At 42.3% G+C, this 279,707-nt stretch overlaps 6 protein-coding genes and 1 pseudogene across 13 annotated transcripts; 3 read left to right on the forward strand and 4 right to left on the reverse strand.

Annotated features, from left to right (window-relative positions):
• Positions 1-63,259: 63,259 nt before the first annotated feature.
• On the forward strand, positions 63,260-69,103 carry LOC115142315 (ras-related protein Rab-5B-like; annotated as a pseudogene).
• Positions 69,104-72,109: 3,006 nt separating this feature from the next.
• Positions 72,110-85,921, reverse strand: si:ch1073-456m8.1 (leucine-rich repeat flightless-interacting protein 1). 3 transcript variants are annotated; one of them, XM_029683086.2, is made up of 6 exons: positions 85,660-85,921; positions 83,513-83,587; positions 81,143-81,181; positions 80,415-80,576; positions 77,606-77,689; positions 72,110-76,236 (listed from the first exon to the last, which is right to left on the reverse strand). In XM_029683086.2, exons 1-6 carry the CDS (start codon positions 85,756-85,758, stop codon positions 75,571-75,573), a joined length of 1,125 nt encoding a protein of 374 aa, XP_029538946.1. In that variant the 5' UTR covers positions 85,759-85,921; the 3' UTR covers positions 72,110-75,570. The 3 variants fall into 3 exon arrangements, with proteins under 3 accessions (XP_029538946.1, XP_029538945.1, XP_029538947.1); XM_029683085.2 differs by having other exon boundaries at positions 81,143-81,184; positions 85,660-85,920; XM_029683087.2 differs by lacking the exon at positions 83,513-83,587 and having other exon boundaries at positions 81,143-81,184.
• Positions 85,922-91,949: 6,028 nt separating this feature from the next.
• LOC115143071 (growth/differentiation factor 11-like) lies at positions 91,950-137,924 on the forward strand. Of its 2 annotated transcripts, none has more exons than XM_029683088.2 (3): positions 91,950-92,672; positions 131,598-131,971; positions 137,255-137,924. In XM_029683088.2, the coding sequence occupies exons 1-3, from the start codon at positions 92,258-92,260 to the stop codon at positions 137,633-137,635; spliced, it is 1,170 nt and encodes a 389-aa protein (XP_029538948.1). In that variant the 5' UTR covers positions 91,950-92,257; the 3' UTR covers positions 137,636-137,924. The 2 variants fall into 2 exon arrangements, with proteins under 2 accessions (XP_029538948.1, XP_029538949.1); XM_029683089.2 differs by having other exon boundaries at positions 137,258-137,924.
• A 4,885-nt stretch (positions 137,925-142,809) lies between these two features.
• LOC115143072 (SAP domain-containing ribonucleoprotein-like) lies at positions 142,810-211,041 on the reverse strand. 3 transcript variants are annotated; one of them, XM_029683091.2, is made up of 11 exons: positions 210,935-211,041; positions 207,210-207,309; positions 206,672-206,709; positions 206,466-206,539; positions 206,059-206,110; positions 192,998-193,071; positions 189,817-189,854; positions 189,701-189,729; positions 180,927-180,995; positions 144,730-144,816; positions 142,810-143,736 (listed from the first exon to the last, which is right to left on the reverse strand). In XM_029683091.2, the coding sequence occupies exons 1-11, from the start codon at positions 210,965-210,967 to the stop codon at positions 143,695-143,697; spliced, it is 636 nt and encodes a 211-aa protein (XP_029538951.1). In that variant the 5' UTR covers positions 210,968-211,041; the 3' UTR covers positions 142,810-143,694. The 3 variants fall into 3 exon arrangements, with proteins under 3 accessions (XP_029538951.1, XP_029538950.1, XP_029538952.1); XM_029683090.2 differs by having other exon boundaries at positions 206,672-206,712; XM_029683092.2 differs by lacking the exon at positions 180,927-180,995 and having other exon boundaries at positions 206,672-206,712.
• A 4,784-nt stretch (positions 211,042-215,825) lies between these two features.
• LOC115143073 (cyclin-dependent kinase 2-like) lies at positions 215,826-231,824 on the reverse strand. Of its 3 annotated transcripts, none has more exons than XM_029683093.2 (7): positions 231,442-231,823; positions 218,599-218,676; positions 218,387-218,504; positions 218,020-218,190; positions 217,763-217,864; positions 217,466-217,669; positions 215,826-216,320 (listed from the first exon to the last, which is right to left on the reverse strand). In XM_029683093.2, the coding sequence occupies exons 1-7, from the start codon at positions 231,555-231,557 to the stop codon at positions 216,216-216,218; spliced, it is 894 nt and encodes a 297-aa protein (XP_029538953.1). In that variant the 5' UTR covers positions 231,558-231,823; the 3' UTR covers positions 215,826-216,215. The 3 variants fall into 3 exon arrangements, with proteins under 3 accessions (XP_029538953.1, XP_029538954.1, XP_064857851.1); XM_029683094.2 differs by lacking the exon at positions 231,442-231,823 and adding an exon at positions 219,360-224,927; XM_065001779.1 differs by lacking the exon at positions 218,599-218,676 and having other exon boundaries at positions 231,442-231,824.
• Positions 231,825-247,223: 15,399 nt separating this feature from the next.
• On the forward strand, positions 247,224-255,198 carry LOC115143075 (protein QNR-71-like). The gene is made up of 12 exons (XM_029683095.2): positions 247,224-247,358; positions 251,204-251,299; positions 251,398-251,544; positions 251,688-251,834; positions 252,091-252,252; positions 252,436-252,741; positions 252,883-253,713; positions 253,825-254,004; positions 254,120-254,222; positions 254,341-254,546; positions 254,677-254,767; positions 255,045-255,198. The coding sequence occupies exons 1-12, from the start codon at positions 247,301-247,303 to the stop codon at positions 255,196-255,198; spliced, it is 2,481 nt and encodes an 826-aa protein (XP_029538955.2). The 5' UTR covers positions 247,224-247,300.
• Positions 255,199-261,413: 6,215 nt separating this feature from the next.
• LOC115143076 (tubulin alpha chain-like) lies at positions 261,414-277,499 on the reverse strand. Its single transcript, XM_029683096.2, has 4 exons — positions 277,394-277,499; positions 263,036-263,258; positions 262,797-262,945; positions 261,414-262,687 (listed from the first exon to the last, which is right to left on the reverse strand). Exons 1-4 carry the CDS (start codon positions 277,394-277,396, stop codon positions 261,707-261,709), a joined length of 1,356 nt encoding a protein of 451 aa, XP_029538956.1. The 5' UTR covers positions 277,397-277,499; the 3' UTR covers positions 261,414-261,706.
• Between the last annotated feature and the right edge of the window lie 2,208 nt (positions 277,500-279,707).

Consider the following 279,707-nt stretch of genomic DNA (forward strand, 5'->3'; position numbering starts at 1 on the left):
GAGAGTAGACACTTCTAATGAGATCTGGTTGTGAAAGTAATAATGTCCTGGAGGTCTGATAACTAGCAAGACTGTTCCTTTCTTAGTCTTTCGTGGTAATATTTTTTTGCCTAGGTTTAGAGAACTTATATTAGACTACCAACAGACTGAACTATATCTAACCAATGTCCACAGAAGCCAACTTGACAGTGTGGTAGTCAAGTAAAGAGTTTTGAATTCATAGCCCATTAGGTCACCCAGCCTACATCTTTTTGTGAAGAGGGATATTGGTTATCATTATCCCCGGTATGCCCCCACCCATTCCCTCTCTCCATTGGAATGTTTGCCATCCTGGGGGGCTAGCAGTTGTTAGTGAGCATGTGTGTCTGCAAGTGTCAGTGATGTTTGTGCACCTGGTCCCAAAATGAGTCCCTAAGACAAGATACATTTGTCTAAATATCACTTTATACCAGTCACAACTGATAAGGAATACGGGTAGTGGACTCTGCTGTAGTTTTATCTCTTCCAAAACAGTGAAAAAAACATTGTTGAAATCATGTGGTGATACAGTATAACCTCTGTTGACTGAAAACCAAGAACTCGGCATGAATTCCAAGAATGGATTGAAACCATATCCATGAACTACTGAGACAAATAGACAGTCGAGTGGATGAGGTTCCTGCACAGCGATGTATACAAAATCAAAGGGAAATTTTAAAAAGTAATTTAACCACAGTGCCAGAAATAGACCGCCGCACTGATAAAACAGAGTTTCCACAACCAGACAACCTCCTCTCATGCATTTAAATAATCTCACAGCAGATTACAACCGCAGCAGAAGTGCCGTTTGACGTCAATAGCGTCCATTAATTTACATGGGAGAGTAAACCGCCCAGAGAAATAATACACTCCTTAAAGAAAGACGAAGAGAAAGGAGCAAATAAAGACAAAGATGAAGAAAGGAGAAGAAAAAAAACTGCCTTTTGATGAAGACTTGAATAATTCATCAAGGAGAATCTCAGATTGAAAATAATTAAAAATCAACAGATGGCCTCTCTATTACCCCCTCTTTCGTTCCCTCTCTTCACTTCCCAGCTCTATCACTCACTTAATCTTGCTCTCCTTTTGGCATTGGTTCACTCCAGAGAAGCCCCTTGCTTTCCCCACTCTTCCCCTGTGCAATGGTGGCGGGACTGACCCTGTACACAGTGGACAGACGACTCCATTCACTTTCTCCTGTACAAGCCAGCCTCAATGGAGACGCAATGGAGGGGCTCAGTCAGTGACCACTAAATCTCCAAGCTCAACAGGAGCTTGGGGGGGGGGGGTCTAATCCAGCTAAGCCTGTAGCACTGTGACACTCAAATCTCGGGCATGACCCACTGTTGTAACCGACACCAATGGAAAGTCATTAGCTGGACGTATTCAAGGTCATGGTGCAGACGTTAGACTGGCTAATTCTAATGGTCAACATAAGCTAGCTAGGGGAAGTTCCTTCTCAATATTAGCTGTAAAATGCTCCCCTCGCAATCCTTCTTAACCTTAATTTCAACAAATAGCAAAATAGTTGATCAAATCACTTTATGACATATGAAGTAAAAATTGCATGTCCCCATTTATAGCTACTGTATTCCAAGGTGCATTGAAGCTGTTCTGGCCCAACACCCTATTAGACATGCTCTGGAACTTTGGCAACTACAAAATATTTTTTAAACCTCCCGCTTTGGGCTGGATGTGTCAATGTGTAGTTCATTCATTGTGCATAATCTATGAGCAGAATTACTGTTTTACCTCAATTAGCCACAAAATCCCTAGTTTGAAAGCAACTTTTTTCTGGAAGCTGTGCTGCGCCATTTTCCCTACATTTCCCCCCACGTCGGCCAGCCCCATAGCAATTAGAGTTCAACCAATGAGCTTCTGCCCCTCGCCATTTGAGTGACAGCTAGCAAGAGGCACATCATGCACACACAGCAGAGTGGGAGAGAGTGCAATGACGTGTTCCACAAATCTGCACGTGACGTAGTACTCCATTTTTGGGGATCACTTTTGGCTCGAGAGTGCTACTTTCAGAACTACTGGCTAAAAAGCATACAAAAGTACCAGAGAATCTCTAAAACTATATTTGGCTGTTACCTGTACGTCCCCAATATTGACCAATATTGATGAGGCGCTGCTCATTGGATGGTGACAATCACCAGCAGGGGCTTCAGTGTAATACCTCAACAACTATTCGAAATCTAACGTAATAGAAACTGTAAAGTGTATTCTTTTTTAACAGTCAATTCCCTAGCACTGCAGATATCAGTGACACAGACCAAATAGTCATAATGAGTCCACTCACCTCAGAGCTAGCTTCTACCCGTCTATCATGTGGCCCTCTGGGGCCAGGGACCTCAACCTCAGGAATAGGAGTGTGGTTCCTGTCTCCGGGGGGCAATCCCATGCTTTATCTCACTGGCGCCACTGATGTTCCTGTATCACATTATACCACGTTGAATCACCAGAGATAAGGGAAGATGGAGGGTAAGAATCCTGTTAACAAAGACAGAGATGGATAAGTCACGATGGCAAATTCATGAAGAATGCGCATTTACGATTTTTGCCCCAATAAGTGAGGATTAGGCCAGATGTAGGCATCCTGCTGGCATCAGAATTTAGAGAAATGTAGCATATTCAATGCTGACACAATCACTTCTTGGTACGGAAGTTGCTGATACCTCAGGCTATAATGTTTTCACAGCTGATACATTTCCATCACGTCCAAGATAGACAGGTCGAGGAGCCATTGCACAAGGATATGGAAATGCCATCTTTTAACAGTGGTTTGGAATTTATCTTTGAAGATTTCATTTCCTCCTCTTTGTGCTTTCTTAGGCAAAGAAGTGACATAGCCTGCAGCATCAGTCAGCTCATTTAATTTAACACCACACTGCTCAGCTGATCAATATCTTCTATACATTTCCTGTTTAAGTAAAGTCAATACAAAAACATTACATAACCTATACCATCTGTAAGCTAATTGGGAAACATGACCAGCACACCTTGCCTCAGCCTGAACATGTCAACAGAGTGTGAGCCTTCTGGATTCAGACCATTGCGGGGGGGAGGAAATCACAACAACAACCTATGGGTACCCTTTGAACACGAAGCTCGTGTATCTCTCTACCAGTAACTAATGCCCAACAGTCTTCTGCAGCGTCAATAAACTAAAGGGTGATTACCACCATCCGTCTCCAATCTGAAGCATGTAATTAAAAACTAAAAAGGTTCACCCTGGTCATGACAAGTCAAGACCTTTGACCAGGAACCCAACTTACAAGACACAGGAGCTAGCTGGCATGTGGCCTTCTGGCTGACCCATCAAGCCAGTGTCCAGCTGAACCCTGAGAGGAAAAGACCCCCCCCCCCCCAAAAAAAAAAAAATACGTGGTCCACAGTTAGCAACCTTTATGCCCTCCAAGTCTAGTTTTACATCTGGCCTAAAGATTTTATTAAACTCCTGAATGTTGCTTTGCCTCGCTCCACACGTTTCCCGTGAGAAACATCCGGAAGACAATACCACTAATTTACCTTTTTATTTTTATTTTTAACCAGCTTTCTGTATATCTGAAAGGAGTAGGGGGTAGAAAACATGGAAAAACAAAGGCCACCTAAAGACTTACACTGAGTGTACAAACATTAGGAACACCTGCTCTTTACATGACAGACTGGCCACGTGAATATAGATGAAAGCTATCATCCCTTATTAGTGTCGCATGTTAAATCCACTTTAAAAAATATATATATATTTCACCTTTATTTAACCAAGTGGGCCAGTTGAGAACAAGTTCTCATTTACAACTGCAACCTGGCCAAGATAAAGCAAAGCAACACAAACAACAACACAGAGTTACACATGGAATAGACAAACATAGTCAATAACACAATCGGAAAAAAATATATATACAGTGTGTGCAAATGAGGTAAGATAAGGGAGGTAAGGCAATAAATAGGCCATGGTGGCGAAGTAATTACAATTTAGCAATTAAACACTGGAGTGATAGATGTGCAGAAGATGAATGTGCAAGTAGAGATACTGGTGTGCAAAGGAGAGAAAAATAATAATATGGGGATGATGTAGTTGGATGGGCTATTTACAGATGGGCTATGTACAGGTGCAATGATCTGTGAGCTGCTCTGACAGCTGATGCTTAAAGTTAGTGAGGGAGATATGAGACTCCAACTTCAGTGATTTTTGCAATTAGTTCCAGTCATTGGCAGCAGAGAACTGGAAGGAAAGACGGCCAAAGGAGAAATTGGCTTTGGGGGTGACCAGTGAAATATACCTGCTGGAGCACGTGCTACGGGTGGGTGCTGCTATGGTGACCAGTGAGCTGAGATAAGGCGGGGCTTTACCTAGCAAAGACTCATAGATGACATGGAGCCAGTGGGTTTGGAAACGAATATGAAGCGAGGGCCAGCCAACGAGAGCATACAGGTCGCAGTGGTGGGTAGTACATGGGGCTTTGGTGAGAAAATGGATGGCACTGTAATAGGCTGCATCCAATTTGCTGAGTAGAGTGTTGGAGGCTATTTTGTAAATTACATCGCCGAAGTCAAGGATCGGTAGGATAGTCCGTTTTACAAGGGTATGTTTGGCAGCATGAGTGAAGGAGGCTTTGTTGCAAAATAGGAAGCTGATTCTAGATTTAATTTTGGATTAGAGATGCTTAATGTGAGTCTGGAAGGAGAGTTTACAGTCTAACCAGACACCTAGGTATTTGTAGTTGTCCACATATTCTAAGTCAGAACCAGCCAGAGTAATGATACTGGGCGGGCGGGAAGGGGCGGACAGCGATTGGTTGAATAGAATGCATTTAGTTTAACTTGCATTTAAGAGCAGTTGGAGGCCACGGATGGAGAGTTGTGTGGCATTGAAGCTCATCTGGAGGTTCAAAGAAGGGCCAGAATCAGTGTAGATGAAGGGGAGGAGACTGCTTAAAAATAAGGATTTTTAAGCCTTGAGACTTGAGACATGAATTGTGTACGTGTGCCATTGAGGTGAATGGGCAAGACAAAATATTTAAGTGCCTTTGAATGAGGTATGGTAGTATTTTCCAGGCGCACCGGTTTGAGTGTGTCAAGATCTTCAACTCTGCTGGGTTTTTCACACAACAGTTTCCCTTGTGTATCAACAATGTTCCACCACCCAAAGGACATCCAGCCAACTTGAGACATGGGCCAGCATCCCTGTGAAAGGCTTGACACCATGTAGAGTTCATGCCCCGACGAATTGAGGCAGGTATTCCTGATGTTTTGTACATTCAGTGTATATCCCTTTCATACTAACATGTATTTCCGACAACTTTACCAACTTTTTTCAGTCTTCTCTTTATATCCGAAACGTATTGCTGATAGCAAAGTCATTTAGTTTATTTCCGCCTAGTAGACCTAGAAATAATTTTGGTAAAGTTCTGCCTACGGCTTAATATAATGCAGAGGCGGCATTTGTATGCATTATGAGCTGTACCAGTTAACAATTATTTAAGATATAAATAGATTTGATTGATTGGCATAAAGCCCTTTTTACATCAGCAGATGTCACAAAGTGTTTATACAGAAACCCAGCCTAAAACCCCACAGAGCAAGCAATGCAGATGTAGAAGCACGGTGGCTAGGAAAAACTCCCTAGAAAGGCAAGAACCTAAAAAGAAACCTAGAGAGGAACCAGGCTCTGAGGGGTGGCAAGTCCTCTTCTGGCTGTGACGGTGGAGATAAGAGTACATGGCCATTAAGGCTAGATAGTTCTTCATGGTGTTCAAATGTTCATTGATGACCAGCAGGGTCACAGTGGTGATTATCTAGCAAGCCAGGAAACTAAAAGCAACTTTCTAGACAACAATGTTTTGGTTTGGTGCTAAAAGTTAGCTTGTTAGCTATCTAGCTGGCTAGCCAGATCATATAATTACTAGAACATACAATATATATCCACAAAAGTACATGGACACCCCTTCAAATAAGTGGATTCAGCTATTTCAGCCACACCCGTTGCTGACAGGTATATAAAACCGAGCACACGGACATAAATCTCCATTGACAAACATTGGCAGTCTGCCCTGCTAGAACTGCCCTGGTAAACTTTAATGGCTGTTCTTGTGAAGTGGAAACGTCTAGGCTCAGTCGCGAAGTTGCAGGCTACACAAGCTCACAGAAGCGCGTAGCGCGTAAAAATGGTCTGTCCTTGGTTGCAACACTCACTACCGAGTTACAAACTGCCTCTGTAAGCAACGTCAGTACATGAACTGTTCTTTGCTTCATGAAATGGGTTTCCATCGCCGAGCAGCCACACACCATGCGCAATGCCAAGCGTGGGCTTGAATGGTGTAAAGCACGCGGCATCTTACGGACAGTTGTGGCTGCGTCGCATGATGTATTGTTGTCTCTACCTTCTTGCCCTTTGTGCTGCTGTCTGTGCCTAATAATGTTTGTACCATGTTATGTGCTGGTACCATGTTGTGCTGCTGCCATGTTGTGTTGCTACCATGTTGTGTTGCTGGCATGCTGTTGTTGTCTTAGGTCTCTCTTTATGTAGTGTTGTGGTGTCTCTTGTCGTGATGTGTGTTCTGTCCTATATATTTATTTTATTTTTAATCCTAGCCCCTGACCCATAGGAGGCCTTTTGCCTTTTGGTAGGCCGTCATTGTAAATAATAATTTGTTCTTAACTGACTAGTTAAATAAAGGTGAAATAAATTGGACTCTGGAGCAGTGGAAACGCGTTCTCTGGAGTGATGAATCACGCTTCAACATCTGGCAGTCCGTTTGGAGAACGCTATCTGCATAGTGCCAACTGTAAAGTTTGATGGAGGAGAAATAATGGCGTGGGGCTGTATTTCATGGTTCAGGCTAGGCCCCTTAGTTCCAATGAAGGGAAATCTTAACGCTACAGCATACAATGACATTCTAGACGTTTCTGTGCTTACAACTTTGTGGCAACAGTTTGGGGAAGGCCCTTTCCTATTTCAGCATGACAATGACCCGGTGCACACAGCCAGGTCCATACAGAAATGGTTTGTTGAGATCGGTGTGGAAGAACTTAACTGGTATGCACAGAGCCCTGACCTCAACCCCATTGAACACTTTAGGGATGAATTGGAATGCCGACTGCGATCCAGGTCTAATCGACCAACATCTGTGCCAGACATCACTAATTCTCATGGCTAAATGGAAGCAAGTCCTCACAACAATGTTCCAACATCTAGTGGAGAGCCTTCCCAGAAGAGTGGAGGCTGTTATGGCAGAAAGGGGGCACCAACTCCATATTAAAACTTCTTAGGGCTGCAATCCCGTTAACGGGATCGATATGACAACGGCCAGTGAAAGTGCAGGGCGCCAAATTTAAAACAACAGAAATCTCATAATTAAAATTCCTCAAACATACATGTATGTATCTTATACCGTTTTAAAGGTAATCTTGTTGTTAATCCCACCACATTCCAATTTCAAATAGGCTTTACAGCTAAAGGACCACAAACGTTTATGTTAGGTGACCACCAACTCACAGAAAAAAACAGCCATTTTCCCAGCCAAAGAGAGGAGTCAACAGAAACCAGAAATAACATTATAAATATTCCCTTACCTTTGATGATCTTCATCAGAATGCACTCCCAGGAATCCTAGTTCCACAATAAATGTTTGATTTGTTCGATAATGTCCATTATTTATGTCCAAGTAGCTACTTTTGTTAGGGAGTTAGGTACACAAATCCAAACGCTCGTGCAGGTCCAGCCGAACGTCGGACGAAAACTTCAAAAAGTTATATTACAGGTCATAGAAACATTTCAAACTAAGTATAGAATCAATCTTTAGGATGTTTTTATCATAAATCTTCAATAACGTTCCAACCGGAGAATTCCATTGTCTGTAGAAAAGCCATGGAACGCAGGTCGCTTTCATGTGTAATGCGCATGACCAGGACCTGGCTCTCTGCCAGACCACTGACTCAAAGAGCTCTCATCCAGCCCCACATCACAGTAGAAGCCTCATTCAAGTTTCTAAAGACTGTTGACATCTAGTGGAAGCCTAGAAGTTCAACATAACCAATATCCCACTGTGTATTCAATAGGGGCTGGGTTGAAAATCGACCAACCTCAGATTTCTCACTTCCTGTTTGGATCTTCTCAGGTTTTTGCCTGCCATATGAGTTCTGTTATAATCACAGACATCATTCAAACAGTTTTAGAAACGTCAGAGTGGTTTCTATCCATTACTACTAATAATATGCATATATGAGCAACTGGGACTGAGGAGCAGGCTGTTTAATCTGGGCACCTTTCATCCAAGCTACTCAATACTGCCCCTGCAGCCATAAGAAGTTAATGCCCATGATTTTGTAATGAGATGTTCAATGAACAGGTGTCCACATACTTTGGTCATGTAGTGTATCTAACTGTAGACAACTTTTTATTCATTACAAGGTAATTATTTACAAATGATTTAACAAGAATAAGCAAAAAACTCACCAGAAGCAGGCGGGTGAAAAAAGTAGAGTGAGGAAGTTGGAAGGACAGGACCGGCAGAGCAGTGACTGTATACTAGCAGGGAGAGGCTATACGTACACAACTGGTACACAAATTGACAAAGTATGTCGCACAGCGAGAGTTGAGTGGAAGATAATGGATTCTGTCATCCTGATGAGCCCTTCCCCGTAAGCTAGCTGGAAACAGCAGCATGGCACTAGTAAAATAAAGTTGCTAATTTCGATGGGTGAGGGAGAAATAACTTGTAGTATTAGCCACCATCTGGATGTCACCGTGACATGCTAATGAGCTAACGTAATGGCAAGCCATTGCAAATGACCAGTGCAACTGTGTTGTATTTAGGTGCTTGCTAGCCTCTGATACTGGTGACATCTCCCAGAGTGAAGCAATATGGTCAGGCAAAGAGGCTATAGTGCTTGCCGACGTGAGTTGAATAATGACAACATTTTTCTTGTGTGACTTAATCTTAATTTGATCACTCTTGTTGCGGCGACTTTTCCTGCACTGCAGGAAATACAAACTTGTAGTGTATTCAAGATTTTTAAAAGGCTTCTAAGTTTGTAGTTTCCATTTTAAAATGTCAGACTTGATTTGCCCAAATGAAAAATGTTTGGCCATTACTTATAATCCACATTTCCTGTAGCAAACTGGCTCAATTTAAGATTCTACATCTGTACAGTGCCAGCAATAAACACAAAAAGAGACATGCTCTAAACGAGGCGTCAAAGTGGAAACCCCGCCCGGCTTCGGTTGGGTCATTATAATTCCAAACAATGCATTCTAAAATTACTGTGGGATGAGTTTTTGCTTGTAAGCAGGAATCCGAAAGATATAATTATGGTCAGATTTGCCTAAATTTAGGGCGAGGAAGAGCATTGTACGTATCTCTGTATGTAGAGTAAAGGTGGTCTAGAGGTTTTTTTCCTCCGGTTGCACATGTGACAAATCACACACACGACTAACATGCTTGCCTTTGAGTTTAGGCCATTACTGTTGTTAATGTGAAGAAATGAAAGCAAGTGTGGTCACTTAGGTTACCATGACAATGCTCACAACAACAGAGTCAAAGTTGAATGCCTCTTGCACCTCCCGCCAAAAGAAATGTCAATATAAAAGGTGAATGCCGACAAGGTATAATTCACATAGGATTTGTGGTACGTTGCCTGAAATAAATTATTGGGCAATGTGTTTATATGGTCCCGTTTCAAAACATGAACCATCAGATCCTCCTCTCCACCCTCTCCGAGTTGGGCATCTCCGGCGCGGCCCACGCTTGGATTGCGTCCTACCTGACAGGTCGCTCCTACCAGGCCAAATGTTTACGTGGTAAATAAATACTCTGTTACTGTTTTAAAAGATAAGTTATTTTTTACAACCAAATAAAAAAAATGTATGGGATGTTACAGAACGGTCCTGACAACTTTTTTGTGATTTCACATGTTTTTAAGAAACTACCCCAAACAGCAAATAACTTACTAACTTCAAATAACCTAGTTTTTTAGTATGGGGACCCAGAAAAACATGAACAAAGGCTCCAAAAATACCCAAATACATCCTTTCAAAATGTCAAAGCTCTCAGTATAGTGATGCAGGTCTTTAGATGTTGTACACATGAAATTGTGTCATTCTGAACTTTATCTGTAACGTTAAATTCTATTTTGTTGCGACTTGAGAAATACTTCTCCGTCAATTCTACAAGTAAGTGCCAAAATAAAGGAAACAATTGAGTAAATGAGGGATGCAACATGCGCCGAATACAACAGGTGTAGACCTTCCCGTGAAATGCTTACTTACAAGCCCTTAACCAACAATGCAGTTTTTTTTGTAGTGATGTACTGGGATGCACACACTAACCTTTGTAGCGCCTTGCGGTCGGATGTCAGTTGTTGCCATACCAAACAGTGATGCAACCAGTGTGGATGCTCTAGATTGAGCAGCTGTACAATTCTTTGAGGATCTGAGGACCCATGCCAAATCTTTCCAGTCTGAGGCAGAATAGGCATTGTCGTGCCCTCTTCATGACTGTCTTGGTGTGTTTGGACCATGATAGTTTGTTAGAGATGTGGACACCAAGGAACTTGAAGTACTCAACCCGCTCCACTACAACCCGCCGATGTGAATGTGGGTGTGCTTGGCCCTCCTTTTTCTGTTGTCCATAATCACCTCCTTGTCTTGCTCACATTGAGGGAGAAGTTTTTGTCCTGGTACCACATTGCCAGGTCTCTGACCTCCTCCCTATAGGCTATCTCATAGTTGTAGGTAAGTGGTTCCCAAACTTTTTATAGTCCCTTACCCCTTCAAACATTCAACCTCCAGCTTCGTACCCCCTCTAGCACCAGGGTCAGCTCACTCTCAAATGTTGTTTTTTTGCCATCATTGTAAGCCTGCCACACACACTATGAGATACATTCATTCTTATGTTTAATAAATGTGAGTTTGTCACAACCCGGCTTGTGGGAAGTGACAAAGAGCTCTTATATGACCAGGGCACAAATAATAACAATCAGTCCTTTTTCTCTTTATTTAGCCACCTTACATATAAAACCTTATTTGTTCTCCCAAAATTGTGAATAACTCACCACAGGTTAATGAGAAGGGTGTGCGTGAATGCATGCACATAACTCTGCAATGTTGGGTTGTATAGGAGAGTCTCAGTCTTAAATAATTTTCCAAACACAGTCTGTGCCTGTATTTATTTTTCATGCTAGTGAGGGCCGAGAATCCACTCACACAGGTACGTGGTTGCAAAGGGCATCAGTGTCTTAAAAGCATGACTTGCCAAGGCAGGATACTCTGAGCGCACCCCATCCAGAAATCTGTCAGTGGCTTCTGATTAAATTCAATTTCACAGAACCGCTTGATGCAATTTCGATGAGGCTTTCTTGTTCAGATATCGGTAAGTGGATTGGAGGCAGGGCATGAAAGGGATAATGAATCCAGTTGTTTGTGTCATCCGTTTCGGGAAAGTACCTGCGTAATCGCACACACAACTCACTCAGGTGCTTCGCTATATCACATTTGACATTGTCCGTAAGTTCATTTTTTGCACACAGTTAAAATAATTCAATGATGGAAAGACCTGTGGGTTGTCCATGTTAATGCAGACAGAGAAGAGCTGCAACTTCTTAATCTTAGCCTCAATTTTGTACCACACATTGAATATACAATTGAAGTTGGAAGTTTACATACACTTAGGTTGGAGTCATTAAAACTAATTTTCAACCACTCCACAAATTTCTTGTTAACAGACTATAGTTTTGGCAAGTTGGTTAGGACATCTACTTTGTGCATGACACAAGTAATTTTTCCAACAATTGTTTACAGACAGATTATTTCACTTATAATTTACTGTATCACAATTCCAGTGGGTCAGAAGTTTACATACACCAAGATGACTGTGCCTTTAAACAGCTTGGAAAATTCCATAAAATTATGTCATGGCTTTAGAAGCTTCTGATAGGCTAATTGACCTAATTTGAGTCAATTGGAGGTGTACCTGTGGATGTATTTCAAGGCCTACCTTCAAACTCACTGCCTCCTTGCTTGACATCATTGGAAAATCAAAAGAAATCAGCCAAGACTTCAGAAAATAATTGTAGACCTCCACAAGTCATTCATCCTTGGGAGCAATTTCCAAACACCTGAAGGTATCATGTTCATCTGTACAAACAATAGTACGCCATTATAAACACCATGGAACCACGCAGCCGTCATACCGCTCAGAAAGGAGATGCGTTCTGTCTCCTAGAGATGAACGGACTTCGGTGCGAAAAGTGCAAATTAATCCCAGAATAACAGCAAAGGACCTTGTGAAGAAGCTGGAGGAAACAGGTACAAAAGTATCTATATCCACAGTAAAATGAGTCCAACATAACCTGAAAGGCCGCTCAGCAAGGAAGAAGCCACTGCTCCAAAACCACCATTAAAAAATCCAGACTATGGTTTGCAACTGCACATGGGGACAAAGATGGAACTTTTTGGAGAAATGTCCTCTGGTCTGATGAAACAAAAATAGAACTGTTTGGCCATAATGACCGTTGTTATGTTTGGAGGAAAAAGGGGGACGCTTGCAAGCCGAAGAACACTATCCCAACCGTGTAAGTCGCTCTGGATAAGAGCGTCTGCTAAATGACTTAAATGTAAATGTAAATGTGAAGCACGGGGGTTGCAGCATCATGTTGTGGGGGTGCATTGTTGCAGGAGGGACTGGTGCACTTCACAAAATACATGGCTTCATGAGAAAGAAAAGTTATGTGGATATATTGAAGCAACATCTCAAGACATCAGTCAAGAAGTTAAAGCCCGGTCGCAAATGGGTCTTCCAACTGGACAATGACCCCAAGCATACTTCCAAAGTTGTGGGAAAATGACTTAAGGACAACAAAGTCAAAGTATTGGAGTGGCCATCATAAAGCCCTGACCTCAATCCTATAGAAAATTTGTGGACAGAACTGAAAAAGCGTGTGAGAGCAAGGAGGCCTACAAACCTGACTCAGTTACACCAGCTCTGTCAGGAGGAATGGGCCAAAATTCACCCAACTTATTGTGGGAAGCTTGTGGAAGGCTACCCAAAAACGTTTGACCCAGGTTAAACAATTTAAAGGCAATGCTACAAAATACTAATTGAGTGTATGTGAACTTCTGACCCACTGGGAAAGGGATTGAAAGAAATAAAAGCTTAAATAAATCATTCTCTCTACTATTATTCTGACATTTCACATTCTTAAAATAAAGTGGTGATCCTCAACTGACCTAAGACAGGGAATTTTTACTAGGATTGAATGTCAGGAATTGTGAAAAACTGAGATTAATGTATTTGGCTAAGGTGTATATAAACTTCCGACTTCAACTGTAGTTGCGGAGAGTCCATGTAATCCTAGATTCAGATCATTTAGGTGAGAAAAAAACATCACCCAGATAGGCCAGTCTTGTAAGAAACTCGTCATCATGCAAGTGATCAGACAAGTGAAAATGGTCAATAAAGAAAACTTCAAGCTCGTCTCTCAATTTTTTGTACTTCTGTATGTTGTAAAAGCGTTACATGGTCGCTGCCCATATCATTGCATAGAGCAGAAAATAAGCGAGAGTTCAGGGGCCTTGCTTTAACAAAGTTAACCATTTTCACTGTAGTGTCCAAAACATCTTTCAAGCTGTGAGGCAGTCCCTTGGCAGCAAGGATGCTGCAATGTACCCAAGTGGCGACGGGAGGAACTGCTTGCACGCACGTTACCACTCCACTATGTCAGATAATTGTAGATAAGAATTTGTTCTTACCCGACTTGCCTAGTTAAATAAATCAATAAATGTTATGGTTATGCTTGTAATCGTTAAGGACTGGGGAGTTTTTCAGGATTAAAAAGAAACAGAAAGTGTTTTTTTAATTTTAAAAAATTATACAAATGTTATTTTTTTGTGTGTAGATCATTGACACAAAATTACAATTAAATCCATTTAAATCCCACTTTGTAACAACAAAATATGTAAAAAGTCTAGGGGAGTGAATGCTTTCTGAAGGCACTAGTCATGATTACTGCATTTTCACAGGCTCTGTAACCAAAATACAGGTATCAGATATGTATGTGTCTGTGTATGGTTGTCTGCTTTTTTTCAAGGTAAATTCATTAACACTTCCATTGTTCCCTAATTTGAACTGGAAACAGCCCCCAATGGTTTAACACCATCCCCACCCCTCTCAATTTGCCAGTTACCCACTGATATGTATAAAAGGTATGTATATACCTGGAAAAAAGTGGTAGATAAAAGGCTGTTTGAAAGAGAGTCAAATAAACATTGCCTTGTACTTTTTACAGGTAACATATACTGTATGTCTGCTGCGGTGACCGTATTACTGCCACGCAGGCAGTAATGAGTCATGACCACAGTATAATTCCACGTGACTATTGAGTCACAGTAATCTCCTTTTATGCACTCTGGACATGCCTTGGTAATACCCAACTTGCTAATGATCATCAGGCCCTCATGGCCTGGTAATCAGGGCTCTATTGTTCCTCTAACCACTCTGACATCAATGCAAATGCAATGGAAAATCACAAACACATCAAAAACAGTATAGTGCTTTTAAAAAACTAATCTCACAGTGATGATCAAGTTGAAGAAAGAACTTCAACAGCAGGTTGAAACTGAGTGTAAAACATTGTTGTGGTGGATGTTGTTTCAAAGCTTAACAATGAAATGGACAGAGCTTTCTAAGGTGATGATTAATTCAAAATACACATTTTAGAGCTCGTGCAAAACCCTGAAGTAAAATTACGATTGTGCTACATAGCCTACCGCATATTAACCACGGCAGAAAAACATAAAACTGATTTAAGATGTATTTGGTACATAATTGGTCTACTCTAGCCTCTACTCCAAAATTAAACAAATGAGAGTAATAACCTTTAAGTGTGGACTGTATTATTATTATGATGCTGCATACTGGATGGACTGGTTACCTTATGCTACACTCCACATTTTTTATCCATGATTCTGGGAGAGAGCCCTGGGCGAGCCCTGCTGTTGATTCATCGATTCTTCAGAGCAGCTTACAGGTAGCCTACAATTAGTGAATTTGTATTTGATTTTGAATAGCCTAGTAATAGGAAATTCTTTATATTTTCATAATGAATTAGGTGACACGTTACCTTTAGCCATACAGAATATCTCACCACCATGCATTTCCATCAACTCCTCTCTCTCCTTTATTCCTTTCTCGAGCAGACAGACAGGCTGTCAACAGTTTAGTGAAATATGTTTTGTTTGCGAAAACATGTTAATATCTATGTTCACCAACAAATGTAACTTGGTTTCCCAAATTAAGCACTGGGCAGCTGCAGGAACAGAGTTGAAGAGACCATGGCATAGAGTTTGGGCGGAATATCACCTGTCGAGCAGCGAGAGCATGCTCCTCAAACAGTGGTTGATCCAATAAGTGTTCCTATATTTATTTCTCAGCTGCTCATACTAAGCACAGCTCTGCTATAAAACCGAAGTAGCCTACCAGGCATCTTTGAAAAACAGACTAGAGGGAAAGCACACTGCCTCCATTCGCTATTGAGTGCATACAGATGACATGTCTTTTTTCCCCTACCCATTTGAATATGGGCCATTCTAAATCAAAACTACATTTTACATATTAGCAAAGACAAGATTCAATTCAGACCATTGAGCTGAGATAAGGCAGGGCCTTACCTAGCAAATACTTATAGATGACCTGGAGCCAGTGGATTTGGCGATGGATTTGTAGCGAGGGCCAGCCAAAGAGAGCATACAAGCCGCAGTGGTGGGTAGTATATGGGGCTTTGGTGACAAAACGGATGGCACTACTCGGTAAATTGGATGCAGTCTGAGTAGTGTGTTGGAGGCTATTTTGTAAATGACATCGCCGTAGTCAAGGATCGGTAGGATAGTCCGTTTTACGAGGTTATATTTGGCAGCATGAGTGAAGGAGGCTTTGTTGCGAAATAGGAAGCCGATTCTAGATTTAATTTTGGATTGGAGATGCTTAATGTGAGTCTGGAAGGAGAGTTTACAGTCTAACCAGACACCTAGGTATTTGTAGTTGTCCACATATTCTAAGTCAGAACCGTCCAGAGTTGTGATGCTAGGCGGGCGGGCAGCAATCGGTTGAAGAGCATGCATTTAGTTTTACTAGCATTTAAGAGCAGTTGGAGGCCACGGAAGGAGAGTTGCATGGCATTGAAGCTCGTTTGGAGGTTTGTTAACACAGAGTCCAAGGAAGGGCCAGATGTATACAGAATGGTGTCGTCTGCGTAGAGGTGGATCAGAGAATCACCAGAAGCAAGAGCGATATCATTGATATATACAGAGAAAAGAGTAGCCCTGAGAATTGAACCCTGTGGCACCCCCATAGAGACTGCCAGAGGTCCGCAACCGGCCTTCAATTTGACACACTGAACTCTGAGAAATAGTTGGTGAACCAGGCGAGGCAGTCATTTGAGAAACCAAGGCAATTGAGTCTGTTGATAAGAATGCGGTGATTGACAGAGTCAAAAGCCTTTGCCAGGTTGATGAAAACGGCTGCACAGTACTGTCTTTTATCTATGGCGGTTATGATATTGTTTAGGACCTTGAACGTGGCTGAGGTGCACCCATGACCAGCTCGGAAACCAGATTGCATAGTGGAGAAGGTACGGTGGGATTCGAAATGGTCGTTGATCTGTTTGTTAACTTCAAAGACTTTAGAAAGGCAGGACAGAATGGATATAGGTCTGTAACAGTTTGGGTCTAGAGGCTCTCCCCCTTTGAAGAGGGGGATGACCGCAGCAGCTTTCCAATCTTTGGGGATCTCAGACAATACGAAAGAGGTTGAACAGGCTAGCAATAGGGGTTGCAACAATTTTGGGGGATAATTTTAGAAAGAGAGTCGACATTGTCTAGCCCAGCTGATCTGTAGGGATCCAGATTTTGCAGCTCTTTCAGAACATGCGAGGAGGCCTGGAGATGCTAAACGTGTTAATTAAGTTGGTAAATTACCGTGAGACTGGCAGGCTTTTGCATGACAATAACCGGCTGATAAAATGTCATGACCACTGCAGCCCTAGTAACTTACCACATCTTCTGTCTGAAATGTACTGTCTGAAATGGGTGTACAAACCAGTTGTGGCACTTCAAACGCCCCTTCAATTGTGTAACTGGTCAAACTAAATGATAATAACTACTGCTTTGACTGCTTCTCCATGGTTGTAAAAAAACAAACGACATGAAATGTCTCGCTATCAAGTACCAGTCTCTCCATCTGGTAAACCAATGTGAGTCGCTCTCCTTCTCCATCCTACTGCCACCAACACAACTCTCTTCCCCGAAGGCAATGAATGCATGATCAAGTACTCAAGCATCGCTTCTGACCTATATTCCTGCAGCAACATCAGAGACATGTGTCAAGTTGTCCCTGATCCCCACCCTTTGCCATTTTAATTAATCAATACTTTAAGAGCTTCTACCACTCTCCCTAGGCTAATATGAGATGCCATATGGCACCTTTGACTGCCACCCACATTAAGTTATGGTCATAATGCAGAGGCCCTATGACCACATGTAATACATTATTACATGCCTACCATATACATACATACATATGCATTCTGAAAATAGATAGTCTGTGAAAACCAAAAGGGGAAAGAGAGAATGAGTCGGGCACAAGAAAGTGCGGAAGAAGTACCTTGGAAGGACAGACAGCTGGGCACAACTGCATGGCAGTCTTTGCGACTCGGGAATTGACTGTGCTTCAGCGCCTTTCAATCTGGTTGAGCTAGCCCCTACCAACACATACACTGACCCACACAGGTTTCACAACCTTGTCCCATTTCTGATACACACATTCTGTCACATCCAGTTAGCCATGTGGCTTCTGCAGTGTTTACAGTCTGAAGCATGTGAAGGTGTCCATGTGAAGGTTAGTCACAACCCTGCAACTCGCATTCAAGGGTATGTTGGAGACGGCAATGAATACGTGCGCCAAGTCAACTTGATCAAATTGGTTGTTTCTGAGCAAGCAGCCATATCTGGGCTAAAATACTGTGGAGCTCAACGGTCAGACGCACATTAAAACAACTGCTTGCCGTCCTGACACAGCTATTGTTTCTAACTGCATAGCCTAAAACTCAACTAGATTCGCTATATTTCAGATTACTATCAAATGCTTACATTTCCCACCATCTCGTTCTATAACAATTGTGTCTCAACCCAGTATCAATCAAAGCACAACACTCAATACTTTTATGAATCTTGAAGATTCACAGGACATGGATAGAGAAACCAAAGCATTTTCCTTTTACTGTACCTGCTTTTTCACTGTTTTTATTTTTACTCAAGTTGCATTTTGTCAGTTGAAGACTTGTACTGTGACATCAGAGGTGAACTCTAAGAGCTCTGAATATGGTTTTCTACAACTACCACTGATTTATCATTGTCTGTATGTCACCCCAAATACAGAATCAGAGGGGATTTTGTCCCCGATAGGAGTGTTTATCCGATATAGCTCCCCATATTGCACTGCTGTCCCACTCCACTGGTCCCTCCACCCCTTAGGGCAGGGCACACACCTATACAAACATTCCCTTCGCTTGTACACTGTTGACCAGGGAGTAGAAGGCAGGAGAGGTGGAGGAGGGAGGGAGGGAGGGAGGGAGAAACAGTGCTCCCCTCTCACATCTGCAAGTAATAATCTATAGTATGTGAATGCTTGTGGGCTGGATTAGCAGCCCTGTTGTTTTAAAAAGCACAGTAACCCCCTTTTGCAGAGAGACGTGGGTATTAACGGTGGGGCAGGCGGGGGAGAAACCAGAGGCTAGTAATCTTCTTATGGGAATGCTTTGGCCTTGATTACCATACCACTGTGCCCTTTCAGATGACCCCCTTTTCATACAGCTGCATGCAAACATAGACAGAACATTCCATATATACATCACACCGACCAGAGGTCAGAGATATTGCTGTATTCATTTAGAAACACGTAGAATTTCTGTAAGCATTGAAATCTGATTGAAGGAAACATTTCTGAAGGGCGTGTTACGACTTGGCAGATATGGAGATATGGATCTGGCATAAGAATATTTATGTTTCACTTTGATTAGATCAGCAGGGGTTTACGTTTGGTTGGAATTAAAAGGGTGAAAAGGTTCAATAATAAATGCTTAGTTTGACAAGACCTACAAGACTGTTGCAATGAAAATGTCACAATGTGAACAGGAAATTAACAAAGGCCAAGCACAATCAAGATGGGTCAAAAACGGTAAGTGCCAGACTGCTTTAATTTCTTAAGGGCGTAGACATCAGCATTGTATATGAATTAGTAGAGATGTCTCAAGAAGATATGGCAACTCATTCCTTTGTGTGTGTGTGTGTGTGTGGTGTGTGTGTGTGGTGTGTGTGGTGTGTGTGTGTGGTGTGTGTGGTGTGTGTGTGTGTGTGTGGTGTGTGTGGGTGTGTGTGTGTGTGTGTGTGTGTTTGTGTGTGTGTGATTTCTCCCTCTAGTGATTTCAGTCATCTATATCCAGCTCTTGGTAGTAATTACCCAATATTTCTAAAAAAACAAAACCACCCCCAAAAAATTACCAAACTAAATCTGTGCTGCTTTGATGAGGAACCAAGGCAACCGTACATAGATAATGGGGAAAGGAGAGAGAATGAGATAGGAAGAGAAAAGATAAGACAGAGGAAGCCTAGAGGCACAGGGGGTGGGGTAAAAAAATTGGTGGCAGTGTGTCGGGTTGGGCGGTATCCAGATGTTCATATTGTCCTTCTCTTATCCCGTGATTTATGGTATTACCGGCTTAGTACACAAGGGGGCGCCAAAAACAGAACCAAAAGCCCATTGGGCGTCTACCACACTGTTATCAAAATTAGCACAAGCAATAGTACATTTCCATGGAGGATATAGAAAGGCAAGCAGTCCAGCTCATACAGTAATACACATATATAGGTACATTTTTTTGGTGAGTTTGGACATTTACAAGCGAATGTGAACGAGAGACATTGTTCAAATGAAAAGTACGGGCTCTGGAGCAGCAGATACGCTGTGTCTGTGTGGAGTCTGACTAGGTCAACAAACCAGCCTGCTCTGCTCTGAGAAGATGGGGGAGGAGCAGACCGGCCAAGAACTGAGAGGAGAAAAAAAACGCAAGGAAATCAAAAAGATATCTTGCTTCGTTTCGTAAACACAGATCTAAAATGCTTCGCATTATAATTTCTGCTCAACATCAGACGAACAAGCATATCAGCAGACAGCGCTCTGACGTGTAGCTACATTTCTCCTCTGGTACCTACTTTTCCCGGTGTAGCCAGCCTACTTTTCTCATTTGAAGAAAAACATTAGGAAATGTAGCTGGATAATTTTTTTTATGATAAACAAAAATATGATGGTCATCCATAGTTTTTGCAAAAAATACTTTCTTTTTCATTCTAAGCATATTTAGCCAACTTGTGTGGCTGCCAGCCAAATAGAATTGCATCAGTCATCTGATGAACATTAAGTTGCGCTAACTCCTTTGAAGGAGGACTATAGTTGCATGTCCCTGATCACTCCACTGAAGCAAAAAAAACACAAAAAAACCACTTGACTTTCAATATAAAATGCGACCCCTGTCAATACACAGCTGGACTCACCGACTCCCGCTTTCACCAGTTGTGCCATTTACAAACAAACACGTGATTGGCCATTTCCGGTCACAACTTGTAGACTTGTTTACGTGTTGCTGTGCGCTTTGTGCGTTTTGTTGCCAACCTTACTTTGCTACCTGACAACTTTACGGTTTTTACTTTTTAATTACCGTTTATATTTTTGGTTTTTCCCCCACTGAACTTTTTTTTCATTCAACTCTTTCCACTCTGAACGTGGTTCATCAGGACCTCCAACAGCCGAAGCTAAGTAGTAACATTAACATAATGCCTTCTAATTGCAGTCGCTGTACTCATAATATACAGGAGAACGATCGCCTTACGGCGAAGATAGCTGTGTTGCAAGCCCAGCTTCAGACGCAATCGTTAGGCAAGGGTAATTTCAGTGTAGGAAAGGATGAAACAGCGTCTGTACCACCAGTAAATACAGATAGTAACGTTAGTATAAATCCCCTCGCACGGTCCCCGCAGCCGGACAACTTTCTCATGGTTTCTGGAGGGAAATGCTGTAGGAATGCTCAACCGGTGTCGCTCATTCAGCCGACAGAAACTTTCAACCGGTTTTCCCCATTAAGCAGCGAGTTGGAGTCTGAGGCCGAGCCTTCTCTTGTCTCTACTCCTCCAGTTACGGGGTCTGAGACGCCGAAGCTTCCCACCATTAGCTCTGACAAATTGAAAACCCTAGTCATTGGCGACTCCATTACCCGCAGTATTAGACTTAAAACAAATCATCCAGCGATCATACACTGTTTACCAGGGGGCAGGGCTACCGACGTTAAAGCTAATCTGAAGATGGTGCTGGCTAAAGCTAAAACTGGCGAGTGTAGAGAATATAGAGATAATGTTATCCACGTCGACACCAACGATGTTAGGATGAAACAGTCAGAGGTCACCAAGTGCAACATAGCTTCAGCGTGTAAATCAGCTAGAAAGATGTGTCGGCATTGAGTAATTGTCTCTGGCCCCCTCCCAGTTAGGGGGAGTGATGAGCTCTACAGCAGTCTCACAACTCAATCGCTGGTTGAAAACTGTGTTCTGCCCCTCCCAAAAGATAGAATTTGTAAATAATTGAGACTCACCCACAAACAGGACCAAGCCTGACCTGCTGAGGAGTGACAGACTCCATCCTAGCTGGAGGGGTGCTCTCATCTTATCTACCAACATAGACAGGGCTCTAACTCCTCTAGCTCCACAATGAAATAGGGTGCAGGCCAGGCAGCAGGCTGTTAGCCAGCCTGCCAGCTTAGTGGAGTCTGCCACTAGCACAGTCAGTGTAGTCAGCTCAGCTATCCCCATTGAGACCGTGTCTGTGCCTCGACCTGGATTGGGCAAAACTAAACATGGCGGGGGTTCGCCCTAGCAATCTCACTTGGATAAAGACCTCCTCCATTCCTGTCATTATTGAAAGAGATTGTGATACCGCACATCTCAAAATAGGGCTACTTAATGTTAGATCCCTTACTTCAAAGGCAATTATAGTCAATGAACTAATCACTGATCATAATCTTGATGTGATTGGCCTGACTGAAACATGGCTTAAGCCTGATGAATTTAACGTGTTAAATGAGGCCTCACCTCCTGGTTACACTAGTGACCATATCCCCAGTGCATCCCGCAAAGGCGGAGGTGTTGCTAACATTTACGATAGCAAATTTCAATTTACAAAAAAAAAAAAAAGACGGTTTCATCTTTTGAGCTTCTAGTCATGAAATCTATGCAGCCTACCCAATCACTTGTTATAGCTACTGTTTGTGGCCTCCTGGGCCATCTTAATGTTTTTCCTCATAATCCTGGACTATCGGACCACCATTTTATTACGTTTGCAATAGCAACAAATAATCTGCTTAGACCCCAACCAAGGAGCATCAAAAGTCATGCTATAAATTCACAGACGGCACGGGGATTCCTTGATGCCCTTCCAGACTCCCTCCCAACCCAAGGACGTCAGAGGACAAAAATCAGTTAACCACCTAACTGAGGAACTCGATTTAACCTTGCGCAATACCCTAGAAGCAGTTGCACCCCTAAAAACTAAAAACACTTCTCATAAGAAATTAGCTCCCTGGTATACAGAAAATACCCGAGCTCTGAAGCAAGCTTCCAGAAAATTGGAACGGAAATGGCGCCACATCAAACTGGAAGTCTTCCAACTAGCTTGGAAAGACAGTACCGTGCAGTATCGAAGAGCCCTTACTGCTGCTCGATCATCCTATTTTTCCAACTTAATTGAGGAAAATAAGAACAATCCTAAATTTATTTTTGATACTGTCGCAAAGCTAACTAAAAAGCAGCATTCCCCAAGTGAGGATGACTTTCACTTCAGCAGTGATAAATTCATGAACTTCTTTGAGGAAAAGATCATGATTATTAGAAAGCAAATTACGGATTCCCCTTTAAATCTCCGTATTCCTTCAGAGCTCAGTTGTCCTGAGTCTGCACAACTCTGCCAGGACCTAGGATCAAGAGAGACACTCAAGTGTTTTAGTACTATATCTCTTGACACAATGATGAAAATAATCATGGCCTCTAAACCTTCAAGCTGCATACTGGACCCTATTCCAACTAAACTACTGAAAGAGCTGCTTCCTGTGCTTGGCCCTCCTATGTTGAACATAATAAAACGGCTCTCTATCCACCGGATGTGTGCCAAACCTTGACACAGAAAATATTTAAAAACTATCGGCCTATATCGAATCTTCCATTCTTCTCAGAAATGTTAGAAAAGGCTGTTGCGGGGGGTCACGTGACCCTTGAACGAGATGGCCGCATGAACTAAGAGCTCCGCACAAGTAGTTTCCAATTCCTAATCTTACCTCCACTCCAAGTTCAAACTCATTTAGCTTATTTAGCATGGCGGCTACAAAAGGCGACACTACAGGTGACATTTTTACCCGGACTCGAGTATTAGTGACGGAAAAGGCCTCCAAGAAGAAGCTAGCTTCAGAAAAAACTAGCGCCATTAGCCAGGAGCAAGAGAACCCGCTCCCCCCCGAGGCACAACGAATGCCAACCTCGCACGTTATCGAAGACATCATTTCTGAGTTGAGATCCCAACGTACAGAACTAAACACCAAATTAGATGCCATTAACTCTCAGCTCAGTGCGATAGGGGGCAAGGTGACAATCCTGGAAAACGCTTTGCCTGACATCAACAACAAGATAACCATAAACGCGGGGCGCCTGGACGAGGCAGAGGGGCGAATCCTATCCATGGAAAACTTATTGACAGATGCCATGGAAACAATAGCATATGCTAAAAAGAAAATCGAGCATCTGGAAGAGAAAACAGAGGACCTGGAAAACAGGGGGCGAAGGAATAATTGTGTTCTATTCAATCTGGGCGAAAAAGAAGAGGGAAACATGCCACTGATCCGCTACCTGCAAGACAAACTTCCCGAGTGGCTCCACCTGTCCACCGACAGGCCCATAGAACTCGAGAGAGCTCACCGAGCACTGAGGCCCCCACCAGCAGCCAGACAACCACCGCGCCCAATCACCATACGTTTCCTGAGATTCACCGACAAGGAATGAGTCCTACAGGCGGCGAAAAACAACACCATCACAGTAGGAAACGCCAAACTCGCTTTACACCAGGACCTGTCAGCTGGAATACGCCGAAAGCGCCGAGAGTTTGACGAAGTGAAGAAATACTCAATTGACCGAGGCATCTTCAGGGGATTCAAATACCCAAACGAGCTCAGGATTCTTCACCAAGGAGCCTTGCGACACTTCAAAACTCCCGAAGAGGCCAAACGTTTTTTGAAAGACAATCCTGGTCAATGAGAAACAGACCAATGACTAAATGCGATTAATGCAATTACTAAAGGAGGTAAGACAACATATAGCCGATATCCAGAGACCCACCCCCTAAATGTCATTATAGCCGTCCAATTTATATTTATTTTCCTTTAACTGAGAGGGATGGGCTGTATAGCCTAACCTAGGCCTACTAATGTTTCAGCCTACTTTTATTTCCCTGTTTTTTTGTTGCTATTATTACTTGGGGTTCCCTATGTCCCTTGGGGGAGGTATCTGTAGGCTGGGCTATTGATTTTATTTTTCTCCCCTCTTTTACTGTGGTCTGGACGAGGGCAACTGTGTCATTTACTCAATGCGGGGTGGAGAGGATGAGTCATTTCTTTGGTGGGGAGAGGGAGACGTTGTGCGTTGCTAACTGTTCCCGGTTTTTGTTTTATTCGGAACACGGAATTGAGACTGAGCGGGGGGGTAATAGATCCAACGGGATGTGTCGAGTTGTTTGGGAACTCGGCTGGGGTGTTCAGAGATTATTATTTTATGTACACCATTTATTTTCCTTTTATGTGAAGGCAGCTGTAACTACTATCCACTTCAATCCAGCGATGACTTGCACTAAAGTTCGATTACTGTTCGATGACGATGACTAGTACCTTAAATCTATTGACATGGAACTGCCATGGTCTAGGGCATGCAATAAAATGGAAAAAGATACTATGTGCTCTAAAAAAGGAAAAAGCAGACATCGCGCTATTACAAGAGACACACCTCTGTGATGCTGAACATGCCAAACTATGCAGAGCTTGGGTGGGACAGGTGTATTTCTCATCTTTCAAATCAAACAGTAGAGGCACAGCCATACTTATCCATAAAAATGTTCCATTCATAATTGACAAAAACATATCTGATCCGGAGGGGAGATTTATTTTGATAACTGGGTCACTATATGGTCAACCAATTACTATATTAAACATATACGCCCCTAACACAGATACTCCTGCCTTCATGTCAAAAATGATAACCCTGTTCAATGAGCATTGTGTCTCCTTTGGCGTGGTGGCCAGAGATTTTAATTGTACCCTTAACCCAACCCTAGACAAATCATCTCATGTCCCCACCACAAATCCTAGATCTGCAAAGATGTTGAACTCTCTTACTAAAGAGATGGGACTGATAGATATCTGGAGAGAGACTAATAGCTCATCTATGGACTATACATACTACTCTAATGTCCATAACACCTACTCCCGTATAGATTACATTTTTATCCCAAAGAGTTTCATAAATTCAGCCACATGTACAATCGGACCCATTAGCACTTTCAGATCACGCCTTTGTCCACCTCCGCTTTGACCTCTGCAAAAACATCCCGAGGTCAAAGAGCTGGAAATTCAACACCTCCATGCTATCAAACGAAGCGTTCCATACATTGGTCACTACATGGATAGACAACTACACACAAGACAACAAAGAGTCTCCTGTTTCTCCGGCCACAATGTGGGACTCTGCTAAAGCCACACTAAGAGGCCATCTAATCGCATATGCTTCCTCTAAGAAAAAAGCAATGGAAGCACACAGGCTAGATCTTGAGAGGGAGCTGGAATGCTGTGAAAGAATACATAAACAATCCCCAGACAGCACATTTACATTTTACATTTAAGCACCTCCTGGAGTCATCTTAAAGCAGCCAAAGCCAAACTGAATTTGGACTACACTCAGGAGATAAAAAAAAGGTTTTCTTTACTAAACAGAAATACCATGAGTATAGCAATAGGCCCAGTAGATTGCTTGCTTACCAATTAAAAAAGGAGCAGTCAGAGCGTACAATCATGGCTATCCGAACAGCAGAGGACGAGGTCACATACGACCCAAAAAATATCAATTTAACTTTTCATGATTTTTACTGCAAACTATACACCTCTGAGAGAAAACACACGGAGGCAGAACTCCACTCTTTCCTAGAGGGAATCTCGCTACCTAAACTATCAGAGACCGACCAAGAAGATCTCAACTCCCCCTTCACTCCTGAGGAGATCCTGGAGGCAATTACCTCCATGCCACCTAATAAGTCCCCGGGCCCAGATGGATTCCCCAGAGAGTTTTACAAAGCTTTTTGGCCCCAGCTCCGCCCTATCTTCATGCCAATGCTGGAGGATTTTTGCAAAAACTGAGTTCTCCCAGACTCAATGCACACAGCCCGCATTACAGTGTTGCTAAAAAAGGACAAGGACCCCCTATCCTGCTCGTCCTTCCGGCCAATAAGCTTGTTGGATTTCGACTATAAAATAATTAACAAATTGCTTGCCAAAAGACTAAACACTCTTCTTCCCAAAATAATAAAAGCGGACACACAGGTGGATTGTATTTATCATCATTAGTCATTTAGGTCAACATTGGATCATTCAGAGATCCTCACTGAACTTCTGGAGAGAGTTTGCTGCACTGAAAGTAAAGGGGCTGAATAATTTTGCACGCCCAATTTTTCAGTTTTTGATTTGTTAAAAAAGTTTGAAATATCCAATAAATGTCGTTCCTCTTCATGATTGTGTCCCACTTGTTGTTGATTCTTCACAAAAAAAGACAGTTTTATATCTTTATGTTTGAAGCCTGAAATGTGGCAAAAGGTCGCAAAGTTCAAGGGGGCCGAATACTATCGCAAGGCACTATATATGTACCAAGGAAAATAAATAGATAAAGTCAAATAAAAATAAAAACACTTATTTTTCTTAATCTTTAATTTTAATTGTATTTTAATTTTTTCAAATGTACTATTATATTTTTTGACTTTTTAGTTTTATTTTTTTAAGCCTGTCACATCTGTGAATGTGGAATGTGTCTTGTTGGTTGATTGAAAAACAAGAAAACTTAATAAAACTTTAAATTGAAAAAAAGAAAAGGCTGTTGCGCATCAACTCACTGACTTCCTGAAGACAAACAATGTATACGAAATGCTTCAGTATGGTTTTAGACCCCATCATAGCACTGAGACTGCACTTGTGAACGTGATACATTACCTTTTAATGGCATCAGACCGAGGTTCTGCATCTGTCCTTGTGCTCCTAGACCTTAGTGCTGCTTTTGATACCATCGATCACCACATTCTTCTGGAGAGATTGGAAACCCAAATTGATCTACACAGAGAAGTTCTCGCCTGGTTTAGATCTTATCTGTCGGAAAGATATCAGTTTGTCTCTGTGAATGGTTTGTCCTCTGACAAATCAACTGTAAATTTCGGTGTTCCTCAAGATTCCGTTTTAGGGCCACTATTGTTTTCACTATATATTTTACCTCTTGGGGATGTCATTCAAAAACATAATGTTGACTTTCACTGCTATGCGGATGACACACAGCTGTACATTTCACTGAAACATGGTGAAGCCCCAAAATTGCCCTCGCTAGAAGCCTGTGTTTCAGACATAAGGAAGTGGATGGCTGCAAACTTTCTACTCTTAAACTCGGACAAAACAGAGATGCTTGTTCTAGGTCCCAAGAAACAAAGATATCTTCTGTTGAATCTGACAATTGATCTTAATGGTTGTACAGTCGTCTCAAATAAAACTGAAGGACCTCGGCGTTACTCTGGACCCTGATCTCTCTTTTGACGGACATATCAAGACTGTTTCAAGGCCAGTTTTTTTCCATCTACGTAACATTGCAAAAATCAGAAACTTTCTGTCCAGAAATGATGCAGAAAAACTAATCCATGCTTTTGTTACTTCTAGGTTAGACTACTGCAATGCTCTACTTTCCGGCTACCCGGATAAAGCACTAAATAAACTTCAGTAAGTGTTAAATACGGTTGCTAGAATCCTGACTAGAACCTTTAAGTCTTTATTGAAGACTCATCTCTTCAGTGGGTCATATGATTGAGTGTAGTCTGGCCCAGGAGTGTGAAGGTGAACGGAAAGGCTCTGGAGCAACGAACCGCCCTTGCTGTCTCTGCCTGGCCGGTTTCCCTATTTCCACTGGGATTCTCTGCCTCTAACCCTATTACAGGGGCCGAGTCACTGGCTTACTGGTGCTCTTTCATGCTGTCCCAGGGAGGGGTGCGTCACTTGAGTGGGTTGAGTTACTGATGTGATCTTCCTGTCTGGGTTGGCGCCCCCCCTTGGGTTGTGCCGTGGCGGAGATCTTTGTGGGCTATACTCGGCCTTGACTCAGGATGGTAAGTTGGTGGTTGAAGATATCCCTCTAGTGGTGTGGGGTCTGTGCTTTGGCAAAGTGGGTGGGGTTATATCCTTCCTGTTTGGCCCTGTCTGGGGGTATCATCGGATGGGGCCACAGTGTCTCCTGACCCCTCCTGTCTCAGCCTCCAGTATTTATGCTGCAGTAGTTTATGTGTTGGGGGGCTAGGGTCAGTTTGTTATATCTGGAGTACTTCTCCTGTCTTATCCGGTGTCCTGTGTGAATTTAAGTATGCTCTCTCTAATTCTCTCTTTCTTTCTCTCTCTTGGAGGACCTGAGTCCTAGGACCATGCCTCAGGACTACCTGGCATGATGATTCCTTGCTGTCCCCAGTCCACCTGGCCGTGCTGCTGCTCCAGTTTCAACTGTTCTGCCTGCAGCTATGGAATCCTGACCTGTTCACTGGACGTGCTACATGTCCCAGACCTATTATTTGACCATGCTGGTCATTTATGAACATTTGAACATCTTGGCCATGTTCTGTTATAATCTCCACCCGGCACAGCCAGAAGAGGTGTGGCCACCCCTCATAGCCTGGTTGCTCTCTAGGTTTCTTCCTAGGTTTTGGCCTTTCTAGGGAGTTTTTCCTAGCCAACGTGCTTCAACACCAGCATTGCTTGCTGTTTGGGGTTTTAGGCTGGGTTTCTGTACAGCACTTTGAGATATCAGCTGATGTACGAAGGGCTATATAAATACATTTGATTTGATTTGGCTCAACTGTTCTGGGGAACTACGGTAAGCTTCATAATGTCAAATAATGTGACAGGTGAAATAAAGAAAGCAATCTGCTTTATCTTCTAACATATTGTACAAGTTGACTGCAGGTATTTACTTCAAAAGTAGCAACAAATATTAAAATGTAAAGAAATGGTTAACGATATTGAAAAACCATCCTGTGGCTATTTCCAAATACGGTACAAAACACACACACACTTTATTTGTACTATTTTCTACATTGTAGAATAATAGTGAAGACATCAAAACTATTAAATAACACATATGCAATCATATAGTAACCAAAAGAAAGTGTTAAACAAATCAAAATATATTTTATATTTGAAAGTAGCCACCATTTGCCCTGATGACAGCTTTGCACACCCTTGGCATTCTCTCAACCAGCTTCATGCGGTAGTCACCTGGAACACATTTTAATTAAACTAATATTAAATTAAGTTAATTTGTGAAATGTATTTCCTTCATAATGCGTTAGAGCCAATCAGTTGTGTTGTGACAAGGTAGGATTGGTATACATTTGGTAAAAGACCAAGTCCGGGCCTCCCGAGTGGCGCAGCAGTCTAAGGCACTGCATCGCAGTGCTAGCTGTGCCACTAGAGTCGACTGCGACCAGGAGAGGCATGGGGCGGTGCACAATTGGCCCAGCATCGTCCGGGTTAGGGGAGGGTTTGGCTGGCAGGGATGTTCCTGTCCCATCATGCACTAGTGACTCCTGTGACGGGCCGGGGTGCAATGCACGCTGACATGGTTGCCAGGTGTACGGTTCTTCCTCCAACACATTGGAGCGGCTGGCTTCTGGGTTAAGCGGGCGTTGTGTCAAGAAGCAGTGCGGCTTGGATGGGTTGTGTTGTGTTTCGGAGGACGATGGCTCTCGACCTTTAACTCTCCCGGGTCTGTACGGGAGTTGCAGCAATGGAAATTAACTAACTACCAATTGGGGAGAAAAAGGGGTAAAATAATTTTAAAAAGACCAAGTCCAGCTCAAATAAGCAAAGAGAAACGACAATTCATCATTACGTTAAGACATGAAGGTCAGTCAAAATGGAACATTTCAAGAACGTTTCTTCAAGTGCAGTCGCAAAAACCATCAAGCTCTGAAACTGAGGACCACCACAGGAAAGGAAGACCCAGAGTTACCTCTGCCTCAGAGGATAAGTTCATTAGAGTTAACTGCACCTCCGATTGCAGTCCAAATAAATACTTCAGAGTTCAAGTAACAGACACATCTCAGAATCAACTGTACACTGCATGAAATCAGGCCTTCATGGTAAGAATGCTGCAAAGAAACACTACTAAAAGGACACCAATAATAAGAAGAGACTTGTTTGGGCCAAGAAACACGAGCAATAGACCTTAGACCGGCGGATCTTATGAGTCCATATTTGATTTTTTTGTTTCCAACCTCCTAGTCTTTGTGAGATGCAGAGTAGGTGAACGGATGATCTCCGCATGTGTGGTTCCCACCGTGAAGCATGGAGGAGGAGGTGTGATGGTGTGGATGCTTTGCTGGTGACACTCAGTGATTTACTTAGAATTCAAGGCACACTTAACTGGCATGGTTACCACAGCATTTTGCAGCGATACGCCATACCATCTGGTTTGGTCTTAGTGGCAGTATCATTTGTTTTTCAACAGGACAATGACCCAACACACCTCCAGGCTGTGTAAGGGCTATTTGACCAAGAAGGAGAGGGCTGCATCAGATGACCTGGCTTCCACAATCACCCAACCTCAACGCAATTGAGATGGTTTGGGATAAGTTGGGCCGCAGAGTGAAGGAAAAGCAGCCAACAAGTGCTCAGCATATGGGAACTCCTTCAAGACTGTAGGAAAGCATTACAGACCAAGCTGATTACAGACAATGATTCCATATGTGTTATTTCATGGTTTTGATGTCTTCACTATTATTCTGCAATGTAGAAAATAATACAACTAAAGAAAAACCTTTGAATGAGTAGGTGTGTCCAAACTTTTGACTGGTACTGTATGTATATGCATATATGGTATACCGCCTAAGCCTACAGTGTGTATGTGTCCGTCTCATGAGTCACCTCAATGTGACAACCTGCTGTTTCCACTCATTCCATAGGACATCTTTACACGGGACATACATTATACATACAAAGTATGTGGACACCTCTTAAAATTAGTTAAAGGTTAATTGAATAAAAAAATAGAGGAGTCGGCTATTTCAGCCACACCCGTTGACAGGTGGGTAACATTTAGCACACAGTCATGCAATCTCCATTGACAAGCATTGGCAGTAGAATGGCCTTAGTGAAGAACTCAGTGACTTTCAATGTTGAACCCTCATATGATGCCACCTTTCCAACAAGTAAATTCATCAAATGTATGCCCTGCTAGAGCTTCCCTGGTCAAGTGGGAGTGCTGTTATTGTGAAGTGGAAACATCTAGGAGCAACAACACCTCAGCCGCGAAGTGGTAGGCCACACAAGCTCACAGAATGGGACTGTTGAGTGCTGAAGCACGTAAATATAGTCTGTCCTCGGTTGCAACACTCACTACCGAGTTACAAACTGCCTCTGGAAGCAACACACACAAGCCTAAGATCCCTATGAGCATTGCCAAGCGTCGGCTGGAGTGGTGAAAAGCTCGGCGCCATTGGACTCTGGAGCAGTGGAAACACATTCCCTTCGTTCCAGTCAAGGGAAATCTTAACAATACAGCATACAATGACATTCTAGACTATTCTGTGCTTCCAACTTTGGGGAAAGAGTTTGGGGAAGGCCCTTTCCTGTTTCAGCATGACAATGCCCCCGTGCACAAAGCGAGGTCCATTCAGAAATGGTTTGTCCAGATCGGTGTGGAAGAACTTGACTGGCCTGCACAGAGCCTTGACCTCAAACCCATCGAACACCTTTGTGATTAATTGGAACGCCGACTGCGAGCCAGGCCAATCACCCAACATAAGTGTGCCTGACCTCACTTATGCTTGTGGCTGAATGGAAGCAAGCCCCTGCAGCAATGTTCCAACATCTAGTGGAAAGCCCTCCCAGAAGAGTGGAGGCTGCTCTTGCAGCAAAGGAGGGGACAAACTCCATATTAATGCCCATGATTTTGGAATGAGATGTTCGTCCACATCATTTTGGTCATGTAGTGTAGATAAACATCTGCCAGGACTGACAACAACAACAAAAAACATACAGAACAATGAACCAACAGTGCAAGCATCCCCATGTCACTCTATACCAGGGATAGGAAACTTAGATGGGGGAGGGTGCCACAAAAAAAAAAACTGAATTTATCATGGGGTGGGAATTTATCACTGGTCTGCATACCCACACTCATACCAACACATGCAGTCGGCCCTAGTCTTTTGGGGGGCCTAAGTTTATTATTATTATTACTATTATGGACCCGCTCCCCATCCTGCAGGTTTGAGTAAATTTCCTTAAATTCTACAAATGTTATCATGGGGCAGAAAGAAATGTTTGCAGTTAACATGATATCCAAGTGAGCGTGACAAACAAAATCAATGGGGGCCCCCCCCGTCGGTAATTCGACCATGATTACTACAAGTTTAGATAGCTGGCCGCTAGACTAACCAAATTTCAAAATTGCACCTTGTGGACTGTACTGTTCTAACTCTCAACAGTAAATTGAGTCCCCTATTTTTTTTGTCTTTGGACTTTGATCAGTGGGTCTACAAAATCCCTGTTTATACAATTGCAGGTGTTACCGGTTGAGAACTCATATTTTATTTGAATTCCCCACAGAAAAGTTAAAGCGATGCCGGTTGACTGCCATCTAGCCATGTCAGCGATATCAATCCACTAAGAAGTTGACACTTATGGTAGAGATTGGGGTCTACAATCCCTTTTTAAACAAATATAGGATCTTAAAATCAGACCCGTTTCTCACAGCAGGGAAATAAATCCTGCAACAACAGGAAATGTGTATTATACATTAATAATGAACATTTTTGTAGGGGTTGATAAATGTTTTTTAGGCAAATCAAGTCGGAAATTTTTAAAGTGAAAATTACAAATTTTAGAAGCCTTTTTAAACCTACAAGTTTGCTTTTCCTGCAACAGGGGGATCCAATTCTAAAATCAAATTTGATTGATATGCAGATGTTATCGCAGGTGCAGGGAAATGCTTATGTTTCTCCAACAGTGCAGTAATAGCTAGCAATACAATAGACACAGAATCCCCCCCCTCAAAAAAAGAACAAGCAATGGCAGAGTCTGGAATACAAATATAGCTATAAATAAATGTGTGTATAGACAGTATATTAATATAAAAGGTGTGTAAAGTAATAGTTATATAGGATGAGTAATGACTTGAATACATGATATAAAGTGAATAAAACAGTATGCAAACATTAAAAAGTGACCAGTGTTTAATGACTATGTTCATAGGGCAGCAGACAGTTCTCAAGGTTCAGAGCAGGGTACCAGGCGGAGCATGGCTAGTCATGACTGTTTAACAGTCTGATGGCCTGGAGATAGAACTGTTGTCCCAGCTTTGATGCCCCTGTACCATCTCAGCCTTCTAGATGGTACCGGGGTGAACAGACCATGGCTAGGGTGGCTGAGGTCCTTGATGATCTTCTTGGCCTTCCTGTGACACCGGGTGCTGTAGATGTTCTGGAGGGCAGGCAGTGTGCCCCCGGTGATGAATTCGACTGACTGCACCACCCTCTGGAAAGCCCATACCAGGGGGTGATACAGTCCGACAGAATGCTCTCAATGGTGCATCTGTAGAAGTTTGTGGAGGGTCTTAGGGGCAAAGCTGAATTTCTTCAGCCTCCTGTTGAGCCTTTCTTCATGACTCTGTCGGTGTATAGGGACCATTTCAGGTCCTCAGCGATGTGCACGCAGAGGAACTTGAAGCTTGACCTTCTCCACTGTGGCCCGTCGATGTGGATTAAGATCCTACATCTCTATACTCCAGCCTAGACATGCAGTGGCAACAAAGCTGTAATCTTGCACCCTCAATATTTAGCATAGGCAACAACATGAGGCTGTTTAGAGCCAAACAGCTAAATATTTAAACGTGCCTCCCTGCAGCCCGCCGTAACAAAGTCAAAGTGAATGTGAAATTCGACACGTGCAGTTTCTTTAAAAACACACAAAAATAACATTTTGCTGTGACATTGTCTGCCTTGCCTTACATACTGCCCGCAGTGAACAAATCAGGAGGGTTAGGTTGTAGCAAACACTCCCCCCCCCGCTTCCCTACCTCTTAGTGAAAAGTATGGATGGTGGCTAGAAGCTGTCCTCTACTGTATATGTGGGAGACCCATCAAACCAACTAAACTGATCAGTACACATCTCCCGCCCCCTTCCCCATTATAGCTCCATTACTATGCACATATATTTCACACATGTGTTTAAATATCAGCCAGACTCCTCAGCCAATTCCTAGCCTCCTGGGCACAGCTTTGCATAATTTCGGGTAAGGCCCTCTCAATGTTCATTTTTTTCCCCTGGCTGTAATATACTGAGGACGTAGTCAACATAGGCACAAAGAGGCTGTGATTTTCATACTGTCCCCAACTTTATTCATCTGAGCAATTTCTGCAAGTGTTGTATTTTTAGGACCCTATAAAATTTGCATTGCAGACGGGATCACAGAATCCAAACATTAAAACTGAATTCAACAATATTCACAAATGTATTGAAGTTAATAGGAAATCAACTAAATCTATAGAATTTCTTAGAAAATAAATTAGTTTGCCCAAGTGAATAAGACATGAACAAAATACATCAGTGATTTTTATTTCCTGAAACGGCACAGGAATGCCCTTGTCTGTGTGCGTTGCTACTTGGTGTAGCCATTAGCGATGACATTAACGATAACCTTTTTCCTGGTAGAGATAGAATGGCTTTCCCTAAAAACCTTCTCAATTAAAATTGTTACTACAAAGTAGCCTATGCGTACCTGGCAGAATGATATCATGATTATTTGCATCAATTCCGTGGCCATTTGTTTTGCAAACTCTGCAATCACATGAACTAAAAAAAAGAAGGTATTAGGTGAACAACATATAAGAAATAAAAAAAACAACAGTAAAAAGACATTGAGTAATAACAGTAGCGAGGCTATATACAGGCACCGGTTAGTCAGGCTAATTGAGGTAGTATGTACATGTAGGTATGGTTAGAGTGACTATGCATATATGATAAACAGAGAGTAGCTATAGCATAAAAGAGGGGTTGGCGGGTGGTGGGTGGCGGGACACAATGCAGATGGTCTGGGTAGCCAATGTGCGGCGGCACTGGTTAGTCGGGCTAATTGAGGTAGTATGTACATGAATGTATAATTAAAGTGACTATGCATATATGGTAAACAGAGAGTAGCAGCAGTGTAAAGAGGGGTTGGGACACACAATGCAAATCGTCCAGGTAGCCATTTGATTACCTGTTCAGGAGTCTTATGGCTTGGGGGTAAAAGCTGTTGAGAAGCCTTTCCTAGACTTGGCACTCCGGTACCGCTTGGCATGCGGTAGTAAGGAGAACAGTCTATGACTGGGGTGGGTGAGGTCTTGACAATTTTTAGGGCCTTCCTCTGACACTGCCTGGTGTAGAGGTCCTGGATGGCAGGCAGCTTAGCTCCAGTACCAGGCAGTGATGCAACCAGATCTGAGGACCCATGCCAAATTTTGCATTAACCTAAAAAGTGGTCTCCTGTTGTGGTTTAAACATTACTGTAGACTTAGAACATCCAATTACGTTTTTCAATAAAAAATAAAGTGATTTTGAGAGTGAAAACAAAATAGATAAAAATTGAATTTGGGAGTTAACTTCTGTTTTAGGGATGGCTCTGCGGAGAAGGGGGTATTTTTCACTGCAGACAAGTAGTATGGGCAGGCCCATAACTAAGGAGGACATGGACACAATGGAATCAAATCTTAAAATGATGTCTCCATTCCAACATAGAAAAAAAATAAAACATCCAGTTGGTCTCTTGTGCCAGGATGGCTTAGTTAAAATACTCCAGTCTGCCATTGTCCGTGCATTCTGAAGAGCATTACAAACTGCTTTACACACCAATCTGTTGCAAGGATGAATCAAAACACTGCTATTTTGGACAAGCATAATATATAAGGTTGTCCAAAATGGCACCATATGTGCCCTGGTCAAAAGTAGTGCACTACATAGGAAATAGGGTGCTATTTGGAACATACAGTATAATGTTTAGATGACAAATCCTAAAGCAATACAGTGAGGGTAATGGGATTGACCACTGGGTTTATTATTTTTTTTTAAGGTCACTCAAGGTCGAACCATCTGAAGCAAAGAGACCTATATGTTGTGTCACCTAAACTAGAATAGGGTGTCATTTGGAAGACATCCAATCTACTCGCATAGAGAAACAAAACCGATCAAAGGCTCTTTAAGACCACAATTCATGCACATCTAGTGATGATGAATATCAAAGGTGATGAATATCAAAGGCTGCATCCATTAGCCCCACACACACACACACACACACACACACACACTGCAGCTTCCGCACATCAACAACAAACGCTGTCTATAAATAACTCAGGTCCTTTTGCGTTTCACACAGCCTTACGTAACAGCACAGCAGCTCCATTGTGAGAAAGACACTAATAATAAAAGAACAGCAGAGAGCCTTTGAAATATACATGAGTTATGATGTGCAAACTGGCATGTGATGGTGCAGGGCAGAGAGATTCCATCCCAAATAGCAACCTATTCTCTAGATAGTGCACTACTTTTGACCGGGGCTGATAGGGCTCCATGTAGGAAATACTGTAACATTTGAGAGGCAACCAGTGATGTAACCCGAGGCATTGGTCTTTCACATTACACCACCCCCCGCCAGGAAACATCTATCCAGGAACAGAGCGGAGCACAAGTCCATTGCCATTTTCAACATGTCCCTGACTGAGTCTGTCCTACAAACATGTTTCAAGCAGACCACCATAGTCCTGGTTCTCAATATAAACAACACAAGAGGAGCCGATCGTGGACTACAGGAAAAGGCGGGCCGAAGACGCCCCCATTCACGTCGACGGGGCTGTAGTGGAGCGGGTCAAAAGTTAAGTTCCTTGGTGTCCACATCACCAAGAAACTATCATGGTCCAAACACACCAAGACAGTCGTGAAGAGGGCACGACAACGCCTTTTCCCTCTCAGGAGACTGAAAAGATTTGGCATTGGTGCCCAGATCCTCAAAACGTTATACAGCTGTACCATCGAGAGCATCCTGACCAGCTTCACCACCTGGTATGGCAACTGCTCGGCGTCCGACCACAAGACGCTACAGAGGGTAGTGCGTACAGCCAAGTACATCACTGGGGCGGAGCTTCCTGCCATCCAGCACCTATTTACTAGGCGGTGTCAGAAGAAGGCCCAAAAAATTGTCAAAGACTCCAGTCACCCAAGTGATAGACTGTTCTCTCTGCTACCGCACTGCAAGCAGTACCTGAGCGGTTCAAAAGGCTCCTTAAAAACCTCTTTGGGCTAGGGGGCAATATTTTCACATCCGGAGGAAAGGCAGTAAACTGCCTGTTGCGCAGGCCCAGAGGTTAGGATATTCATATTATTGGTAGATTTGGATAGAAAACTCTAACGTTTCTAAAACCATTAAAATAAATGTCTGAGTATAACAGAACTGAAATGGCAGGCGAAACCCAGAGAACAACCCCCCCCCCCCCCCAACAAAAAAAATCATCCTACCACCGTTTTCAATGGCTGTCACTTTTATTATAAGGCAGTTCCTAGGGCTTCCACTAGATGTCAACAGTCTTTAGAAAGAGTTTCAGGTTGGTTTTTACAAAAATTAGGTAGAAGTTTTATTTAGTTTTGTTTATCTCCGGTAAAGACAATAACGATTCTCCATCTTAAATTTTATCGTTTATTTACCTATTAGGGTACCTAAGATTTGATTATAAACGTTGTTTGACTTGTTTGGATAAGGTTATTAGTAACGTTTGGGATTCATTTTGTATGCATTTTGATGGAGGGAAATATGTGGATTATTGACTGAAGCGCGCCAGCTAAACTGAGTTTTTATGGATATAAAGAAGGACTTTATTGAACAAAAGGACCATTTGTAATGCAATTGGGACCTTTTGGAGTGCCAACAGAAGAAGCTCTTCAAAGGTAAGACATATATTATATCGCTATTTATGACTTTCGTGTCGCAACTGCCTGGTTGAAAAATGATTTGTCATGCATTTGTATGCTGGACGCTGTCCTCAGATAATCGCATGGTGAGCTTTTGCCGTAAAGCCTATTTGAAATCTGACACGGCGGCTGGATTAAAAAGTTAAGCTTTATTTTGATGTATTACAACGTATATTTTCATGAAAGTTAAATATTTATAATACTGTAGTTTGAATTTGGCGCTCTGCAATTTCACCGGATGTTGTCGAGGTGTGCTGCTAGCCGTAACCGGTTTAACAGCTTCTACTCCCAAGCCATAAGACTGCTGAACAATTCATCAAATGGCCACCCTATTTACATTGACCCCCCCCCTTTATTTTTACACTGCTGCTATTCACGGTTTATTATCTATGCATAGTCAGTATCTATGCAAAAACAGACGAGAGTCATTGAGAACACATCATTCAAACACGTTCTCAGTAAAATGTGCAGTCAAATGTGTTGGTGTTGCATTTGATGTTTCATGAAATGGCTCGTCCAACTTGGCAGCTGGATTGTGAGGATGATTTATTGAGTCACGGATAAACAAAGTACATTCCTATAATGTTAAGTGTAGTCTGTTACATTACCAAGCTGCTGTAAGCCCAATTCGAAATTGCTTCTCACATTCACTACAAATGCTGACAAGAGAGATGATTCAGTGTGCAAAGTGCCCTGGCTGACAGACATGGTCATTTCTAGATAAAAGGACACATGAGCACCAACATGTGAAGTTCATAGGACCATGTCAAATTGGGTGTCAAATTAAAGCCAAGAGTCTGTATATTTTTTTTAATTAAGGCATATACATTGCAACATTTACCTCAAGCTAACTCTGCAGGTAGCACTACTAGGTGATTTGAAAAGTCATAGTCAAAAATCGATCAATATAATAATTTTAGCAACAACAAAAAATCGTACAAATGTACAATCTGTAGAAACTATGAGAATAGTAATGTTCAGAACTTTTGTGAAACATCACAGCACAATTGAAAAATATATGGCAAATAGAAATCCTATATGGATGGTGTTAAGAGATAGATGGGAGCAGTTGAATGGAGGTTAAGGGTGGGACTAATAAACAACAAGATAACTAATGTAAAATGTATATCGGTTCAGAACTTTTGTGAAACAGCACAGTTAAAAATGTATGGCATAGAAATAAAATGGGATGGACATCAGAAATAGATGGGAGAGGTTGAGGAAGGACAGAACTAAAAACAAACAAAATAAAAATCTATGTAAAATAGATTGTGTCATATATATATAAGATGGAAGTAGAAGCCTACGTGTTGTTGTTCATTAGTGTTCTCCAATTAGGGGAGGGTGGTAGGGTTAGTGGAAAATATATTTCCAAAATAATATATTGGGGTTCTTTATTTTTACTATTTTCTACATAGCAGAATAATAGTGAAGACATCACACTCTTGGCATTCTCTCAACCAGCTTCATGATGTAGTCACATGGAATGCATTTCCAATTAACAGGTGTGCCTTGTTAAATTTCTTTCCTTCCTAATGCGTTTGAGCCCATCAGTTGTGTTGTGACAAGGTAGGGGTGGTATACAGAAGATAGCCCTATTTGGTAAAACACCAAGTCCATATTATGGCAAGAATAGCTCAAATAAGCAAAGAGAAACAACAGCCATCATTACTTTAAGACATGAAGGTCAGTCAATGCAGAGAATTTCAAGAACTTTGAACATTTTTTAATGTGCAGTCACAAAAACCATCCATCGCTATGATGAAACTGGCTCTCATGAAGACCGCCACAGGAAAGGAAGACCCAGTAATGAATTATAAAAAGTGATTAATTATTTATATTTTTACAAAACCGCTAGCAAAATTTCTGTAATTGAATTGGCTACAACGGGAAATCATAGCAGTCACAAAGCACAGTTGGGTTCACAAGTTTGGACAGCACAGCACAGTAAAGAACAGTAGAGTACAGTGCTGTACTGTAGAGCAGAGTTCCGTACAATACACAGTAGAGCACACTAGAATTGAGTACACTATAATGTATTGAACTATACTCTACCTTGATGTCCAAACTTGTGAAACATAGGCGTCTATGACTGGTTCAGATTTGTTCCGGTCCAACTAAATTTGGTCTGGTTTGGGGTCAGAGCTTATTAAAATAGCCCGTGTGTAGAATAATACCCAAATATGCAAAGGAGGATATTGCATATTGATACATGTGTAACTATTTAAGATGCATCTATAACGTTTCTAGTAAGACCCAAGTGCAGACTGTGTTGAAGTAACAATGTTTATTACAGCAACAGGGGCAGGTGAACGACAGGTCAAGGCAAGCAGGGGTTGATAATCCAGAGTGGTGGGGCCAAGGCACAGGACGGCAGGCAGGCTCAGGTCAGGCAGAGGTCAGAAATCCAGAGTAGGGGGCAACGGGTCAGGACAGCAGGCAGGGTCAGGCAGAGTGGTCAGGCCGGCGGGCTCAGAGTCCGGACAGGCAAAGATCAAAACCAGGAGGGCGAGAAAAAGGAGAGACTGGGGAAAAGCGGGAGCTGAGAAAACCGCTGGTTGACTTGACAAACAAAACAAACTGGCAACAGACAAACACAGGTATAAGTACCCAGGGGATAATGGGGAAAATGGGCAACATCTGGAGGAGTGGGGGGTGGGGATGGAGGGAGTTGAGACAAGCACAAGGACAGGTGAAACAGATGAGGGCGTGATATCACAATGAAGAGAATAACGTTCATATACATAATTATGCATTTCTGTGAAGTACATTCCGTTACCGGGTGTAAATCCACTTCACTTACTGTAGTTCAATAACCAAAATAGATTTTTTCTAAGTTAATGTGTCATGTCATAGTATGTCATTAGTTTTTGGAAAACTAAAAACAAACTGAGGGAGATTTGACTGGAATTCTGTTACCAAACTTTGCATTTGCACAGTTCTTCCAGTAAATGTGTTTTAGTAAAAAATCTGTGTAAATTGTAAAAAAAAAAAAAATCTAATAAAGGTAGTCCTTGTGCATAGACATGTATGGTTTGTTAAACTTTGAAAGCAAGGGTTTTTGTTCGGCATACATTTGAAGTGATAAATCTGAGACTCAGAGCAATTCCGTCACCGTGGAATTGCCCACATGCAGTGCACTTGAACTTTTGACAAAACTCATTCAGTATTAATACTCAAATTCTGTAACCGTTGTTTTTGAATGATAACGCCCACTGTGGTTAACACAAACTCTGTTATTCAACATGCATAGGATGCTAGCCCGTGAGGAACATTTCTCTCAACAACCTCTGATCATTTCAGCTGACCTCATTATTGCAACCACCTTGTCGAGGGAGAGCGTATTTGTGTCCCAAACTGCACACTGTTCCCTACATGAGGTCAGGGCTGTTGAAAAGTAGTGCACTATGTAGGGAATAGGGTTCCGTTTGAGACATGGATATTATAGTTTTTAAATTTCTGGAATACATATTTATACCCTGGAAGACAGCTCTTTCAAAACACAGACTACAGGTCAACATGATTGCGTGCCTTCAGTAGGAGAAGAAAACCAACCATTGGTTTGACTAAACTTCTTGAACAAGAAAATCCACTCACTCCATCCAGCCCCCCCAGGCCTTTGAGCAGGCAGCAGGGAGGGCTAATGTTTCTGCTGTAGTTGAGGGCTGGGGCAGATCCCTTAAGCAGGATTTGTGATTTCAGCATGATTAGAAAAGGGTGGCAGACAGGAGGCGAGAATAAAGAAACCAGAGGAGCACCATCTGGGATGGGCATGTGAAAGTTCAGAGCATAGGCCTAGATAGGGTATTCATGCTGGTATTAATCAGAGCAATCCTTGCATTCAATAATGGGATAACCCTTCACACAATGGGCAGACAGCATACTGATCTATACTGGTCAGCAAACAATCTCTTTTGATATACAGTGGTTAGGTCACATTGAAAAGTTTCTAAAGGGTTTAAATGTCCCTAAACATCAGTAAGATGTTTTCACTTTGAAATGGGGGGTCAAATAAACTAAGTATATTCCACTAAAACATGAATTCTTTACTCTCCACACGTAGACAAAGATTAAGGACAAGATTAAGGCCTTCAACAAGCATTGATGTTTTGATTCTCTGGAGGACTGAAACATTAGAACAAAGCAATGTGGAAAAACGATGGAAGCAAATGGAAGAATGGAGGAAGGGAGGGCGAGAGGCAAAATTTGCCTGAAATTCTGCAGTTGATTTAAAAGGACTACTACACCCTGTGGGAGTGCCTTGTCCAAGAGACCCAAATCAAAGACAAATACTGATGCAGCACAAACTGACACTGTGATAGACTACATCACAGTAGACAGTACAGATCAGAGAGATTAATATCCTCAACATCAAATAAATCACACACTAAAACAGTTGACACAAACAATCTGATGTCATCTTAAATAAATCTCCCCAAGACCCCTAAAACAATCTTCAAACAGTGAAGGAAAACTGACGAGGGGGCGATTCGGTTGGGCTGAAACTATTAGCAGAACGTAATGAGTATTCCCTTTTAATGCACTTTAAGATGTTTTAGTGCAGTGAGAAAATAGGCTTGTAAAATAAAATGAAACCAATTAGTTCGGATCTGCACAGACAACTTACACAGCAATAGGTTATGGGGGGTGGAGGCACTCTCAAGGGCTCGACCCAGATGTTCCCCATTTAAAGCAGTGCAAGCACCAGCCCCGACAACCACACTTACATCAAAGTGAAACAAAATTAAAAAGGAGCTCATATTAAATTGTTTCCTCTCCATTTCACTTTATCGTTTAAGAGGGGACCGGCGATTGGTTGATGCTTAGCAACGCGGAAACCTGAGTAGGTGTCTGTTAGGGTAATGGGGGGCTAATGATGCGTGGGAGTGTATCTGAGCATTGGCCTGCTCAACGGACTGTGATCAGATACTCACTTTGTCTACATATCAAACGCGTTGCTTTCTAACAAGGTCACATTGGCGGTATAATGGTGTTTGAGGATCTACTGGTAACACTCCATCTGAAAACAATGGTGTCGACTACTATTGGACACAAGGTCTGTGTCCCAAAAAGAAACCCTATTTCCTATTTAGTGCACTACTTTTGGTTAGTATTCATATTCAGAATAGAGGAACCAAGTCTGGTATGAAGCAGGTCTAGTTTCAAAGTTGAGCCGTGTTACATGCATCTGAAATGTCTCACTCCATCAGGCACAGATGGTAGTTGAGCCCAACAGACTTTCCCATGGCTTGGCCAGTACCTGATTGAATCTCTTAAAAAGGGTCAGAGATACTGCATTTTCATGACTAGAAGGTTTACCTATGACTTTAGAGAAGATGGCTTCTGTAATTCCGCTCTGCCGTCTCGCTGACCTAATGAAATCAAGACATAAATTAGGCTTGGGCGGTATCCAGATTATAATACATTCATACCGACCTTTTGCCATAATGGGATATTCGGTAATACTGGCACTGAACAGAAGGGCAGCTGTTTTCAAACCCAATGCTAACAAGTACATGTAAGATCCCATAGAGAACGCCAACGAGCATGCAAGCTTTTATGCAGGTCTCGGACCTAAAGTATTTTCAGGACAGACATCCCAGCTCATAATGTTATACAAGTAATTAAAATATGCTACACAGTTTGCTGAACGCACAAAACAAATACTAAACAGCCAGGCTCTTCATCCAGGTAGGGATTCTCTGCTGTTACCAAGCAAAGCTTGATTGTGGAAGAAGCTAACCACTTAGCTAAGTTGCTACTAAATTTGCAAACCAAAAATGCATAACTGAGGAACATTAAGCACATTTGAGACAGTAAACTTAATAGTTAAATGATATCTAGCTGGAAAACATTTAGATGTGAATCCCATACTGTAACTAAATCACATGACTCATACTGCACAACAAGTTAAGTTTTAAATGCTACATGCACAAGTACAGTAAATGCCTTTCTTGCAAGCTCTATATCCAACAAAAACAAACTACATTTAAATGAGAAGAGCACGAGAAAGTAGGAAGCTACAGTTGAAGTCAGAAGTTTACATACACCTTAGCCAAATACATTTAAACTCCGTTTTTCATCATTCCTGACATTTAATCCTCGTAAAAAATTCCCTGTTTTAGGTCAGTTAGGATCACCACTTTATTTTAAGAATGTGAAATGTCAGAATAATAGTAGAGAGAATTATTTATTTCAGCTTTTATTTCTTTCATCGCAATCCCAGTGGGTCAGAAGTTTGCATACACTCAATTAGTATTTGGTAGCATTGCCTTAAATTTTTTTAATTTGGGTCAAATGTTTTGGGTAACCTTCCACAAGCTTCCCACAATAAGTTGGGTGAATTTTGGCCCATTCCTCCTAACAGAGCTGGTGTAACTGAGTCAGGTTTGCAGGCCTCCTTGCTCGCACATGCTTTTTCAGTTCTGCCCACAAATGTTCTATAGGATTGAGGTCAGGGCTTTGTGATGGACACTCCAATACCTTGACTTTGTTGTCCTTAAGCCATTTTGCCACAACTTTGGAAGTACGCTTGGGGTCATTGTCCATTTGGAAGACCTATTTGCAACCAAGCTTTAACTTCTTGACTGATGTTTTGTTACTTCAATATATCCACATAATTTTCCCCCCTCATGACGCCACTATTTTGTGAAGTGCACTAGTCCCTCCTGCAGCAAAGCACCCCCACAACATGATGCTGCCACCCCCGTGGTTCACGGTTGGGATGGTGTTCTTCGGCTTGCAAGCCCCCCCTTTTTCCTCCAACCATAACAGTGGTCATTATGGCCAAACAGTTCTATTTTTGTTTCATCAGACCAGAGGAAACTTCTACAAAAAGTACGATCTTTGTCCCCATGTACAGTTGCAAACCGTAGTCTGGCTTTTTTTAATGGTGGATTTGGAGCAGTGAATTCTTCCTTGCTGAGCGGTCTTTCAGGTTATGTTGATATAGGACTCGTTTTATTGTGGATATAGATACTTTTGTACCTGTTTCCTCCAGCATTTCACAAGGTCCTTTGCTGTTGTTCTGGGATTGATTTGCACTTTTCGCACCAAAGTCCATTCATCTCTAGGAGACAGGACACGTCTCCTTCCTGAGCGGTATGATGGCTGCGTGGTCCCATGGTGTTTATACTTGCGTACTATTGTTTGTACAGATGACCGTGGTACCTTCAGGCATTTGGAAATTGCTCCCAAGGATGAACCAGACTTGTGGAGGTCTACTAAAACAATTTCTGAAGTCTTGGCTGATTTCTTTAGATTTTCCCATGATGTCAAGCAAAGAGGCACTGAGTTTGAAGGTAGCCCTTGAAATACATCCACAGGTACAACCCCAATTGACTCAAATTATGTCAATTAGCCTATCAGAAGCTTCTAAAGCCATGAGAACATTTTCTGGAATTTTCCAAGTTGTTTAACTTCTCTGGGATACGTGGGACAGTAGCGTCCCACCTCGCCAACAGCCAGTGAAATTGCAGGGCGCCAAATTCAACACAACAGAAATCTCATCATTAAAATTCCTCAAACACACAAGTATTTTACACCATTTTAAATATAAACTTCTTGTAAATCCAGCCACATTGTCAGATTTAAAATAGGCGTTACGGTGAAAGCACACCAAACGATTATGTTAGGTCAGCACCTAGTTACAGAAAACCATACAGCCATTTTCCGGCCAAGGAGAGGGCTCACAAAAATCAGAAATAGAGATTAAATTAATCACTAACGTTTGATCTTCATCAGATGGCACTTACGGGACGTCATGTTACACAATAGATGTGTGTTTGGTTGGATAAAGTTAATCTTTATGTCCAAAAACCTCATTTGAAATTGGCGTGTTATAATCAGAAATGCATTATCTCAAACAAACATCTGGTGAAAGTGCAGAGAGCCACATCAAATTACAGAAATACTCATAATAAACATTGATAAAAGATACAAGTGTTATACATGGAAATATTGATAGACTTATCCTTAAAGCACACCTTGTGGTTATGTTAGGTCAGCGCTAGTCACAGAAAAACTTCCCGCGATATTCCAAAGAAGGAGAGGTGTCAGAAATCGCATTATAAATATTCACTTACCTTTGATGATCTTGAGCGGAATGCACTCCCAGGAATCCCATTTCCACAATAAATGTTTGTTTTGTTCGATAAAGTCCATAATTTATGTCCAAATACCTCCTTTTTGTTAGCCCAGTAATCCAAATGCATAATGTGCGATCACTTGTTCAGACGAAATGTCAAAAAAGTTATATTACAGTTCGTAGAAACATGTCAAACGATGTATAGAATCAATCTTTAGGATGTTTTTAACATAAATCTTCAATAATGTTCCAACCGGAGAATTCCTTTGTCTTTAGAAATGCAATGGAACGCAGCTACCTCTCACGGGCGCAGGCATGATCAGCTCATGGGCACTCTGCCAGACACCTGGTTGAAATAGCTCTCTTTCTCCCCCTTCACAGTAGAAGCCTCAAACAAGGTTCTAAAGACTGTTGACATCTAGTGGAAGTGCAATATGACCCTATAGACACTGTATATTCGATAGGCAATGACTTGAAAAACTACAAACCTCAGATTTCCCACTTCCTGGATGGATTTTTTTCTCAGGTTATTGCTTGCCATATGAGTTCTGTTATACTCACAGACATCATTCAAACAGTTTTAGAAACCTCAGAGTGTTTTTTATCCAAATAGACTAATTATATGCATATTCTAGCTTTTGGGCCTGAGTAGCAGGTAGTTCCTCTGGGCACCTTTTTTTTATCCAAGCTACTCAATACTGCCCCCCAGTCCAAAAATAAGTTAAAGGCACAGTCAACTTGATGTATGTAAACTTCTGACCCACTGGAATTGTAATACAATGAATTATAAGTGAAATAATCTGTCTGTAAACAATTGTTGGAAAAATTACTTGTGTCATGCATAAACTTGTCATGCACCGACTTACCAAAACTATAGTCTGTTAACTAGAAATGTGTGGAGTGGTTGAAAAACAAGTTTTAATGACTCCAACCTAAGTGTATGTAAACTTCCGACTTCAACTGTATAAACACAAGGGTCAACTCAGATAGTCCGTGTAGCCATTTTGTTAGCTATTTAGCAGTCATATGGCTTGGGGATAGAAACTGTTGCACCGGTACTGCTTGCCATGGGGAAGCAAAGAGAACAGTCTATGGCTTGGGTGGCTGGAATCTTTACCAATTTTCTGCGCCTTCCTTTCACATCACCTGATTGGGCTCCAGAGTGGCACAGTGGTCTAAGGCACTGCAGCTCAGTGCTAGAGGCTTCACTACAGACACCCTGTTTTGATTCCAGGCTGTAGCGCAAAATTGGCCCAGCGTTGTCTGTGTTTGGCCGGTGTAGGCTGACACACACACACACACACACACACACATACATAAATACATATACACAGTGGGGCAAAAAAAGTTTAGTCAGCCACCAATTGTGCAAGTTCTCCCACTTAAAAAGATGAGAGAGGCCTGTAATTTTCATCATAGGTACACTTCAACTATGACAGACAAAATGAGAAAAGAAATCCTGAAAATCACATTGTAGGATTTTTTATGAATTTATTTGCAAATTATGGTGGAAAATAAGTATTTGGTCACCTACAAACAAGCAAGATTTCTGGCTCTCACAGACCTGTAACTTCTTCTTTAAGAGGCTCCTCTGTCCTCCACTCGTTACCTGTATTAATGGCACATGTTTAAACTTGTTATCAGTATAAAAGACACCTGTCCACAACCTCAAACAGTCACACTCCAAACTCCACTATGGCCAAGACCAAAGAGCTGTCAAAGGACACCAGAAACAAAATTGTAGACCTGCACCAGGCTGAGAAGACTGAATCTGCAATAGGTAAGCAGCTTGGTTTGAAGAAATCAACTGTGGGAGCAATTATTAGGAAATGGAAGACATACAAGACCACTGATAATCTTCCTCGATCTGGGGCTCCACGCAAGATCTCACCCCGTGGGGTCAAAATGATCACAAGAACGGTGAGCAAAAATCCCAGAACCACACGGGGGGACCTAGTGAATGACCTGCAGAGAGCTGGGACCAAAGTAACAAAGCCTACCATACGCCGCCAGGGACTCAAATCCTGCAGTGCCATACGTGTCCCCCTGCTTAAGCCAGTACATGTCCAGGCCCGTCTGAAGTTTGCTAGAGAGCATTTGGATGATCCAGAAGAAGATTGGGAGAATGTCATATGGTCAGATGAAACCAAAATATAACTTTTTGGTAAAAACTCAACTCGTCGTGTTTGGAGGACAAAGAATGCTGAGTTGCATCCAAAGAACACCATACCTACTGTGAAGCATGGGGGTGGAAACATCATGCTTTGGGGCTGTTTTTCTGCAAAGGGACCAAGACGACTGATCCGTGTAAAGGAAAGAATGAATGGGGCCATGTATCGTGAGATTTTGAGTGAAAACCTTCCATCAGCAAGGGCATTGAAGATGAAACATGGCTGGGTCTTTCAGCATGACAATGATCCCAAACACACCGCCCGGGCAACGAAGGAGCTGCTTCGTAAGAAGCATTTCAAGGTCTGGAGTGGCCTAGCCAGTCTCCAGATCTCAACCCCATAGAAAATCTTTGGCGGGAGTTGAAAGTCCGTGTTGCCCAGCAACAGCCCCAAAACATCACTGATCTAGAGGAGATCTGCATGGAGGAATTGGCAAAATACCAGCAACAGTGTGTTTGCCATTGCCAACAAAGGGTATATAACAAAGTATTGAGATAAACTTTTGTTATTGACCAAATACTTATTTTCCACCATAATTTGCAAATAAATTAATTAAAAATCCTACAATGTGATTTTCTGGATTTTTTTCCCTCATTTTGTCTGTCATAGTTGAAGTGTACCTATGATGAAAATTACAGGCCTCTCTCATCTTTTTAAGTGGGAGAACTTGCACAATTAGTGGCTGACTAAATACTTTTTTGCCCCACTGTATATAAAAATAAAAGAGGTGCTGTTGCCATACCAAGCAGTGATGCAGCCAGTCAAGATACTGAAAAGATAACTTTTTCAACCTCCTGAAGGGGACGAGGTGCGGTCGAGCCTTCTCCTGCATGCCAACTCTCAGAACAAAGTCTTACTCAGTTAATAATATCAGGAGTAGAGATCAAAGTAAATCAATTTATGAAATTATTATAGCTCTAGTCAACAACTTGGTAATTCAATTACTATAAAAGATCACTGTATAATCATGTGTTGGTACAAAACACACAAGCACAAGATCACCAATTGAGTTATTCCCCCCCTTTTGATCAACTAGAGATGAATAAACCAAATCGAATGATGGTTATTGACCAATGATCTGAATGTGAAGATGGGTGATGTCTAAAGGGATTTGGTCTCCTCCATATCCTTACATATACTACATTTCTACTCAAATTTGCAGGTTGCTTACTTATCTTGAGGAAGCATTAAAGCGTCACAACTCCTTAATTCTAGGCAAAATAAAATAAAATTTTATTTGTCACATGCACCCATGTGACAAATGTGTAGGTGTATTTCACCTTACAGTGAAATGCTTACTTACAAGCAACCAACAATGCAGTTTATGAAATAGAGTTCAGAAAAATATTTACTAAATAAAATAGTAACACAATATAATAACAATAACGAGCCTATATACAAGCGGTACCGAGTCAATGTGCGGGGGTACAGGTTAGTCAAGGTAATTTGTACATGTCTGTAAGGGTAAAGTGACTTTGCATAGATAATAAACAGTGAGTAGCAGCAGTGTAAAAACAAGGGGGGGGTCAATAAATTGTCTGGGTGGCCATTTGATTAATTATTCAGCAGTCTTATGGCATGGGGGTAGAAGCTGCTAAGGAGACTTTTGGACCTAGACTTGGCACTCCGGTACCGATTACTGTGCGGTAGCAGAGAGAACAGCCTATGACTTGGGTGACTGGAGTCTCTGACAATTTTTAGGGCATTCCTCTGACACCTCCTAGTATATACACAACCGTTCAAAAGTTTGGGGTCACTTAGAAATGTCCTTGTTTTCCATGAAAACATACATGAAATTATTTGCAAAATGAATTGGAAATACAGTCAAGACGTTGACAAGATTATAAATAATGATTTTTTTATTGAAATAATAATTTTGTCCTTCAAACTTTGCCTTCGTCAAATAATCCTCAATTTGCAGCAATTACAACCTTGCAGAACTTTGGCATTCAATTTGTGGAGGTAATCTGAAGCGATTTCACCCCCTGCTTCATGAAGCACCTCCCACAAGTTGGATTGGCACTTCTTACATACCATACGGCCAAGCTGCTCCCACAACAGCTCAATAGGGTTGAGATCCAGTGACTGGGCGGCAGGGTAGCCTAGTGGTTAGCGCATTGGACTAGTAACCGAAAGGTTGCAAGTTCAAATCCCCGAGCTGACTTGGTACAAAATCTGTTGTTCTGCCCCTGAACAGGCAGTTAACCCACTGTTCCTAGGCCGTCGTTGAAAATAAGAATTTGTTCTTAACTGACTTGCCTAATAAAATAAATAGAAACTGTGCTGGCCACTCCATTACAGACAGAATACCAGCAGACTGCTTCTTCCCTAAATAGTTATTGCATAGTTTGGAGCTGTGCTTTGGGTCATTGTCCTGTTGTACGAGGAAATTGGCTCCAATTAAGCGCCGTCCACATGGCATGGCGTTGCAAAATGGAGTGATAGCCTTCTTCAAGATCCCTTTTACCCTGTACAAATCTCCCACTTCACCACCAAAGCACCACCAGACCATCACATTGCCTCACCATGCTTGACAGATGGCGTCAAGCACTCCTCCAGCATCTTTTCATTTTTTCTGCGTCTCACGAATGTTCTTCTTTGTGTTCCGAACACCTCAAACTTAGATTTGTCTGTCCATAACACTTTTTCCAATCTTCCTCTGTCCCGTGTCTGTTCTTTTGCCCATCTTAATCTTTTATTTTTATTGGCCAGTCTGAGATATGGCTTTTCTTTGCAACTCTGCCATGAAGGCCAGCATCCCGGAGTCACCTCTTCACTGTTGACGTTGAGACTGGTGTTTTGCGGGTACTATTTAATGATGCTGCCAGTTGAGGACTTGTGAGCCATCTGTTTCTCAAACTAGATACTCTAATGTACTTGTCCTCTTGCTCAGTTGTGCACCGGGGCCTCCCACTCCTCTTTCTATTCTGGTTCGAGGCAGTTTGCGCTGTTCTGTGAAAGGAGTAGTGCACAGCGTTGTATGAGATCTTCAGTTTCTTGGCCCTTTCTAGTATGGAATAGCCTTCATTTCTCAGAACAAGAATAGACTGACAAGTTTCAGAAGAAAGTTATTTGTTTCTGGCCATTTTGAGCCTGTTATCAAAGCCACAAATACTGATGCTCCAGATACTCAACTAGTCTAAAGAAGGCCAGTTTTATTGCTTCTTTAATCAGCACCACAGTTTTCACACATAATTGCACAAGGTTTTTCTAATGATCAATTAGCCTTTTAAAATTATAAACCTGGATTAGCTAACACAACGTGCCATTGGAACACAGGAGTGATGGTTTCTGATAATCGGCCTCTGTACGCCTATGTAGATATTACATTAAAAAATCTGCAGTTTCCAGCTACAATAGTCATTTACAACATTAACAATGTCTACACTGTATTTCTGATCAATTTGATGTTATATTGGCAAAAAAAGTGATTTTCTTTCAAAAACATGGACATTTCTAAGTGACCCCAAACTCTTGAACGGTAGTATAGGTATTACAGACTAGGTCAGGGACAGGTTGAAAATGTCCGTTTAGACACTTGCCAGTTGGTCAGTGCACACTCGGAGTACAAGTCTTGGTAATCTGTCTGGCCCTGCGGCTTTGTGAATGTTGACCTGTTGAAAGGTCTTGTTCACATCAGCTACAGAGATGATGATCACACAGTCGTCCGGAACAGCTAGTGTTCTCATGCATGCTTTAGTGTTGCTTGCCTCGAAGCGAGCATAAAAGGCATTTAGCTTACCTGGTACACTTGCGTGACTGGGCAGCTCGCGGCTGGGTTTCCCTTTATAGTCCGTAGTAGTTTGCAAGCCCTGCCACATCCGACGAGCGTCAGAACCGGTGTAGTAGGATTCAATCTTAGTCCTGTATTAAAGCTTTGCCTGTTTGATGGTTCGTCTGAGGGCATAGCGGGATTTCTGATAGGCGTCTGTATTAGTGTCCCGCCGATGAAAGCAGCAGCTCGCAGTACGCTTACTGATGCTATACATCTAGGTATCATATGCATACTTTCCAAATCACTCTATCATGTACTGAGACACTTTTAGAAACAACCATGTACTCACCACATTAGCACTGACCAAAGATATCAGGCTATTAGTTTAACATTTACAGCCTAGGTAGCAGTCATCATGATGACTGACTCTCGGGGCCAGCTCTAGCCTTTTGGGGGCCCCTGCAATTCTACATATTTTGCCATGATTTATGCCCTGTTAATGATATATGAGTAAGAGTGACTAACACAATCAATGAGGGGCCCCTGGAGGTCAGGGCCCCTGGGCACCTACAGCTGGCTAGACTAATTTACCAAGGAGCCGGCCCTACTGACACGACTGTGAGAGCGGTGATGTCCGAATCATTTGGAGTCAGCGCTGCTGGCACACATTACTGGCCCATTTGGACCAAGATAGGCTCAAGAAAATATTTGACTATGCTAACAGGTGCAGCCAATGTCCAGAATATATTGCAGCCATTTACTCCAGATTTACTGTACTTTCCAAACCAAACAATCAGTCTGAAAAATAATGTAAAACGATTTCAAGATGTGTGCATGTCGGATTCACTTGAGAAGCTGATGACAATGCATTCATTCTCTCGACATAGCTGTGCAAGTAAAGGCATAAATTGACTGCAGGCTTACAAATGTGACATGCCTCAGAGTACAGACTACAGAGGATCAAGACTGATAGTTTGAGCAGATGTTGCGCCCCATCTGACCCATGTTGTCCTTCATTGTTCTGTAGCCTAAGAAAAGTATCAAGTTTGTATCATGTTCCATAATGACACAATAAGACAATAACAGCAAACTACTATTTACTAATGATAGTGTTGTAGCCCATCAAAACTCCCACTTACATGTCAATAAGACTTCCTTCACTATAGTTGTTTTTAGTCAGATAGTATTTAATAAGTATTTTGCTATAGAAAAAATAGTATTAAGCGATGTCCAATGCGTGGCAAGATTTTAATGTGGTATATTATCGTGATGACCGTCTGGGTGTAAAAAAGTTCCCCGAGTAACCGGTTTCCTGTTCACGTTTAAATTAATACAGCGACACGAACGTCACATAATAATTCATTGTTTACGTACCACAGGCACCGCCAAATAGGCCTACATGGGATTATGAGTAGGCTACTACAAACACATCTCTGTGGCATCCTCATACATTGTTTGCAACGTTCTTCATTACATTAAATACCCAGTCTAAAGGTTTATCCCAGCACCCTAACGTTACTCGTAAGCATTTTTTTTCAAACGGTACCTCGGTACACGGTGATGAATATAACATTCACTTACCTAGTCTAGAAAAATGGTGCTTCATAGGGAGATAAACGGACAGTCATACAGCACCAACGTTAAATACGGCACGTCTAAAAATAAACATCGAGATACTCCGTATTGTCTAAAAAAAAGCTGCATTCCTTATTTTCCTCGAACAGAGACAGATTGAAATAAGAGCCGCACCGAGGTCTTTCCGCATTTGGATGCGGTCGTCATGAAATGTGATGTCATGGCTTTAAATTGCTCTCGACTCCCCGCTCTCATTGGGGCAGCCAATGTCTGTGTGGTACTCACATCTTATTTTGAAAACGAACGCAAACAAATCTTACTCCATTATTTTATTAAGTACAAGACATCCCGTGGTACTATTATGTTGTTATAGTAAATTAATGACTACTATTCTATATACACTCTACTATAGCCTACTATACAGCATACAAGCTACTATAGGTAGGCTACAATACCATACCATAATAAAGTATACTATAATATACGTTAAAAAATAATATTTTTTTAGATTATATCCAATGGGTGTAAATGTCCAGAAAGTCCTGTGCTCCAGTCATGAAGTGATTTATTTCCCCATAATCTCTCGTGGACAGATCTCTGTCAACTTTAATGGAGCAACTGACCAATTACGCGCGAGGGATTTTAGTTCTGGTGTAACCGAGATTAATTTACCCAACATGTAATTTTGTGTTTTACATGGTAATTTCCCCATTCCCGTCTTTCTGACACATTAACTCTATATACGTTTGACAACTATAAGTGAGTAGATTGAGTATGGTGACCCTGTGCATGTATATAACTTCTAATGTAGATGCATAATTGTATTTCATGTACATTATAGACCTAGAGTTTGCTATCTCCTCAAATTCCTTGACTGCTTTGAGAGAGATGGAAATGGAGGAGATATACGAGGTGGGATAAGGTTTTTTATTATGGCTAGTCAGAAATAGCATTTTCCCATACACTCATATACTCCTTCCCATCCTGCATCCTTTAATAATCTCCAGCATAACCACTAATAACCACTACCCACCATACATGTCTAAAAACCTCAAGTAAACAATCAAATCAAATAATGGAGTAAGATTTGTTTGCGTTCGTTTTCAAAATAAGATGTGAGTACCACACAGACATTGGCTGCCCCAATAGTACTTCAACACCCCATACTCTTCTATCTTTCATAATAAATGCTATCGTCAGGTCCAGCATAGAAGCAATTATGTCCTCTATTGAAAGGGTACCTAAGCCGTTTTTGTGAAGAAGGCGCCCTCCTGTGACATAAAAGGGATATAATAACAGGCTCCGCCACACCAACATCACAGCAGACCTCAGTTCAAATACTATTTCAGATCTTTCAAATGCTTTGAGCGTTTGCTTTAACCTGCCTGGAGTGCCAGGTGAGCAGGGTTTGCACTTTTGAGATGTTTCTATTGGTTCCATTGCAACAGGCAAGATCAATCAAGCACAGCTTAAAGTATTTGAAATGATTTCAAATCATATTTGAATCCAGGTTTGCATCACAGTAAGGCTGGGATAGACAGAGTGGTGATCTCACAGTGTCCAATGTGAGTAGTGGTTGATATTTATAATGGTGATTTCCATAAGTAGGACAGATGTCTCCTCTCGAACACAGCACTGGGAGACCCATGGATCCGTAAACAGGAATTCTGGCTTCCTCTCTGAGGCCTAAAAATACCTGACCTCAGGAAGTTAGGGTATTGTGCTACTACACTGCATTCCACTGTCCTGACATCATTGTATATGTTTATTTAAAAATATGCAAGGTGGGCATCTGAAGTTAAATATAATCCACGGGCCAGACCCCCACACTTTCGCTGTCGGGCTCACTTGGGTGACAATGTCTCATAGTGATTTTCTTGAAGGTCTATGTCCTTAGAGTTGGAAAATGTGTGATAACAGCCCAGAAATGGCAGCTTTCTCTGTGTTATCATGCTTTCTTTCATCCCTCCAACCCATACTTTTTTCCTATAGGGATTATACCCCATGACGAACAATGTCAGTATACAACAAATTATTGCACACTGATACCCTTTAATTATATATCATTGGTTTAGATTCCCAGCTGTCCATCAGACACATTTTCGGGAATGTTCAGGTCAACAGAACTTTGACCTTTGACCTATATGGTACATATCAGAATTACCTGTATAAATGAGTTTAAAAGGAAAACCTGATACATTTTAAACGTTGTTTGACAAGTGGTTCTGAAAGATCATGAGATTAACTTTCAAATGATATATACTGTAGCATAATCAACTTTGAAAGCACCACTTACAACTATTGTTAAAATTAGCCCATATTTTCTCATTGTCATTAGAATGTTGTTAGTTTAGCTATATAATTCCATGTAGTGGGGCAGCTATGCTTTTGGATTGTAACAGAACCATCAAATTGCACACACACAGCTAGAACAGGGTTTTAAAAATATTTGTATATACAGGGCAATCACAGGATTCATGCATTAAAAAGCCTTTTTCCAATATGGCCGCCAAACAACTTAATGGGGTCTTTTTGGATAGATTTCACATGACCATACATGTATGTTATATATTGTTGTATGCCCAATAATATCTTAAAACATAGTGATGTAGAATACACAACCAAATGAGCCAGGTGTGCCAGATTGGAAAGATTCAATTATTCACAGAATTGTGAGGAGAACGTACCCTAAAAGTGAAAAGTCATAGATGTGAGCTGATTAACATGATATACCAACTCATTCTGTTAACTGTTTCCATATAACAAAGGACTAGAAATGTGTAACATTGCATAGGAATTGCAATATGTTTTGCCCTAAAAGGGTTTTGAGCTTGAGGTAGTCACCTCATACAAGTTATGACTAGTAGTATGGCTAGACAGTACGCTGTCCTCTCAGCACATATCAAAGGTGCATGCAAAGGTTAAATCTAGACTTGTTTTCCTCCATAGTAATCACTCCTCCCATCCCATCTGACAAATTAACCCTGATTCAGATCATCCTACCCGTGCAAGATTACGGAAACATAATTTATAGATCAACAGTTAAGGGTGCTCTCAGACGGCAAGATGTTCGTTACCATTCCGCCATCAGATTTGTTCCTTATAGGACACATCACTGCACTCTGTACTCCTCTCTAAACTGGCCATCTCATCATACATGGCGCAAGACCCACTGGTTGATGCTTATTTATCAAACCCTCTTAGGCCTCACTAAACCCGAACTGAGATACCTACTGCAACCCTCATCCGCCATATACAGCATCCATTCTGCCAGTCACATTCTGGTAAAGGTCCTCAAACATACACATTCCTGGGTCGCTCCTCTTTTCAGTTTGCTGCAGATAATGACTGGAACGAGCTACAAAAAACACTCAAACTGGACAGTTCTCTCTATCTCCACATTCAAAGACATCGTTTCTGCTATACGTGATATGTTTTTGGCTCTACCATTTTGTCCTTTGTGCAGTTGTCTGTGCTTAACATTGTTTGTGCCATGTTTGTGCTGCTACCATGTTGTCCTGCTGCCATGTTGTGCTGCTACCATGTTGTGCTGTCATGCTGTGTTGCTACCACGTTGTGTTGTTATCATGTTGTGTTGCTTCCATGTTGTGTTGTCTTAGATTTATCTTTATGTAGTGTTGTGGTGTCTTTTTTGTCATGATGTGCATTTTTGTCCCAGTCCCCACAAGAGGCCTTTTGCTTCTTGCTAGGCCGTAAATGTAAATAATAATTTATTCTTATTTGACATGCCTGGTTACATTTTCAGAAATCTGCAATTCTGACAGCTTTTTGGGCACATTCTTACCACATTTCTGAGAATAATGTAACATCTTTATATATCTGACACACCTGAGTCATTTGGCAATGTATGCTACATCACTATGAACATATTATTTTGCATACTACAATTATATTTCATACAGGTATAGTTATGTGAAATTGATCCAATAAGACCCCATTGAGTTTGGCGGCCATATTGGAAAAAGGCTTCGGAGGGATGGAGGGATGAAAGAAAGAATGATAACAGAGAAAGCTGCCATTGCTGAACTGTGATCACACATTTTCCAACTCTAGGGACATAGACCTTCAAGAAAATCACTATGAGACATCAGCCCATGTGAGCCCGATCGACCCCCCAGCCTATGAACTAATACCACAGTTAAATCAAAGACCCAGTCAAATCTTTATTTGTAATTTTTTTAATAATATTTTTTTCCCCCATTAGAATAAAATGTAACTCCAAAAACAAACTTATACATATGAACAACAACTTAGACACACAAAGACGCTCACGCTCACACCCCCATCCAGAGTGCCTGCATTATTGTTTGCCACTTGGCCTTAAATTGCACCAATTTTATTTCAATAATAAATTATTAGATTTTTGCATTGTGTAAATTATGTCAGCTTGATTTAATGCAGGACGTCAAATCAAAGGCTTTCCTTAGATATGTTGTTCTTGATGAAAATATGTCAGTTTGCCACTTTCAGGAGGTTGGAGTAATAAGATGTTCAAGACATTGGCTAGAATGTAGGTTGTGCCTTTAGAGTTTGAGTAAATTAACTAAGGATTCATTTTCTCTTCTCTCATTGACTTCTCTAACCCCAAACCCTGGCCTGGTCTGCATGGCCTGTTTAGCAAGCGTTCCTGGAAGTCTAGCGATGTGGCACCTCTGGGTTTAGAAACTCTGGTTAAATAGAGTTGGGGAGTCCCATTGGTTTTTGGACACAAATGCTAAAAAGTTAGCATTTGGAGACAGTGGCCAGTTAAACAAAATCAAAGCATGAGTTGTTGTCTTACCTTGTCCATATACTGCTTAGAGAGTAAGGAAACCAAGATGTATTTTTTTAATCTAGGTGAACTAATCCTTTAATGTAGGTTAGATGGTCTTATCACCCAGTGATGATGATAGGGTTTGAGTTGAGTAATGGTTACTCATTTGTTAAAGGCATGGTCTGTTAACAACAATGAAAGTAAGAAAAACTGCATTAGATGAGGACCCCATCAAATTCATGAAGCAATTCATTTTGAAGCCCATCATTTAAAGTGAAATCAATCATATTTATATGTATAGTTAATTATATGTATGGTTACTTATGGGTAATTTCAACTATTGAAATATACCCCGATGTTTGAAGAAAACTATTTAAGGCATTAAGTAATTTATTACAACTGTCTTACCACATCATAACAAAAACAATGGACTTAAATGTTTCGCTTCAACTGATGTAAAAATAAAAAAAGGAATGATATTCTAGTCTGCTCAGCTCAGTTCTATTCTACTTAGCTCTTCTATTCTACACAGATATAGGCATATTCTATTCTAACAATTTAGTTACATGTTAAGTGTTGGCATTTTAGGACAAACGTTTATAATACAATTAAGAGTTGATAGCTTTTCTATTCTGCTCAGATAGGGGCTCCCCAGTGGCAAAGCAGTCCGTCACTACAGACCCAGATTCGATTCCAGGCTGTATCACAACCGGCAGTCTTAAATGGTTTTAAATATTTATAGTAAATAGGCATTATGTCAGTGGTCACCAGTCTTGTCATTCCTAGTCGATCACCAAATATTTCTGTAGAAAAGCCAACGCTAAAGGCTTGCGCTGTTGGCAGTAAGTGCACTTGATTCAGAAGCCCTGCTCGCCGGGTATACAAAATGTCCCGATTTTGAACTATTTCATTTGTCTGAGAGGACAAACTCCGCCTCCCGGGTGGACTGGGAGGGAGATCTGTGGCTAAATACAGCGTGCCTACTGTACTGGCCAATCGGATAGCTCAAATCATCCTGCCTACAGTTTCCACAACCCCCGCCACCCCAAAGTTTAATACTAGCATATGTGAGATTCATAACTTTTAAAAACTTGACGAGAGAGAGACTGAACGAATACAGCAAAAAGCTGATGTTTTATGAGTGAGTTCATGTCCATGTTCTTATTCAGCACAGTCAAATCTGTTTTACTCAACAATATTAGAAAACATAAAAAGTGCTTCTCCATACTTCCCCTGGCACTGCAATGAATGAGTAGCCAAGTGTATTGATAGCAATGTGTTTTTATTATTGTTATTAGCAGCTTGCGCTGAAGACGTCTATATCCAGTCAGCTACAACAGGACTGGTAAAGGCCCAGTGCAGTACTTTTGTGAAAATACCAAATGTATGAGTGTTTACCAGCATGTAAGTGATTATTTTCTGTACAAAACAGTTAATTTGATAATAATTGTGGAATATAAAAATACTTGCTTGATATACACTACCGTTCAAAAGTTCAGGGTCACTTGGAAATGTCCTTGTTTTTGAAAGAAAAGCACATTTTTTGTCCTTTAAAATAACATCAAATTGATGCTGGCCTTCTTGGCAGAGTTGCAAAGAAAAAGCCCTATCTCAGACTGGCCAATATGTCACGGCTGTCGTAAGAACAGAACCAAGGCACAGCGGATGTTGAGTTCCACATATTTAATTCAAAGAGAAACTTAAACAAAACCAAATCTATAACAAACGAACAACTAAACGTTACTACGTGATGCACAAAACAATATCCCACAAACACAGGTGGGAAAAATATCTACTTAAATATGATCCCCAATTAGAGACAATGATGATTACCAGCTGCCTCAAGAGAACACAGACACTGGACAGACGAACTCTGCCATGAAGGCCAGCATCCTGGTATCGCCTCTTCACTGTTGACGTTGAGACTAGTGTTTTGCAGGTACTATTTAATGAAGCTGACAGTTGAGGACTTGTGAGGCGTCTGTTTCTCAAACTAAACACTCTAATGTACTTTTACTTTTGCTCAGTTGTGCACCTCTAACTCCTCTTTCTATTCTGGTTAGAGGCAGTTTGCTCTGTTCTGTGAAGGGAGTAGTACACAACGCTGTACGAGATCTTCAGTTTCTTGGCAATTGTTCGCATGCAATAGCCTTCATTTCTATTCCATGCGAACAAGAATAGACTGACGAAAACAAGAATAGACTGACGAGTTTCAGAAGAAAGTTATTTGTTTCTGGCCATTTTGAGCATGTAATCGAACCCACAAATGCTGATGCTCCAGATACTCAACTAGTCTAAAGAAGGCCAGTTTTATTGCTTCTTTAAGCAGAACAACAGTTTTAAGCTGTGCTAACATAACTGCAAAGGGTTTTCTAATGATCAATTAGCCTTTTAAAATGATAAACTTGTATTCGCTAACACAACGTGCCATTGGAACATAGGAGTGATGGTTGCTGATAATGGGCCTCTGTACGCCTATGTAGATATTTCATTAAAAAATCTGCCGTTTTCAGCTACAATGGTCATTTACAACATTAACAATGTTTTCACTGTATTTCTGATCAATTTGATGTTATGTTAATGGACAAAAAATGTGCTTTTCTTTCAAAAACATGGACATTTCTAAGTGACCCCAAACTTTTTAACAGTAGTGTATGTTTCCCAGTTTCTTGAAATACTTTGCAAATGCAACTTTTTTCTATGTGAACACTGAAATGGTCTTTTCATTCCTTTACTTACAGCAGTTAGTGCATACATTTACGTACTGGTCCCCCCGTAGGAATCGAACCCACAATCCTAGCATTGCAAGTGCCATTCTCTACCAACTAAGCCACATCATCACATACCACGTGATGTCTCAATGTACTCAATTACTGTATTGTGCATTGTTTTTCTTCATGGTGATGGAAAGTGTATAGGTAAAAACCTAGATGACCTGCCTATGTACAATACAGTAACGCACATTTACTTTAAGTGGTTTGTAAGTATGGTAAATTAATAATTCACAAAAAGTGGTTGTTTTCCATGCAATTTGATCAAGAAAAATATTTAATTTGATTTGGATGTTTTGTGTCTTTGTCCATAACTTTCCACTATTTGATGTACATGTTTGAGGACAGGGTTTTGTTCTTTCAGGATTCCATTAGAATGACAATCACAGAGAAAGGGACAGGGCAACAAGTCTTACAATTCCAACTATTGAATCTGGCAAGATACTGTTCTTAATTATACAAATACCTTTTTTGCCAAAGCAGAGCTACTGAACAAAGGTTTTTGCCTGCCCTACAGATGTCTATATTGGTCTGCTAATACTAGTAAAAGGCCTAGTGCACTACTTTCGTGAAAAAAAAATTTGTTTCCTAAAATAATGTATATATATTTTAAGATTTTTCAGGTGATGCTGCAGCACCCTCAACAACCCTACTTCCCCTGGCTATGCGGTGTCCCCTCTCTCTGGTCAGTCTCACTAGAGAAAAGTAAGAGGCTCTGTGCTCTCTCCCTCCCTCCTAATTTTATGTTCAAAACAACTGGAAACTCAGAAATCTCCAAGTTAACAACAATGACCAGAAACTGCCATGTGGGTAATCACAAGTGGCTTGTTTCTGCTAGTTTCATCTTGTTCTTGATACCATTTTTTGTTTTGAGGTGTTTTGACTGATTTCATGTCAATGCTAGTATGGGAAAAAAATTGCTAGCTAGCTAACTAATAACTGTAACGATGTATTTAAGAAACAACAAGTGCAAATGTAGTTAGTTATGTTTTAAACATTGGAGACAAAATATAGTTTACATGTTGTCAACGATCTTATGCCAACCCCGTCTTGTTTTGCCAAAATGTGTTGTTTTGTTGCTAAACAACCAACCCATATACAGTAAACGTAAATTAGTTTTTGAGGCCAGGCTGGGGTAGCCTAGGCCTAAATGATGAACTCAGTGTTGCAGAGAAGGATCAGAAAACGAAAGCCTGTTTTGAAAGTTATTTTCTTCTACATTTCCCACATAATTATTGATGTTATTGATTATTTTTATTTTCTCTCATTGTTCAGTTGTTCATCTCTTAATTGTTGTAGGTTAACAAATAAGAGCTGTTTATATAAATCAGGTTTCAGTAAGCAGCCCAGGCTAGTAATGCTTTCTAACTAGTGGCTATTCGCTTTGGATCTATATTAAAATGTATTGTACACAGCAGCATGCAAACGTGGAGATGTATTTGGATTCACATTGGTTTCACGGGTGATTGTGTGACAGGTTGCCATTATGATAAAAGTCTAGATTCTGGCATAGGCCTACATCTGTTGTTTTCTGTATTTTTTTGTCTTGTAGATTTCCATTTTTCATCTGACAGACGGGTCCTATTGTCCTTGAGAGGGGTACCTCTCTCTCCTCCTCCTCCTCTTCCCCATCCTCCTCTCCCCAGCTGTCACTAGAACCCCCTTTCCCCTGTTTCCCCACCCTCAATGTCCAGAATAACCTCCAAACCCCCTCACGAACACACAGCCCCAATGGCAGGGTATAGAACAAGACCCAGTGGGCAGCCCAAATCCAGTAAATTGAGCCAGTTTAAATTGGTTTTCCTGGGGGAGACATCAGTGGGGAAGTCCAGCCTGCTGCTACAGTTTGTCAAAGGCCAGTACCGGGACTTCAGGGAGAGCACCATTGGGGGTAGAGTACCAACCACACAATACAATACAGGATTCACCCCCCTTGGCATTTTTCCTATTTTGTTGCCTTACAACCTGGAATTAATGGATTTGGGGGTTGTGTAATTTCATTTACACTTCATCCCTACAACTTTGAAGATGCAAAATATTTGTTATTGTGAAACAAACAAGACAAAAAAACTGAAAACTTGAGAGTGCATAACTATTCACCCCCCCTTCGAAGTCACAAGCTTTGCACATCTAGCCACTGGGATTTTTTTCCCCAGCTCCTTCAAGTTGGATGGGTTCCTCTGGTGTACAGCAATCTTTAAGTCATACCACAGATTCTCAATTGGATTGAGGTCTGGGCTTTGACTGCCATTCCAAGACATTTAAATGTTTTCCCTTAAACCACTCGAGAGTTGCTTTAGCAATATGCTTAGAGACATTGTCCTGCTGGAAGGTCAACCTCGGTTAGAGTCTCAAATCTCTGGAAAACTGAAGCAGGTGTCCCTCAAGAATTTTCCTGTATTTAGCGCCATCCATCATCCTGACCAGTTTCCCAGTCCCTGCCGATAAAAAACATCCCCACAGCATGATGCTGCCACCACCATGCTTCACTGTGGGATGTTGGTCTTGGGGTGATGAGAGGTGTTGGGTTTGCACCAGACATAGCGTTTTCCTTGATGGCCAAAAAGCGCAATTTTAGTCTCATCTTACCAGAGTACCTTCTTCCATATGTTTAGGGAGTCACCCACATGCCTTTGGCGAACACCAAATATGTTTTCTTATTTTTTTTCAGACCACTCTTCCATAAAGCCCAGCTCTGTGGAGTGTACGGCTTAAAGTGGTCCTATGGACAGATACTCCAATCTCCGCTGTGGAGCTTTGCAGCTTCTTCAAGGTTATCTTTGGTATCTTTGTTGCCTCTCTGATTAATGCCCTCCTTGCCTGGTCCATGAGTTTTGGTGGGCAGCCCTCTCTTGGCAGGTTTGTTGTGGTGCCATATTCTTTCCATTTTTTTAATAATGGATTTAATGGTGCTCTGTGGGATGTTCAAAGTTTGAAATATTTTTTTAGAACCCAACCTTGATCTGTACTCCACAACTTTGTCCCTAACCTGTTTGGAGAGCTCCTTGGTCTTCATAGTGCCTCTTGCTTGGTGGTGCCCCTTGCTTAATGGTGTTGCAGACTCTGGGGCCTTTCAGAACAGGTGTATATATACTGAGATCATGTGACAGATCATGTGACACTTCGATTGCACACAGGTGGACTTTATTTAACAAATGATGTGACTTCTGAAGGTAATTGGTTGCACTAGATCTTATTTAGGGGCTTCTTAGCAAAGGGGGTGAATACTTGCAGTTGAAGTCAGAAGTTTACATACACTTAGGCTGGAGTCATTAAAACTCGTTTTTCAACCACTCCACAAATTTCTTGTCAACAAACTATAGTTTTGGCAAGTCGGTTAGGACATCTACTTTGTGCATGACACAAGTCATTTTTCCAACAATTGTTTACAGACCGATTATTTCACTTATAATTCCCTGTATCACAATTCCAGTGGGTCAGAAGTTTACATACACTAAGTTGACTGTGCCTTTTAAACAGCTTCGAAAATTCCAGAAAATTACGTCATGGCTTTAGAAGCTTATGATAGGCTAATTGACAAAATTTGAGTCAATTGAAGGTGGACCTGTGGATGTATTTCAAGGCATACCTTCAAACTCAGTGCCTCTTTGCTTGAACATCATGGGAAAATGAAAAGAAATCAGCCATGACCTCAGAAAAACAATTGTAGACCTCCACAAGTCTGGTTCATCCTTGGGAGCAATTTCCAAATGTCTGAAGGTACCACGGTCATCTGTACAACAATAGTACGCAAGTATAAACACCACAGGACCCCGCAGCCGTCATATCGCTCAGGATGAGGACGCGTTCTGTGTCCTAGAAATGAATGTACTTTGGTGCGAAAAGTGCAAATCAATCCCAGAACAACGGCAAATGACCTTGTGAAGATGCTGGAGGAAACAGGTACAAAATTATCTATATCCACAGTAAAACGAGTCCTATTTCGACATAACCTGAATGGTTGCTCAGCAAGGAAGAAGCCACTGCTCCAAAACCGCCATAAAAAAGCCAAACTACAGTTTGCAACTGCACATGGGTCAAAGATCGTACTTTTTGGAGAAATGTCCTCTGGTCTGATGAAACAAAAATATAACTGTTTGGCCATAATGACCATCGTTATCATTGGAGGGAAAAGGGGGAGGCTTGTAAGCCGAAGAACACAATCCCAATCGTGAAGCATGGTGTGGCAGCATCATGTTGTGGGGGTGCTTTGCTGCATGAGGGACTGGTGCCCTTCACAAAATAGATGGCATCACGAGGAAGAAAAATTATGTGGATATATTGAAGCAACATCTCAAGACATTAGTCAGGAAGTTAAATCTTGGTCGCAAATGGGTCTTCTAAATGGACAATGACACCAAGCATACTTCCAAAGTTGTGGCAAAATGGCTTAAGGACAGCAAAGTCAAGGTATTGGAGTGGTCATCACAAAGCCCTGACCTCAATCCTATAGAAAATTTGTGGGCAGAACTGAAAAAGCGTGTGCGAGCAAAGGAGGCCTACAAACCTGACTCAGTTACACCAGCTCTGTCAGGAGGAATGGGCCAAAATTCACCCAACTTATTGTGGGAAGCTTGTGGAAGGCTACCCAAAACATTTGACCCAAGTTAAACAATTTAAAGGCAATGCTACCAAATACTAATTGAGTGTATGTAAGCTTCTGACCCACTGGGAATGTGATGAAATAAATAAAAGCTGAAATAAATGATTCTCTCTACTATTATTCTGACATTTCACATTCTTAAAAGAAAGTGGTGATCGTAACTGACCTAAAACAGGGAATTGGGATTGTATGTCAGAAATTGTGAAAAACGGAGTTTAAATGTATTTGGTGTATGTAAAGTTCCGACTTCAACTGTATGCACGCACAATTTTTTAAATTTTTTAAAATATATATATATTTTTAACAAGTTATCTTTTTCATTTCACTTCACCAATTTGGACTATTTTGTGTATGTCCATTACACTCAATCCAAATAAAAATCCATTTAAATTACAGGTTGTAATGCAACAAAATAGAAAAAACACACTTTTGCAAGGCACTGTACATCTGGTCATCTGACTTCCTCCTATCTGTCCACATTATTCCCCTTTTCACAGAGACTTGTTTACATTTTGCACACTTTCTCTCTTTATCCTTCTTTTGAATCTGTATTCTTTTCTCTCAATCTATGTACCCGTCTCCTCCTCTCATTCCTATTTTCTAGGCTAACTGCCATGTTCTCTTCTGTCCTCAGCTGCCTTTCCGACTCAGATGGTGAGTGTGGACAGTGCCATGGGGAAGTTTGAGATCTGGGACACGGCTGGTCAGGAGCTCTACCACAGCCTAGTACCTACGTGCTACAGAGGAGCCCAGGCAGCCATAGTGGTCTAGAACATCACCAGCACAGTATGAACATCTTAGATGATAACATCTCCCCCTCCCTTTCAAATGCTCTGTCTCCCCCACAATCCTCCTCTCCAGCCCTTCTCCTTCCTGCATAATGACTTCCATCTTTTCCCTGTTAATCTCTCCACCTTTCCTCTCACTTTTTCCACTCATTTGTAGTGAAGTAATTCTCCAACAATGCTAAGCGTCTGTTAATAATTTTCACCACAAATGTTGCATATATCCCGCATTTACACTATACCACTGTGCAGAGGTTTGAGACAGATGTTTGAGAAGGACATTCATACCTGTCTAGCAGTACATCTTCCCTGTTCCTTCTGCTCATATCTCGTCTTTATTTTCTATTCTGGATAGGAGACCTTTGTATGAGCCAAACCTGGCTGAGTGAGCTCCAGAAACTTGTGGGTGACACAAGTGGAAAAAGTACCCAACTGTCATACTTGAAAATGACTTAAGTAAAAGTAAAAGTCACCCAGTAAAATTCTACTTGAGTAAAAGTCTAAAAGTATTTGGTTTAAAATATACTTAGCTGTGCCACCAGATACTCTGGGTTCGCGCCCAGGCTCTGTCGTAACCGGCCATGATCGGGAGGTCCGTGGGGCGACGGACAATTGGCCTAGCATCGTCCGGGTTAGGGAGGGCTTGGCCGGTAGGGATATCCTTGTCTCATCGCGCACCAGCGACTCCTGTGGCAGGCCGGGCGCAGTGCACGCTAACCAAGGTTGCCAGGTGCACAGTGTTTCCTCCGACACATTGGTGCACCTGGCTTCCTGGTTGGATGCGCGCTGTGTTAAGAAGCAGTGCGGCTTGGTTGGGTTGTGTATCGGAGGACGCAAGAGTTTCAACCTTCGTCTCTCCCGAGCCCGTACGGGAGTTGTAGCGATGAGACAAGATAGTAGCTACTAACAATTGGATACCACGAAATTGGGGAGAAAAAGGGGTTAAAAAAAACATTAAAATATAGTATCAAAAGTAAAAGTATAAATAATTTTAAAAAATCCTTATATTAAGAAACAAGATGGCACCATTTTCTTTTCTGTTTTCTTTATTTACAGAAAGCCAGGGACACTCCAACACTCAGACGTCATTTACAAACAAAGCATGTGTGTTTAGTGAGTCAGCCAGATCAGAGGCAGTAGGGATGACCAGGGATGTTTGGTTGATATGTGCGTGAATTTGACTATTTTCCTGTCCTGCTAAGCATTCAAAATGTAACGAGTACTTTTGTGTTTCAAGGAAAATGTATGGAGTAAAAAGTACAATATTTTCTTAAGGAATGTAGTGAAGTAAAAGTAGTAGTCAAAAATATAAACAGCAAAGTACAGATACCCCCAAAAACTACTTACGTAGTACTTTAAAGTATTTTTTACTTAAGTACTTTACACCACTGGCAACAAGTCCGATCAGTCTGCTAACAGAGCGGTGGATTATACGGTAGGCTCCTGTGTGTATACCTCACACCCAAGTTAGCAAGATAATGGCCAAAGGCTTGTGCAGTGATGTGTGTGTAGCAGGTCTACATTGCTGCATGGTTTTTCGAGGATGTTCAGGGCTAAGCTGCTGACAACACTCTTCAAATTCATATGGTTGAAATTGGCTGGAGATGATACTGTGGCCTTCTTTCTCGAGGACTTCAATATTCTATGTTAAATACTCAATGTTAGGAGACAAAACTCATCAAAACAAATCAACCAAAACAAATCATAATTCCTTTGACAGAGCATTTGTTTTTGCCATGGATAGTTTACTCCTCATCATGACACTGCTAAGGTGTCCCTATATATCCACAAGAGGGTGATAAAACCTCATGGTACACATAATATGAGCAGCTATCAATCACCTTGTTTATACCGTTGCCATCTCAACTATAAGCAACACATACTAGAATTGTTCTATGTGGTCCTCTATGTTCACATGTCTTTTTTCTAGACAAGAAACTGCCCAAGAGTGAGCCACTGGGTGGAGTAGCAGGTAGTGCTCAGGTTCGAGGAGAACCGCCAGTAGATCTCAGGCAGCCTACCCAGACAACTCCAGCCCAGTGCTGTGGAAACAGAGGAGAGAAGGGGGAGAAGAGGAGAAGCAAACGGAGTGTACAAGGGTACCAAATGAAGGTGTTTCACAGCAAGCTCACAACTGAGGGAGCAGGGAAGGCTAAAGAGATTTTCCATGAAAAAAAGGGAGAGTGAGAGAGTGATAGAAGTGCAGCATGCAAATGAAAGAGGGAGTTAAAGGAATTATAAGGGACAAATATATAGAGCTATGGGAGGAAAACAAACACTAGATTAAGATGAACTTTGTCAACACTACTGGACAGCCACTGATAAATACACTAATGATCTGAAAGTGATCCTTACGCTTTTTAGTCTTACGCATTATTATAACACTCCTGTAACCTTTCCACATTTTCATGGGTTTATTTGGTATTATGATAATAATTCGTGAAAGTTGTAAGATTTCGTAAGAATGGAAGGAGATTACAGTGGCAAGAATTAATGGGCATTATTAGTCGGAAACTGAAGTTGGGCGATTAGGCCTGGCTCGCAGTCAGTGTTCCAAAGGTGTTCGATGGGGTTGAGGTCAGGGCTCTGTGCAGCCCAGCCAAGTTATCCCACACCGATCTCGACAAACCATTTCTGTAGGGACCTTGCTTTGTGCATGGGGGCAATGTCATGCTGAAACAGGAAAGGGCCTTCCCCAAACTTGGAAGCACAGAATTGTCTAGATTGTCACTGTATGCTGTAGCGTTAAGATTTCCCTTCACTGGACCTGAGGCCTGAACCATAAAAAACAGTCCCAGACCATTATTCCTCCTCCACCACACTTTACAGTTGGCACTATGCATTCGGGAAGGTAGCGTTCTCCTGGCATCCGCCAAACCCAGATTCGTCAGTTGGACTGCCAGATGGTGAAGGGTAATTCATCACTCCAGAGAACATGTTTCCACTGGCGGCGAGCTTTACACCACTCGCGCTGAATGTGGCTGCTCGGTCATGGAAACCCATTTCATGAAGCTCCCAACGAACAGTTCTTGTGCCTGACATTGCTTCCAGAGGTAGCTTGGAACGCGGTAGTGAGTGTTGCAACCTAGGACAGACGATTTGTTACACGATTCAGCACTCGCCAGTCCAGTTCTATGAGCTTGTGTGGCCTACCACTTCGCGGCTGAGTCGTTGTTGCGACTAGACGTTTCCAGTTCACAATAACATCACTTACAGTTGACAGAGCAGGTCTAGCAGGGCAAACACTTGACCAACTAACTTGTTGGAAAGGTGGCATCCTATGACAGTACTACGTTGAAAGTCACTGAGCTCTTCACTAAGGCCATTCTACTACCAATGTTTGTCTATAGAGTTTGCATTGATTTTATACGCATGTCAGCAATGGGTGTAGCTGAAATAGCAGAATCCACTAATTTGAAGGGGTGTCCATATACTTTTGTATATATAGTGTACCTCCTTATGTGCATTTTACCAGTAGGCCTATGGTCTCATGAGTCTTCTCATGTACCCCTTGTGGATAGGCCAAGTACCCCTGGTTGGGAAACACTAGACTACATGATATTATAGGAAAAATAACAATATTATTTTTTGTCAAATTTGTCAAATTGCAGCCATATGTCAATGATCATGTCATCAGAATAAGACTCTTGATATTTATTGGAATGGAGCATCAAGTTCATCACCTTGAACTTTCACCACCCTGTGAAGTTCATAACTTCATTCGTAGCCTAATAAATTGCATCCTTTCCCGATTAGTCGTAGCGGGAGGACCACACAACATCATTGCGTGACTTCAAGTTTACTTCGATATGATGGTTATTATATCAATATAGAGGCCTGGATGACATTTTTTTACCCGACATGTACTTTACTCTCAGAACAAGGTTGGATGGAAACCTGGCTAGTGTGAGCTATTTATACCAGGGAATGGTTTGGTGCAGTGTCATAACGCTTTGACTGTTGGGGGTGAAGTAAGTGAACGGGTACACGTGCAGCTGTGGGAAGGGTGGAAGTGACCTTGTACGGGTCGGAAAAGAAGGGGTGACCAGCCACTCCATGCTCAAAGACAGACAAATGAGTACTTTCAAAAAATATTTTTACACTCAGCAGTTCAGCAGTTCTCCCAGTAGGCTACAAATAGAAGGCCAATGGAACACATGTCATAGTGTGGGGTTATGAAGTTCTTGGCAAATGCTGTCAATCTGAGGACACTCAAAAAGGAAGTGACATCACATCGGTCTTTCAAGCGTTGTGGTCACACTGGGACAAAGGGATTAAGAAAGAGGCAGAGGCCAAATTTGTGTTTGCACTAAGCATACCGATCGTTTCTCCGAGAACACTTGGTCAAAACTCCCAGCAGTCCCTCCTATGGCTGCATATTAATGAGCTTTTACCAGATCTTTAAGCTTATATGCCTCTTTTATCTTCGTGGGACATTTATTCTATTATCAGCTCTGCTTTAGTTTCCGAGTCTCTCAACAATATTATGTAGTCCCTAAGAGGATGTGACATAACATGTCAAGGATATTGTTTTGACCACATCTCCTTTACTAAATGTGCAATACTAAGGTGTTCATAGTTGGCCTATACTACAGGAAAGTTTTATGTTGCATTTAGAAATAGAATGTATAGAACCATGCACAGTTAACTGCAAGGCTACAGACTGTTCATGGGTGATGGTTGACAAAATAGTGGGGTGGTAAAACAGAGGAACTAAGACAATGAAAAGCTAATTTCTTGTGGTTTGACGAAATCAACGTCCTTTATCCAATCTGCCAACTGCTTGTTATGTTTCCGTCCATGACAAGGCATGTTTTACCACAGACACATGGCTCCCTGCAAATATTACGGTTGTAAAGTTTCATATAATCCGCTGTTTCTGTGTATTATGTTTTATAAACACAAAATAGCCTATATAATTTTCTCATGGTGTTTCAATATACAATTATAAAAAGCACTATATGCCCACTGGATTTCATTTCAAGTCTTGTTTTAACAAGCTTTTTATCACAATGTGCATTGGCCCATAAATAATATCCTGTACTGCAGTCCAAATGTCTTGTATGTTTACGAATTAAGCGACTTTCTTATTGAATCCTTTACTTGTTTGTATGTTCTGTTCATGTGCAGTTTGATAATAAATCATTATTTAACATAACAGAAAACAATGTAAGCTGAAATAAAAACACATGGCACTGTACAAAATATTTATTCTTTAAAAGAATAGAATTCATTCAAAAAATACATACTTTAACTATTTGGTGAAAATATGATAAAGCATAAGCATTACCAATCAGGAACATGTTTTTCCCATATTTTTTTGTTGCCATTTTAGAACATAATATGATGCAGCAAACCCTGTTTGGAAGTGCAAATCACAAAACTAGTGCAAATTTACATTAGCAGAGGCATGCTGAAATAACACACACTTTGTGCCAAGACTCAGCTGAAAAACAACTTTTATATCAAACAGTTGCATTCAGAAAAAAATACCTAAATGTTCAAGATAAATTGTGACATCAAGGAGCATTAGATAAGACACATAACCATTCACCAACATAACAGGTAGTATTGCACATTTAGAAACCTCCCGAGTAAAGTACATATTGTGCCTTCAGAAAGTATTCATACCCCTCAAATTTCTTCCACATTTTGTTGTGTTACAGCCTGAATTTAAAATGGATTAAATTGAGATTGTGTCACAGATCTACACACAATACCCCATAATTCCAAATTGATGTTATGTTTTAATACATTTATACAAATGATTTGAAAATCAAAAGCTGAAATGTCAAGTCAATAAGTATTCAACCCTTTCGTTATTGCAAAGCCTAAATAGGTTCAGGAGTAAAAATGTGCTTAACAAGTCAGATAATAAGTTGCATGGACTTGCAATAGTGTTCAACATGACTACCCCATCTCCGAGAGCTACTTTAACCATATCTACATGTACATTCTACCTCAATTAGCCTGACTAACCGGTGCCTGTATGTAGCCTCCCTACTGTATATAGTCTGTCTTTTTACTGTTATTTTATTTCTTGACCTACCCATTGTTCACCTAATACCTTTTTTGCACTATTGGTTAGAGCCTGTAAGTAAGCATTTCACTGTAAGGTCTACACCTGTTGTATTCAGCGCACATGACAAATAAACTTTGATTTGATTTCTGTACCCCACACATACAGATAATTGTAAGGTTGCTCAGTCAAGCAATTCATTTGAAGCACAGATTCAACCACAAAGACCAGGGAGGTTTTCCAATGGTTCGCAAAGGGCACCTATTGGTAGATGGGTAAAAAAAGCAGACATTGAATATCCCTTTGATCATGGTGCAGTTATTACACTTTGGATGGTGTATCAATACACCCAGTCACTACAAGTACAGTCCGCCCTTCTTTAAGGATAGTAAGGAACCTGCTCAGGGATTTCACCATGAGGCCAAAGGTGATTTTAAAACAGTGACAGAGTTTAATGGCTGTGAATAGAGATAACTGAGGATGGATCAACAACATTGTAGTTACTCCACAATACTAATATAAATGACAAAGTGGAAAGAAGGTAGCCTGTACAGAATAAACTAGGAATAGAGCTAAGCACAGGCAAAATCCTCCAGGAAAACTTGGTTCAGTCTGCTTTCCAACAGACACGGAGGCAAATTCACCTTTCAGCAGGACAATTACCTAAAACACAAGGCCAAATATACATGGGAATTGCTTAACAAAACAACATTGAATGTTCCTGAGTGGCTTTGTTACAGTTTTGACTTAAATCGTCTTGAAAGTCTATGGCAAGACTTGAAAATGGCAAGACTCAAATGGCTGTACAGCAATGATCAATAACCAACTTGACAGAGTTTGAAGAATAATGTGCAAGTATTGTACAATCCAAGTGTGCAAATCTCTTAGAGGCTTACCCAGAAACTCACAGCTGTAATTGCTGCCAAAAGGTGATTCTAACATGTATTGACTCAGGGGGTTGAATACTTATGCAAATGAGATATTTTAGTGTTTTATTTTCCAGTAATACAATGTTATTTGATTTTTTTCCCCACTTTGACAGAGTATTTTGTATAGATCGTTAACACAAATGACAATTAAATCCATTCCACTTTGTAACAACAAATGTGGAAATGGTCAAGGTGTGTGAATACTTCCTGAAGACTATCTCCCGCAGAAAACAGAAATTCAGGCAATAGAAACAGAATAGAAAACACATCACAAGTATCAAAGTTAGGAATTATTTCAGTGTGTTTCAGTGTGCTTTCGAACTTGACATCCATTTAACCCCTACTACCAAGAGCTGCATTCTGACTTGAGATACACAAAATCTAACACACAAAACCTAGTGTTGAAGGCATTGTAAGATTTGCCCCCAAGTTCATTACAAACGCAGTATCTGTTGAAAATGTTCAACAAGGTAAGGGTTGGAAAACAGATCAATTCCATTTGACCTCGCTAGTGTCAAACGGACAGGAATGTTGATAAAGTATGCGTCCCAAATTACACCCTATTCCCTTTATATTGCCCTGGTCAAAAGTAATGCACTAAAAAGGGAATAATGTGCCTTTGGGACTATGCAAAAATCTCCTAAAAAGATTAATAGGTAGCAATGTTTATGTAACTCTTTCCAAGTCAAAAGAGTATCCTCAGATTTTATGTTAATGGTTATGGGTAGAGAGAAGAAAAACAAAGGGTACATTGTCCAGCAATGCCAGATACAAAATAACATGTAAGGTCTACCAATTCAGTAGTTTCACTGCGACTGTGCAAACATGACCTGACAAGTAGCATGCAGTACTGTTACTGTACATATACATTATCAGGTATCCTTAAAGTTTTACTATTAAATGGAATGTCGTTACTTTTTCAATCATGCTAATATCGTACTAAAGCTAGATTAAATTCAGTAAATGTATTACATCTTTCAAGTTAATCTTCCATATTCATAAAATGCATTAAGGTGAGCCAGGAAAGGCACCAAATCCTTCTTGAAGATCAAATGAAATGTCCCTGTGAAGGCCAGTGAGGCAGTGAAAACATTATGGTTTTATACCCATAAATGGAATTATTCAAATATATAGTAGCTAGCTCCTTGGCTGCCTGCTATTGTGATTACAATCTTGCCAGCGTCTAAACTTAAGAGCATAAAAACAACTATAATCGTCTTAATCTACGGATCACATAGTTTGCCTGTTTAGAATGCAAGAGGTCTGACATATCTGATAGTTCAGTGTACGCAAACAGTCTGGTGTGATTATCAGTCACTAAGAAACAGAGAGAGGTCATTTGCCTTTTGTGCCGAACAGCAGGGGGGCGAAAAAAAACACACAAAAAACACGTAAGTGCAACCTTGCAAGTCGTGCCAAACATGCGGAGGGAGAGAGATTGGCTTTAGAGTAGTCTGTAGACATGACTGGAATTCCACGCTGCCTGGTAGCATTAAGACAACTCCCAAGATTGACTCTACCCTTCTATATGTGTAAATGGAGAGTACAGGTCCAAGAACATAAGACGTAATAAAAAAATGGATGCACGTAAGTCTCTTCGGATAAAAGCGTCTGCTAAATGGCATATATTATCAAGAGGCGGACAGAGCGAGAGCAGTGATCTCAGAGAAGATTTGATCCTTCGTAGCACAACAGTTCTGCAGCTCTTACGACAGAATGCAAGATTCATTGGGGTTTTTGATGCTTTTGGGTTCGTTGCCATTCGACAGATCTCCCTCATCATCTACTGGGGAGCCTTCATCATGGGGCAGCCTTGGCCCGTCACCCTCTTCCAGCTCGGGCATGTCAGCGCAGGCATCTTCGTAGGCGCTGATGCTGTCTGTGTCATTGTTCCTGTCGGGGGAGAGGTCACGCCCGTTCTCCTCCTGATTGCTCCCGGGGGTCTGGCTACCGAGTGCCAACGGCCCAAAGGTCTTGTTGACCATCTTTGTGAACTTGGTGAAGCTGTCCTGTGCCCCATCTGCTACGTCCTCAGAGGACACCAGCCGGGCAACGTGGAGAGGAGAGGGCCGGGTCAGACTGTCAGAAGGCTGCTCCCCCCTCCCCTTTTTGAAGAAGGAAGCGAGCAGCCCCCCAGTGCTGGTCTCAGATGATAGCCCGTTGTTGGGCCCGGGGCCCTCACTGTCCAATCGGATAATAGAGAGAGGTGCATCTTGGCGAGAACTGTCCTCATCCCTTGGTGCATCCCTGATTTGTTCCTGTGCTCCCTTATTGATTTTCATCTCTTGGGCTTGTTGTCTAGCCATCTCATCTTCCCTCTCCTGCTCCTTGACAAGTGTGTACACTGGGACTGCTGATATGGTGTTCCTCTCCTGTGGAACAGTATGATACAACAGCTATATTAATAATGTTCACATCAGAGTTGTGTCCCAAATGGCACCCTATTCCATATATGGTGTACTACCTTTGACCTGGCTCTCGTCAAAAGTAGTGCAATATATAGGGAATAGGGTGCCATTTGGGGCACACACCTGTACAGACCTAAGTACAGCAGGGAAACAGGAAGAACATTTACATTTTGATTTTCATACTGTACAACCAGATATAAAATGTCAAGGCTAGAGGTGGGTGATATGAAAACCAGATTCAACAAGTACAGTCATATAATGCTGCTACTATTACAAATATGAGTCCAAATCTCTGTCAAATTAATTGTAAAGCCTTGTCTCTGGTACATCTTGTGCTATACTGTATCAATATATTCATAGCTTGATTTTCATGGCTTGAGGCATTGGCTGGGAAATTAGCCAGGCCAATTGTCACGTTACCGTTTCCTGATTGCAATAGGAAACAGGCAGCATCTGCATGTCTGTCAGTAATTGGACAGGGGACGGGGCATCCTACTGCAGAGCAAGCACTGGGTACAAGGCCAAGGCCATTTGACCAGACACACACAACCTTCGGTCACACTGGAATTACCCAACCACAAGTCCATGCTGATGATCAGATGACCAAATTATTACAACCAAGGTCTCTCAGTCAATGCAAAAATGTTTTTGTTTGAAAATCTACTGAGGTTTCTTAAAGTGAGGAGGATATAGAATATAGAGGCAGCTAGGATATAATTGTTGAGCTCTTCTTAGGGCTTTAAATTGCAAACAGGCAACTCCCTTCTAATCTGCCTCAAGCCTCAGTAGCAGATAAATGGACTGTGATAAGGATGCGGGTTGAACCCGGTGGGAAATTTGTCCATCTTATATTGTGCTGTGTGCTGCTCTCTTTAGATTAGAGTACAAAATGTACTCCACGGGACTCTAGTCAACACATAGCAAGTATAACTTTATCAAACATCTAATTTTATAGGCTTTGGGCCAGAACAAATATCTGTCAATCATTTAAAATTGCCCTACTTTAGGAATGATAATGTGCATGCACACACACACACACACACACACACACACACACACAGAGTGAGAATAACAGGTATGGTGGGAGGTTGTCGCCCAGGCTGGAATTTCCCAGCAGCTGAAACACTTCATTCTGTCAAGTTCAGCAAAGCACAGTTGAGCTGAAAGAACAAGAGAACACTCCCCTGACAAACGAAAGAGTTACGCAACTAACCAGAGCTGGCATGCAGCAACAAGCCATTAGTCACTCTTTATGCCCAAAACCAGGAAGCCTGCTGTACTTGTGTCTCTCTTTCTATGATTATGTAAGCCCATCCTCCTCATCCCCCATTACCTCTTTTAGCCTCTCCACCTCCTGCATCAGAGAACTGACAATGTCCTCCAACTTCCTCTTCGCCTCTCTCTCTCGCTCCACCTCCTACAAGTGCAGAGAGACACATTAGCAGCGTTAGTCCATTTATGACCCTTTAGATCAATTCAGCAGAGGGTAGTGAAGTGTTTTAGAGCAGTTGTTCTTAAAATGGTGGGTTGGGACCCACAGTTGGGTCACAGGAAATTGGACATTCCTACTGGAGCATTGTGTTGCTCCACGAGGACCTTTTTACATGTACAGTGCCTTCGGAAAGTATTCAGACCCCTTGACTTTTTCCTCACTTTGTTGTTACAGCCTTATTCTAAAATGTATTATATAAATACAAACCCTAGGCAATCTACACACAATACCCCATAATGACAAATAAAAAAAACAGGTTTTTCTTCAAATTTCTTAAATTTAATTACAAATAAAAAACAGAAATACCTGATTTACATAAGTATTCAGACCCTTAGCTATGAGATTTGAAATTGAGGCGAGGTACATCCTGTTTCCATTGATCATTCTTGAGATGTTTCTACAACTTGATTGGAGTCCACCTGTGGTAAATTAAATTGATTGGACATGATTTGGAAAGGCACACACCTGTCTATATATAAGGTCCCACAGTTGACAGTGCTTGTCAGAGAAAAGAAAAACAAGCCAGGAGGTCGAAAGGATTGTTCCGTAGAACTCAGAGTCAGGATTGTGTCGAGGCACAGATCTGGGGAAGGGTACCAAAAAATGTTTGCTGCTTTGAAGGTCCCCAAGAACACAGTGGCCTCTATCATTCTTAAATGGTAGAAGTTTGGAACCACCAAGACTCTAACCTAGAGCTGGCCGCCTGGCCAAACTGAGCAATCGGGGGAGAAGGGCCTTAGTCAGGGATGTAACCAAGAACCTGATGGTCACTCTGACAGAGCTCTAGAGTTCCTCTGTGGAGATGGGAGAACCTTTCAGAAGAACAACCATTTTTGCAGCACTCCACCAATCAGGCCTTTATGGTAGAGTGGCCAGATGGAAGCCACTCTTCAGTAAAAGGCACATGACAGCCTGCTTGGAGTTTAACAAAGGCACCTAAAGACTCTCAGACAATGAGAAACAAGATTCTCTGGTCTGATGAAACCAAGATTGAACTCTATGGCCTGAATGCCAAGCGTCACGTCTGGAGGAAACCTGGCACCATCCATACGGTGAAGCATGGAGGTGGCAGCATCATGCTGTGGGGATATTTTTCAGCGGCAGGGACTGGGAGACTAGTCAGGATCGAGGGAAAGGTGAACGGGGCAAAAGTACAGAGAGATCCTTGATGAAAACCTGGTTCAGGACCTCAGACTGGGGCAAAGGTTCACATTCCAACAGGACAACGACCCTGAGCACCTAGCCAGGATAACACAGGAGTGGCTTTGGGACAAGTCTCTGAATGTCCTTGAGTGGCCCAGCCAGACCCCGGACTTGAACCCGATCGAACATCTTGTAGAGACCTAAAAATAGCTGTGCAGCAACACTCCTCATCCAACCTGGCAACGCTTATGAGGATCTGCAGAGAAGAATGGGAGAAACTCCTCAAATACAGGTGTGCCAAGCTTGTGACATCATACCCAAGAAGACTTTAGCCTGTAATGGCCGCAAAAAGGTGCTTCAACAAAGTACTGAGTAAAGGGTCTGAATACTTAAACTACCGTTAAAAAGTTTGGGTTCACTTAGAAATACCTTGTTTTTTAAGGAAAAGCACATTTTTTGTTCATTAAAATAACATGAAATTCATCAGAAGTACAGTGTAGACATTGTTAATGTTAGAAATTACCACTGTAGCTGGAAATGGCTGATTTTTAACGGAATATCTACATAGGCATTTGGAGGCCCATTATCAGCAACCATCACTCCTGTGTTCCAATGGCACGTTGTGTTAGCTAATCCAAGTCATTTTAAAAGGCTAATTGATCATTAGAAAAACCTTTTGCAATTATGTTAGCACAGCTGAAAACTGTTGTTCTGATTAAAGAAGCAATAAAACTGGCCTTCTTTAGACTAGTTGAGTATCTGGAGCATCAGCATTTGTGGGTTCGATTACAGAGTCAAAATGGTCAGAAACAAATAACTTTCTTCTGAAACTCGTCAGTCTATTCTTGTCCTGAGAAATGAAGTCTATTCCATGCGACAAATTGGCAGGAAACTGAAGATCTCTTTAGCTTTTCTTTAAAAAACAAGGACATTTCTATGTGAACCCAAACTTGTGAATGGTAGTGTACGTAAATGTGATTTCATAATTTAGTTTTTTATAAAATGAGCAAAAATGTATTTAAAAAAACACTTTTTCCTTGTCATTATGGAGTATTGTGCGTAGATTGATGAAGTAAAAAAACTATTTTATACATTTTTGAATAAGGTTGTAACGTAACAAAATGTGGAAAAATACAAGGGGTCTGAATACTTTCCGAAGGCACTGTATATTACATGTACATTCCATTTTGGCAATTTATCCAGAGAAACATACAGTCAATACATTCTGCTAAAGGTTGGTAAAGACAACCACATATCAGTTACTGCAAGGAAAAACATTCCTCAATAAATTTGTTTTCTCAGCTATTTTTAGAGCGATGACCCCACACGTAAGCCTCTCGGAATGTGGCTTTAGCGGATTCATGGCTAGAAAGGAGTGAGTGCGTCCTAAATGGCATCCTATTCACTATATAGTGCACTCTCACTATAGGCGCTGGTCAAAAGTAGTAAACTATGTAGGGAACAGGGTGCCATTTGGGGAGGATCTAGTGTGTATGACTAGGTGTACCATGGTGGCGTGGCTGGCCTCTCTCTGGGCCTCAGCCAGCATCTCCTCGGCCCCCTCCAGGGCGTCCTGCAGAACGTCCACCTGGAACAACAGAGTCTCCCGCTGCAGCTCCAGCCCACGCAGCTCCTGCAACACATCGTCGTAGCTCGCCTGCAGGTCATTCTGCATGAGAGATGTATTCATTAGTCATCAGTGGGCAGCTTGATTGATGTATACACAGGCATATCAGCTTCATATGGCTAAGAGAAAAATTATCCTATTCCCTTTATAGTGTACTACTTTTGACAAAAGTGAATAGGGTACCATTTGGATCTCAGACAAACAATATACATTAGGCATGACAGTGTGCAGCTTCATCTAATCACACTAGCAACAACGGTGGTTTAATTAACATGTGATTTGCTCATCAGCTGTTGGATAATGATGTCATTGCTCTGATAGCTATTTCTGGCCCATGGTCGTCCTTATCTGCGTCATACCAGGGTTGTCTTCTTCTTTATATGACAGAGTTACTGGCATTACAACACATAATCGAACTGGAGCAAAGTTATTTCTAATATATTTCTAGGCTATTTGGTGTTAGCTTCATAAAGAGTGTGCACCCTTTGAATATGCAGCACAGGCTGTGAGAATGTCTAATTTGACATCCAGTAGAACTGGTTATACTGCTAAAATATGAAAAAGTTATCCTGCAAAACATAATTAAAACAGCTTGTGTGGATAATCACCATCTCAGGGAGTTCCATCAGTTCCTGATCTTCCACAGACTGCTGAAATGACCAAGACAAAGGTAAACAAGACTCATCAACAAGTAATATATGAGAAGTTTGAGTATACTCCGTACATTTAATAACAGTGATAGCATCAGAAGTAATCATGTTTAAATGACAGACCATAGTAGGCCAGTGTCCAAAATGGCACCATATTCCCTATATAGTGCACTACTTTTGACTAGAGCCCTATGGGGAATAGGGTGGCATTTTGGCCGGAAACCTAATTATGTCAGTAACTTCAGGCCATTTCCATGTAAAAGGATCCATGAGCACCAACATGTGAAGTTCATAGGAGCACATCAAATTTAGTGTCAAATGAAAGCTACCCAGTGTTCTAAGGCACTGTATCTCGGCGCAAGAGACGTCACTACATTCACTGGTTCGGTTCCAGGCTGTATCACATCCGGCCGTGATTGGGAGTCCCATAGGACGGCGCACAATTGGCCCAGCATCGTCCAGGTTTGGCTGGGGTAGGCCGTCATTGTAAATAAGAATTTGTTCTTAACTGACTTGCCTAGTTAAATAAAAGGTTACATTTAAAAAATGTTAATTAAATTCTCCAGGCACCACTACTCTCCTGTTAATGTCACCTCTCACTGACACCTACCCATGAGGCCCCTCTCTTTCCATTTACTGTAACCAGCGAACTCACCCAATGAGCACCGACCGACACCGGTCCATGGACGTTGAGAAGTAGTTGAAATTAGTCTTATGGCTTGGGGGAAGAAAATGTTAAGAAGCCTCTTGGACCTAGACTTGGCTCCGGTACCACTTGCCATACAGTAGCAGAGAGAACAGTCTATGACTAGGGTGGCTGGAGTCTTTGACAATTTTTAGGGACTTCCTCTGACACTGCCTGGTAGAGGTCCTTGACACTGCCTGGATAGAGGTCCTGGATGGCAGGAAGCTTGGCCCCATTGATGTACTGGGCCGTACGCACTACCCTCTGTAGTGCCTATGCAATCTGAGGCCGAGCAGTTGCCATACCAGGCAGTGATGCAACCAGTTAGGATGCTCTTGATGGTGCAGCTGTAGAACTGTTTGAGGATCTGAGAACCCATGCCAAATCAGTCAATTTAAAATAAATAAATTAGACTTTAATGTAATGGATTTCACATGATTGAGAATACAGATATGCATCAGTTGGTCACAGATAGCTTTAAAAGGTAGGGGCATGGATCAGAAAACCCCTCAGTATCTGGTGTGACCACTATTTGCCTCATGCAGCGCAACACATCTCCTTCGCATAGAGTTCATCAGGCTGTTGATTGTGGCCTGTGGAATGTTGTCCCACTCCTCTTCAAGGTCTGTGCGAAGTTGCCGAATATTTGTGGGAACTGGTCCACGCTGTTGTACACGTCGATCCAGAGCATCCCAAACATGCTCAATGGGTGACATGTCTGGTGAGTATGCAGGCCACGGAAGAACTGGGACATGTACAGATCCTTGCGACATCAAATCAAAGTTGATTAGTCACGTGCTCCGAATACAACAGGAATACAGTGAAATGGGGCTGTGCATGATCATGCTGAAATGATGGGGGATGAATGGCATGACAATGGACCTCAGGATCTTGTCACGGTATTACAATCGATAAAATACAATTGTGTTTGTTGTCGGTAGCTTATGCCTGCCTATACCATAACCACAACTTCACCATGGGGCACTCTGTTCAACATTGACATCAGAAAACCACTCCCTCACACAACGCTATACACGTGGTCTGCGGTTGTGAGGCTGGTTGAACGTACTGACAAAATGTCTAAAACAACGTTGGAGGGGGCTTATGGTTGAGAAATGAACATTCAATTATCTAGCAAAGTTGAACAACAACTTTGATGGGCATTCCTTCAGTCAGTATGCCAATTGCATGCTCCCTCAACTTGAGACATCTGTGGCATTGTGTTGTGTGACAAAACTGCACATTTTAGAGCGGTCTTCTATTGTTCCCAGCACAAGGTGCACCTGTGTAATGATCATGCTGTTAAATCAGCTTCTTGATATGCCACACCTGTCTGGTGGATGGATTATCTTTGCAAAGGAGAAATGCTCACTAACAGGGATGTAATCAAATTTGTGCACACAATTTCTGAGAAATAAGCGTTTTGTGCACATGGAATATTTCTGGGATCTTTTATTTCAGCTCATGAATCCAACACTTGACATGTTGAGTTTATATTTATGTTTAGTGTTCCCCTTTTGTATAGATTTGTACAGTTTGTTTAACTTGGCAATCAATGGTTTTTGTTTGGCATACATCTAAATGTGAAAACTTGAGTCTCTGCATCATTCTGTTAGCATGGAATTGCCCTTCATCCATTATACCTGACTCCCACTTCTCCTCTTGAGGGTCCCCCCTCTGCTGTCACTGTGTGTCAGACGCCTGGTCGAACTCTCCGTCTGACAAAGGAACAAAAATACATCTCAGGCAGAGCCATAATAGAGTGGCGAGGAGAAGCTCCGACGTCCCTTCATGCCAGGAAGTAAAATAATCAATCATTGTAGCCATTGGCGCTCTGTAGAGTTGCTATTTTTCTCGTGACAGTTAAATTGTGACATTCCTGCATTGCTCATTAATACTAACAATGTGAATTAATCACCAAATACGGTAGTCAGTTTAAAAAGGTTAAGGGTACAAGACTGTGTACATATCTGGCTGTGTTGGCAAAATCACTAGATATCCAGTCGAGCCAAGCGGGGAGAGGATGCCTGTTGTCACAGTTCCAAGACCAGTCAGAAACGTCCGGTAATTTACACTAATTGATCTCAAAACTGAACTTCGATCCGCGTTAACTAGCAGATATCCTTCGCCACCGTCGTCATATGCCAAATATCTCGAAACAATCATGACTATTCAACAAAATAAAATGAGATATAATTTTCACGTTTCTTAGTAACATGATCGTATAACTAGCAACGTTGTTTAGACGTTGAGGCTGCAGTATTTATGAAGTTTGGAAAGAAGGACAAACTAGCATAGTTCAGCTAGCCAGCTTGTTTAGCCAGGGAAAACGAGCTCCGCCCTAGTACACTAGGCTAATTTAGGAGACTTTATGCACTGATATCAGGAGCTAGAGACAAACGAATTAATCATATTTGAGGAATATGAATCGATATTATAGAGGAGTCTACCGAGTCTGGACGCAATTTCACCATACATTTGTTTCTTTATCAGGGTTCACTCAAATCGTTTCAATATTGACAGTTACAGCTGATTTCGGGATTGTATATGTTTACAAAAGCGTGTGGGAATAACTGTTTACATCCAATAGTCAGCTGGTATATGTTAAGATGATTTAGCAGGTCCATCAATAAAATCTATACCATCCCCAAGCCTAAAGTGAAGAGCAGGCTATATGATGCCGGATGCTTATTTTACAGATAGGTATGAGGTCTCCAGTGATGTTCAATCGAATGAGTGTCCTGCTATTGAAAATTAGCCTACATGTTATCACATAGTTACATATATTTAGGGTTAAGGCTAGATAATGATGCGGGAGGATTGTTTTACAGATGGATTCATGAATTATGCTCTATCAAATGAGTGGGCTATTGCTACTGTTTAATAGCCTAGGCTACATGTCAACACATAATTTATATTCATACAGCATATGGATAGAAACATGGATTTTAGGCAAACCTCTAGGTCCAGTTCTTATGGACCGTAGGTCTACCAATAAGAAAATAATTAAAGAAACGTATGATGAACTACTGATGACTGAATTCTAACTACATTAGTCATGCAATGTGTCGTTCCTATTCTAGGCACGCTGTAAGAAAGCAGCCATACTTGTTTTTTTACATGTGCCCTAATGAGGTAGACACTAGACAGAGATTAGGAGAATAAACCATTTTTCTCTGGCGTTTAAGTAGCAAGCTAAACATAAGGCTATTCAGATATCCATAGTTTGGTTACAATCAGGGCCGGACTACCTCATTTCGAGCCCCGGTACACCGACCTAGTCTGCATTTATCAATGTGCCATAAGGTAGCCTGATTTCAGATGAGTCCTTGTAGACTAAACAGGATTATGAGGAATATTATTCTTCTTGCAAACCATATTTATCGTTTATAAACGTTTTAATTGAACTATTATATGTAACGGACAATCCACAATAATCACATTATGTGTGCACGTAGGCGTATTCAATTTAACACCATATGCTACAGTAACACTGGGATGAGAGTCGAAATGAAAATGAGCAGTAGGGTACACAGTAGGGTTAAAAACCACAAAGTAAACAAACGCCTAGAAATATAAACAGGCAGTGGCTTACTGTAAGAGGATGAATCTTCGACTGTAACCACTAGTAATGTTGCCAAGGCTAAGCTTCAATTGGCTAAATTTAAATGTTAGTAGGATATGCTACAATCTCAAATTACTCAATAAAAAGAGATCATTGAGAAAATAGACTATATGCCTCATGTAAATGTCGTATTAAACAAAGACGACGTGATTTCTCGACGCTCACCTCCTTGATAATGTTGCGAAGTGACTCATCCTCGCTCACTCCCCGAGAAAGCGTCCTTTTCCTCGGTGACCCAGCTCTTTCCAATGCCCCGGAATGCATTTTTCTAGTAGCCTACGATACGCAAAAAAATATGAATACTGTTCTTAAAACAACTAGATTAAATGAGGGCAGTCAACACACCCGAGTAATGTTTTGTGTGGTGTGGATGAAGATATCGCGACAGAATGAACTGGCTCCCTGATTGTGGGCGAAGGTTAACAAAACTGTAACGTGGGCGGAACCTGTTTGTCTCTGTGTTGCCTTTAGGGTTGAACGTTTTCAATATAACTTTCGCAGTCAAAAAGCAAGCCGATATCTACCGCTCAAACATGAACATGTAACAGTAACCTAATCAAAACAGTTCTGTAGGAATGAGGTTTGTGCAGTAGGCCTAATACATTATCACAGCATATTGGCTATATGCATGGCTTGCCAATATTCTTCTCCTCAGACCATATTATAAAATCTAACTTTATTTGTCACATGCGCCGAATACAACAAGCGTAGACCTTACCGTGAAATTCTTACTTACAAGCCATTAACCAACAGTACAGTTCAAGAAAGAGTTAATAAAATATTTACAAAATAAAGTAAAGTAAAAAACAATACAAACTAACACAATCAATAATTAAGCTGTATACAGGGGGTACCGGTTCCCGAGTCAATGTGTGAGGGTACAGGCAGTGATGCAACTGTTCAGGATGCTCTCGATGGTGCAGCTGTAGAACTTTTTGAGGATCTGGGGACCCATGCCAAGTCTTTTCAGTCTTTTGAGGGGGAAAAGGTGTTGTTGTGTCCTCTTAACAACTGTCTTGGTGTGTTTGGACCATGATAACACAAAATGAGTGTCACTATTTTCAACATAATAGGAAATCAGTCAATTGAAATAAATTCATTAGGCCATAATCTATGGATTTCACATGACTGGGCAGGGGCACAGCCATGTATGGGCCTGGGAGGGCATAGGCCCACCCGCTTGGGAGCCAGGCCCACCCATTGGGGAGCCAGGCCCAGCCAATCAGAATAACTTTTTTTCCCACAAAAGGGCTTTATTACAGACAGAAATACTCCTCAGTTTAATCAGTTTACCGGATGGCTGGTCTCAGGAGATTAGGCAGGTGAAAAAGCCGCATGTGGAGGTACTAGGCTGGCGTGGTTACACATGGTCTGCGGTTGTGAGGCCGGTTGGACATACTGCCAAATTCTCTAAAACAAAGTTGGAGGTGGCTTATGTAGAGAAATGAACATGAAATTATCTTGCAACAGCTCTGGTTGACATTCCTGCAGTCAGCATGCCAATTGCACGGTCCCTCAACTTGAGACATATGTGGTATTATGATGTGGACACCAAGGAACTTGAAACTCTCGACCCGCTCCACTACAGCCCCGTCGATGTTAATGGGGGCCTGTTCGGCCCGCCTTTTCCTGTAGTCCACTATAAGCTCCTTTGTCTTGCTCACATTGAGGGAGAGGTTGTTGTCTTGGCACCACACTGCCAGGTCTCTGACCTCCTCCCTATAGGCTGTCTCATCGTTGTCGGTGATCAGGCCTACCACTGTTGTGTCGTCAGCAAACTTAATGATGGTGTTGGAGTCGTGTTTGGCCACGCAGTCGTGGGTGAACAGGGAGTACAGGAGTGGACTAAGTACACACCCCTGACGGGCCCCAGTGTTGAGGATCAGCGTGGCAGACGTGTTGTAGCCTACCCTTACCACATGCGGGCAGCCCGACAGGAAGTCCAGGATCCAGTTGCAGAGGGAGGTGTTTAGTGATGAGCCTCCGTGGGCACTATGGTGTTGAACACTGAGCTGTAATCAATGAAAAGCATTCTCACATAGGTGTTCCTATGTCAATACTCAAGCTTTGATAACAAAATAGACCAGTTGGTGTAACAATTGTGAGGCACAGCTGAGCATAAATATAAATAATTAACTTTATTTTATTTTTTACTGGACTGATGGTACTTGCATCATGCTGGACTGATGGTCATGGTGCTTTCAAGACAACTGGGAAGGGGGTCAAATCATGACGTCAGTGAACTTCAGGTCGGAAAGTCGGGGCTCTGGAAAGATGTCCGAGTTCCCGAGTATAGTTCAAAACTATTATTCCCAGTAGGATCTCGTTTTTTTCAGAGTTCGCAGTTGTCTTGAACGCACTGAAATCAGTAGTCGGAGATTTCCGGTTTCCAAGTTGTTTGAACACCGCATTAGTCTCAGCAGAGGGAGGAAGAATAGCAGAGGGTACGCCTCACGGTCCTTGCTCTGACAAGAGAGAGGGGACACAGTCTCCACCTGATGGCTAAACTCGCACAGCATCTACCTCGGGCACAAATTAATGTTGTTCCTATGACCAGAAAAAGTGAAATACTCCTCGAAATTAAAATATACACGACGAGCTGCTAATACTATTGATACACTTGGCTACTCATTCATTGCCGTTACAGCGCCAGTGGAATTAGAGAGAAGCGCGTTTTATGTTTTGTAATAGTGTTGAATAAAAAGTGTTGACAGTGCTGAATAAATCTTAGACATGAAGTCACTCATAAGAAAAGCAGCTCTTTGCTGTATTATTTGACAGCCTCTCTCTGGTCATGTTTTTTTTTTAAAATTATGAAATCTCAAGTAGGCTAGTATTAAACTTTGCTGGACCGTGGTAGTGCAAGATTTAGCCTCAGATCTCCCGGTCCATCAGGTAGGTGGAATTTTTGTTCTCCAGACAAATGATATGTTTCAAAATGGGAACACTTTGTCTACCCAGTGCGCAGGGATTCTTCAAGTGTACCTACCGCCAACAGCGCAACACGGAGCCTTTATGCCTTTATCGTTGGCATATCGACATAAATGTTTGGTGATCGATGGCGTAGAAAAGCTGAGGCTAGGGTGTAAAACAAATAGCCTAAGACTTCATAGGGTCACAAGACAACTAAAGGAACACACACAGACATAGGTAATTCCATCCTACATCCCATCAGTTCTGCCTACTCTCAGTAAAGCCTACAGCTTCATATTTTCTATGAATGTGCTCACAGTCCCGACATCTTTTGAAAGCACTAAAATAAGATTCAGTCGTAATTCGTTTATTGCCTATGCTCTGCTATGGACATGTTCGGCAAAGGCTAAACACATTGCAGCTGTTGCATCTCTCATTGACACTAGCGTAGCCTAGTGATTATTAAGGGGGAACAGACAAAACAGGGTTTAGGCCTAGGCCTACTGTGGTTGCAGGGAGAGTGCATCTGTTAAACTGTTATGGTCCATCCATACCTCTTGTGGCCAAGTTACTCAACTCTCCACGTACAAGCACAAGGGAATTGAGCGGCGAAAAATATGGGCGGACTGGAGCTCCGATTCGCTGTCATTCGATACTTGTCAAATTGTAAAATCTTAAACCCTTACCGTGTACCAATGTTTGTCCTGTGTAAAGTCGGGCCTGTCTTTGTTTGCTGAAATCCATACTTTATAATAAAACTTTCATCAAATACAGCCATCGACCGTTTCCTAATTTCAGTTGCTCTAAAATGCGACTACCCTAGATTCAATTGGCACATGCACATTCGTGCTGAATTGGCATCTAGAAACAAGGAAAGGGTCTGTGGTTTCAAAGTGTGACATAAAGTACATACTACAGTGGCCCGCAGACTCCTTTACTACTTTCACATGCAAACCAATAAACACATTTTGACATTACCAAATACCATTTTGAGAAAAAAATGGGCTGCAAGATAAAGAAATTACCATGTATTTACTAAGAAGGTACATGGTAAAATGGTAATTACACAGTATTAACCTATCAATTACTTGTTGATATCTTTAGGATTCATTAAAGCAAGCTCCACTAGGCACCATTTACATACCAAGTAGCTATTGTGTAGACTTCTTTAAAGTGTCAGAAATCCTCAATTCTAATGGAGACTACTGGTAGATGTGCTCTACCAAGGATACATTTGCACATGGAATATTACTAACTTCTGAATCTACCTTGTTTAACTGAAATTGTAACTGTATATTCAGCCAGTAGATGACAGTAGTAAGCTAGTTCTGCAGTACACTACATGGTAGGCTACTCAACTGATGGACAGTCAATACCATAATTGGAACAATACTTACCATTAGTAATTAGCCTGAGATAATCTCAAAATAAGTAATCACATTGATTCAGAATATTTAGCATGTAATAGCTGGAAGTATTTATGGCAGGCAGAGGTAATGAACTTCATATACAAGTGCATTGTAGTTGGCTTTACATACGTAGAGGCCTCAATAGAGTATTAATAATCAATTGTGTATTCCAGGATTGAGTAACAATATAACTTTTAATGTTCATTGAGGAGATGAGGACTTTAGAAATAATAAAAGGGATTCATTTAAAATAATGATGGCTAGAGTATATGGACTGATTGGTTGATTGGTTGACTAATTGATCGATGTAGTTAGTTTATTGGTTAATGGCTTCATTGCTAGTTTGGAATATTGTTTAGAAAGACAAAACATTACCAACAGGCATTTGTCACTCAAATGATAATTTCACAAGAGATTTTACCCAGGCTGTTAAAAAAAAATAAGGGCATATATCTCCCATATGCCTTTATGTAATAGAATACTTTGTTAACAGATTATTTAAAGCTTCAAATCATGTTTAGAAAAAGTTGTGTTGCCCTCACGGAATGTAAATCCTTGAGTGCTATGGATATATAGATATATTTAAATCAAGTGTTAGGTGCAATTGAAAATGTCATGGGATGCATTTGCTCCATTGTTTTCTTTTGTTGGCATATCCCACTCTTTTATGGAATTCATGTTTTTATCATCAGGGCCTAGATGTTTGACAGTCTATATTAGAATGTATGCTGCATTTGCACATCTCGATGTAGAATCATTGCATTAAAAGTCTTGAGGTAGTCTAACACAAAATGATTGTCACTATTGTCAACATAATACTTCTTAAATTACAAAGATGCTATCCCACTGCCATTTAGCACAACCTGTCACTCATGAGTCAAGTTTGAAAGTTTCACAATTCTATGGGGGCAGGCCAGGTTCAACGTATCATTTTATGCATACATTTGACACATTTTACAAATAATATTACTGAACAAAAATATAAACGCAACATGCAACAATTTCAACAATTTTACTGAGTTACAGTTCATACAAGGAAATCAGTCAATTGAAATAAATGCCCTAATCTATGGATTTCACATGACTGGGCAGGGGCGCAGCCATGTGTGGGCCTGGGAGGGCATAGGCCCACCCACTTGGGAGCCAGGCCCACCCATTGGGGAGCCAGGTCCAGCCAATCAGAATAACTTTTTTCCCACAAAAGGGCTTTTATTACAGACAGAAATACTCCTCAGTTTCATCAGCTTACCGGATGGCTGGTCTCAGGAGATTGGGCAGGTGAAGAAACCGCATGTGGAGGTCCTGGGCTGGCGTGGTTACACATGGTCTGCGGTTGTGAGGCCGGTTGGACATACTGCCAAATTCTCTAAAACAAAATGGGAGGTGGCTTATGTAGAGAAATGAACATTCAATTCTCTTGCAACAGCTCTGGTGGACATTCCTGCAGTCAGCATGCCAATTGCACGCTCCCTCAAAACTTGAGACATATGTGGCATTGTGTTGTGTGACAAAACTGCACATTTTAGAGTGGCCTTTTATTGTCCCCAACACAAGGTGCACCTCTGCAATAATCATGCAGTTTAATCGACTTGTTGATATGCCACACCTGTCAGGTGGATGGATTATCTTGGCAAAGGAGGAATGCTCACTAACAGGTATGTAAAAACAAATCGGCACCACATTTCCGAGAAATAAGAATTTTGTGCATAAGAAACATTTCTGGAATCTTTTATTTCAGCTAATGAAACATGTTTATATTTTTGTTCAATATATATAACAGGGACATATTACACGTGAGAGAAGAGAAGGGGGAGGATAAATCGTGGTTGAAATTTCTATTCACTGCTTACCAACACTAGTTTCTTAACATAAAGAAAAAGAATCATACCACTAATGACATGTAATGACTTGAAACCTTATCTCAATACAGTAATAAAATGCAAACTGGACAAACTACTCTCCAATCCATTCTTCCTTGCACCCTCCCTCTAGCTCCCTCTTTTTCTTGACTTGGTGGCAGACCTAAAAGCCTTTTGTTGGAATCTTAGCCAATGGAGACGGATTACGACACGGAGGAGCGGAGATATATAACGAGCCCTTTTAGGAGGTACTTGCACACTTTTCAATGACACATCTTAACATTCGCACCTATGGACTTAATTGTTATCAGATAAGGCAACCAAAACAACTATAGCATGAAAACGGGTTATGCGTCAAATCGATAGATAGGCTTAAGTACAGAGAAAACCCACTAGGACGCACCTTCCTAGGTTTATTGCTGTCCTACAATAAAATCGTTTTAAGAGGCGACTCTATTGGAGTAGTTGCATATCATTGGTACCTTTGCAAGGTAAGGAAACAGGCTGTGACAAGCAACATTTCAGAGGGTAGAGAAGGGGATACCGCGAGCAGAAAGTTATATAGCCTGACAAGTCATCATCATGCCGAGGTATAACTTTTTGCTGTGTTTGATGGTTTATATTTGTCTGGGACTGTCTGGGAGTGACGAGCCTAATCTTTTTTTGCCACCAACGAGCGAGACTCCCACGGACGACGGGCTTTCGCTCCTCGATGAAGAAGCGGGCGCTCATGGATGTTCCGCATGCGTTTGGCGAGAGCAAAGTAAAGTCCTGAGGCTGGAGACCATCAAGTCTCAGATCCTGAGCAAGCTGCGGCTCAAGCAGGCTCCTAACATTAGTAGGGAGGTAGTGAACCAGCTGCTCCCCAAGGCACCCCCACTCCAGCAGCTTCTGGACCATCACGATTTCCAGGGAGACGCGTCCTTTCAGGATGAGTTTATGGAGGAGGACGAATATCACGCCACGACGGAGTCCGTCATCACTATGGCCTCCGAGCGTGAGTAATGCAACTTTGTCCCATAGCTGCTGAAAATGATTAATTACTTTGTAAACCAATGCTAGGAGTGAGCAGCAAGTCGTTGTCAAATGTGTTGTGATTGTGATTATTATTGGCATGCTTGGACAGAGGATATCCTGGGCATTTGAACATCAATAGGCCTACTTCGAATGATTTTGTGATCATCTATTTAATCAAGTAAAATAAATAACCGTTTAAATAGGACAAATTATTTCATTTAACTAGGCAAGTCAGTTAAGAGCAAAATCTTATGTACAATGACGCCTTAGGGGCAGAACGACAGATGTTTACCTTGTGAGATCCGGGATTCGATCTAGCAACCTTTTAGTTAATGGCCAAACGCTCTAACCACCATGCTACCTGCCGCCCGATGATGCAGGGTCAGCTGTTTGCTACGGCTGTCAAAAATATCTGTATGGATTAAGTCTGAACTTGAAAAATCAATAAATCAATAAAGAGCCTCATCACTCTATGACAGGTCACCAGAGTAATTAACTTTGAGTTGGTCAAGCCAATATTATTATGATTATTATTAGGCTAATATTATTCATATTCATATTATTATTCATATGACGCATAAATGTAACTATTTTGTTCAGTCTTTCTATGTAGGCCTACATGAAGAGAAGGGATTTTTTGGATGATGGACTTCTAGCCTACAGCTGTGCTATAGGCTAGAGTGCCAGTACTGACAGCTCGTGCGCGGATTTAGCCTAGGTCATCTATGGGGTTGTGCCCGGGGAAGTCTATAGTCTACCCCAAATTATAGCATATTTTCTTAGTTTTAAATCATTTCAGGGCCAGACTTCATGTAACATACTTTTAAATAACTCTGTATCATGTTCCTATACATAGCAGTTTTGAAACCGTTGTTTCGGTTTTTGACAAATTAGGTCACTGATCATTTGCAATTTCCGGTTGTTCTGTCATGTTTTGTGATTTGACTTTCATTAGCCGCATGACAGACTTTTGAATGCTATGCCAATGTCTGTTTGGAGTGCATAAATCAGTAATGATAATGTAGCATTTGGCAGGCAGATGTATTGCGCCGAACCTTTGCACATTATCCATTATTTTGCATATCTTGCAGTTGTATGCCCAAAATATAGCCTACAATATGATATGCTTTAAATAGCAGAGGGACAGTTTAGGCCTAACAAGTATAAAATAACATGTTCAAATGTGGAAAGGAAGGTTTTGCGTATTATTACTGAGAAAAAAACACCAACATTCCCTAAAATTATAGAGCCCAGCAGCTGTGCTCTGTGGTTCTTTATAAGAGGGCTCTACCGGATTCCCTGCTGTTCATCGCAGTCAGAAAAAGTGTGTCCAAAAAAGCTGCTATTGTTTCCCCCATGCAGCAGTCCCCCTCGACCGCACTTGTCTTTTAAATGCGAAGTTTATAGTCACAGCTCGTTTTTTCCCTGTGAGGACACAAAGCCAGAGAAACAGTTGGGGTCGAGGGGAGTGTGTGACCTTTTCGCGGCGAATCGCCGTGGTTCAACAACATTTACACACATAATATATTCCGCACAAGGAAACGAAAAGCTATGCAAATAATCAGTTTTTTTCCCAAGAGGGAAAACTTCTTCTTCGATTGTCATACCAGCCTGGTCTCATAGACTAGACGTAACATAGTAAATGTAAATCCGAGATGTCCAAATTAGTATGATAGGTTAGGTTTGGTATGGTTACATAAAACAGTAATGTGAATGTGTTCAAATCTCATCATGGACAACTTTAGCTTATTAGCAACTACTTATTACTTTTTAGCTACTTTGTAACAAAAGCTAACCCTAACCTTAACCTTAACCCTAACCCCTAGCTTAGCTAACGTTAGCCACAACAAATTGGAATTCGTAACATATCATACATTTACCAAATTCATAACATATTGTATGAATTGCAATTCATAGCATACAGTGCCTGCAGAAAGCATTCTGACCCCTTAACTTCTTTCACATTTTGTTGTGTTACAGCCTGAAATTAAAATTGATTAAATTGACATTTTTAGTCACTGGCCTACACACAATATCCAATAGTGTCAAAGTGGAATTATGTTTTTTGTGATTTTTACAAATGAATACAAAATGTAAAGCTGAAATTTCTTGAGTCGATAAGTATTCAACCCCTTTGTTATGGCAAGCCTAAATATGTGACTTGTTGCGTAAGTTGCATGGACTCACTCTGTGCGCAATAGAATGTTTCAAATTCAAAAATGTACAGTGAAATGCTCTTCTTGCACACTCAAAACCAAACAATGCAATAATCAATAACAATGTATTACTAGAAAAAAGCACACAAGAAATAAGTTGAAGAAATATGGAATACACAATAAAGTAAATAAGTAAGCATACTATATACAGGAAGATATTTAAAAAGTCAGTTCCAATACCATATTTACATGCAGGGATACTGGAGTGATGGAGGTAGATATGTATAGGGGTAAGGTGACTAGGCAACAGGATATAAGATAAACAGAGTAGCAGCAGGTTACATGTGAGTGGGTGTGCGGGTGTGTAGAGTCAGTATAAATTTATGTGCATATTATGTGTGAGTGAGAAAAGGATGTGAGTGAGTGTTTGCGTGTGTATTGGGCCCTGTGAGTGTGCATAGAGACTGAAATACTGAAATAAAAGGTTGATAAAGATACAAGGAAAACTCGCTCCATGTGGCTATTTTGTTAGCTGTTTATCAGTCGTATTGCTTGGGGATAGAAGCTGTTCAAGAGCCTGTTGGTGTCAGACTTGCACAGGTATCTCTTGCCGTGCGGCAGCAGAGAAAATATAGGGGTCCTGAATGGCAGGGAGCTCGGCCCCAGTGATGTACTGGGCTGTCCGCACAACCCTCTGTAGCGATCGAGGTGGTGCTATTACCATACCAAGCAGTGATGCAGCTAGTTAATATGCTCTCAATGGTACAGCTGTAAAACCTTTTCAGGATTTCAGGGCCCATGCCAAACTGTTTCAACCTCCTGAGGTGGAAGAGGCACTATTGTGTGTGTGTTTGGACCATTTTAAGACTGTTCCACTGCCTCCCCATCGATGTGGATGGGGGCGTGCTCACCCCCCCCCATTTCCTGTAGTCCACGATCAGCTCCTTGGTCTTGCTGACGTTGAGTGAGAGGTTGTTGCTCCCTGTAGGGTGACTCTTCGTTTCCGGTAATCAGGCCTACCACCGTTGTGTCGTCGGTGAACTTGATAATGGTGTTGGAGTCGTGGGTGAACAGGGAGTACAGGAGGGGACTAAGCACACATCCCTGTGTTAAGGGCCAGCGTGGTGGAGGTGATGTTGCCCACGCTCACTACCTGGGGTTGGCCCCTCAAGTCCAGGATCCAGTTGCAGAGGGAGGTGTTCAGACCCAGAGTCCTAAGCTTGGTGACAAGCTTGGAGGGGATAATGGTATTGAATGCTGAGCTGTAGTCAATGTACAGCATTCTCACATAGTTATTCCTCTTATTTAGGTGGGCGAGGGCAGTGTGGAGAGCAATTGAGATTGAGTCATCAATGGATTTGTTGGGGCGGTATGCAAATTGGAGTGGGTCCAGGGTGGCTGGGATGGTGGAGTTAATGTGTGCCATAACCAGCCTCTGAAAGCACTTCATGATTACAGAAGTGAGTGTTACAGGGCAGTAATCATTGTGGCATGAAGCCTTAGATTTCTTAGGAACAGGCATGATTGTGGTCATCTTAAAACATGTGGGGAATACAGACTGCGACAAGGAGAGGTTGACAAGGACTGTGAATATGCCTGCCAGCTGTTCTGCGCATGCTCTGAGAACGCGTCCTGGAATATCGGCCTTGCGGGTGTTGACCTGATTAAAGACCCTTCGTACGTCAGCCTCGGAGAGCAAGATCACCCAGTCCTCTGGGTCGGTGATGTCCCTCACACCCGGCTCAATGTTGTTGCTGTCCAAGCGTGCATAAAATGCTTTGAATTCGTCTGGTAGAGAGGCATCGTTGGGCAGATAGATCACAGTTGGGTCTTTCTTTGTCATCTGTAATAGACTGGAGCCCCTGCCACATGAGGCAGGTGTCAGAGCCTGTGTAATATGATTCCACATTATTCCTATATTGTCCTTTTCTTTGTTTGATGACACTGGGGAGGTCATAGTGGGCCTTCTTGAACTTATTCCTGTCTTCGGCCGTAACATCAGGGTTGTTTATGATAGCTCTGTGTGCAGTAGCCCCGCTCTTTAGTTTAGCGCCAACCTCTGTGTAAATCCAGGGCATTTGATTGGAAAAGTGAACCCTCATGGCGGGCACAACGTCGCCGATGCATTTTCGATTGAAGCCGGTGACGGAGGTGGTTATCGGTGGAGTCTCAAAACATATTCCGATCAGCGCTAGCAAAGCAGTACTGAAGCATAGCCTCTGATTCTGGTGACCATTTCTCAACGGAACTAATCGTGGGTACTTCCTGTTTCAGCTTCTGCTTGTAAACAGGAAGCAAGAGTACGGAGTCATCATCTGATTTGCCGAATGGCAGACGAGTGAGGGCCTTGTATGTTTGCTTGTGGATAGAATTGTAGTGGTCTAGGACTTTATTGGCCCTAGTGGTGTTGGAGACGTGTTGATGGAAGTTGTGCATCACATGTCTTAGTGAAGCTAAATTAAAATAGCAGGCAACCAGAAAGGCAGCCTCTGGGTGTAGGGTTTCCTGCTTTTTATAGCCTAGTTCATTATGCACCATTTTTCTTGTCCTGAGGTGGAATGTATACAGCAGTCACCGATAACAGCTGTAAACTCCCTTCAGAGGTAGAAGGGTTAGCCTTTAATTATTTTTATTTTTTTGTATTTTACCCCCCCCCCTTTCTCCCAAATTTTGTGATATCCAATTGCGATCTAATTACAATCTTGTATCATCGCTGCAAAACCCCAACGGGCTTGGGAGAGGTGAAGGTCGAGTCATGCGTCCTCCGAAACATGACCCGCCAAACCGTGCTCCCTAACACTTGCCTGCTTAACTCGGAAGCAAGCTGCACCAATGTGTCGGAGGAAATACTGTTCAACTGACAACAGAAGTCAGCCTGCAGGCACCCGGCCCACCACAAGGAGTCGCTAGAGCGCGATGAGCCAAGTAAAGCCCACCGGATAAACCCTCCACTAACCCAGACGACGCTGGGCCAATTTTGCGCCTCCTTATGGGACTCCCGGTCACGGCCAGCAATGACACAGCCTGTGATCAAACCCCAGGCTGTAGTGCGCCACTCGGGAGGCCAGATGGGTCGACATTTGGCAATAAGGTATTTCAAGATGGGTGAACAGTGGGTCAACACTTCCACCATGCTGGAATTAGCACACCAGTTGGAGTTGATGAAGAGGTAAACCCCATCCCCCCCTCGATTTCCCCGACTCCACTGTCCTGTCCGCCCTGTGAATGGAGAATCCATCAAGTTGGATAGCCATGGGGTGTATCTTGTCACAGAGCCATGTTTCTGAAAAGCAAAGAATATTGCAATTCCGAGAGTCCTGTTGGTAGCAAATCCGCAATTGAGGTCATCCATTTTATTATCAAGTGATCAAGTACATTCGCAGTAGAATGGAGGGAAGAGATGGCCGGTTTTCCTTTCGCCTTAATCTCACCAGGATCCCCCCTCTCTTTCCTCTGTAACCCCGGCGTTTCCTCTTGGGTAGCCCAAAGATTGGGTTGATGATAGGAGAAAACTGTGATAGGAGAAACCTGGGGCTGAATCAACAACATTGTAGTTACCTAATTGACAGAGTGAAAAGAAGGAAGCCTGTACAGAATACACATATTTCAAAACATGTATCCTGTTTGCAACAAGGCACTAAAGTAAAACGGCAAAAATTGTGGCAAAGCAATAAATATGTTTTTCTGAATACAAAGTGTTATGTTTGGGGAAAATCCAATAAAACACATAACTGAGTACCACTCTCCATATTTTCAAGCATAGTGGTGGCTGCATCATGTTATGGGTATGCTTTTAATCGTTAACCTTTACACATGTACCAACAAACAGGTGGGATCATTTTACACTGGTCCCTGCAGCGTAAGCTCAAACCGGTGTGATTAGAGCGCTTATTTAGAGCGCCCAGTTTCGCTTTACACAACAGTCAGCACTTGAGCTAGTAACACTGTTTTTTCACAGAAACACAAACAAATCCAATAAAATTGTATTTTTCCACATGCGCCGAATACAACCTTACAGTGAAATGACCTTACAGTCCTTACAAAGTTATGTCCTGAATGTGACCAGTTTATTTGGGATGCAATATTCAGACCTTCACAGAAGTAGCGACAGCATACACAATCATCCAAACTGGAAAATGCAGGCTACATTAGTCCTAGCGCTAACTGAGGAAAGATTGACGTAACACAAGCGGTCATATGAGAACTCTCTGCTGACAGAAACCCCAATATGAATGAGCTAATAGCAATTACTATTTATAATTCATCACATCACGGGTGAACTTAACATTGATCAAAATAATTGAGTAAAACACTTTATAGAAATCAAAAGTAATCCGACGATGGGTAGTTTGTGCTCGCCGCCATGTTTTTTTTTTGTGTCAACCAAAGATATTAAGAGGAGAACAAGATGAATTTGGTCTGTTTGCAGTATGCATGTTGAAGGGGGTGTGTTGTCTACTTCCATTCATTCACTTCCGGAGGTTTACTCGAAAGACAAGTGAACCATTACATCACCTCATTATAACTTCTTTGGTCTGACCAACATTTACGTGACACCCAGAATGCATTGCATAATATCAACAAACAGGGCGCCACACATAGCTGGCAAATAGCTTAGCATTAACTCATTATAATCAGTACAACAAAATACCAAACAAGTATTTTACACACATCATAGGTGTCCATTACAATCTATGCAATAATCGGAATGCAATATTTGTCACCAATACTTGAAAACGTGAATACAACTGTAAATACATTATGCTCCATACATTCATACATACATACTGTATGCTTCAGTAGAAACAACAACATGATATACAGAAAATAAGGCATACGTGTCCTAAGTTATTATTTGTAAGGAAAACAATGGAGGCAATGAGAGCGCTAGCCGGAAAATATGCCAGCAAGACTATGCAAATGTCTGCATACTTGAAGTGCGGAAAAAATGGGGAAGGGCTCTGCTCAAAGAGGAAAGTTTGTCCGGCTCAATAAAGCCTCAAACATAAATAGTCCCCAACACTGAAATGGGCTACTTCTATGTGAATTAATGAGGAGGCGGAACACACTTCAATTCAAACTGTTGTTGGAAAATACAATTTGTTAGAAAATCATTTGAAATTGACAAGTTGAAACATAGCCTATAGATAATTAGCAGGCAGCGCGTGTTAACTGTCCTGTTACGTAACAATCACATTTTGGAACAGTGAGTGCATTCTGACATCACGTGCATAAAACCACTCATGCTGGGGCGACCGTTAGAGATATTTGGAACTCGCAAGTGAAAAGGTTAAGGACTGGGGAGTTTTTCAGGATAAGAAAGAAACGGAATGGAGCTAAGCACAGGCAAATCCTAGAGGAAAACCTGGTTCAGTCTGCTTTTCACCAGACACTGGGAGATTAATTCACTTTTCAACAGGAGAATAACCTAAAACACAAGGCCAAATCTACAATGGAGAAGACAGTGAATGTTCCTGAGTGGCTGAGTTTCAGTTTTGACATAAATCTGCTTGAAAATGTATGGCAAGACTTGAAAATGGTTGTCAAGCAATGATCGACAACCAAATTAGCAGAGCTTGAAGAATTAAAAAAAAAAAGAATAATGGGCAAATGTTGCACAATTCAGGTGTGGAAAGCTCTTAGAGACCCAGAAATATTCACAGCTGTAACCGCTGCCAAATGTGATTCTAATGTGTATTGACTCCACAGGAGGTTGGTGGCACCATAATTGGGAAGGATGGGATCGTGGTACTGGCTGGATCAGAATAAGTGGAATGGTATCAATTGATGTGATTCCATTAATTCAGTTCGAGCCACTTACCCAGGAAGACTCACAGCTGTAATCGCTGCCAAAGGTGATTCTAACATATATTGAATAAGGGGGTTGAATACTTATTTAATCAAGACATGGCTACCGGATTATTTACATTGACACACCCCAGTACCCCAGCCTCGTTATTGTTATTTTATTGTGTTATTTAATTTTTTACTTTAGTTTATTTGGTAAATATTTTCTTGCTTGTAAAGCATTTCACAGTAAGGTCTACAGATGTTCAGGGAATATGTCAAATAAAGTTTGATTCCTTTATTTTTCATGTTTTTTTTTTGACAAATGTTAGAATTTGTCTTACACTTTGACATTACAGAGTATTTTGTGTATATCGTAGACAATTAAGACAGTAAAATCAATTTTAAGGAACTGTATCATACTAATTGTAATTGGTAACATATCATCAGGGTATCTCCAGGCATAAGCAACATAAGAGGTCGCTTATGGCTCTCTGCGCCCCATGGCAACACATGTAGAACTGCAAAAGACTTGCTTAAAACTGAAAAATTGTCTCCCAGCCCCATGGCAATTTTTTTAGAATTGCATGAAATGTATTATAACATTGCTAAATGTTCTCTCTGTCCGATGGCAAAATGTATAGAAATGAACTTTAAAACCTAAATTTCTCTCTCTGTCGTCAAGATTGCCTGCTTTAAAAAAAAATGTAATGGTCATACAGCCTCACATTGTGCCCTCTCTTTTTGTGGCATAATAAACTTAACCAGTTGAACTGCCATTTTGTGAGCGCCAAACGCATGTGAGATGATTTTTACAGTTGCTTATTATTGTCAGAGATAAATAAGTGCCTGTGCCGTTCATATGATGTTTATTTGTTTGTTCTTCAAATAAGGAGTTGTCAAAACGTCAAGAAATGACTTTCAATTGTCCATATCCATTAGGGCTAATAGATTGTCCCTTCCGTTACTTAATAGTCCATTTTACTCATCAAACTTCTTTGTAGCTGAACTTTCATGAATGATCCTCGTTCTGCACATAGGCCTACTTTGTGATGAATTACCTATTCTTGAATATCTGCTACCAAAACAACTGTGGCCCATGGTAATGAAAATCACAGTGTCAGTTGCTATTGACAACCCTCAAAGCAAGTTCAGCCTTTGGTCCTCTGAGGGATGCATCATTGTTCTTGCCAGGCATGAGATCTTGACTGCTGTTGCAGGCTTACAGCTCGCTCACCATTGTGGAAAATGATTCCTATGAATCGTTTTTTTGAACAAGTATTGCCTATGGTCTGTTAGAGAATGGAGAGGTGGTGAAAACAGGAGCAATTGTCGAGCTTTAGTACATTTTGAACCCATTTACATAGAATGAGACTCATGTGGAGCATCACAAAGTCGTACGATACAAGTACTTATCAATCTAACCTTATATGACTTTGATGTGATTATTTGATGTGATTCTCATCGTCCAACGAATTTGCCGTAGAATGGTCAATGTCGGCTATCCTCCGGCCTTAGTATGTCCAGCTTTCTCCACCAGTTGACAACATAGCAGTCTCCATCTCTCTCCCTCTCCTCCCTTCTTTCTCGCCCTCTCCCTCTGTGTGTTGTTAGTGGGACATACTGCAAAAGTGTTTGCCCCTCTTCTGATGACAGAGCCTGCGTAACAGTGTATCTTGTGTTTGAGGGTTATATGGATGTGGTGCCTCCATTCCAGTATGCCCTGTCCAGTGTTGTACTCTGTTGCCCCATGGATGTGTTAAACCTGTCTCAACACTCTTCCTCGGGCCGGACATGACATGACACAGATGCTCCTGTCCATTAGAGGAGAAGTGTTTGGCCTCAAGCAGCATCTGAATCAGCAGCACAGATATGATATGATGGAACTGGAAGAAGAGTGACTCTTGCATTTAGAAGAGAGGCTTTTGTTTTGCAGGGGAATGGGCTTTGAATGGGAGGGATGGAAACCCCATGTTTCTGTTTCTTTAATGGCTTGTTTATTAGACAGTTGTGGGCCTTGGTTATTGATAGGTCCATAAGATATCTCTATTAAAATGTCAGGCGTGGGAGCTGCTGCTTTGTTTTGAATGAATGGGAGTGCACTCACTGACACTGGTGCAAGAAACATGTACTGTGCTGCTCTGCTCTGTTAGCAGGATGCCATGGGGCTGCATTAGCATCTTTCCTTCTCTCTCTTTTTTTCTTCTCTGTTTTCTCCTCTCCTCTTCCACCCACTCTATGTTTGATCCTTTCTCATATCTCACTTCTCTTTCTTCCTCTCTTCTCTCTTTACTCCTCATCTCTCTACCCCTCTCTCTGTTCTCCCCTTTGCTCCTCTCCCTCTGAACTCTCTCTCTCCGTTATCACTCTCCTCTGGTGTTCATGGAACAGTTTCACATTGAGAAGAGAAGGACTGAATCTCCTCTCGCCTGTGGCACCTCAGCAATCCCGCAAGATGAAAAGCGCCTTTTCCGTCTCTCAGATAGAGCCAGAGAGTACTTCAAACACTATTCCCTGCGCACCTCGAACCCATTCACCCTCTCATGGGCGTGTGCACTGCCTTTGATGGGCCGTGCGGGTTCACACAGTACAAGCTGAACTGGACCGGTGCCAGCGTCACTTCTTAGTATGCCAGAGTAGCTTCTTAGTATTCGCTCAAGGTACATGGGTGCCGCAGTAAGGGTTGAGAGGGTCCATGCTTCCTGGTCGCTAATTACTATAACATTTCATGGGAAAGCTATTTATATCACAGTGCGGCACTGTAACGTACTGTAGCATTCCCTCCCCATACGGTGTGTTGCAAGGATATGGATGCAGTACCCTACCCATGTACATGGAGTGAAGCTCCACACATAGGAACTGCTCTGGTCCTATGTGGTTCATTTGTGTCACAACATACCACATATAAAATTTTTGAAACTGTGTGTGTATATGCTAGTTACACAGAAAGCTGTCTGATTTTATACTTGAGCTGAGCCATGCACAAACAGGCTGTATGTGTGTGTCTGTGTGCTGGTGGATGCTGGGCTAATGAGGGGTGAGGTTTTGACCCCAATAGGCCCTCATTTGTCACCTGTCCATGGCTTTGAGACCAGACCTTCCTCTCCCATCAAGGCTCTCTCTCTCTCTCTGTCTCTCTCTGTCTCTCTCTCCCAGCACACAACTGCGTACATTTGGAAAACGTTTGTTTGTCAAACGTTTGTTGATCATTTGTTACAAAAGTAACTTTGTTTTACATTTTTGCTTTTACAGCTTTTTAGTTACAAATACACTACCGGTCATACGTTTTAGAACACCTACTCATTTTAGTGTTTTTCTTTATTTTTTCAATTTTTCTACATTGTAGAATAATAGTAAAGACATCAAAACTATGAAATAACACATAGGGAATCATGTAATTAAACAAACATATTTTATATTTGATATTCTTCAAATAGCCACCATTTGCCTTGATGACAGCTTTGCACACTCTTGGCATTCTCTCAACCAGCTCACCTGGAATGCTTTTCCAACTTTCTTGAAGGAGTCCCCACTTATGCTGAGCACTTGTTGGCTGCTTTTCCTTCCCTATGCAGTCCGACTCATCCCAAGCCATCTCAATTTGGTTGTCGTTGGGTGATTGTGGAGGCCAGGTCATCTGATGCAGCACTCCATCACTCTCCTTCTTGGTAAAATAGCCCTTACACAGCCTGGAGGTGTGTTGGGTCATTGTCCTGTTGAAAAACAAATAATAGTCCCACTAAGCCCGAACCAGAAGGGATGGCGTGTTGCTACAGAATGCTGTGGTAGCCATGCTGGTTAAGTGTGCCTTGAATTCTAAATACATCACAAACAGTTTCACCAGCAAAGCAACCCCACACCATATCACCTCCTCCTCCATGCTTTACAGTGGGAAATACACATGCAGAGATCATCTGTTCTCCAACACCGCATCTCACAAAGACATGGCGGTTTGAACCAAAAATCTCCAATTGGAACTCGAGACAAAAGGACCAATTTCCACCGGTCTAATGTGCATTGCTTGTGTTTCCTGGCCCAAGCAAGTCTCTTCTTCTTCCTGGTGTCCTTTAATAGTGTTGTCTTTGCAGCAATTCGACCACGAAGACCTGATTTACCTGATTTACACAAGTGCTCAGCATATGTTGGAACTCCTTCAAGCCTGTTGGAAAAGCATTCCAGGTGAAGCCGATTGAGTGAATGCCAAGAGTGTGCAAAGCTCTCATCAAGGCAAAGAGTGGCAACTCTGAAGAATGTAAAATCTAAAATATATTTGGATTTGTTTAACACTTTTTTGGTTACTACATGATTCCATGTGTGTTATTTCATAGTGTTGATGTCTTCACTATTATTCTACCATATAGAAAATAGTAAAAATAAAGAAAAACCCTTGAATGAGTAGGTGGCCCAAACTTTTGACTGGTACTGTATGTCTACTTCACCATCAGCCAGTTTTATTGGTAAACTACAGAGTAATGTAAAAGTTGTCTTTTAACAATCCAATATGTAATATGTAATATTGTACACTTATCATAATTGGGTTTTAGTCCAGAAAGGCTAGATAAGTTATCTAGATCTTCAATGAGACCGTGCAGGGATCCAGATTGCACTTGAGTCATCGGTATACATTGACAATTTTGGTTTTTAAGCTCTGGATTTCGAAACACTTGATGTTCTTTTTGGATCAGATTTTAATTGCTAGCATTTCGATTGCCATAACAAATAGATATGGAGACAGCGGACAGCCTTGTTTTACTCCTCTTGACACTTCAATACTTTCTGAGAAGTAACCCTTATTGACTATTTTACACCTGGGGTTGCTATAGATAACTTTAACCCATTGTATAAGAGATTCACCAAAATGTTACATTTATATATAAATTGTAGTCATACTTTATCAAAAGGCTTTTCAAAATCTGCTATGAAGACCAGTCCTGGTTTCTTTGATGTTATATATTATTGTATTGTTTCAAGTAATTGTCGTATATTATCTCCAGTGTTCCTCCCATGTAAAAAACTTGTCTGATCAGAATGAACAATATCTGGTAAAACCTTTTTAATTATATGCGCTATTAATTTAGCCAGGATTTTTGCATCACAACATTTGAAGTGTAAGATGCCTCCAGTTTGAATTGACTGAATCTTTATACTTACCACATGAGTCCTGTTTCAGTAATAGTGAAATCAGACCTTCTTGATGAGTACCTGATAGTCTACCATTTTAAAGGAGTAGTTAAAACGTGCAAATAATAGATCTTTGAGCACATCAAAAAATATTTGATATACCTCTACTGGTATGCCATCAAACCCTGGGGTTTTTCCAGACTGAAAGGATTTCATTTCCTTTTCTGTAAGTTGGCCTTCACACAGATATTTCTTTACATTTTGTTAATTTAACCTGATCATTATTAGGAAAATAATCCTTACCGTTAACACCATTTAGGGGAGATGCAGGAGACTGACAAGAAAACATGCTTAAAATATTTTGTTTCCTCTTTTAAAATATAATTTGGTGAATCATGGATGACTGTCATTTTTAACGAGCCTCTGTAAATTATTTTTTGGTAGCATTTTTACGTTGAAGATTGAAGAGAAATGTATTGCATTTTTTTTTAAATTATCCACTTCGCTTTATTTTTGTAATAAACTACACTTTATTGTTCTTGAATAAGTTCCTCCAGTTGTTTTTGTTTTCACCCTAACTTATTCTATTCCATTATAGTAAATGTTTTATTGCTATCTACCTGTGCTGTTAGTTCCTCTATTTCCTTTGCAGTGGTGGAAAAAGTACCCAATTGTCGTACTTGAGTAAAAGTAAAGATACCTTAATAGAAAATGACTCAAGTAAAAGGGAAAGTCACCCAGTAAAATCCTACTTGAGTAAAATTCTAAAAGTATTTGGTTTTAAATATACTTAAGTATCAAAAGTAAATGTTATTGCTAAAATATACTTAAGCATCAAAAGTAAACGTACAAGTATAAATCATTTCAAATTCCTTATATTAAGCTAACCAAACGGCACCATTTTCTTATTTTCTTAATTTACGGATAGCTAGGGGCACGCTCCAACACTCAGACATAACTTACAAACAAAGCATGTGTTTAGTGAGTCTGCCAGATCAGAGGCAGTAAGGATGACCAGGGATGTTCTCTTGATAAATGTGTGAATTAGACCATTTACCTGTCCTGCTAAGCATTTAAAATGTAACGAGTACTTTTGGGCACCAGAGAAAAAATATGGAGTAAAATGTACATAATTTTCTTTAGGAATGTAGTGAAGTAAAAGTAAAAGTTGTCAAAATATAAATAGCAAAGTAAAGTACAGAAAATGCCCCAAAATAAACTACTTAAGTAGTACTTTCAAGTATTTTTACGACACCACTGTTCCTTTGTTTGTCTAATCTATTTAGACTGAAACTGCTTTTGTTTTAAAGATGAGTATTGAATTGAATGGCCTCTGAAATTGAGTGGCATCTGAAAGTGTCCTATACAATAAGGGGGTATGATGTACCTATGTTGTGCAGGAGAAAGTCAGTTATACATTTTTTTGTCTCTTGTACCCATATACAGGTTGAAAATGGCAGATTTCACAGACCCATTCATTGCTCTGTTCGGTACAGTTGATGGGAATAACCAGGAAGGGAAGGCTGTCTCTCTTCGTACTCTATTAGCCAAAAGGCTAATTTTGCAATTTTGGAAATTGGAGACTGTACCTACCTTTGCAATGTGGTTACAGGATTTAGGGAATGTAATGCATATAGAACATATTCAATACAATACCGCTTATAGAAGTCCAATGTTTTACCAAATTTGGCAGGCAATACTGGATAAATGGTCTATTCTGTCATGCCTGCTTCTGCTCCCCCTCTCTTGCGCTCGAGGGCGCCCATCATTACTCACACCTGTCACCATCTTACGCCCATCAGCGCTTCATTGGACTCACCTGGACTCCATCACTTTATTGATTGCCTCTTCTATATCTGTCTATTCCTCAGTTTGATACATGTGTCAGCATTAATGTCGTTATGTTTCCGTTGTCCAGACACTGTCCGTGTTTTGTTTCATGTCTGTTACTTATTAAATATTCACTCCCTGTACTTCCTTCTCGTCTCCCAGCGTCTGTCCTCACAGAATCCTGACACCAATATTGGAAGCATCAGGGAGTTTTTTTTGTTTTGTTTTGTTTTGGTTGGTGACGTCGGGTCCAGGTGCCGCTGCCAAAGGAACTGGGGATTCCTCAGCTGGCTCGTCAGGCTTCCATGCCTTAGCTGGCTCGTCAGGCTTCCATGCCTTAGCTGGCTCGAGAGGTTTTCTTGCCTCGGTTGGCTTGACAGGCTCCCATCCCATGTCACGCCTCAGCTGGTTCGTCAGGCTCCCAATGCCTCAGCTGGCTCGTCAGGCTACCACGCCTCGGCCAGCTCGACAGGCTCCCACGCCTCGGCCAGCTCGACAGGCTCCCACGCCTCAGCTGGCTCGTCAGGCTCCCATGCCTCAGCCGGCTCGTCAGGCTCCCATGCCTCAGCCGGCTCGTCAGGCTCCCACGCCTCAGCCGGCTCGTCAGGCTCCCACACCTGATGGCTTGTCAGGCTCCCACGCCTCAGCCGGCTCGTCAGGCTCCCACGCCTCAGCCGGCTTGTCAGGCTCCCACGCCTCAGATGGCTCGTCAGACTCCCACGCCTCAGCCGGCTTGTCAGGCTCCCACGCCTCAGATGGCTCGTCAGACTCCCACATCTCAGATGGCTCGTCAGACTCCCACGCCTCAACCGGCCCATCAGGCTCGCCCAGGTGGGATGCCGGGTGGCGCCCCTAAAGGGGGGGTACAGTCACGCCTGCTCCCACTCCCCCTCCCTGGTGCTCGAGGGCACCAGGCTGTCCATCATTAAGCACACCTGTCACCGTCGTTACGCCCATCAGCGCTTCATTGGACTCACCTGGACTCCATCACTTTATTGATTGCCTCTTCTACATCTGTCTATTCCTCAGTTTGATACCTGTGTCAGCATTAATGTCGTTATGTTTCCGTTGTCCAGACACTGTCCGTGTTTTGTTTCATGTCTGTTACTTATTAAATATTCACTCCCTGTACTTGCTTCTCGTCTCCTAGCGTCTCCCAGCGTCCTCCAAACACGACAAGTTGAGTTTTTACCAAAAAGTTAAATTTTGGTTTCATCTGACCATATGACATTGTCCCAATCTTCTTCTGGATCATCCAAATGCTCTCTAGCAAACTTCAGACGGGCCTGGACATGTACTGGCTTAAGCAGGGGGACACGTCTGGCACTGCAGGATTTGAGTCCCTGGCGGCGTAGTGTGTTACTGATGGTAGGCTTTGTTACTTTGGTCCCAGCTCTCTGCAGGTCATTCACTAGGTCCCCCCGTGTGGTTCTGGGATTTTTACTCACCGTTCTTGTGATCATTTTGACCCCACGGGGTGAGATCTTGCGTGGAGCCCCAGATCGAGGGAGATTATCAGTGGTCTTGTATGTCTTCCATTTCCTAATAATTGCTCCCACAGTTGATTTCTTCAAACCAAGCTGCTTACCTATTGCAGATTCAGTCTTCCCAGCCTGGTGCAGGTCTACAATTTTGTTTCTGGTGTCCTTTGACAGCTCTTTGGTCTTGGCCATAGTGGAGTTTGGAGTGTGACTGTTTGAGGTTGTGGACAGGTGTCTTTTATATAGGTGTCTTTTTATATAACAAGTTCAAACAGGTGCCATTAATACAGGTAACGAGTGGAGGACAGAGGAGCCTCTTAAAGAAGAAGTTACAGGTCTGTGAGAGCCAGAAATCGTGCGTGTTTGTAGCAGCAATGTTCCAACATCTAGCAGCAAAGTTGGGACCAACTCCATATTAATGCCCATGATTTTGGAATGAGATGTTGGACGAGCAGGTGTCCACATACTTTTGGTCATGTAATATATTAGTGGTTTTTATTTTTTTCAAATGTTTATTTTTTTGTATAGATCGTTGGGAAAAAAAAAGACAATTAAATAAATGTTAATCCCACTTTGTAACATAGCACCGTTTTGAAAAGGTCAAGGGGTGTGAATACTTTCTGAAGGCACTGTTTCCACTAGTTCTAATGTGTCCATGATATTCGTGATCTCCTTAAGTTCTTGAAAGTGATAGTTTATAGTGTGATTTCCTTTACGGTCCATTTAAGTACATTTAAGTACTCCCACCATAATAATAGGATCGTTGCTTGTGAGTTCAATAGAGTGTTAGAAATATTTTTCTAAGAAGTGTGGATCATCATTATTTGGATGGACCATATAGATTAATAAGTCAAATCTGTTTATCATCCACTAGCATATTCGAAAGGATCCACCTTCCTTGCAGATCTGTTTGGATAGTTTCACACTCTGATCAAAATGATTATTAACTAATAATACCATCACCCCTTTGCACATGACAGTACATTTTGCCCCACCCCAGTCCTTTTTCCCCACAACTTCATCTGTAGAGTAGATGTAGAGTGAGTTTCCAAATACATTATATTTGGGGCGGCAGGTAGCCTAGTGGTTAGAGCGTTGGGTCAGTAACCGAAAGGTTGCTAGATTGAATCCCCAAGTTGACAAGTTAAACATTTGTTGCTCTGCCCCTAAACAAGGCAGTTAACCCACTATTTCTAGGCTGTCATTGTAAATAAGAATTTGTTCTTAACTGACTTGCTTAGTTAAATAAATATTACATCTCTTTTAGCCAGGTAATCATCATGTCTTATTATCTGCTATTACAGATTATAATTATATTTATAACTAGCTATACTTATTTCACCACTTACCAAAATGAGATACAAGTTTTAGGTATACTTACCATGTATACTTACCATAATTCATGCCTGCAAAATTACTAACATAAAATACCATGATGATCAAGCTGCTAGACACTTTATATCAGATTTACAATGTATCTAACTGTCCTCCATTGTCCCTCTCCCAAAAAGTCTCCCCCTATCCTGAAGAAAGCCCTATCACCCCCTCCCAGAATCTTGCACTTTCATCACTTTCCTAATCCCAGAGTGCATGACACTCCGCCTGTCCCATACTTAACCACGCTATACCCCCCAGCCTAATCCTAAAGGTCTGAGGTGGGAGGTGTATTTACTCTATGGTCATTATTGACAGGTTGGCTGGCAAGGTCACAGAAACGATGAGGCAGAAGGCTGTGTGTTATGATTCTGAACGGTCAGATAGCAACAATGTGAAGAAGCTGCCGTGTGGGGAATCATAGGTGGCTCGTTTCAGCTCGTTGTATCTTGTAATTGATACCATGTCTAAACAGCTTCTACCCCCAAGCCATAAGACTCCTGAACATCTAATCAAATGGCTACCCAGACTATTTGCATTGCCCCCTCCCCTCTTTTACACCGCTGCTACTCTCTGTTGTTATCATCTATGCATAGTCACCTTACTAACTCTACCTACATGTACATATTACCTCAACTAACCGGTGTCCCCGCACATTGACTCTGTACCGGTACCCCCCTGTATATAGTCTCGCTATTGTTATTTTACTGCTGCTCTTTAATTACTTGTTACTTTTATCTCTTATTCTTATCCGTATTTTTTAACACTGCATTGTTGGTTAGGGGCTCGTAAGTAAGCATTTCACTGTAAGGTCTACACCTGTTGTATTCAGCGAATGTGACTAATACAACTTCATTTGATTTGATGCCATGTCTATGCTAATATAGCTCAAATTCGCTAGCTATCTAATTTGTGCAAATGTATTTTTGTTTTCAATAAATATTTGGACACAAAATATAGTTTACATGTTGTCAACAATCTAAGCCAACCATGTCTGTTTTGCCCCATAGTTGTGCACGCATAGATTTTGTTGCTAAACAACCAACCCATCTATAGCCTAGATAGAGTATTTTAGTTGAATCCTGAATAGATTTTTAAGAGAGCACAGAATCAATACTAATTCAGATAAAATACACACGAGAAATAAAAATGCACATAGGAGTCAGTGTATGAAGTATCCTCTTCATTCTTTCCATTCTCATCTGTGCATCAAACATCTAAATTGAGTTATTTTGCTTTATCAGTCATCCTCGGTACCAAGACACAACAGTTTCATCAGAGCGTATTGACAGGGAATCTTTGCAAATATAGCTGCAGCATTGCAATGATTTGACACTTGGATTACCATATTAGTTCTGTTATTTTTCGATTTTTGTCAATTAACAATTGAGAAACATAAGAAAATAGACACACACACACACACACACACACACACACACACACACACACACACACACACACACAGTGGACAAAAGTCTCCCTATTGACAAAAAGGGTCACAGAGTTCACAGCTATGTGATATATTGGATGAGGAGCCAATTAACCTCATTGGGTCTCTTTCTTCGGCAGCAAAGGAGAACCAGCTTACACAGCATTACCCCCACTCCCATACAAGCATGCACGCACGCGAACGCACGCACGCACGCGAACGCACGCACACACACACACACACACACACACAAACCACTCCCACCAAAAAACCACAAGTCTTTTATAGTGTTGACCCTATAAAAGGGTCATTTCCTGAAGGTGCAGGAACCATAAACATTAAGAGGGAGAGCGCTAAAAGGACAGGCCAGCAGAAGCCGGACTGTCTTCAGCTCACTGGCCAGTGTGTGTGGGAAGTCAATGACTATGTGAGGTTTTTATATATTTATTCATTCCATGGAAGGCTATGTTTAATGGTGACACCTGTTCCTGTCCCTTTTCAGTCACTCCCGTCCACTGAGAGAGCCTCTGAAGGGAAAGATCAACTTTGGTGATGACTTGTTTGGACCCTGGGTCATTACTGTTCTTTTGTTGAAATAGAAGAACACACTGAACACACTGTACATTTTATGGCTAATAGAATTTCCAAGGACCAAAACCTATTAATACAGGGGGCGAAAATTTCACCAGCGTTTTCAGGAATCTCACTCCTTCCACCTTTCGTTCCGTATTCCCACGCTCTCCCCATGTACCCACCACATCAACCAGTCCTGGTGTGGAAAACTGTGGAAAACTTGGGAGAATTAAGACATTACGATGACCATCATCAGACCAGTAACTGCATCACTTCCTCCTGTGGTGTGTGTGTGTACCCAATAGTAAGCTGGTATGCTGCTCAGTGCCTGTTAAGGGGATTCAGGGCACTACTGTAGCATCCAGCTTGCTGCGCTGTATGTGGCCCATAGTGCGTGGGCATGCAGAGTGGTGGAAGGTTGCATGGGGGAGTGTTGGGGAGGGGGTCCACAGGGAGCAACAAGCAGCCCAGTCCTATCCTTAAGGGACAAAATCATAGAGGGGCTTTTATAGGTACACTTAAAAAGACCTGAAACAGATGTTACGTCTCACTAAAAAAGGAAATAATTACTTCCCACCAGTAATTAAGCACTGTGTAGAGGAGGAACAGACCGGAAGAAAGGAGAGGAGGGCAGAGGAGGAGAGGAGAGAAAATATAAAATGGAGATCATTGAGGGCATTATTACTGACGGGTGAGTCGGGCTGTGGAGGCGGTGCTGCGGAGACGTTTATGGCGGAGCCCATTAATCCTAAATTAAGGCATCTCTGATCAGAGGAAATGCAGCATGGACAAAATGCCGGATCACACCAGGATTTTGAGGTGCCTGAAAGAGGTTCGGATGGTGCGGATTGAGTGGATCACCACTGCCACAGCTGATGAATATCTGCATGAACATTTTATTTTAGCCCTTCTAAGTGGCCCTGAGAGTGGCTCCTTACTCTATTCATCCATCGCCTATGGCTGCATGCATTTCCGTTTCAGCATGCCGAGAGCCGAGATCAACCTCGGAAGTTAATTATATGGAAGCAGCACAATGTCCAAACGTCCAAATGTTATTTAGGCCCGGAGCCAAGTTTGATTATTTTAATGTACAGTGCTGGTGGAAGAAAAAGAGCTGTGAGTGATTCGGAATGGGATAACAGATACTTCCACATTGTATGGACATTGTCAAGTGAATAGTATTGACAGAAAACGGTTCTAAAGGACAGGGACTCAGTTCTAAAGGACAGGAGAATGGGGAACACGCTCTGGCTGACAAGGCCTGATCACAGTGATTTTGTCCACAGTGAAAATCCTTGGCCAAGGCTTTGAGTCTTGAACGTTTATCCTTGAACTTTTATCCTTGGGCTTTGAACCTTGAGCTTTGAGCCCTGGGCTTTGAGCCTTGGGCTTTGAATGTGCTTCAGGGCTGCCTCAATAGCACAGTGAGGGAAAACAGAGAGCCCAACCTCACATCATCACCCAAAGACGGGGGAATGGAGGGAGTGCATCATTTCAATTATTATTATTATTTTTAATATATGAACCTTTATTTAACTAGGCAAGTCAGTTAAGAACAAGTTCGATGACGGCCTACCAAAACAACCTATCAAAACATCTTTCCCTTTGTGGGTCCCTCTGACCTTTGCGCCCTCTCCGCCCTATAGAGATGAGATAATGACTTAGAATTAAATAATAAAGTCGTAAAATAAAACAAATATTTTATTAAAATAATGTAAATAAATTATGGTGAATAGAGTGAGGGAAAAAAGTATTTGATCCCCTGCTGATTTTGTACATTTTCCCACTGACAAAGAAATGATCAGTCTATAATTTTAATGGTAGGTTTATTTGAACAGTGAGAGACAGAATAACAACAAAAATATCCAGAAAAACGCATGTCAAACATTTTATAAATTGATTTTTTTTTAATGAGGGAAATAAGTATTTGACCCCTCTGCAAAACATGACTTAGTACTTGGTGGCAAAACCCTTGATGGCAATCACAGAGGTCAGACGTTTCTTGTAGTTGGCCACCAGGTTTGCACACATCTCAGGAGGGATTTTGTCCCACTCCTTTTTGCAGATCTTCTCCAAGTCATTAAGGTTTCGAGGCTGACGTTTGGCAACTCGAACCTTCAGCTCCCTCCTCAGATTGTCTATGGGATTACGGTCATGAGACTGGCTAGGCCACTCCAGGACCTTAATGTGCTTCTTCTTGAGCCACTCCTTTGTTGCCTTGGCCGTGTGTTTTGGGTCATTGTCATGCTGGAATACCCATCCACGTCCCATTTTCAATGCCCTGGCTGAGGGAAGGAGGTTCTCACCCAAGATTTGATGGTACATGGCCCTGTCCATTGTCCCTTCGATGCGGTGAAGTTGTCCTGTCCCCTTAGCAGAAAAACACCCCCAAAGCATAATGTTTCCACCTCCATGTTTGATGGTGGGGATGGGTGTTCTTGGGGTCATAGGCAGCATTCCTCCTCCTCCAAACACGGCGAGTTGAGTTGATGCCAAGAAGCTCCATTTTGGTCTCATCTGACCACAACACTTTCACCCAGTTGTCCTCTGAATCATTCAGATGTTCATTGGCAAACTTCAGACAGGCATGTATACGTGCTTTCTTGAGCAGAGGGACCTTGCGGGCACTGCAGGATTTCAGTCCTTCATGGCATAGTGTGTTACCAATTGTTTTCTTGGTGACTATGGTCCCAGCTGCCTTGAGATCATTGACAAGATCCTCCCGTGTAGTTCTGGGCTGATTCCTCACCGTTCTCATGATCATTGCAACTCCATGAGGTGAGATCTTGTGTTTCTTCCATTTGCGAATAATCACACCAACTGTTGTCACCTTCTCACCAAGCTGCTTGGCGATGGTCTTGTAGCCCATTCCAGCCTTGTGTAGGTCTACAATCTTGTCCCTGACATCCTTGGAGAGCTCTTTGGTCTTGGCCATGGTGGAGAGTTTGGAATCTGATTGACTGATTGCTTCTGTGGACAGGTGTCTTTTATACAGGTAACAAACTGAGATTAGGGGCACTCCCTTTAAGTGTGTGCTCCTATTCTCAGCTCGTTACCTGTATAAAAGACACCTGGGAGCCAGAAATCTTTCTGATTGAGAGGGGGTCAAATACTTATTTCCCTCATTAAAATGCAAATCAATTTATAACATTTTTGACGTGTTTTTCTGGATTTTTGTTGTTGTTATTCTGTCTCACTGTTCAAATAAACCTACCATTCAAATTATAGACTGATCATTTCTTTGTCAGTGGGAAAACGTACAAAACCAGCAGGGGATCAAATACTTTTTTCCCTCACTGTAAGTGATAAGCAGAAATGGCAGTCACTACCATCATGGGACTTTTATTAATTGCTTTATTCAGTGTTGTCACATCATTCAACCCACATAATGCATTGTGCGTTTAATGTCCAAAAAAGAATCAAAACCAAAATCGAAAACCGTGATTCCTTTTTAATCATCAAACCAAAACCGAACTGACCTCAAAAAGCACTAATTGCTCATCACTAGTTGTTGGAGTGGAAGGAAACCACTCGGGAATTGAGGCCAATGGTAACTCTAAAACAACTAGAGAGTTTAATGGCTCTCATAGGAGAAAACTAAGGATGGATCAACAACATTGTAGTTAATCCACAATACTAACCTAAATGACAGAGTGAAAAGAAGGAAGCCTGTACAGAACATGCATCCTGTTTGCAATAAGAAACTAAGGTAATTCTGCAAAATGTGGCAAAGAAATGAACTTTATGTCCTGAATACAATGTCTTATGTTTGCCGCAATTCAAACACAACACATCACTGAGTACCACTCTTCATATTTGTGGTGGTGGATGCATCATGTTATGGGTATACTTGTCATCGGCAAGGACTGTGAAGTTTTTTAGGATAAAAAGAAACAGAATAGAGCTAAGCAATGGTAAAATCCTAGAGGAAATCCGGGTTCAGTTTGCTTTCCAACAAACACTGGAAGACAAAATCACCTTCCAGCAGGACAATAACCTAAAACACAAGGCCAAACCCCGCGGAAATATAATTAGCATAATTTAAAAAATCACCATACAAATGTGTTTGTTTAAGCCAGAGATGTCTCTTTTCTTGCATTGGATGCATCTCAATTCACCGCATCCGCGTACGTTGCACTTTCACATCTGCGGTGAATGGTGACATAGCGTCCATGACAAATTGTCCGTGGCGTCTGAACGGTTTGGCCTCCTAACCCCTCCATGGAAATACAGTTAAAATCAGAAGTTTACATACACCTTAGCCAAATACATTTGAACTCAGTTTTTCACAATTCCTGACATTTAATTCTAGTAAAAAAATCCCTGTCTTAGGTCAGTTAGGATCACCACTTTATTGTAAGAATGTGAAATGTCAGAATAACAGTAGAGAGAAAGATTTATTTCAGTTTTTATTTCTTTCATCAGATTCCCAGTGGGTCAAACGTTTACATACACTCAATTAGTATTTGGTAGCATTGCCTTTAAATTATTTAACTTGGGTCAAACGTTTCCACAAGCTTCCCAAAATAAGTTGTGTGAATTTTGGCCCATTCCTCCTGACAGAACTGGTGTAACTTGGTCAGGTTTGTAGGCCTCCTTGCTCGCACACGCTTTATCAGTTCTGCCCACAAATTTTCTATAGGATTGAGGTCAGGGCATTGTGATGGCCACTCCAATACCTTGACTTTGTTGTCCTTAAGCTATTTTGCCACAACTTTGGAAGTATCCTTGGGTTCATTGTCCATTTGGAAGACCCATTTGCGACCAAGCTTTAATTTCCTGACTGATGTCTTGAGATGTTGCTTCAATATATCCACATAATATTCCCCCTCATGATGCCATCCATTTTGTGAAGTGCACCAGTCCCTCCTGCAGCAAAGCACCCCCACAACATGATGCTGCCATCCCCGTGCTTCACGGTTGGGATGGTGTTCTTCGGCTTGTAAGCCTCCCCCTTTTTCCTCCAAACATAACAATGGTCATTATGGCCAAACAGTTCTATTTTTGTTTCATCAGACCAGAGGACAATTCTCCAAAAAGTATGATCTTTGTCTCCATGTGCAGTTGCAAACCGTAGTCTGGCTTTTTTTATGGCGGTTTTGGAGCAGTGGCTTCTTCCTTGCTGAGCGGCCTTTCATGTTATGTCGATATGGGACTCGTTTTACTGTGGATATAGATACTTTTGTACCCGTTTCCTCCAGCATCTTCACAAGGTCCTTTGCTGTTGTTCTGGGATTGAGTTGCACTTTTCGTACCAAAGTCCATTCATCTCTAGGAGACAGAACGCATCTCCTTCCTGAGCGGTATGACTGCGTGTTCCCATGGTGTTTATACTTGCCTACTATTGTTTGTACAGATGAAAGTGGTACCTTCAGGCGTTTGGAAATTGCTCCCAAGAATGAACCAGACTTGTGGAGGTCTACAATTTTTCTTCTGAGGTCTTGGCTGATTTCTTTTGATTTTCCCATGGTGTCAAGCAAAGAGGCACTGCGTTTGAAGGTAGGCATTGAAATACATCCACAGGTACACCTCCAATTTACTCAAATGATGTCAATTAGCCTATCAGAAGCTTCTAAAGCCATTACATAATTTTGGGGAATTTTCCAAGCTGTTTAAAGGCACAGTCAACTTAGTGTATGTAAACTTCTGACCCACTGGAATTGTGATACAGTGAATTCTAAGTGAAATAATCTGTCTGTAAACAATTTTTGGAAAAGTTACTTGTGTCATGCACAAAGTAGATGTCCTAACCAACCTGCCAAAACTATAGTTTGTTAACAAGAAATTTGTGGAGTGGTTGAAAAACGAGTTTTAATGACAACCTAAGTGTATGTAAACTTCCGACTTCAACTGTATGAGACTGTCACGAACACGACGATGTTCTCCGTTTAGCTCTATGACCCCACAAGTGTCTTGGGACTCATCTGAAGACGGTACAACTGATCTGCCAAATTCTGTCTGTAGTGTCTGAACAGTTTGGAGAGGTGAGACTCACAGGAACACGTACAGTTTGGAGAGGTGAGACTCACAGGAACACGTACAGTTTGGAGAGGTGAGACTCACAGGAACACGTACAGTTTGGAGAGGTGAGACTCACAGGAACACGTACGGTTTGGAGAGGTGAGACTCACAGGAACACGTACGGTTTGGAGAGGTGAGACTCACAGGAACACGTACGGTTTGGAGAGGTGAGACTCACAGGAACACGTACGGTTTGGAGAGGTGAGACTCACAGGAACACGTACAGTTTGGAGAGGTGAGACTCACAGGAACACGTACAGTTTGGAGAAGTGAGACTCACAGGAACACGTACGGTTTGGAGAGGTGAGACTCACAGGAACACGTACGGTTTAAAGAGGTGAGACTCACAGGAACATGTACAGTTTGGAGAGGTGAGACTCACAGGAACACGTACAGTTTAAAGAGGTGAGACTCACAGGAACATGTACGGTTTGGAGAGGTGAGACTCACAGGAACACGTACAGTTTAAAGAGGTGAGACTCACAGGAGCATGTACAGTTTGGAGAGGTGAGACTCACAGGAACACGTACAGTTTGGAGAGGTGAGACTCACAGGAACACGTACAGTTTGGAGAGGTGAGACTCACAGGAACACGTACAGTTTGGAGAGGTGAGACTCACAGGAACACGTACAGTTTGGAGAGGTAAGACTCACAGGAACAGGTACAGTTTGGAGAGGTGAGACTCACAGGAACACGTACAGTTTGGAGAGGTGAGACTCACAGGAACACGTACAGTTTGGAGAGGTGAGACTCACAGGAACACGTACAGTTTGGAGAGGTGAGACTCACAGGAACACGTACGGTTTAAAGAGGTGAGACTCACAGGAACACGTACAGTTTAAAGAGGTGAGACTCGCAGGAACACGTACAGTTTAGAGGTGAGACTCACAGGAACACGTACAGTTTGGAGAGGTGAGACTCACAGGAACACGTACAGTTTAAAGAGGTGAGACTCACAGGAACACGTACAGTTTGGAGAGGTGAGACTCACAGGAACACGTACGGTTTGGAGAGGTGAGACTCACAGGAACACGTATGGTTTGGAGAGGTGAGACTCACAGGAACACGTACAGTTTGGAGAAGTGAGACTCACAGGAACACGTACGGTTTGGAGAGGTGAGACTCACAGGAACACGTACGGTTTAAAGAGGTGAGACTCACAGGAACATGTACAGTTTGGAGAGGTGAGACTCACAGGAACACGTACAGTTTAAAGAGGTGAGACTCACAGGAACATGTACGGTTTGGAGAGGTGAGACTCACAGGAACACGTACAGTTTAAAGAGGTGAGACTCACAGGAGCATGTACAGTTTGGAGAGGTGAGACTCACAGGAACACGTACAGTTTGGAGAGGTGAGACTCACAGGAACACGTACAGTTTGGAGAGGTGAGACTCACAGGAACACGTACAGTTTGGAGAGGTGAGACTCACAGGAACACGTACAGTTTGGAGAGGTAAGACTCACAGGAACAGGTACAGTTTGGAGAGGTGAGACTCACAGGAACACGTACAGTTTGGAGAGGTGAGACTCACAGGAACACGTACAGTTTGGAGAGGTGAGACTCACAGGAACACGTACAGTTTGGAGAGGTGAGACTCACAGGAACACGTACGGTTTAAAGAGGTGAGACTCACAGGAACACGTACAGTTTAAAGAGGTGAGACTCGCAGGAACACGTACAGTTTAAAGAGGTGAGACTCACAGGAACACGTAGTTTGGAGAGGTGAGACTCACAGGAACACGTACAGTTTAAAGAGGTGAGACTCACAGGAACACGTACAGTTTGGAGAGGTGAGACTCACAGGAACACGTACGGTTTGGAGAGGTGAGACTCACAGGAACACGTATGGTTTGGAGAGGTGAGACTCACAGGAACACGTACAGTTTGGAGAGGTGAGACTCACAGGAACACGTACAGTTTGGAGAGGTGAGACTCACAGGAACACGTACAGTTTGGAGAGGTGAGACTCACAGGAACACGTACAGTTTAAAGAGGTGAGACTCACAGGAACACGTACAGTTTGGAGAGGTGAGACTCGCACGAACACGTACATGTTGGTTGTTTACTCTAGGATGCCCACAGTCCTCACAGGATTCGCCTGAAGGTCCACCAGTACCAGTTGAAAAAAGTTATGAAGGTTTACAGTATATGGAAACTGTTAAGTAACAAAGGGGTTAAATTCATGTAAAAAAAAACATATATATATATATATTTAACAAGTGTTTATCTCAGATATATGACAGGCACTTCAGGACAAACTTTCTTTAGATTCTTTGGAGGTACTATGTGTTGTTCCATGTCGTGAATCTGTTATTAAATGTGTTTGTATGGGCTAATAGCACGAAGGACAATATTTTTTTGATACTTTTGATACTTCAAAGGGTCTTAAAAGTCTAAATCAAATAGCAAAATGATCCTTTGTATGAACTTCCTAAAACAATTTCATATAGCTTAGTTGAACCCCCACCCCCCTTGAAAATGGCTGTCTAGCGATGATCAACAATCAGAGCTTGAATAATGTTTTTAAGAATAATGTGCAAATACTGTACAATCCAGGTGGGCAAAGCTCTTAGCGACTTATGCAGAAAGACTAGCAGCTGTAATCGCTACCAAAGGTGATTCTAAGATGTAACGATTTAGGGGTTTGAAAAAATATGGAGAAATATGGGGGTATTGTGTGTACATGGGTGAGAAAAAAATAGATTTCATCCATTTTGAATTCAGGCCACAAAATGTGGAATAAGTCAAAGGCACTTTAGTTGAAATGAATGGACATTGTGTTGTTCATATGATTTGGCAATATTTTCTTTAAATTCTTTTCAGAATCTGTTGCTTTCCAGAATCGGTCATAATATCCCTTCTCGGTCAGAATCCATCAGAACACACACATGCACGCACACACACGCATGCATGCATGGACACGCACAACACACCCCAAACCCTTCTCGTTTCCTGCTGTCCAGCTGTCCGGCTTATTTCAGCTCACTGCGCTCTCTCTCTTTCTCCCTCCCTCCCTTTCTCCATTTCCCTCTCCCACAGTTCTGCATGCATTTCTGTGGTTCAGTTCTTTTCTGTGGAAGGGTTTTATTATTATTGTAAGAGACCCCTATCCCTGTCTTGGGGAGAGAGTCTGTTTGGGGCCCCTGTGTATGTGTGTGTGTATGTGTGTGCGCTCACTGGGTTGGAACAGGGAGTATTAGGAGGTGTCTTTTGTTGCTCCTGGGGGGCTCCTGTGCTCAGTCCTAATAGGAGTCTTGTGCCTGCCGTTGTCCCAGGGGAGGGGGTCTGAATGACGGGTCTAACTTCACATCCCCCACTTCCCCACCTCTACCCCTGCCTCCCCCACCCTCTTCTCCTCCCCTTTGGGGCAGCCCGAGAGACAAAGAGGGAGTGGGGGTGGGATGGTTGAGGGGGTGCACTGTGGCCTCTGTCTTATTAGAAGGGTCGTGAACGTGTCACAATGATTAATTTGCCGAGGTGTGCGGGGAGACCCTAGAGTCACATTTATCTAACGCCAGGGCTCCCAAATGTGCACTCGCCACAAAATGGCACATTTGCATTTCCCATTAAGAAAAGAAAATACAGATATATATGCAAATGCAATCCCCATCTTGATTTATGCCATTATGCACTATCGTTTTGGACATTCACAATAGATTACCGTTTTCTGAATTTTTTCGCTCTTTTTTTTGGCAGTCTATCTATTGAGCCTGATTGGCACGATGTTCCCTTTTGACTGCACGTGTGGATGCACACACACACACACACACACACACACACACACACACACACACACACACACACACACACACACACACACACACACACACACACACACACACACACACACGTGGGGACTTCAAAACCACCAATGTTGTTTGAATGCAAGTTCAAACCATGATCATTACATTTTTAGGAATCCAAGAAACAGGAAGCACCCTGAATTGAACTTGCTGTCTTAGTGCAACATGGAACAACTATATTGTTTACTAACAGATGTATCATAAACATATCGATTCTCAGTGAATGTACAACCATGGCAACCACAATTATTTGCTTGTCTCTGACACCATCTTATTGGCACTTTTCCCTTATAACCAGTGAATGGTCTGCATGGGTTGATTGGGTGAAGTTATACGGGGTTGCCTCTAAGGATTAGCCTTTTGACAGACAGCAGGGTACACAAACCACCCTGTCTGTCTGTCAGCCCAGATTGCCTTCATACAAATAGGACTGGAGAGGTTGGATGTGGTGTCTCCATCAAATATTCCATCAACTTAATCTACATTCTCTATGTGCCTCCTATCAGACCAAGCAGAAGGCTCCATTGTGAACTGTCTGCATAACGAGGCAATGGGATTGTCTGTTTGAATCTAATGTCAAGCTAGTTTCAATGTCAAGCTGTTTCAATCTAATGTCAAGCTAGTTTTTTGTGTCTGGTTTGGGGACACCATCATTTTAATTTGAGATTTGGAAACGACATAAGCCACTCTCTGAGGTCAGCTCATGCGGCAATGTGTTGATGTGTTGTGCAACATAGCATATGGTGTGAGTAATATAGCCTACACTCTTCTCTCTGTGTGTAAAATGTATTTTGCATCTCCTAAAAATGTGGTCATCACATTCGTTCTTCTCTTGCCACGTCCATGCAGCACCACCTGGTAGTATTACTGCCAACCATTAAAACATAGCATGCTTTGAAATGGCCTTGGAGGTATTTGAATGGACAGATGAAATTGGTGAATAAACCCTTATACTTTATAAGTCTCCCCTTACATTAACACATAGAGTGCCCCGAGCTAGCATTGGAAAACAGGTACCCAGGGAGAGGGCCAGATGTTCAGTAGTCCCACCTGCAGACCTGCTGTGCCTTTGGCAGTTAAAATTCATGTGCTACATATGCTCCCATCACACCGTAGGGAAATAAGCGGCTACAGTAATGAAGCAGAGCAGCACTCTACACCGCCGTAGTGGAAACAGGAGAGAAGAACAAAACAGGCATGTGTCCTATGATGGCGCTGCATTGGATAGCCGCCGTGTTATGGGCTCCTGCCCATATTTTGTACACTGATCCTATGACCGAAAACAGCTTCTGGACATCTTAACAGCGATTACGAACCTCGATTTGGATGAAGATTTCGTCGGAAGCTCTGGATGTTATGCTTACCCTGGACCTGGCCCTGATCACTGGGACTCTAAAGAGGAAGCGGTGGGAAAAGAGAGGGAAGCGAGGTGGCGTCATGATTAGACTACATTGGCGAGCATGTAGACCGCCATTGCTCTGTTTTGTTGGCAAAAGTACAATCACTAGAGAACATACTGGACGAGCTCCGTTCAGGACTATCCTATCAACAGGACCTGATGAACTATAATATACTCTGTTTCTCAGAGTGTGGCTGAACAAGAACATGGATAATATACACCTTACGGGCTTTTCCATGCATCGTCAAGACCAATGGCAGTTTTGGCTAAGCTGAGAGAGGGACGGGTGTCTCTTTGTTAACAGCAGCTGGTGCGCAATCTCTAATGTTAGGGAAGTTTTTGCTCGCCTGACTTAGAATATCTCATGATAAGCTGCAGACCATACTATTTACTAAGAGAGTTTTCGTCTATATTTTTCGTAGCTATATATTTACCACAACAAACTGATGCTGTCACTATGACTGCACTCAACGAGCTGTATAGGGCCATAAGCAAACAAGAAAATGCACTTCCAAAATGCACTTCTGGTTTACCAGCATGTCAACTGTGCAACTAGAGACAACAAAACACTAGATCACCTTTACTCCACACACAGAAACGCATATTCCCTCCTATCCTCCTGATCCCTGCTTACAAGGAAAAACTCAAAAAGGAAGTACCAGTGAAGTGCTCAATATGGAACTGGTCCATTGAAGCGGATGCTAAGGTACATGACTGATTCGCTAACACAGACTGGAATGTCTTCCGGGATTCATCCGATAACACTGAGGAGTTTACCACATCAGTCACTGGCTTCATTAAAAAGAGTATTGACGACGTCGTCCCCACAGTGACCGTAAGTACAGTACATATCCCAACCAAAATCCATGGATTACAGGCAACATCTGCACTGAACTTAATCCTAGACCTGCCGCTTTTAAGGAATCCCACTACGACCTCTGATGAGCCATCCAACAGGCAAGGCGTCAATACAGGACTAAAATAAAATCCTACTATACCAGTTCTAACACTTGTTGGATGTGGTAAGGCTTGCAAACTATCACGGATTACAAAGGGAAACCCAGATGCGACCTGCCAAGTGACGCAAGCCTACCAGACAAGCTAAATGTCTTCTATGTTCGCTTCGAGGCAAGCAACACTGAACTATGCATGAGAGCACCAGCAGTTCAGGCAACTGTGTGATATCATTCTCCGTAGCCAATGTTTGAGTAGGACCTTTTAAACAAGTTAACCGGAGGGCCAAACAGATTAACAGGACGCATACTCAGAGCATGCGCTGACCAGCTGGCGGGTGTCTTCACTGACATTTTCACCCTCTCCCTGACTCATTCTGTAATACCTACATGTTTCAAGCAGACCACCACAGTCCCTGTGCCCTAGGACGACAAAGTAACCTGTCTAAATGACTATCGCCCCGTAGTGCTCACATCTGTAGCCATGAAATGCTTTGAAAGGCTGGTCATGGCTCACATCAACACCATCATCCCAGACACCCTGGACCCCCTCCAATTCGCATACTACACCAACAGATCCACATATGTGAGAATGCTGTTCCTTGACTACAGCTCAGTGTTCAACACCATAGTGCCCTCTAAGCTCATCACTAAGCTCAGGACCCTGAGACTGAACACCTCCCTCTGCAACTGGATCCTGGACTTTCTGACGGGCAGCCCCAGGTGGTGAAGATAGACAACAACACATCCACCACATTAACTCTCAACACGGGGGCCCCTCAGGGGTGCGTGCTTAGTCCTCTCCTGCACTCCCTGTTCACCAACGACTGCGTGGCTGTGCACAACTCCAACATCATCATTAAGTTTCATGATGACACAATGGTGGTATCACTGACGACGATGAGACCACCTATAGAGAGAAGGTCAGTGTCCTGGCAGCGTGGTGCCAGGACAACAACCTCTTCCTCAACGTCAGCATGAGGCTAAGCACATGCAAAATCCTAGTGGAAAACCTTTCCACCAGACACCGGGAGATTAATTCACTTTTCAGCAGGACAATAACCTAAAACACCAAATCTACACTGGAGTGGCTTACCAAGAAGACAGTGAATGTTCCTGAGTGGCCAAGTTATAGTTTTGACTTAAATCTACTTGAAAATCGATGGCATGACCTGAAAATGGTTGTCTAGCAATGATCAGCAACCCATTTTGAAAAGAACAAAGTGCAAATGTTGGACAATCCAAGTGTGGAAAGCTCGACTTACCAAGAAAGACTCACAGCTGTAATCACTGCCAAAGGTGCTCCTACAAAGTATTGACTCAAGTGTGAATACTTACTTATTGAATACTTCTGAAATGAGATATTTCTTTATTATGTTTTATTATTTATTATGTTAAAAAAATCTACAAACATGTTTTCACTCTGCCATTATGGGGAATTGTGTGTAGATGGGTGAGAAAAAAAAACATATTTAATCAATTTTGAATTCAGGCTGTAACACAACAAAATGTAGAATAAGTCAAGGGGTATGAATACCTTCTGAAGGCACTGAACCTTTATTATCTCTTACTCCTGCACATCGACTCGGTACTGGTACCTCGTGTATATAGCCCAGTTATCTTTTCTCATTGTGCATTTATTCCTTTTGTTATTATTTTTATTTCTATATGTTTCTCTCTGCATTGAAGGGAAGGGCCTGTAAGCATTTCACTGTTAGTCTACACCTGTTGTTTACGAAGCATGTGACAAATAATATTTGATTTTAAACACTGCTCACATGTATGAGTCCTTCTTGGTTGTCTTTGTAAGAAAAGCCAGAAGTAGGTGAAGGTTGATATCTCAGTCAACAGTTGAATTATGTTTCTGAGCATAGCCGCGGGAAATAGGGGTGCTGAGGGTGCTGCAGCACCTCCTGAAAAATCTGACTATAAAAATAAAATGATCAATTCACAAAAGTAGAGGGCTTGTCATTGCATTGGGCCTTTACTAGTCCTGTATTAGCAGACTGATACAGCCGTCTGTAGTGCGACAAATCGCAGCAGCCCTACTCCCAAACATCTTCCAGCAGCTATGTTTCTGAGAGGAGGTAGGCAGCAGGGACTCTGATGAGAGAGGGGTTGTCATTGCACAGGTAGGTGGTGCTTGTATGCAAAACCTGAGCTTGTGCATCAGGTTTGGATGAAGAGGTAAGTAGACTGGGGGATTGGGGAGGGATTTTCCGTTATAAAGAAATGGGTACAGGAAATGAAGACACATAAATGTTACTAGACCCCACTGGCAGAAAAATACTTAACTCTATTCATCAGTAATATTTCCTGGCAAAAGGGATCAAGCTATTTCAAGCCGGGGCTTAAAATCTCATTGGTTTTGAGGCGTCTTTACAAGCCTCCCTCATTTAATATGGGTGGAAAGTTCTGCCAAGGTATATGACATAATTAGGCTGCAGGTATGCACATTTCACTGAGTTTCCCTACATTTTTTCCCCATTCAAGCTCAATAAAGGCACAAATTGATTTGACCAATCAATGCTCTCATTGTTTAGCATGATGTAGCTCATATGTTGTGCATGTGTGTTTAATAACTTACTATTATATGGCACTAAATGTAGCATGACCAAGAAAAACCTGCATCTCAGATTACGTAGAAAACTCTACTTTAGGTCTCAGCTTATTGCAGAAGACATATAGAAGAAAGTGAATTGCCAAAGCAACTCAAACCGGTTGTTTCAAGGGAGTCTTTTCTTTCAGCTGTTGGTTAGTTGTTCATTTGGATAAAGGTACAGTGTGGAAAGGTATTGGTCAAGTTTCACCATTCACTATGCATCAGAAAAACAACAACAAATAGTAATCTCAAGTAAACCCGGAGAAAACTGCAGAATCATTCATTCCCGGTTTGGTGATGATGAGCAAACACAACAACAACACAACACGTTAATTGCTGCGACCCAAGCAACCCACCAAAAGGAACATTGACATATTGTTTGTCCACCGTGAGACACTGTATAATTTACACTCACTAATGACTGGCTCTTGTAATACAGGCTGAAGGACCACGTCTGTCTCTCGCTTGGCACTTATTCAATGTTCCTCTGAACTCTTCTAATGGATATGATTCTGTCTTTACCTCATTGAATTCATATTCCTCTATGCATGCCTGCTAAATCAATTACAACATTTGTTCAGTGTAAAAAAAAAAGTATTGTTCTGTGTTCTCTTTTAGTCAGTCGAAGTCTGGTAAACGATTCACCATTGGCTGCTTAAACCCCGCCCAAAACACAACAAGAATTGTGGATGAATAAGTTGAATACCTTTGAAATATAAAATGGTCTCTCTGTGTGAATAGGTGAAAGGACTGTTGTGAAGAAAAACATATTACCATCGCCATAGGTTCGACCTTGACCTTCAAACTCAATTTGGCTATAAGGACTGCAACTCCCCAGCACCCAGAGGATGTAAAAGGCTGACGGTTTTGACCCCTGACCCCATTTCTTAACTAGGCCGAGGTGCCAAAGTGACCTTTTGACCCAGGAAGCCTTGGCAGGTTGCCTGAGCAACCTCAGATTTAGAAATGATTGACAGGTCCCTGCACTTTATGTTAAAATAAGGCAGCAACACACTTCTCAGCAGAGAACAATGAGAGGGAACACAAGCCTTTATTCAGCTGAGTCTCTAGATCATTAACACTCTCGGCTGTCTGCTTCAAGACCAAACTAGGTTGCTGTCAATGTTGAATGTAACTCATTGATAATATTTGGTGCATTGTATGTATATAATTTCTTCCATAAAATGTTGGTCCTGGATTTAGCAAGGGGCCCTTCAATGCATTGTAATAAATGCATCAACCAAATACATGCATTTTTTAAAAATAAGCATGCCTCCTTTAAAAACAGCGTGCTTCTATTTAAAATACTTTACCTGGTATGGTGTCATTTAGATTATCTGGTAATAAATCTTGACAGCATTTTTTTTTTTTTTTTACTTCAGAGACTGCAACAGTAACCATAACTTTTAATTTGGGTGTTACAGAGAATATGTACTCTCCCCAAATGACTATAACATACGGTTTAGCTCTACAGAGCCCATTCAAATCTCCACTAATGTTAGTTAACTGGATCTAGACTAGAAGTGGATCCAAAACGGCAAATCATTTTGATGGTTTAACTGACAGTTCGATCATGAGCTTGCTCAAGGGATCTATTAACCATTTGATGACTAGTCTTGCTTAGCTGTTTTCCTGGCTCTTCAGACACCCATCTAACTCCCCATCCCTCCTCCTGCCTGTGATTTTGGTGGCAGCTGTGTGGAGATTGGTTTTGACCCCTGATCCCCACATTAGACGGGATCTCCATGCTGTGTCAGTTATTTAGTGGTGAAAACCAATGGCTGCTCTTGGATTTGGAGAGCGGCAAGCTCGCATTGGGTGACATAAGTCAGTTGCTCAATTCCAAATCGACCCAAACCCCTTCCCCCCAGGCACGGTGTAGAACTGAAAGGATTGGACCAGTATAAAGCAATATTATAATAGCTCCAGTGCTCCACCATGATATCTGAAATCTTCATTATGAAGTATTTTTTTCAAAGACAATACCTTTTTAACAATCTTAAAGTATGAAAGAAGATATTGACAACATACAACACTAAACTGATATTTGTAAAGCCATGCTCCAGTCCAGTGTCATTGATCTTCAATTATATGCTGACACCTTGTTTGTGAACTTGTATGTACAGTTGAAGTCGGAAGTTTATATACACTTTAGCCAAATACATTTAAACTCAGTTTTTCACAATTCCTGACATTTAATCAAAGTAAAAATTCCCTGTTTTAAGTCAGTTATGATCACCACTTTATTTTAAGAATGTGAAATGTCCGAATAATAGTAGAGAGAACGATTTATTTCAGCTTTTATTTATTTCATCACATTCCCAGTGAGTCAGAAGCTTACATACACTCAATTAGTATTTGGTAGCATTGCTTTTAAATTGTTTAACTTGGGTCAAATGTTTCGGGTAGCCTTCCACAAGCTTCCCACAATAAGTTGGGTGAATTTTGGCCCATTCCTCCTGACAGAGCTGGTATAACTGAGTCAGGTTTGTAGGCCTCCTTGCTCACACACGCTTTTTCAGTTCTGCCCACAAATTTTCTTTAGGATTGAGGTCAGGGCGTTGTGATGGCCACTCCAATACCTTGACTTTGTTGTCCTTAAGCCCTTTTTCCTCAACTTTGGAAGTATGCTTGGGGTCATTGTCCATTTAGAAGACCCATTTGCGACCAAGCTTTAACTTCCTGACTGATGTCTTGAGATGTTGTTTCAATATTTGCACATAATTTCCCCCCTCATGATGCCATCTATTTTGTGAAGTACACCAGTCCCTCCTGCAGCAAAGCACCCCCACAACATGATGCTGCCACCCCCGTGCTTCACGGTTGGGATGGTGTTCTTCGGCTTGTAAGCCTCCTCCTTTTCCTCTAAACATAACAATGGTCATTATGGCCAAACAGTTCTATTTTTGTTTCATCAGACCAGAGGACATTTGTCCAAAAAGTACGATCTTTGTCTCCATGTACAGTTGCAAACTGTAGTCTGGCTTTTTTTATGGCTGTTTTGGAGCAGTGGCTTCTTCCTTGCTGAGCGGCCTTTCAGGTTATGTCGATATAAGACTTGTTTTACTGTGGATATAGATACTTTTGTACCTGTTTCCTCCAGCATCATCACAAGGTCCTTTGCTGTTGTTCTGGGATTGATTTGCACTTTTCACACCAAAGTCCGTTCATCTCTAGGAGACAGAACGCGTCTCCTTCCTGAGCGGTATGAAGGCTGCGTGGTCCCATGGTGTTTATACTTGCGTACTATTGTTTGTACAGATGAACGTGGTATCTTTAGGTGTTTGGAAATTGCTGCCAAGGATGAACTAGACTTGTGGAGGTCTACAAATTTGTTTCTGAGGTCTGATTTCTTTTGATTTTCCCATGGTGTCAAGCAAAGAGGCACTGCGTTTGAAGGTAGGCCTTGAAATACATCCACAGGTACACCTCCAATTGACTCAAATTAGGTCAATTAGCCTATCAGAAGCTTCTAAAGCCATGACATCATTTTGGGGAATTTTCCAAGCTGTTTAAAGGCACAGTCAACTTAGTGTATGTAAACTTCTGACCCACTGTAATTGTGATACAGTGAATTCTAAGTGAAACAATCTGTCTGTAAACAATTGTTGAAAAGATTTCCTGTGTCATGCACAAAGTAGATGTCCTAACCAACTTGCCAAAACTATAGTTTGTTAACAAGAAATTTGTGGAGTGGTTGAAAAATGAGTTTTAATGACTCCAGCCTAAGTGTATGTAAACTTTTGACTTCAACTGCATATCTATGTACAGGTAACTGCCAAAATAAAGGAAACACCAACATAAAGTGTCTTATTAATAGGGAGTTGGGTCACCACAAGCCAGAGCGGCTTCGTAGATGCCGTAGTGTCTGAAACTCTATGGGAGGGATGTGACACCATTCTTCCACGAGAAATTCCATCATTTGGTGTTTTTTTGATGGTGGTGGAAAACACTGTCTCGGGTGATGCTCCATAATCTCCCATAAGTGTTCAATTGGGTTGAGATCTGGTGACAGAGAAGGCCATGGTATATGGTTTACCTAGTTTCCATGCTCATCAAACCATTCAGTGACCACTCGTGCCCTGTGAATGGGGGCATTGCCATCCTATGGGATTGTAGCCATGATAGCCAAAATAATGGCCTGCCCAGCATTTTTATACATTATTTAACCTTTTTAACCTATTTAACTAAGCAAGGTGGAATGTAAATTGCTTAATTAACTCAGGAACCAAACCTGTGTGGAAGCACTTGCTTTCAATATACTTTGTATCCCTCATTTATTCAAGTGTTCCCCTTATTTTGGCAGTTACTTGTATTTACAGATATTAAACCTGTATTCATGTGGAAACCCTCTCTGTCTCTGTCCCACAGCGGAGCCCTTGGTGCAGGTGGATGGCAAGCCTAGCTGCTGCTTCTTCAAGTTCAGCCCCAAGCTCATGTTCACCAAGGTTCTGAAGGCTCAGCTGTGGGTGTACCTACGGCCGCTACAGCAGACCTCCACCATCTACCTGCAGATCCTCAGGCTGAAGCCCGTCACGGAGCAGGGCAGCCGCCACATCCGGATCCGCTCGCTGAAGATCGAGCTCAACTCCCGCGTGGGCCACTGGCAGAGCATCGACTTCAAAAACGTGCTGCAGAACTGGTTCAAGCAGCCACACACCAACTGGGGGATCGACATCAACGCCTTCGATGAGAGCGGCAACGACCTAGCAGTGACCTCGCTAAGACCGGGGGAGGAAGGGCTGGTAAGGACCCTCAGACCTGTCGCAGCCTTACCCACTGACACAATGACACTTTGGCCTTTTATAAATTGGATTTGCTCACCTCCTGCGTCCTCTCTAGCCTCCTTTTGAACAAGGTCAAAGTTAATCGAGGAGGGTCGGCGAGGAGAGTGAACGTGAATGTCAATGCGCTTGCTTGAATTGAGACGGTCCTTCTCCACTCGCGCGTCATTAGACTAATTATGTTTACGGGGTGGATCCCCAGATAAATGTGTAAAGTGTTAAAAACAAATTTAGTTGTGCAAGACATTTTATAGATAAAACAATACGCAGCATATTGTTTTTAAACGTGCATGTTTTTCTCCTCTGACAAAACAAGGGCTGATGTTAAACCTTTATCAAGGGGGTGTGGCAGATTTCAAAACTCTTCCATGGTTGGATACACATGAGTATCATCGATGAAAGGTGGTTATCGAGGAGGGGAGGACACTCTTCCGTTTGCCTACTAATGAATTGACACTCCTCGACTACTCGACCACTTATTGGTTTCCGGGTCTCGGAGGAGAGGATGGTCTTTTGCCCAAATGAGAAACACCCGATGTAAATGAATCTCTCCTCGATCCCTGGCATCCTCTCTTCATGCCTCTTTCTCAAAATGCATTGGAAAAGAAGGTCTAAAGGGAGGGACCTTGGACCTTCTCCTCCAATAAGTTTGAGAAATAGGCAGCGAGATAGGAAGAAGAAGAATCAAGGAAAGATCACTTGAGAGCCATTGGCAGGGCCGGCTCTAGCCTTTTTGGGGGCCCTAAGCGAGATTTGGTTGGGCCCCAGCTAGCCAATCTCAAACCCAAATTACTACATACAGTAAGTCAAGTTTCTTCTCCATTAAGCATCACGAAATGGTAACCCACTAGTAATTTAATTTGGTTCAGCTCTTCACAGCATGGCCCAGGGGTTGACTCTGGCCTCTCAGCCAATGAATCCTTGCACAGCAGCAAGCTCTGTTTTTCTTAAGGAGAAGAAGAAAGACAGAGGCCTGTGTACAAAAATAAAACAAAACACAAAAAGTAAAGAAAGAGGCAAAGTCCCCTCTGAACCTATATTTTTTTGCTTTCCCCCATACCAACAAAAGCCCTAAAGCGCAAGCTGATGTGGGTTGACCCTTCTGGACTCGCTAGCTTATTTATTCTGTGGAAAGCATCACAAAAAACTACTCAAGTCTAAATTGGGATTTCTGTGGAGATATGAGGGCTTTGTAAAATAAACATGCTGGAGTAAAATATTCGCTGCTCTCGCATGCCCAAGGGTCAAGGTTATGGTAACCTGTGGATGACTCCAGAGATCATGGATCAAGCTAAGCGTATAGAATGTTGGCCATTCAATTTATGTTAACAGAGGTCAGCTTTGCATCAACTGATACGACTGACATCCTCCCCTCAGTATTATGTGTCTTTAAAACCCAGGGTTGGGTAAGGCACTTTTTAAATGTAATCCGTTACATTTACTAGTTACATGTCCAAAATCATACTCAGTAACCTAACTTTTAGATTACCCAAACTCAGTAACGTAATCAGATTATGTTCTCTGTGGCCGACGTGAGTAAGACATTTATGATGACATCCCGCGTCTTCAGAGCATGTGCAGACCAGCTGGGTGAAATGTTTACGGACATATTTAATCTCTCCCTATCCTAGTCTGTTGTGCCCTCTTGGTTCAAAATGTCCACCATTGTTCCTGTACCCCAAAAAGCAAAGGTACAGAGCCTTCGGAAAGTATTCAGACCCCTTGACTTTTTCCACATTTTGTTACATTACAGCCTTATTCTAAAATGGATTAAATTAATACAAAAATCCTCCGCAATCTTCACACAATACCACATAATGACAAAGTGAAAAAGGGGTTTTAGAATTGTTTGCAAATTTAAAAACAGAAATACCTTATTTACATAAGCATTCAGCCCCTTTGCAATGAGACTCGAAATTGAGCTTCTCGACTCCAGCGTCGGTCGTTACAGAATGCAGCACCCATCGTACGAAGCATCGGGGAGAGCTGGCGTTCCGGTGGGTGGTGACGTCAGGTCCGGGGGCCGCTATTGATGGAACCGGGGGTGCCTAAGCCAGCTCTTCTGGCTGTCACGCCCTAGCTGGCTTGAGAGGTTCTTGCCCCGGTTGCTCAGGAGGCGTCCATCCCACGTCGGGCCTCAGCTGGATCGTCTGTTTTTTACGCCCAGCCGGCTTGTCAGGCTGCTACGCCTCCGCCGGATCATCGGGCTCCCACACCTCAGCGGGATCAACAGGCTTTCACATCCCAGCCGGATCGTCGGGCTCCTATGCCTCAGCTGGCTCGCCAGACTCCCATGCCTCTGCCGGTTCGTCGGGAGTTTACGCCCAGCCGGTTTGTCCAGCGCCCGTGCCTCGGCAGGCCCGTCAGGCACGCCTAGGTGGGACGCCGGAGATGGGGAAATGACAAATATAGGGGAGGTAATAAACAGGTGATTGAGTCCAGGTGAGTCCAATAATCACTGATGCTCGTGACGTGGGGAAGGCAGGTGTGTGTAATGATGGAAGCCTGGCACCTTCGAGTGCCAAGGAGGGGGAGGCAGGCGTGACACTGACAGAGCTGGAGAAGATCTGCAGAGAAGAATGGGAGAAACTCCCCAAATACAGGTGTGCCAAGCTTGTAACGTCATACCCAAGAAGAATCAATGCTGTAATTGCTGCCAAATGTTCTTCAACATATTACTGAGTAAATGGTCTGAATACTTATGTAAATGTGATATTTCCATTTTTTATTTGTAATACATTTCTAAAAACTGTTTTTGCTTTGTCATTATGGGATGTTGTGTGTAGAATGATGAGGGAACAAAAACGATTTAATACATTTTAGAATAAGGTTGTAATGCAACAAAATGATGTAAAAGTCAACGAGTCTGAATACTTTCTGAAGGCACTGTTTTTATTTTTTATTTAGCCTTTATTTAACTCGGAAAGTCAGTTAAGAACGAATTCTTATTTACAATGACGACTGTAACTGAACTAAATTACTATCTCCCCGTAGCCCTCACTTCTGTCATCATGAAGTGCTTTGAGAGGCTAGTTACATAAAATGTTTTGTCATTTAGCAGACGCTTTTATCCAGAGCGACTTACAGGAGCAATTAGGGTTAAGTGCTTTGCTCAAGGGCACATAGACAGATTTTTCACCTAGTTGGCTCAGGGATTTGTCTACCTGCCCCCATCATATCACCTTCACCTTACCCGCCACCCACTACAATTTGCATACCGCCCCAACAGATTCATGGATGAAAATCGCCATCGCACTGCACACTGCCCTATCCCATCTGGACAAGAGGAATATGTATTTAAGAATGCTGTTCATCGACTACAGCTCAAACTTCAACACCACATTGCCCTTCAAAATCATCACTAAGCTCGGGGCCCTGGGTCTGAACCCCGCACTGTGCAACTGAGTCCTGGACTTCTGGACGGGCCGACCTCAGGTGAGGGTAAGCAACAACATCTCTGCTACGCTGATCCCCAACATGGGGGCCCCACAAGGGTGCATGCTCAGCGCCCTCCTGTACTCCCTGTTCACCCATGACTGCGTGGCCACTCACATCTCCAACTCAATCATCAAGTCTGCAGATGACACAACAGTGGTATGCCTGATTACCAATAATGACGAGACAGCCTACAGGTAGGAGGTGAGGGCCCTGGTGGAGTGGTGCCAGAAAAATAACCTATCCCTCAAAGACAACAAAACCAAGGAGCTGATCATGAACTTCAGGAGACAGCAGAGGGGGAACGCCCCCATCCATATCGACAGAACCAAAGTGGAGAGGGTGAAAAGCTTCAAGTTCCTCTGCATGCACATCACTGACAACCTGAAATGGTCCATCCACACAGATAGTGTGGTGAAGGCGGCGCAACAGTGCCTCTTCAACCTCAGGAGGCTGAAAAAATGTGGCTTAAGACCCTAGTGAACTTCTACAGATGCGCCATTGAGAGCATCCTGTTAGACTGTATAACCGCCTGGCAACAGCGGGGCTCTACAGAGGGTGGTGCGGTCTGCCCAGCGCATCACCGGGGACACACTGCCTGCCCTCCAGGACATATACAGCACACCCAGGGTCACAGGAAGGCCAAGAAGATCATCAAGGACCTCAGCCAACCGAGCCAAGGCCTGTTCATCCCGCTACCATCTAGAGGTCGGAGACAGTACAGGTGCATCAAAGCTGGGACCGAGAGGCTGAAAAACAGCTTCTATCTCCAGGCCATCAGCCTGTTAAATAGTCACAACTAGCCGGCCCCGACTTGTACCCTGCCTGAACTTTAGTGACTGTTACTAGTCAGCTACCACCCGGTACTCAACCCTGCACCTTAGAGATTGCTGCCCTATGTACATAGTCATTGAACACTGGTCACTTGAATAATGTTTACATACTGTTTTAACCACTTCATAATGTACAGTATATACTGTATTCTAGTCCAGGCTCATCCTATATAACTACTGCTGTAAACACCTTTTCTATTCATATACTGTCCATAATGTCTCCACACCATCAGTATATTTATATTCCGGACTCTGACATTGCTCGTTCTAATATTTATATATTTCTTAATTCCTTTCTTCATATTTTTGGAATTTGTGTGTATTGTTAGGTATTACTACACTGTTGGAGCTAGGAACATAAGAATTTCACTACACCCGCGATAACATCTGCAAAATATGTGAATGCGACTAATACAATTTGATTCGATTTTTTGGGATTACTCTGTTACTTTTGGATTTCTTTCCCCTTTAAGAGGCATTAGAAGAACGCAAAAAATATCCATCAAATGCATTTGATGTATCGTCACAATGGTCTCTGGTGGAACAAACTTCAATTTGTGCCTATTTTCAATGCTGATTGAATGTCATTGAGAAAACAGAAAGGTGTAAATGTATTTTTTCACAAACATCCTTTCTGAATTTAAAAGTAATCCAATAAGTAACCAAGTTTTTCAAAAAGTATCTGTAATCTGATTACAATATTTTTTGCTGGTAACGTAACTGATTAGTAACAGTTTTTTGATTGATTACATTGATTACAACTGATTACATGTAATTGGTTACTCTCCAACCCTGTTAAAACCATAGGTAGTAAGAGAAGTGCATCGGTTTTATTTTTTCTCCAGTGATGTTAATCGTCCCAGTACTCCAGGTTTTTTCCTAGAAGCATTACTCGCCTCACTGTTGAGTTCTATCTTAATCACCTCCTTTCTCCTCCTGTCCCCGCTCCTTTCCCCTCCCCCTCCCCTGACTCCAGCAGCCGTTCCTGGAGGTTAAGGTTCTCGAGACGACCAAACGTTCCCGACGTAACCTGGGACTGGACTGCGACGAGCACTCCACTGAATCCCGCTGCTGCCGCTACCCGCTAACGGTGGACTTTGAGGCTTTCGGCTGGGACTGGATCATCGCTCCCAAGCGCTACAAGGCCAACTACTGTTCGGGCCAGTGCGAATACATGTTCATGCAGAAGTATCCACACACCCACCTGGTACAACACGCCAACCCCAGAGGCTCAGCAGGGCCCTGCTGTACCCCCACTAAGATGTCGCCCATCAACATGCTCTACTTTAACGACAAGCAGCAGATCATCCACGGCAAGATCCCTGGCATGGTGGTGGACAGGTGTGGCTGCTCTTAGACCCAACAGAAGTCATGCATAATCGTGCACGCCTAACTCCACATCATTTCCACCCAAAACCCTGACTAAGCGCTCCTCTGGCACCAGACTTTATCCCCCTTCTCACTCCGCCACAAAAAAATCCCATGGGACCTCCATTCTCTTAGTTATTCATTTTAGTCAAACGTAAAAATGAAATATGAAATGAAGATAGGACTGAGGCTGAGTGGTAGAAATATATATTGAATATTATAAAGGGGATGTGTCTGTGGAGCAGCTTGAGAAACTTATGGTAAAGAAGACAAAACTATGTTTTAGGTGTTTGTTCGTTTTGTGGTTGGTTTTCTTCAAAAAAAAGTTTGAAAGAAAATGTCTATCAGGTTTTTTGAAAAGATGGTGTCTTTGTTGAAATGTCCTGGATAGTGGATCCAGGCTGATGGAGGGAGACATTCCTAAGCAGTTACAGTATATTATAATTTCCCCACATCTTTACTTCCAAGCAAATTCAGTTCTGAGGTGAGGGGCCAAACTGTTTTATCTGTGTAAAAAATGCTTTATTCACATATTATACTCCTAACTATATTTGTTTCACAACCAATACATTTATAGACAGTGCCAATAGAGAGGGGGACTTTGTCTACTAATTACCAGTGCTATTGTGCAATGCTTCATTTTTAGCATCTTTGTCATTACAAAACAAATCTCCCTAACTTGTCTACTTTTAGACTTAAAAGTTTATGAAATTAATCCAACATTTTATGAAAATAATGTTCTAAAGGTTTAAAGTGTTGAGGTCCAAAGCCAAACACTGTGCCCTCTGAACCCGTTCACAGTTATTTTGAGAAAAATAAGAAAATAAATTAGTTATTTCACTACCTTTAAAGGAGCAGTGCAGTCAAAAACGTGATTTCCCTGTGTTTTATATTATTACCACACTGAGGTTGGAATAATATTGTGAAAACTATGATAATACCCTTTTAGTGTAAGAGCTGTTTGAAAAGGCCGCCTGGCGACACCTGGTGATGTCGCCAGGCGGTATGAGTTAATAAACCAATAACAGAGAGTTTGCCCTCCTCTCTGACAATGGGCAAGTTCATTTTGCATGGCCCGGTGCCTCGTGTAGGTGGAGTTTGTACATTTTAGACCATTCCATTGGTCCTTACGTGAAATCTCCAGCCACCCGGGGCACCGGGCCAGGCCAAACGAACTTGCCCAATAACAGCAAGTTTTCAGGTTACATGTCCTTCCCATTAGCCTCCTCCAATTAGGCTCCTCACTCAGACCACTCAAATTCCTTCTTGAGAAATAGCTATTTTTGTTTATTTTGAATATTTGAATTGAAAACAATCACAGTAAGGTACTTAATTGATACCAAGAAAATATTTGAAATTGAGATAAAAACACCTGCAATGGACCTTTAAAAGTGAACAGGAAAGGGTTGTAATACACATTCTGTTTTACTGCAGAAGCTCATAACAGCTCAGGTGACCTCAATATCAACCTGCACACAATGTTTAGATGAACTAAGACAAACGTGTTAGATTTTTGTATAGCCCATCTTTGGATATCTATTACATATCAACTAAATCAAGAATTTAAAATCAAGAATATGGGAATCATGCAAGGGTGCCAGTTTACACTACTGTAATTGTCAGATTATTTTGTATGGAGTACATTCAGTGAAAGGGAACCCCACAAGTACATTGACTAACCTGGTCCACATGACTATAGCCTACTTAGGCGGTGTTTACACAGGCAAGCAAATTCTGATCTTTTTCCCACTAATTGGTCTTTTAACCACTCACATATCTTTTTCAGAGTGGACCTGATTGATCAGAAGAGAGATTAGTGAAAAAAAGATCAGACTTGGGCTACCTGTGTAAACGCAGCCTTATATACTTCTGTCGTTTTCACTCTGCACACTGTGCATTTACCATTCCCATTTACACAAACAAACCTAATGATCAGAGGACCAAATTTATTCTGACAAGTTGCTATGGTGGGAATGTTAAGATGGTTGTGGCAAATAACACAACCTTGTGTTGGAAAGAAAATCAAATGCTTGATTGACATAGGCCTTCATACTAGTAAGTAAAGGGAAGAGCTAGATTGTGAGTCATATAGAAAATAAGGAACATTGATACGGACAAGAATACAGCTGAAATGCCATTTCTAGTTTAGAGAGAACATATATTTTGATTGAATATCTCAATGCCCCCACCCCCCACCTCAACTGCATCTGTAACATGCAGTAAATATTGGAAGTGCTTGAACAGAGTGTAGATTAGAAAGTCTGTCTTGTCTCCTGGATGTCAAAGCGAAGATATCCCTTTGTTAAAAACGAAAGCACTATGCTGTTGGATAAAGGAAGAGCCTTCTGACATTATATATAAATAATATATGTATATAATAAAAAGGGGTACAAAAAATACTTTCTGGGCACTACCTTACCAACAATAAATTTTGCACTATGGGACGTTCATGGCGTGAGGAGTCGTGTTGTTTGTATTTTACCTTATCGAGCACAAGAGCTTTTACAATTGAAAAAAGAACGGTCCAAGCGTCTGTCGATACACCATGTGGATAGACTAGTGAGCCTTTCACTTCTTTTGTTACCATCACACTTTCCTGACTTCCTTTTCGTCTGAAGCGGAGGCCTGTCCATATTCTCACGCTCCTCTTACACTCATCTCAGAAACCTGGACTGACCAGCGGCCAAAAGGCCTCCTCGGCCTCCCGGGGTGATAAGTCGTGTGTTACAAGTGTCTGGACCGATGAACATAGAACGCTTTAAACTGGAAATGCCCCTCCGTCAACTTCAATCAATCTGTCATCAACTCTGAGAGACTTTTGTCCTTTTGAATTTGAGCGACTTGTGTTGACAGTCTAACCACAGACATGTTTTGCCTTTGTGTGTTTTGAGTGAAAGTGCCCATATTAGAATGGGAAAAAGTATCCAGGGATCGTTAGCCAAAGTAGAGGATGATATGTGTGCTGTGACTTTTGTAACTGCAGGAATATATATGCTAAACAATTTCAAAGGAAGAAAAAAACGTGGTATGGGCAGCGGTTGGAAACAATTCAACTGGTCAAGTGTCTCTGTATTTATTAAGATCAAATCAATGAATTTCAAAGTATGTCTACCTCACTTCAGCATTCTGTTATAAATTTGACAGTTAAGTTTTGTTATGAGTTAATCTGTGCAAACTTGTAACCTGGATAGTAAACCCAAAAAAGTAGACTAAAGCCACAGGGTCACCTTGGTCTCAAGTCAAGATTGAGTAATTGACAGCTGAGTTCAAAAGAGTGACTGAAGCAAATAGCTAAAGGTAATGTATACTGACAAAAGAAGAAGAAAATGGCTGTGCCCAGGACCATGGCTGAACTCTGGTTAATGCTGTGGATAAAGTTGCATTTTGAATTTTTGTGTCTGTATACTGGTATGTGTAAGAAAGTGTTTTCATATATATAAAACTATGAGAGGAAATCTCTATGTAAATAAATACCCAAATGTTGACATTTTATGTTTTGGACAGGTTCTCCGCTTCTGTTTTTGCCAACTTTCTTTTGCTTTCATTTGTTCATCATGTTGTATAGATAAAATTCACCCCAACATTGTAGTTTAATGGTTGTGCATATTAATAATTGTTCCATTGTTTTTTCTTTTTTTGTTATTTGTTTTCTGTCTTATTTTGTACAATAAATCATTTATTTAGCTTACGAAATTCACGGCTGATTGATTGACCTTTCCCTGTGTTTCTCTGGCTACCCCTACCCTAGCCCACTGCCACACCTTACTTGTGGCATTTACAGCTCCTAACTTATAAACACACCTGTCATGGGTCACACAAAATGCATTTAAGAGGTCAGGTACTGCCTGGTGGCATCCTGACTCTTGGGATGGGTGAGGGTAACAGGAAACTCTGACATTAATTCTGAGGCTAATTGGTGGAAGAGAGAGAGGAGGAGAGAAACAGGCCGAAGAGAAAGGTTTAGTGTTGGGAGGCCATTGTTTAGATTTCGTACGGGATCTAGCATGACCCAATTAATATGTCACCTGATAGGACGGCCTCTCATCAACCTAATTTAGCGAATCAATGGGGGACAAATGAGACTGAACACGGAGCTCTTTACTGATGCAAATGCACACAGACCACCCACCCCAGAGAAGAGAACATTGACGCCAGCAATGACATAAACCTTACGACATGCTCACACAAAAACGTTTCCAAACAAAACATTCACACCCTCATCTGCCCATAATCACACACACTGAAAATCAAACTCACCTATGCGCACACATAGCTAGATATTTACAACTAATTTCTGGCCTATATGGACCACTAAAAGCCACAGGGGACCTGTTCTCAGTCAATGTCGTCTTCAATGAAAAACAGTCAAACTAGTAGCGTACAGATCATTTGAGGGAGGGTGGGAGAGACCTCAACTTCATGCTGCCAAAGGACAATCAGATCCCCTCAGGTAAGCTACAAGTGACAGGCACTGGTTAAAGTGCTAAAGTGGCAATTATTTAGCTACTAACACTTTGTCCAACTTCCACAACTACTCCTTATCATCATTAGTCATTTACATTATCACAAACATTACAGCGAAATTTGTCACTATACTTTAACACATAAAACATTAAACCACTGACAACAGCTACAAATCATAAAATATACCTGTTTAAATGCACTCCAGGGGAAAACAGGAAAAATATTAAAATCTTACAAAACTCCCAAGAAAGAGGGTTGGGAGGTTTATGATTGCAGCAATAGCCATAAAGTGAAGAAAAGTTCATTGAAGGTAAATTGGGGGCAGCACTCAATAGGATTGATTGCTGAACACAGTAATCAGTAACACCTTTGTGTCCTGCTCAATAACAGACCAGTGTTCAGAGAGGGAGGTTGTTCAAGAAAAATCACACTTGTTCACTTGTGTGAAGGATGAAAGAGTCCAATTCTGCCCATTTCAGGGACGCTTCAACTTCCAAGTGATAATTGCCTCCATCCCAAATTACTGTCTCAGGGAAAATTCAAGTGTTTTGGTTAAATTGTTTAAATATGAAGAGAAAAAAAAACAGTATTGGTGGTGTTAGTAGGTATTGCTGGTGCTATAGCATATGCTTAAGGAGACTTTTAGCTGGAGTTTGATTTAAATTATATTGTGAAATGTAGTAAGAACAATGTCAGAAGTCCAATAACAGTCATGTTTTATTACAGATCTAGAAACGATCTATTCATTATTAACTGTTTACAAACCCACTTAGCAAACGTGTTAAAGGGATAGTTCATCCAAATTAAAAATCAGTGTAAGGAAAACAATATGAAAGGAGTCTTTGGAAAAGCAGAGACCACAACAATCCATGCTTTTGTTTACCCTGGCTCACAACCCCAAATGCCAACTAGCGTTTCTGTTCAAAAATCAATGCCAAGTCAATACTTCATGTTTGAAATGCTATGCCTAAATCATCCCAAAGTGTCTGAAATGTATTTTGTAGCACTATTAAATTACTGTAAGATGATCCATTTACCATTATGAAGTTAGCATAAGTGTGCAGCCAGGAATCCAAACTGGCAAACTATTGAAGTGCGTATCTGATATAACAATGAATTCCCAACTGAAAAGTAGCTTAGTGCCTCCACACTTGTTACAGCATGTCCACTGAGTGACATGTCACAAACCTGGTGTAGTGGTACCACAACACCTGGATTGCAGGAAACTATTGACAGGTTTAGCTATATGTTGTTTAGTTATTAAAATCCCTGCCAGGGAACATCAACCCTTTATCCCCTCCAGAGCAGATACAGCAGGACCATCCCTCCCCTGGAGGAGTTCCTTTAACACCTGAAGGGGTACACAGACTAATTTCCCAACAGCAATAGGACAAGTTTACTCAAGGGTTGTTATGACACTTGTGGGAAATTGGATAAGATCTTTAATTTCCAACTTTTACATAGTGTAAAGATTATTTCTTACTGAACAGCACAGGTTGGTATTTTACCACTGTAAAACAAGAGTAACAAGTTTTTAAAAAATACAAAATTAAATCATTAAAAAAGTACAAATATAAAATTGAATCAATTATTTCCAAATCGGTCTGCTCGTTTCCTCTTCTTTACCTGAAATGGGGGGGGGGGGGGGGGGATGAACATGTAAGGAACATTCTACATAAATGTCATGTGTTTCAAATGTATACAGAAGAGCATATATACAGAATTAATTGTAAATTGTGACTCAGGATTTATATTTGTGGAATATGCATGTGCAACAATAATAGAGCTTTCTTATCAAGTGAGATTAGAATTGCTGAATTGTCATTTAAATGACTGGGTGGTGGTGAGGAAGCAGAAACATCACATCAGAGTATTAAGTCAGTATCAAAACAAGCCGGCCTGATACCTGCAACATTAAACTGCAAGCATCATCCTTACATATATGTTTTAGTAATTTGATTACTTATTTAAGCAAAATCATTAATAACCACATTGTATGCTAGATATCATAACAGCAGAACTAAGCAATGCACAAAACACTAACTGCTTGTCATTGCTGGATGACTATATAGGTCATCGACATGCTCCGATACCATCTGGAATTCCTTTGTGTATGTTCAAGGGAACATCAATCATTTAAGACGTTTTCAAAAAACTCAAGGTAGAAACTTTGAGAACTGTAAAGTTAGACTCTATGCCTGTATACCCCTATGAACTTTGGAAACAATTACCAAAAATATGAATTGTGGAATGTGGAAATTAAGCAATCATTTACACTTGTTAAAGATGACTCACACTACATTTACCCAACAGATTTGACACATCTATTGACTCAAAATAGGTTCATAACATCAACTAAAATGTTTGATTTTGCCTAAATATTGAGGCAATGCCCAATTCTTCTTCTTTCAGAACTATTCTTAATTCTTTTTCTGTTCTAAAACATTCTAATAGCAACTTACAAAACATTCTTATACCCTCCTTCCCAACACACAACTATGTGAACATTTCAGTCGCTTATTTTGAATGTTTCTCACAACAGTGTTTGATCACTTACAAATCTGTCCCACCAGCTCTCTTTTGGCAACAACAAGAACATGAAAACAAAACCTTTTGTACCTCGCTATCTTCGGCCCCAACTACAGCAGCAGCAGTGAGAATCCCAAACCTCTCCTTCCTCTTTTTCAGCTTCTCGTCGACTTCAACCTGCAACACAGCATCAGAAATGGATGAGGAGACTTAGTCTTTTGGAAAAGCAACAAATAAATGACATTCCGCTGACAGAAAGTAGTACATTGAGTAAGGGGGAAGAAAAATACCCCCAAATTCTGGGTGTAAATTAAAAGGCTGAAAATCTGGTGGCCTGGCAAATAATGTTAAGGTTATGCGAGGACACAGCAAGCTTTTCCCTCACACACTGTGTTCTGGCAAGAGATTGCCAACAAGAACAAACTGACAGATTCCAGGTCACTGGTCAAACCTCCAAAACACAACCCTTGAGGTCAGCTCCATCCCCGTCCACATCCCAGAACCAACGTGAGGAGCGGGATGGGCTGAGAGTGGGACGCCACATACAGCATTACTACCTTAAAGACCAACAAAGAAGGCAAATATGAGCTTTTGATTGCGCTACCACCATAATTGCTGAATTAAGAAGAAAATTAAGTTGGTCAAAGACACATCTTTTTCAGAAGTTTACATTTGTGGCCATAGGCTACTGTAGCAATAATCAAAGCAAAGTTTATTGGTCACGTGTACAGGATACAGGGTGTAAACAGTACAGTCAAATGCTTCCTAGCAAGCTCCTCAACACAGGTTTCTAGACTAACTTTTTCCACTGGTGGCACCTGTGATACACATTTTTTCAGTTAATGGCACAAGCATATGATTTGGCGCTGCGCAGGAATAATGAACTGACCTGTGGCCCATAATGTACCTGCATTCCATACAGAATCAGGCTAAAAATGACTAGCCATCTTTTAAATTAGAATTCCCTTGCAGGGCTTGACATTCAGATAAATTTGCCATTGGCACACCGGGTCAGTGTCAACTGAAAGCTTCTCCATCCTCGTGCTGACATCCACAGTCATTTCTGTTTTTGAAGGGACGTCAAAGCTGTGAGTCTGAACAACATTCAAATGCAGAGAATGGAAAGCCAAACCCCATGTGCCTAAAGTGTCTGACCTACACTATATACCCCTTCATATTAGTGGATTCAGCTACTTCAGCCACACCAGTTGCTGACAGGTGTATAACATCGAGCACACAGCCATGTAATCTCTGTAGACAAACATTGGCAGTAGAATGGCCTTACTGAAGAGCTCAGTGACTTTCAATGTGGCACTGTCATAGGATGCCACCTTTCAAAAAAAGTCAGTCGTCAAATTTCTGTCCTGCTGGAGCTGCTATTGTGAAGTGGAAATGTCTAAGAGCAACAACGGCTCAGGAGCGAAGTAGTAGGCCACACAAACTCACAGAGCGGGACCGCCGAGTGTTGAAGCGCATAGCACGTAAAAAATAGTCTGTCCTCGGTTGCAACACTCACTACAGAGCTCCAAACTGCTTTTGGAAGCAACTTCAGCACAATAACTGTCTGTCAGCAGCTTCATGAAATGGGTTGCCATGGCTGAGCAGATGCACACAAGCCTAAGATCTAAAGTGCTGTAAAGCGTGCCGCCATTGGACTCTGGAACAATGGAAACGCGTACTCTGGAGTGGTTTATCACGCTTCACCATCTGGCAGTCAGACGGACGAATCTGGGATTGGTGGATGCCAGGAGAACGCTACCTACCCGAATACATAGTGTCAACTGTAAAGTTTGGTGGAGGAAGAATAATGTTCTGGGGCTGTTTTTCATGGTTTGGGCTAGGTCCCTTAGTTTCAGTGAAGGGAAATCTTAACGCTACAGCATAGTGACATTCTAGACGATTCTGTGCCTCCAACTTTGTGGCAACAGTTTGGGGAAGGCCCTTTGTTGTTTCAGCATGACAATGCCGCCGTGCACAAAGAAAGGTACATACATACATACATGTTTTTTTGAAAACAGTGTGGAAGAACTTGACTGGCCTGCAAAGAGCCCTGACCTCAACCCCATTGAACAGCTTTGGGATGAATTGGAACGCCGACTGCGAGCCAGGCCTAATCACCCAACATCAGTAATGCTCATGGCTGAATGGAAATAAGTCCCTGCAGCAATGTTCCAACATCTAGTGGAAAGCCTTTCCAGAAGAGAGGAGGCTGTTATAGCAGCAAAGGGGGAACTAAATCCATATTAATGCCCATGATTTTGGAATTAGTTGTTCGACGAGCAGGTGCCCACATACTTTTGGTCACGTAGTGTATCTTCTTCCTGGCTCTGCCTACACCAACCACCCTTATATTCAACAGGAATGGATTGTTTTGGCCCCTTCACAGTGAAGATGTGCCGAAGGAATGAGAAGAGGTGGAGAATCTTTTCATTTCCAATTACTTGATACTATTTTCACACAATAGATCAAGATATTGATGAACAGAAGAACATAATCATATACTGAGAGGATATGTTTGTCACAAAAGATTGAGTTGAGGGAAGGGTTGTTTCAGTGTTGGCCTATGAAAAGAGTTGTCCATTTCTTTAAGGCCGGCACAGTCAGTGAAAGGCTCTGTGGGTTCTCCATAGTTCACATGGCAAACTCTCAAAAACCGGTTGTCCCCCCCTGCCCCTGTGATGCCTTAAGCAGAGGCCAGTGTTGACACAGTGCTGGCCAATCTAATTTTGATTGTCAGGAGCAGGGAACAGCAATCCCCCCTCCACCCCCCGAGATCATCAAGTTCATCCCCCCCACCCCTAGAACAATATTCAGCCATTCCTGGGCCTCACGGAGTGAGCTCACTGGAGTTAATCTCTCAGGCCTCTCTATCCTCCCTCTCTTGCTCTCCCTCTTCCTCGCTCTCTTTCTTTCTCTATTCACAAAGCCATTCTAGAACAGCTTGAATTAGTGACAGTTATTATTCAGACTAATGAGTAAAAAATCAGAGGCTACAATAGTGGACCATGGCATGTAGCTAAGTGCATTCATAAATCTATCATTCTTAACTAAATGCAAAGACGAGGGGAAAATGAACCGGTCAGAGCTGAGATGACGAGTCTAACACTTTTCGTATGATGTCACTTTTTCCACAAATCACAAAATTGCCCACAGAAACACTCAAATACGAAAGCTTTCAGACATCGCTATTTCTAATTAATAGAAACCGACAAAGAACTCTCGAACATCTCTGTACCTTGACATCACCCACTGGGCAAAAACTGGTTGAATCAATGTTGTTTCCACATCATTTCAACCCCCCAAAATCTATGTGATGACGTTGAATCAACGTGGAAAATTAATTTGGATTTGCAAAAAGTTAATAAAAAGTTTACTTTTTTTTAAACATAAAAAAAATCAAATGATCTTTTTTTGATTTCACATTGAATTCACATTAGTTGAAAACTCTAATATTACTAATAGTTCTACTACTCTACATAGCATTTTAGTTACCGTTTATACACACTGCATATTTATTTATATACTGGATTCTTGACATAGCTCACTGTAATATATTTGCTGAGCAATTAGTGGTTTTTGAGGTCGGTTCGGTTTCGATTATTATAATTTTTTAATGAAATACACTATGCATTATGTGACTTGAATGCTTTAACACAGAATAAAACAATGAATAAAGGTCCCATGATGGCAGTGACCATTACCTCATCACGTATTAACCATCATTTATTCACATTACTTTAATCAACTTTCAGTTGTGTATCTTTGTTTTATTTGACTACTATTACTTAATTCCAAGTCATCACCTCATCTCTATAGAGCTGCTGCCTTATACTGTCTGACAAAATCACTATTTTAGTAGTTCTTTAAAATAAATAAGGCATATTTTTATGACTGCTGAATGCCAACTATTGTTCACTTAGATCATGTATTTTCAGGAAGAGATACCTTCACGAAGCAACTGCTCTCTATCCCTCTCAATAGTGCAAATCCCCATTCAAATCCCTCAGTTTAAGATTGAGATATGTATTTTTTGCATGGGCTGCGTCTCAATCAACCGCATCCAACCAATGTTGGCCTTCTGAAAATCAGTAGCGTCCAAATGCTCCATGGTATGACCATCTTAAAACAATTCCATGTTAGCTTAGTTTCCCCCCAACAGCTTAAGACTGAGGTTTAAAATAGCACTACTAATATTATTTCTTGCTGTGTATATATGTATATATATATATATCAATCCTAGTATATCTTGTGTAAATTAATTTGGTGTAGATGCATATAGATTGCATTTGGATTACTGTTACAGTGCTATTTGGGTTGTTAATTGGATTCGTTTCGACATTTCTTTATTTCTTGTTCTTAGTTTAAGTTGATTATTTGTGTACACCTGTTAAACATTTTACTGCATTATTAGGAGCTAGTAACATAAGCATTTTGCTGCACCCGCTATAACATCTGCTAAACTGTGTAAGCGGCTAATAAACTTTGTTTTGAACTCAACCAAATGTAAATCAAAACTAGATGTTGAACTGACGTCTGTGCCCCTATTCTGAGGGACATTAAATTATGTGACATGTCAAGAAGCCTTCTTTATTTTCCCAGATATGTATGGCCAGATTGGACAGATGGCCCTCTATACTTCTATTCAAAAGTGTGTGCGTACATTTGAGTGTGGTTCCATACACTTTGTGGGGGGGGAGGGCCCATTGCTATTATAATTCCAGATTCAAATGCAGATAGAGCTGAAAGTCCAGCCAAGCCTCCTCCTTAAAAATCACACATGTAAATGATGGTCCTTCAAATGAGTAGACAAATGCCTGGTCTATGTGTGGAGAATGATAAATGACCAAAGCTGGGGATTCAGTTATTCACTCATTCATTCTTAGGACCGATAAATTAAATTTGGCTCATTGCTTTTCTTCAATTCAAATTAAAGTATGCATGATGTGGTAATGCAGAAAACGGCTCCTCAATTGTCTTTTGTGGAATGCAGGGTAGGGAGAGGGGGGCACAGCGTAGTGATTGCCGGCCATCACATATGGGGGAAGTCATCAGTGTCACCCCACTCAAATTCAAACCGTTGCAGATATAAAAAGATTTCAGCAATGATTTAGGTGCTGGTGGGAGCCTTTGACAGCATAGCAGTGACAGTGAGTGGCTGGCTTTGCGGTGTAATAGGCACTAGTGTTCCACTGTATCCTGATACTTCTGTACTTTTTCAATACTATAACATGAAAAACAGTTCAGTACTAGATTGAGAGATTATGAAATCAGTGCAGTCTATGTCCCCTTATAGCGTGAGTGCACCGTGCTTGCTCCACTTACTCATTGCTAGCTCTAGCCTGTCCTGGGGAACAACTGCACTCACTGGGAGTCTGGGATGCATCATGTTAGCTCCCCACTGCACAGAAATGAACACACTTGAATAATGCAACACGGCATGTAGAAATGATGCAGCTGTTAATTACTTTTTGCAAAACAATGCCCATTACAGGCCAGGACACTTTACAATGCAAGAAGATAGCTTTGTAGGCTAACTTTCGTTGCTAGCTTACACCTGAAGCTAACATCAAGTCACTACCCTAGTACTTTGTTCGTGATAAATTACTTATCTTACGCAAACTATAATGCAAAATATGTTGATTTCAAGCTGAAAAACCATACACCAAAACCATAGTCATTGCCAAAAATGATACATCTCTCCTGTCTCCATCACTGTGTTGGAATGACGTCATTAGGTCTTGAGATGCTTCTTCTATGCAAATGTTGTTGACCAGTACAATAAGTCCCAAATGGAAAGGAAACGGATTGTTTTTCATCTGTCGCCCCATGAAATCAGCAAAAACAAGCTCAACTCAATGCATGCACACACTCTTAGAATATGCAACCTCGGTAAATGGGTACACAGAAGAGAAATGGAGAGCAGAGGATAAGGGGGGGTGTGGGGGATACAGTTTTGAACTCTAGGCTTGTTTACACAATTTCTATAACAGCCACCCACCATGCATTCTAATTGGTGAGTTGTTGATTAATCAGGCTGGTGATTTTAGGCTCACTCACGATTTTAAGTTAAAAGAACAGAGATTTTTAAATTGGGTATATAATGTAACAGTTAGTCAAACATATTTGCTTCTAAATACGGGTAGATATGGTTTGTATGACTTAAAGGAATAATCCACTCAAAACTACAAATCCCTATGATTTACATTGTTAAATAATGCAAATATATGAGAACAATATAGGTTGCAATTTTTTGGGCAATTTCAGCGTTATAATAAGTTAAGAAGCAACATGTGAAAATTGTGGAAATCTGCGGTGCTCAAGTTGACTACAAAACCCACAATGCAATGCTCCCCCTAGAAAGACTGGCTGGGTAGCAAGGTAGCTAGCTAGAGAACGTAACACACAATAATACAAAAGTCAATATCAGCATGTGAAGTATTTAGCTAGCTGTAAAATTCCTGAAACATATGGCATTATCTGACTATGTTCAACCTGGTAGAGATTGGGTTTCTAGCTCAAAGCTGTGTGAGCCAAGTTGTTATGGCAACGCGCAAGGGCCCTGCGAGCCTGCAAGATTGAAGACAAGAGGAGAAAACTGCTTTGCGCAATGGTAGTTGAAGGAAGAAAGGATATTAACATTTGAACAAAATATACACTTTGTCGTAACGATTTAGACAGATGGATGGGTGGCGCAGCATTCTAAGGCACTGCATCTCAGTGCTAGAGGTGTCACTACTACAGACACCCTGGTTCGAATCCAGGCTGTATCACAACCAGCCGTGATTGGGAGTCCAATAGGGCGGCGCGCAATTGGCCCTGCGTCGTCCGGGTTTGGCTGGTGTAGGCCGTCATTGTAAATAAGAATTTGTTCTTAACTGACTTGCCTAGTTAAATAAAGGTTACATGTGTTCAAGACAAAAATAAGTAGTGTAGTGGTTTTGGATTTTCTGGAAACCCGACTTGCCATGGATAAAAATATAGATTTTTATGTAGCTGCTTCCCACTCCGCTGACTACATAGTAGCTTGCTCAGTTATTTATTTTACCTTTATTTAACCAGACAAGTCAGTTAAGAACAAATTCTTATTTTCAATGACGGCCTAGGAACAGTGGGTTAACTGCCTGTTTAGGGACAGAACGACAGATTTGTACCTTGTCAGCTCGGGGGTTTGAGCTTGCAACCTTCCGGTTACTAGCTCTAACCACTAGGTTCCCCTGCCGCTTTGATTGGCGATGACGCCTTTGTCCGGTGTAGCTTACATAAAAATGTAATGTTGTACACAAAGGACATGGTTCAAATGTTAGAACTATTGAATTCCATGCCTTACTAGGCTATTAAGAGTTTCTCCTGTACTTTTGCATACTTCTTATGCAGTAGTTCTGAAAGTAGTACGCACGGTAGTACGTAGGGACCGTAGTACGCACGGTCCACAAAAATTGCATACTATTTCACATATAGTACCGGTCAAGTTATAGAACACCTACTCATTCAAGGGTTTTTCTTTATTAAAAAAAAAACTATTTTCTACATTGTAGAATAATAGTGAAGACATCAAAACCATGAAATAACACATATGGAATCACGTAGTAACCAAAAAAGTTAAACAAAATCAACATTTATTTTATATTTCAGATTCTTCAAATAGCCACCCTTTGCCTTGATGACAGCTTTGCACACTGTTGGCATTCTCTCAACCAGTTTCATGAGGTAGTCACCTGGAATGCATTTCAATTAACAGATGTGCCTTCTCACTGAGATTCAGTGCCTTAGACTGCTGCGCCACTCAGGAGCCATTTACAGATCCTTCAGGAAGTGTTCACATCCTTTGACTTTTTCCACAATTTGGTGTGTTACAGCCTGATTTTAAAATGTATTAAATATAGATTTTTTTGGGTCACTGGCCTACACATAATACCCAATAATATCAAAGTGGAATGTTTTTGTATTTTTTGTATTTTTACAAATTAATAAAACAAATGAAGACTACATTTCTTGAGTCAATAAGTAAGTATTCACCCCCTTTGTTATGGCAAGTCTAAATAAAATCAGGAGTAAACATTTGCCTAACAAATCACATAATTAATACGCTGCATGGACTCCCTCTGTGTGCAATAATACTGCTTAACATTATTTAATGGGCACATTTTGCACAATACAGGTGTGGAAAGCCTGAATTTTTTTTAAAGACACAGAATAATAATAATAATAGCTATTTTAGCTAGCATTGGAAAGATACATATTTTAAGCTTCTAACTGCTGTAAGTTTAACACAAAAGTGACATTGTATATAAAAAAGCATGATCCCATATTGCCTATGTAAGTTGGACATCACAGAAAAAAATAGTACCCACAAATCATTCAGGGGGAGAGCAATAAAAAATGAAGATGTGAAAATGTGTTCTGGCCATCCCACCCGCATTCCCAAAACATGCAAGGCCTCTCTACAAGCTCAACTGCAGATTGTCAAAACTAATCTTGACATTACTGGGAACAAATCTATCCCCAAAGATCAAAAGGTGAAAGGTCAGGAATACTCTGACAGGGATAGAGGGAGGTCACAAAAACAACACCCATTCCTTAAAAAAAAAAAAGAGGGGGGAGGGGAGGAAATACTACGAAACAAACAAATTACTGAAAACTGTTGTGAACCTAGCTACCTTATATATTAAATGTACAAATATTAAAAATAAATAAAATAAACGTATGGACAGGGTGCAAATGTAAAATGGCGCCGACAGATATGGCAGCTCTGCTTCTAGATCCTAAGCAACTTTGCCCAGAATTTGTTATTACATACAGCTAAAAGGAAGAACGTTTGGATATCAAAGCGTCGGTAACTAGGAATACGACTTTCTCGAATTGGATCCTTTGTTCGTACCCCCCAGGGAAATTGAACTTATTCCAGAGGCTGCTCCAAAACACCACTGGCGGAGAAGAGGTATTCAGAGTGGACTTCCAGTCGAACTTCCGAGTATATTACTCGCTAATGTTCAGTCTCTGGATAATAAAGTAGACGAGCTCAGGGAGAGGATCTCCCAGAGAGACATCAGGGATTGTAACATACTCTGTTTTACAGAAACATGGCTCTCTCAGGATACACTGTCCCCGTCCATACAGCCAGCGGGGTTCTCAGTACATCGGTCAGACAGGAATGAAGAACTCTCCGGGAAGAAGAAAGGCGGGGGTGTATGTTTCATGATTAACTTTGAAATGCCTACAAGGCCCTCCCCCGTCCTCCCTTCAGAAAATCTGATCATGACTCCATTTTGCTCCTCCCTTCCTATAGACACAAAGTCAAACAGGAAGTACCTCTGCTAAGGTCTATACAACGCTGGTCTGACCTAACGGTATCCATGTTTCTAGATTGTTTTTATCATACGGACTGGGATATGTTCCGAGTAGCCTTTGAGAATAACAACGAATACGGTGACTGAGTTCATCAGGAAGTGTATAGTAGATTTTGTACACACTGACTATTAAAACCTACAGCACTCGCACAAAACTGAAAGTGTGAACCACTGCGTTTAACCATGGCAAGGTGACTGGGAATATGGCCTAATAGAAACATTGTAGTTATTCCCTCCTAAGGCAATCAAACAAACAAAAAGTCAGTACAGAGACAAAGTGGAGTCGCAATTCAACAACAGACACCAAAGGGAAAACCAGCCATGTCGCAGACACCGACGTCTTGCTCCTGGACTGTTAAGCTAAACACCTTCTTCACCTGCTTTGAGGATAACACAGTGCCACTGACGCGGCTCGCTACCAAGGACTGGAAGCTCGCCTTCTCCGTGGCCGACGTGAGTAAGACATTTAAGCTTGTTAACCCTCGCAAGGCTGCCGGCCCATACGGCATCCCTAGCCGCATCCTCAGAGCATGCACAGACCAGCTGGCTGGAGTATTTACAGACATATATAATCTCTTCCTATCACAGTCTGCTGTCACCACTTGCTTCAAGATGGCCACCATTGTTCCTTTACCCAAGAAAGCAAAGGTGACACAACTAAATGACTATCGCCCTGTAGCACTCACATCTGTCATCTGAAGTGCTTTGAGAGGCTAGTTAAGGATCATTACATTTACATTTAAGTCATTTAGCAGACGCTCTTATCCAGAGCGACTTATCACCTCTACCTTACCTGACACCCTAGACCCACTTCAATTTGCTTACCGCCCAAATAGATCCACAGACGACGCAATCGCCATCCACACTGCCCTATCCCATCTGGACAAGAGGAATACCTATGTAAAAATGATGTTCATTGACTATAGCTCAGACTTCAACACCATATTACCCTCCAAGCTCATCATTAAACTCTGGGCCCTGGGTCTGAAACCCGCACTGTGCAACTGGGTCCTGGACTTCATGACGGGCCACCTCCAGCTGGTGAGGGTAGGAAACAACACCACCACTTCGCTGATCCTCAACGCAGGGACCGCAGAAGGGTATGTGCTTATCTTAGCCTGTACTCAATGTTCACCCACGACTGCGTGGCCACGCACGCCTCCAAATCAATCAAGTTTGCAGACACAACAGTAGTAGGTCTGATTACCAATAATGATGAGACAGGGAGGAGGTCAGGACCCTGGGAGGGTGGTGCCAGGAAAATAACCTCTCACTCAACGTCAACAAAATACAGGAGCTGATTGTGGACTTCAGGAAACAGCAGAGGGAGGACGCCCCTATCCACATCGACGGGAACGCAGTGGAGAAGGTGGTAATCTTCAAGTACACATCACTGATGATCTGAAATGATCCACCCACACAGAGTGTGGTGAAAAAGGCGCAACAGCGTCTCTTCAACCTCAGGAGGATGAAGAAATTTGGCTTGGCCCAGAAAACCCTAAGTTACTTTTACAGATGCACAATTGAGAGCATCCTGTTGGGCTGTATCACCACCTGGTACGGCAACTGCACCGCCCGCAGCGGCAGGGCTCTCCAGAGGGTGGTAAGGTCTGCCCAATGCATCACCAGGGGCAAACTACCCACCTTCCAGGACACCTACAGGACCCAATGTCACAGGAAGGCCAAAAAGATAATCAAGGATATCAACCCAAGCCACTGCCTGTTCACCCTCCTACCATCCAGAAGGCGAGGTCAGTACAGATGCATTAAAGCGGAGACCGAGAGACTGAAAAACAGCTTCTATCTCATGGCCATCAGGCTGTTAAATAGCCATCACTAGCCGGCTTCCACCCGGTTACGCAACCCTGCACCTTAGAGGTTGCTGCCCTATAAACATAGACTTGGTATCACTGGCCACATTAATAATGGAACACTAGTTACTTTAATAATGATGTTTAAATAATGTTTACATACTACTTTACTCATCTCATACAGTGGGGCAAAAAAAGTATTTAGTCAGCCACCAATTGTGCAAGTTCTCCCACTTAAAAAGATGTGTTATTTTAGTGTTCCCTTTATTTTTTTGAGCAGCATATATATATATATACATACACACACACACACACACAGGGGCAAAAAAGTATTTAGTCAGCCACCAATTGTGCAAGTTCTCCCACTTAAAAAGATGAGAGAGGCCTGTAATTTTCATCATAGGTACACTTCAACTATGACAGACAAAATTAGAAAAAAAGTCCAGAAAAATCACATGGTAGGATTTTTAATGAATTTATTTGCAAATTATGGTGGAAAATAAGTATTTGGTCAATAACAAAAGTTTATCTCAATATGTTATATACCCTTTGTTGGCAATGACAGAGGTCAAACGTTTTCTGTAAGTCTTTACAAGGTTTTCACACACTGTTGCTGGTATTTTGGCCCATTCCTCCATGCAGATCTCCTCTAGAGCAGTGATGTTTTGGGGCTGTTGCTGGGCAACACAGACTTTCAACTCCCTCCAAAGATTTTCTATGGGGTTGAGACCTGGAGACTGGCTAGGCCACTCCAGGACCTTGAAATGCTTCTTACGAAGCCACTCCTTCGTTGCCCGGGCGGTGTGTTTGGGATCATTGTCATGCTGAAAGACCCAGCCACGTTTCATCTTCAATGCCCTTGCTGATGTAAGGAGGTTTTCACTCAAAATCTCACGATACATGGCCCCATTCATTCTTTCCTTTACACGGATCAGTCGTCCTGGTCCCTTTGCAGAAAAACAGCCCCAAAGCATGATGTTTCCACCCCCATGCTTCACAGTAGGTATGGTGTTCTTTGGATGCAACTCAGCATTCTGTGTCCTCCAAACACAACAAGTTGAGTTTTTACCAAAAAGTTATATTTTGGTTTCATCTGACCATATGGCATTCTCCCAATCTTCTTCTGGATCATCCAAATGCTCTCTAGCAAACTTCAGACGGGCCTGCAGGTCATTCACTAGGTCCCCCCGAGTGGTTCTGGGATTTTTGCTCACCGTTCTTGTGATCATTTTGACCCCACGGGGTGTGATCTTGCGTGGAGCCCCAGATCGAGGGAGATTATCAGTGGTCTTGTATGTCTTCCATTTCCTAATAATTGCTCCCACAGTTGATTTCTTCAAACCAAGCTGCTTACCTATTGCAGATTCAGTCTTCCCAGCCTGGTGCAGGTCTACAATTTTGTTTCTGGTGTCCTTTGACAGCTCTTTGGTCTTGGCCATAGTGGAGTTTGGAGTGTGACTGTTTTAGGTTGTGGACAGGTGTCTTTTATACTGATAACAAGTTCAAACAGGTGCCATTAATACAGGTAACGAGTGGAGGACAGAGGAGCCTCTTAAAGAAGAAGTTACAGGTCTGTGAGAGCCAGAAATCTTGCTTGTTTGTAGGTGACCAAATACTTATTTTCCACCATAATTTGCTAATAAATTCATAAAAAATCCTATAATGTGATTTTCTGGATTTTTTTCCTTCTCATTTTGTGTCATAGTCGAAGCGTACCTATGATGAAAATTACAGGCCTCTCATCTTTTTAAGGGGGAGAACTTGCACAATTGGTGGCTGACTAAATACTTTTTTGCCCCGCTATGTATATACTGTATTCTATTCTACTCTACTGTATTTTAGTTAATGTCACGCCGACATTGCTCAATCTAATAATTATATATGTCTTAATTCCATTATTTTACTTTTAGATTTGTGTTGTATTGTTGTGAATTGTTAGATACTAATGTACTGTTGGAGCTAGAAACACAAGCGCTTCGCTACACCCCCAAAACATCTGCTAAATATGTGTATGTGACCAATAACATTTGATTTGCTTTAAAGGGGGGGCAGGGTGGCCGTGGCATTGGAGGTGCTTGATTTGCAAGCTGTCAGCTGATTACCCTTCAGATGAAGAGCAGTGGACCTCATTCTCTGTCCAGTGCCTTGTGGTCTGTTGCGTTGTGGCCTCACTAAATCAACATTGTTCTAATGAGGTGTCACACTTGACCCAGAGCAGCCAAGGCCCCTCTCGTAGGTGTCAGTGCCACAATGGGCAACCCTCCATCTCCAGCAACCCTCCAACCCTGGGCCCTGCCAGGTCAAATTGACCCCTATCAAAACGCCAGCATCGACACATTCAACCTCACCTCAACACCACCCCCAACAACACTTGGAAAACAACCAAGACAAATGCCTTCCCCGGTTAGGCTACACAACCAGCCTTAAACCCAGACTACGATTTGCAACTGCACATGGTGACAAAGATCGTACTTTTGGAAATGTCCTCTGGTCTGATGAAACAAAAAATAACTGTTTGGCCATAATGACCATTGTTATGTTTGGAGGAAAAAGGGGGAGGCTTGCAAGCTGAACACCACCATCCCAATCATGAAGCACGGGGGTGGCAGCATCATGTTGTGGGGGTGCTTTTCTGCAGGAGGGACTGGTGCACTTCACAAAATAGATGGCATCATGAGGGGGAAAATTATGTGGATATATTAAAGCAACATCTATAGACATCAGTCAGGTAGTTAAAGCATGGTCGCAAATGGGTCTTCCAAATGGAAAATGAACCCAAGCATACTTCCAAAGTTGTGGCAAAATGGCTTAAGGGCAACAAAGTCAAGGTATTGGAGTGACCTCAATCCTATAGCAAATGTGTGGGCAGAACTGAAAAAATCATGTGTGAGCAAGGAGGCCTACAAACCTGACTCAGTTACACCAGCTCTGTCAGGAGGAATGGGCCAAAATTCACCCAACTTATTGTGGGAAGCTTGTGGTAGGCTACCCGAAACATTTGACCCAAGTTAAACAATTTAACCTCATAGTCCGACCAAACCCGTATGCGGTAGCGTAACTACAGCCTCAAGCTCATTAGCATAACGCAACGTTAGCGATTTCTAAAAATCGCAAATGAAATGAAATAAATATGCCTGTTCTCAAGCTTATCCTTTTCTTAACAATCCTGTCGTCTCAGATTTTCAAAATATGCTTTAGAACCAGAGAAAATCACTAATTTGTGTAAGAGTGGTGATAGCTAGCTTAGCATTAGCGTTAGCATTTAGCACGCAACATATTCACAAAAACCAGCCAAGGAATCAAATAAAATAATTTACCTTTGAAGAACTTCAGATGTTTCAATGAGGAGACTCTCAGTTACATAGCAGATGTCCAGTTTTTCCTGAAAGATTATTGTGTAGGACACATCGTTCCCTTTTGTTACTATGCATATGGCTACCGAAACTAACCGAAAATTCAGTCACCTACATGTCGAACTTTTTTCCGAATTAACTCCATAATATCGACTGAAACATGGAAAACGTTGTTTGAATCAATCCTGAAGGTGGTTTGTCATATTTCTCTCCATTGAAAGCACCGTCCTTGTAGCCTGGTTTGTTCTGAGATTTGAATGGAAAAATACCGGGACCTGACTTTTGCGCACCGATTGCCACGCAGACACCAAGCGGGACACCTGGTAAATGTAGTCCCTTATGGTCAATCTTCCAATGATATCCCTACAAATACGTCACAATACTGCAAAGACCTTGGGGAAACAAGAGAAAGAGTCCGTTCATTCCTGTCGCATTCACAGCCATATAAGGAGATCATGGAAAACGTAGCCTCAGAAATCCTGTGCATTTCCTGGTCGGTCATACATCTTGGTTTTGCCCGAAGCATTTGTTCTAAGGGACTCACAGTGAAAATCTTTGCATGTCTGGAAACGTAAGACTGTCTTCTTTCCAAAACTATCAATTCCAAGCATATTCGAGCATCTTTTCGTGACAAAATATTGCGCTTAAAACGGGCACGTCTTTTTATCCAAAAATGAAATACTGCCCCTAGAGTCTTAACAGGTTAAAGGCAATGCTACCAAATACTAATTGAGTGTATGAACCACACGGGGGGACCTAGTGAATGACCTGCAGAGAGCTGGGACCAAAGTAACAAAGCCTACCATCAGTAACACACTACGCCGCCAGGGACTCAAATCCTGCAGTGCCAGACGTGTCCCCCTGCTTAAGCCAGTATATGTCCAGGCCCGTCTGAAGTTTGCTCGAGAGCATTTGGATGATCCAGAAGAAGATTGGGAGAATGTCATATGGTCAGATGAAACCAAAATATAACTTTTTGGTAAAAACTCAACTCGTCGTGTTTGGAGGACAAAGAATGCTGAGTTGCATCCAAAGAACACCCTACCTACTGTGACGCATGGGGGTGGAAACATCATGCTTTGGGGCTGTTTTTCTGCAAAGGGACCAGGACGAATGATCAAATCAAATCAAATTTTATTTGTCACATACACATGGTTAGCAGATGTTAGTGCGAGTGTAGCGAAATGCTTGTGCTTCTAGTTCCGACAATGCAGTAATAACCAACAAGTAATCTAACTAACAATTCCAAAACTACTGTCTTATACACAGTGTAAGGGGATAAAGAATATGTACATAAGGATATATGAATGAGTGATGGTACAGGGCAGCATACAGTAGATGGTATCGAGTACAGTATATACATATGAGAAAACTTCCGGGTTGGAGCGAGCGGTCGCATCCGCACCTCGGTCCGCAGGTAGTATAACTTTTCATTACATTTCATTACATTTCATTATAGTACAACGGTTTGATTTGTCTAATCTTAGCAATTTCTTCTTAGCTAGCTACATAGCCGTCTTTGTATCAAAGATAATTGCGTAATTATCGTATTTCGTCGTCCTAACGTAGTCTACACTGCTATCTGCCCTATCTGCCCAGCAGCTAGCCAGCTAGCAAACGTCCACCGTCTACCGAATTGCAGCACTGTAGAAACTATTACGCTCAACTGAACGACTTGATTAGTGTAGTGTTAGCTAGCTACATAGTTGTCTTTGCTGTCTTCGTATCCAAGATAATTGTGTAGTTTAGAGTGTGTAGTTTTACAGTGATTATCTTAATTTACCGAGGTTAGCTAGCCAGCTATTTGTCGTCCTTAACGTAGGAGACACTGCTAGCTAGCCAACAGCTAGCCAACGTCTACCGAATAGAACTTCCGCACTCAACAACCCGGTCGCTTCGCTCCACAGGTAGTATCACATTTTCATTTCATTTCATTACAGTACAACGGTTTGATTTGTTTGATCGTAGCTAGCTACATAGCTAGCTACATAGCCGTCTTTGTATCAAAGATAATTGTGTAGTCTAGAGCGATTTTCTAGGTTAGCTAGCCAGCTATTGTCGTTCTTTTAACGCAACGTAACGTAATCAACACTGCTAGCTAGCCAGCTAGCCCCGAATAGCAGCACTGTAGAGACTATTACACTCAACGGAACGACTTGATTAGTGTAGTGTCAACAACGCAGCCACTGCCAGCTAGCCTACAAAGTCAACAACGCAGCCACTGCCAGCTAGCCTACTTCAGCAGTACTGTATCATTTTAATCATTTTAGTCAATAAGATTCTTGCTACGTAAGCTTAACTTTCTGAACATTCGAGACGTGTAGTCCACTTGTCATTCCAATCTCCTTTGCATTAGCGTAGCCTCTTCTGTAGCCTGTCAACTATGTGTCTGTCTATCCCTGTTCTCTCCTCTCTGCACAGACCATACAAACGCTCCACACCGCGTGGCCGTGGCCACCCTAATCTGGTGGTCCCAGCGCGCACGACCCACGCGGAGTTCCAGGTCTCCGGTAGCCTCTGGAACTGCCGATCTGCGGCCAACAAGGCAGAGTTCATCTCAGCCTATGCCTCCCTCCAGTCCCTCGACTTCTTGGCACTGACGGAAACATGGATCACCACAGATAACACTGCTACTCCTACTGCTCTCTCTTCGTCCGCCCACGTGTTCTCGCACACCCCGAGAGCTTCTGGTCAGCGGGGTGGTGGCACGGGATCCTCATCTCTCCCAAGTGGTCATTCTCTCTTTCTCCCCTTACCCATCTGTCTATCGCCTCCTTTGAATTCCATGCTGTCACAGTTACCAGCCCCTTCAAGCTTAACATCCTTATCATTTATCGCCCTCCAGGTTCCTCGGTGAGTTCATCAATGAGCTTGATGCCTTGATAAGCTCCTTTCCTGAGGACGGCTCACCTCTCACAGTTCTGGGCGACTTTAACCTCCCCACGTCTACCTTTGACTCATTCCTCTCTGCCTCCTTCTTTCCACTCCTCTCCTCTTTTGACCTCACCCTCTCACCTTCCCCCCTACTCACAAGGCAGGCAATACGCCGACCTCATCTTTACTAGATGCTGTTCTTCCACTAACCTCATTGCAACTCCCCTCCAAGTCTCCGACCACTACCTTGTATCCTTTTCCCTCTCGCTCTCATCCAACACTTCCCACACTGCCCCTACTCGGATGGTATCGCGCCGTCCCAACCTTCGCTCTCTCTCCCCGCTACTCTCTCCTCTTCCATCCTATCATCTCTTCCCTCTGCTCAAACCTTCTCCAACCTATCTCCTGATTCTGCCTCCTCAACCCTCCTCTCCTCCCTTTCTGCATCCTTTGACTCTCTATGTCCCCTATCCTCCAGGCCGGCTCGGTCCTCCCCTCCCGCTCCGTGGCTCGACGACTCATTGCGAGCTCACAGAACAAGGCTCCGGGCAGCCGAGCGGAAATGGAGGAAACTCGCCTCCCTGCGGACCTGGCATCCTTTCACTCCCTCCTCTCTACATTTTCCTCTTCTGTCTCTGCTGCTAAAGCCACTTTCTACCACTCTAAATTCCAAGCATCTGCCTCTAACCCTAGGAAGCTCTTTGCCACCTTCTCCTCCCTCCTGAATCCTCCTCCCCCCCCCTCCCTCCCTCTCTGCAGATGACTTCGTCAACCATTTTGAAAAGAAGGTCGACGACATCCGATCCTCGTTTGCTAAGTCAAACGACACCGCTGGTTCTGCTCACACTGCCCTACCCTGTGCTCTGACCTCTTTCTCCCTCTCTCTCCAGATGAAATCTTGCGTCTTGTGACGGCCGGCCGCCCAACAACCTGCCCGCTTGACCCTATCCCCTCCTCTCTTCTCCAGACCATTTCCGGAGACCTTCTCCCTTACCTCACCTCGCTCATCAACTCATCCCTGACCGCTGGCTACGTCCCTTCCGTCTTCAAGAGAGCGAGAGTTGCACCCCTTCTGAAAAAACCTACACTCGATCCCTCCGATGTCAACAACTACAGACCAGTATCCCTTCTTTCTTTTCTCTCCAAAACTCTTGAACGTGCCGTCCTTGGCCAGCTCTCCCACTATCTCTCTCAGAATGACCTTCTTGATCCAAATCAGTCAGGTTTCAAGACTAGTCATTCAACTGAGACTGCTCTTCTCTGTATCACGGAGGCGCTCCGCACCGCTAAAGCTAACTCTCTCTCCTTTGCTCTCATCCTTCTAGACCTATCGGCTGCCTTCGATACTGTGAACCATCAGATCCTCCTCTCCACCCTCTCCGAGTTGGGCATCTCCGGCGCGGCCCACGCTTGGATTGCGTCCTACCTGATTGGTCGCTCCTACCAGGTGGCGTGGCGAGAATCTGTCTCCTCACCACGTGCTCTCACCACTGGTGTCCCCCAGGGCTCTGTTCTAGGCCCTCTCCTATTCTCGCTATACACCAAGTCACTTGGCTCTGTCATAACCTCACATGGTCTCTCCTATCATTGCTATGCAGACGACACACAATTAATCTTCTCCTTTCCCCCTTCTGATGACCAGGTGGCGAATCGCATCTCTGCATGTCTGGCAGACATATCAGTGTGGATGACGGATCACCACCTCAAGCTGAACCTCGGCAAGACGGAGCTGCTCTTCCTCCCGGGGAAGGACTGCCCGTTCCATGATCTCGCCATCACGGTTGACAACTCCATTGTGTCCTCCTCCCAGAGCGCTAAGAACCTTGGCGTGATCCTGGACAACACCCTGTCGTTCTCAACTAACATCAAGGCGGTGGCCCGTTCCTGTAGGTTCATGCTCTACAACATCCGCAGAGTACGACCCTGCCTCACACAGGAAGCGGCGCAGGTCCTAATCCAGGCACTTGTCATCTCCCATCTGGATTACTGCAACTCGCTGTTGGCTGGGCTCCCTGCCTGTGCCATTAAACCCCTACAACTCATCCAGAACGCCGCAGCCCGTCTGGTGTTCAACCTTCCCAAGTTCTCTCACGTCACCCCGCTCCTCCGCTCTCTCCACTGGCTTCCAGTTGAAGCTCGCATCCGCTACAAGACCATGGTGCTTGCCTACGGAGCTGTGAGGGGAACGGCACCTCAGTACCTCCAGGCTCTGATCAGGCCCTACACCCAAACAAGGGCACTGCGTTCATCCACCTCTGGCCTGCTCGCCTCCCTACCACTGAGGAAGTACAGTTCCCGCTCAGCCCAGTCAAAACTGTTCGCTGCTCTGGCCCCCCAATGGTGGAACAAACTCCCTCACGACGCCAGGACAGCGGAGTCAATCACCACCTTCCGGAGACACCCGAAACCCCACCTCTTTAAGGAATACCTAGGATAGGATAAGTAATCCTTCTCACCCCCCTAAAAGATTTAGATGCACTATTGTAAAGTGGCTGTTCCACTGGATGTCATAAGGTGAATGCACCAATTTGTAAGTCGCTCTGGATAAGAGCGTCTGCTAAATGACTTAAATGTAAATGAGTATGTAGACAAAGTAAACAAAGTGGCATAGTTAAAGTGGCTAGTGATACATGTATTACATAAGGATGCAGTCGATGATATAGAGTACAGTATATACGTATGCATATGAGATGAATAATGTAGGGTAAGTAACATTATATAAGGTAGCATTGTTTAAAGTGGCTAGTGATATATTTACATAATTTCCCATCAATTCCCATTATTAAAGTGGCTGGAGTTGGGTCAGTGTCAATGTCAGTGTGTTGGCAGCAGCCACTCAATGTTAGTGGTGGCTGTTTAACAGTCTGATGGCCTTGAGATAGAAGCTGTTTTTCAGTCTCTCGGTCCCAGCTTTGATGCACCTGTACTGACCTCGCCTTCTGGATGATAGCGGGGTGAACAGGCAGTGGCTCGGGTGGTTGATGTCCTTGATGATCTTTATGGCCTTCCTGTAACATCGGGTGGTGTAGGTGTCCTGGAGGGCAGGTAGTTTGCCCCGGTGATGCGTTGTGCAGACCTCACTACCCTCTGGAGAGCCTTACGGTTGAGGGCGGAGCAGTTGCCGTACCAGGCGGTGATACAGCCCGCCAGGATGCTCTCGATTGTGCATCTGTAGAAGTTTGTGAGTGCTTTTGGTGACAAGCCGAATTTCTTCAGCCTCCTGAGGTTGAAGAGGCGCTGCTGCGCCTTCTTCACGACGCTGTCTGTGTGAGTGGACCAATTCAGTTTGTCTGTGATGTGTATGCCGAGGAACTTAAAACTTGCTACCCTCTCCACTACTGTTCCATCGATGTGGATAGGGGTGTTCCCTCTGCTGTTTCCTGAAGTCCACAATCATCTCCTTAGTTTTGTTGACGTTGAGTGTGAGGTTATTTTCCTGACACCACACTCCGAGGGCCCTCACCTCCTCCCTGTAGGCCGTCTCGTCGTTGTTGGTAATCAAGCCTACCACTGTTGTGTCGTCCGCAAACTTGATGATTGAGTTGGAGGCGTGCGTGGCCACGCAGTCGTGGGTGAACAGGGAGTACAGGAGAGGGCTCAGAACGCACCCTTGTGGGGCCCCCGTGTTGAGGATCAGCGGGGAGGAGATGTTGTTGCCTACCCTCACCACCTGGGGGCGGCCCGTCAGGAAGTCCAGTACCCAGTTGCACAGGGCGGGGTCGAGACCCAGGGTCTCGAGCTTGATGACGAGCTTGGAGGGTACTATGGTGTTGAATGCCGAGCTGTAGTCGATGAACAGCATTCTCACATAGGTATTCCTCTTTTCCAGATGGGTTAGGGCAGTGTGCAGTGTGGTTGAGAGGGCATTGAAAATGAAACGTGGCTGGGTCTTTCAGCATGACAATGATCCCAAACACACTGCCCGGGCAACGAAGGAGTGGCTTCGTAAGAAGCATTTCAAGGTCCTGGAGTGGCATAGCCAGTCTCCAGATCTCAACCCCATAGAAAATCTTTGGAGGGAGTTGAAAGTCCGTGTTGCCCAGCAACAGTCCCAAAACATCACTGCTCTAGAGGAGATCTGCATGGAGGAATGGGCCAAAATACCAGCAACAGTGTGTGAAAACCTTGTGAAGACTTACAGAAAACGTTTGACCTCTGTTATATACCCTTTGTTCGCAATGACAAAGTATTGAGAAACTTTTGTTATTGACCAAATACTTATTTTCCACCATAATTTGCAAATAAATTCATTAAGAATCCTACAATGTGATTTTCTGGATTTTTTTTCTTCTAATTTTGTCTGTCATAGTTGAAGTGTACCTATGATGAAAATTACAGGCCTCTCTCATCTTTTTTAAGTGGGAGAACTTGCACAATTGGTGGCTGACTAAATACTTTTTGCCCCACTGTATATGCTGTAGTAAAAGCTAGCCAAAGTGCCATTTTACTGGTTGAAGTTTAACTGTTTTTTTTCAGTATAATTCAGTTGATTTGCAATGATGACAAACATCACATTAAGCAGGACATTCAAATTAGCCTTAAAATCCTATTACAATCCAAAAATAGTGTGAAATGAATTCATAAGCAACATTCAAAAACAGGCTTTTGCTGCCGTTCTATAAGAACTCCCCCTTGTTCTGCCACCAACTTGCGCGCATCGCATTCGCGCGGCAATGTTTGTAAACACAGAAAGGGGTCTATGTCTTCTTGGTTAGCAACTCCAGTGTAGATTTGGCCTTGTGTTTTATGTTATTGTCCTGCTGAAAGGTGAATTTGTCTCCCAGTGTCTGTTGGAAAGCAGACTGAACCAGGTTTTCCTCTAGGATTTTGCCTGTGCTTAGCTCTATTCTGTTTATCTTTATCCTAAAAAAAACTCCCTAGTCCTTGCCGATGACAAGAATACCCATAACATGATGCAAGCCACCACCATTTGCCCCAAACATAACACTGTGTATTCAGGACAAACATTTAATTTGCACTATTACTTTAATGCGTTAGTGCAAACATGATGCATGCTTTAGAATATTTTTGTTCTGTACAGGCTTCCTTTTTACTCTGCCATTTATGTTAATATTGTGGAGTAACTACAATGTTGTTGATCCATCCTCAGTTTTCTCCTATCACAGCCATTAAACTTTGTAACCATTTAAAAATCACCATTGGCCTCATGGTGAAATCACCAAGTGGTTTCCTTCCTCTTCGGCAATTGATTTAGGAAGGGCGCCTGTATCTTTGTAGTGACTGGGTATATTGATACACCATCCAAAATGTAAAATGGATAATTACACCATGCTCAAAGGGCTTTTTTTTACCCATCTACCTATAGGTTTCCTTCTTTGCAAACCATAGGAAAACCTCCCTGGTCTTTGTGGTCGAATCTGGTTTGATATTCACTGCTCGACTGAGGGACCTTACAGATAATTGTATGTGGGGTGTACATAGATGCGGTAGTCACTTAAAAATCATGTTACACACTATAATTGCAGACAGAGTGAGTCCATGCAACTTATTACGTGACTTGTTAACTTCTTGGTGACGGGGCAGTATTTTCACGTCCGGATGAAATGCATGCCCAAATTCAACTGCCTGCAACTCATCCCCAGAAGACAAGATATGCATATTATTAGTATATTTGGATAGAAAACACTCTGAAGTTACTAAAACTGTTTGAATCATGTCTGTGAGTATAACATAAGTTATGTAGCAGGCGAAACGCAGAGGAAAAACCATTCAGATTTTCCTTCTTTTTTTTTGAGGTCGCTCTCTTTTCACTCTTTTCAATGGATTTTCATTGGGAATCCTTATTGCAGTTCCTACTGCTTCCACTGGATGTCACCAGTCTTTAGAAATTGGTTGAGGTTTTTCCTTTGTGTAATGAAGAAGTAGTCCTGTTCAAAACGAGGGTCACTTCAAGTGTACTGTTAGATAGAGGCGCGTGACCAGAAAGGTAGCGTCAGTTTGTTTTCTTCCTGTATTGAACACAGATCATCCAGTCTTCAATTTTATTGATTATTTACCTATAAAAAAAAACTAAAGTTGTATTACAAAAGTAGTTTGAAATGTTTTGGCAAAGTTTACAGGTAACATTTGAGATATTTTGTAATCACGTTGCGCAAGTTGGAACTGGTGTTTTTCTGGATCAAACGCGCCAAATAAATTTACATTTTGGATATATATCGACGGAATTAATCGAACAAAAGGACCATTTGTGATGTTTATGGGACATATTGGAGTGCCAACAAAAGAAGCTTGTCAAAGGTAAGGCATGATTTATATTTTTATTTCTGCGTTTTGTGTCGCGTCTGCAGGGTTGAAATATGTTCTCTCTCTTTGTTTACGGAGGTGCTACCCTCAGATAATAGCATCGTTTGCTTTCACCGAAAAGCCTTTTGAAATCTGACATGTTGGCTGGATTCACAACACGTGTAGCTTTAATTTGGTATCTTACAAGTGTGATTTCATGAAAGTTTGATTTTTATAGTAATTTATTTGAATTTGGCGCTCTGCATTGTCACTGGCTTTTGGCCAGGTGGGACGCTAGCGTATCCCATAGAGGTTAAGCACATTTTACTCCTGAACTTATTTAGGCTTTCCATAACAAAAGGGTTGAATACTTATTGACTCAAGACATTTCAGCTTTAAATTTTTAATTAAATGTGTAAAAACATAATACCCCATTGTGTCAAAGTCGAAATATGTGTAGATCAGTGACACAAAATCTAAATTTAATACATTTTAAATTCAGACTAACACAACAAAATGTGGAAAAACTCAAGTGGAAAAAGTAAACTACAGTGCCTTTGAAGGCACTGTAGTTGAAAATATTGACCAACTAATCAACTTGGCATTTAACCATCTTGCTGCTCAACTATGTAATTAGTGAGTGCAGGTTGTTTTTCTCATACATACATTTTTTAAACACTTTTTGGACTTAGGTGACCCAAAAATACACTTAGGCAGCCCACCCAAGGATTTCAATGGCAGAAAAATCCCTGTAGTGTACTCAGCAGTGACTACTTGGGAGCTAGCCATCATTAGCTTGGAGCCCTGTATTAGCATTAGCAGAAGTAAATTAGAGCGCTCTTACAAGACACGTCACAACAAGAGTGGTCTGAACACAAGAGTGGAGAACCAATATTTTTATTAAAATAATAGTTACATTTAGGCCAGAGATCCAATTAAAAGAACACACGGTCAGATAGCAACATAAAATCATTCAAATTCCAGTCGCTTGGTAATGACAAAAACAAAATCTCAACGTAAGCCACTGTAACCGATTGTGTCTTCAAGCCTCTTTACCTTATAAATGGTTATCTTTCTCTCTCCAGCTAATCCACCTCTACCTTCTCACTTCTCTCCCTAACACCAGCACCAATAATACTTTCTTAATTAGTCGTTTAAACAATCACGTTAGTCCATGCACGCCTCCCCAAACACAGCCAGGTCCACAGGCGGGTCACTGCCCCCGATCCCCGGGGACCCCTCATTAGAGACACCACCCCTCCTTTCCAGGCCGAACTGGAACGCTCCGCATGGGGCCGAGGTGGAGTAATGAGGCTTCGGTCATAACCAAGTCCGCAAGGAAATGAGATTCGGATAATGAAAAGGCAGTGGGGGTGAGGTATCACTGGTAACTAAAGCTCTCCTAGCCCTAACCACGCATACCTCAGGGACATGGCTTCTTTGGGCAATTACATAATGCTGGAGAACATCCTGCTGTACCATGGCGTGCGATGCGAGCAGGGGAGAGGGAAAGAAGGGCAGTTTTGGGTTGATAATTCATTCAGGAACAGGGATTATAAAGGCTGAAACTGACTGAGATTATAGATCCGCATGAGGAAATTCATCACCACCAGTTACTACTAAATCACAGTAACATAATTACCAGAAGGCTATCATTAAGCATTTTACTTCGCTTAAAAAGACTATACTAACTTTCAAATGGGTTGTTTTACAAATGTAAAACATTAGTGAATGTGATGTAATATGACAGTAAATGACAGCAAAGCAAATGAGGGTGCTGGCAGAGATAATTTAATAGATGATTCAATAGCAACAGCAGATTAAATTTTCATGCAGACAATTGAGTAATCGTGTATGAAGGCCTTACCAAACAAGAAAACTTAAGGACCCAGTGCAATCAAAAACATGATTTTCCTATGTTTTACATATTCCCACACTATGAGGTTAGAAAAATACTGTGAAATTCATAATGCCATTTTAGTGTAAGAACTGTTATAAAAGACCACATGAAATTTCAGCCTGTTTTGGTGGGATAGAGTTGGTCATCACCAGGCGGTAAATTAGTTAAAGCATAGAAATGTGAGTTATAGATCTGTCACTTATTGAACGCAAGTCTAAGAAACACTAGAGCTGTTCAATGTGCGATATTTCTATCTGTCCCGTTTTGATTTTTTTTCTTTCCGTTTTGTACACCAGCTTCAAACAACTGAAAATACAAATTATTTTGAAAATATATTTCAAAGCAGTTTAGATGGTACACTATACTTGTTTACTCTGTCACAAACTGAATTTAGGCAAACTATTTGATTTTTAGCAACCAGGAAATGGCATTGCGATTTCCGCATAGTGCATCTTTAAAGCCAGACTCGGTCCTAAATAAAATTTCACTTTTTTTCTGGCTTAATATACATCTCTAAATGTATAAATGAAAGATGAATTTGCCATTTGGATCACTTCAAAGTGATACCAATAAAGGTTTTACTAATTATAAGTACAGCAGCTTTGTTTACAAATTGATTTCTCCAGGTAATTTAATGCATAGGCCTATTGATCATTTCTCTTCCGCACTTTCTCTGTCCCTCTGATCCATGTATGACTACAGCAACACATCAACAATACATATCTAGCTACATGTACGTATATCCTTATCAATACAAATAAGACTCAAATGAGAGATACAGAATAAACTTGTAATTTAGCTGACAAATGCATGTCGTAATGGTTAAAAAACACTTAAGCGACCGGGAGGTCTGTGGGGGGCGAAGCACAATTGGCCTAGCGTCGTCCGGGTTAGGGAGGGCTTGGCCAGTAGGGATGTCCTTGTCTCATCGGGCACCAGCGACTCCTGTGGCAGGCCGGGCGCAGTGCGCGCTAACCAAGGTTGTCAGGTGCACGGTGTTTCCTCCGACACATTGGTGCAGCTGGCTTCCGGGTTGGATGCTCGCTGTGTTAAGAAGCAGTGCGGCTTGGTTGGGTTGTGTATCGGAGGACGCATGACTTTCAACCTTCGTCTCTCCTGAGTTGTAGCGATGAGACAAGATAGTAGCTACTAAAACAATTGGATACCACGAAATTGGGGAGAAAAAGGGGTTAAATTTAATATTATTGGCTCCTGGCTGTCAGTCAGTCTACCTGTCTGTGCGACAGGTGACGATACGCAGGAGCACAGATTGGTGGGTCTGTCATTACAAAGTTGCTTTGATGTTGCTAGCTTGAGCTTCTAAATGAAAACTGGAATTGTGGGTGATTTTCATTCAGCAAGGGATTGAGAATATTTTCCTAGTCAAACACTTGCTAGTTCGACCACATTTCTGACTTCTTAGCACGGCCAGTGCCAGCAGCATGCTAGACACTATGGATAATAATCACAAAGCCAGCTCTATCTACTGGTATGCAAGTGAAGAAAACTAGCTAGAAACAGATCGATCGACACGCATTGCTTACAAATGTGCAAGGCCTACCGGTGGGTGATTAAGCCAACAGCCAAATAAACTTTCATGCACTTGCAAACTTTGCTGGAGTTGATAGCTGGCTAATTGTTTTCCTCTTGGATGTGGAGTTTACTATTGTAACCTTTTGATGGTGAATTTATTCAACCCTATATTTGCTGAGGGTAGACTATTCCAGGCAAGTGTTTACACTGCAAGAAATCAAGCAGATAATGGTGCTACTGTTGCACTGCAGTAGGTGGCCTATATCGTTGAACTTGTCTACTAAATTAAAATACAATTTTATTGCTGTAACATTTATAGCTGACTCCACATGTAAATTGTAATTTTTATACAGTAGAGTAACCTACATGCTCGTTTTAGGCTGCAAACCAGAACACAGGTGTCTAATACTGACTGATCGAAGGGTGGTTGGCCCAGCGGCCGCTATGAGAACTCATGTTATGATGTCTCGCCTGAGTTTATTTTGTCGCCCCAACAGTTTGATATTTCATAATCGTAAATGACGTAAATGAGACTTACTGAGTCTGGCTTTATAGACCAATAAGAAAGAGAGTTCCAAACAGCTAGTTTTCAGTTTTCCCCCTCCCCACTCAGACCACGTCCAGACAATCCTAGAAAAATTCTTGCTTGAGAAATTGCTCTTCCTAAGAAGTGATTTGTTTCTTTTTGAACATTTTGACTGAAAACAATCACAGTAACATACTTAATTGTTACCCATAAAAGGATTTGATATTTCGATATTGAGATAGAAATGGCTGCATTGGGCCTTTAAATGGTTAACCAATTAAAACAAGAATAAACAAACCCTGTTTAAAAAAAGCTCCTCTCATGTCCTTGTGTAGCTGCAAAGTGGGTTAGCTGGCAGAGGCCTGCCACAATGACATCATACAAAGAGGGTGCACTGGGAAGAGGAACCAATGACCTGACCCGAGGATCAGTTCCTAAATTTAGGAAACCATGCGTACTCTCTCCCAACCTTGTAAATCCCATGTGCACTTCTCACAGTGTTCAGGCTTTGCCTTATCCCATTAATTGTTTTATTTTTTATAAATACAAATAAATGATTTGTCAGTGGGAGGTCTTGATATAAGCTTACTGACACATAAAATATATAGCCTATGGCTCTAATATGACCATACAAGTAAGTAGTAGCTTGACAACTCAAATTTAGAAAGATTGGAATTTATCATTTTCATCCATTTATTTAAAATTAGAACCATACATGGCCTCCTTTTCTAAATGGAATACACACTTCAAATACGATCACTGACCAACCTCCTTCACTGCTGTCTTTCTAAAAGGGTTGAAATGGAAACCTTGAGGAAAGGCGAGGCCATAAACTTGGACCACGAGAGAAATTGGGCGTGGGGCAAGTGGTTTAAGGTTGTGGGGGTGCTCTCCTAACAATGGGGGAACACAGTTAATACCCCGGCCACTCGAATGGACACAATCTGGAGGAGTGAGGCTGTGCAGGCCTCTGTGTGGAAGGAGCTCTTGATTTAGTTACACAGCTGAAACAAGAGCCTTTCACTTGCAAACAATGGACTGCTTTTCTGAGGGCTAGTGCTGGACAAGTGAGGAGCAAATTATGTGTGTGTGTGTGTGTGTGTTAAAAGAAATCATCTACTGCTGAAGTACTTTACGAGAGCCTGCTTTAAACAGAGAGAGGCCTAAGTGCGTAAGTCTCCATGGGAATCTTAGCTTGTTAGGGGGGCCTTTCTCCCTCCCTCTGGCTCTCCCCCGCTGTATTCCTGGACCAATGCAATTGTTTATTTTCGCCTATTGAGGTTGCTCCATTCACTGGCTTTCACATTTAACCAGCTCAATTGGAGTGAGAAAGCACTTATTCGAAGGAAAGAAATGTAGCATTCCATTGAGAGAACAGTAAGGCTGTAGCAGCAATAATTTAATTATTTAAAAAGAAAAGAGTTGACTGACTGAGGGAACAACGTCAATCACATCAAGAGGGTGATTGCATCAAAATCTTATCTGAGCAGATGAGAATGGACAGCGTAGGAGCACATCACCTTGACGTTACAGAGCAAAGCTGTTTCAACAAAGCACAAAGAGTCCACAAAGGTCCTGTAGAATAGAGCACAGAGCCCTGAAGGGGAGAAGTTCATTCTCTCTGCTCTGTTAACTGAACCTCAGTCCTGACAGAACAATGCTGTGCTCTGCTGCCCCTAGAGCCTGCTCCCATGTGTTACTGTTGTCGCCTTCTCTTCCCAGCCTGGACTGGCCTTGCCTAGCCACCCTGGCACAATAGCTCTGAGGTGGACGAGCAAGCTCTTCTCTCCAGGTGGCTGGCCGGTCGCAGTGACAGACCCCTTCTCTGTAACAATCACCGTGGCTGCCAGGGCCTGTCACTAGCCATTATCCCTGACCAGCGAGAGCCTCTCAAGGACAATCAAACAGGATAGTGGATTCGAGTGTGGGGGGGGCATTGACCAAAATCTGATGTACACCCCTCCCCTCACAGCGCAAGCCTCATAGCAGGAGGGACGACAACACAAAAGACAAAGGAAGGAGTCAAATGTGTCAGAGGGGTGAGGTAAGGGTTATAAGTCAGGTTCACTGATTACCTCCAGTCAAGGTTAAAAACATTTTTTTTTTTAAAGATTTGCAAATTGACAGATCGATTGTCGGTGACAACGGTGACAGTGTTCTCAATAGCATGACTACATTCTACTAACGACAGCCATATCTTCACAACACATAACATGTAAGTTACAATCCCTGAACAGATCAATTGACAGAGATACCACCATCTCCCATAAGGCGATAAAGACCACCCTATAAAAGCTACTGTATGTGTGTAACTTAAGAATAAAGTTCATTACAGAAAAAGTGGTGTACCAAAACAGAAAATGCCTCAACTCGACATTTTGAACTTTTCACTTATCTTTTAACTAATAAATATATGTTACCTGTGTGACGGTTGTCCTATGACCTGTCACTTAATCTAAAGACTTGCCTTGAATAACCATACATAACTAGACATGAATAACTAGACGTTGATTAAGCAAATTATTTATTATGAGAAAAACACTTATTGTATGTACAGTGCATTCGGAAAGTATTCAGACCCCTTGACTTTTTCCACATTTTAATGCCTTATTCTAAAATGGGTTGAATAAAAAAAAATATATAGCAATCTACACACAATACCCCATAATGACAAAGTAAAAACAGTTATTTAGACATTTTTGCAAATGGAAGAAGTTTAGAACCACCAAGACTCTTCCTAGAGCTGGCCACCTGGCCAAACTGAGCAATCGGGGGAGAAGGGCCTTGGTCAGGGAGGTGACCAAGAACCCGATGGTCACTCTGACAGAGCTCCAGAGTTCCTATGTTGAGATGGGAGAATCTTCCAAAAGGACAACCATCTCTGCAGCACTCCACCAAATCAGGCTTTTACAGTAGAGTGGCCAGACGGAAGCCACTCCTTAGTAAAAGGCACATGACAGCCCGCTTGGATTTTGCCAAGAGGCATCTAAAGGAGTCAGACCATGAGAAACAAGATGATCTGGTCTGATGAAACCAAGACTGAACTCTTTGGCCTGAATGCCAGGCGTCAAATCTGGAAGAAATCTGGCACCATCCCTACGGTGAAGTATGGTGGTGGCAGCATCATGCTGTGTGGATGTTTTTCAGCGGCAGGGACTGAGAGACTAGTCAGAATTGAGGGAAAGATGAACGGAGCAAAGAGAGATCCTTGATGAAAACCTGCTCCAGAATGCTAAGGACCTCAGACTTGGACTTCGGGACAAGTCTCTGAATGTCCTTGAGGCCAAGCCAGAGGCCGGACTTGAACCCAATCTAACATCTCTGGAGAGACCTGAAAATAGCTGTGCAGTGATGCTCACCATCCAACGTGACAGAACTTGAGAGGATCTGCAGAGTAGAATCGGAGAAACTCCCCAAATACAGGTGTACCAAGTGGATAGTGTCATACCCAAGATGACACGAGGCTGTAATCGCTGCCAAAGGTGCTTCAACAGTATTGAGTATTGAGTAAAGGGTCTGAATACTTACACAATGTAATATTTAATTTGATTTTTAATACATTTGCAAAAATAAAACATTCTTGCTTTGTCATTATGGTGTATTGTGTGTAGATTGATGAGGTTTAAAAAATCCATTTAATCCATTTTAGAATAAAGCTGTAACGTATTTTTGTTGTTAAAAAAAGTCAAGGGGTCTGAATACTTTACGAATACACTGTATGTGTAGTTAGCGATGTTCTCCCGTTGTTTGATTATGGATCACCGGTTAAAGAAAGAAACATTTGGTTGCTTGACGTAACACCGGTTCTATGATCATGTGAGTGAGGTCTCTCACTATGGGTAAGTGATTCAAGGAAGCTCCAATCACACATCTGTTGTAGACAGACACGAGCGACGGCGAAGTTGGAAGCCCCCAATCTTTTATAAGGCTCTGTCATCCCCTACTAGCTTCACTTTCCAAGTATATGTTTTCTTCCTTACGCAAAGCGTGAAGGTAAACGTGGTGAAAGACATCACTCATTCTCATAGAACGGGGTTACGTCAAGTAACCCAAAGGTTTATTTCAAAATACTTGTTCGATCTCTTTTACGATGGGGATATAGCCAACTCCCGTAGTTCTCATATACTCTCCGAAGCCAGGTTGTCTAGACAGAATCAACCACCAGAAGTCCCGACACTAAGCACCGTATGCTCTAACGAGGGGGTTCCCCAACCTGGAGTATTACAGATCTCGAACAGAGATACCATTAAACAATGCTCATGACGCAGCCAAACCTCCAGTGGAATGAGCTCTCAGGCCCTCTGAAGGTGGTAAATCCTTGCTATTATAGGCCACTATAATAGCATCCACTATCCAATGGGATAAGAGCCGGCGAGAAATGGGCCTCCCTGCGTGGAGAGGTGCCGAAGAGACAAAGAGCTGGTCGCTCTTTCTAAGGGCTCTTGTCCTGTCCATGTAGATGCTCCACAAGCGGTGGAGACGCCATTCCACCAAAAAGGAAAAAGGCGGTGGGTGAAAGGCTGACAGCTCCAAAGTGAGTCTATTGTAAGTACTACCTACTTTAGGCACAAAAGCGGGGTTAGGTTGTCGGGTAACATTGGACAACCCAGGGGCAAAGTGCAGGCATGAGTGGTGGACAGACAGTGCGTGCAGCTCTCCCACTCGCTATGCGGATGTAATGGCTAAAAGTAAAGCAGTTTTAAATTAGATAAGTCTCACTTCCCCGCTTTCCAGCGGCGGCTGTGAAATGGCCTCAAGCACAATAGATAGGTCCCAGGATGGGACTAGCTTCTTGGATAGCGGGTGAAAGCGACGCCACCCTTCATAAAATGTCAGATAAGGGGGTGTCTCGCCTCTGTACCGTAATTTAAGTTTATATAGCAGGCAGAGATGGTCCCACAGAAAGCAATGTACCTCTGAAAATGAGTACAGAAAGGGAGTAACCCGTTTCCGCTCGCATCATCTCTCAAACACACGCCACTCGTTGTCATAAAGTTAGTGTGTAGAAGGACCCTACGCTCTGAATAGTCTCCACAACACAGAGCGGTAGGCCTGTCACAGTAAAGGGCAACTTCATCACTTTTTAACCTCATTTTCATTATCTCCAGCAGAATATCAGGTCAACATGTGTGAAAACGTCACGTTTTGTAGAAGAAAAAAAAAGGTAAAAAGTTGATAACATTAAAAAAATATATTTATATTTAAATAGTGATTTTCAAAACATAGATTCGGGGTAATGTGGGGAGAAAGCAATGCTCGAACTCAATGCAGGTTTTGAATTTTTTTTTTTTTTGTTCATTTTAATCATTTACATTTAACATTTACATTCACATCTTAATCCTAACCTGTGATTTCACAGAGAAGCATTTTCTTAAGACCTTTCTTATCTTTTTAACTACAGATCATATAAACACGGTGTTCATTAATGTAGACACTTGTTTGGTGCTGGAGATGAATATAAGGTTGAAAAATGGCAGAGCTGCCCTTCAAGATTCACCCTCTCACAGGCCAGGTACAAAGAGCCAGCACGTACAGACGAGGACGGAAAATCTCTGCATAACGGTAACTGCCAGGGCTGGTCGTTCCCTCACTGGGAAGAATCAGACGGGGGGGGGGGGGGGGAGCGTAAAGACGCACGTCAACGTGCCATCACGTCCACCCATAGTGGCGCATCGTCGCTTGCCAGTGTAAAGAACAGTGGGCAGTGTGCGTTTAAGCACAATGCCAAAATATCTACGGACGCCTGTTCGTATTTCTCCCATATTTGGGCCACTACAAAAGAGGTGAGGTTCCCACCACCCGTACAAGGGATTCCCTCTGGACAACAAATCCGCTTCTGTATTCATTATGCTTTCTGTGTGACCGTATGCCCCAGACTGAACACGAAGAGGCATAGGCGGAATGACGTGACTCGCCTCTCTGATTGGGTGGCCCGGAAATAAATATTATTTATTCTGATATTCTGTTCTGTGTGGGCACCAAACAGCTCTTTATCGGATTGATCCTGAGACCAAGCTCTGTGAGGTAGATTGTAAGGATAGTCGTGTCTCTAACTGCTTGCTCCTGTTTGCAGGTACAGAGCAGGTAGTCGTCTATATACAGTACACAGAGATTCTGAGCTCCCTGCACCTCAGTGGGTTCAATGCCACCTCCACACATTGTTGAAAATCTGAGGGGCTAGTAATAGTCCAAATGGACCAGTGAGATACTTATAGGCCATGCCCTGAAAGGCAAACTTGAGAAACATCCTATGTGCTGGCAGAATGTTTGTGAAAATAAGCGTCCTGCAGATCGACAGAAGTGAAAGAATCGCCTTGACGAATGGAGCGAGACAGCACATTGTGCGTAAGCATACGGAACATGAACTTTTATCAGATGGCTGTTGAGGACCCGTAGGTCCGAGACAGGGCTAACTAGTAATTCTAGGAATTTAGTGCTTGGCTTACTTCGCCCAGTACAGGGACTGCAGTAGCTATAACTCTGGGAGAGAAGGTTCTGTCAGCCAGGTTGTATGTGTACTACTCAAAGCCTGACTTTTGGTTCCATACAGCTCAGTGGGATAAACACCTAGCAAGCTAGCTAAACAATGAACTATAATCCCAACTCATAACGTTACTACCCTGCATGACTCTACAGGTAGCCAAGCAACCAGGCTCAATGTTAGCTAGCTAATATTAGGCTATAACTAGCAATGGCTCTGAGATACGAATAATATTATTACACAGATCATACATGTAACGTTAGCTAGCGGGCTAGGCAGCTAACGTTACCTAGCTAGCTCACAGTACACTAACTTGAAATGAAAACGACTTTGACAAAATTAGAAACTTGTTATATATCTGAAAATGTAGCTAGCTCTCTTACCCATATACATGGATTGACGCTTCACCCTCTCGGTCACGGATGCCATGGTTGCTCTTAGTTTGAAGATGTAATCCAGAGACAGGTGTTTTATACAACAGCATTTTGTGGGTTCTCTTTTAGATTCTGATTGCAAATATGAAGACGAACGCAATAATTTTCTCCATCTCCTTAGCTATCAGACTTTAATTCCACTGATTTCAAAACTCGGGCCTCCAGAAAGTGGAGAGCAACACTTATGCAGTTTTACTACGTGAAATATTTTTAAAAAGTCGCTTTAGAAAGGATTACCTACACATACTGACCAGATCATATTATATACAGAAGTGTGCTATACGGCAGACCAATCCTAACTCATCTCTCGGCATGTCCAGCCCACTCATTATCTCAGCCAATCATGGCTAGCGGGAAGGTTGCTGACTTTTTCCATGGATAAACAAACTAGGCTCATAATTTAACAATTGAATGACGTCAAATACAAGTTTGTTATTAAGGCACATGAAAGTTCATATGTTCCAGAAGGCATTTCTACAAAAAAAATGCATTTTGATAAAATAAAATAAAGTTTACGTTCAAATGGCTCTCATGTGAAGTAGTGACGCGTGACATATGCCTAGCTTCCTGGGTCCACTTTTAAAAAATTATTTATTTATTTAATTAATATGCAAAAATAGAGAAAATCAGAAAGGTGGGAAATACTTTTCCCCAGCACTGTATGTATACATCATTGTCAAAATCAATTGTACCTTTATTAAGTATCAGCCAAATGTGGTTAGTACCTTTTTTAATTTCATTCAGTGCTAAATCCTGCTTATGCCAAATTATGATTACACCGGAGTCCCGACCCTGTTTAATGTTTTTATGTTTGATTGATGGTAGTAAACCTTCTCTGTAGCTTTAGGGACACGGAGTATCAATGCCTCCACAACACCATGTTTCGAGAAGGATTATGATGTCCTGTCCCTTGACGTATTAAAAAAAATTCTGGATTTGCTCTTTTAGAACAAAAATACGAACAGTATAGGCCCTGGATATTCCAAGAGCTGATAGTTAATAATCTCATTCATAATAAGTGATATTCACTGGTTTGAGTAAAGTACATTGATAGTTCATATAAGGCAATCAAATCAATTTAAATAATTAAATTAGGCTCTAATCTATGGGTTTCACATGACTGGGAATAAAGGTATGTCTCTGCTGGTCACATATACCTTAAAAAAAATGGTAAGGGCGTGTATCAGAAAACCAGTCAGTATCTGGTGTGATCACCATTTGCCTCATGCAGCGAGATACATCTCCTTTGCGTAGAGTTGATCAAACTCTTGATTTTGCGGGCCTGTTGAATGTTGACCCACTCCTCTTCAATGGCTGTGCGAAGTTGGAACAAGCTGTCCTACATATCGATCCAGAGCATCCCAAACATGCTCAATGGGTGGCATGTCTGGTCAGTATTAAGGCAATGGAAGAACTGTGACATTTTTAGCTTCCAGGAACTGTGTAAAGATCCTTGCAACATGGGGCCGTGCATTATCATGCTGAAACATGAAGTAATGGCAGCAGATGAATAGCACGACAATGGGCCAAAGGATCTCATCATGGCATCTCTGTGCATTCAATTGGCAACCGTGTTCGTTTTCCGTAGCTTATGCCTGCCCATACCATAACCCCACAATGAGGCACTCTGTTCACTACGATGACATCAGCAAACCGTTCGCCCACACGATACAGGATAGAGGGAGCAATAGAGAGAAGAGTGATAGAGAGAAGAGAACAATCGAGAGAAGACGAGCATGTGTTCACATACTTTTGGTTATGTAGTGAATTCATGAGTCAGCTCACCGTTTTGGCGACAGAGGACACATTCATGCCAAAGCGCTCTGCCCGCTTCTTCAGGACCTCAACGCTGACCTAACGCCACAGAGGGAGGAGAGGTGTTATTTATGTGCTCCATAAAGACAAGTCAGGTGTTCACAAACTCCTATTCATAACATCACAGTGAAAAAGTGAGGAAAACCAGATCCTGTCATCCTCTTACAAACAGAAAACCACAGGCTTGTTCTTCTCCAATAAACAGGGATGCAAACAGGTGAGGGTCCAAAAAGGTGACAATTTGCATATTACTTACATATTGTCAGAGAATAACAAGTACCTATTTGAACAATCTCAATACTCCTAACTTTCCAAACCACAATAGACAGAGAAAATTGTGTCCTGCGGTATTGGGGAGTTGGGCTCTTTGGCCTGGGTTTAAGGTTAATCATGACATGATCATCTCAGACAGAGTTAGGATTTTCATATTTTCTTGTTGAGGACATGTATTTTCCAGTGGGTTTTAATGAAGAACTGTAAGGTGAAGGCCTAGGCTATCTGCTAAATAACAAAATTATTTTCAGCCAACATTAAAACAACTCTCTCATTTTAATATAATCTGACCTGTCACACACACACACACACGACTCATACCCCCCATTATTTTTACAAAAATTATTTTAATGCTCAAAATAATAAACAGTAATAGGCTGTAAATTGCATGACCTGGCTTGGCTATCTTTACATTTATTTTTAAATGTGGGAGGGGTGTGCTGCAATCCCTTGACATCAGTCTTTGCATCTAACTTCAGCCAGGCCCAGCTCCACTTGACCCTCAAACCTGACTCAAGCTTAGACAGTGACTCCCTCTCCTAAAACTCTCTCATTCTGAAAACGAAAGCATAGCCTAAATTACACTATTTAATAGAAAGATGCCAACAACACAGTATAATAATATGTACATTTGATTTTCTAATTTCCTACATAATAACTAGACTACCACAATGTGATGATGTGGGTTTGCCTAAGGTAAGTACTCAAACACGGCACCAGCGGGTACTTATTCATTGGTATCATTGTTAGAGTATTGGAACATTATGACCCCAGTATACATCGTTGTTGTGCAGCTGCCTCGCCTCCTCCAATGCATAAGTGTTCCGTGGATTATTAGACAGACATGTGATGTAAGCTGAGGCAACACATAGTTAATGGAGGCATGCAGGTGGTAATGTTAGCTTGCCAACGTAGATGCTAACGTAGCTAGCTGACTAACATTCCCTCATCCTTTTATCAGGGTTTAGATCATTCAATCACACATTTCTTATAGAAAAACAAAAAAATGGATGTTCTAAGAACACAACAATAACAAACCACACCAGGAGACCACTTTTGAGGTCTGGGAAACATTTAGACATTTTTAATGTAGTTACCCTTTAATTCAAGTTTGCATGCACCTAGCACAGTTTTTTTTGGTTAGCAGTGTTCCGTAGCGTGCACTGGATTGATGCAAATAATCACAATCTCATTCTGTCAAGTAAACTACTACGGTAGTTAACATTTAAAACGCCCACACCAGTAGAAATCCACTTTCTGAGCTGAAAGATAATGGCCAGACCTTAACCATGTTGTTGGCGCCGACAGAGATGGTCGCCTCGCTTCAGGTCCTTAGAACTGTTTTTTTTTTTTAAATGTACTATTTCTTACATTGTTAGCCCAGAAAATGTTGTTATTACATACAGCCGGGAAGAACTATTGGATATAAAAGCGACGTCAATTTACCATCATTTCGACCAGGAATACATCTTTCCCAAAGGGGATCCTTTGTTCACACCTCCACCCTGGACATACGATCTTATCCCAGAGGTCGACCCAAAACAACGCGGTCGCCACAGGAAAGGCAGACGGAGCGGCCTACTGCTCGGACTCAGAAGATGAGCACACCATCCACCGCTTCCTAGCATATTACTCGCCAATGTCCAATCTCTAGATAACAAGGTATACGAAATTAGGGCACGAGTTGCCTTCCAGAGAGACATCAGAGATTCTAACATTCTCTGTTTCACGGAAACACGGCTCACTCGGGATACGTTGTCAGAGTCGGTACATCCACCCGGTTTCTTCACAAATCGTGCCAACGGAAACAAATGTCTCTCTGGTAAGAAGAAGGGGGTGTATGGGGGCCTTATGATTAACGACTCATGGTGAAATCACAACAACATACAGGAACTCAAGTCCTTTTGTTCACCTGACCTAGAATTCCTTACAATCAAATGCCGAGCGCATTATCTTCCAAGAGAATTCTCTTCGATTATAGTCAAAGCCATGTATATCCCCCCAAGCAGTTACCTCGTCGGCCCTGAAAGAACATCACTGGACTCTATGAAAACTGGAAACCATACATCCTGGGGATGCATTTATTGTAGCTGGAGATTTTAACAAAGCTAACCTAAGATCAATACTCCCTAAATTCTATCAGCATATCGAATGCGTGACACGAGCTGGCAGAATTCTGGATCATTGCTGCTCGAACTTCCGCAATGCACACAAAGCCCTAAGTGCCCTGACTTCGGCATATCTGACCATGAATCCATTTTGTTGCTCCCAGCCTATAGACAGAAACTAAAACAGGAAACGCCCGTGAACAGGTCAATACAACGCTGGTCTGACCAATCGGATTCCATGCTTCAAGATTGCTTCAATCACGTGGACTGGGATATGTTCCGGATAGCCTCAGACAACAACATTGATGTATACGCTGACTCGGTGAGTGAGTTTATTAAGCAAGTGCATTTGAGAAGTCGTACCCGCTGTGACTATTAAAACCTTCCCTAACCAGAAACCGTGGAATAATGGCAGCATTCGCGCAAAACTGAAAGCGCGAGCCACCACTTTGAATCATGGCAAGGCGATCACGGATTACAAAAAGAAAACCAGCCCCGTTGCGGACATCGACTTCTTGCTCCCAGACAAATTAAACAACTTCTTTGCTCGCTTTGAGGACAATACAGTGCCACTTACACAGCCTGCTACCAAAGCCTGCGGGGTCTCCTGCTCCGTGGCCAACGTGAGTAAAACATTTAAACGTGTTAAACCTCGCAGTGCTGCCGGCCCAAAGGGCATCCCTAGCCGCGTCCTCAGAGCATGCGCAGACCAGCTGGCGGGTGTGTTTACGGACATATTTAACCAATTCCTATCCCAGTCTGCTGTCCCTACATGCTTCAAGATGGCCACCATTGTTCCTGTTCCCAAGAAAGCTAAGGTAACTGAACTAAATGACTATCGCCCCGTTGCCCTCACTTCTGTCATCATGAAGTGCTTTGAAAGACTAGTCAAGGATCATATTACCTCCACCCTACTGGACACCCTAGACCCACTCCAATTTGCTTACCACACCAAAAGATCCACTGACAATGCAATCACCACCACACTGCCCTATCCCATCTGGACAAGAGGAATACCTATGTAAGAATGCTGTTCATTGACTACAGCTCAGCATTTAACACCATAGTACCCTCCAAACTCGTCATTAAGCTCGAGACCCTGGGTCTCGACCCCGCCCTGTGCAACTAGGTCCTGGACTTTGACAGGCAGGTAGGAAACAACATCTCCACCCCGCTGATCCTCAACAATGGGTCCCCACGAGGGTGCGTCCTCAGCCCTCTCCTGTACTCCCTGTTCACCCATGACTGCATGGCCATGCCAGCTTCCAACTCAATCATCAAGTTTTCAGACGACACTACAGTGGTAGGCCTGATTACCACCAATTACGAGACGGCCTATAGGGAGGAGGTGAGGGCCCTCAAGAGTGTGGTGTCAGGAAAATAACTTCTCACTCAACTTCAACAAAACTAAGGAGATGTTCGTGGACTACAGGAAACAGCAGAGGGAGGGGGAGCAGGATGAAACAGCTGGGCTGCTGTGGAAAAGGGTTCATCAAAGCTGGAACTGAGAGACTGAAAAATAGCTTCTATCTCAAGGTCATCAGACTGTTTAACAGCCATCGCTAACATAGAGAGGCTGCTGTCAACATACAGACTAAAATCTCTGGCCACTTAAATAAATTGACTTAATAAAAGGGATCACTAGTCACTTTAAATAACACCACTTTAATAATGTTTACATATCCTCCTCATCTCATATGTATATACTGTATTCTATACCATCTACTGCATCTTGCCTATGTCGCACGCCATCGCTCATCCATGTATTTATATGTACATATTCTATTCATCCCTTTACATTTGTGTGTATAAGGTATTTGTTAGATTACTTGTTAGAGTTCGGGAACTAGAAGCACAAGCATTTCGCTACACTCGCATTAACATCTGCTAACCATGTGTATGTCACCAATAAAATTTGATTTGTTGCACAACGATTTAGTCAAAGTATGATATATTTGGGCTTGAAGTGACAAATTTGAACTGCCCACTTTGTTTTGTATTTTCCTATGATTTGACATAGACATTTTCAGCCTACGTTTCGTTTGATTTAAAATGTTACTACCCACCAGCATGACATTGTTGAGTCAAACAGCCTCGTGTCCACTTCCACCATGGATCAAATTAAAATAGGGTGTGCAAACTTATGTTTTTGCACATCCCTTTATTTTTTTGAGCAGTATATATATACATGATTGACAATAAATTTCACATGCTGTTGTGCAAATGGAATAGACAACAGGTGGAAATTATAGGCATTTAGCAAGACACCCCCAATAAAGGAGTGGTTCTGCAGGTGGGGACCACAGACCACTTCTCAGTTCCTATGCTTCCTGGCTGATGTTTGGTCACTGTTGAATGCTGGCGGTGCTTTCACTCTAGTGGTAGCATGAGACGGAGTCTACAACCCACACAAGTGGATCAGGTAGTGCAGCTCATCCAGGATGGCACATCAATGCGAGCTGTGGCAAGTAGGTTTGCTGTGTCTGTCAGCGTAGTGTCCAGAGCATGGAGGCGCTACCAGGAGACAGGCCAGTACATCAGGAGGCGTGGAGGAGGCCGTAGGAGGGCAACAACCCAGCAGCAGGACCGCTACCTCCGCCTTTGTGCAAGGAGGAGCACTGCCAGAGCCCTGCAAAATGACCTCCAGCAGGCCACAAATGTGCACGTGTCTGCTCAAACGGTCAGAAACAGACTCCATGAGGGTGGTATGAGGGCCCGACATCCACAGGTGGGGGTTGTGCTTACAGCCCAACACCGTGCAGGACGTTTGGCATTTGCCAGAGAACACCAAGATTGGCAAATTCGCCACTGGTGCCCTGTGCTCTTCACAGATGAAGAGCAGGTTCACAATGAGCACGTGACAGACGTGACAGAGTCTGGAGATGCCGTGGAGAACGTTCATGACCGGTTTGGCGGTGGGTCAGTCATGATGTGGGGTGGCATTTCTTTGAGGGGCCGCACAGCCCTCCATGTGCTCGCCAGAGGTAGCCTGACTGCCATTAGGTACCGAGATGAGATCCTCAGACCCCTTGTGAGACCATATGCTGGTGCGGTTGGCCCTGGGTTCCTCCTAATGCAAGACAATGCTAGACCTCATGTGGCTAGAGTGTGTCAGCAGTTCCTGCAAGAGGAAGGCATTGATGCTATGGACTGGCCCGCCCGTTCCCCAGACCTGAATCCAATTGAGCACATCTGGGACATCATGTCTCGCTCCATCCACCAATGCCACGTTGCACCACAGACTGTCCAGGAGTTGGCGGATGCCACCTCATCAGGAGCATGCCCAGGCGTTGTAGGGAGGTCATACAGGCACGTGGAGGCCACACACACTACTGAGCCTCGTTTTGACTTGTTTTAACCTGTTGCGACGAGCCATCCCGGATCCGGGATCGTGAATACAGCCTCAAGCTCATTACCATAACGCAACGTTAACTATTCATGAAAATCGCAAATGAAATGAAATCAATATGCTAGCTCTTAAGCTTAGATTTTTGTTAACAACACTGTCATCTCAGATTTTCAAAATATGCTTCTCAACCATAGCAAAACAAGCATTTGTGTAACAGTATTGATAGCTAGCGTAGCATTTAGTGTAGCATTTAGCGTTAGCATTCAGCAGGCAACATTTTCACAAAAACCAGAAAAACATTCAAATAAAATCATTTACCTTTGAAGAACTTCAGATGTTTTCAATGAGGAGACTCTCAGATAGCAAATGTTCAGTCTTTACAAAAATATTATTTGTTTAGGACAAATCGCTCCGTTTTCTGCGTCACGTTTAGCTACGAAAGAAACCTGTATCCAGGATTGTGTAAATCTATCCGCAAGCTCATTAGCATAACGCAACGTTAACTATTCATGAAAATCGCAAATGAAATGAAATAAATCTATTTGCTCTCAAGCTTAGCCTTTTGTTAACAACACTGTCATCTCAGATTTTCAAAAATATGCTTCTCAACCATTGCAAAACAAGCATTTGTGTAACACTATTGATAGCCTAGCATAGGATTATGCCTGACATTCAGCAAGCAACATTTTCACAAAAACCAGAAAAACATTCAAATAAAATCATTTACCTTTGAAGAACTTCAGATGTTTTCAATGAGGAGACTCTCTGTTAGATTGCAAATGTTCAGTTTTTACAAAAATATTATTTGTGTTGACAAATCGCTCCGTTTTCTCCATCACGTTTGGGTAAGAAAAAAACCGAAAATTAAGTCATTAAAACGCAAACTTTTTTCCAAATTAACACCATAATATCGACAGAAACAATCCTCAAGGTGTTTTTCACATATCTATCGACAATAAATCCACCGTGGCAGTTGACTTTCTCTTCTGAAGAAATGGAACGCGCATGGACCTAGAGATTACGCAATAATTTCAACACAGGACACCGGGCGGACCCCTGGTAAATGTAGTCTCTTATGGTCAATCTTCCAAGGATATGCCTACAAATACGTCACAATGCTGCAGACATCTTGGACGAACGGCAGAGAGCTTAGGTTCCTTCATGGCACATTCACAGCCATATAAGGAGACGATGGGAAACAGAGCCTCAAAAATTCTGCTCATTTCCTGTTTGAGGTTTCATCTTGGTTTCGCCTGTAGCATGAGTTCTGTGGCACTCACAGATAATATCTTTGCAGTTTAGAAAACGTTAGTGTTTTCTTTCCAAAGCTGCCAATTATATGCATAGTCGAGCATCTTTTCGTGACAAAATATTGCGCTTAAAACGGGCACGTTTTTTTAATCCAATAATGACATAGCGCCCCCATAGGTTGAAGAGGTTAAGGACATGACATCAAAGTTGGATCAGCCTGTAGTGTGGTTTTCCACTTTAATTTTGAGTGTGACTCCAAATCCAGACCTCCATGGGTTGATAAATTTGATTTCCATTGATAATTTTTGTGTGATTTTGTTGTCAGCACATTCAACTATGTAATGAAAAAAGTATTCAATAAGAATATTTCATTCATTCAGATCTAGGATGTGTTATTTTAGTGTTCCCTTTATTTTTTTGAGCAGTGTATATATACCATTTTATAAAATGGTATAATTGTGTGATATTAGCCATTTGCAAACTCGCTCCCCATCACCCCAAGATTAATGGTTTGACCTGTAAAGTTTTGCTTCACTACAGAGAAGGGGCTAGCTACATCCCAATATGGCGACCGGAGCATGGACGAGTGGGTGTGTCAAAAGGAAAGTAGTGGGCGTGTGGAATGGAGTGGGTGTGTCAAAAGCTCTCTGCTATAGGTTAGATGGTTTTGACTGAGCTGTTTTTTTCTTCTTCCATTTCTTACCATGTAACTACCATACATTGAGCTACCATACCGTAAGAGTGGACTGGATGGATGAGTCAGTCATATTTCACTATTACTTTCACACAAATAATTGTCCATTTTCAGTTATAAAACTGACGATTGTTTATTTTTTATTAAAAGTATTTTATGATGGGTGTACTGTTACTTCATTCGTTGTATGTGTGTGTGTGCTTACTGTAACAGTCACCCTGATATTGGCTGATGGCTACTAGGTAGCTACTTCCCACACCATTGCCGGACAGTAGTGCTTGTCAAGCGGGAGCGAATGGCACTGTGTCCCGGTGTTGCCGTTCATGCCCTCCCCATTGAGTAGTAGACTGTATGTAGGCTATGTATCATCTAGATGGTTATCAATATTAGTTATTTCTGGTGTAGGCTGCTATCCTATTTGGAGAAATAAAAAATGGAAGATGCCAAACTTTGGAAAAAACAATAGATGGCGAAGTCAAAGATTGTCCAGTGGTTTCCATCTGTGGCAAAATTTCCCTAAATAAATTATTATGATAAATCCATCTACAGAACCAGCAATAGAGCCAGCTGGTTAGTCTTTTGAATACGGTGTAGTAAAACCCAGCAACAACAACAGATAACATTAGCTAGCTATATAAAATGAGCAGGATAGCTAGCTAGATAAGGTTAGCATGTTAACTACATACTCTGACAGCTGTCAGTGGCCTTGTTGATGTTTATCAACTCCACATGGAAATTCCCACACCCAATTCGTGAATATGTATGTGTAGCCTTCGTGATTCTCCGGTGGTGGAAACTAAAAGTGCATTCCCTCTTTAGGACAAAAAATTGCTTCAAAGTAGTAGGGGCAACTTCCTCTCGGGGGTCCTTTAATTGAGAAGGTTTTTGGGAAAGCCTTTCTATATTTTTTCCTGTTCCATATTATTTTGCCAAACTAATACAGGGGAAACACCAACATTGTCACAGCAACCTACAGTAAATGTGCCGATTATGTGAAGTGCCATTTTATGTGCAGGCATTGTCAAAATAGGAAAAATAAATATATTATATGAACCCCATTGATACTCACAGTTAGTTTACTATTTGCAACTGATGCACCTAATAGACAAAGAGAAAAAATATACATGAATTACAACATACAATTTTGACTGGTCATGCTGAAAAACCTATGAAAATCCAACTCACCTGGTTTGGAAGCCGGTGATAGAGCCGGTAAACCAAACCTGACAAACATCAGATCAATTCAATTAATATTCACTCTCACAGCCTACATCTTTTTAACATCCATTTTACTATCCTTTCAACAGCCCAATATGAGTTGACCCTGGAGTAGATTATTGCCACATAAAATATGTATATTAAATATTATTTAAATTAAATATTATTTTTACTACCTGACACTGTTCACTGAGTAATGATCAAAACTTGATTGTCAACCACAATATTTCATACATTTGAGGATATCAAGGGGTCATAAAAGGGGTCATAAAAGTGTGAAACATTGCTGTTGCCTACATGCAAGATTAACAGTACATGACTGCTTTTACTTCATTTCGAACTTGAGTTATTACTATGCTATAAGCTGTCTCCTGACAGCACCACTGAATAATTTTCAACTTTGAAACCACCCAAGTCCCATCTTGGAAGTGATTGGCCCGACGGGAATAATATGCACTGCCCAGCCACTCGTGCTTTATTCAGCCACCACTGTTTATCAAAGCCACCATTTATCACCTGTAAATTCATCTTTTCCGTCTAAACTCCTCAATTTCAGACGGCCTACGCATTCGACCGAGCAGCGAAGATATTTTAGATTTGATTTAGATTCCTTCGGCGTTGGTCCGTTTTGCAGCCTGAGTCAGCTAGCTTGCTACCCACTCTTTGCTAATGGTCCATCTAGCTATATAGCTAGCTAACGTGTCGCACTTGAGGAGACCAAGGATTCTGAGGTAAATATTTTATAAATCGCTTTCCCAATCACGCTCAAACAGTGTTCATAAGCTTTGAGTGTGGGTACCAGACAGATTCATTCAGGTTTTTCTGTTTAAAAAAATATTTTTCTCCTAGCCGCCCAGTCAGCAGCCATGCTGAACATCATGGTCCTCCTCCAGGCCTACCTGGCCCAGGTCCTCCTGGACATGGAAGGGCAGGCTACTCCAGAGATGTACATCGAGCTCAGGAAGGCACACTACACATGAGGTGTGCTGCCTAGGATGTGAGCAGAATCATGGGATTCTCGGTAGTGACACACCGCCACTTGTGGCTCAACCTCATTCAAATGTCAGAAACAAAGAATGCTGCAGAACGGGCACTGACCAAGAACAGACGGAGAACACACACTACACCAATTTTAAGGTTTCTGCACTGGCTACCTGTGGGTTTTAGAATACATTTTAAGATTCTTCTATTGCCACCTTTCCAACAAGTCAGTTCATCAGATGTCTGCCCTGGTCAACTGTAAGTGCTGTTATTATGAAATAGAAACGTCTAGGAGCAACAACAGCTCAGCCGCGAAGTGGTAGGCCATAAAAGCTCACAGATAGGGACCTCTGAGAGATGAATCGTGCAGCGCGCAAAAATCGCCTGTCCTTGCTTGCAACACTCACTACTGAGTTTCAAACTGCCCCTGGAAACAAAGTTTGCCGGCATTGGACTCTGGAGCAGTGGAAACGCGTACTCTGGAGTGATGAATTACCCTTCAACGTCTGGCAGTCCGACAGACCAATCTGGTTTGGTGGATGGCAGGAGAACGCTACCAGCCCGAATGCATAGCACAAACTGTAAAGTTTGGTGGAGGAGGAATAATGGTCTGGGGCTGTTTTTCATGGTTCGGCTAGGCCCCTTGGTTCTAGACATTCTAGACGATTCTGTGCCTCCAACTTTGTGGCAACAGTTTGGGGAAGGCCCTTTCCTATTTCAGCATGACAATGCCCTCGTGCATAAAGCGAGGTCCATACAGAAATGGTTTGTCGAGATTGGTGTTGAAGAACTTGACTGGCCTGCACAGAGCCCTGACCTCAACCCCATCGAACACCTTTGGGATGAATTAGAATGCCGACTGCCAGCCAGGCCTAATCGCCCAACAATTAGGGCTCAACCTCAATAATGCTCGTGACTGAACGGAAACAAGTCCCGGCAGCAATGTTCCAACATCCAGTGGAAAGTCTTTCCAGAAGGGTGGAGGCTATTATAGCAGTAAGGGGGGACCAACTCCATATTAATGCCCATGATTTTGGAATGAGATGTTCGAGGAGCAGGTGTCCACATACTTTTGGGTATGTAGCGTAATGCAGCTTTTATTTGTATTGTTTTTTATTCGTTTTTTTCCTGTAATGCACATTGCGTTGCATTCTATGTCTGAAATAAAGCTTCATTTAATTTAATTTGAGAACGAGAAAAGAACATGCTGCTGAATGCTCCTGTCACAATATCTGGGCTCTTCGGTCCTTTCGTGGAGACCATCACACACAAATTTGAGCAGCAACAGGAAGGCTCTGCAGCCTTCAAGGCTATCATGCTCTGCAGGCCTCGGGCTCAACCTCATACATCAATCGCCAGGGCGGAGTCCGCTCAATGGCCATGCACCAGGTGGCATCACGAATACATGCTGTGGGCATACACACACACACACACACACCTACACTCACTGTCAGCAACGCACATTCCAGGTATATTGAATCCAGGTGCGAACCTATTGTCGAGGGGCAAGCCAGAGTCTGCAGAGTGGCGTATCCACCCACAGGTGATAGAGGCGTTTTGGTGCCAGTTCAGAGGAGACACGTAGATCTGTTCGCATCTCGAAGTGCAACACAATGCCCTCTTTGGTATTCCATTCTGAACAACAACCCGGGAGTCCCATAGGGCAGCGCACAATTGGCCCAGCGTCGTCCGGGTCAGGGGAGGGTTTGGCCGGGGGAGGGGGGGCTTTACTTGGCTCATCGTGCTCTAGCAACTCCTTGTGGCGGGCCGGGCGCCTGCCGTCAGTTGAACTGTGTTTTCACCGACACATTGGTCCACATTAAGCAGGCGGATGTTACGCGGTTTGGCGGGTCATGTTTTGGCAGATGCATTACTCGACCTTCAGGTCTCCTGAGCCCGTTGTGGAGTTGAAGCGATGAGACAAGATCATCATTTAATATGATGAAATTTGTGAGAAAAGGGGAGATAAAACACAAAAAATGTAATAAATGATTATTCAGTGGTGCTGTCTGGAGACAGCTTATAGCATAGTAAGAACTTGTTCGTCCTTCGTAAAACCAGCGTTGTAGTACAACCCATTTGTTTTAACCAAAATATGTATAACCCTAGTTTTATCCAAAGTCAACATATGATCCATTATAATGTGTAATTCGGTCCAGGGGCTCACCTGGCAGCGCGGGCCTCTTTCTTACTATCAGCAGTAGCAGGCAGGTTGAATCGCTCTGCCCTCTTCTGCAGCCTCTGTGATGGACACAAATAGATACAAGTTAAATATTCATGCTACTAGCGAACTTGTGACATTGTATAAAATATTCTGGGCCCTACGAGTTTCCCACGCACAGACACAGCTGTAGGCTATTTGCGCAAGGGATAAGAAGCAGTGCTTGACTTGGGCAGGAGCTCACCGAAGCGGAGTACTGGAACCTCAAACCTGATCCTCAAAGAATATTGGCTCAAAAGTAATGTGGAGCTCCTGCACCTAAATAGTCACTGCCCCCAAAATGAGTACCGGAAACCTATTTCAGTCCAACTCAAGCACTGATAAGAAGTAATCAGGTAGGACAATTTTATGACGAGTTCTTATCGAAAGGGAGAGAGATAGGAAGATTTTTAAAATACATTAAGGAACTACTGTAATTATCAATGGATGTAAAAAGACTGTTTGCGGTGAAGAAAACATTACTTTGAGAAGCTCCACATGTTATTAGTAGTGGTGCATTAAGCCAATCAGAAATACTAATCAGACCCTACACATCATGTCTACATTTGCGCAGGCCAGGTAGCCTATAGGCCTACTTCCATGCGTGCGCATCCTTACTCAACATTTACAGGAGCGCTCAAAACAAAAAACAATGACTAAATTGACAAAACACAAGTGCAGCATAGGTTGTGCACACTGCAAACAATGTGACAGGGGTGATAATGTGACAGGAATAATAATATTGAGAACAGAAATTACCGTAACCAAAGTAACAAACACTGTAGATTAGAAATGGTAGGAATTAACGGTAAATGTATTACTGGTAATATATGTAATGAGGAATTGATATACACTAACAATTAAAACACAAATAATTCACACAATTAAGTTAAGAAACAATGAATGTGCACAAATTGGCAGGAGAGAGCGCATTCTGAAGAGAGAAGCGTATTGTGCATCTGGGCGCATGATCAATCGACGTCTGCACTGGCCATGCAGCAATTAAGGTGATACGGACTCAGCAGGAGTCAGGCCATTCATACTTCCTGCGCTTCGCAGAGCAGTGCAGAGCTGTCCGCAATTGCGTCACACCCTCCATATGAAGCCACCGACCACATTTTCCAATCAAGCATAAACTGGCATTTAGTCTAGGCCTCCGCAATGCACTAGTTCACCAAGATGAACGTAAATATAAATATATGTATATACAGTACCAGTCAGTCAAAAGTTTGGACACTCCTACTCATTCAATGTTTTTCTTTATTTTTTTTACTATTGTCTACATTGTAGAATAATAGTGAAGACATCAAAACTATGAAATAACACATGGAATCATATAGTAACCAAAAAAAGTGTTAAACTGATCAAAATATATATATTTCAGATTCTTCAAAGTAGCCACCCTTTGCCTTGATGACAGTTTTGCACACTCTTGGCATTCTCTCAACCAGCGTCAGGAGGTAGTCACCTGTAATGAACTACAATGTGCCTTGTTAAAAGTTCATTGTGGAATTTCTTTACTTCTTACATTTACATTTACATTTAAGTCATTTAGCAGACGCTCTTATCCAGAGTGACTTACAAATTGGTGCGTTCACCTTAAGACATCCAGTGGAACAGCCACTTTACAATAGTGCATCTAAATCTTTTAAGGGGGGGGGGGGGGTGAGAAGGATTACTTTATCCTATCCTAGGTATTCCTGAAAGAGGTGGGGTTTCAGGTGTCTCCGGAAGGTGGTGATTGACTCCGCTGTCCTGGCGTCGTTCTTAATGCGTTTGAGCCAATCAGTTGTGTTGTGACAAGGTAGGGGTGGTATACAGAAGACGGGCCTATTTGGTAACAGACCAAGTCCATATTATGGAAAGAACAGCTCAAATAAGCAAAGAGAAACGACAGTCAATCATTACTTTAAGACATGAAGGTCAGTCAATGCAGAGCATTTCAAGAACTTTGAAAGTTTCAAGTGCAGTTGTAAAATCCATTAAACCCTATGATGAAAATGGCTGTCATGAGGACCGCCACAGAAAAGGAATAGGGCTGTTGCAGTGACCGTATTACCGCCACACCTGGAGTCACGAATCATGAAGGCAGTCAAATTCCACATTACCTTTTAGTCACGTAATTAGGCGTTTTCCAAGCTCTGATGCTGCTGGTTATTAGTAACCTACCAAACTTGCTAACTGCCTGGTACTTAGCACTCTATTGTCTCTCTAATCACTCTGACATCAATGCAAATGTGTTTGAAAATCTAATCAAACACTTCATGAGAGCCCATGAGCTCATTTCTATAGGCTATGTAATTGCTAGGGAAAACAGAGTGATGGCCGCTAATAAAACTATGAGGATCCCATCAGCTTTCTATAGGCTACGCCTACTGTATTTATTTCTCAAATTTCCTAATATTAAGCACATTGCTTATATTTACAACAGGAGTACAGCCTACCTGCCTGGCATGAAAATAAACCATGGGGAAAAGCATCCTCCATTCGCTATTTAAGTGTATTTTTTCCGTTGCCCCTGTTGTTTCGATACAGGTGCATGATAATGGTCCATTCTAAATCAAAACAAATGTCACATATTATTTATATATATGAGCTCCCGAGCGGCACAGCGGTCTAAGGCACGGCATAGCAGTGCTAGAGGCTTCACTATAAACCCTGGTTCGATCCCAGGCTGTATCACAACAGGCCGTGATCGGGAGTCTGATAGTGCACTTCCCTATTGGCCCAGTGTCATCCAGGCTAGGGGAGGGTTTGGTCGGTAGGCCTTCATTGTAAATAGGAATTTGTTCTTAACTGACTTGCCTAGTTAAATTAAGGTTAAAGAAAAATGAAAAGAAAAAAGAAAAAACACTTTTTTAAAAAGTGTATATGTAAAGACAAGATTAAATCAAGAAGTCTGATAGGTGCCTATCACCCATCACTTGTGAATTATATACACTGCTCAAAAAAATAAAGGGAACACTTAAACAACACAATGTAACTCCAAGTCAATCACACTTCTGTGAAATCAAACTGTCCACTTAGGAAGCAACACTGATTGACAATAAATGTCACATGCTGTTGTGCAAATGGAATAGACAACAGGTGGAAATTATAGGCAATTAGCAAGACACCCCCAATAAAGGAGTGGTTCTGCAGGTGGTGACCACAGACCCCTTCTCAGTTCCTATGCTTCCTGGCTGATGTTTTGGTCACTTTTGAATGCTGGCGGTGCTTTCACTCTAGTGGTAGCATGAGACGGAGTCTACAACCCACACAAGTGGCTCAGGTAGTGCAGCTCATCCAGGATGGCACATCAATGCGAGCTGTGGCAAGAAGGTTTGCTGTGTCTGTCAGCGTAGTGTCCAGAGCATGGAGGCGCTACCAGGAGACAGGCCAGTACATCAGGAGATGTGGAGGAGGCCGTAGGAGGGCAACAACCCAGCAGCAGGACCGCTGCCTCCGCCTTTGTGCAAGGAGGAGCAGGAGGAGCACTGCCAGAGCCCTGCAAAATGACCTACAGCAGGCCACAAATGTGCATGTGTCTGCTCAAACGGTCAGAAACAGACTCCATGAGGGTGGTATGAGGGCCCGACATCCACAGGTGGGGGTTGTGCTTACAGCCCAACACCGTGCAGGACATTTGGCATTTGCCAGAGAACACCAAGATTGGCAAATTCGCCACTGGCGCCATGTGCTCTTCACAGATGAAAGCAGGTTCACACTGAGCACGTGACAGACGTGACAGTCTGGAGACGCCGTGGAGAACGTTCTGCTGCCTGCAACATCCTCCAGCATGACCGGTTTGGCGGTGGGTGAGTCATGGTGTGGGGTGGCATTTCTTTGGGGGGGCCGCACAGCCCTCCATGTGCTCGCCAGAGGTAGCCTGACTGCCATTAGGTACCGAGATGAGATCCTCAGACCCCTTGTGAGACCATATGCTGGTGCGGTTGGCCCTGGGTTCCTCCTAATGCAAGACAATGCTAGACCTCATGTGGCTGGAGTGTGTCAGCAGTTCCTGCAAGAGGAAGGCATTGATGCTATGGACTGGCCCGACGTTCCCCAGACCTGAATCCAATTGAGCACATCTGGGACATCATGTCTTGCTCCATCCACCAGACTGTCCAGGAGTTGGCGGATGCTTTAGTCCAGGTCTGGGAGGAGACCCCTCAGGAGACCATCCGCCACCTCATCAGGAGCATGCCCAGGTGTTGTAGGGAGGTCATACAGGCACGTGGAGGCACACACACTACTGTGCCTCATTTTGACTTGTTTTAAGGTCATTACATCAAAGTTGGATCAGCCTGTAGTGTGGTTTTCCACTTTAATTTTGAGTGTGACTCCAAATTCAGACCACCATGGGTTGATAAATTAGATTTCCATTGATCATTTTTGTGTGATTTTGTTGTCAGCACATTCAACTATGTAAAGAAAAAAGTATTTAATAAGAATATTTCATCAGATCTAGGATGTGTTATTTTAGTGTTCCGTGAATAGGCATAGATTTTTTTAGGGTGCATTAAGGCCACAAAGGGGATGCCGCCGTGAAATTCAAAGCATTATAAAGTGCTTGTCAAATTGTGAATGAGAGACTGATGGCGTGTGTACAGCCTGCGCAAAAAAAAAAAATCAGAGCTCATGCCTTTCAAGTGACTTTTTTCAAGTCATCATTACTCTCATCATATAGCCTTACAATCAATGTTTTAAAATAAAAACATATAGCCCAAGTTTGAAGAACTAAAGTGAAATTAATAACTCAAAATTAAGCATATAGGAGTACATCTTTTTTTGTTAACCGCTCAACACAGAATAGTCGCATGTGCGCACTCCCTGAAATCTTTTGGAGAAAATAATTATATTTTATTCAGCTTTGTTCAATTATATTCTTCATACTATAAAATATAAATAATGCCACGGAATTATAAGACAATCTTGTCTGCTAAATGAACTAGAGTAGCCCACAGCCATTTGGCATAGCCACATCAGGACAACAGAGAATGCTATTATTTTCTTTTGAAATTGACATTTTCTTCTGTTCTTTTGTCTGACGAGTCCAAATTTGAGATTTTTGGTTCCAGCCACACATCTTTGTAAGACGGAAAATCTCTGCATGTGTGGTTCCCACCGTGAAGCATGGAGGAGGTGTGATAGTGGGGGGGGTCCATTGCTGGTGACACTGCCAGGGATTTATTTAGAATTCAAGACACACTTAACCAGCATGGCAACCACAGCATTCTGCAGCGATACACCATCCCATCAGGATTGTGCTTAGTGGGACTATCATTTTTTGTTCAACAGGGCAATGACCCAACACACATCCAGGCTGTGTAAGGGCTATTTGACCAATAAGGAGAGTGATGGAGTGCTGCATCCGATGACCTGGCCTCCACAATCAACCGACCTCAACCCAATTGAGATGGTTTGGGATGAGTTGAACCGCAGAGTGAAGGAAAAGCAGCTAACAACCGGTTAACATATGTGGGAACTCCTTCAAGACTATTGGAAAAGCATTCCAAGTTACTCCATAGTTTTGATGTCTTTACAATAATTATACATGTAATGAGTAGATCTGTCCAAACTTGTAATGTATATATTAGTCTACTGGTCGATTGTTTGGTCGTTAGGCTGTCGGTCAACCAAGATTGTTTTAGTGCTCGACTTAAACAATCTTTGTCGATCAACAACCTAACGACCAAACAATCGAACAGTTGACCTACAATAGATCAGTTTCACATTCCAACAGTGTGAATTACAAGAGGGGTCATTCCATTTGATTTCACTAACTTTTTTGACCGAACCCCTTTGGATTTGAATGAAAGATTCTATGCATATTTGCCAATGGTAGAAGTAGTTTTTGGACCTGAATGCCAAAACATTTACCAGAAATAGTTGGTCAAAGTTGACCCATTTTGCATACCCCACCCTACCATGAGACAGACATGCATGTCTTCATCACTGGAAAAAATAAACAGTTGAGTTTGATATAATTTAAAAGCTTACAAAACAGGGTTGTCAAACTATTTGATAATTTCTTGGGAAAAAAATGGTTTAATAAAAATGTTTTTTTTTTTTTTACCTTTAACTTGAATTATCTTTGGGGGAAAAAAGCACATGTTTTCATTTACGCATATGTTGTAGGTTAGACCCTATTTTACATCATCTGGTGTTTTGTGTTGTGCACGCCATTGGTTGAGACACAGCATGCTCTTGAATACAAGGTGGGAGTCATATTTTGGCTAATAAATGGGAGATTTTTTTTTGAGCTGTCAACTTTTATTTGGTAGCACAAAGACGGTTGGAGGTCCACACATCAGAGAACGTTGACTTGAATGGGAATATCATTTATTAAAAATGATACTGTCAATCCTCCATAGGAAACCTATTGAAATAATAGAAAATACAGTGCATTCAGAAAGTATTCAGACCCCTTCACTTTCCCACATTTTGTTACGTTACAGCCTTATTACTCTAAAATTAATAAAATTGTTTGATTTCCTCAATCTAATCATTCTACACACAATACCCCATAATGACAAAGCAAAAATAGGTTGACATTTTTGCAAATTCGTAAAAAATAAGCAGAAATACCTTATTTACATAAGTATTCAGCCCTTTTGCTATGAGACTCGAAATTGAGCTCAGGTGCATCCTGTTTCAATTGACCATCCTTGAGAGGCTTCTACAACTTTATTGGAGTGAACCTGTGGTGAATTAAATTGATTTGACATGATTTGGAAAGGCACACACCTGTCTACATAAAGGTCCTGAGCAAAAACCAAGCCATGAGATAGAAGGAATTGTAGAGCTCAGACAGGATTGTGTCGAGGCACAGATCTGGAGAAGGGTACCAAAACATTTCTGCAGCATTGAAGGTCCCCAGGAACACATTAGCCTCCATCATTCTTAAATGGAATAAGTTTAGAACCACCAAGACCCTTCCTAGAATTGGCCGCCCAGCCAAAATGAGCAATCAGAGGAGAAGGGCCTTGGTCAGGGAGGTGACCAAGAATGGTCACTCAGAGAGCTCCAGAGTTCCTCTGTCGAGATGGAAGAACCCTCCAGAAGGACCACCATCTCTGCAGCACTCCACCAATCAGGCCTTTATGGTAGAGTGGCCAGATTGAAAGACTCCAGCCACCCTAGTCATAGACTGTTCCCTCTGCTACCGCACAGCAAGCGGTACCGGAGCGCCAAGTCAAGGTCCAAAAGGCTTCTTAACAGCTTCTACCCCCAAGCCATAAAACTACTGAAAAGCTAGTCAAAGGGCTACCCAAACTCCTCTTTTACGCTGCCGCTACTCTCTGTTTATAATCTATGCACAGTCACTTTAACTATATTTACATGTACATATTACCTTAATTACCTCAACTAACCGGTGCCCCCCGCACATTGACTCTGTACCGGTACCCCTGTATGTAGCCTCGTTTGCTATTTTACCTCCGCTGTTGAATTATTTGTTACTTTTATTTTCTATTTAACACTTTGCTTTCTTAACTTATTAAAGCATTGTTGGTTAAGAGCTTGTAAGAAAGCCTTTCATTACCTAAAAATAAAATCTGATTGGATTTGATAGCCCGCTTGGAGTTTGCCAAAAGACCCCTAAAGGACTCAAGATTCTCTGGTCTGATGAAATCAAGATTGAACTCTTTGACCTGAATGCCAAGCATCATGTCCAGAAGAAACCTGGAACCTGGATGTTTTTCAGCGGCAGGGACTGGGAGACTAGTCAGGATCCAGGGAAAAATGAACGGAGCAAAAGTACAGAGAGATCCTTGATGAAAACCTCCTCCAGAATGCTAAGGACCTCAGACAGGCACAAAGGTTCACCTTCCAACAGGACAACAACCCTAAGCACACAGCCAAGACAACACAGGGGTGGCTTCGGGACAAGTCTCTGAATGTCCTTGAGTGGCCCAGCCAGAGGCCGGACTTGAACCCGATCGAACATCTATGGAGAGACCTGAAAAAAGCTGTGCATCAAGGCTCCCCATCCAACCTGACAGAGCTTGAGAGTAATCCCTGCCGAAGGTGCTTCAACAAAGTACTTATGTAAATGTTATATTTCAGTTGATTGCAAACATTTCTAAAAAACTGTTTTTGCTTTGTCATTATGGGGTTGTGTGTGTAGATAGTTTTTTCCCTCATCAATTTAATCCCTCATCAATTTAATCCATTTTAGAATAAAGGCTGTAACATAAGAAAATAGTGAAGAGGTCTGAATACTTTCCGAATACGCTATACAGATTACAGACTATACATTACCATTTAAGTTGACATTCGACTGTGGGTGGACCGGTGGCCATCATTGTGGTAGTAATTAGAGGTAAAAATGTGTACTCAATTAAAATGTTAATGATGTACGAACTAAATTGCAGTAGGGCTGTTGCGGTGACCATATTACCACCACACCTGCGGTCATGAGTTATGACCGCAGTAAAATTCCACATGACATACATTTGTAGTACCCAACTCTCTAATGACCATCAGGTCGCTAATGGCCTGGTACTAAGGGCTCTATTGTCCCTCTAACCACTCTGACAGTGTAAATGAAATCATAAATCACAAACACATCATCAAAACAGTTCCTTGCTTTTAAAACTCACCTCAGTGTGATTGTACTTTTTCTTCATATTGATCAATAGTTTGAAACTGAGTGGAAAACATGGGTCGTTGTGGATGTTGTTTCAAAGCATAACACAACGAAATGGGCAGTGCATTCTAAAGGTGATGATGAATTAAAAACACCCAAAAGGCATATTAGAGCTTATGTATACCCATAGGCCTATACATGAGCTCAAGCCTGAAATAAGTTTTACAATACATAGCCTACCGCATATTTTTTTTTTTTAAACGGATCTAAGATATCTTTACATAATTGGTCTAGCCTATACTCCAAAATAAAACTAATTCTAGTAATCTTCTTTGAGTGTGGACTGTATAATTATGCATATTTGATAGACTGTTTGGCTACCTTATGCTATCCTCCAAACGTTCTATTCATGAGTCTGGGAGAGAACATGTAGGCCTAGGACTAGGCGATGCTGTTAGTTTTATTGATTTTGCAGGTCGGCTTACAGGGTTAGCCTACAATTATAGTCAATTTGTTTTTGAATATATAATGAATAGGCTGACACATTACCTTTAGGTACAGAATATCTCACCACAGTGCATTTCCATTTATCTCGCCTTAATTTCCTTCTCGAGCACACAGAGGGGCTGTCAACAGTTTGGTGAAATATGTTTTGTTGGGAAAACATGTTACTATCGATGTTCCTGAATAGATTTCACTCAATTTCCCAATTAAGCACTGGGTAGCTGCAGGAACAGGTTTGGAGAACCCATGGCATTCAGCGTTTGGGAGGAATATAACGTTGCTGAGCAAGAGGCTGCATCCTCAAATAATGTATGATGCATGGAGTGAAATAACCAGAGTACGCTACCCAAATTGAAAAAAACTAAGCAGTCTCCATTCGCTATTCGAGTGCATACTGATGACATGTATTTTTTTTACCCTGCCCCTTTGATAATTGACCATTTTAAATCTAAATTAATTTAACATATTAGTAAAGACGAGATTAAATTGAGACTAGTCTGATGGGTGAAAATATACCGAACAAAAATATAAAACAACATGTAAAAGTGTTGGTGCCATGTTTCATGAGTTGAAATAAAAGATCCCATAAATGTTCCATACGCACTCGCTCAAATTTTGTGCACATATTTGTTTACATCTCAGTTAGTGAGCATTTCTCCTTTGCCAATATAATCCATCCACCTGACGGGTGTGGCATATCAAGAAGCTGATTAAACAGCATGATCATTAAACAGGTGCACCTTGTGCTGAGGACAATAAAAGGTCACTCTAAAATGTGCAGTTTTGTTACACAACACAATGCCACAGGTGTATCAAGTTCTGAGGGAGCGTGCAATTGGCATAATGACTGCAGGAATGTGTACCAGAGCTGTTGCCAGATAATTTAATGTTAAATTTTCTATCATAAGTCGTTTTGGAGAATTTGGCAGTACGTCCAACCGGCCTCACAACCACAGACCACATCAGCCCAACTCCTCCATATTCAGCTTCACCTGCGGGATTGACCAGCCACCCAGACAGCTGATGAAACTGAAGAGTAATTCTGTCTGTAATAAATCCCTTTTGTGGGGAAAAACTCATTCTGATTAGTTGGGCCTAGCTCCCCAGTGGGTGTGCCTGGCTCCCAAGTGGGTGGGCCTATGCCCTCCCAGGCACACTCATGGCTGCGCCCCCTGCCCAGTCATGTGAAATCCATAGATTATGGCCTAATATATTTATTTAAATTGACTGATTTCCTTATAGGAACTGAAACTCAACAAAATCATAATTTTTTGCTTGTTGCGTTCTTATTTTTGTTCAGTATATGATCACTTTATGAGAGAACAGCGTATGCAACTTGAGGCAAAGAACAAAGTGCAAACTTTTGGGGGACTTCATCAATAGCCTATAGTCGCGCCATGCAGCCCATATCCTGTATGTTCTGATTTCTAAGACATTCTAAAGTTTGTATCATTCACAACTAAAGTGGCCAAATAACTCTAAATCTAGCATATAGGACCTGTTTCAAATTATCACTTTTACGCTCAACATAGCCACTTCATATGTGCACTTTGGAATGGGAAAAATATATTTTCTATTTTATTCTGCTAAGTTAAATGATATTATTCCTACTATAAAATCATATAATACTAAATAATGGCACGGGACATATAAGCATATCTTGTCTGCTAAACGAACAAGCCTACAGCCTATGGAATGTCACATAGCCAGATAACGCACAGTAGGCCAACTCATTATTTACATTTTCTTTGTATCATAATCTTTCTTTAGACCGGTCTAAAATAATGTTTTTTTGTGATGGTGTATATTAAAATCATTTGTAAGACTTTCACATTTTTTTTTTTTATCTAGATGTTCCAAAGGTGCGTATCAGTGGCTTATATGCATAGAGCTGCTAAATGCGTTTTTGTTCATTAACTGTCAATTACCATGAGACCAGCAGTCTTTTGAATGACAATAACCGGCTGAAGAAAATGTCATGATTGCCACAGCCCTTAGTCGAAAGCAGAGGTTGACCGATTATGCTATTTCAACGCCGATACCGATTATTGGAGGACCAAAGGAGACAATACCGATTCATCGGCCATTTTGTTTTGTTTTTATGTATTTGTAATAATGACAATTACAACAATACTGAATGAACACTTATTTTAACTTAATATAATACATCAATAAAATCAATTTAGCCTCAAGTAAATAATGAAACATGTTCAATTTGGTTTAAATAATGCAAAAACAAAGTGTTGGAGAAGAAAGTAAAAGTGCAATATGTGCTATATAAGAAAGCTAACGTTTCAGTTCCTTGCTCAGAACATGAGAACATATGAAAGCTGGTGGTTCCTTTTAACATGAGTCTTCAATATTCCCAGGTAAGAAGTTTTAGGTTGTAGTTATTATAAGACTATTACCCTCTATACCATTTGTATTTCATTAACCTTTGACTATTGGATGTTCTTATAGGCACTTTAGTATTGCCAGTGTAACAGTATAGCTTCCGTCCCTCTCCTTGTTCCTTACTGGGCTCGAACCAGCAACACAACGACAACAACCACCCTCGAAGCAGCGTTACCCATGCAGAGCAAGGGGAAAAACTACTACTAGAAGGCTCAGAGCGAGTGACGTTTGAAACGCTATTAGCGCACGCTAACTAGCTAGCCATTTCACTTCGGTTACACCAGCCTCATCTCGGGAGTTGATAGGCCTGAAGTCATAAACAGCGCAATACTTGACGCACAACGAAGAGCTGCTGGCAAAACGCATGAAAGTGCTGTTTGAATGAATTTTTATGCGCCTGCTTCTGCCTACCACCGCTCAGTCAGATACTTAGATACTTGTATGCTCAGTCAGATTATATGCAACACAGGACACGCTAGATAATATCTAGTAATATCCTCAACCATGTGTAGTTAACTAGTGATTATGATTGATTGTTTTTTATAAGATAAGTTTAATGCTAGCTAGCAACTTACCTTGGCTTACTGCATTTGCGTAACAGGCAGTCTCCTTGTGAAGTGCAACGAGAGAGAGGCAGGTCGTTATTGCGTTGGACTAGTTAACTGTAAATTTGCAAGATTGGATCCCCCGAGCTGACATGGTGAACATCTGCCATTCTGCCCCTGAACGAGGCAGTTAACCCACCGTTCCTAGGCCGTCATTGAAAATAAGAATGTGTTCTTAACTGACTTGCCAAGTTAAATAAAAGGTATATATAAAAAATAAAAATGCGATTTTTTTAAAAATAAATCGGCACCCAAAAATACAGATTTCCGATTGTTATGAAAACTTGAAATCGGCCTTAATTAATCGGCCATTCCGATTAATCGGTCGACCTCTAGTCTAAACGGATATGTCCATTCTATGAATTATATTTCTATTATTTAAATTTCACCCACGTTGTATTCAAGAGTATGCCGTGTCTCAACCGAAGGCAGGCACAACACAAACCCAAGATTTTATAAAATAGGGTCTAATCTACAAAATATGGGAAAATGAAAAACATCTGACTTTAGGTGTTTTTAGATAATTGATGTTAAAGGAGAAACAAAATGACATTGTTTTTACATTTATCTATAAATTATTAATTTTTTTGACAACCCTGTTTGTAAGCTTTTAAATTATATAAAACTCAACTGTTTATCTTTTCCACTGATGAAGACATGGATGTCTCATGGTAGGGTGGGGTATGCAAAATGGGTGACTTTTTAGCACCTCCATCACCTAAATGTTTTGGCTTTCAGTTCCAAAAAGTCACTTTCTGACCACTTCGACCATGGGCAAATATATATAGAAAGTTTCAGTCAAATCAAATGGGTTGAGTCAAAACTGATTGAAATTAAATGGAACGACCCAGAGCTGATGAGTAGAACATTGTGGAAAACAAGATTTTAAATCTAGCTATTTAATGCAGTTATTGTGTGCATCATGCACACAATTAGAATACTGTACTACATACCTCATCCGCAACTGATGGGGCAGTGATTTTTACAACTTTCTTCTCAGCAACCCTAAAGCAAGACAAAATGTAAAGTTGAATAAAGTATCTAGTGAAAAACTTTGTAAACCTAGCCTGCCCTCTATTGGTTAAAAACAATCCACTGCACGTCCAGTGAAATAATCCCCCAAAGACATCTTGTACATACCGTATAACAACATAAATTGATCATGACTGACATTCAAAGACTAAAAAAGGAAGATGCCAACATCCAACTTTATCTTAACATGTTGAAAAACTGCTGAATTTGCCATGAGAATCACGATAACAATGATTAGGCTAGGCCCACTTCAATCACATAATAACCATCAGTCATTAGGACATGAAACATTCCATAGGTACGTTTGAGTAACAAATAGAGTACTGACTTTTCAGGTACAGCTGCCTTTTCTACTGACACTTCTGCAGGTGTTTCACTGATTTCCTCCTCTTTAGGATTGTCCTGTAAATATACACCAAGCATGTAATCAGCACAATTTTAAATATTCAGAAATATTATAAGAGTAAAATATTCTGAAAAAATAAGTCAGCTTTAAACAATAATATTTTTATTAAACATGTTTCACAAGCTTACCTCCAACTCTCCCAAAACCTCCTCTTCGTTCACCTCATCTTCTGGAACATAAAAGGTCAAATACAAAATGTTTCTCACATTTTCAAGACAAGTTGGCTGTAAAAACAAGAATATTTAACCGAGCATAGTACAGAAGAGAATGTATACCCCATCTGTTGGAGAGAATAATGCTACATACATCTACCCAACCAAGGTTCAGTTATTGGAGAAATCAAGACATTTCATGATAACATCCAAGAAAGAGTAATGTTTATATTGCAGTGGTTTTGTTAAGCTGAGTTCAGAAACAAATCAAGAGAAAATGTCAATATTAGGGAAAGTGTTTGTTACTGAGCAAAAATAAAAACCACAAACATGACAATACATTATGCTAATAATTGGAACTGAAGGGAACTCCCCATCACATCATTCACAGGGCAGGGGAACATTATGTCTTCGTACGTCTTTTTTAAATTTTTACTAATTTAGGCTACATTTTACAATCAGTGCTGGTAAGAAAAGAGTAAGTGTTAGTGGAAGAAAGACAAGTCCATCATACCATGCTCCTCAAGGTACGCCTGCAACCGGCCAATAAGGTCACCTTTGTTTCCTTTCACGGCCAATCCCCTCACAGCACACTCCTGCTTGAGCTCAGCCAACTGAAGAAGGTGGGGTCGACAAATGTAGAAGACTTTTAGTGAAGAGCGTATGCATATAATACAATAAACATTGATTGCATTTATATAAAAAGGTCAACTACAAAAAAATAACTAAATCTGTCATAATAACATGGCTACCACATAAGTAAAGTGTTTTGGCACAACAGTGCAGCCATTGGCAACAGACCTGTGCAATTGGGTTTCCAGGCAAGGGAGAAGGCCGTTTTCAAGAGCTAACACACGATGTCCACCAGGTGCATATGAGTTTTGTTTTGCTGGATGTCAAGCCCGCATTTTCCGTACTTGACACACGTTCTTCCCTTTTCAACTAGCTAAAAGTCTGTGTGTACCTTTGTTTGTACAACCGCACAGTAAAGCAACCACTAGTTGAAAAAATTGAACGTATGCGGTACACAGAACACATTGCAGCCTAGTGCGGCATTCCCAACGTATCACTGTGGACTATACCATTGACGATGAATGCTTCCGCTGCATGTCCATCTGGTGGACATGAGATGTTAAAGGCTCTGTACGGTTCATCCATTTTCTGCATTGGCCATACAGCATTTATGGCAATAGGGTCAGTTGTGGAAAAAATACTCAATTGTCATACTTGAGTAAAAGTAAAGATACCTTAATAGATTATGACTCAAGTAAAAGTCACCCAGTAAAAGTCTAAAAGTATTTGGTTTAAATATACTTAAGTATCAAAAGTACATGTTATTCCTAATATACACTTAAGTATTAAAAGTAAAAGTATAAATTGTTTCAAATTACTTATATTAAGCAAACCAGACAGCACAAATTTCATTTTTTGTTTGTTTACAGATAGCCAGGAGCACACTTCAACACTCATACACAATTTGCAAACGAAGCATGTGTTTATTGAGTCCACCAGAACAGAGGCCGCAGGGATGACCTCTTGATAATTGCGTGAATTGGACAAGTTTCATGTCCTGCTAAGTATTAAAAATGTAATGAGTACTTTTGGGTGTCAGGGAAAATGCAGAGTAAAAAGTACATTATATTCTTTAAGAATGTAGTGACGTAAAAGTTGTCAAAAATATACATAGTAAAGTACTCCAAAAAACGAATAAAGTTGTACTTTAAAGTATTGACACTTAAGTACTTTACACCACTGGCCAGAGAATTCATACTTCTTGCACTTTAGGTAACAGGGCAGAGCTGTTGTCAAGAAAGTGAGTTTGTGTTCATTCAGGCCCTCCCGAGCTCACCTACCGTCAAACAATCATGTCAATGTGGAGCTATACGGAGCCCTCCACATTGCTACAAAATGTGGGAGACAAGTCATCGCCGTACGGGATTTCCGGGAAGGAGCATGACCGGGTGGCACAGAGTCTGAGCAAGCAAATCAAGGAATCCGGGAGAAAGAGAGCACGCTTGTTTGAAATTGAAATGGGCTTCTGTCGCTTTTGATAAAGAAGAGCATCAAGACGAAGAAGCTGCTTTACAAGTGGGATGCACTGTTGAATGCTACATCCAGAGGGGTTCATGCTGATTGTAAAGAGATGGTGGCAGCCGGTTAAATGGCATGGCATGCAAGAACAAGATGCATGTCAGGAGAAGTGCAGTATTATCATAAGGAGATACGGAGGAGGAATGGAGGGAAAAAGAGGCAGAGGAGATCTACGAGAGAGAGGGAGGAAGAGGGTGAATTTGAGTCGGTAAAAAATGTCAGAAAATGGGAGATGGTTTGTTAAAGAAGAATGGTAGGAAGTGTAAGCAGAGTGAGTTGAAGACAGGAGGAGAAATGGTAGGTGTGGTGAAGTTCTCAGAGGCTGAGGCTTGCACCAAGGGTCTTTGACAGTAGGAGTGAAGTTTTGGGGAAGAAATGGACCCTTGCCTTTTGGCTGATCCATTTGTGGTTTCAGGGTGGGTGAAATCAGAGTTGGGTGCTGTGGAATCGGTAAGAGTAACCAGAAGTGGTCTTGTGATAATTGTGTTTCTGCTGGTCAGAGGTAGCAGGCGCTCCATGTTAAACGAATGGAGGCAAGAGATGTGATTTGTTTTGCTCTCAAGAAAAGGCTGCCATTGAAAGGAATGATTACTGGGGTAGCGGTAAATGTGAAAGCTGACCAACTGAGGGGAAGATTCCAGTGTTTGTGATGCTCGTCGTTTGGTGAGACACAGACAAGGTGGTGTGAGTGGTGAAACAGAAGAGTCAGTCTGTTCTTTTGAGTTTTGATGTTGAGTCTTTGGCCGACAAAGTGATGTTAGGATATACAAGTTATCCTGTACGAGCTTTTGTGCCAAATACATTACATTGTTACAGGTGTCAACCTTATGGGCATGTGGCAGCAGTGTGTAGGAGGAAGGTTCCTAGGTGTGAGAAGTGTCCAGAAGGGCATGAGACAAAGGAATGTGTAGCATTGGGGATAGTACTGGTATGTGTTAATTGTAGGGCTGCCCATGGGGCTGGGGATCAGAAATGTCCCGTGCAAGAGAAGCAGGTTGAGTTTTCCAGGGTTAGAGTCATGCAGAAGTTGTCATATGCTGAGGCAGTGAAGAAAGTTGAGGAAGATGGGTCAAGTGGGAGGGATCCTGAGGAGTGGTGTGACTAGTAATTCTGTACCAGTACAGGTGGATAAACTAACAAGTGATATGTTTCACTAAGATTGTATTTTTGGCATTTATATCAACTGTACTGCAGGGTTGGAATTGAAGTTGCGGAAAAGAGGTTCTGGTGGCAGCTGCAGAGAGACTTGACAGAGTTACAGGGTGTTCATTTTATTATTTAACCAGGAAAGTCAGTTTAGAACAAATTCTTATTTACCATGACGGCCTATCCCAGCCAAATCCTAACCCAGACGACGCTGGGCCAATTGTGCGCCTCCCTATCACAGCCGGATGTGATACCGCCTGGATGCAGTGTCTTAGACCGCTGCACCACTCAGGAGCCTGTTAAGTGGTGGTGTTCCATACTTTCAGACTGTTGGCCTGAAGTAGGACTAAATATGTTTAAATAGTGGAGTATGTTTTTGTTCTGTGTAGTATTAGATGGTATGGTATTTATGTTTTTTTTTTCAAGCAACATTAAAGGGATCTATATTTCAGTCTAGTAGGTGGCGGTAATCCAACATTTATTGGATGCCAACCGCCGTTAAAACCTCATAGAGGAAGAGGAAGCATCGCCGTGTGAAGCTCGATTTGGCCTCCACAAGCCACGCGAGGCGTCGCAATCTGTACGGAGCTTCCGCTCGCATTGCCAGATCAAGCATAAAGCGGCTATAAAGCTGTATATAACAGCCTGATTAATCAAACTAGGTAGCTACCAGAACTAGCTAAGAATACAATAACTTTGCTAGGTAAAATGTATTTATTAGCTAAATTAATTCGTGCAACTAGCTGGTCAAATGACGACGTTCTCGGTTATTTCATGTTTTACAGTAACGAACGTGCGCATGCACTAGCAGACAGCTGTGTAAGGTAGCTAGCTTCCATTTGCAGGCAAATCACACGGAGTATTACTACCGCACAACTACATTATCTAGTGAGTGGAGTAGTAAACCGTACAATACGTAAATTACTTATACATTTTACACGATGCCAGACTATAAGGAAGTACGTATGTATTGGATTTTATTCCTTTTTAAATAGTTCTCACCTTCAATTTCTGGAGTTCAACAACCCCAGCCATCTTGTTTGTATAGGGAAAGCGCGGAAGAAAATTATCCAATGGTAATGCGTTTTAGTGAAATGCGTAATAAAACGACCGATGATTGGCTATACGCCGCTTATACTCGTGAAATGGTAGCAATGTTCAGTGGTGCTGCCATCTGCCGAAACTTTGTGTGAAGATGTTTTACTTTATTTTTTTCGTCATTCCCACAGCAACTACGGTTGCATTTACACTGGCAGCCCATATCGTATCCTTTGCCAAAGTATTGGTCTTTTGACCAAACAGATCAGATCTTTTGTCAATAATTGGGCAAAACATCAGAATTGGGCTCCCTGTGTAAACACAGTGATTTATAGCTACACTAAATCAAATCAAATCTTATTTGTCACATGCAACAGGTGTTACTGTGAAATCCTTACTTAAAGCTCTTAACCAACAATGTAGTTAACTATTTTCTTAAGAATAAAAATAAAACAACAATAATGACACTATATACAGGGGGAACGGTAATGAGTCAATTATATTTTACCTTTATTCAACTGGGCAAGTCAGTTAAGAACAAAGTATTATTTGACGGCCTAGGAACAGTGGGTTAACTGCCTGTTCAGGGGCAGAACGACAGATTTGTACCTTGTCAGCTCGGAGGTTTGAACCTTCCGGTTACTAGTCCAACACTCTAACCACTAGGCTACCCTGCCGCCCATACACGTTAGTCAAGGCCATTTGTATATGTAGGTAGGGGTAAAGTGACTGCATATATAATAAACAGTGAGTAGCAGCAGTGTAAAAACAAAAGGGGGGGTGTCAATGCAAATAGTCCGGTTGGCCATTTGATTAATTGTTCAGCAGTGTTATGGCTTGGGGGTGGAATCTGTCAAGGAGCCTTTTGGACTAAGACTTTGAACTCTGGTACCGCTTGCCGTGCGGTAGCAGAGAGAACAGTCTATGACTTGGGTGACTGGAGTCTTTGGCAATTTTTAGGGCCTTCCTCTGACACGCCTAGTATATAGGTCCTAAATGGCAGGAAGTTTGGCCCCAGTGATGTCCTGGGTCATATGCACTACCGTCTGTAGCGCTTTACGGTCGGATGTCGAGCCGTTAACAACCGGTCAAGATGCTCTCAATTGTGCAGCTTTAGAACTTTTTGAGGATCTGGGGACCCATGACAAATCTTTTCAGTCTCCTGAGGGGAAAAATATGTTGTTGTGCCATCTTCACAACTGTCTTGGTGTGTTTGGACCATGATAGTTTGTTGGTGACGTAAACACCAAGAAACGTAACTCTTGACCCACTCAATGTGAATCGGGGCGTGTTCGGCCCTCCTTTTCCTGTAGTCCACAATAATCTACTTAGTCTTGCTCACATTGAGGGAGAGGTTGCTATCCTGGCACCACACTGCCAGGTCTCCGACTTTCAATGTGGCACCGTCATAGGATGCGACCTTTCCATCAAGTCAGTTCATCAAATTTCTGCCCTGCTAGAGCTGCCCCAGTCAACTGTATGTGCTGTTATTGTGAAGTGGAAACATCTAGAAGCAACAATGGCTCAGCCGGGAAGTGGTCCCTGGTTGCAACACTCACTATGTAGTTCCAAACTGCCTCTGGAAGCAACATCAGCACAATAACGGTTAGTCAGGAGCTTCATGAAATGGGTTTCCATAGCCGAGCAGTCGCACACAAGCCTAAGATCACCATGCGCAATGCCAAGCGTCAGCTGGGGTAGTGTAAAGTTCACCGCCATTAGACACTGGAGCAGTGGAAATGCATTCTCTGGAGTGATGAATCATACTTCACCATATGGCAGTCTGACAGGCGAATCTGGGTTTGGCGGATTGCAGGAGAACGCTACCTGCCCCAATGCAGTGCCAACTGTAAAGTTTGGTGGAGGAAGAATAATGGTCTAGGGCTGTTTTTCATGAATCGGGCTAGGCCCCTTGGATCCAGTGAAGGGAAATCTTAACGCTACAGCATACAATGACATTCTAGATTATTCTGTGCTTCCAACTTTGTGGCAACAGTTTGGGGAAGGCCCTTTCCTCTTACAACATGACAATGGCCCTGTGCACAAAGCAAGGTCCATACAGAAATGGTTTGTTGAGATCAGTGTGGAAGAACTTGACTGGCCTGCACAGAGCCCTGACCTCAACCCTGTTGAACACCTTTGGGATGAATTGGAACGCCGACTGCGAGTCTGGCCTAATATGCCCAATATCAGTGCCGACCTCACTCATGCACTTGTGGCTGAATGGAAGCAAGTCCCCATAACAATGTTCAAACATCTAGTGGAAAGCCTTCCCATGAGAGTGGAGGCTGTTATAGGAGCAAACTCCATATTAATTTTCATGATTTTGGAATGAGACGTTCGACAAGCAGGTGTTCACATACTCTTGGTCATGTAGTGTATATTGATGCTGCATTCATAACCAAGAGGGAAAGTTATTAGTTGTGATGTCGTAAATACCAGTTGGATGCATTCACATGCTTTGAACTCCTTGAGAAACACTGATTGGCTAATGGATAGCCTCTGCTGAGTCCCCAACAAACAGATGTTCCGGTTTCCAGGGGAAATGGAAAGACAGCCTGTAACACGACTTCCGCTTTTGAACGTTAGCGAGGCGACACTCCATCTAAACTCCTCCTCCCCATTTACTGGATTGGTTCAAAAGTGCAGAAGAAAACTTCCCCAACAGTTTCAGGTGTTTCTTTTACGCCTGCTACGTTAGGTTAGCTAATGGCCTACCAGCTGCATTTATTTATTTATTCTAAAACTCCCTATAGAATAAAAAGGTGTAAAAACAATTGGAACCGTTTCCCTGTTTGACCGCTAGGTTTTATGGGTATTATGACTCATTCTGTGGTACTCTATGGTCCCACCTGATATTGCTTCCTCCCACCTGCCTTCCATATTTGAGGACACGCGTTTCCATTGTTAGAGCGTCACTCGACTGTCTTCTCAATATAATAGAACATATTTGATCGAGCCCAAAACCTAATTTAGGCCCAATCTCGCCCTATGCATTTGTGGAGATCTGAGTGGATTCAATATATGAAAGCAATATGATAATCATAACCTCGCCTTCTGATAGGCTACATGGAAGTTAAGCCATATTGCTTATAAATCAATCCAATCCTCTCACATAACCTCTCATAACCAAGTGGAAAGTGGGAATTTGTCAGTTGTGAAGTTGTAAATACCAGTTGGATGCATTCACAGGGGTTACAACACAAAAATCCCATGACTGAAACTTAAGTCGATCTCAGATCGCTAAGTTGACCTCCCCTTTCATCTAATAAAAGCCATGACCATCATGCCTTTAGGGTAAGAGGATCATTTTGCACATGTATTAAACAGCAAATTTGACCAACTCAAATCCCCTTGCTTAGGGGGTCCGGGATCCTCCCAGAGATCATTTTTATGCAGGACTGATAAGCTCAGGTCTGGAGACTTTTTAAAAGGACATTCTACTTCAAAATGAATGATAACAAAATGTTGATAGCATCTAAAACATAAATTCCACCTCCAGAAATGGGCCGAATAACACATTGTACCATGCATATAGCCTGTGCATAGTCTATATTATCAGATGTGCTTTTAGCAATAGGCATTATGACCTGTAGGACAACTGATGAAGCATAGTGCCAATAAAAATGTACCTAAGCTGAAGCATGCAGTTTGTCCATCTGCATTTACCCCATTGGACACAACATCCTGATTAATAATTTATTATCTACAACTTAATAATAAAATACATAAATAATATTGTTTGTTTCTATTACAAAGTATGTAATTGCCCTGTTAAGACATTGCCCCTTTAAGAGCTGTTGTGCAGCTGCATCTAAACCATGCTACGCTACAGGACGCTAATCCGGACGCTTATAAAAAAAATCCTGAGAATGCTGTTCATTGACTACAGCTTAGCGTTCAACACCATAGTGCCCATAAAGCTCATCACTAAACTAAGGATTCTGGAACTAAACACCTCCCTCTGCAACTGGATCCTGGACTTCCTGACGGGCTGCCCCCAGGTGATAAGGGTAGGCAACAACACATCTGCCACGCTGATCCTCAACACTGGGGCCCCTCAAGGGTGCGTGCTTAGTCCCACCCTGTACTCTGTTCACCCATGACTGTGTGGCCAAACACGACTCCAACACAATCATTAACTTTGCTAACGCCACAACAGTGGTAGGCCTGATCCCCGACAATGATGAGACTGACCTCCTCCCTATAGGATGAGACCTGGCAGTGTGGTGCCAGTACAACAACCTCTCCCTCAATGTGAGCAAGACAAAGGAGCTGATCATGGACTACAGGAAAAGGTGGGCCAAACACACCCCCATTAACATCGATGGGTCTGTAGTGGAGCGGGTCGAGAGTTTCAAGTTCCTTGGTGTCCACATCACCAATAAACTATCATTGTTCAAACACACCAAGACAGTCGTGAAGAGGGCATGACACCGTTTCTCCCTCAGGAGACTGAAAAGATTTGGCATGGGTCCCCAGATCCAATTTCTGAATGTTTTTTTAAACACGCATGATAGCTGTACTTTTAGTTTATGGTTTAGGCAGCCTGTTAGCCATATTGATGTTTCTCAATGAGTTCAAAGCATGTGAATGCATCCAACTGGTATTTACGACTTTACAACTAGTAAATTCCCACCTCCCACTTGGTTACGAATGCAGCATAATTACTAGTTGGAGGGCTCGTCTAGTGGATTTTTACCAGTCGTATGTGGTAAATTCCCACTTGGTTATGAATGCAGAATTATTCAGATTTCCTATGTCAAGGCTAGATTTTAAAAAATCTGCTAAATATTTACTGCCAGTGAGGTTATAACACAAGCCAAATTAGTAATATTCAAATAGTTTAACACAATAAAGCTCAAACTAATTTAATCAACTTTTTATCATAAATGATGCAATGAACAAATAAAGAGCTTGCATCTGCTAAATGACTAAAATGTACACAAACCAAGTTAACCCTTTCAATACACATAAAATGCTGAAACAACTGTAGAGTTCATTCTCTATGACATAACAGGCACTCATAGCTGTAGAGAAAAAACTCACAGGACATCCAATTTATACAAATGCTGGTTTTTGGCTGCTAGAATGATTTTTGGAAAAGCATCCATATTTCACTGAGATCTCTCCCATCTCCTGGACTGTAGTATTCAGGTGTGGATAAGAGCTGGTGCAGTCCTCCTGCTCAGGGATCTCTCATGGAAAGACCCTGGGCTATGTATTGTTCCTGTCAGTCTGCACGTCACAGTCGTAGGTGTGGCATTGGCATGGTGACATCACGGAAAAAACGATGGACGAGGGCATTTTTGGCAGATATCCTCTTGTTTGGGTCATAGCTCAGCATTTGCTGGAAAAATAAGAAGAACAAATACGTCATAAAAAGGGACATATCGATTACGTGTCATAGGCCTATGTGAAAACAAAAAGAAGCTCTGAGCACAAATTTCAATTAATTATATTTTATTAACTCTATTAATAAAAGGGAAGAAAACGACCGTAAACTCTGTCAGAGAGAACTTCTGGATTTATACTTTTAGGCATCCTACAGCCGTAAGGCCTTAAGGAGGATTTTGATATGAGGGTCATGTTGTATTTCCCATTGTCATCATCTTAGCTTCACACACACACCCTGGTATTAGGGTGTCCTGTATTCATGGTGCCCCTAGTGGCCCGATACTTCCGGCAGGTTACCTTAACCTAGTTATTTTATTAGATTTCCCCTGGTTCTACATTTGTATATAGTGTTGTATATACAGTATATTCCTTTTGCAGCAGTCTTTCGGCTTTCTTTGAGAGACTGGGTTCCTTATAACAACACCACATTCCCTGTATTTTGTTCTAGTAGAAATAAATCTATATCATGTTCTGTTCTATCCTGTATTTCTATCTGATATTATGACATCTGTGGTAATCTAAAGTACCCAAAAGGGCCACTAGGTGTCTGCAATTACCTCTGGCTCGCAGTGTGACCTCATCTGTCCTGCTGTTGTTTGTTGAGACATGCTCTAATCAAGGGAGACTGACCAAAAGCTCAGCTATAATTAAAATACATTTGCATCTGACTGAAACCTTTTTCCTGTTCCTCCAGTTTTGCCTCCAGCACTTTCACAAATCAGCTTTGGATGTGCAGTAGAGCCTGCCTATTATTAACCTTATTGGTACCAGCCTAATACCAAAACATAATTAAAAAGTGGTCAATGTTGTTAGAGTTCTAACCCTGGGCCTCCTGAGTGGCTCAGCGGTCTAAGGCGGGACAGGCACCTGCAGGCTGGCCACGGTCGTCAATTGAACAGTGTTTCCTCCAACACATTGGTGTGGCTGGGTTCCGGGTTAAGCGGGTGGGTGTTAAGAAGCACGGTCTGGCAGTTCATGTTTCGGAGGATGCATGACTCAACCGTCGCCTCCCGAGCCCGTTGGGGAGTTGCAGCGATGAGACGTGAAAAAGGGGGTAAAATACAAAAATAAATATATATTTAATAAAAGGGTTCTCACCCTGAGCAGCTCTCTCCCGTCCTCGTCCAGTGGGGGAACCACTTTGGACAGCTCCTGTCGGGCCCACTTGGGGAAGGAGGGCTTGTAGTCAGGCATGGAAGTGACCCCTGGCCAAGCCACCTCATCCGGTGTGCCCAGGGTACGGAAGATCCGGAACAGCTGATCGATCTCTGAGTCGCCTGGAAACAAGGCCCTCCTGGTTATCTGAAGAAAGAATTGGAAGGTTTGGACATGAAGTGAGACCTTGCTTTATAAACGTTAAAGCTACAAAATAGTATAGCCAGAGAATACATTTACCATTTCAGCAAAGATACAGCCCAAACTCCAGATGTCAACCGCTGTGGAGTAGTATTTGCAGCCCAAAAGAATTTCTGGAGCTCGGTACCATAGAGTTACCACCTGAGAAATGCTAAAATGTTAGTTTCCCCATCATGGGTTCAGAAATAATTTGAGGTGCTTACAGAAGCATAACACCCATGTAAGACCCATGTTGCTAGCCATTGGCCAACTAAAAACCGCACAGCAAATTACAGTGTGGTGTATGTATGCTTCACCTCATGAGTGTAGGTGCGGACAGGCACCCCAAAGGCCCTAGCCAGGCCGAAGTCAGCCAGCTTGATCTCCCCCTGGGCGTTAATGAGAAGGTTCTGGGGCTTCAGGTCCCGATGGAGAACCCTGTGGGAGTGACAGAAGGCCAGGCCCTGCAGCAGCTGGAACAGGTAACTCTGCACACACACACACACAAAACAGACACACCTAATTAGCTTAAGAGACACAGTCAGACAACCTCGTAGGTTTCCATATTGTTTTCATTTAAAAATGTGACAAAATATATGTAGCACTGACAGACATTATAAATTCACTTATTTATAAGCCTCACACCCCAAGTCTGAACACGTTGGATGTGCAGTCTGTGCATACCTTGACAAGTGGCAGAGAGATACCAGAGACAGAGGAGTCCATGAACTTCTTAAGGTCCTGATGAAGGAACTCAAAAACCAGGTACAGTTTGTTCTCTGTGTGGATGACATCACAGAGCCTGTCGGTGTGAAAATACATAGAGATGTCAATGTAAGCCCAATTTAACAGAGACAGTTGATGTTTAACATAATAAGTAGCTCAATTGTACATACTTGACAATATTTGGGTGGCTGAGCTCTTTGAGGAGCGATATCTCTCTGATGGCAGTGCTTGGTACTCCCTCTGTTTCCCTAAGAAAAATACATATAGCTACGACAGTCACACAATATCATCCCTTTACTCACACAGACACTAGCTAGGTTTCTATCCAATTGGTGACAGATTTATGTGAATATTCTAAAATCCACATAAAAATTATATGCACATTTTCCCACCAGTGATGTGTTTCCATCAAAATAACTTGCAAATAAAAAGGCTGTGCATCATGACATAGTGCACATAAATACTTTTTGATGTTCAATTCCAGAATAAAAAAAATACAAATTAAATGGGTTTCCATCGCAATTTCAACTCTACTGATGGTTTTCTCACAAATATGTTGTGTTATATAGTCTGGTATTGGCACTTGCGCTGATGGCTAGAGCGCATGTACAGCCTACATGAAAATATTATTATGGACAAAAGAGCGAGACTATTTGTCAAATGGCATCAAGCATCGATTATCATGTCACCAGAACAGGACCATTAATATTGATTGGAAAGGAGCATCAAGCTCATCACCTTGCACTTTCACCGCCTTGTGAAGTTCATCATAATTGATTATATCTGTAGCCTAATAAACTGCATCCTTTCCCAACAAGTTGTAGTGGAAGGACCACATGTCATTGTGTGACTCCAAGTTTACTTTGATATAATTAAGCAATAAGGCCGAAGGAGGTGTGGTATGGAGGTGCGGTATATGGCACCAACTTACTTCACCATAGGGATGATGCCAGGTTTCCTCCAGGTGTGATGCTTGGCATTCAGGCCAGAGTTCAATCTTGTTTCTCATGGTCAGAGTCCTTTAGGTGTCTTTTGGCAAACTCCAAGCGAGCTGTCATGTGCCTTTTACTGAGGAGTGGCTTTCGTCTGGCCACTCTACCATAAAAGCCTGATTGGTGGAGTGCTGCAGAGATGGTTGTCCTTCTGGAAGATTCTCCCACCTCCACAATAAACTCTAGAGCTCTGTCAGAGTGACCAAGTTCTCCCCCGATTGTTCAGTTTGGCCGGGCGGCCAGCTCTAGGAAGAGTCTTGGTGGTTCCAAGCGTATTCCACTTAAGAATTATGGAGGACACTGTGTTCTTGGGGACCATCAATGCTGCAGAAACGTTTTGGTACCCTTCCCCAGATCTGTGCCTCGAGAAAATCCTATCTAGAAGCTCTACGGACAATTCCTTCGACCTCGCGGCTTGGTTTTTGCTCTGACATGCACTGTCAACTGTGGGACCTTATATAGACAGGTCTGTGCCATTCCAAATCATGTCCAATCAATTGAATTTACAACAGGTGGACCCCAATCAAGTTGTAGAAACATCAAGGATGATAAATGGAAACAGGATGCACCGGAGATCAATTTCAAGTCTCATAGCAAACAGTCTGAATAGCAAAGCATCAGTTTACATTTTTTAAATAAATTTGCAAATACCTGTTTTCACTTTGTCATTATGGGGTTGTAACATAACAAAATGTGGAAAATTAAATCAAATGCACTGTATAATAGATGTGTACACAAAAGTATGTGGACACCCCTTCAAACTAGCGGACTCAGCTATTTCAGCCACACACGTTCCTGACAGGTGTATAAAATCGAGCACACAGCCATGCAATCTATATAGACAAACATTGTCAGTATAATGGCCTTACTGAAGAGTTCAGTGACTTAAATGTGGCACCGTTACAGGATGCCACCTTTCCAACAAGTCAATATATCACATTTCTACCCCGGGCAACTGTAAGTGATGTTATTGTGAAGTGGAAACTAGAGGTCGGCCGATTAGGATTTTTCAGCGCCAATACCGATTATTGGAGGACCAAAAACCTCGATACCGATTAATCTGACTATTTTTTATTTTTGGGGGGTAATAATGACAATTACGACAATATTGAATGAACACTTATTTTAACTTAATATAATACATCAATAAAATCAATTTAGCCTCAAGTAAATAATGAAACATGTTCAATTTGGTTTAAATAATGCAAAAACAAAGTGTTGGAGAAGAAAGTAAAAGTGCCATGTAAGAAAGCTAACGTTTCAGTTCCTTGCTCAGAACATGAGAACATATGAAAGCTGGTAGTTCCTTTTAACATGAGTCTTCAATATTCCCAGGTAAGAAGTTTTAGGTTGTAGTTATGATAGGAATTATAGGACTATTTCCCTCTATACCATTTGTATTTCATTAACCTTTGACTATTGGATGTTCTTATAGGCACTTTCGTATTGCCAGTGTAACAGTATACCTTCCGTCCCTCTCCTCGCTCCTTCCTAGGCTCGAACCAGCAACACAACAACAACAGCCACCATCGAAGCAGCGGTACCCATGCAGAGCAAGGGGAACAACTACTAGAAGGCTCAAAGCGAGTGACGTTTGAAACGCTATTAGCGCGCGCTAACTAGCTAGCCATTTCACTTCATAAACAGTGCAATGCTTGACCTGCAACGAAGAGCTGCTGGCAAAACGCACAAAAGTGCTGTTTGGGGGGATAGGAGGGACGCCATGTGCGACTGACGTGTTTTCCGTTTGCTCCCGTGGTATTCTTAAAGTTTATGTGAATTTTGCAGCAGAACCATATTTATTTTCAAATATTAATTTGGTGATCCCTTTCCGTAAAAACCAAGACTACTTTGCTTCCGAATGTCAGCATGTCGACCAAACATAAGGCCAAAAGCATGACTGAGAAAACCCGGCCTACAAGACCCGCTCTCATCACCGCCCTCTCCTGAGTCTGAGGGCCCGGGGACGCACACTTTACCCGGGGGTGCGGCTTGGCCTGGCGGCGCTGAAATGAACATTCTCGAGGCCATCAAACTACTACGCTCTGAAATAGTTGAAATGAAAACACAGATGGTTGCTACGATTGAGGCCAGAATACAGGAGGTTTCTGATACTTTAAAAGCAGATTTAACCATCCTGCGGAACGAGACTGTGCCAGCAATCACATTACTCAAAACAACAGCTGCGTCACTCACTACAACGATTGCAGCACTGGAGACCTCCGCCACTAATGTCTCCGACTTAACTACATCCCTGGAGGCTGAAGTTAAACACCTAGCTGCGGATTTGAAAAAGGTGAAGGAGAGCTGTGTGAGCTTAGAGGGATTCTCCCGCCGCAATAATCGGAGACTTGTATCGGTCCCAGAGTCAGCGGAAATGCATCGCGCCACAGATTTTGTTTCAGGGCTGCTGAAGGATGTTCTTGCCTTAGATGAAAAGCCCCTGATTGATCGAGCCCACCGGTCGCTGCGCCCAAAGCCCCGGGATGGGGAGAGGCCCCGTGACATAATTCTTCGAGTGCACTTTTTTCAGGAGAAGATGGAGATCCTCCGACGAGCCCGCAATACCACTCTGAGCTTTCAAGGACAGAGCTTCTCCATCTACCAGGACTACTCCCCCACTGTTTCCAGGCAGCGTGCAGCTTTCGGACAGGCCAAACGAGTACTTCGGGACCATCCAAGTGTGAAGTATGGACTGCGATTCCCGGCCCGTTTATCTCATGAGGGTAAAGACTACACATTTGAATCTCCGGATGAGGCTATGGCTCACATTCAACGTCACATCAAAAAGTTTTGAACATGCTCACAGTTCAGCAACTGTTGCTTGCGAACTGTGGATAGTAAGTAACCCACCTGTGGTACAATTATGTTTAGATATAACAGGCCAGGTTGAATTGTTCAGTTCTAATGTTTTCATTCTGTCTTTTTAGTTGTTTTTTCTGTACTTTTTCCAAACATCTACCACCGTACATTATTACTCTGGGACAAGTTATTCTGGGGGTTTTGGGCGCTCATTGCTTTTGGGCGCTCATTGCTTTTCCATTCTATCCTCTAATGACAGGGTATGAATAACGGGAATGCCCAGAGGGGCCGAAATAATGCGATCAAGTACATTTCATGGAACACCAAAGGGGTTAATAACCCAATGAAGCGTAAGAGGGTGTTGACACATTTAAAGGGTTTGAATGCAAATATTGCATTTCTACAAGAGACTCACTTGAGGACTGGTGAGCATTTTAGGATGCGTAAGGACTGGGTTGGTCAAGTGTTCCACTCAAACTTTCATAGTAAATCAAGAAGTGCTGCTATTCTGGTTGATAAAGCTACTCCCTTTGTAGCTTCTGAGGTTATTGCTAATCCTAAGGGACGATACGTCATTGTAACCGGTGAACTGTTTTCTACCCCTCTTGTTTTGGCTAGTGTTTATGCTCCCAATTGGGATGACAAAAGTTTCATTTCATCCTTTCTGTCTGCTATTCCCAATTTAGATTCTCATTTGTTGATTTTAGGGGGGGATTTCAACTGTAAATGTCCCCAGTTCTTGACAAGTCCTCACAAACAAATACAGGCCCATCTAAATGTGCCCTACTGATTCAATCCTCCTGGCGTTTCCTACATCCTACAGATAGACAGTATTCCTTTTATTCTCATGTTCATCAAACATACTCCCGGATTGATTACTTCTTTTTGGACCAAAAACTTCTGCCTACCTTCGGCAGTGTACTTACGAGAGTATTGTTATCTCTGACCATTCACCATTAGTGCTTGAACTAGAGTTTCCCCAGCGACCTCCTATGTGTTATCAATGGCGTCTCAACCCCATTTTACTCTCAGATAAGGAGTTTGTCAATTTCATTTCTTCTGAAATCACCTTATTCCTAGAAACTAATTCAACACCAGGTATGTCCTGCTCTACCATATGGGAGTCTCTCAAAGCATACCTACGTGGCTAAATTATTTCTTATACAGCCAACCAAAACAGAGTTCGCTCTCAGCGACTTCGGGACCTGAGCGAGTCCATAGCCACACTGGATGAGAAGTATGCTACGGGTCCTTCCTCTGATCTGCATAAAGAGCGCCAACTACTCCAATCTGAATTTGATGAGCTTTCTACCAGGCAAGCTGAACAGTTACTCTTGCGAGCTCGATACAAAGTCTATGAACAAGGCGACAAGGCCAGTAAACTCCTTGCGCATCAGATCCGTAAATATGATGCCTCACGTTTAATCCCACAAATAAGGACCCCGTCTGGTGCCACCACAGTTATACATTAAGAGCTCAATGATCAATTTAAACAATTTTACTCTGCGCTATACACCTCTGAATCCCCTCAAGACCCTTTGCTGATTGACTCCTTTAATGGCTTGAATATGCCTTCAATTGATACAGACTCCCATGACTGTCTAGAAGAAGAATTTACGCTTGAGGAGATTGCAACAGCAGTGTCCGCAATGAAAAGTGGCAAATCACCAGGTCTGGACGGTTTTCCAACCGAATTTTACAGGACGTTTTCTGGTCTGCTTTGCCCATTCTTGTCTCGACTATTTGCAGAGTGCCTTAATACTTCAAAGCTACCGCCTAGTCTTCATCAGGCTTCAATTTCATTACTATTAAAGAAAAATAAAGACCCCCTGGAATGTGGATCCTATCGCCCAATCTCGCTTTTAAACTGTGATTACAAAATCCTAGCTAAGCTTTTAGCCATCCGCATGGAAGGCTTGCTGCACCAAGTAATACACTCTGACCAGACTGGCTTTGTGAGAAATAGGCATTTATTTTTCAATATTAGGCGCCTTATGAATATACTGTACTCCCCAGCGTCGGGGGACCCGGAGGTGGTGGTCTCACTTGATGCCGAAAAAGCGTTTGACCACGTTGAGTGGGATTACCTAACAGCTGCCCTTTATAGATTTGGCTTTGGCCCCAAACTCATTGCGTGGATAAAGATTCTTTATTTTTCCCCCATGGCTTCGGTACGGACTAATAACTTGTCCTCTGACTATTTTCCCTTGCACCGCGGATCCAGACAGGGTTGTCCACTCTCCCCCTTGTTGTTTGCTTTGGCAATCAAGCCTCTCACCATTGCACTGCACTCTAATGATGCCATTCAAGGTATAATCAGGGCGGGCTGGGAGCAGAAAGTCTCGCTATATGCTGACGACCTCATTTTGTTTATCTCCAACCCTGATACCTCATTGCCACGTGCCCTATCTGTTCTTTAAAAGTTTGGATCAATCTCAGGGTACAAGCTGAATCTAGGCAAGACTGAGCTTTTTCCGGTAAACAATGCTGCTTTAAAGTGCTCTTTTACAAGTTCTCAGTTTAGGATTGTCCGGGATCAATTCACCTACTTGGGAGTAAAAGTGACAAGGAAATATTCAAATTTGTTTCTGGATAAGAGCGTCTGCTAAATGGCTTAAATGTAAATGTAAATGTTTCAGGAAAACTTTGTTGCTCTAGCAGACAGTTTGAAACAATCTTTTACTTTTTGGAATTCCCTAACCCTTTCTCTTATCGGAAGGATTAATGTCATTAAAATTAATGTGTTGCCCAAATTTTTATATTTATTTCAATGTTTACCCATTTTTATTCCAAAATCTTTTTTTATTTCACTGGATCAAACATGCATGCATTTTATTTGGGATGGCAAGGTACCACGGATTGGTAGAAAACATTTACAGAAGCCTAGGTCATTGGGGGGTTTAGCTCTACCAAATGTTCAGACATACTACTGGGCTGCAAATTTCAGAGCCCTTCTGTACTGGCTGCAGACTGATCCTACTGGCCTTAGACCACTCTGGGTCCAGATGGAGTCTGAATAGTGTAAACCTGCAGCACTTTCCTCTGTGTTGTGCTCGTCTCTCCCAGTGTCCCTAGGCAAAAGGTGTGTCAACCCAATTGTAAAGCAGTCTCTTAAAATTTGGAATCAGTTCCGTTTAGCCTTTAGCCTCCGAGGCTTTTCTCTATTAGGCCCAATCAATCAGAACATTTTATTTCCTCCATCTTTGAATGATGGGGCTTTTGGCATTTGGCACTCACTAGGCCTCTCCTCGCTAGCCCAATTATTCTTTGATGATACATTTGCCTCTTTTTCTCAGCTGCAGGAAAAGTTCAATCTCCCCCAATCCCACTTTTTCCGCTATCTCCAGACTAGAAACTTTGTCAGAGCTAACACACCTGGATTTCCCAATAGGCCTGCGAATACAGCTATAGAGAGCATCTTGGAGTTGAACAAGCTTCCTAGGGGCGCAATTTCAGATGTATATGCAATCATTCATGACTTACAAAACCCTTCTTTGGTGCCTTTAAAGACTCAATGGGAAAAGGATTTGGGGGAGGAACTTGAGGAAGACGCCTGGGAATCTGTGCTGCACAGGGTGCACTCGTCCTCTTTTAGCACCAGACACAGCCTCGTTCAATTCAAGATGGTTCACCGTATCCACTGGTCGGGGGCCAAACTTGGAAGAATATTCTCTGATTTTTATCCTACCTGTGTCAGATGTAAAGTGGAACCAGCCACACTGTTGCACATGTTTTGGGGCTGTCATAAACTGTCAGGTTTCTGGGAATTAATATTTAAATGTTTCTCTGATATATGTGACACTGTTATAGATCCGGCTCCCCTTACAGCCCTTTTTGGAGTACTGCCCATGGGTACCCCCCTATCAAGAATCCAGTCGTACACTGTTGCTTATACAACTCTTTTAGCTAGACGGCTAATACTACAGAACTGGAAGATGGCAGCTCCCCAATCTTATAAATATTGGGTGAGAGATGTATTGTGCTCTCTGAAACTAGAAAAAAATCAATTCACGTGGGAACCCCAAACTGTATAATGAGGCTTGGGCTCCATTCCGGTCTTACTTTAAACAGTCCATCCTCTGATGGCATTGCAATTAAAACTAAAATAAGTCTGTATTTGACCCCCCTGTGACTTAAGGGTTGGGGGAGCTTCTCTCTGTGTTTTTGCTGGGGGGGCATTAAGGTCCATGTGCTTATTGATTGTGACCCGCAGATGCCTTGTTCACCCTTGCCTGGGCAGAGACTGAAGTGTGACCTTGTTTTTCCCAGTTATTTTTACATTTTGTTCACGCCTACATGAATATTCATTCTATTTTTTTATTTATTTTAAAGCATTGTAAACGTTATTTTTGGTCCAGTGAATGGTCGGTCTGTGGCCATGACTGTCTGTGAGTGGTTGCATTTCTCCACCCTTATCCCTTGACTGTTTACAGGAACAATGGTGAGGTATTTGCTCTGTCCCTATACTATAGATTGCCCTTTAACCTTTGTAGCCTTCTGCCTGGTGTGTTTAACTTGTCTAAAGTATGGTATCTTAAAAGCTATTTTGTATTTGTATTTTTTTTCTAGTTGAGTATATTATTTATATTGCTTTGTGTTGTCTTGTGTATGTAAAACTTAATAAACAGAGTTTTTTTTTTTTAAAAGTGCTGTTTGAATGAATGTTTACGCGCCTGCTTCTGCCTACCACCGCTCAGTCAGATAATTAAATACTTGTATGCCCAGTCAGATTATATGCAACGCAGGACACGCTGGATAATATCTAGTAATATCATCAACCATGTGTAGTTAACTAGTGATTATGATTGATTGTTTTATATAAGATAAGTTTAATGCTAGCTAGCAACTTACCTTGGCTTACTGCATTCGTGTAACAGGCAGTCTCCTTGTGGAGTGCACAAGGACTAGCTGTACGGTTGCAAGATTGGATCCCCCGAGCTGACAATGTGAAAATCTGTCGTTCTGCCCCTGAACGGGGGAGTTAACCCACTGTTCGTTCCTAGGCAGTCATTGAAAATAAGAATGTGTTCTTAACTGACTTGCCTAGTTAAATAAAGATTAAATAAAAGGTGTAAAAAAAAATATATAGTAATAATATTTTTTATTTTTTATTTAAATCTGCAAAATCGGTGTCCAAAAATACAGATTTTCGATTGTTATGAAAACTTGAAATCGGCCCTAATTAATCGCCCATTCCGATTAATCGGTCGACCTCTAGTGGAAACGTCTAGGAGCATCAACGGCTCAGCCGCGTAATGGTAGGCCACACAAGCTCACAGAACGGGACCACCAAGTGCTGAAGCACGTAGAGCATGGTCTGTCCTCAGTTGCAACACTTACTATCGAGTTTCAAAATGTCTTTGGAAGCAACGTCAGCACAAGTACTGTTCGTCAGGCAGCCACACACAAGCCTAAGATCACCATGCACAATGCCAAGCGTCGGCTGAAGTTTTAAAGCTCGCCGCCATTGGACTCTAGTGATGAATCACGCTTCACCATCTGGCAGTTCAATGGACGAATCTGGGCTTGGCGGATGCCAGGAGACGTTACCTCCTCTGTGGCAACAGTTTAGGGAACTTTCCTGTTTCAGCATAACAATTCCCCCATGCACAAAGCAAGGTCCATAAAGAAAAGGTTTGTCGAGATCGGTGTGGAAGAACTTGACTGGCCTGCACAGAGCTCTGACCTCAACCCTGTTGAACACCTTTGGGATGAATTAGAACGCAGACTGCGAGCCAGGCCTAATCGCCCATCACCAGTGCCTGACCTCACTAATGTGCTTGTGGCTGAATGGAAGCAGGTCTCTGCAGCAATGTTCCAACATCTAGTGGAAATCCTTCCCAGAAGAGTGGAGGCTGTTATAGCTGCAAAGGGGGGGACCAACTCCATATTAATGCCGATGATTTTGGATTGAGATGTTCGATGAGCAGGTGTCCACATACATTTGGTCATGTAGTGTATAAGCTTCACTAAGGGTCAAAGTAGTGGAATGGGGTAGTGGGTTTTTAATGAAAGTAGGGTTAGCTGGAAAGTTGTCACTTTTGTTTTTCCTCTTTTGTATCACAAAATATAATGGATTTATTATATAATCCAGTTGGTGGCAGTAATGCAACATATTGGTTGCCAACCGCCGTTAAACTCTAAAGAAGATGAAGAAGAAAATGCCCATCCAAGATTGTGTAATGTGTATACTGGCTGCTGACAGTGGGAAAGCCAGGTGTGTCACACATGGTGCGCAGCTAATACCTCCCCTTTTACATGAATCTACACGGAACAAAAATATAAACACAACATGTAACACAACATGTGTTGGTCCCATGTTTCATGAGCTGAAATAAAAGATACCAGAAATGTTCCATACCCACAAAAGTGTATTTCTCTCAAATTGTTCACAAATTTGGTTACATCCCTGTTAGTGAGCATTTCTCCCTTGTCAAGATAATCTATCCACCTGACAGGTGTGGCATATCAAGAAGCGGATTACACAGCATGATCATTACACAGGTACAGCTTCTGCTAGGGACAATAAATGGCCACTACAATGTGCAGTTGTCACAACACAATGCCACGGATGTCTCAAATTGAGAGCGCTTGCATGGTGAGTGCAGGAATGTCCACCAGAGCTGTTGCCAGAGGATTGAATGTTAATTTCTCTACCATAAGTTGCCTCCATTGTCATTTTAGAAAGTTTGGCAGTGCATCACAACCGCAGACATTTACATTTACATTTAAGTCATTTAGCAGACACTCTTATCCAGAGCGACTTACAAATTGGTGCGTTCACCTTAAGACATCCAGTGGAACAGCCACTTTACAATAGTGCATCTAAATCTTTTAAGGGGGGGGGTGAGAAGGATTACTTTATCCTATCCTAGGTATTCCTGAAAGAGGTGGGGTTTCAGGTGTCTCCGGAAGGTGGTGATTGACTCCGCTGTCCTGGCGTCGTGAGGGAGTTTGTTCCACCATTGGGGGGCCAGAGCAGCGAACAGTTTTGACTGGGCTGCGCGGGAACTGTACTTCCTCAGTGGTAGGGAGGCGAGCAGACCATGTGTATGGCGTCATGTGGGAAAGTGGTTTGCCGATGTCAACTTTGAACAGAGTGCCCCATGGCGGCAGTGGGGTTATCGTATGGGCAGGCATAAGCTACGGACAACGAACACAATTACTCTTTATCGATGGCAATTTGAATGCATAAAATGCTGTATTCTTATTTGTATTACTTTTTCTCCCCAATTTCATGATATCCAATTGGTAGTTACAGTCTTGTCCCATCACTGCAACTCCCGTATGGACTCAGGAGAAGCGAAGGTCGTCCTCCGAAACACGACCCTGCCAGGCCGCACTGCATCTTGAGACACTACTCGCTTAACCCGGAAGCCAGCCGCACCAATGTGTCGGAGGAAACACCGTACAACTGGCGAGCGTGTCAGCATGCATGCGCCTGGGCCTGCCACGAGTTGGTAGAGTGCGATGGGACAAGGACATCCCGGCCGGCCAAACCCTCCTCTTACCCGGACGACGCTGGGCCAATTGTGCGCCGCCTCATGGGTCTCCCAGTCGCGGACCGCTGCGACACAGCCTGGGATCGAATCTGGATCTGTAGTGACACCTCAAGCACTGTGATGCAGTGCCTTAGACCGCTGTGCCACTCGGGAGACCCCGTGATGAAATCTGGAGGCTCATAGCTAGATTAGGGCCCAATGAATGAATTTCAATTGAATGATTTCTTCATATGAACTGTAACTCAGATTTATTTTATTTTATTGTTGCATGTTGCATTTATATTTTTGTTCAGTATAGATGTGATTCCAATGAGATTGCAATAACTTGCCTAAATTCAAGGACTTAGAGGACATATGCCTCTTCTGTGATAAGGGGAAACTATTATACACTTTGAGTGTGACAGTTATTTTGGAGCGAGATAATATTTTTATTTATTTAAGTAATAAGACCAGACATGCCACGAGGGGTCTTTTCACAGTCCCCAAATCCAGAACAATTGTACAGTATTATATAGAGCCCTATAGAGCCCTTATTGCATGGAACTTCCATCTCATATTGCTCAAACAAACACCAAACCTGGTTCAAATTTTTTTTTAAGATAAAGCAACACTTCACGACACAACGCCTCTCCCCTATGTGACCTAGGTAGTTTGTGTGTTTGCATTGATTTGTAGGCTGTATGTAGTTCTGTCCTTGTCTATTGATGTTCTGTATTATGTCATGTTTCATGTGGACCCCAGGAAGAGTAGCTGCTGCTTTTGCAACAGCTAATGGGGATCCTAATAAAATACCAAATAAGACCCATGTATTTTCAATGAAAGATGTTATTATTGAAATGAAAACAAAACTACTGAATTAGTCGTAAATTTCTTCATTCTCTTTCTTCATTTCTCATATACTGAGAAACTAATATTTGAAATCTGTCCACAAATGAAATATATTTTTACTAGAAATCCAATATTCTTGTTTGATCGTAATTTGACATTAAAAAAAAAAATATATATATATATATAGTATATAGTATAGTAATTGTAAATACGAATTTGTTCTTAACTGACTTTCCTAGTTAAATAAAGGTTAAATAAATAAAAATAAATGTGATCAATGCCATTTTATAGCAGTGCCAGTAGCTGTCATTACAGTGACTTGTTTGTCATGCAAAGCTATATAGCTAGCCAGCCTGCAAACTCGACGTTTGACTCACATTCCTACCGCCAAAAATATCAACCGGTAATGTAGCTATAGGTTCCCATCCAATTGGCGACAGATTTTCACCAGTGGTGTTTCTACCAAATGGAGTTGATGCAGATAAAAATCAACTGGTAAAGTAGCTATGTAGCTATCATTTTACTCAACGTTCTGGCTAGTAGAACCCTGATTCAAACGCAAATTTCAGACATATGTAGAACTCAAAGCAAATTTAACGACGGGTTTCCAGGCAACTAGCAAGCTTAGAGTTCGCTAGTTATTAACTATACTTACGTTACCTACTTTCAATACTCACTGGTTATCAATTCAGGTCAAATAACTAGCTATGGTAGCGACATGGTTAACAAGGTTAGCTAGGAGCAAGCAACTGTGGAAATGGAAAGCATAGTCACATCCGGACTAATGTTACTGTGAGGAGTCAGTCAGCTGCTTGACCGGGCTACAATTAACGTTAGATGGCTAACGACACTTCGATAGCCAGCTAATTTTCAGTCAGACACCACTTACGTGTCTAGTCTGATTTTCTTGAGTGCAACAGTCTCTCCCGTGACTTTGTTCTTTGCCTTGTACACCACCCCGTACGTCCCTTCTCCAATCTTTTCCACTTTCTGAAATAATTCCATGTCACACGAATTCCGTTTGGCTAACGTTTCAAACCGTTGTGATTTTTTTAAACAAAGAAAACCGTTAACTCAACTTCAAACTAACGTAAGCATGCGAACTAAGTAAATTATGTGGGGGGGGCAATTTGTAGCGGGAACACATCAGGATTATCCATAGACTGTAAAAAATAAAATTCCACAATAAATAAAAGGGATCAATTGAGCCGGGTGTAACTCTATAGTAGTAACACTTTCCACTCAAAACAAAAGTAACAGGTCCCGCGTTGTTTATGCCACGCCCCGGAAGAACGACAGCGACGCGAACCTTTTCAATATACGACCAATCACTGACAGCCCAATAGTTAAAAACATTTAATAATAATATGACTGACAGCCCAATGGTTAAAAACATTTAATAATAATATGACTGACGCGCCCATTCAGCACAGAAACAAACGCAGAATGGGTGGAACATGGATTTTAGCTTTAGGAAAGCTTCTCTGGCAGTCGCGTTTTTGTGAAAGGTTCAAATTTGAGGCGCTTATAATCGCCCACCTTCAGTTGATATTCAAATGTTGATCTTCCCTCCAGAGATTTGTAAATTATTGAATTCAATTAAGTAGCTAACAATATACTCTTATTTAAAGACTGTCAACTCTGTGTCCTACATTTGGCTGATGCCTATGTCATCATTCCATTTAAAATGGTAAATCATGATTGAATGACCCTCCCTCCTCTTGCTCTCTCAGGTTACTGTAACCACGTTTCCATTCGTTGTGTTTTTATGCGAGTAAAGTCATACCATATGCAAAAAAATCACGACAGCTGTGATGGAAACAGGACGTTTTGGTACAATGTTATAAATGCCGACAGATAATGAATTCGGTCATTTAACCTGGTGGGATCTTTTTGTGCCGGTAAAATTAATGGCAGTGGAAACGCCAGAAATGGCAGTGGAAACGCCTTTATATTGATATAACAACCATCATATCGAACTAAACTTGGAGTCACATGATGATATGGTGTGTGGTCCTCCCACTATGACTCGGGAAAACAGTGCAGTTTATTATGCTACAGATTAAATAAATTATGAACTTCACAGGGTGGTGAAAGTGCACGGTGATCTAGATGCTCCTTTCCAATAAATATCGAGGGTCTTATTCTGGTGACATGATGATCAATGTTTGACTGCCGTTTGACATTTAAAAATATTATTGTTCATATCCATAATAATCTCATCATGTAGTTTAGCCCCTCCATACAGACTTCTCGCACTATTTGGGAGCTGTTGATTAGAGCGCAGGTGCACATTTTCTATTTAACGCAGTCGTTTTTGTGACAAAACTATAAGTATAGTTGAAAATGCAATGGAAACATATAGAATTTTAGAATGTACATGAACATTTAATTGAAAAAGTACATGTTGTGTGCACTACGTCATCACGCACTGATTTTGTGTGTTTCACTTCATCACGCACTGATTTTTTTATCTGCATCAACTCCATTTGGTGGAAACACCACTGGTGAATATCTGTCGCCAATTGGATGGGAACCTAGCTAGTGTAACAGTGTTGTTTCATTATTATCTCATTAAGACTTTCATACAAACTCTGCAGATAGCACTATTGGGTGATCTGAAAAGTCATAGTCAATAGATCAATAATATAATAATACTTTTAGAAAAAAAATACATTTTTTAAAATTTACAACCTGTAGAAATTATGAGAATAGAAAGGTTCAGAACTTTTGTGAAACAGCACAGCACAGTTGAAAAATATATGGCAAATGAAAATCCAATATGGATGGTGTTAAGAGATAGATGGGAGGGGTTGAATAGAGCTGAAGGGTGGGAATAATAACGACAAGATAACTGTCCATAAAACGTATGTAGGTTCTGAACTTTTGTGAAAGAAATAGATGGGAGGGGTTGAGGTTAGAGGAAGGACAGGAGTAAAAACAAACAAAATATAACTTTTGTCACATAGACTGAACCTATAAAATATATATAGATTGTATGAGCTGGAAGTAGAAGCCTAAGTGTGGTTGTTCACTAGTTTTTTTTATTTATTTAAACTTGTATTTAACTAGCCAAGTCCGTTAAGAATTCATTCTTATTTACAATGATGGCCTACCTCGGCCAAACCCTAACCCGGATGATGCGGGACCAATTGTGCGCCTCCCAATGTACTTCATTTAATCTTTAATCTTAATCATAAGGTTCCATGACTTTGTCCACACAGGGCATCTGAACACACAAAATACATTTTGATGATTTTATTAAATTTTGGGTGTTTTATTTAACTTTTGTACACCTGTGCTGTTTTCCGGTCATTAGAAATGAATGGGTGAGACTACAATTAGTGTATAAAATTGAGTTCAAGCACATGTCCATTCATCAGATGGACACACTTCCTCTCCCAGACCCCCACATGCATGTGTGTGTTTGAGCACACACACACCTCACTCCCCTTCTTGGCTTCCACACCTGTTGGCATTCTCACAAACAATCGCAACATTGTTTCAATAATATATAGAACTTTTCTCGCAGCTCTGGTATACAAAGCTTTTTTGAGGCCTTGCTCACAATTAATTCTGTGGCAGCACAATGACCAAACGATATACTATATGTGAGGCTCTTGATCATATCTTTGATCATGACACTGGTGAGGAGGAGAGAGTCCTTGTTAAACTTTGACACAAAGTAGTCTGTGATAAATAGCACAATATGTTTAGTCTGAGTATTTGTTATAGTCAAAATAATCCATACATTATGCATTTTTTACTCAAAAACGAGTTGTATGAGCTCCGGTCAATGAGGCCTACAGGCCATAAATAGCAAATAGAAGTTCAAAACGTGTAATGTTCACAAGAAACTTAAGTTGATAAAAAGATCTAACACAACATTAGGTGATAATATATGTATTATTATGGATTTATAATCAGCTATAATGGGGCTGTCATTTTGGACCGGGAACACAGAATTAATTAACATGAAACGAAAAACAAAAGGAGGGTTAAAGCTGATCTACCCCCTAAGAAAAAATGAATGAAACTTTCATACTCAACACCATTCCAATAATCAAACAACATTTTATGTTTTCTAGAAAGGTTACTTTTGGAAAGTCTTTTTCCTGATTGTGTTAAAATTCCTGACATTCCTCAGGGGTTTATCAGTCTTCCACTCTGCTCTCTGATCCCAGAGTGAACCAGCCTTTGTTGTGTTTGTGTGTGAGTGATATAGAGAGAGAGGACAGTCAAGACCTGGAGTTTTTCCGGGCAATATGTATCCCAGAACTAACTCTGGGCCTAGCTACAGAATTGTAAAGGGATATGTGATGCTCCATTACCCGTTTTAGCTTAGCTAATGTAAACTGCTGGGAGGAATTTTTCAACGTACCTGTCTCTTCTAAATGTCCAGTTGCAGGTGGTTCTCCAAAAAAACTGAGAATATTCAGAAAGATATTACATCCACGTTTTGTATCGACTGAGAAATGCCTCTTGCATGTGTGAAGATCTTTGTTTTGATCACACTGTGTGTCACACCCTGACCATAGTTTGCTTTGTATGTTTCTATGTTTTGTTTGGTCAAAGAACCATGAATAACCACCACGCTGCGTTTTGGTCTGCCTCTCCTTCACCACAAGAAAACCATTACAGAATCACCCACCACAACAGGACCAAGCGGCGTGGTAACGGGCAGCAGCAGTAGCAGCGCGATAAAGACTTCTGCACTTGGGAGGAAATCCTCGACGGGAGAGGACCCTGGGCAAAGCCAGGGGAGTGTCGCCGCCCCAAGGTGCAGCAGGAGAAGAGGCAGCAGGAGCAGCGCGAGGAGGAATGGACATGGGAGGACGAATTGGACGGAAAGGGACCCTGGGCACAGCCAGGAGAATATCGCCGCCCCAAAGAAGAGCTGGAGGCGGGGAAGGCGGAGAGGCGCTGGTATGAGGAGGCAGCACGGCGGCGTGGATGGAAGCCCGAGAGTCAGCCCCCAAAAATGTATTGGGGGGCACACAGGAAGTGTGGCGAAGCCAGGTAGGAGACCTGCGCCAACTTCCTGTGCTTACCGGGGGGCGAGAGAGACCGGGCAGGCACCGTGTTATGCCGTCTATCCGGTACCACCTCCACGCACCAGCCCTCCGATGGCAGCCCCCCGCACCAGGCTGTCTCTCCGTCTCATCCCTACAGGTGCTCCCGCCTGTCCAGTGCTGCCGGAGCCTTCCTCCTCTCCAGCGCTGCTGGAGTCTCCCGCCTGTTCGGCGCTGCCAGAGCTCCCACCCCTCAGTCCAGAGGCGCTAGAGCCCTTCATTCCAGAGGCGCCAGAGCTACTCAGTCCAGCGCTGCTAGAGCCTTCCTTCTCTCCAGCGCAGCCAGAGTCTCTCGCCTGTTCAGCGCTGCCAGAGCTCCCACCCCTCAGTCCAGAGGCGCTAGAGCCCCTCATTCCAGAGGCGCCAGAGCTACTCAGTCCAGCGCTGCCAGAGCCTTCCTCTCCAGCGTTGCCGGAGCTTCCCGTCTGCCCAGCGCCATCTGAGCTACCCGTCTGCCCGGCGCCATCTGAGCTACCCGTCTGCCCGGCGCCATCTGAGCTACCCGTCTGCCCGGCGCCGCCTGAGTCGCCAGTCTGCCTGGCGCCGCCAGTGCCGCCAGTCTGCCTGGCGCCGCCAGTGCCGCCAATCTGCCAGGGGCCGCCAGTGCCGCCAGTCTGCCAGGGGCCGCCAGTGCCGCCAGTCTGCCAGGGGCCGCCAGTCTGCCAGGGGCCGCCAGTGCCGCCAGTCTGCCAGGGGCCGCCAGTGCCGCCAGTCAGCCAGGGGCCGCCAGTCAGCCAGGGGCCGCCAGTGACCCTCAGCCCAGAGGCGCCAGAGCCCCTCAGCCCAGAGGCGCCAGAGCCCCGAGCTTCCGCCCCTCTGTCCCGAGCTTCCGCCCCTCTGTCCCGAGCTTCCGCCCCTCTGTCCCGAGCTGCCGCCCCTCTGTCCCGAGCTGCCGCCCCTCTGTCCCGAGCTGCCCCTCAGTCCAGTGGGGTCATTTAGTAGGGTCGCCGTGGTTAGGAGGCCACGGAAGCGGACAAGGTGGCGGACTAAGACTATGGTGAAGTGGGGGCCACGTCCAGCACCAGAGCCGCCACTGCGGACAATGCTCACCCAGACCCTCCCCAATAGGTTCAGGTTTTGCGGCCGGAGTCCGCACCTTGGGTGGGGTGGGGGTACTGTCACACCCTGACCATAGTTTGCTTTGAATGTTTCTATGTTTTGTTTGGTCAGGGTGTGATCCGAGTGGGCATTCTATGTTGGATGTCTTGTTTGTCTATTTCTATGTCTGGCCTGATATGGTTCTCAATCAGAGGCAGGTGTTAGTCATTGTCTCTGATTGGGAACCATATTTAGGTAGCCTGTTTGGTGTTGGGTTTTGTGGGTGATTGTTCCTGTCTCTGTGTTTGCACCAGATAGGGCTGTTTTGGTTTTTTCACATTTCTTGTTTTGTTAGTTTATCCATGTCTAGTGTCTATATTAAAGAACCATGAATAACCGCCACGCTGCGTTTTGGTCCGCCTCTCCTTCACCACAAGAAAACCGTTACACTGTGTAACGCTTTGTCATCTTCTACACATGCCCGCGGCCAGGTCGCATCAAAATGACTAGTTCCTGCAAAGATATTGAGAAATGCAAGATGTCTGGCATGTAAAATGTTGAAGAAACTCCTCACTCAGTGCAAAATGTGGATTTATATATTCTCTCGTTTTTGGAGAACCACCTGCAACTGAACACAGACTTTTAGAAGAGACACTTTTCTTCTGAATCAAAAAGGAAGAAAGTAGCGCCAAGAAGAGGTTAGAAAAATTCCTTCAGAGGCTTTACACTAGCTAAACTTTAACAGGTAGTGGAGCATCAAATATCCTGTTACAATTCTGTAGCTAGTCTGGGACAATTACCATGTTACAGTGCTTGTTTACATAAGACAGAGGCGACCACCTGTTCTAATTAACTATCGAAGCCTCTCCGAACGCCTGTGTGTAATGGAAGAAGGACAAAAATAGTGTTGCAACTAAAAAGTGCTGTCAGTTGCAACAGTGTTACATTATTTTGATGTGAAAGTAGAGGACTTTATGTTTCCAACATCATATTGCAAGTAAGGATTATTAATATTTCCATACTTTTAAACAGAGTTTTTGTAGTTACAGGATTGTAGTTCACATGGAGCCAGCTTTGGTCCATACCTTCAGCTGAGAACTGAAGAGGAAGCTGTGAAGCCCCTTTTGAGTTTTCGAGAGCTACCTATAGTTACATTTCATGTGCCGAGAATGAATCATTTGTTTGCCTTCATTTCAATGGCATCAATGCCCAGAAGGATGGGCAGGCCATCCTTAAGTGGGACAGTTAGATTTCGTATTTCCATGTTTATTTGAAAGAATGCGTGAAAATGTTCTGTTCAGATCGAAATGAAGAGCGGAAGAATTTAAGGAATTAATCCGTGCCTTGGGTTTATCTCTATTCCGGTGAGCCACTGTGTTCATTGGCCTTGTCAGGCGTGATTCTAATGTTCTTCAGTGGAGGGAGCTAGTGCACGAAGTCCCGATATGTGTGTTGTACCAAGTTGACTGACTAAAAGGGAACTCTCAAATTGAGGAATTTTTTTTCTCTCACTATAACCGTACAGCTAGTTTCAATCAAGTTTGTGTGTGGGTTTTGTCTAAGTCAGTGTTCTGTGTTGGTATCTTTCAGTGCTGTGCAGTGTGGTCGGTCAGGTGCTTCTGTGAGCAATGTTGTTAGCACATGAGTGGTCACATGTGCAGCTTGAAAAATCTCACCACCAACCTAAGGCAATTGGAATGGCAAGATCATATGTCACTGTCAGCTACACACAGACTTACCATTGAATGCACCTCAAGTAAAAAAATTAAAAATTAAGGACTTGTGGCTGCAGAGGCCTCCACATCAACCTGCCTTTGTGTGTCCATACATCAACTGAATAATTTGTTTAAACATTTTACCAGATTTAAGTAAATACTGAGTTTCATGCATGTTATTTTATTTCAATGTGTTTAGTTGTTAGATTGTTAGATATTACTGCATGGTTGGAACTAGAAGCACAAGCTTTCCGCTACACTCGCATTAACATCTGCTAACCATGTGTATGTGACCAATAAAATTTGATTTGAGTACATTCAGTATTTTTCTGAATAAAAATATATATATATATATATATATATTCATTCAACCTTTAAAACTTTTGATAATACTGTACCGAAACAATGGGAGTAGCACGAAGTTGAGATACGTGATTTGGGGGTCCAGACCCAGACACATTACCACTGTTCCTAGAAAGCTAGGTTTTAATTATTTTTTTAACCTTTATTTAACTAGGCAAGTCAGTTAAGAACAAATTCTTATTTTCAATGACGGCCTAGGAACAGTGGGTTAACTGCCGGTTCAGGGGCAGAACGACAGATTTGTACCTTGTCAGCTCGGGGATTTGAACTTGCAACCTTGCTAGTCCAACGCTCTAACCACTAGGCTACTTTGCCGCCCCGGGTAATTGTTCTTGTCAATCAAAGGTCATCACAATACTATGTTTTCCCACACGAATCGTCACACTGGTCAAAGTTGTGGTGTTTTTAACCATTAAGACCTTTATTTCTACCTCATTAGTTCAATAATGACTTAGTCTGTTTGACTGAATCGTTCTGGAATGCGGAAGCGTTAAAAAGCAAGCACAAGTGTTTCCCAGCATATGTGGATCGCTTCGAGCATAGATCATTTTACTTGGTATGAGGCCTATGGCACTGAAAGGAGAATATGGGGAAAGAGGGGAGTAAAAGGATGCTATTGATTTGCCATCCCCACACGCTGATCTTGTGATTCCCATGTACGCACAGCTGTAAGGTCGGACGTCAGGCCAGGCATGATTGCAGCTAAGCCAATTCTTCCAGGCATCCCTATAAGGAACAGACATGACATATAGTACATTAAATTACATTTGTTCGAAATCTGTCAGAATAGGATAGATGGTGCTCGTATTTGAAAAGTGATATTCATGAAAAAAGTGAAGTGAAGTTAGAGTGACGTTAGAGCATATGGTGGAGTCATGGAATCTGGCCGAAAATTGTCTTTAAAACAAGTGTAGGGCAAATCATCAAAGGAAGAAGACTCAACTTATGCATGGCAATTGCAATATTAGAACAAACACATTATGCAAAAAGTAAGAGATTAAACTTGAAAGGGTCAAATTAGTAATTAAAGAGTACAGAAGAAATCGAAAAGTCTGTTTCTTTATGGCCCTTCCTGGGAGGGGGGAGTAACGAACGCCAATACATAACTATGACTTCATATCAAGGGTGCGTCCCAATAATCGCTCCTTCTTTCTGAAGTGTACAGTTGTTCACTACTTCCCACACATTTAATAGCATTGGATTGGTGTAGGCATTGGGTATAGAGAGTTTCCATATACCAGTTATTTCCCTTCAAATTCATCAAGTGTACACTTCGGTAGAAATGAGAGATTATTGGGACACACACCTTGATTCAATTCTCAACTTCCTATAGTGACCGTTGACCTTTGCAACTCCATAAGACAACATTAGCAAAGAACTTCCTGCCTGTTCACAGGCTATAGGGCAATTCAATGGTAAAAGATTCAGGTTTTTCACTTATAATGTATGTCAAACAAAAACCATTGCTTTCAAAGTTTGACAAACCATACAACCCCATGCACAATAACTACTTTTAACAATTTACACAGAACATTTGACAAAAAAAAACACATTTACTGGAAGAACTGTGCAGATGCCAAATCTGGTAACAGCACTGTACTGTGCTGAGTAAACTTGTGAAACATAGACGTCTGGGATTGGTTCAGATTTGGTCCGGATCGGACAAAATTTGAACCAATCATGAATGTCTATGTTTTGGCCAAATTAAGGCTAGTTAAGACGTCTGTGGATGTTGAAATCAACACGGGTCCAGACTGGATAAAAAAAAACGTCTGTGGATGTTGAAATCAAATCCAGGGCAGATTGACCAAATTTCAACTACTTTTCAACGCCCATGGACGTCTGGTGTCGGTTGGTGCTCAGTGGGTGAGGATTCTGGTTAGAGTAAAGGGAAAGAGCCGGGGCTCATGGTAAGGTGTCAGAAAGTGCCAGGAGATGTGACATTAATTGGAGAGACAGAGAAGAGAGTGGAAGTATTGTCCAGACTTCACACTTTTGCTTCAACTACCAAACGACAGAAAGAGACAAACAGTTATCAGCTGAACATAACAGTATGCCAGTGGAAGTGAGAACTGTAAGCAGGTGACTCAACTGTGGTTTGTGACTACTATAATTTCCCATTGTAGCCAATTCAACTACAGACATTTCGTACCTGATTTGTTTTTTTGTTACCGATTTCTTTCTCATTCATCATTAATGAATCATTCAGGATTATCTGTAATCATGACAGCATACACATTAATATAGAAGTGTTCAGAAACATTCTATTCTTATTTACAATAATAGTGACTCCAAAATGGCACATTATTCAGCATTCATTTATATTGAGCACAAAATACTCTGAAACACAATCAAAACAAACAGCAAGTGCATCCAACAAGTTTGTAGAGTCATAAGCTTGATGTAATCAAGAAACCATGGATAGATGGCAGCATTCGCCCGAACTGAAAGCGTGAACCACTGCACTTAACCACGGCAAGGTGACTGGGAATACAAACAGTGTAGTTATTCCCTCTGTAAGGCAAGCAAACAGGCAAAACGTCAGTAAAGAGACAAATTGGAGTCAAAATTCAACGCCAAAATTCAACGCCTGCCACGTATGTGGCAGGGTCTACAGACGATCACGGATATAAAAAAAAGGGGGAAACCAGCCACGTCGTGGACACCGACGTCTTGCTCCCGGACAAGTTAAACACCTTCTTCGCCCGCTTTGAGGATAACACAGTGCCATTGACATGGTCTGCTCTCAAGGAATGTGGGCTCTCGTTCTCCGTGGCCGACGTGAGTAAGACATTTAAGCGTGTTAACCCTCGCAAGGCTGCTGGTCCAGACGTTATTGACGGGACCGCAGTGGAGAAGGTGGAAACCTTCAAGTTCATCGGCGTACACATCACTGACAATCTGAAATGGTCCAACCACACAGACAGTGTGGTGAAGAAGGTGCAACAGTGCCAAAACCCTCACAAACTTGTACAGATGCACAGTTGAGAGAATCCTATCGGGCTGTATCTCTGCCTGGTACGGCAACTGCACCGCCCGCAACCACAGGGCTCTCCAGAGGGTGGTGCATTCTGCCCAACATATCACTACAGCACCCGATGTCACAGGAATGCCAAAAAGATCATCAAGGACATCAACCACCAAAGCCACTGCCTTTTCACCCCGCTATTATCCAGAAGGCGAGGTCAGTACAGGTGCATCAAAGCAGGGACTGAGAGACTGAAAAACAGCTTCTATCTCAAGGCCATCAGACTGTTAAATAGCCATCACTAGCCGGCTACCACCTGGTTACTCAAACCTGCACCTTTAGAGACTACTGCCCTATATACATAGACATGAAATCACTGGTCACTTTAATAATGTTTACACACTGCTTTACTCATTTCATATATATTTTTCACACCGTTTACTGTTACTTCACTACATTCCTAATAAAAATAATGTACCTTTTACTCCATACATTTGCCCTGACACCCAAAAGTACTCATTCCATTTTGAATGCTTAGCAGGACAGGAAAATAGTCAAATTCACACTTATCAAGACAACAGCCCTGGTCATGTCTACTGACTATGATCTGGTATACTCATTAAACACAAATACTTTGTTTGTAAATTATGTCTGAATGTTGGTGTGTCTCCCTGGCTATCCGTAAATGTCAAAAACACGATTTGTGCTGTCTGGTTAGCTTAATATAAGTCATTTGAAATGATTTAAACACTGCTCAAAAAAATAAAGGGAACACTTAAACAACACAATGTTTTATATATATATATATATATGTGTGTGTGTGTGTGTGTGTGTGTGTGTGTGTGTGTGTGTGTGTGTGTGTGTGTGTGTGTGTGTGTATAGGGCAGCAGTCTCTAAGGTCCAGGGTAGAATACCGGGTGGTAGCCGGCTAGTGACAGTGTCTAAAGTGCAAGGCAGGGTACCGAGCGGATGCCAGCTAGTGATGACTGTTTAACAGTCGGAAGGCTTGGAGATAGAAGATGCTTTTCATTCTCTCTGTCCCAGCTTTGATACTACCTATATTGTCTTTGCCTGCTAGATTGTACCATGCAGTCATGGATGTACAGGAGAGGGCTGAGAACACACTCCTGTGGGGGCCCCGTGTTGAGAATTAGTGTGGCAGAGGTGTTTTTGCTTACCTTCACCACCTGGGGTTGGCCCGTCAGGAAGTCAAGGACCTAGTTGCACATGGAGGGTTTCAGACCCACGACCCTGAGCGTAGTGATGAGCTTGGAGGGCACTATGGTGTTGAAGGCTGAGCTGTAGTCAATGAACAGAATTCTCACATAGGTATTCATCTTGTCCAGGTGGGATAGGGCAGTTTGCAGTGCAATGGCGATTGCGTTGTCCGTGGATCTGTTGCAACAATATGAAAATTGTAGTGTGTCGTAAGTTGTAGGTGATATTGCCCTTAACTAGCCTCTCAGCACTTCTTGATGACAGAAGTGAGTGCTAGGGGGCGATAGGCATTTAGTTCAGTTACCTTCACTTTCTTGGGTACAGGAACAATGGTGGATATCTTGAAGCAAGTGGGGACAACAGACTGGGATAGGGAGAGATTGAATATGTCCATAAACACTCCAGCCAGCTGGTCTGCACATGCTCTTAGGATGTGGCATGGGATGCCGTCTGGCCCGGCAGCCTTGCAAGCCAGAGGGTTATCACACTTGAATGTCTTACTCACTTCAGCCACAGAGATTGGGAGCATACAGTCCTCGTGAGCGGTGATGGCCTACCTCGGCATATCTGTGTTTTCCTCAAAGCGGGCGAAGAAGGTGTTTTGCTTGTCCGGGAGTGAGGCATCGGTGTACGTGTCATGGCTGGCTTTCCCTTTATAATCCGTGATTGTCTGGAGTCCCTGCCACATGTGTCTTATGTCTGAGCCGTTGAATTGCGACTCCACTTTGTCCCTGTACTGTCGTTTTGCCTCTTTGATTGGCTTACGGAGGTCATAATTGATCTGTTTGTATATGTCCATGTTCCCAGTCACCTTGGTGTGATTAAATGTGGTAGTTTGCGCATTCAGTTTTGCGTGAATGATGCCATCTATCCACGTTTTTTGATTTGGGTGAGTTCTAATCGTCACAGTAAGAACAACATCCTCTATGCACTTCTATGCAAAACCAGTTAGTGTGTACGTCAATACTGTTCCAGCGGCAACCGAGAACATTTCCTAGTCCGCGTGATCAAAACAATCCTAAAGCATACATTCCGATTGGTCAGAACAACGTTGAACAGTCTTTACCATGGTTGCTTCCTGTTTAAGTTTCTGCCTATAGGAGCAGGATGGAGGCGTGATCTGATTGGCCAAAAGGGGGGCGGGAGAGGGCCTTGTAGCCATCCCGGAATGGAGAGTTACAATGGTCAAGCGTGTTCTCTCTACGTGTAGCACAGTGTTGGTAGAATTTAGAGAGCGTTTTCCTCAGATTTCCTTTTTTTAATTCCCCAGCTACAATAAATGCGGCCTCAGGATATGCGGTTTCCAGTTTGTGCAAAGTCCAGTGTAGTTCCTTTAGAGCTGTCACAGTGTCTGCTTGACGGCAATGTACATGGCAGTGACAATAACCAAAGACAATTATCTCAGGAGGTAATGCTGTCTGCATTTGATGGTGAGGTATTCCAGATCGGGAGAGATAAAGGACTTGAGTTCCTGTACGTTACTACATTCACACCATGAGTTGTTAATCATGAGACATACCCCTCAAGCTTTGTTTTTCCCGGAGAGTTCTTTCTTTCTGTGCGCACGATGTATGATGAACCCCACTGGTTGTATGCACGGGGACAATATATCTGCAGAGAATCATGATTTTGTTAAACAGAGTTTGTTACAGTCCCCTTTGTCTACTTTAAAATAATCGGAATTGGTGGATGGTTTGCTCGCCGCCCGAGCCTGATTAGAACGTCACCTCTCCTCCCTCTCTGATTTTGGACAATAGGAGATATTATAGTGTGCAGTAATATTTGACGTGTATATGATATTATAGATACCTAACATGTGACTCGTAATAAGACTAAGCAATTAGCGTATTAAAATGTTTATCTGACTACATAAAGATAATTAAAATATACACTCAAGTGTTAGGCAATGAGTTGACGTTGACTAGCAAGAACTGGTCTGAGAATTGTCTATATCAAAGGCAGATATTTAATTAACATTGTACAATGAATGGATTCGCATAAAAGGCATAAAGCTTATGTTACAAGTATAAAAAGCATTACAAAGCATACTTCTAGGTATTTACAGTACCAGTCAAAAGTTTGGACACACCTACTCATTCAAGGCTTTTTCTTTATTTCTACTATTTTCTACATTGTAAAATAATAGTGAAGACATCAAAACTATGAAATAACACGTATGGAATCATGTAGCAACTGTTCACCCAGCTACCATCTAGCAGACGGAGACAGTACAGATGTATCAAAGCCGGGACCGAGAAACTGTTTTATCCACTTTATATGTATATACTGTATTCTAGCCATGGCTCATCCTCATGGATTATGTATGTATTGTATTGCTAGACGTTACTGCACTGTTGGAGCTAGAAACATAAGCATTTTGCTCCACCTGCAATAACATCTGGTGGGTTAAGAGTGTTGGGACAGTAATCAAAAGGTCACTGGTTCCGAATCCCCAAGCCTAATGGGGGAAAAATCTGTGGACGTGCCCTTGAGCAAGGCACTTAACCCAATTGCTCCTGTAAGTTGTTCTGGATAAGAGCGTCTGCTAAATTACCAAAATGTAAAATCGGCAAATCTATGTTTATTTTTTTTATTTCACCTTTATTTAACCAGGTAGGCAAGTTGAGAACAAATTCTAATTTACAACTGCGACCTGGCCAAGATAAAGCAAAGGAGTTCGACACATATAACAACACAGAGTTACACATGGAGTAAAACAAACATACAGTCAATAATACAGTAGAAAAATACATCTATAATGTGATTAAATGAGGTGAGATAAGGGAGGTAAAGGCAATAAATAGGCCATGGTGGCGAAGTAAATACAATTTAGCAATTAAAACACTGGAATGGTAGATTTGACTGTAGATGAGTGTGCAAAGTAGAAATACTGGGGTGCAAAGGAGCAAAATAAATACAGTAGGGGAAGAGGTAGTTGTTTGGGCTATTTGTAGATTGGCTATGTACAGGTGCAGTGATCTGTGAGCTGCTCTGACAGCTGGAGCTTAAAGCTAGTGAGGGAGATAAGTGTTTCCAGTTTCAGAGATTTTTGTAGTTCGTTCCAGTCATTAGCAGCAGAGAACTGGAAGGGGAGGCGGCCAAAGGAGGAATTGGCTTTGGGGGTGACAAGTGAGATATACCTGCTGGAACGCGTGCTACGGGTGGGTGCTGCTATGGTGACCAGCGAGCAGAGATAAGGCGGGACTTTACCTAGCAGGGTCTTGTAGATGACCTGGAGCCAGTGGTTTGGCGACGAATATGAAGCGAGGGCCAGCCAATGAGAGCGTACAGGTCGCAGTGGTGGGTAGTATATGGGGCTTTGGTGACAAAACGGATGGCACTGTGATAGACTGCATCCAATTTGTTGAGTAGGGTGTTGGAGGCTATTTTGTAAATGACATCGCCAATGTCGAGGATCGGTAAGATGGTCAGTTTTACGAGGGTATGTTTGGCAGCATGAGTGAAGGATGCCTTGTTGCGAAATAGGAAACCAATTCTAGATTTAACTTTGGATTGGAGATGTTTTATGTGAGTCTGGAAGGAGAGTTTACAGTCTAACCAGACACCTAGGTATTTGTAGTTGTCCACATATTCTGTCAGAACCGTCCAGAGTAGTAATGCTGGACGGGCAGGCAGGTGCAGGTAGCAATCGGTTGAAGAGCATGCATTTAGTTTTACTTGTATTTAAGAGCAGTTGGAGGCCACGGAAGGAGAGTTATATGGCATTGAAGCTCGTCTGGAGGTTAGTTAACACAGTGTCCAAAGGGCCAGAAGTATACAGAATGTATACGTAGTATATGTAGACGACCAATAAACTTTGATTTATTGCGTTTTTCTACCACAACCACTAAGCCATTAATTCCATAAGGTTCCCACTGTCTTGTGAAAATGGGAGAAGTATCACTCTTTACTTGTTGGAGAACATTGTATGTTCGAAATCGGATAATTTCCTAAATTCTTCAAAAGAAATGAAAGAGTTTTATGTCTCATCTTTCTTTCAAGCACCAGTGCAAAGATAGCATTTTTTAAAAATACATTCTGACATGTAGAAATATTTTGGGGGGATTGATGGTAACACTACATTAAGGTTCATCCTTTTAGCTACTGTAATTATCCAATAAAACATTTGAAAACATAATAGCATTGCTAACAAAGTGTGTCTGTCTCTTCACACTGTTGATTATAGTGGGAGGGGCTGAGTTGTAGCCTCCCTAAGATCAGATGCGAGAGGCAAGTTTATGGTAATTAAGGGTCCAAGACTCTTTTATAGGGAATCAGAATCCTACCACAAGTCTCTCTGGGTGTGTTGTTGGGTTTTTAAGACTAGGATAAGGGTAAGGAACTGGGCAGAGAAAGGACACACAACCACGTACAATGAGGACTTTACTGGCGGTACTGGTGTTGGCTATCTCATCAGCAGCTTTAGAAGCAAGTGAGTATATATGGATTACTTTCTAAATTACTATTTGATTAAACACTGGTTGCTCCATCCCGTCTTTCTTCAGTTATGTGCAGTGTTGGACGGGAGATGGGGCTGAGGTAGAATGAATTGAAATAATGAAAATATTCTCACTGAGCAATGACATTTGTGCAAACAATCCCTTTTAGTAGTGAAATGTTTCTTCTATATTTCCCCAAAATATAAACTAATTGCATGTTTTGTATTCCAAAAACTCTTACATTTGACTAATCAATACATATGATATAACTTGTCTGAGGATCTGTCAATCATCATATTATTAATGAGAAACAATAACAGTTAATTGTATGGTTGTTTACACGCTAATGGTACTTGGACAAGCTCAACAAACATAAGTAATAGCGAGTAAGTGGTCTCCCTCATATCTTGAACTTAGTTTTTTAAATGGTTTCCTTTATTCTGAGGGTCTTTATAGAAACTGAGCTTTAAAGCCTGAACTTTGTATTTTGCAATTGCCATTGAAAAGGATTAATAATAATCTATGCATTACTGCCTCCTGAATACACTGCATATATACTCAATAAATATCTGCATATAGTAAAACGTTTCAATACTTGGTGAATATACAGGACCACCATTGTCTGAAATTACAACATTTTCAAAGAGTATAGTATACCGGTATAATCTTCTAAATAACACAATTTTTTCCAGTTCAACTTTAAAGTGTGGAGAATTGAATTAAGAAGATCCTGAGTAAATTCATGTTAAGCTTCGACATGAGCTCATCATGCAATTCATTTTGGAAGGACATAATAAGGAATAATTCTGTAGACCAAAAAAAATGTTTTTGGCGTGCCTTGTCTACATTAATCTCACATTAGCAAGAATTCCACCACTGTGTAATATACAGTAGGATAGCATGTCTATTAACTACTGACAGGGTGGGTCACAGATGACATGCTTGTAATCAACAATAGCGCAATCACATGCCAAGTTGATCTCCAAACCCTACAACTCTTCTGTGCATCCTGTAGTTTCAATAGTAAGGTGAACATTTTCTCAGCTCTCAACAATAGAACAGAATAACTATATTTTTTCCCCTGAGGAAACGTTAGTACTAAAGTTGTTGTTTCACTATCAATCATGAGGTTCAAAGTATTATCTACCAATGTGTTGCATTTAATGGATATCCAAACCAAACCACAAGCTGTAATTGACTTGGTAGGAGATATCGGTCTTTTCATTGGCAATCAGTTTGAAGTGTGACTATGTGATTAATGACTGCACATGATAATGATATTATGGCTTGTCATTATGAGTGAGTCATTTTAGAGGATGCATTCCTGGGATTGTATGATAGTACTGTATATGCCAAGGGGAATACAAGGGGCTCATAATAACAGAAGATAATGTAGTTGTTGCGGTTTCCTAAATCCTGAACTTGCACCTTATGATACATAATCACGATTTCAGTCATATATCACACACTCGCGCGTGCGCACACACTCGTATGTGTGACGTGCACACACAAACACACACACAGTGGTAGAAGAGTGAGCCCGCCCTGGTGTCTGAACTCCACAGAGGCTCACCTCCTTCCAGCATTTGGGATTACGGCTGCCTGTGCTCAATTGACAGTCACATGAAAGGGATTGACGGGGATTGCAGGGGCCGTGTGACTCGCCTGGAACCTCCACCTCGCTCTCCCCCTTCCACAACCATCAAAGAAATACCTGAACTACCCACCACCGCTATCTACCCCCTCAAACAACTATATTTGATGCTTCTTTAAGTAAAATGGCAGTAAATGTCTTTTCCCACACCCCATCTTGTGCCCATTTGCCAAGCTGTAACATCATGATGATAACTTTTCCTCTACCCAGGGTAGGCAACAGGGCAGCGAACACTTCACCATATAATACGGTCAAAAAAAATGGAATAGCTATGGTTGTATTTTCAGGAAGGAGGGGTCAGATCCTGTAGGTTTGGAGAAGTAGAAATTGTGTCAACATGTTCAATAAGCATTTGAGCCATGGTTATACACATTCCAGGTCTGAGTAGTAGATATTTGTATGACATTCACTCAAAGGACATTGTAAAAGTAAATGCTAATTAATTAGCCCGGTAGGTAGAGAATTCTGGGTGCCAGGATCCTGTTCCTGACTAATGTCTAGACAATAGCAATGTTTTAATAAAATACTATTTTCAACCTCAGATTTACAACTAGATTTAATTGTGCAGTGGTCAATTGGCAACTGGCCAAGTGGTCTAACAAACAGATTTACATTTAGGGTTTTTGCTGTTGCCTAATGGGAATACCTCACCATAACCACTGCCACTGGTGATGTTACATCACTGATTAAACCTCAATAATATGATAAATATGAATGTAGTAGTTCACTACAGTACCAGTCGAAAGTTTGGACACACCTACTCATTCAAGGGTTTTCTTTATTTCTGCTATTTTCTACATTGTAGAAGTGAAGACATCAAAATTATAAAATAGCACATATGGAATCATGTAGTAACCAAAAAAGTGTTAAGCGAATCAAAATATATTTTATATTTGAGATTCTTCAAAGTAGCCTTGTTGACAGCTTTGCACACTCTTGGCATTCTCTCACCCCGCTTCATGAGGTAGTGCCTTAACAGGTGTGCCTTGATTAATTTGTGGAATTTCTTTCCTTAATGCATTTGAGCCAATCAGTTGTGTTGTGACAAGGTAAGGTTGGTATGCAGAAGATAGCCCTATTTGGTAAAAGACCAAGTCCATATTATGGCAAGAACAGCTCAAATATGAAAAGAGAAATGACAGTCCATCATTACTTTAAGATACGTTTTTTCAAGTGCAGTCGCAAAAACCATCAAGCACTATAATGAAACTGGCTCTCATGAGGACTGCCACAGCAAAGGAAGACCCAGAGTTACCTCTGCTGCAGAGGATAAGTTCATTAGGGTTACCAGCCTCAGAAATTGCAGCCCAAATAAATGCTTCACAGAGTTCAAGTAACAGACACATCTCAACATCAACTGTTCAGAGGAGACTGCGTGAATCAGGCCTTCGTGGTCTAATTGCTGCAAAGAAACCACTACTAACCACTACCAATAAAAAGAAGAGACTTGCTTGGGCCAAGAAACACAAGCAATGATGAGTCCAAATTTGAGATTTTTGGTTCCAACCGCCGTGTCTTTGTGAGATGCAGAGTAGGTGAATGGATGATCTCCGCATGTGTAGTTCCCACCGTGAAGCATAGAGGAGGAGGTGTGACAGTGTGGGGTGCTTTGCTGGTGACACTGTCTGTGGACAATGACTCAAAACACACCAGCAGGCTGTGTTAGGGATATTTTACCAAGGAGAGTGATGGAGTGCTGCATCAGATGACCTGGCCTCCACAATCACCCGACCTTAACCCAATTGAGATCGTTTGGGATGAGTTGGACTGCAGAGTGAAGGAAAAGCAGCCAACAAGTGCTCAGTATATGTGGGAACTCCTTCAAGACTGTTGGAAAAGCATTCCTCATGAAGCTGGTTGAGAGAATGCCAAGAGTGTGCAAAGCTGTCATCAAGGCAAAGAGTGGCTACTTTGAGGAATATCAAATATCAAATATTTGTTTTATTTGTGTAACACTTTTTTGGTTACTACATGATTCCATGTGTGTTATTTCATAGTTTTGATGTCTTCACTATTATTCTACAATGTAGAAAATAGTCAAAATAAAGAAAAACATTTGAACGAGTAGGTGTGTCCAAACTTTTGACTGGTACTGTATGTCAAAGTGTGATCAACAAAAACATTGTTTCAATTAGGAGAACGAGAGAAAAAGTACCCTAAAACTTCAACCCTTTCTTTTTTCAGAGCCTAAAACACGTTTCACACGCTACCGCTCATGGAACTCACAAATGTATCCAGTGTGGAAAGATGGGGACTCCCGATACAGAGACTGTTGGACAGGTGTGTTCTCACTTTACTGCACGTTTCTACAGACCAATCAACTTCTATCGAAATGTTTACCTCTTTCTATTGATGTATTTATCACTCTCTGTCACCAGGTGGCGAAGTTACATTCGATGTGAAAAACGATGCACCCACCCTGACTGGCTCAAAGGCAACCTTTAACATCAACCTTCGCCTTCCGTCAAACCAGACAGTACGTCCTGATGGACAGGTGGTGTGGGTGCGTAACTGCACTGTCAATGGTGAGCTTTCCTTTCAAATTCAACCACTATACCATACCATCGACCCCACAGTTTTTTCTTTTTTTGTCGTATAGGCCTACAATCTTTTTTCTAGTGTTCCTAACCTTTTATGTTAAACTGGGTGTGATCCTCTTCTCCTACAGGAACACAGTACCTTCAGGGCCAGGCTGTGTACCCCGACCAGGTCTCTGGTCATTCAGGAGAGTACAGTGGTGTCTTCCCTGATGGCACCCCATTCACTGGGACAGCAGACAGGAAACCCCACTACGTGTTTGTGTGGACGACATGGGGTAAAAACAAGCTCTTTCATTTACAGACATTGATGTGAGAAAGTGCCAACACAATAACCCAATGCATTCTGGTATTGACCAAGCTGTGCGCAGTGTGCGCTGGGAAATAATTCCTTTGATAAGAGGTTTTAAAGGATTAGTAAAGCAACTGCTGTTCCTCTGAGCTTTGTCAACTCAAGGTTTGATCATCAGGCCATTCAGTTAAATTTTTATAACCGTTGCTGTGTTTTCTAACTACTGCTGCTTTGGATCCCAGGACGTTACTGGCAGGTGGCAGGCGGGCCCTCCTCTTCTCTCACCATCGGCACAGACAATGTGCCCCTAGGCTCTTACAACATGGAGGTGGTCATCTACCACTGCCGTGGCAAGGACAAGTTCATCCCTCTGGGCTACGCCTCCACAACCTTCTCCATCACAGGTGGGCAGCTGTTTAAGAGGAAACACTTCAATTTAAATTTAAATGCACAAAGTATTATTTTAATTTAAACAGCAGATCAATCAACCCTAATTTGACTTCAATTGATCATTTTAGATCCTTTGAATGTATTCTCACGATCTTTCACAACATTAACTTGACATGTTTTGCCTTGTGCCGCCCCAGACCAGATCCCCTTCACGGTGTCGCTAACCCAAATTAACGATGTGAACCAGGCTGACCAGAGCTTCATCCAGAACCGGGCCATTGTCTTCAGCATCAGCCTCCATGACCCCAGCCAGTACCTCAGCACCTCAGACGTCACCTTTAACTGGGACTTTGGTGACAACAGCGGCACCCTCATCTCCAAGGAGCGCCAGGTAACACACATGTACCTCACCACTGGCACCTACAGGCCTCAGGTGGTCCTGATGGCAAGCATCCCCAACGGCTGTGACACGCCTGCAGACCCCACCACTGCTAACCCCACTGGTGAGAGACATCATTTTCTATTTTACAGCGCATCCATTTATCAAAAACAATATTTCCTTTACCAAAGACATTTCATATTCGGTGCATATAACATACGTAACAGTTGTAAGTAAAATGTGTTGTTTTTGTGTTTTCAACCAGTATTGGCCAGAGCCCCTGCCATGGTTGTGGTGGTCTCTACTCCAGAGGCAGCTCCAGCTGACATCGCCCTGGATCTACTCGCCTCTGATGTTGCCCCTGCTGAGGCTGCAGATGCAGTTGCAGCCAATGACACAGATGCAGTCGAAGCCGATGCCGCAGTCGAACCCGCAGACACAACCAATGCCGCAGCCGAACCCACTGCCGAAGGCACAGCCTCAGAGGGAGTCGAGGTGGTTGCCACAGTGGCCCCTGCGACAGAGGATGCCACCGTTGTCCCAGCAGCAGAAGATCCAGCTGTTGTCTCGGCAACAGAGGACAATGCCGCTGTCCCTGCAGTAGAAAACGACGCCACAGCAGAAAACACGGCTGTTCCAGGCGTTGAGGACCCCGCCGCTGTCCTGGCTGTGGAGGGAGCCACAACTGTCGCTCCAGCAACTGAAGAGGCAGCTGCTGAAACCTCAGTGGTAGAGGCTACGGCCGCAGATGTGCCCGTCATCGACACTGCTGCTTCAGTAGCTCCAGTTGCAGAGGGAGAGGAGGCTATAGTGGACCTGATGGCCACAGTCCTCCCAGAGATCCCAGTCGTAGCCTCCGTTGCTGCCACGGCGGAGGAGGCCTTGGTTGCCGATACTGGAGTGGAGGTTGCGGCTGCAACACAGGTGGCCCAGGCTGAGATGGTGGCCCCTGCTGCTAACGTCATTGTTCCTGCCGACACTGAGGCTGCCGCTGTGGTGGAGGTGGTGCCAGCTGAACCTGCTCTTGAGACCGAGGCAGCGCTAGAGGCAGAGGTCGTAGAGACTGTGAATGAGGTTGCAGCTGACGACACTGCCGGTGATCACTTACTTAGTTACTTACTCATTATATATATAAACAAAAACACTTAATCAATCAATTGAGTCTTTTCATAATATTAATAACTTACTGTGTCTTTGTTTTCTTCAGCGCCAGCAGCAGTGACTGCTCCAGTGGAGAGTGAGGTAGCAGCAGAGGCTGAGATAGAGTCAGGCACAGAGACACAGGTGGCTCTTGTTGTGGCTAAAAGGCAGGTTCCGGAACTTACAGCAACTGACAACTGTATGATCTACCACTATGGCTCCTTCTCGACCTCAGTGGATGTCGTCCGTAAGTCCACATATGTCCAGATACTGTTGACGTGTTTTCAATACAGTCGCAGCTGAGATGTAAAATGCAGGTGACGGTTGCTGATAATGATCTCACAATCTATCTCATTTCTCAGAGGGTATTGAGAGTGTGGAGATCACCCAGGTGGCCAACGTGGTGTCTCTGGCCACTGAGGTGGTGCAGAATGCTGTGGACCTGACCATCACCTGCCAGGGGAGGTGAGTAGCCAGCCAGCAGTGGAGACAGGACCCAAGGGACCGTGCACATTCTATTGAAATTAGCATTTTGAACATTGCCATCCCCTGCACTTCATATCTCCACCTTCTCTTTACTTAGCCTGCCCAATGAAGTGTGCACCATTATCTCGGACGCAGACTGCATCACCCCTGTGGAGACCGTTTGTAACAACGTGACACCCTCCCCAGATTGTCAGATGATCCTTCGCCAGTTCTTCAACGAATCTGGAGTGTTCTGCATCAATGTTTCCCTGACAAATGATGTTAGTCTGGCTGTGGCCAGTGCTAAAGTCAGTGTGACAGTGGGTGAGTGAAATTTAACGAACAACTGTACATAAAGCTTTATGAACTTCAAAAAACGTTTTTCTATTACATTTCACTGATCTGCGGAGTGTACTGTACCATACCTTACTCATACTGTGGGTTGTGGTTGCAGGCTCCAACTCCTCCACAACAGGCACTGTGGCCGCGGTTCTGGGTGTCTTGGTCCTTGTCTGTGTTGTTGGTGCCATTGCTTTGACCTACAAGTGAGTGAAAGACAGTTCTAACCACCGTAAACTTTTCATGATGCAATGAAAGTCACACAATTCCTGGTTTCTCAAAATTGATACTTGATTTATGATCCACAAAAATGATTGACCCATAGTGGTCCAATAAAAAAAAGATCCCATGCCATTATTATGTGCATTATATAAAAGACTGCACATAATAATGGCATGCGATCTTTTTTTTGTTGGACCACTATGGATCTTTTTTTTTTTTAACTCTACAATGAATGTCAGCTAACTTGTGTTTTCCAACCAGGCGGTTTAAGCAGTATCGCCCACTGAGGGAGGACTCCACAGGTGGCAGCACGGGCAGCTCTGGAATCACGTTTGTGCCGATGCTGCTGTGGAATCTTCTGAGCCAACAGACACCAGGAGAAAGAAGCCCACTGCTTCAGGGAAGCGTGGTGTGAACACTCAGAACCATCTGCAATGAACACAAACCCATGCATGTAAATATCACTCAGACACACACATCCACTCAGCATGCGGAGACAAACTGCAACAAGAACAAGCAATATAAAGCAGTTGTTTTCTGTATTGTTACACTGAAAGCAAATTTAATAAAAAAGATTGTGTATTGCTAATGTTTTTCAACATAGAACAAAAAAGAAACCCCCAAAGGCAAAATTAACGTTTGTTTCTGGCATTGCATTACTTGTGACAAAATATAATATTTATTTTGACCCACATACTTTTTTATTTAAGAAAAACGGATTAAAGTTGTCAAAAATCAAATAATTTATGCTGTACTTTTTGTGTACTTGTTACGCACTGTTCTTTAGAATGTAATCATAACAATGAATGATTGTCTTTAAGCTTCCAACATATTAATTTGCTTTGCTAACTGTTCTAATTTGAATTGCCAATAACATCACAGCACTTTTGTTTTTATAACATATTTAGTGTCCCCTCAAAAGGAAGTATTTACATTTCAGTGACGTAAGAATTTTCAACTATGCCTCAAAATGATAACGTTCCGAGTCCTAACTAATCTTGCATCCTTGATTTTGTCCTCCATGCCCTTACGAGTTGAGTGGTTTATATATATTATATATAAAAAAGTGGCTTATTGTTGAAAGGTAAAGTCTATTCAACATTTAACTGTTATGGGTTTTTTCATTACATAGCCACGAATAAAGAGAAGGAAGTAGCACAGAGGTTTGGCCACAGGGTGTCATGGTAGAAGTACTGTAACATTAAAAGGAATTGATTGAAGTATAAGGAAAATGTACGTATTGAAAGGAATTAGGTTAAATCCAAGTAAGTTAAGGAAAATTATCTCAAGACTGAATAGAGCTCTAATTGTCATCACATTCAATACTAAAGTGTCCTCTTCTTAATGTAAACCAGTTGCTGTCCAAGGTAAGATGATATGATTTTTTTCATGAATGCTCATTAAATATAAATTACAAGCTTTTGCTTTTATGTTATATTTTTCAGATTTAAAAAAAAGAATAGCAGGAAATTATCTCAAGGAAATTATCTCAGGGATTCTTGAAAGTCGGGACAAACCTTGTCCGGCAGCGAAACTTTTTTTACAGTTTTAAAAAATGAAATCTGGTATATTATTTGATATTAGAATGTACATTTAGGGACATTTTATAAGGGAAAGATTTGTTTTTAGAATTGTCTAAGTAGTTTCAATATTATTCATTTCCATGTAGACATTATTCATGGAAAATGCCCTTGTCCAGAGCAAAGGATCCCAATTTTAAATTCTAAAAAAAGTATTCTAATAACTGTCCATTATGGATTTTAACAGAAAAATGATCTTATGTCGTTTTCTAGCAATAGCCCTCTGTGACTAAAGTATATCTCTATCAAAACTGTGATTCCAAAAAGATGTCTGAATACGTGGTCAACTCTGTCAGATTTGTCTAATATCCTAAAAGAATCAGGAATGAGCAGGGTCAACTATAGTGCCTTCAGAAAGTATTTACACCCCTTTACTTTTTCCACATTTTGTTGTGTTACAGCCTGCATTTAAAATGTATTAGATGTTGTGTCACTGATCTACACACAATACCCCATAATGTCAAAGTGGAAGTATTTTATTTTAATGTCAACCTGAACTGTATTGAGTCAATAAGTATTCAACTCCTTTGTTATAGCAAACCCCTATAAGTTCAGTAGTAACAATGTGCTTAACATATTATGCATAATAAGTTGCATGGACTTATTCCGTGTTCAATAATAGTGGTTAACAACATTTTTGAAAGCTACCTCATCTCTGTACCCAACACACATACAATTATCTGTAAGGTGGTAGTGAATTTCAAGCACAGATTCAACCACGAAGACCAGGGAGGTTTTTCAAAGCCTCGCAAAGAAGGGCACCGATTGGTAGTAGTCTAAAAAATTTAAAAGCAGACGCTAAATATCCCTTTGAGCATGGTGACGTTATTAATTAGGCTTTGGATAGTATATCAATACACCCAGTCACTACAAAGATATAGACATCCTTCCTGCTGGAGAGGAAGGAAACTGCTCAGGGATTTCACCATGAGGCCAATGGTGATTTTAAAATAGTGACAGAGTTTAATGGTTGTGATATGAGAACTGAGGATGGATCAACAACATTGTAGTTACTATGCAATACTAACCTAAATGACAGAGTGAAAAGAAGGAAGCCTGTACATAATACAAATAAATACATGTACTTTTTCTCCTTGAATTAGAAGTGTTATGTTGGGGCAAATCCAACACAATACATCACTGAGTACCACTCTTCACTTGTTCAAGCATGGTGGTGGCTGCATCATGTTACTGTACTTGTCATCGGCAAGGACTAGGGAGTTTTTTCGATCAAAAATAACAGAAAACAGCTATCAGCACTGGCAAAATCCTACAGGAAAACCAGGTTCAGTCTGCTTCCAACAGACACTGGGAGACAAAGTCACCTTTCAGCAGGACAATAACCTAAAACACAAGGCCAAATCTACGCTGGAGTTGCTTACCAAGACGACTTAAATCGGCTTGACAAATCTATTTCAAGAATTGAAAATGGCTGTCTTAGCAATGATCAACAATTAACTTGACATAGCTTGAATATTATTTTAAAGAATAATGGGCAATATATTGTACAATCCAGGTGTGCAAAGCTCTTAGAGACCTACCCAAAAAGTCTCAGATGTAATCACCGCAAAGGTTGCTTCTGCAAAGTATTGACTCAGGTGTGTGAATACTTATGTAAGTGAGATATTTCTTAATTTCATTGTCAATAAATTAGCAGAAAATTATCACACATGTTCTCACTTTGTCATTATGGGGTATTGTGTGTAGATGGGTGAGAATGTATTTTTATTTGATTTAAATTCGGGCTGTAACAACATGTGGAATACGTGAAGGAGTATGAATACTTTCTGAAGGCACTGTATACCACAAGGACCCCTTATTCATGTCCTCATTACATGTAATGCAACAAGACCACTCATGGTCTGGAAAGTTCTCTGCCTTTGATAGATTTAAACAAACAATATTGGAATCACCATGGTCACAAGTTCACAGCCATAAACTGTAAACTCCATCTGCCTGACAGAATATGCATTTTGGTTCAAATATGTAATTAGGATTTATCTTTAATTAGGATTTAGAGTCATAAAGCAACTAATAAAAAAAGGTTGCTGCTGTGTATACCACTTGAATGAAGAAGAAAAAAACATTTTTGTCAACTCTGTCAGAGTGCTGAAATATCTGATCGAATGGTTGTTTTTATTGGGAATTTTCAACTCTGTCACTGATGGCTAACCCCCTTAATTAAGATAATTTTTTTTGCAATATTGTGAAGAAAACATTTTTTTCCACTGTTCTGTAACATATGCTTAAATAATTGAAGTATTTGCTGTGCTAGACCTAATAGATCATGTTTTCTTTAACGTTGTTTAATGTTCCACATCTAGAAAAACATGCCAAATGGTAACCAAATTAACCCTGGAGCAGTAGTGCTATAAAACAAAACAAGAAGTTTAGAGATTTGTATTACATAATCTAATGTTAGAATGAAACAATCAAGGCCTTTAAACACTTGTGGACATAAATGCCTTTTATGGTGTCTGACGGAGGTTACATAAATCCAGTTAGTTGCAATTTTATGTTCCTTTACATGGTGTGATAGCTGATACTTTGGTCTATCAAAATTCAGTACCAAAACAAAAAGTGTTAAACAAATCAAAATATATTTTAGATTTTAATTTCTTCAAAGTAGCAACCCTTTGCCTTGATGACAACCGTTGCACTCTCTTGGCATTCTCTCGATCAGCTTCATGAGGAAAGTTTTTCAACAGTCTTGAAGAAGTTCACATATGCTGAGCACTTGGAGCATTAGTGCTATAGAACAAAACAAAAATAAGTATAGAGATTTGTATTACATATTTGAATAATCAAATGTTAGAATTAAACAATCAAGGCCTTTAAACATTTTTGACAGTAAATTAAGTTCACAAATGCTGAGCACTTGTTGGCTGCTTTTCCTTCACTCTGCGGTCCAACTCATCCCAAACCATCTCAATTGGGTTGAGGTTGAGTGATTGTGGAGGCCAGGTCATCTGATGCAGCCCTCTCCTTCTTGGTCAAATAGCCCTTACACAGCCTGGAGGTGTGTTGGGTCATTGTCCTGTTAAAAAAAACAAATAGTACCACTAAGTGCAAACCAGATGGGATGGCATATCGTTGCAGAATGCTGTCGTAACCATGCTGGTTAAGTGTGCCTTGAATTCTAAATAAATTACTGACCGTGTCACCAGCAAAGCACCATCACACGTCCTCCCCCATGCTTCACGGCGGGTACCATCCGTTCACCTACTCTGCGTCTCACAAAAACACAGCAGTTGGAACCAAAAATCTCAAATTTAGACTCAACAAAACCAAATTCCAAATTTCCACCGGTCTAATGTCCATTGCTCATGTTTCTTTGCCAAAGCAAGTATCTTCTTATTATTGGTGTCCTTTAGTAGTGGTTTCTTTGCAGAAATTTGACCATGAAGGCCTGATTCACGCAGTCTCCTCTGAAAAGTTGATGTTGAGAGGTGCCTGTTACTTGACCTCTGTGAAGCATTTATTTAGGCTGCAATTTAAGAGGCTGGTAACTCTAATGAACTTATCCTCTGCAGCAGAGGTAACTCTGGGTCTTCCTTTCCTGTGACTGTCCTCATGAGAGCCAGTTTCATCATAGTGCTTGATGGTTTTTGCAACTGCACTTGAAGAAAGGTGTCTTAAAGTAATGATGGACTGTCATTTCTCTTTGCTTATTTGAGCTGTTCTTGGCATAATAGGGACTTGGTCTTTTACCAAATAGGGTAAATTCTTCTGTACACCATCCCTACCTTGCCACAACACAACTGATTGGCTCAAATGCATTTGAAAGAACTTCTACAAATTAACTTTTAACAAGGCACACCTGTTAATTGAAATGCATTCCAGGTGACTACCTCATGAAGCTGGTTGAGAGAATGCCAAGCGTGTGCAAAGCTGTCATTTTTTTTATTTAACTAGGCAGGTCAGTTTAGAACAAATTCCTATTTACAATGATGGCCAACCCCGGCCAAACCCTGACCTAACCTGGACGACACTGGACCAATTGTGCGCATAGCTATGTGACCCCCGATCACGGTTGATTGTGATACCAGGATCGAACCAGGGTCTGTATGGACACCTCTAGCACTGCGATGCAGTGCCTTAGACCGCTGTGCCGCTCGGGAGCCTCAGTCATCAAGGCGAAGGGTGGCTACTTGGAAGAATCTCAAACATAACATATATTTAGATTTGTTTACACTTTATTTCACCATTTTGATGTCTTCACTATTATTCAACAATATAGAAAATAGTAAAAAATAAAGAAAAACCCTGGAATGAGTAGGTGTGTACAAACTTTTGACTGGAACTGTATGTTCATGAAGGCTTGTCCCATATTGTCTCTGAACTTTGACTCTCGCTCTATCACAGTGCCAGTCATTGTTGAGACTCTGCTAACGTTGCTTAGCAACACCACCCATACACATCCGTGGTGGTTGCTGCAGTTAGATATGCCTGAAGAATAAAATATATATTTGAATGCAGATGGTTGTGCTATATTATTGGTTATTAGCACTTCTGGAAAGCAAGTTGCACCACTTTTCAGTAAATGTTATAAGTGCCCTTGTTTGGGTGAGGGCCTGAGAGGAGGTACTGAGGTGCCGTTCCTCACAGTTCCTAGGCAAGCACCATGGTCTTGCGAGCTTCAACCGAAGCCAGTGGAGAGAGCGGAGGAGCGGGAGTGACGTGGAGAGAACTTGGGAAGTTATGTAATTACATCTTTAAGGGGGGTAATTCATTTCCTAATGTAATTACAGTGTTTTAGGTACACATTGTTACATAGTTATGTCTTCTTGCAATATGCACTTTGAAAGATTTGTACACAGATATAAAACAATAATTTTAGGGTGAGGTTCATCTAAATATATACATATAGATTGTTAATGTGTAATTACACAAACAGCTAGTTGTAGAACTAACAATATGTACCTACCACCTACATTGTTATTACACTTCAACAATCAAATGATTCCTTCTTGAGAAACACTGTGGTAAGTTTTAGTGAGTGAAGAAAAAAACAAATAAATACATTAAGAAAGAAAGACAAGAAGCAAAACTCCTCCAGTAATTTATTGTATATAACAGACAAAAGAGGACAGACCGCTGCAGTGTAAAATAACATAAAACCGTAAAAAGTAAAACCATTGCAACACAATGACATTCCCTGAACACAACCACAGCAAATTTCATTAACAGCTTTCGGTGCCAATGGAATGCATGAATATCTATGATGTGTGACAGTGTTTTCTAGCCATTTCCAACGCTAATAAGGAAAGTTGAGCCATGTAAACTTCTGACCAGTGATAAGCATGCTAGTGATATGACTAGGGTGAATCAAGTCACTTCACTTTAATACTCCTCTCCCTCCTCCTCTCCCTCTCCCTCAATGGAGTCGACACCCACTTCCTCATAATCTTTCTCCAGGGCAGCCATGTCTTCCCTGGCCTCAGAGAACTCTCCCTCCTCCATACCCTCACCTACGTACCAGTGCACGAAAGCACGCTTGGCATACATCAGGTCAAACTTGTGGTCAAGGCGGGCCCAGGCCTCTGCAATAGCAGTGGTGTTGCTAAGCATGCACACTGCCCTCTGGACCTTGGCCAGATCTCCACCAGGTACCACAGTTGGGGGCTGGTAGTTGATACCAACCTTAAAACCAGTTGGGCACCAGTCTACAAACTGGATGGAGCGTTTTGTTTTGATGGTGGCAATGGCAGCGTTAACGTCTTTGGGCACAACGTCACCACGGTACAGCAGACAGCAGGCCATGTACTTGCCGTGACGTGGGTCACATTTTACCATCTGATTACATGGCTCAAAGCAAGCATTGGTGATCTCAGACACAGAGAGCTGCTCATGGTAAGCCCTCTCTGCTGAGATCACTGGGGCATAGGTGGCCAAGGGGAAGTGGATACGGGGATAGGGCACCAAGTTAGTCTGGAACTCTGTCAGATCAACATTGAGGGCACCATCGAATCGGAGGGAAGCAGTGATGGAGGACACAATCTGGCTGATTAACCTGTTAAGATTAGTGTAGGTGGGACGCTCGATATCGAGGTTCCTACGGCAGATGTCATAGATAGCCTCATTGTCTACCATGAAAGCACAGTCTGAATGTTCCAGGGTGGTGTGGGTGGTCAGGATGGCGTTGTAGGGCTCAACAACAGCTGTGGACACCTGGGGAGCTGGGTAGATTGAGAACTCAAGCTTGGACTTCTTGCCATAGTCAACAGACAGGCGTTCCATCAACAGGGAGGTGAAACCAGAACCGGTGCCACCTCCAAAGCTGTGGAAGACCAGGAAGCCCTGAAGGCCAGTGCACTGGTCAGCCTGGAGAGGAGGAGAGGTGTTTCAGATCATTATGGAGGGATAAAGGTGCAGGATTTTCAGAAATGTGGGCAGAGTGTATGTTAATACAACATCATATGTAAGTTCTCACCAGTTTGCGAGTCCTGTCCAAAACCAAGTCTATGATCTCTTTGCCGATGGTGTAATGCCCACGGGCGTAGTTGTTCGCTGCATCCTCCTTCCCAGTGATCAGCTGCTCAGGATGGAAGAGTTGGCGGTAAGTTCCAGTTCGCACCTCATCTGGAAAAAGAAAGACCTGTAAGCTGAGGGCTCAAGACTAAGGGGATACCATAGTGTCATCATCATTGTTTCAAGACAAAGAGATCGTACCAATGACAGTGGGCTCCAGATCCACAAACACAGCCCTGGGGACATGCTTGCCAGCTCCAGTCTCACTGAAGAAGGTGTTGAAGGAGTCGTCTCCTCCTCCGATGGTCTTGTCACTAGGCATCTGACCATCTGGCTGGATCCCGTGCTCCAGACAATAGAGCTCCCAGCAGGCATTGCCAATCTGGACACCAGCCTGACCCACATGGATGGAGATACACTCACGCTTGAGAAAGAGAAGAGAGCGCAATTTAATTGGATCACACTGTACATAATCAAGGTAAATGTCAACGATGTCACCAAAGCATTGGCATCTGCATTTATGAGAGGAGAGCCAATGGAAAGAGGGCACACATTATCCGGTCTCCATTATATCTAATCCAATGCAAATCAGATTCTTGCACTCTTTTCATCTGAAGGGCAAACTGTATAGTGCTACATTTTTCCCCATGATTGAATGCACATCACTAAGGACTTAAAATGGTCCACACACACCCGCACAGTCTTGAAGAGTGCATGGTAGAGCTTCTTCCCCCTCAGGAGGCTGAAAGAATTTGGCAAGTTCTACAGCTGCACCATCAAGAGCAACTTGACTGGCTGCATCCCCACTTGGTATGGCAAATGCACCGCCCTCGACCGCAAAGCGCTACAGAGGGTGGTGCGGACAGCCCAGTACATCATTGGGGCCGAGCTCCCTGCCATCCGGGATCTCTATGTCATGCGTTGTCAGATGAAGGCCCAAAAATGTGCCTAATTTCCAGCCACCCAAGCCATAGACTGTTCACTCTGCTACTGTCCAGCAAACTCTACCCGGGCATCGGGGCGGCAGGTAGCCTAGTGGTTAGAGCATTGGCCCAGTAACCAAAATATTGCTAGATCAAATCCCTGAGCTGACAAGGTAAATATCTGTTGTTCTGCCCCTGAATAAGGCAGTTAACCCACTGTTCCTAGGACATCATTGTAAATAAGAATTTGTTCTTAACTGGCTTGCCTAATTAAATAAAGGTTCAAAATCCACAAATTAAAAATCGGCTCTTGGACCAACAGGCTCCGAGACAGCTTCTACTGCCCAAGCCATAAGACTGCTAAATAGCCAGACTGCTAAATAGTAAATTTATGGTTGCCCAAACTATCTGCACTGACCCTACACATACTCACTAGACTATATACACTACATACGCATACATACACACACATGCATACTGATATTTTCAGTGGTATTGTTAACAAACACACCCCCATAAAGAAAATGAGAATTATAAACATGTTCAGCCCCTGGTTCGACTGTGATCTTGCAGAGTTACTCCACCTTAAGAATTGCAATTGGCGAAAGGCTCGGCACACGCATACTCAGGCTGACTGGCTATCATTCAGGCAAATGATAAATAAGTGCACTCAGGCTATCTGGAAGGCCAAAGTTAGTTACTTTAAGGAGCAGTTCTCTCTCTATGGGTCTAACCCCAAGAAATTCTGGAAAATAGTTAAAGACCTGGAGAATAAACCTTCTCCTCACAGCTGCCAATGTCCTTTAATGTTGATGATGTGGTTGTTACTGACAAGAAGCGTATGGCTGAGCTCTTTAATTACCAGTTCATTAAGTCAGGATTCCTATTGACTCAGCCATGCCTCCTTGCCCGTCTAACATTTCCTCATCTCCCACCCCTTCTAATGTGACTATCCTCGATGCTTCTCCCTCTTTTCCCCCTGTCCCGCTACAAAGTTTCTCCCTGCAGGCAGTCACTGAGTCCGAGGTGCTAAAGGAGCTCCTTAAACTTGACCCACAAAAAAACATCTGGGTCAGATGGTTAATACCCTTTCTTCTTTAAGGATGCTGCCCCTATCATCGCCAAGCCTATCTCCAACCTTTTTAACCTGTCTCTTCTTTCTGGGGAGGTTACCATTGCTTCGAAGGCAGCCACGGTTCCTCCTTAATTTCAAGGGGAGATCAAGCTGATCCTAAGTGTTATAGGCCTATTACTATTTTCCCCTGTTCATCAAAGGTGTTGTAAAAACTTGTCAATAATCAACTGACTGGATTTCTTAATGTCTATAGTATTCTCTCAGGTATGCAATCTGGTTTACAGTCAGATAAAAGATGTGTCACTGCAACCTTAAAGGTCCTCAATGATGTCACCATTGCCCTTGATTCTAAGCAATATTGTGCTGCTATTTTCATTGACTTGTCCAAAGCTTTTGATACGGTAGACCATTTCATTCTTGTGGGCCGGGTAAGGAGTATTGGTGTCTCTGAGGGGTCTTTGGTCTGGTGTGCTAACTACTTCTCTCAAAGATTGCAGTGTATAAAGTCAGAAAATCTGCTGTCTCAGCCACTGCCTGTGACCAAGGGAGTACACCAAGGCTCGTTCCTAGGCCCCACGCTCTTCTCAATTTACATCAACAACATAGCTCAGGCAGTAGGAATCTCTCTCATCCATTTATATGTAGATGATACAGTCTTATACTCAGCTGGCCCCTCCCTAGATCTACAACAAAGCTTTCTTAGTGTCCAACAAGCTTTCTCTACCCTTAACCTTGTTCTGAACACTTCCAAAACAAAGGTCATGTGGTTTGGTAAGAAGAATGCCCCCTCTTCCCACAGGTGTTATTACTACCTCTGAGGGTTTAGAGCTTGAGGTGGTCACTTCATACAAGTACTTGTGAGTATGGCTAGACAGTGCACTGCCCTTCTATCAGCATATATCAACGCTGCAGGCTGAAGTTAAATCTAGACTTGGTTTCCTCTATCATAATCGCTCCTCTTTCCCCCCAGCTGCCAAACTAACCCTGATTCAGATTACCATCCTACCCATGCTAGATTACGGAGATATCATTTATAGATCAGCAGTTAAGAGTGCTCTCGAGCGGCTAGATGTTCTTTACCATTCGGCCATCAGATTTGCCACCAATGCTCCTTATAGGATACATCACTGCACTCTATACTCCTCTGTAAACTGGTCATCTCTGTATACTTATTTATTAAACCCTCTTAGGCCTCACTCCCCTCTATCTGAGATACAGTGCCTTGCGAAAGTATTCGGCCCCCTTGAACTTTGCGACCTTTTGCCACATTTCAGGCTTCAAACATAAAGATATAAAACTGTATTTTTTTGTGAAGAATCAACAACAAGTGGGACACAATCATGAAGTGGAACGACATTTATTGGATATTTCAAACTTTTTTAACAAATCAAAAACTGAAAATTTGGGCGTGCAAAATTATTCAGCCCCTTTACTTTCAGTGCAGCAAACTCTCTCCAGAAGTTCAGTGAGGATCTCTGAATGATCCAATGTTGACCTAAATGACTAATGATGATAAATACAATCCACCTGTGTGTATTCAAGTCTCCGTATAAATGCACCTGCACTGTGATAGTCTCAGAGGTCCGTTAAAAGCGCAGAGAGAATCATGAAGAACAAGGAACACACCAGGCAGGTCCGAGATACTGTTGTGAAGAAGTTTAAAGCCGGATTTGGATACAAAAAGATTTCCCAAGCTTTAAACATCCCAAGGAGCACTGTGCAAGCAATAATATTGAAATGGGAGGAGTATCAGACCACTGAAAATCTACCAAGACCTGGCCGTCCCTCTAAACTTTCAGCTCATACAAGGAGAAGACTGATCAGAGATGCAGCCAAGAGGCCCATGATCACTCTGGATGAACTGCAGAGATCTACAGCTGAGGTGGGAGACTCTGTCCATAGGACAACAATCAGTCGTATATTGCACAAATCTGGCCTTTATGGAAGAGTGGCAAGAAGAAAGCCATTTCTTAAAGATATCCATAAAAAGTGTTGTTTAAAGTTTGCCACAAGCCACCTGGGAGACACACCAAACATGTGGAAGAAGGTGCTCTGGTCAGATGAAACCAAAATTGAACTTTTTGGCAACAATGCAAAACGTTATGTTTGGCGTAAAAGCAACACAGCACATCACCCTGAACACACCATCCCCACTGTCAAACATGGTGGTGGCAGCATCATGGTTTGGGCCTGCTTTTCTTCAGCAGGGACAGGGAAGATGGTTAAAATTGATGGGAAGATGGATGGAGCCAAATACAGGACCATTCTGGAAGAAAACCTGATGGAGTCTGCAAAAGACCTGAGACTGGGACGGAGATTTGTCTTCCAACAAGACAATGATCCAAAACATAAAGCAAAATCTACAATGGAATGGTTCAAAAATAAACATATCCAGGTGTTAGAATGGCCAAGTCAAAGTCCAGACCTGAATCCAATCGAGAATCTGTGGAAAGAACTGAAAACTGCTGTTCACAAATGCTCTCCATCCAACCTCACTGAGCTCGAGCTGTTTTACAAGGAGGAATGGGAAAAAAATGTCGGTCTCTCGATGTGCAAAACTGATAGAGACATACCCCAAGCGACTTACAGCTGTAATCGCAGAAAAAGGTGGCGCTACAAAGTATTAACTTAAGGGGGCTGAATAATTTTGCACGCCCAATTTTTCAGTTTTTGATTTGTTAAAAAAGTTTGAAATATCCTATAAATGTCGTTCCACTTCATGATTGTGTCCCACTTGTTGTTGATTCTTCACAAAAAAATACAGTTTTATATCTTTATGTTTGAAGCCTGAAATGTGGCAAAAGGTCGCAAAGTTCAAAGGGGCCGAATACTTTCGCAAGGCACTGTATCTACTGCAGCCCTCATCCTCCACATACAACACCCGTTCTGCCAGTCACATTCTGTTAAAGGTCCCCAAAGCACACACATCCCTGGGTCGCTCATTTTTCAGTTCGCTGCAGCTAGCGACTGGAACGAGCCGCAACAAATACTCAAACTGGACAGTTTTATCTCAATCTCTTCATTCAAAGACTCAATCATGGACAATCTTACTGACAGTTGGGGCTGCTTTGTGTGATGCATTGTTGTCTCTACCTTCTTGCCCTTTGTGCTGTTGTCTGTGCCCAATAATGATTGTACCATGTTTTGTGCTGCTACCACGTTGTGTTGCTACCATGTTGTTGTTATGTTGTGTTGCTACCATGCTGTGTTGTCATGTGTTACTGCCTTGCTATGATGTTGTCTTAGGTCTCTCTTTATGTAGTGTTGTGTTGTCTCTCTTGATGTGATGTGTGTTTTGTCCTATATTTATATTGTATTTATTTTTATCTTTAATCCCAGTCCCTCGTCCCCGCAGGAAACCTTTTGTCTTTTGGTAGGCCGTCATTGTAAAAAATAATTTGTTCTTAACTGACTTGCCTAGTTAAATAAAGGTTAAATAAAAAATCAATTTAAAAATGTACACACAGTATCTACCTCCAATATCTTGTACCTCTGCACATTGATCAGGTACTGGTACTCCCTGTATATAGTAGCTCCATTCTTTTGCATTTCATTTTATTACTCTTCTGTTACTATTATTATTGTTAAACTCTGCATCATTGGGAAGGGATCGTAAGCAATTCTTTCATGGTAATGGCTACACCAGTTGTATTCAGCGCATGTGAAAAATAACATTTGATTTGATTTGCAGAGGGCTGGGATGAAATACAGTTAGGCTGCATTTTCCCCCACACTGCAGCACTGCAGCTATTCCACACAATCATTCCCTTCTGTTCTGAGAGCACAAATTAATTTGGAAAAAGTGGGAATTATGCCATGAAGAGGGACCGCCCAGAACTGCAGTCTGCAGGAGGAGAGAGAGAGAGAGAGAGCGTGAGAGCAAGAGGACCAAAAGCTGCAGCATGACCAGGATGAATGACGCAACCATCCCCCCACCTCCGCCCTCTCTCTCCTCCCCTTCCCCCCTCCCTTCTTCGCCACAGCTTCACCCTGCTGTTACCAAGGAATTTGCTTGCATATTTCCGTTGCTAAGCAACTTGGCCCTAGCAGGAAACTGTTTGAGGTTTTGCACAGGAGGGGGTGGTTTGTGCACTTTCCATTAAAAAATAACGATTTAGATTTGTCTATGAGGTACACTTGCCCAGTGATGCTCAAGAGCTATGGCGCTTTATTTTCAACAACCCTCAGTGCACCAACCCTCTTTAGGGCAAATCATTTAACATTTACATTTAACATTTAAGTCATTTAGCAGACGCTCTTATCCAGAGCGACTTACAAATTGGTGCGTTCACCTTAAGACATCCAGTGGAACAGCCACTTTACAATAGTGCATCTAAATCTTTTAAGGGGGGTGAGAAGGATTACTTTATCCTATCCTAGGTATTCCTTAAAGAGGTGGGGTTTCAGGTGTCTCCGGAAGGTGGTGATTGACTCCGCTGTCCTGGCGTCGTGAGGGAGTTTGTTCCACCATTGGGGGGCCAGAGCAGCGAACAGTTTTGACTGGGCTGCGCGGGAACTGTACTTCCTCAGTGGTAGGGAGGCGAGCAGGCCAGAGGTGGATGAACGCAGTGCCCTTGTTTGGGTGTAGGGCCTGATCAGAGCCTGGAGGTACTGAGGTGCCGTTCCCCTCACAGCTCCGTAGGCAAGCACCGTGGTCTTGTAGCGGATGCGAGCTTCAACTGGAAGCCAGTGGAGAGAGCGGAGGAGCGGGGTGATGTGAGAGAACTTGGGAAGGTTGAACACCAGACAGGCTGCGGCGTTCTGGATGAGTTGTAGGGGTTTAATGGCACAGGCAGGGAGCCCAGCCAACAGCGAGTTGCAGTAATCCAGACGGGAGATGACAAGTGCCTGGATTAGGACCTGCGCCGCCTCCTGTGTGAGGCAGGGTCGTACTCTGCGGATGTTGTAGAGCATGAACCTACAGGAACGGGCCACCGCCTTGATGTTAGTTGAGAACGACAGGGTGTTGTCCAGGATCACGCCAAGGTTCTTAGCGCTCTGGGAGGAGGACACAATGGAGTTGTCAACCGTGATGGCGAGATCATGGAACGGGCAGTCCTTCCCCGGGAGGAAGAGCAGCTCCGTCTTGCCGAGGTTCAGCTTGAGGTGGTGATCCGTCATCCACACTGATATGTCTGCCAGACATGCAGAGATGCGATTCGCCACCTGGTCATCAGAAGGGGGAAAGGAGAAGATTAATTGTGTGTCGTCTGCATAGCAATGATAGGAGAGACCATATGAGGTTATGACAGAGCCAAGTGACTTGGTGAATAGCGAGAATAGGAGAGGGCCTAGAACAGAGCCCTGGGGGACGCCAGTGGTGAGAGCGCGTGGTGAGGAGACAGATTCTCGCCACGCCACCTGGTAGGAGCGACCTGTCAGGTAGGACACAATCAAGCGTGGGCGCGCGGAGATGCCCAACTCGGAGAGGGTCGAGAGGAGGATCTGATGGTTCACAGTATCGAAGGCAGCCGATAGGTCTAGAAGGATGAGAGCAGAGGAGAGAGAGTTAGCTTTAGCAGTGCGGAGCGCCTCCGTGATACAGAGAAGAGCAGTCTCAGTTGAATGACTAGTCTTGAAACCTGACTGATTTGGATCAAGAAGGTCATTCTGAGAGAGATAGCGGGAGAGCTGGCCAAGGACGGCACGTTCAAGAGTTTTGGAGAGAAAAGAAAGAAGGGATACTGGTCTGTAGTTGTTGACATCGGAGGGATCGAGTGTAGGTTTTTTCAGAAGGGGTGCAACTCTCGCTCTCTTGAAGACGGAAGGGACGTAGCCAGCGGTCAGGGATGAGTTGATGAGCGAGGTGAGGTAAGGGAGAAGGTCTCCGGAAATGGTCTGGAGAAGAGAGGAGGGGATAGGGTCAAGCGGGCAGGTTGTTGGGCGGCCGGCCGTCACAAGACGCGAGATTTCATCTGGAGAGAGAGGGAGAAAGAGGTCAGAGCACAGGGTAGGGCAGTGTGAGCAGAACCAGCGGTGTCGTTTGACTTAGCAAACGAGGATCGGATGTCGTCGACCTTCTTTTCAAAATGGTTGACGAAGTCATCTGCAGAGAGGGGAGGAGGGGGAGGGGAGGAGGATTCAGGAGGGAGGAGAAGGTGGCAAAGAGCTTCCTAGGGTTAGAGGCAGATGCTTGGAATTTAGAGTGGTAGAAAGTGGCTTTAGCAGCAGAGACAGAAGAGGAAAATGTAGAGAGGAGGGAGTGAAAGGATGCCAGGTCCGCAGGAGGCGAGTTTTCCTCCATTTCCGCTCGGCTGCCCGGAGCCCTGTTCTGTGAGCTCGCAATGAGTCGTCGAGCCACGGAGCGGGAGGGGTGGACCGAGCCGGCCTGGAGGATAGGGGACATAGAGAGTCAAAGGATGCAGAAAGGGAGGAGAGGAGGGTTGAGGAGGCAGAATCAGGAGATAGGTTGGAGAAGGTTTGAGCAGAGGGAAGAGATGATAGGATGGAAGAGGAGAGAGTAGCGGGGGAGAGAGAGCGAAGGTTGGGACGGCGCGATACCATCCGAGTAGGGGCAGTGTGGGAAGTGTTGGATGAGAGCGAGAGGGAAAAGGATACAAGGTAGTGGTCGGAGACTTGGAGGGGAGTTGCAGTGAGGTTAGTGGAAGAACAGCATCTAGTAAAGATGAGGTCGAGCGTATTGCCTGCCTTGTGAGTAGGGGGAAGGTGAGAGGGTGAGGTCAAAAGAGGAGAGGAGTGGAAAGAAGGAGGCAGAGAGGAATGAGTCAAAGGTAGACGTGGGGAGGTTAAAGTCGCCCAGAACTGTGAGAGGTGAGCCGTCCTCAGGAAAGGAGCTTATCAAGGCATCAAGCTCATTGATGAACTCTCAGAGGGAACCTGGAGGGCGATAAATGATAAGGATGTTAAGCTTGAAAGGGCTGGTAACTGTGACAGCATGGAATTCAAAGGAGGCGATAGACAGATGGGTAAGGGAGAAAGAGAGAATGACCACTTGGGAGAGATGAGGATCCGGTGCCACCACCCCGCTGACCAGAAGCTCTCGGGGTGTGCGAGAACACGTGGGCGGACGAAGAGAGAGCAGTAGGAGTAGCAGTGTTATCTGTGGTGATCCATGTTTCCGTCAGTGCCAAGAAGTCGAGGGACTGGAGGGAGGCATAGGCTGAGATGAACTCTGCCTTGTTGGCCGCAGATCGGCAGTTCCAGAGGCTACCGGAGACCTGGAACTCCACGTGGGTCGTGCGCGCTGGGACCACCAGATTAGGGTGGCCGCGGCCACGCGGTGTGGAGCGTTTGTATGGTCTGTGCAGAGAGGAGAGAACAGGGATAGACAGACACATAGTTGACAGGCTACAGAAGAGGCTACGCTAATGCAAAGGAGATTGGAATGACAAGTGGACTACACGTCTCGAATGTTCAGAAAGTTAAGCTTACGTAGCAAGAATCTTATTGACTAAAATGATTAAAATGATACAGTACTGCTGAAGTAGGCTAGCTGGCAGTGGCTGCGTTGTTGACTTTGTAGGCTAGCTGGCAGTGGCTGCGTTGTTGGCACTACACTAATCAAGTCGTTCCGTTGAGTGTGATAGTTTCCACAGTGCTGCTATTCGGGGGCTAGCTGGCTAGCTACCAGTGTTGATTACGTTACGTTGCGTTAAAAGAACGACAATAGCTGGCTAGCTAACCTAGAAAATCGCTCTAGACTACACAATTATCTTTGATACAAAGACGGCTATGTAGCTAGCTATGTAGCTAGCTACGATCAAACAAATCAAACCGTTGTACTGTAATGAAATGAAATGAAAATGTGATACTACCTGTGGAGCGAAGCGGAATGCGACCGGGTTGTTGAGTGAGGAAGTTCTATTCGGTAGACGTTGGCTAGCTGTTGGCTAGCTAGCAGTGTCTCCTACGTTAAGGACGACAAATAGCTGGCTAGCTAACCTCGGTAAATTAAGATAATCACTCTAAGACTACACACTCTAAACTACACAATTATCTTGGATACGAAGACAGCAAAGACAACTATGTAGCTAGCTAACACTACACTAATCAAGTCGTTCAGTTGAGTGTAATAGTTTTTACAGTGCTGCTATTCGGAAGACGGTGGACGTTTGCTAGCTGGCTAGCTTGCTAGCTGCTGGGCAGATAGCAGTGTAGACTACGTTAGGACGACGAAATACGATAATTACGCAATTATCTTTGATACAAAGACGGCTATGTAGTTAGCTAAGAAGAAATTGCTAAGATTAGACAAATCAAACCGTTGTACTATAATGAAATGTAATGAAATGTAATGAAAAGTTATACTACCTGCGGACCGAAGCGCTCGGATGCGACCGCTCGCTCCAACCCGACATCTCATGTTGCAAAATGGAAGACTATACAGATTCTACAGTGCATAGACTTAACAGTAATGCCATCATAGGAATAGTAGCCTTTATGTGTAGCGATAACACTTAAACCGTTGACTGTTAAATCAAATGTGCTTGTCTCTGGTTGGAAAGCAGGTGCCAGGAAGGCTAAACTAAACATGAACATGGAAAGACAAGGGTGCAGCTGGCTACAATGGTTTAAACACAGATCCATCTGCATAAGACCACTTCAGACAAAGATCTTTTCCTTCCCCCTGTCAGGTCTCATCCTGGAGACCATATGCACCAGCAGAGATTAAGGATGACGCAGCTCCCCACCAGCTTTCAGTGTTAATCAATGAACGCGGTTCACCTGAGTCTGTTTTTTTCCTATGAATATTATAGTGTATATCCTTTCCTCCAAAAAGAAAGAGTTAGATCATCTGAAATGACCATTGGAACTTCAATATGGATGAAACTGTTCCACAATATCTGTAATGGGTTGGTAATGTTGGTTTGTTCCTGTGTTAGAACCATTGGGTACATTTTGTCAATGTTATCTGCTTTACTCATTTAACCTTGTAGGCCTATCTCTGGAAGGATGCACAATTTTACTTATGTTTCCTTTATTTTTAACTAGGCAAGTCAGTTAAGAACAAATTCTTATTTTCAATGATGGCCTAGGAACAGTGGGTGAACTGCCTTGTTCAGGGGCAGAACGACAGATTTTTACCTTGTCAACTCTGGGATTCGATCTTGAAACCTTTTGGTTACTAGTCCAACGCTCTAACCACTAGGCTATCTGCCGCCCCAATAATGACATAGTGGGATGTAGGGGTGCTGATGGTGCTGCAGCACCCCCTGAAAAATAAGAATAAAAAAATATATATCTATTTAAAAAATAGAAATACGTTGACATTTTTTTTTCTCCACAAAAGTAGTTCACTTGGCCTTTACTGGTATTAGCTGTAATATAGACATCTGTAGCACAGGCCCAATTTTTTATCTTCAGGATCTCGGCTTTGGCAAAAAAAGGTAGTTGTATAATTAAGAACAGTATATTGCAGGACTCAATAGCTGGAATTGTAAGAGCTGTGGCCCTGTCCGTTTCTCTGCGATTGTCATTCTAATGGATCCTGAAAGAACAAAACCCTGTCCTCAAACATTTACAAGTTATGGGCAAAGACACAAAACATCCACATCAAATTAAATGTTTTTCTTGATCAAATAACATGGAAAACACCCACTTTTTGTGCATTATTAATTTAACATCCTTACAAACCACTTAATGTAAATGTACATTACTGTATTATAGGCTGGTCATCTACAGTGCATTCAGAAAGTATTCAGTCCCCTTCCTTTTTTCCACATTTTGTTACGTTTCAGCCTTATTCTAAAATTTATTAAATCATCATCAATCTACACACAATACCCCATAATGACAAAGTGAAACCGGGTTTAGAAACATTTTTGCAAATGTATTACAAATAAAAACAGTAATACCTTATTTATATAAGTACATAAGACCCTATGCTATGACACTCGAAATTGAGCTCAAGTGCATCCTGTTTCCATTGATCATCAACTTTATTGGAGTCCACCTGTGATTGATTGGACATGATTTGGAAAGGCACATACCTGCCTATATAAGGTAGAAAATCAGAGAAAAAAACAGGACATGAGGTCAAAGGAATTGTTCATAGAGCTCAGAGACAGGATTATGACGAGGCACCGATCTGGAGAAGGGTACCAAAACATTTATTCAGTATTGAAGGTCCCCAAGAACACAGTAGCCTCCATCATTCTTAAATGAAAGAATGTTGGAACCACCAAGACTTCCTAGAGCTGGCCGCCCGGCCAAACTGAGCAAACAGGGGAGAAGGGCCTTGGTCAGGGAGGTGACCAAGAACCCGATGGTCACTCTGACAGAGCTCCAGAGTACCTCTGTGGAGATGGGAGAACCTTCCAGAAGGACAACCATCTCTGCAGCACTCCACCAATCAGGCCTTCATGGTAGAGTGGCCAGAAGGAAGCCATTCCTCAGTAAAAGGCACATGACATTCATCTTGGAGTTTGCCAAAAGGCACCTAAAGGACTCTCAGACCATGAGAAACAAGATTCGCTGGTCTGATGAAACCAAGATTGAACTCTTTGGCCTGAATGCCAAGCGTCATGTCTGGAGGAAACTTGGCACCGTCCCTACAAGCATGGTGGTGACAGCATCATACTGTGGGGGTGTCTTTCAGCGGCAGGGACAGTGAGACTAGTCAGGATCAAGAGAAAGATGAACGGCGCAGAGAGATCCTTGATGAAAACCTGCTCCAGAGCGCTCAGGACCTCAAACTGGGGCGAAGCACAAAGCAAAGACAACGGAAGAGTAGCTTTAGGACAAGTCTCTGAATGTCCTTGAGTGGCCCAGCCAGAGCCCGAACTTGAACCCGATCAAACATCTCTGGATAGACCTGAAAATAGCTGTGCAGCGACGCTCCTCATCCAACCTGACAGAGCTTGAGTGGATCTGCAGAGAAGAATGGGAGAAACTCCCCAAATACTGTGTGCCAAGCTTGTAGCGTCATACCCAAGGAGACTCGAGGCTGTAATCACTGCCAAAGGTGTATCAACAAAGTACTGATTAAAGGGTCTGAATACTTAAGTAAATGTGATATTTACAGGTTTTTAAAAATATAATTTTCAAACATTTCGACAAACCTGTTTTTGCTTTGCCATTATGAGTTATTGTGGTTAGATTGATGAATAATTTAAGCAATTATAGAATAAGGCACAAATGTGGAAAAAGTCAAGAGGTCTGAATACTTTCCGAATGCACTGTATGTTTGTACCTGTAGATTTTCCATGTCCATGAAGAAAAACAATGCTAAATACAGTAATTGAGTACATTGAGACATCAAGGGGTTTGTGATGATGTGATGATGTCATGTGATGATGTGGCTCAGTTGGTAGAGCATGGCACTTGCAATGCTAGGGTTGTCGATTCAATTCACATGGGGGACCAGTACGAAAATGTATGCACTCACTACTAAGTTGCTCTGGGTATGAGCGTCTAATAAAAAGGAATGAATAGACCATTTCAGTTTTCAAATAGAAATAAGTTGGACTTGCAAAGTATTTCAACAAACTGGAAAACATATATCAAGCAAGTATTTTTATATTACACAAGTATTATCAGATGAACTGTTTTGTACAGATAATTATCAGACTCAAGTTACCAATGCTGGTAAACACTCAAATACATTTAGTTTAAAACATTTCACAAAAGTAGTGCACTGGGCCTTTACTTGTCCTGTATTAGCTGACCAATATAGCAGCACCCCCCACCCCCAAACAAACTAATTCCCGCGCTATGCATAATACATTTGATGGAGATGCCAACAGAATGCCTAAACGTCCATATGCGCTAAGGCACCAAAGATAAGAGTCGCTTATATAACGCATATTATAGACTCATTAATAGGCTACATTATTCTTACTAGCTATTAAACAGACAAAACGGGTGAAAATGCTGACTATTAGAATAAAGCTCTTCTGAGCGTAAGACTTTTCAAGGTGGGCGCGTCACACGACCATGACAACGCCGAATTCCATCAAGGCAGAAGAGGTTGTGATTAGAAGATATCTGAAATGTTCTAATTTCTATCTCAGGTTCGTTAAACGCAAATTGAGATATTCGGAAGTCAAACTTGAACTTGGCACTATTTTATGATAGCAAAATATATTCAAATGACAATTAAGTATAAGATAATTGGGGTTAATTGGAACCAAAGTTTCTTTCTCGTCCTCCATCCGTAGCATCAATTCACCTCAATCACATGGGCTTTCATTTTCCAGCAAAGCGACAATGTAATATTTTTTTTATTGAGTCGACATGAGGATACACCTTCACTATATAAGATACATCTTCACTATATAACTTCGTAATAAGCCTAAAATGTAAAATAGGGTTCCATGGGGAATAGGGTATTTCCTCGACAGTTTGAAGCATAGCCTATCTATCATATTCCTGTAGTCAAATAAATCAGTGACCACTGATTTAAGCGAAAAAATGCAATTCCAGCCACAATATGAATGAAGCCATATACATATTATGCAACAACATGCTAGGCTATGCAAAGTTACATTGATGGAATGGATGAGTAGCTATAGCACCACCATCAGTAGAATGAGAGATGCACACACCACATAAAGAAATCAATAGACTACTTTCAACATTTCTGTGATAAACTGTACTCACCATTTTACTGACGGAGAGGAATTTTAGAGGAATATATCAAAAGAAAGTTTCTACAATTTTATCTTCGGATGAGAGAGAAGTTACTTTATGCGACAGCTAAGAGTCGATGTAGTAACTGAACTCAAACATCGTGGCGCGCTAATATTTGTAGTATCGCTAGGAGGGCTGATCCAGCATACATTAATAAATTAGGAAGAGGAGAGGATCAGGACTGCAGGCCTAGGCGTGAGGCCTATGGAGGGAGAGATGCAGCACGTAACACTGTACATTTCCCCCTACCTTGTGAAAACAGTTGCATTGGTCCTGTTTGTTGTTTTAACAATAGTTCAAATCAAATTGGATTTAAGCTTCCCTGCATTATGGATTTTAAATGGATTTAAGTTTCCCTGCATTAAAGTCCTGGGTCCTAGGAGTGCCACCTCTGGATGAGCATTTTCTTGTTTGCTTATAGCCTTATACAGCTTGTTGAGTGCGGTCTTAATGCCAGCATCGATTTGTGGTGGTAAATAGACAGCTATGAAAAATATAGATGAAAACTCTCTTGGTAAATAGTGTGGTCTACAGCTTATCATGATATACTCTACCTCAGGCGAGCAAAACATAGAGACTTCCTTAATAATAGATTTCGTGCACCAGCTGTTATTGACAAATAGACACAGACCGCCACTCCTTGTCTTACAGGAGGCAGCTGTTCAATCCTACTGATGCACGGAAAACCCAGCCAGCTGTATGTTATCCATGTCGTCATTCAGCAACGACTCAGTGAAACATAAGATATTACAGTTTTTAATGTCTCGTTGGTAGGATAGTCTCGATCGGAGCTCATCCATTTTGTTATCCAATGATTTCACGTTGGCTAATAGGACTGATAGAGGCGGATTACGCACTCGCTGTCGAGTGCCATTTGGAGTACTTTCAGCATAAAAATGTAAGCCTATTGTGATATGACAGAACTATTTGTTAGTTAGAGTCAGTCAAATTTGAACCACAGTATCTGCAAATTTAGAACCCCATTGTAGTCAATACCAGGCAAAAAAACATTAAAATATATAGGCTATATACAGAGGTCCTGTTCACAAAGACCTAATCTGGCATCAACCCCTTTCAGCACCATGAAGGCAGGTTAGCGTTTTTCGGCATGAATCTTGTTCTGGAGGCAGCTCTGAAGAATGGTCGCTAGCTGGCACAGCCACATAGTCATAAAATCTGATTTTGAACCACAGGAGCTTGGTGGTGCCTTAATTGGGGAGGACGGGCTCGTGGTAATGGCTGGAGCGGAATGGATGGAAATCTTCCATGTATTTGATGCTATTCCATTGACTCCGTTCCAGACATTATTATGAGCCGTCCTCCCCTCAGCAGCCTCCACTGTTTTAAACCTATCCCTAACCTTAACCATACTTCTAACCCTAATGCCCAACTCTAATCTTAAATTAAGAACAAAAAGCACTTCTTTTTTTCCCTACATTTTTACAGTATAGCCAATTTTGACTTTGCAGCTAGCCCATCTAGCGGATATCACTCAGTTCTGCCTCCAGGACTCATCCCAATAAATGTCAACCTACCACGCAGTTTTTTAAATTGATTTCACCTTTATTTGACCAGGTAGGCTAGTTGAGAACAAGTTCTCATTTACAACTGCGACCTGGCCAAGATAAAGCAAAGCAGTGCGACACAAACAACAACACAGATTTACACATGGAATTAACAAGTGTACAGTCAATAACACAATAGAAAAAAAGAAAGTCTATATACAGTGTGTGCAAATGGCGTGAGGAGGTAAGGCAATAAATAGGCCATAGTAGCGGAGGAATTACAATTTAGCAAATGAACACTGGAGTGACAGATGAGTAGATGATGATGTGCAAGTAGAAATACTGGTGTGCAAAAGAGCAGAAAAGTAAATAAAAACAATACGGGGATGAGGTAGGTAGATTGGGTGGGCTATTTACAGATGGGCTATGTACAGCTGCAGCGATCGGTTAGCTGCTCAGATAGCTGATGTTTAAAGTTAGTGAGGGAAATATAAGTCTCCAGCTTCAGCAATTTTTGCAATTCGTTCCAGTCATTGGCAGCAGAGAACTGGAAGGAAAGACGGCCAAAGGAGGTGTTGGCTTTGGGGATGACCAGTGAGATATACCTGCTGGAGTGCGTGCTACGGGTGGGTGTTGTTATCGTGACCAGTGAGCTGAGATAAGGCGGAGCTTTACCTAGCATAGACTTATAGATGACCTGGAGCCAGTAGGTCTGGCGACAAATATGTAGCGAGGGCCAGCTGACTAGAGCATACAGGTCGCAGTGGTGGGTGGAATAA

Source organism: Oncorhynchus nerka, linkage group LG15 (assembly GCF_034236695.1).
Source record: "Oncorhynchus nerka isolate Pitt River linkage group LG15, Oner_Uvic_2.0, whole genome shotgun sequence".
Classification (NCBI taxonomy): domain Eukaryota; kingdom Metazoa; phylum Chordata; class Actinopteri; order Salmoniformes; family Salmonidae; genus Oncorhynchus; species Oncorhynchus nerka.

Bases quoted from the DNA above. Each gene is read 5' to 3' on its own strand.
- si:ch1073-456m8.1 (XM_029683085.2), bottom strand. From the start codon at position 85,758: ATGCATTCCGGGGCATTGGAAAGAGCTGGGTCACCGAGGAAAAGGACG. The intron at 83,588-85,659 runs GTGAGCGTCGAG...TTCCTTTGTCAG, and splicing joins TTCGCAACATTATCAAGGAG to ACGGAGAGTTCGACCAGGCG. The intron at 80,577-81,142 runs GTGATTATCCAC...TCTCTCATGCAG, and splicing joins TGATGGAACTCCCTGAGATG to AATGACCTGCAGGCGAGCTA.
- LOC115143071 (XM_029683088.2), top strand. From the start codon at position 92,258: ATGCCGAGGTATAACTTTTTGCTGTGTTTGATGGTTTATATTTGTCTG. The intron at 92,673-131,597 runs GTGAGTAATGCA...TCTGTCCCACAG, and splicing joins CATCACTATGGCCTCCGAGC to CGGAGCCCTTGGTGCAGGTG. The intron at 131,972-137,254 runs GTAAGGACCCTC...CCCTGACTCCAG, and splicing joins GACCGGGGGAGGAAGGGCTG to CAGCCGTTCCTGGAGGTTAA.
- LOC115143072 (XM_029683090.2), bottom strand. From the start codon at position 210,967: ATGGCTGGGGTTGTTGAACTCCAGAAATTGAAG. The intron at 193,072-206,058 runs GTATGTAGTACA...TGTCCATCACAG, and splicing joins CCCCATCAGTTGCGGATGAG to AGGCTGCAGAAGAGGGCAGA. The intron at 180,996-189,700 runs GTGAGTATCAAT...CTGTGGCGTTAG, and splicing joins TTGCAAATAGTAAACTAACT to GTCAGCGTTGAGGTCCTGAA.
- LOC115143073 (XM_029683093.2), bottom strand. From the start codon at position 231,557: ATGGAATTATTTCAGAAAGTGGAAAAGATTGGAGAAGGGACGTACGGG. The intron at 217,670-217,762 runs GTAAATGTATTC...TTCTTTCTTCAG, and splicing joins GCTGTATCTTTGCTGAAATG to ATAACCAGGAGGGCCTTGTT. The intron at 216,321-217,465 runs GTGAGAACCCTT...TTATTTTTCCAG, and splicing joins ACGGGAGAGAGCTGCTCAGG to CAAATGCTGAGCTATGACCC.
- LOC115143075 (XM_029683095.2), top strand. From the start codon at position 247,301: ATGAGGACTTTACTGGCGGTACTGGTGTTGGCTATCTCATCAGCAGCT. The intron at 254,005-254,119 runs GTAAGTCCACAT...CTCATTTCTCAG, and splicing joins GACCTCAGTGGATGTCGTCC to AGGGTATTGAGAGTGTGGAG. The intron at 254,547-254,676 runs GTGAGTGAAATT...TTGTGGTTGCAG, and splicing joins TAAAGTCAGTGTGACAGTGG to GCTCCAACTCCTCCACAACA.
- LOC115143076 (XM_029683096.2), bottom strand. The intron at 262,946-263,035 runs GTACGATCTCTT...TTCTTTTTCCAG, and splicing joins TCTGGAGCCCACTGTCATTG to ATGAGGTGCGAACTGGAACT. The intron at 262,688-262,796 runs GTGAGAACTTAC...CCTCCTCTCCAG, and splicing joins TGGACAGGACTCGCAAACTG to GCTGACCAGTGCACTGGCCT.